Raw genomic sequence first — 280000 nt, 5'->3', positions numbered from 1 at the left:
GGACATCAATATGTTTACACAATCACATTGTGGGGACATCAATATGTTTACACAATCACATTGTGGGGACTCGCCCCAAAACGCAAATCCGGCACAGTTCAGGGTGAAGACTTGGTTGAGGGTTCGGTTCAGGGTTAATTGAGCAGCGGTTGTCGTTCAGGGTCAGTTCAGTCCTGAGGGAAACGGATGTAAGTCGATGTAATGTCCTCGAAAGTGATGGAGACACGACTTCTTGTGTTTGTGTGTGTCGGTGTTTGTTTGTAATTTGTGGCCGTGCTAACTGTGCCGCTCATGACACAGACGCACGCGGTTTTAACCCGAACAAGCAATACTTGCTCACAACCTATTATTATGAGGACGCTGAAGTAATCACACAAACAAAACGTTAACCTTGGTAGCGGCAGCAGGATGAAAAATGGCAGATTTGTGAAGTCACATTACACTGACCTACTTTTCCACACGCGTAAACATCAGCGTACACACACACACACACACAGGCTCCATAAACACACAATTGTAAGCATTTAGTGGGTTTTTTCCCCCGGATCAAATTGGAAGATTCGGGCCCCTCAGGGTTATTTTGGTTGTTTTACAGATGCGTCTCAGAGTGAGCTCATTCGCCCCGCAGGTAAAATGAAGAACCGGCGTCAGTATTGGGAAAAGGGAAAGAGAGGTCGGCCTCCGCAGTGTCGGAGGCGTGCATTTCTGAAAATGTCACGCATTAAAAACCCAATGCGAATGAGAGCGGCAGCGCCGACCCACGATCGGGGTCATTCAGCCCGAAACCATGTGAACGGGAGGGGAGACAGGTACCAGATATTACCTCACACTGAGATGCTGCATTTATCTTCCGCCTCTGGCTTAGACTCTGAATGATGTCATTTTGTTCAAACTGGGCGAGGCGGCCGGTTGGGTATCGTCACAGGCGGCGACTGCGGCGGTGCAGCAACCACACTGCGAATGGAAGTGCGTGTCGAGTGAGCGGGGACAATGCCTCCAGCCCATAATCCCCTGTGATGGAGAGAGAGAGAGAGAGAGAGAGAAGGAGAGAGAGGGAGGGAGAGAGAGAGAGAGAGAGACGCCAAATGATGACTTGGGCTCCCTTCACATTGATTAATAAAAACCCCGAAATAAACTCGAAGGCTGGATCACGCTAGAATCTCTCTGGTGACTTTTGTGAGGATTGATCCACACAAATAGTTAATGATAAAAACTGGAAATATTTCTCAACTCGTGGTTTGTGTCTTGGCATCAACAGTGATAAGAAACTTCCCACATTTCCTGGAGTCAGACAGACAGCCGGACGGAAATCGGCATCTGTCCTCCACTGGATGTCCTGACCACGTCTTAGGATTCAATATGTATTTGAAACATGACTTTTCATGGAAAAGTCTCCCGATGCGAAACAGCTTTCCGGCTAACACACGAGGCTTTGACGTCGCCGCGCCGCTTCTCGTCATGTTGGTGATTGCCGCTCGCTGTATATGCTCACGGAGTAGCACGTTGAACATTGTTTCATTTAACTTTTTATATTGCGTTACTTTCGTACCGGCTCTGCTCGACGTCCTTCAATCCCCTTCACACTGTCAGCAGCTCTAATCCCTGGCCTTGTTCCAGCGCCTTTCACCTGTTAGGGATGTTATATTTCAACTCCAGATAGTTTGTTTGATCTCTGGGGTTCAGCGGTGAGAAGCTGTCGGAGCATTCACGTGCAGGGCGGAGGAACATGTGGAGACACGAGGCATCTCCCTATCATTCACACACACACACACACACACACACACACACACACCAAACGCACACACTCAGGCGCTCCTTCGCGGTTCACCACACAAGCGATCCTGGCACCGCGTGGTACGGCGTTCAAGTCTCTGATTTATTGCCTCGCTATGTGTTTGTTCTGCTGTATTTACAGACCGTTCACTGAGCTGATCTATCAGCAGAGGAGTCAGCACAGCAAGCATGAATAACCGCTTCCTGTTCCTGGTCCTACCCGAGGATTCCCTTCCTGTCGGACGGACAACAGGACGTACCAACGCCGTCGACCATCGATCCACCTCCAGTGAGGATCCAAAAGGCTGCGTTGACACTGTTTCAATTCCTGGTGTGTTTTTGTGTTCTTCTGATTGATCCACATGCTGCATTGAGATAGTTTTGGTCATGCCGTTTTGGACCACATGGTTATGGCATAGTCTTGAGGATTTCTCGGTAAAGAAATAGTTTAATATTCTGAGAAACACTCTAAAATAATTCTTGATTGGCACCCCCATGGAAAAGATAGCCGCCATAAAGTCGTCCGCTTCACCGCCTCCGGCTCAAAGGTTTTGATATTCTCATCCGACTCTTGGCCATGAAGCAAATCAGGGTATGTCCAAAGATGTCAAAATTATTCTTTTTAAAGCTGGATGTGAAGTTAGAAACCCACCCAGCTCCAGAATCTACACCACCACCAACCTACCTATAAATATTCACCTCGAAAATAGCGACCCGGCCACCTTCACTCAGCTGCCGTGAGCCCACTTTCCAGGTGTCAGGTAGCGCATGCTCAACCCCGCCCCCCTGCACCCCACACACCTGAATGCAACGATGTCACAATTGATGTTACGCCCGTGTTGGAAGGGCCGACTGTCAAAAGTTCCCGCTCGTTGAATTATCGCCCGCTGTGCTGTTAACGTTCCTCGTGTGTTGTTCTGAGCGAATTCTTAAAAAAACACCGGGAAGCAGTTTGCGCATTTCCCAAAATGTTTTTGTCCACGAGACCGTCGCTGCCACACGCGTTCCCCATAGTTGTCATGAAAACCCACATGACAAGTATGTTTATGAAATACTGTGCTAGCTTCAAGTGTGTCCGTGAAGTGAAAGCATCAGGATCAAACGGTGCGACCGGCTTTTTTCTTCATTTCATGTTTTTTTTTTTTTTAAAGCAAAACAAACCAAATGAAAGAAAGTTGTCCGGGAACGAAGACTTCGGCTCCACGGTTGTGTTCAGAGAAACATGAACGCGTTTTTGTATTTTACACACAAACCAACACAAATGTGAGACACCTTTCTACACCGCCGTTGTTCCTGTAACTGTTGTACAAAGTGATGAATGAGGAGCTCCACCGGCTTCGTACTGTACCTATGCAAACCATTACGGACTGAGCCACACACACACACACACACACACACTGCCTGGTGATGGGTTATTTGTTATGCAATAAACTAGTGAAGTCTCTGTTTGTGTCTCACGACTTCTAATTAATGCACTTAAGGCAGCACTTTGGCAGATGTTCCTTCTCTCAGGTCAGGCGTAATTACTTTTCTTCTTTCTTTGAATGAGTCAGAGGTAACAGGACGGTGGCTTCGTGATGCAGCCCCCTGAGATAAAGGACACATCAGAGTGGTTTGTGATTGGAGCCGCGGTTGGTAATCTCCTTTGAAGAATGTGAAATTCTCGTTATATCCCGACCTCAATCCATCAAATGCTTTGTCAAAAACCATAAGAGACAGACAGATTTCTGGTATCTCTGGCTGTCCAACGAGTTCATTCGACCCAAGAGAACTGATCGGATGTGTGAACTTACCTGCCCGCCTGCCTAAAATGTCCGTTACGACAACTTTGGGAGGGAGTGGCTTTTGAGGGAGGACGACAGGAAGTGACGGGACTGTCGGTGTCGTCGTCTTACCCGACTTTCTCACGTTACCTTTCTCTCATTAAATCTAGCGTACGTTGCTGGTTTCTCAGGATAAACAACCACAGCGTCAAGCAGCTGCTTGCTGACTACTATTCTTTTCTATTCACGTAACAGCCTTTTTTCTTAAATTTCCACCTTTTAATTTCAGGTCTTTGGTATGTTCCCACTGTGCTTATATGTACAGTCCCACAGGGCTCCTCCGCATTCACAGATGTGTCACACATTGTTCTTTCTGTGCAATCTGCCGTCTCTGACAGGAAGTAGAACCAGCGATGCCACGTTGACCAAACAATCTCCACGTAAGGACCCATCATTCTCTGCTCGGGAGCTTCCCAGCACATGTTTTGTCCTTTTATGGAGCCGTGTGCCGTCGCCCTGGTCCACTGCAAATGGTTCACTCTCCTCAATATTTTTGCGTTGCTATTTCTTGGCTGTGTGTGTTGGAAGAGAGCTTTTGCGACTGCACTTTTAAGAGAAAAGAGCTCGATGAGTTGACGGGGGGAAAAGCAGAGTGGACCTCACTGCGGCTCCTCGACTGTCGTCACGAGAGACGCGGGCACGAGGAGATCACTGCTGAACGCCATCAGCTCAAAGGTCAGCCGAATAGTGCAGACTATCTGCGAAGAAATTTAAAGGAGATGGAAAAGCACCAACAGGTCGCCACTATCGTGCAATACAGTTTCCATCTGAGTGCTTACTCTACCTCACTTGCTGGGCGTTTTTAAAGAAACTGAATGTACACTTTGCCTCATGTTGGATGGCCTTTCGTCGGCTCTCCGTCTCTGATGTGCAGTGATTATGTAAAATTGAGCCTGAAGAGCATCAGTTCCAGCAAATGGTCTCTAACGCACCTCTTTCCTTCGGCCCCGCAGCGAGGAGTTATTTGCGTCACAGACAAAAGCGGCACAGAGAGACGGAAACACTCTTCTTATCAACCGACCAGTATATCGATATGCCGACGTCTCGGTGGTGGGAGCGGACGGAGAAAACTCAAAAGCTGCATGCAGATGCGTCGCCCAAGTGTATGAATGGGAATGCGTTTCAGCTGAGTTCAAGTACAAGGGCAGGTCGTTGTGGTTACATGGGAGAGGGTTTTGCCGCGTCGGCAAAAGTCAACAAAGACAGGTGCACAAACAGGACAACGGGGTCAGACTGGAGGAGCGGATGGACTCCTCGCCCTGTGGAATAAGCCGAGAGGAACAGTGCTGTACGTCCATGAATTGTAATACACGTAGACGGGGTATGGGATAACAATTTGTCAAATACGTGACTCTCATTTTTGGCTCGTACTTCCAAAGGTGCTCAAAATGATCAGGAAGATGAATAAATGTGTAGAAAGAATAGAGAACGCAAGTCCTTCTGTCCTCCCTCTGCAGTCAGAGGGGAGAGGGTTAAATAAAAAGGCAATCTTAAGGAGGTAAAGCCAAAACAAATACGATCGGCATTTCGGCACATATCTTGGACATTTCCTCTCGATACAAAACCTCGGCAGCGGATGGGAGCTCTTGGATCGACAGTACTTTACTGTCGTTGGAAGGCAAAGCGTCTCCATTCGTTGTGTTCTGGTTCTCACAGGTCAGACGTTTGGATTTTAGGTAAATGTGCCAGTCCGGGGGAAAAAGCCTGTCCAGTGAGCAAATACTTGCAAAAGGTTTTAATGCACAGAGGAGACGCTGCAGCGTGAAGACAATTACTCCCAAACAGAACAAAATGGCCGATAAAAGCGCCCCGCCAACGTCAGAGCCTCTCGGTACGACGGTCTTGATGCGAGGCGGATAAAAGCAGGTAAAAACTTGTTTTGCTTCAATGTTTCTCTGCTAGTTTTTCTGCTGACTTTACAAACGGCTTTGGCCACGTCCGAGCAACACCTGCTTTTTTTCCCCCTGTCCAATGAAATGGCGAGAAGGAGGAAGTAATGGTCGCGTGTGATGGTTTTCAGGTCCGAACATCAGGGATTTTTCCAATTTTCGCCTCTCCCAGCACATCTCCATTGCATGTATTTTTCTCTCTGACCTGTTCAGAGCACACAAAGGATGACCAGTGTTTGCTCTGAACTGTCCGGTCTTTCTCTGTTTCTCTACTGCGGGGGTTCACACCCTGGAAAGCTATTCTCCCACCTGAGAACACACCATTCCTCTTGCTCTGCAGGTGCCCCCGACACACACACACACACGCACACACACTGGAAAAGCGTGGTGACTCATTAATAGGCGATGTATCCACACCGGTGACCAGGTCATGGGACACAGTGGGTCAGTGTGGAGACCTTGTTTATCTCAGCGGGACGCCTCGGGGGAAACATTGGAGTTAAAAGAGGCTCTGAGAGGAGCGGTCGTCCACTGACTCGCTGACGCATCTGCTGTAAGTTTGTTAACCGGAACCGTCGCGCACACAACAATGCACTTATTGATTACCCCAGAGAGCAGAGGCTCAGGGGGCAGTCACATTTTCATGGAGAGTTTTCTTTGGTCGGGAACCGGAGGGGGAAAACGCTTTTATCTGTTTCTGGATCACAGGTTCCTCAAAGCTGGACTCACAGATAGTTCAGTGTGTGTACCTGCGTTGGCGGTTCTGTGGTCGTAATGTAAAAATGCAGTTTCGTTACGACCGGAAAATGATCGTCCAAATTGCCTAAAGCTTGTAATCTAAATATTTTTGCACATAATGAAATCACACAGAGACAAGTTCTACATTTTCCCATTTATTCCTGTTTTTTGGTTAATTTTTCAATGAACACCACTCTTATAGTTAGCGATTAAGGGCATATCAGAAAGAAGAACAACACTTTAACAGCTTGTATAGTGGGACAAATATTCAAAACAACTGTAATCTGGTCCTTAAGGTAAGGATTGATACGGATACCACGCGCTGCCCCTCAGGTGGAAGAAGTCACATGATGCGTCCTCTTTGAATGTCGTCGGGTTACACGTCTGTGAGCGCTTCTCATCAGCAGCATGTGAGCTGGTATTGGCCATAAGTGTCTCAGTAGGTTGTTATCATCTATTGATCAGCTGGATCACGGCAGGGAGGCTCCAAATGGTGAGCCAGCGAGCGAGTGGCCGCACGAATTATGAGAGCAAAGACACGGGACCTTGGTTCACGCCCCGTGATACTGGAACCAAAAGTCAACACGGTGACTTATGACTCATGATTGACATAAAAAGTGTCAGTTACTGTGAATGCTATTATTATTTTGGGGGAAGGAGGGGATGTAGAGTCTGGTACAATATGTGAGTTAAGTATTTGTTCCACAGAAATGAACTGGTCATGATAAGAGCACTTCTGTGGAAGCAGTTGTGTGATGACGTCCACCATCTTTCTCCCTCTGACTCTCTCTCTCTCGCCCCAATCTTCTTCTTCTTCTTCACACACACACACACACACACACACACACACACACACACACACACACGTAAACCCAGAATTTACATGGCATTTACGAAGAAACGGATACTGGCAACGCAGAAGAACAACTCGCTGGTGATAACCGCCTGTTACCTCGTACGGAGTGAAAAGGGACAGAATAGGAAGTAAAAAGGAATTTGTGGTAAAAACGGTTCGTTTGCTCCAGAGTGTTATTCAAATTTCCAAAAGCGAGCTACGTACGACAGGAAACAGGAAAGCCTGGGTTACAAGACTAAGACACAACTTAACACCAAAGCTCCCTTTCCCCCCCAAAAAAAAAATATATATAGCTGAAAATGTCGAAATTGTACAGAAATTACAAAATGTTTTTGCCATTTCCGCTATTTCATGCTAACAGCTCAAGCTGAACGTCTCCATGAAGCTCACAGTTCAGACACTTCTAACAGCATAATGTCCTCTCGACGAGAACATTTTTCAAGCGAATATACATAGAAATTGCTCACTTTATGAAGATAATCTCGTTATTTTTGCGCCATTTTTTACCTCAAATGAAAGAAAAACTTTAGTTTGAAAAGTCATAATGATGAGATAAAAAGTTATAACTTTATTATCTCATCATTTTGACTTTTTATCTCATCATTATGACTTCTTTTTTTGTGAGGCGGGAATGCACCGTACACTACCCACCTGAGACAAAAACACACCGTGTTTTCTTGCAGTGTACTGAAACACAACACGGCACCTCTGCTCCGCTCAGCTGTTCAGTTTCACTCTAACTGGATGAAAAGCACGACTCTCAACATCATGGACTGTCACTGTAAAGGACAGCTTTAAATGGGTCATTTTTAGGACACGCGGCACCACCATGCGCTGGTAAACAGCACATAGTACACACATCCTTACATAAAGTACATGTGTTGTTCCATGAAGCCTGGTCTGCAGCATGAAGTCATTCCTCAGTCCCATTTTATCTCAGTCCCTCTCTCATGTCGATGAAAGTACTGACAGACAACACTTCTACTCAGAAAACAATCATACAAAAGTTGGCATTCGACATTTATTTACACGTATGTACCATTTTATTCATATATTTCACCGCTTTTGTGAACCTAAGACCCTTGACAACCCAATGTCAACCGCCGAAACAGTTCGTCCACATGGGGGAGGGTATGTTTTCACGAGAGACGGGAAGAATTTCACAATTTGAGATTACATTTTCCAGCTTTAGGGCCATATTTTCTCTTTTTGCACTTAGAGCTGAGATTGATCTGCAATTATTGACGTCACACATGGGTGAATTTAAGAAATTAAGAAAAATCGAGACAACGACCTCAGTCCCCAGAGGGTTAAAATAACTTCAAACAACAACAACGATGTTGTGAACAGGAAGCAAATATAATGCCATGTATTCATGAGAAGGTCACAGTCCCCTCATCGCTCCACTGAGGTCTGTTTTTTTTGTTTTTTTTTGTCTGGCGCCATTTTTCATCTCTTCAGTGGAGCGAACACCTGAGTCATTCATTCACTCTCTTTTCGTTGCACTTTGTCACATTTTGCTTTTAACGCCTGCCTCTTCAACCAGACTTCCACTGCTCCTCCACAATGCTGCTGTCCGTCCAGGGGCAGGGCCCCATGTTGTGAACATCCGGGGTCGAGACACTTTATTGGGGCCAACCTCCCCCGGTGAGTTTTTTTTACAGCAGCCGTATGACCTACTTTTCAAGCCATTGATAAAAAATAAAAAAAAGTAATAGCCATGGAAAAGAAAAAATGACCCCGTCGAGTCTCCAAATGCCCACTAATTGTTTTCCAACTGTCTGACCTGTGGAAACCAGAACACAACACGAGTAGAGAATTACCTATTTGTCCTCCTTCCATCTATGAAAAGTAAAGTATCGTGGATCCAAAACCTCACATCCGCTGCCGAGGTTTTGTATTTCGAGGCTTCGTCCAAGGGGTCAACCAGATGCCTGAAAGAAGCGTTAATCATCCGCTTGGTCATGCTCTGTCCAACGTTGCCCCGCCCCATCGCCTCACTGTCCCACAATGCACTGTGTTTGTATGGTCTGCTCGTCCTTGTTCTGCCATTAGTCTGTTTAGAATTATTGTTCAAGCCTTTGATGATGAATTGACTACTAAAACTGTACATTATTTGGGAAAAACATCATAAGCATGACAAAAACTCATCCTGTCAAGCCTCCATCCCACTAACGGTTTTCCAGCTGTTTGACCTTTAAAAACCAGAACTTCTACCAACTACCAGTGCAGAGGATGACGTATTTGTACTCGTGGCATCTAAGGAAAGTAAAGTGTGGACTGAAGTTATTATTTTAAAGTTACATTAAATATGTCTTGACTTCTCTTTGGGATACTGTGCTGGAGTGAAGTTTCAGGAATTCATGTTTTCCGATCAAATCTGCTCCATTTGAATCCATCCCATAGTAATAATCCGGGCGGCTCTAACTGCAAATCTAGCATGCCCCCACAATGCCAAGTGAATGTGGTCTTGAATTCTCCAAAATGAATATTAGGCATCGGAAAAACATTTCTCTTTGTCTTTTTCTTCATATTTCTTTCGGGAATAGCCTCATGGGAACAACACGATATTCAGGGCTTTTGAGAAAACATGAAGGGCTGCAACCCATGAATGCAGTTTCCGTGAGCCACCTCGTACACGTGTCTGAGACCGCATCAGAGCTCCCCCATCTCCTTCTAATGCCAAGGTGGTGCGTAGTTCCACACATCACTACACACACTCGGGTTTGGAGCGACGGTTCTCCAGGTCACCGCCTCCACTTTACACACTCCTTTCAGTTTTATGAAGCGCGACACTGAACCACCTCCCTACACACACACGCGCACACACACACACACACACACACACACACGCAGACACATCTTTTTGATGTCCTTTCTTCTTTGTTGTCGCAATGCCTGTCAATCCATTCATCACAGATCCATGTTTGATTGTATTTCCCAGCTGTGATACAATAATGAAAAACAATCTCTTGAAAGCAGTTCACCAAACAAAGAGATGGAGACATCTTATATTCTGACCCACACATACACACAAAAGCTACTCTACTTTTTCCTCAGGTGAGTCGTGCCGTCCTCTCCTGCAGTTGCACCTTGACTGCCCCCTTTCGGTCACTGTGGAAACTGCATCTTTCTCGAGGCTCGGCCGCTGCTCTGAAGCTGCTGCAGCCTCCTTCCTCCTGCCTGCTGACACGAAGCTGCAGCAGAATGAGGCCGTGAATAAACCTCAATTAACTTGTGTATGCAATAGCGATGGATACACAACTGTGGCCTCGTCCTGGAGTGCCAATGTGTGCTGCAAGTTTTGACATGTGTGAGAGTAACCTGGAAACAGACTGCACTGCTGCTCGTGATAAGAACAATAACTAAATAGTACTTGCACACACTTTAAAAACTGACTGTCTGACAACGTGTTTGCTCCTTCTGGGGGAACTCACATCCGCTGCAGAGGTTTTGTATTTTGAAGAAAAGTCCAAGGGGGTCAACCAGCTTTTCACCAGTGTGCCAAAAAGCGGGTTAAACGCCGGAAGAAGCGTTAATAATTCACTTGGGCAAGCGCTGTGGAAGTTATAACTTTTCTTTTACCCACTTGCCCTCTCCCATCGCCTCAGTGTTACACAATGTGAGTTAATGGTCGGCTGGTTTTTGTTTTCCCATTGCTCCCGTCTTGTCTTCTTAAGAAACGGCAAACTGACGCAACAGCGGGAGATTGGTCCCCTCTTCCCAGCGCTCAATGAGGCCACGAGTGCCTCCTCGCTGGGCTGTGACGTCCGCAAGGAGGAGGAGCTGGCCACCGCGCGCATAAATACACGACTCCAGTCCGGACAGCAGACAGAAACGCCAGAGCAAAGCCACCCAGAGCCTCTCCGCTGCCCTCCAGAGTCTCCTCAGCCGCCTTTTTACGCACAGCTCTCCAGGGCCAGACGGAGTTCCTCGCTTATTAAGCAGCCAGATATAACCATGATTAAGAAGATGTCACCCTCCGAGAGTGATTTTGACATCCCGGCAAAGAACTGCTACAGGATGGTGATTTTGGGATCCACCAAAGTTGGGAAGACGGCCATCGTGTCCCGGTTCCTGAACGGGAGGTTCGACGAGCAGTACACGCCGACCATCGAGGACTTTCACCGGAAACTGTACAGCATCAAGGGAGACAACTACCAGCTGGACATACTGGATACATCGGGCAACCACCCGTTCCCCGCCATGAGGAGACTTTCCATACTGACAGGTACTTATCCACACTTATTTGCAAGGAGAATAGTCGCGTAGAGAATAAAAAAAGAAACGCAAACGTGCCCTTGAAGTGCTGCAAACTTGCGCGTTGAGCGCGTGGATGCAGCGCAAAAATGTTGTGTCTGTCTGGTTCAAAACGAACACTTTGCATGTGTCCAAAGCGGGTCAAAAGTTAACCAGAGCTTCCTTCTCCTCTCCTCAGGCGACGTGTTCATCCTGGTGTTCAGCCTGGACAACCGCGACTCCTTCCAGGAGGTGCAGCGGCTCAAGCGGCAGATCTTCGAGACCAAGTCGTGCCTGAAAAACAAGATCAAGGAGAACATCGACGTGCCGCTGGTCATCTGCGGCAACAAGGGCGACCGGGAGTTTTACCGGGAGGTGCAGCAGGAGGAGATCGACGTGCTGGTGGCCGGGGACGAGAAGTGCGCGTACTTCGAGATCTCCGCCAAGCGCAACGAGAACGTGGATAAGATGTTCCAGACTCTGTTCACGTTGGCCAAGCTGCCTCACGAGATGAGCCCCGACCTGCACCGCAAGGTGTCCGTGCAGTACTGCGACATGCTGCACAGGAAGTCTATGAAGAACAAGAAGGTGAAGGACATCGGGGAGGCGTTCGGCATGGTCACTCCGTGCGCGCGGAGACCCAGCGTGCACAGCGACCTCATGTACATCAAGGAGAAGGCCATAGGAGGCGGCCACGGCAAAGACAAAGAGAGGTGTGTGATCAGTTAAGAGGAGACCGGCGCGCGCGCACACACACACACACTCAACGCAAACCTTTGAAAGTAGAGGGAGCCCGGTGCGGCAGCCTGTGCGGCCGGATGCGCTCAAACTGACGCGGGAGGTGTTGGGGACGCCGCGGGGCCGCGCTCTGCCGCCGCCGCGCGCGCGCTCTGACGCGGCGCCGTCTCCAAGGACACTTGACTGGACACGCTTGTCCTCTTGAACTGTCAAATCCATAAATAAAGACATTTGAGAATGTTTGCTTGTCCTGTCCACCAGAGCCCAGCGCGTGCACGACGTGGCTTCAAAACCTCGTGAGACTCGCGCATCGACGTGTTCATGACGTCATGCCTTTTACAGACGCCAGCGGGGAGAGAAAAGAGACTATTTGCTCCGGAGGCGTAATGTTTAGAGGGAGAGAATGTTGTTTACAACCTTGTCATATCTTTTATAATGGCTTATACACTTGAATGTTTCCTTACAAGCTAAAGTGTTTGATTGTGAATGTATATTTATTGTTTTTTGCAAAGAAGTCAACCAAAATCTTGATATAATAAAAAATCAACGATAAATTTTGTTTTCTCGATCCTTCTCTCTTGATCTTTACTCACACACACCCCGTTTGCAGTGAACACACACAGAGACGCCGCGGTGAATAAACTCAATTAACATCACCTGGTATGCAATAGTGATGGAGACACAACTGTGGCCTCATCTTGAAGTGCAAATATGCGCTCACGAGAGGAGAAACTGGAGACAGTGTTCAACTAAATAGTACCCACACTTTCAAAACATACTAGTTTGCTCCTTCTGGAGGAACTCCCATCCGCTGCAGAGCTTTAAGGAAAGGTCCAAGGGGTCAACCCGAATTTCGTCAGTGTGCCAAAACCTGGTTAAATGCTCGAAGATGTGTTAATTATTTACTTGGTCAAGCTCTGTAGTTATAACTCTGCCACTTGCCCTGTCGCATCGCCTCAGTGTTACACAATGCACTGTGTTTAGATGGTCTGTCTCTGATTTCCAAGCGTTCCCATCTTGTCTGTTATGACAAACCGATGCCCTACAGCCAGATATTGGTCCGCTTCTCCCAGCGCTCCATGAGGCCCCGAGTGCCGATGCTCACTGAGCTGTGGTATGGGTAAGGAGGAGGAGCCCGACTTCATGTGAAATGAAGGAGTGCCCTTTTCTCAACGCAACCAACAAACCACAATGCAGTAAACACACACACACACACACATAGAGACACCGCATCAATGTTTGAAGCCCTAAAGGTACCCTGCATCGTGCACTTCTGCATCAGTGGGTCAAGTAATGGACATCTATCAGCATCCAGAAAGCTGCGTCTCGGTGCCATAAAACTGGGGCATCTCAAACGTGCCGCTCAATCGCGGAATATAACGAGATCGGAAAGGCCGAAAAAAGTCCCATCCTCTTGTTAAGACTGGTTCGGATCAGTATGTGCACCCAGAGGAGAACTTCAACAAATACAGAAAAATACAGCGCAGAGAAACAGACTGAATTGTTCAGAGAAAGCCGGCCTTTCATGGTTCTTTGAACAGTGTTTAAAAACCGTAATATGAAACCCTGATATTGTCATGATTTGAGCTGTTTCCTGTTTTATTTTGTAGTCTTGAGTCCTCTGTGTCTCGGCCCTTCCTGCCCTGGTGGTTGTGCGTCTACCTGGTTCCTGATTGTGTGTTCCCTGCACCTGTGCTGCCCTCATTGTGTCCACCTGTTGCTTGTTACCTCCTCTTGTATTTAAACCCTGTTTGTCTCCTTGTCAGGTTGTATTACTTTTACCTGTTGCATGAGGTTTTTGGTCCTCGCTCTCAGAGCTTCCCGTGACAGATATGGGTGCAGTGATCTGTTTTGGTACCATGTGATGCCGCGTTTAGTAGAACAACTCACATTTTGAGCCTCTATGAGTTCACATGAATGAAGTGGATCCGTCTATCAAAATTCCTGGAGAAGTGTCCTTGAGTACAAAAAGTATACTAATCAACATGTGTGAACATTCATATGCACACACGTGTAAAAGAATATGTAAAACCATGTGTTGAGGTGTTGCACGATTGGCAGATTATCCTTCTTTAAGCAGTTAGACCATGTTTCTTTAGGATGGGGCAGTGGATCTTTAGTGGGAGACTGTGGACGTGGTGTATGTCATCTGAAAGCTGGCAACACAGATGAATTTGAGCACGGTGGGTTAAGGTGTTCCTGTCAGAAATAAAATGCTATTCCTTGATTTAACATTTTTTAAATCCCTCCCAAAATACCACAAGACCTTGAGGAAAACCATATAGAAGTCTACATCTTTTAACTTTTGACAATTGGATGACAAGTGCTTACGTTCTTTAAAAAAATAACTCATCAATATACTAAGGGAAGCCACACTTCCCTGTATGTCCTCGGCCTCTGTGTTGTAAAGTTTCGTAGGGCTGTGATTATCCTCAAGGTCAAAACAGATGATTTCATACGGCGCTAATTCACACTGTGAAATGGGAACCGACGTCATCACAAATAAACACAACTGATCTCTCTCTTCAACAGCAGCTGTTCAGTCACAGCAATGCATGCAATTAGAAGGCTGTTGGGATCAAAAGCCCCCTTTTAACAATACATAGGAGAAAGAAAACCCACATAGGTTTATAATTGCCTGTCAAGAGGAGACTCGTGGTTACCCATACAACCAATGTTCACCGACATATCTTGCGGTTAAAGGTCAAGGAACGGCTATAAATGTGTGCGAGAGCAAACTGTTGCGACCAATAGATGCTTGGTCTCGTTTCACATGTGCCCGACAGACTCTTAAACACAGTAATGTCTCTGCTAAAATGTAAATTTCTATCCAATAGCAATTTTAAATCCTACATAAAAACAAGGACAGGTTGGAGCATTATTACACCCTGCAGCTCCAAACAAACCTCACAGTTTCTGCTCAACGCGGCTTCAATTCTCGGTCATTTGCACCTTTTTTCTGGACTAGAAACGCTGTATCCAGTTCTTTCTCTCTCTCTCTCTCTCTGACTGTCTGTCTGTCTCTCTCTCTCTCTCTCTCTCTCTCTCTCTCGTGCCCAGAGCCTCGCTATCAGCAATGATTCTGCATACTGTACCCGGTCGCTTCGCACACGCTCACAGGACATCCTGCAACACCCTGTGTTTGAGAGGGCGCGTGTCAGGAGTAACACCATGTGCTCGGCTCCTCGTCGCGTTAATTGACAGAAATACATAATAATGACATTCATTATCATGCGCCATTGACTCTGCTCGGAGAAGAGATCATTTGTTTTTTTCAACTGAAGAAACCTATTGCTCTCCGATAAAATACTAAAAAACAAAAAAAGTGTTTAACAGCCGCATACGGCACTACGTTTACACACAGCAGGCCACTGTGAACCAGTCAGAGCATGCGTTTATTTTGTATTGATTATCCTCCTGATACCAAAAGCGACAACATTTGTACGGGCGTCAGCAGCAGAAGGAGAGGACCAGTACGGGTCGCAGGAATTGCTTCTTCGAAAGGTCTCAGCAAATTTCGCGACCTGAAAAGTTTCCGTTGTAATGTTCAAAGAGCAGATGAAGGAAAGTCGTAACATATACAGGACAGGAAATGCAAAAGTAAGGGTTGTGTTGTGCTCTGACGTTGTTGTTGAACACAGAAGTCGCCGCACAAACCTGTGACATGAGCACAAGTTTAGTTTTCATCACATACACGTTAGGCAGTCAGATTTGGTCAAAAGTACTCTACTATGAGGCACCACTGTAGTTTGATTTAAAAACTGTTTTACACATTGCGGTACAGCCTCTACTGCGATGACATTAAGTTGTTCAAAAAAAAAGTGAGCTTGTGCAGTGTGTGCACTGGTCACAGTTGAAAAACATTAAAAATATAAATAACATGATGATAAAATTAAAGATTTTGGTATTAAAAATAAAACCATCTACGGTTGTGGCCTTGCGGCGTTTACCAGACCTATGAAGCCTACCTCTAATTAGAGCGAGCCCTGTTTGCACACGCAGGCCTGAGATCCTAATTAGGCAACAAGTGGAAACACCTGTGGACTGTGTACGCAGGTGTGTGACCGTCCCGTAGGTTCATCAAAACATTCAAATTCTCCAATCAAGCACAGCAATCGAAGAAACATCGCACCTGTTTTTACACCTAGTCGTGACTGTAGTATTTGCATTTAGTACACGGACATGTAATTGTCTCGGTACTCTTTGGGCTCGGTTTGCGGCCATCTTTATTCTTAACCTGTGAACTCTGCACCTGGATGACATCATCAAGAAGCGACACTTCCTTAACAGGAAGTCAAGATACCACAGTGACCGTCATAAAGTGTTCCAGACGGCAGCTGGATGAAATGCCGACGATCAGCCTCAGGTGCGTCATTAAAGACGAGCAAGGTGAGAGAATGGAGATGCAGCTGCTGAATTCGGGGACTAACGATACACCGAAGGGACGCCGGATCCCACTTATGCAACTCGAACGTCGTAACTGACGGTGAGGGCGCTATACAGCAAGGTTGTGGACACCAGGAAGTTAGCCAGGGCGGCCTAACGCACGCGGTGGTGTAGTCACAGTTATTCTGGGAGAGAGACGAGCAGAGAAGAGATGCCACGCATGCAGCCCGGCAGTCTCAGGAGAGCTATCAGCTCTCGGCTGCGTGCGTCCCGGGAGTGGTTTTGAGATTGCTTTACTTTTGAAGTGTTCTCGCTTTCTGGCAACCAATCTGGTGGACTTCCTGCATCTCTAGGTCAACACGTCCTGTAGCTTCTTCCCGACCACCGCCGGGTCTGTTTTCATCATTTCACCTGTAATTTTCATCTCTCCTGGTTATGAAGTGGTGTCCCCTGATGCACTAGACTGGTCATCGGCCCCCCGCACCGTCCGTCACGCTGACAGCTGACTCTCTTGTCGCTCTTCAACAGCGACCCCCTCACCGGGTCATGCTCCGCCATCACCGTTTGACTGCTCAATTTACCAGAATAAAGTCACTAATTCATTTGATTCAAACCTGCAAAAACTGTTTCTTTCTTCAATTTATGGCAGCGGAACAATCCTGTATGAACATGTCGGCCTTCTTACATGTAACAGTCGCCATTTTACACAAACCGCAGACTTGGAACAGTTTGCTGTTCAAAGCTACCTGGCGAACGTAAATACAATATTGAAGTTGTGCGTTGGTTTTAGAACACAAATTGCATAAGACAGGAGAAGAAATACTTTGCTTTATATTTCTTTCATAACCAAATAACCTTGCATTTAATTATTTTGAGTTTTGACAATATCTATCATTCATGTTTTTCTTGAATATAATAATAAAAAAGACACATATCAGCCATAAAACAAGATTAAGTTCTCATTTCTGCTGTGATTCAGTTGCATCGACATCACTCGTCAGCATTGAGAGAGGAACCATGCTCCGTTGTTTTCCTTGGCAGCCTCCTCAAATTAAATCCTCTCATAAACGGATGTGTCAACTGGAAAAATATACAACGCCAATATGTCACCGAGACGTTATTAAATAAAAACTAATTCAGAATGTTTGGTAACCTTTTGAGCCCTAAGCATTTCTAGTGATCTTACGTAATGCGCTTTGAATGTTCTTCCCTACAGACTGAGTTCACGTTGACATTTTTGTCAAAAAAATAAATAAGTGGATCATCTTGTCCTCCTGATATTTGCAGATGTTGTCACGGAGGAAGGAGATACCTTTTTCCCAACGTTCACACACTTATTGCATCACGCAGGGCCTGTACTTGTAACACCAAAGTGTCCCCTGTTACACAAAATGATTTACTGATACAGGGACGGCGAGGAGCCCAGTCTCTGGCAGCATCAGTCTTAATCCACGACGTATTCATGTTTCGGCAGAGCACCGTGGCAGACTCAGACATGGCTTAGACATGCTGAGATCAAACTGATAGGACACGCAGGCCGGGATAGTGACATAACAGCGTACGGCCCATACGGCTGCTAGTTTATCAGGTCCGCTCACTGCAGCTCATTCAGTTTAAAGGGAACACATCTTGTTCATTTTTCAGGTTTCTACTACAACATGCTTTTTAATATATGAAAAACACTTCATTTTTCTCGTACTGACAGGTTTCTCAGCAACTCACATGATTTTGATTACAGATGTCCACATCTGACAACACTTTTCTTCTTTTGAATGATTCAGCGTTAAACGAGTGAACAGTTTGGTGACTCGCTGCATTAATCTTTTGTCAGAGACAGATTAAACCTTGCACCTCCAAAGCGGCGAGTCTTGCCAGAGGTTCATAATCACTCACTGTTTAAATTACAAAGCAGAAGAGTGTCCTGCGGGGAGTCAAAGCCGGCCCGATGTGCCGTTTACCGTACAGAAACCGAAAGCATGGAATCTCACTTATAGTTCCCACCAAGATTCAACCTCCACCGTGATGCACGGGAGAGTTTATTGCCCGTCTATTCGTGCATGCCACCGGTCTACTGATTGGTCAGTTGCAGCCGTCACCCACATCCTCCTGCGAACACAGCAGCACGCGAGCGATCAAGTTGACTCTAGTTAGGATTTAACTGAGTCACAGGAAGTCATGAGTTAAACAGTAACACTGCTGTGTTTTTGTACATGAGTGACACAATTTTCAGAAGAATCTTTCTGTTTCTTGCTTATTTTTTCAGACTGAATCAACTCCACGGAGAAGGACACACTTTACGTTTCAGCGTCATGTCACATGTGCTGAAAGGAACGTTTTCATATTGCAACGCATTGGTCTCATTCACCTGACATAAACTAGCAGCTGTATGGGCAAAAAAACACCACAAGTAATATACATTACCGTCACACTCGGACGGCAAGAGCGGACGCTGTTGCAATTATTACCCATTATCTCCCATTATCACAAGTTTTTGCAAAACAGTTAAGCAATTTTCCCTGAGATAATCAGTTTGTCATTTTCTCGAGAAACTGACCTTTTGTTTTCTGAATATAATTAACTCGCGACGAAGCGAAAGATAATGAGACAATTAGATTGTGAAGTCCAGAATAAACCACGGGTGTTTTCAATGTTTTTTTGAGCTGAGACTGCAGGAGGTTTCAGGCCATGAGGAAAAGTACATTTTGCGCTTGAACTCTGAATCATTTCGTTTTTATTCTATTTTCACACAGAGACAGGCCTGAACACATGCAGTGAAGCAAAAAAAATAAAGTGCATGTACACACAAATACGGAAAACATGTGAATCTTTCACCAATCAATTGTAGGCCGTGCTATAAAGCCGTGCGTTCACACGGCTGCAGAGCGTTTTGTCCTTCTCAAACTTACATTTTGCCGCTTCTAAGCATGTTGGCGGCTTTCGTTTGAGCAGATTTCTAATCGCGTGAGGTGTTTGCCTTCCTGCTCTTTTAACATCCTGTCATGGTGTAAAGAACAGTAGTTTTACAGATCTAAAGAAAGAGATAGGCGTCCGTAAACACAGCGACCTCAGGCCGGAGCCCCCTTGTAGGTTGATAGTGCCACGTTAACAGATTGGTGAAAAATACAGTTTTTGGTATTCCTGCAACTGCTTCAAAGGAATTCACCGTGCTTGGGGAGGATGCTCATTAGTTACTTGTTGTTACTCCCGGAAGTCTATTGTGTTATGACCTCCTTTTGCATCCCAGGTGTAAAGTAGACCACGATTAGGTGTTCTGATTATGGCTATGTGTCCAGATGGGCAGGGTAAACAAATATTGTCAATTTTAGTCGGTCATCCAGGATGGTTTGACGTGTGTACACTTTATCTAAATAACATAATTAGTAAGGTGCTGCAGTGCAAAACGTATATATTTTGTGTTTTACACCCTGCTGATCCCAGGAATGAACCGAGCATCAAGCCTGTTCTCCTCATAATATATATTCATTTGTACTTCATTTTCTGAGTCTACGGGCTATATGCTGTAATGCAAACCAATATTATAATTTTATACTGACTTAAAGTCAAGGTGAACTGAGAAATGCCTGTCTAACACCTTTAAAATCACATCATTGGTTCTGTTGTGCATCTGTTTACCGACATATGCAAAAGAGTTAATTTTTCTTTCATATTTTATATTAAAAATGACCGGGGAACGCGTGACAGCACAGAAGCTAAAGAAGCTCTCACATCTGTTTCAGTGGGACTTTAAAGTGTCCGTTATTTTGGGATGCTGTTTTGCCAGAGTGCACTACACAGAGCATGCTGAACGGTAACCACCGAGCAAGAAAAGCAAACTATGTATTACAAATGTTCCAAGCTTTAATTGAAGGTCAATCGACCTTGAAAAACCCTGCTTTTTTTTTCATTCTTTTACAAAAAAAAGGCAGCACGGTGTGTTATATCACAGCACTCTCTGCTGATTAAACATATCAGAGCATGTCCGGGGGAAGAAGAAAAAAAAAAAAAGCAGATGGAAAAACGTGTAGTTGAAAAGTTCATTTCTCAATGTTTTTCAAAAAACTGAGACTAAAAACCAGTGCTGCGGCACTCAAACATGTTCCAGTCCATGCATGTGTCATCATTCGGATAAGCGAGGACTCATCGTGTAATCATCATCATCATCATCATCACCATTATCTTCAGTTGTGTCTCTGAGATGGAGGACAGTAATATCAACCTGAGTATCGACACAATAACAGAGCGGCGGAGTGACACGGCAACATGCGGGACAGTCGGCTCAAGGCAATTAAGTCCTTCAAACCTCTGAGTCTTCACCCACCCGCAGTGCATCTAATCCATCAGCACACCTGGCGGGCTTTCAGGGCCACAAGACGCCTATTGTATTGTCTCTGTCTCTGAGATGTTGTGCGTCAGTGGATCAGTCTCCAGACGACACACACTCCCGAACTCGCATCAGAAGGACCTCGGATGAAAGCACTTTATGTCATCTGTAATTTAATCTTCACTCCTGCGTCTTGTCTGCACCGTTCAAAAGGCTTTTGAAGGAGCAGATTATCCTCACACGCAAGGACACACATCTGTTTCTCATAATAAAAAAAAAGCTCCACGGTCGCACAAAGTCCCATTTGTCTCATCCCTGCTGAGCAACGATCAGCAAGTTCTGCAGGCCGAGCTATTAGCATGGCGCTCACAATAAAGCCAGCCATGCTCTCGGGTTAAGTAACCCTTTACTCTTACTTTTAACCCTTTTTGCATGATTTGAGTTAGGTAACGGCAGCAACTAAAGCTACATGTTAGCTACCTCGCTACCCTGAGCAGCGAGGGAGAGGAGCAGCTAAAGCTACATGTTAGCTACTTCAGTACCCTGAGCAGCGAGAGAGAGGAGCAACTAAAGCTACATGTTAGCTACCTCGCTACCCTAAGCAGCGAGGGAGGAGAGCAGCTAAAGCTACATGTTAGCTACCTCGCTACCCTGAGCAGCGAGGGAGGAGAGCAGCTAAAGCTACATGTTAGCTACCTCGCTACCCTAAGCAGCGAGGGAGGAGAGCAGCTAAAGCTACATGTTAGCTACCTCGCTACCCTGAGCAGCGAGAGAGAGGAGCAGCTAAAGCTACATGTTAGCTACCTCGCTACCCTGAGCAGCGAGGGAGGGGAGCAGCTAAAGCTACATGTTAGCTACTTCGCTACCCTGAACAGCGAGGGAGAGGAGCAGCTAAAGCTACATGTTAGCTACCTCGCTACCCTGAACAGCGAGGGAGAGGAGCAGCTAAAGCTACATGTTAGCTACCTCGCTACCCTGAACAGCGAGGGAGGGGAGCAGCTAAAGCTACATGTTAGCTACTACAGTACCCTGAGCAGCGAGGGAGAGGAGCAGCTAAAGCTACATGTTAGCTACTTCGGTATCCTGAACAGCGAGGCACCGCCTTGGTGTTTAATAGCAGGTTAACAGCTGATTAGATATGAGTGTTTTTTCATTCAAATATATTATTCGATCAACAGTGGAAGAATACTATGAAATACATGTGTTGGATTTGATGCGAGTGTTCATTCCTGACTATGGTATTAGTTTGACAAAACAATTTGACCTGAAAGTCCTCTTACTGTACTTTTTCCAGAGCTTTCACCCATGCGTCACGTAGCATTTTAAAACTCACCATAAACAGTGTAACATCAATCATATTAATGTTGTAGCAATGTAGGTTGAATGTGAATAGAGAGAAAAAAGAAACGTCATCGGTTGGATGACGTTGCAACAAAGTGCAAGATAAGGTTAAGTTAGTAATTAAAGCAGTATTTTCTCTTCAATAAATGACATCTTTTTGGGAATATGCAGAAGACCTGGATCATGAGCGCTAGCAATGTCAAGAGCCCCATATATAAAATAATTAACTACATATAAACTGCAATCACTCAAGTATCGTACTTCAGTATGATTTTTAGGTAATTTATTTCAATTTTAGGTTACTTTGTACAATACTTCTACCACAAAGTGTTTTTTTACTCCACTATATAGTTTGTGTTTATATTCCAAATTAAGATTTTACATTTGAAACAAATAATCATCTCTTAAAATATGATACCTTGTTTTAGATCAAAATACCAAATGCATATAAAGTAGTGCATCTGCAATGATGAACCAATAATATATTTATTATGACAATCAGGATATCAGGATATTGAATACTTTTACTCTTCAGTGTATCTTCTTAAAACATTTTTAAAGAAGAATTTAATTAAATGCATATTTTTTTGATATTGTTATATATGTAAGATAGAACATCATTGCAAAAACCTTTGAAATGACATGTGCCTTGTTACGTCCCCTCTGTTTGCTAAGGTCTGTGTGTCATGCACGTTCCAGTGTAGTTGTCGATTACTAAATGACCTTTTGTGATTAATCAGTAACTCTTGGTTTGGAATTCCTCCCTCAGTAAATATCTGCAGGTGGATGGTTTTACAGGCAGAGACAGGACATCCTTCAATCCACGTGTTAATGTTTACGTCTGTAAAGAAAGGCAGAACCCTTTCATAATTTATTTTGTTTCTTTAGTATGATACAACTTAATGAGCTCTTATCTAGGATTTAATATGTTGATATTAAATCCTCAGTAACAGGGAACGAGTGGAATAAAACTAACATTATTTTTATGCCTCTGTCACACTTTACCGCAGGTCAATTTGTGTTTTTCTTCCTCATCCCTCCCCGCCCCCTTCCGTCAAAACTTTGTCTTCCTCTGACCTCTTGGCTTTTCTCGTCGCCTTTCCGCTCTTTGGCCGGTGATGGAGAGCAACACACGGTTTCACACGGGACACAGAAGAGCCGTCTCCTGTGTTTGTTTGACCCTCAATTCACCCGGTCACACGGGGACTCTCTGGTTCTTTGTTCCACATCATCTGACTTCCCTGAGTCTGTGAGTTGCCACGGCGTGAAATTACCCACTAAAAATGAAGAATGCATGTCATACATGAAATTACTTGTGTTATCGAAATTCCCCTGACGCAATTTTTCATCATGTGACATTTGCAATCTACGATTTATTATTCTAATAACACATAAGCGCCTTGATTCTGTGTATAGCCAGATAATAAGATTCCCTCTTTTTTCATATAATTGAGAATATTTGTCAAAATCTAGATAAGACCTGACTTCTTATGTTCCACAAGGAATATTACTGATGAACACACAAATGCAAAAGCCACAACTAACGAGTGCACAAAGAGATCCAACAAACTATTCACTTCTCTCTAAACACTCTGGCCTCTGATTTGGCCTTTTCAGCCAGATCATAAGCTTGATCTGTGTGCAGCTACTGCCTCTCACATGATCCTGATGCGCGACACCAGAGTTGTGAGTTGTAAACCTGTTTGAGAACGCGTATTTTTTCAAAAGTAGATTTTGAGGGGGGTTCTTCTGAGTCCTCCTCGTGGTATTTGGAAGATCAAGATCCCCATAATACATTGCATATCTTTCCACTTGAACGTATTCAGAAACTTATTTTTTGGGGTTTCCGTTTCAGCTGTAGGAGAGAGTGTGTGACCCAGCTGCCGCATTGTCACACGTGAGCTCACTTAAATATTTTGTGCGGCAACATCCCGCAAATACACAGTGGAAAATGATTATTCTACAGATGATCTGTCTCATGTACTACTGACAGGATAGTGACAGAGTTTCATAAAAAATCATTGACATATGTGTTCAAAGTGACTGTGTAGCTTTCAAGCAATGCAGGGATTTGCACGTTCAAATATGTGAGAAAAGGAGCAGGTCGCCAAAATGTGCCAACGTCTCACGTATGAACTAATTTGATGGCATTCTGGTCGACACCATCATCTTTTCTTGAGGGCAAACAAATCCACGTCAATAGCGCGGGCCGGATCGCTCTGCGTGGAGCGGGAGGGTCTGCGTCACTCGAGGTGAAGAACTGAGACGGGTCACGGGGAAATCCTGACCCTCTGGACGTTGTGAAGGACAACTGTTGAAAAGATGGCGAACGTGCGGCGGCTCACCGTGACTCACTCTTTTGTTTTGCGGTCTCAGTTCGCCGGCTTGCTGGAACCGCTGTCAGTCGCTGGGACCGTGTTGGTTCACGGCTCAGAGAGCTGGACTGAACGGGAACATTCAGACGCGGTTTCATTTCGGCGAGTGGGACTACGCATGCAGAGCTCCTTCATGTCTCAGAGTAGGAAGTACAAATGTTATATTTGTACTTCCTACACGGGGGTGGACTTTCAGTTTGCAGACGGTATTTTTATCCGGCTACATTCTCCGTAGTTGGTTCAGGTCCGAACTGAACGTGCAGACGCAAGTGCAGTTGGAGCTCCGGTTCAGCGATTTAATGAACACATTTGTATGATTAAGTACACTGAAAATAACTGCTTTTGCTCAGTGCTCAATGCTAATGCAGGTGTATTATTCTTATTCTACTGAGAAAGCTCACGTATAATAAAAATAATACATTTTATTTGTATTAAAGGTTGTTTTAGGAAATTTTGGTGGGCAATGCTTGTAGTTCTCGACCGCTTCCACTCTTTTTGTCAAGATCGGCATGCACAGAGACGTCACTTCATGCGCGGTTTGAATCAGTAACAGCTGATGTCATTTCTTTCATATTGACCTTGCTCTGTTACAATGAGTGCTTACATATCTGAAGATGAGTCATAAACTGTAATATTTGTGTGGATTACAATCCAAGCTGGCCATCTGTGTAGTGCGCAAACACAGAGCAATAACATTCAGTAGTCGTAGTACTAGCCATAGTAGTATTAAACTGGTGTGTATTAGATTAGACTTTGTGACACTCAATATTCAAGGGTAAAGTTGATGATACCGGCATATTTAAATAATAAACTTCACTGGAAGTCACCAAGAACCAAAGTCAAAATATGTTGAAGTTGAGATTAAAAAATTGAAATTGTGAGAGACGTTGAAGCGGCTTCATACCGCACTTGTTCTTGTTTTGGCGTGAATCCGGAGCTTTAGTCCTGTTGCTTTATCTTTTAATGTTTGTACCTGCGTTATGTGATATCTGTTTGTATTGTGACAGTTGAAACTTTTCTCTGCTGCTGTGTGGGCTAGGCTTCCCTTGGAAAAGAGGTCATGCATCAACAATGAATCTTCTCCAATCTCCACTTCTGAAACCAAACTTCCTGCCTTGACATACAAATCCAGAAATGGCTCAATACAAAAATGTCTCAATCCTGTCACTGCATGCGATCAACCAGACCGCTGAAGTAAAAACAGAAGAGTAGACGAGAAGGAGGGGACCACCTGAGTCCAATATTGAATTTTCCTAAAACTGTTTCAATGCATAGGAATCCATATTGTGTATGCAAAGCAAAGCATGCGATTAGAATTGTGTCTTTCTCTGGCAGCCAGATGACTGACAGCAGACCCTCCAGTCACACCTGTCCTGTCCACCATGCCGGTTGGGTCTGTCAAATCCAGAGGCGTCTTGGAGCGACACGTTTCCCATCGGGGCGACAGCTTTGAGGCGTGAGCGGCTTCACGCCAGCTGGTGGCTTCGTCGAGCTCTTTCTGCAGGCGCCGCTTCCAGTCGCCCTTCACCGTGCGAGTAACCACATATGGTGATTTTCAATGAGTGCCCTACGAAGGGTTTTAACGAGCTGCTCCAGCCGAGTTCACACCGACAGCTTTACGACACATAAAGTTCTTGATCTTGACGCGCTCTCACTGTCCAGATATGAAAGCCCAGTGGAGAAAGCTGCGCATCTTACCTGGTAATTTTAGCTTTAACATGTGTGGGATCTGGAGTCTACGTCATGCATATGCAGGAGAAAACCACACTAGCTTCTCTAAAGTGCGGTGCTCGCGAACACGGTGTCCATCTCAACGTCTCGTGCTGTTGTCAGAAGCCGGCGTCATGCCTCATTTCTGCTGCTGCGGGCCCGTCAGAAAATAGAACAGTGTGAATTTCACTGTCGACGTTTTGTTCAAACTTTTTCTTGGTCCCGTTGCCTCAAAGTATGGTGGATGTGACGTGGGTCGTTTGTTGTGTGTGTGTAGCGTGTGCATTGTCGACAATGCAGTGGTGCACAGGTGTAAGAGCAAAGTAAGTGGACAGCATACTGTAAGTAATGGTAAACAGTTTGTACTTGTACAGTGCTTGTATAGTCTATCTTTCATCTCATACCGCAGGAACAGCCTGAAACTTAAATGTAAGTGTTCTGCTCGAAGACACAACGATGTGGACCAGGGGAGTTGGAGTCAAGCCATCAAATTATTATTATTATTATTATTATTACTATGAATTAATGACGCCCCCTGCTCTACCACTGAGCCACCGTCGCAGACGGTGTTGCTCATCGGTGACAAAGCAGGCCTGGCTGTGATTATATATGTTCACATGCATCACATTACTTGGGGCCGTGTCATCGTACGTCCCCGGCGATGGCAGCAGAGTGACGCGTCACACTGTGGGATCACTGCCCACCGGGATGAGATGTTCTGTATGCTTGATCCTTTGTTTCAGCGTATGTGCATCGTGAAGACTTGGCGGCACTTCATATGGTCTCTGGACTGCAGATTTGAATTTGGAGACCTGGTAAGGGTGCTGGACAGTACAGATTTCAATATTGTTATAGATTGAGATTTCCCTAAAAAAAAAAAGGGAAAGAAACAACAAGCGAGTTGCCAGCATGAACTGATGGCATTGTGGGTTCATGCAAACCGCGGATACGTTGCATCTGAACGTTTCTCAAACAGAAAACGTTGAGACGTCGATGTAGACACGCGTATCAACGTCACATTGTTTTGAACCCGTTATTATTCTTAATGATATTTTATGGTTCAAACATTAAAACCACTTGGTCAGCGTTATTAAAACATCCTGTTTTTCTCAAAATAAATACGTGGGTAAATATCCCCCACCACAATCATTTCCAAACAGTCAATAACTGAGCAAACCATGTGGTGCTGTGCTTGATTTTATGTGAACGCATGAGAGAAAAGTACACTGATGATGAAAGGTCACAGTCTTCATCTGTGTAACCCGGCTCATCCAGGAACAGCATGCTCCCTAGCACTATCTCTCTCTCTCTCTCGCTCTCCAATGTGACCTTCCCAGTGTTCAACTTCCACCAGCTGTACTACTCACTCTCTGACACACACACACACACACACAAAAGCTTTTTTTTTTTTACTTCGCTGTATGCCATACGGCAATAATGCATTATATCACCACTCACGTCGAACAGCTTGCATGCTTTCCCCGTGCTCTTTGCAGCAGGTGAGTGGGTGATGAGGCGGGCGACAAACGCCAGTGAGAAAGGTATTGGTACAAAGGCTGGGTTCATAATCCTGCCGGTGAGGAAACTGAGTGGATCAAACCGTTGGCTTGTGAGAGAAGAGAGAGGACAGGTGGAGCAGTCACTGCAACAGAGAGCAGCCGAGAAACTCTCTTCTGGCAGCATCGGACCGGATCGTGGACTCTCGCTAATGGAGAGGCCATCTGAAGACGAGAAGAAGGGCGGGGAAATACCCACACAAAGAAACAAGAGAGTTGAGCGATAAGATGTGACAACAAGCCGAGCAAAGTGATCAACAAAACATGTGACGAGCCTGCAGCAGGAACATGGAAGTACGGGGTGACAGGAAAGTTTGTATCAGGATGATTTACGTTGCCTATAAAAAAAGTTATCATCCCCTTTTTGGACTTTTTCCAGTTTTCTTTACGACGCGGACTCACGCGGCAGACGGACACTGATGCTGAACACAAGGGACTCTTTCATGGCAAAAAGACGACGCGTGTCTAAATTGGGCCCAACATAAGGACCTCTTGTGTAGGCGTCGCGCTCTGGAGGTCAACATATAGAGCGCTAGTCACTCAGGCAGCGGCTACAGCCCGCCGGCTGTTTGGAGAGGCTTCTTAGCATGAAAGAATCACAGACTGCGACCCCATGCGAACCTGACTTCTGGCACATCAGTTCAAAATCATCTGCAAATTTCTCCGTCAAGTATCAAGATGGAGTTTTTTTTAAGCGTGGTTAGTTCTCAACAGTGAGCCCCCTCAAAAGCACTTGCCACAGCCTCAATTACACACAGATGAGCTCCTTTTCGTCAATTTACAACACACACACTCATCATGTGGCAGCATCATGGAAAAGATGTGTGAGGCGTCTGATACCGGCGCTCAAGGCACACCCTGAGACTCTCCAGGCTTTCAAACAGCCACAGTGCAAAACCTCACAGAGTGGTTTTGTAGCCTGAACCCTCAGTTTGTCTGTTTGAAAGCGACGGGACCAGACTCGGCCCATTTGGGATGAGAGCTTGCTGCCAGACATAAGAGGCTCGTCAGTTTGGCCCTCAGTTAGTTTAATGTATTTGTGTTATGCTGGGTCAGTGTAGCATGCCCCTCTATGTCTAAACCATCGTATATCAGGATTACCCTGATGACAGGTTCAGCACCCGGGCCCACGTCAGCATTCATCCGGGAGACCAACTTCAATAAGTTTCACACGGGCTGATGTTTTCGTGGGAGCTCCCTCTTCACAAATCACCTCAGTAGAAGCTGCAATATTATCGAATCAGAAATGTAAGAATTGTTCATGTGGATTGATGCCGTTAATACCTCCAGCAGCTCAGCAAAGTTGTTGATGAATAATTCATATTTCAATTCGTCTAAAAACTGGACGGTCTGCAACCCGATCAAGGTATTATTTTTCCCGCAATTTTTCGCAAGATGTTTGATATTCAGCGTACTAAAACAGAACGATGAGCCCTTGCTCATCATTATCACGAAAAAAAAACTGTGATTTGCGTGTGACGTCACGACAATCTGTTGACGATGTCATGAGCAAGATTCTCTCACACAGGTATTATCTCGTGTGCAGACAAAGTGTTGTATCATGACCAGTACAGAAATGTTTACAGGAAAAAGCTTCACGTTCCACTAAAAAAGGTGCGTTCAAACTAAGACATTTGGTTCTAAATCAAAGACACTTCTGCACATTCCCGTACATGTGTCAGCCTGCCACGTTGATGAAATTACTCACTGAAAGCGTTCCCGAGCAGCCATCAGTGGCCTTTGCGGCTTCATGGTGCTGACACTATGATTATGGCCTCCAGGCTAACGTTTTCATATGCAAGTATCTCTCAGTAAGTAGTGGGTTAGCAGTACAGGGAAGGAAATGATGTAACACATATTAAACTGTCCCGCAGCAACTTAAAGAACAGGGCGTCACAACGTCCCAAAAGATCAGGAGTGGACATTTCACACGTCTGATCTGTACCCATCACTACTCCGCTCCTGCGCGCCCTTCACTGGTTTCCGGTGGCCGCCTGCTTTTAAGACATTGGTACTGGCGTACCGTGCTCCGAACAGATCGGATCCCATCTAGATCCAGGACATGGTGAAACCCTTACACCCCAGCTCGTTCACGCCGCTCAGCTTCTGCTTATCGGCTCGTAGCTTTGTCGCTGCGAGCTAAACACTCAACAAAGTCACGACTGTTTGCCGTCCTGGCTCCTCGATGGTGGCGTGAGCTCCCCATTGACATCAGGACAGCAGGGAGTGAATAAAGACAGCAGCAGCAGCACTTTGGCAGCACTTAGATGGCCCTTACTGATAGCACTTTGTAGTTTGACTTTATCCAAGAAATTGTACTCTCTTGATTCTTGTTGTTGAGTTTGTTCTCACGGTTGAATGCACTTATTGTAACTAATTGTCGCTTCGGATAAAAGCGTCAGTTAAATGAAACGTAATGTAATGTACTCATCACTCCACCTGCATTCATTTCATCGACGAGCTCTGTCCCGTTACATGCTGATTCATACCCCAGTGCTGCAGCAGACTGCTCAAGTACCTCTGCAGCCTCTCTGGCCGTTCTTGAGTGATTGCTGTTGAATGTATGTGCAAAGCTGAGGCTAAAAGAGATTAATATGAATCTATGGAGTAGGCAATCAACCTCACTTGAAATCCAAGCTGAGGTTTCACAGGAAGGTACATGCTTTTAACTATTTGATAACAGTTCCGTTTTTATGTAAAAGTGGCTTTACTAACTGAAGAAATATTACGTTAGCAGGAAAAGTTTCATTTAAAGTTACTGTGAAAAACCTTTAACTGGTTATGAAACAATATTCTGCCACTATACATGGCCTTCATAAGTAAACGAGACCGTCAGAGAGAAGTTTGGCCATTTCTATATTCTTAATGTTAGTCATCAGATTTCGTGCAAAAACCCGATGGAAAAAGCCACCGCGAGAACACAATAAGAAAGTTTGTTGTACTTGTATACATAGTTTAGTACAGAAATGTGCAGAAGTGGCATTGATTTCTCAGAATCTTTCGGTTTGCGAGCGTTTTTCAGTGGAAAGCGAAACCTTTCCGGTAACCATATTTGCACGGCATCTGTATGACATGAGATTCTGGGTTTTTTCTCAAAGACAATTGTGATATATATTTCAAAAGATGATCATTTTGTCTGCGCACGATATTAATACGTCTGTTGGTGCTTGTGAGAATCATGCTCATGACATCGGCAACAATCTTTGTGCAAATATTAAACAAAGACAGTGGGACAGCCGTTCAAGTCACGAGCCGCCTCCCTCAGCACGCCACGCATGACCAGACGGCAGCATGAAAAGGGAGGGCGAGGAATGTCACGTTGTAGTGACATCACACACAAATCACACACAGTCCTTGTGATTATTCATGTTCTTTTTTAATTTATCTCATTATGCTGAATATAAAAAATCTGGTGGTAAGCAGAAAGTACAAAATGTACTTAAATGCGCTTTACAGAACCATGTGCTGCTATTGTTTCTACCACGTGACCTTCAACGATATTGTTCATCGTCATCCCGTTGGCCTAAAAGTTAAGTCACTAAAACGGAGCCGCTGCAAACATTCCTCGACGTCTTCTGCTCACTTGCTCAGGCCGAGAGACGGGAGAACATCTGGAGGAACGACACTTGAGGAACATTGCGGAGCGGCGAGGCGAGGGTTTGATGTCAGACTCAACTCCATTGTCCACTTGACTTGAGCCCCTGTTGGCTCGGTTTTGCTTGAGGAGAGGGAGAGGGATCGCACAGCAGCACAGGACTCCACCGTCGCACGTCACACTGGCACCAGAGTGACTCTCATGCTGCATCCACTGGTTGTTTAATAGTCTGCTGGTTAAACGCTGGACAATGGAGACCCTGTACATGATGCTGTTAAGTCGTCACTAAAGGACCACAAAATGTTTGGTGCACGCTTATTGAGGGAAATGGAAAATCACATGCATCATATTATTGCACTTTGGATGGAATTTAAATCTCAGTCAAAGTACTTTTGATTGTAGTCGACTATTTGGGTGACGATCTTTCTCAACATGTTGGGTCACAGTTGATCTGAGGTAAAGACACTTATCTTTTAGCTGTGATTACATAAATTATAGAAAATGGTCACTTGCTTGTTTACTTTAGTTTTTTATAATGTTGTCTGTGGTCACCTGTTTATTAAACGTCTATTTGCACTCGGCTGAGAACAGTCACCTGGCAGCCGTTTAGCTATTTAGCAATCGGTAGCAACCTGAAAAGCTTCTGCTCTTTCTGCGCGGAAAGATTCACTTTTACCCAGAATTTGGGTGTTTAAAAATAAGGAAGATAACATCGGCGTTAATCAGATTGTTTAGCCACATCTTGGCAGTGTGACAACATGTACAGTACAGCAATAGTTGTGGAATGAAGTTAGCAATTTGCACAGAAGATGCAGAGCCATGGTATCGACTCCTGAAGAAGAGCCGGATACCTAGCCGCCGCACGCTCCACCAGCTGGTTGCTAACTTTGTCCGGCTGCTGTTTGGTGCCAAGCAGGTAGTGTACACTGTATTTATTCATCAGGGGTCTTCAGTAAAACCATCTTACTATATACAAGGTTAATGAGCGCTGAGGTAATGAAAGAAACATGAGAAAGTGGGCAGTCAAACAAAACAATGAGGCGAAAGATGCTACGGGGAAACTATGGGTGACTCAATGTAAAAAATAAATAGTAATATAACATTACAAAAAACTTTGATATGTCAAAACCTAAGCAAATGAAACCAACGCCTACACGGTTGTACACCACTTATGTATATTTGTAAGTCCAGCAAATTGGCAGCTGTAAGTGCATCCCTTGTGATCTCCAGCTGAATCCCAAATAAAAAGAGCCTGTTGGACTTTAACTTTACTGCGAGGCTCGTCTGTAATATCCAATATACAAGCCGATGAAGAACGCCAACGTGGGACAGCGTGTCTTGCAATATTAAAACACTCGTCGTGGGAGATGGCGGCGACATAAGCAACACCAGCAAAGGAAGTCAAACGTTTGAGCGCATGTGTCTGTGCACATGTCTCAACAGTCATTGCGTGGGAGTGAATGGACTGACGCGCCTAACCTCCGAATGCGAGCGTGGGTCGAGAGCGTATGATTGGACGAAGCCCACGCGCCTCCTGAATCACTTAATGGCCTCTCATCTAGACAACATAGTACACCCAGGAGGACTTAAAAGGTCTGTGGATGGCGTAAACATGAAGATTGACATAATTCAAACACATCCTCGTGCCTAATTGATTAACCTGCGCACCACGGCATGCATAGGAAAAAAACTGGGCTGTGAAAACGTGAAAAAGACTAAAATCAATATTGTGCTTACCGATGGCCATCACTGCCAGCTATTATGAATCCAAAAGTAATTTATTCAAGGTCATATTGACCAGCCTGTTCATATTAATATTTATCCTGGATCAGTGTGGACAACTTGGGGCCGCTGCACGCAGCGCAGACTGTATAGCTCTTATAAACCAAAGTTTAAAAGTGCAAGTTCTGCCTGAATTGTAGTGACTGCGCGCCGTCAGCAGCGTGTGCTGCGGTCGGCTCAACCAGCAAGGTGGCGTGTGGGCGGTCCATCGATGGCGAGCACAAATTAAGCGAACCGGAGCTCGACTGCTTTCAAAAGACACAAAAGACGGGGGTGAAATACGAAGGCCTTTACATCGGCATTGCCGTTGTGTTGTCAAAGCGTCCTTGAGCAAGACACTGAACCCTCAGTTGCTCCCCGGGCGTTTCACGACAGCCCACTGCTCCTTAAGGATGGGTTCAAATGCAGGGAATAACATTTCCCCTTGTGGGACTGATAAGGGATTTAAAATAAAAAAATAAAACATTAGCATACAGGCACGGTGGAGCTAACTTGTATTTTCTATTTCATGGCATCACATACGTTTTTCTTTTATTCTAGACTTTCGGGGAAAATGTTTGTACTGCTGCTTCAGGATTGTCTCGCCCTTTGACTCTTGTGACGTGAAGAGAAACGGCTTCTCACGCAACTCCCGTGCCTGCGCGCGGCGCAAATTGATAATTCTTTTCTTTTTTAAACCACTGCATCACACACGTGACGTATTTATCACTACGTCTTTTTCTAGATTAGTGCCGCTAAATGCGGCGGGCACACCTGAGGTCTCAGCAGCGAACAAATTGACTGTAAAAGTATTTCTCTGTGGAGTCACTCGCTGAAGGAGGGCTGTGACTGTGAAACACATCTTATTGTGTATTAATTGGATCAAAATAATATGACATAGTAACGTGCATTTCCAAATGTGTCAGTGTTTACTCTTTATCTCTTCCTAAATTCAGTATGTGAGCCATACGCTGTGTGTTGTGGCCTCAGGACTCCCTTGGGTCTTCCACCGCTCGATGATGACACACAACGTCAATCTGTGTCTAAAAACAACAAAACACAGGGGGGATGGAGGGAATGCCACGTGAGGATTAACATACTGACTCTGAAGAGACACACGCACACACACACACATCGCAGGCATGCGTTCGCGAGGGACAACTTGGCATCGGTGTGCGGGCGGCGCACCGTGAGCCCTCCTCTGTGTAGCAAGCATCAATCTGTCGGGCAAAGACGTCATTGTGTGAAGTTTCCTGGCAACGAAACTGCAACGGCAGAATTTTGCGGATGATCATCACTCTCTGCCACGCACGCACTCATAAACACAACGCGATACTCACACGACATGTCGACAAATTCAAGTGAGAGTGGGTTGAAACCATGTAAGAATACATCAGAAGTGGACGTAGCCGTCGTGACGTCGCCTCCTGCCTCTCAATCATCTTGTAGCCCCGCCCTAAAGCACACCCTGCTTCATCTGTTGTCTAGTTCACTCGAATTGGGAGCATAATTTACTAAATGAACATCAAGCTGTATTGAAGAAGACTGGGATGAACTCATGTTCACAATGTTTACTGACGTAAAGAAGAAGGGTCATTATTTCAAAGACTTCTATACAACCAGACTTTTTGCAATCGGAGGCGTCTCCAATAAAGAGCTGGCCAATAGAAAGAGAGTTCATGACACTTCACTTTTCAAACTCCGGTTTGCGGCCTGGTTGAAGCGGGTGACCGACACACACTCACTACACTACAGATAGTCACCACTTTCAGTGATTCCACAGTGTACGTTGGAGAAACTACCAGCAGCAGACAGCTCAAACCCTCGGAGGCAACAATCCCACCAAGCTGCTATTTTGGCTTCACACCACGTCTCCTGGGGGCTTAAACTCCAGAGGAGTGTGAAATCCACTCATGTTATCACACCAAATGTGATTCATCTTCTTACTAAAGGAGGCTGTGCTATTCGGGATAAAAACCAAAACTGCAGATAGGAGACATTTTTATTTTAGTTCGGTCATGAATTCGTTCCATTCTTAATTTTAGGACTTTTCCCCCTCACTTCCAGAGCGGCATGATTCAGGATTTATGGGGCCAGAATTGTTTGTCTCCCACTGGCTTACACACACACGCACACACACACACACACACACACATTGCTACGCGGGCACGGTGTGCCGCTTGCGTCATCCTCCTATTTCCACAGCTCCGGCTTCGCCTCGCAGCACGCTGCATTATTTATCCTCTTGTATTTGGTGGAAAACTTCAGAGCGCCTGTAAAATAAGTGCACGATGGAAACAGACTACGAAAAAAAAAAAGGGGAATCGGCCTGTTGAATCATACAGCGTGCCGCTTGTGAGAGGAATAAAGCCTCTGAACAGATGAACAATCCAGTCATACAGTGCATCCAGAAATGTGAAATATTTACAGCAGATGCACTGATTCCCTCTTGTAGTGGCCTCGCTCTCAAACAAATAGAAAACAACAAATAGAAACATGGCTTCTGATATGTTCTAACCTCGGCTGGCTCAACAATACTTCTCATCCGTCTCATTCTGTGACAAGAGTGTAATTGTTGTTTCCACATGAGATCAATAAAATACAAATACACAGGCTTGTCAGCTGCCACTTCTTACATTGTGTACTCGCTGGAAATTGGCGGCAACTCTGTTATTCCATGGTACAGAGCAAGTATCTACGGTTTAGGCAACACAACTACATGGCTCGCTTCAGGGAACGATTGTGTCCTGGGTTAAAAGAAGTATGTTTGCCACGTGGCCTTCGGTTCCACGCACAAGTTCCAGCTCATGGTTGTGTTTTACTTCTTTCCGCTCGTCGCCGTCTCTTTTTCACCGCTGTGCTTCACTGAATCAATCTTGGATGTGTAAGTAGACAACTGTCGGCTGACACGTTGACCACAACAACTTCAGAATCATACCGCTGTCATGTGGATATTCTCTCATCTCCTGCTCCTCATCACGATCAGCAGGCAGACCAGTGTTTTTTATTCTTTTCTTTCTCCAGGGTGCTATTTTTAAAAGCTCATATCTTGCATTTGATATTACGTTGTGCTGGATGCTCGTGAGAACCGTGTTTGTTGGTTATGTGTCAGGTTTAATAAGGTTAACAACATATTGCCACACAGAGGACCATCGCATACTAAAACCTAATTAACAATAGGATGGGATGTAATGTGTGTGTGTGTGTGTGTTTGTGTACGTGTAGGTGTAGGTGCGTGTGTGTGACGTGAGCAGCCGAATGTGAACATTTTCCAGCTCGGTCCTGTGCCTGTAAATGAAGCAGCTCCATATAAAGATGGTGCCTCAACGGCTCTGTCTCTTCCTGGGTGTTAAGTAGCAATGGGATGCGGCTGCCCACCACTCTGGAAATTTACCCACTTTTCCTTTCTATTTCAAACACACACACACACACACACACACACACACACACACACACACACACACACAGCGCATAAACAAACAGGTGTCAGCCGTGGTGTTTCAACCATGATCGAGCGTACGCAACACACAAGGCCCACTGATATGCAGACTGAAAGCTTTTTCTTTTTTTCCTTTCATTCCTTCGTTCTTGGAAGTAAATTACATTTCCCGGAAACAGACTTATTTAAAATGATATGTGAATATGTGATGTAAGTGCACGCCAGCGGTAGTTTTTCTCGAGAAAAGAGAGGGAGAGGACTGTGGATTCAATTCTGCACTTAACATTTGTTCTGCTCAGATATCCATGCCAATTTCGTTTTCTTACTCTGTATAGAAAATGAAGTCTAATCCTTTGTAAGACACGCATTTATAGTTTCTTAACGGGAGCTTTTCTCAGAAACACAGAGGACCCTTTGCCTCCCCTGTGAACCAGCGCACAGAAACAGAGACAAAGAAAAGACATCATGTACTTTTACCTTTTGTTTCAATAAAAGAAAATCCCCCCTTTCTGAAACTTCCCTTCAAGCTCGACGACCTTTCCATTGTATGTTGCCTCACATATATCTGCTTTACGAGGAGGTGGCCAACGTTGACCAGAATGCCTTGAGAGCACAGGGGCTGCTTTCCAACTGAGAAACAGCAAATCACGCACCCGAAACTGGGATCTCACTCTACGTCTGAACATCAACGCAAAATGGCAGCTCTGGAAAAAACAAACGACAAAAACAACCAGCCAGATTAAAGGAGGCTGTGCTATTTGGGATAAAAAACAAAAACTGCCAATACTCTCATATTAAGAATGGATGCAATGGCCTCGTGTGTGTGAAAGGCCTCGTTGGTAGAAACAAACCTATGGAGGACTCTGCAGTTCTTCCTAGCTCTCTTAAGCTTTTTCTTTTTTAGCTCCAAGCAAAGCCCTGGGAGGGACACGGGGCTGAGCAGCTTGGACAAGAGCCAACAGCCGTTGTAGTTATCGTACCTGTTTCCATGGGTCAACATGCTCAAGTGCGAGGTTTGACAGTTGCAAAACATCGGCAGGTCGCTGGGGATAGATATTTGGTGCATTTTTATTCTTCACCCTCTAGACTCCGAGCGGCCTGGTATATTTCCGCAGTCTACGCACACAAAACAGCATTCCTACACATACAACCACATGATGGAGGGAACCGATGCACCAGCTGTCCTCCTGGTGACATTTCCAACACTCAACCCCGAGATCTCACCCTCGCCCTCGCTTTTCATACGCGTGGATAACAAAATAAAACATGTACAAACACATGTTTGTACAGGGGAGACTGCACTGAATACATAATTGTTTAGAACAGAAATGATCAGAAAATCATTTTACTGCTAAAGCGGGGCTCAGGCCATTGAAGGAACATATTTTGTGGATAGAGTCTAAAAGACGAGGGCAACAACACAGATACCATAAAACAGGCTTATCAGTGTTGCCGTCGTCGAGTGCAGGTGTGTTTTTCTCAGTAATTACTTTTAGTGTTTGACTTCCACCCATAACACCAGCTCAGCAAAACACAGCGTCCTGCCCCCCCCCCCCCCACACACACACACACACACATACACACCCACCCACCCACACAGACAGAAAGACGGATGGATGGGTGACTGATGCAGACCAACACATGACAATAAACGAGCCTGTGGATGAATCACTCCCCCCTTTAGCACTGGCAACAACATGACAACTACTGACTCAGATATCACACACCAGCTTCTGAGATCCATCTCATGCACCAACACGAGAGGAGCCTCCATGCACAAACACGCTGGGTCATGTTCTCGTCACGTGAGCCTCGCGTTGTTTGGTCCGGGTTGTTTTGCCACACGCGGGCCGACAGCAACGGGCTGCAAAGGAGACAGTTTCACACTTTTTTTGGTACGCTTTTACGCACACAAAAAACAGTGGTCTGCTTTGGCAGGAAGCAACCGATATATTCTGCATCAGCGGCCTGCATTCGCGCAGATCAAACTATGGAACAAGATCCAGTCACTGAGGCGTTGCCTTTTTTCTTCTTTTCCTCGCCTCAAATATTTAATGAACTTTTTAGCCGTAAAATGAGAGCGTTCGCAACAACGCTGGCGCTGCAGCTCCTCTACGTTTGTCATTTTGGGAAACAAAAGTATGAATCATCATGAGGGACCTTGGCTACACACTTGACATCCCCTAAATTCTAAAAAGGCATTAAAAGACATTAAAACCAGCAGTTGTAGTACTGTTGCGTTGTGCAGATGTTCCCATCTGGAACAGTTATGCAACACACTCCCAAGTGTGTCGCTCTCCTTCGCCGTTGCAACGCAATTAGACGGACGGAGGAAGAGCCAATCCAAACAGACACAGGTGATAACAGAGTGAGAGGTGCAACTCAGCAAACAGGAGAAGCTCCACCTGACCCCGTCTCTCCGTTTCGTGTGCTTGATTGCTCTTCTTGTGTCCTTCCGTGTTTTTGATGTTATTTTTCCGGTCATCCGTTCGCACTGTGCTGTTCCCCGTGGGATGCACTCTTTATAGAAATAGATCATTGGCACATGCACAAACATTCACATTGGTACATGTTCCACTGAACACAACTACGGCCGCTTCAATGGGATACGCCAGTTCCTAATTATTAACCTTGGACATCAGCAGAACGCGGTTAACCGTAACTTTAAGTCTAATCTAAACATCGCGCTGACTCCATGCCCCCTGCGTCATAGCGAGGACGTCTTGTACAGTATTCTCCCGCTGGACAAACACTACAAACTGTCCTCTGGAGACTATTTTCATATGTTCAATACAAGTGAAATAGCACCACGACTTGATATTAGCGTGTAATTCTTGCTCACTCCCAGCGATGTTGCTCTGTTGGGATTTTTCTCCGGGACTCTGACGCATTTTCCCAATAAAGGCAAGAACCCTTTGCAGGATGCAGTGTGTTCCTCAGAAGGCTGTGCTCTTCAGTCCAAGGCTGCCTACACATTTTGGATGAGGGCAACTCCAAAGGGCAACTCTGAATAAATGCATGCACACACGCACACACACACACGCACACACACACACACACACACAACTGAATACATGAGATGAGATTTTAAAAAAGCCAGATAAAAAGTTGAATAATGGTGTTTTGGTTTTGCCAGAGATACAATTATTCTGCATGTTAATTACTCATACTCACACATTACTTATTTGATTCAATTGCATTTGCAGTTTCTATATTTAGTCTTTATTTTAAGTCTATAAGAATATCCTTCAGTATAAAAGAGCTGCTAAAGAATTCAATTGGTCTGGTTACAAGTTGTTGGAGTTGCATGGTGCTCTTATACATAGTCCGTGGCCTCTCGACGATATGAATGAAACCAAATTTAGGAAGTTGGATATCTGCGCAGAATATTTCCACTGGAAACATTTTAGAACTGAAGTCGGTCAAGTGTTGGCAAACACAACATCGGCCAGTGCTATCGTGCCGGTCCTTTGGTGTTTCTGATGGACCAGGGGTCCGCAGTGTTTTGCCTCCAGGTGAAATGACACATCGGCTGCAGAAGAAATATGTCTGTGGGCGTTCTCACTGTAGAGGCAGAGAGCGCCAGGGCAAACACAAATCATTGTTTTTTACTAAGCTGGTGTTATGGGTGGAAGTGAGTCAGTGTGGGTGTCCGGATGATGACTGACAACCTTTTAATTTTTATACAAACACAAAGAAACACGTGACCGTACACAGTAGATGTAACGTTTTACTGAAGCTCTTTTTCTGTGTGTGTGAGGTAATGTCATTACATGAGCATGCCTGTTATGAGAGTTCCAATCAGATGTACTGAACCACTTAGAAAGGGTTCAATACAAAAAGAAAAGCCTGGCCAATTCCCCTGTTGTTTGCCCTATTTCAGGGGTGTTTGGTTGCTTTTAAAGGCCAACTGTATCAGTAATGACCATCAAGTTACATATGAGGTATGATATGTTTCTGGCGTGGGGACGGCAGAGGAGTCACATACTCGTTTTGTTCTAACACACATGTATTACGCGCTCACGTGTCAGATTACGAATGCTTTTAAGAGCAATGTGATAAATATATATATATAAATCCTGTAAAACATGGGTTTACTTGCTGTTTGTGTGTTGTGCCGTGATACTGTTCCTTGTTGAGGTTAAGTAGGTCAGCAACACTCCCTAAAGACTCTCAGTCGATTCCACATCCTTTGTGCTGACTCGCTGCCGACACTTACAGTGAGCTGGTCTCTGACCTCAATATCAACGCCTGCAGAGGACAAATGGAAATCTGACCAGTGGATGTTGCACCAGAGGAACATAATCTAGTCTGTCACAACTCCCAGGTGTCAGGTGGTGAGGTAAGTACAGGAGAAAAGCACGAGGACGTGCAGCTTGGCTATTACTTGGTCAGGTTTACAATATAGTTATTTTAGATTCAGCTGAGTGAGGAGCCAGTTCTTCCATCTTCAGAGTAGCCTAAATCCATGAGACATAATTATTAGCTCGCTAGCTGTCCTGCTGAAGCTAGCAAGCTTTACGTGAAAAAGCTTTAGCTAGCTGAAGTTTGATGGTTCAGGACAAAGCTAGCAAACAGCTGTGACTTCAGTAAGCTAATAGTTAAGGTTAGACGTTGAATATGCAATTAATTTGTTATCTATATAACGTGTACAGTGAGTGCACTGTAGATTATTCTGTGTCAATTCAATTAAAAAAGACCAACACTGATAGCAGACAAGTACCATTCCCAAAATATCACCCCATCTTGAAAAGACAATATGTTAAATGCTTCCATTTATGGCCAATGCCAACACAAAGTTCTTGCTTCCTTCTTCTATGTCTGCACATGGAGTCTATTCTAATGTTGACTTCAGGGAAAGATCAGGGTTATGGAAAATAATAACCAAAAGTTTGGTTGTGGTGAGGCACTAAACATTTGGTTTGAGATATATCTTGATTGTGGCTTAGGAAAATGAAAGAGCTAACTGCTGGTCAGTGATGCCTTGCTTCATTCAGGGCACGCCATGTCTCCAAGACGAGCACTGGCTATTGGCATTAATTCAATTCAATTCAGTTTATTTTGTGTAGCCCAAAATCACAAATACAAGATTTGCATCGGAGGGCTTTACTATCTGTACACATGACATCGGATCAGGAAAAAGTCCCCAAATGAAGATAGTAAAACCTCTTTAACAGGGAAAAAGGGGAAGAAACCTGAGGGAGAGCAACAGAGAAGGATCCCTCTCCTCTGATGGACAGAAGCAACAGATGTCATGTGACCAGAATGAGCAACATAACAGAAGCACATTACACGAATATGACAGAAATTATTCATGTAATGAGTAGTTGGCATGGACCATGACCCAGATAGCCACAGTCCATGTCAGCGGAGGAGGTAGAGAAGACGGGCATCAGCGGGGCCATGACCATGGAGACGGGACCTGCTCCAGACACAGCCAGGATCCATGGCAGGGGGCCGGACCAGCTCCAGACAGCCACGGTCCAGCATTAGACTTAGAGCAAGAAGTTCCTGGTTTGAAGAGAGCTTGCATGTTGAGGGAAGACAGACCGACTAGCATCTTCTTCAGAGTGAGCAGTCATCAGAAGTCTGGTCATTCACAGTATCCGAGCCAAACAAACAAGCAGAGAGAACTTGGCCCAAAGAATGAATTCTGGTCGCCCGCCAAACAGATTTCGCTGCAATTTTGATCCAATTCTGTTTCGTAAACATTAATCTTGGCAAATGCAAGGCGTGGATAATTGACAGATATTCAAATGTTATGACAGGGATTGCTGTACAAAAAATAAAAAGTCGTTCACATTCGCTGCATCCATGAGATTTCTTTGTCTTAGTTTACAACAAAATAAAGTAGAGCCTGTGCTGGTCGTATAATGTTTATTGACTCTTTGCTGTACTACCAAGAACGCAGCCAGAATCACTAAAGACTTGAAGAACCCCCCGAGTTTAAGATGAGATTTGGAGCTTCTAGTTGCTCTCAGTGTGAAAATACCAAAAGCAGCTTTAATTCATCTTGCAGTGGACCGTCAACCTGTTCAGAAAACCATTCATTGCTAATGCATGCTGGGATTATCTCCGGGCTCCTCAGAACCAAAGACGAATGGAGGAACGACATCCTGGCGCGGTGTTGTTCCATTCAACAACACAACTCTAAACTCACACCCAACTGAGTACTCGGGTACCTGCTGACATAAAGGTCTGAGCGGATCAGAAGACCCCAAAGGACCCAGCGCTGTGGGATTATCTCACACACCATGTCTTGTTGACACAGTGGAGGCTGATTGCACACAATACCATCTACTGTACACCACTGACACGTCGAGTCAGAGGGGTCTGCTGTGGTTCATGTAAGGACCTTTTAAAAAGGTGCAAACTCTAAATTGAAGGAAGACAAAACAGAGACAGCATCGGAGAACTGAGAACTCCTCACACTCCTCGGTTGGGCCTTGGTAGCCTTCTGCAGTTTTGGGTAGATATCGGCACCAAGAGTCAGCATTAAAATGCACGAATTCATGGGCACAAGGAGGCCGACGTTGACGTTTTATAGCCAGCAGTTTCTTGCGGGTGTCTCCATCGTGATATAACAAAATGGAGTCGAGACTTTCGACTTGTCCTCATAGTCACCTGCTTTGTCCCTTCACTGAAATGATCAGCGGAGAGGAAATGACCAAAATAAATTTGAAAAAGACGCAGATCATCGTGTTGCGTTAAACTGTTTCATCCCGGCGGGGGTGTCGATTCAGGAGGAAGGAGCTTCCCAAACTTCCGCCAAAAGCTAAATTTGAGTTTTCATGTGACTATTTGCCGACGTGGGTCCTCGTTCAACGTTCACACCGCGAGCGACGACGCAGCGGGCTGCCAAGTCAACCACGTTTCTGGCCCCCTTTCACAATTCCCGTTCCATCTAAAAAAATAAAAATAAATGTAATCTAGTAGCCATTTCCAAGTGCTAAGTATTGATCAAAACCTGAACAGCAGCCCTGTCAGACAACTAAAAGGACATGGATCAGCCGGTTATTCTTTTTTTGAAGCGAGATGGAATGAAACGCACACCACCCATGAGGTTTTTAGACGAGGCACAATGACACTTCAACACTAAGTACATCAGACATAACACATGACCAGCGTCCACCACTCTCGTCCGAAAAAAGCACATTAGCGGCTAAAGGCAAACTCGTAACGAACCCGCCAGAAATAGACAAAGTGGATTTCAAGGGACTCGAAGTGTGTCTTAACTTGATGAACCATGAAGCAGGACAATGCAACTGGCAACGGAGTGAAAGTGCACTGTCCAAATCGTTCACACGCAATACGTTCTGGAGGACAATCCAATGTGGATCCAGTGTATATGTTCTTACCGGTCAAAATTAGTTTAAAAAAACAAAGCGGTGTGTGTACTGTGCCTCTGTTTTCTTTGTATAACTTGGTTTTAAATCTGATGCAGTGTGCTGTGTAAACAAGCTACAAAAAGGAAATATAATAATGATTAGGGCTTAAAACAGATGATAGTTTTGTGTATTAGCGCTGGATTATTTTGAGGTACTACTAAATGTTACCAAACACTCAACAAAATATATTTTCCTCCTTTTAATATTTTAAACATATTCAGCGCACAGCTCTACAGTATATGTATCCAAACTCACGTGATGGGTTTTGGCAACATGCATATGTATGTGTGCAGTTTTGTTTTTTCATCATCAGTTGAAATGCACAGGTCATGTGAAAAGAAAAAAAAAAGAAGCACCGTATTCGTTCTTCACCTTTGTCCATGTATGTATTCAAACATGACAGGGCGCCGCGTGTTTGTGTACTGCCCAAAACACAGATTTCAAAGAGAAATGTCCAGTCAAAAGACACAGAGTGCAGAGACCGGGCAGCTCTAATCTGCTGTTACCCTTCACACATTCAGTTGTGACTTTAATTGACTTTTACTTTAATTCTTGTCTCATTTTCTTCAGTGAAATCGGCGGCTCCGTGGCTCACTTCACACTCAGTCTCGTGGTGCCCCCTTGTGGTCAAACATGTGAATGCCGTGTCCCAAACTGAGTGCAACAAGTGTGTCAAAACATCCAACATGTGAATATTGTTCATTTGGCTGATCCTTCGCCCATCAACTCCTTTTTCCAGGAGTGAATTCCGGCGATGGCTCTGCGAGTCAGCGTTCCCGGCGATGATCTCCGCGGCTGAGTTCCTTCACTGCCTTTTGCTGTCCAGGACGGCCCTCCAGTCGTCCGCCCAAGACAGGAGCCGCCTCTGGGAGGGCCCGACGTAAAGGTGCTTGTTGTGGCAGGCGGTGAACAGGACGTGCTCCCACGTCGGTTTGGGATCCACGCCTGAGGAAAGAGGGACACGACCGGCACGGATGTTAGAAAACCGTTACGTGTTTCACTGCTTTCATGCAACCCCAGCAAATATGAGGGGGGGGGCTGCGGCAGCTGTCTTTAAAAGGTGTGAATGAGGCACTGAAGAAGACGCACGCAAATGGTTGTAACACCCACATGACATTACATGAACAGGGTTATGCAATCCTTTCTCTTTCAAGACTTGCTTCCTTCCTTCTCTCTCTCTCTCTCTCTTCCTTTTATAATGTTTAAAACACACTTCTGTGCAGGCTGACCTCTGTCTAATTGAATACATTTTTTCTATACCGACTTTTCAATGTGACTTTTCAGCTGCGTCCACATCTGTGTGTTCACGCTTTGACGCTCAAATGTGACCATCAGAAAGAAGAACGTCAATGGGGGAAAAAAAAGTTTCTTTTGGTGCTACATTTCATTTTCTTTCACAATCAAGTTCTTTCACAATCAATGTCCCCCCCCCCTTTGCATCCAATAAAGCTTCCGGATCGTGCGTACATCGTGTCCACGCCTCCCTGGGATACCACTCAAAGGCCGATCGGATCCCGCCGCGAGCGAGAATCCGATCTCGGAGCACGCAGACTCGACGGTTAAAGCGTCGCGTCGCGATCGGGGGACAGAAGACGAGCGTAAACCACGGCTCGTGTCACCTCGCCGGAAGGGCGGAGCTTAGCAAATGTTGCGTTGCCACCAATGTCGGGTGGGATACCAATTGTGCGATACAGAATGATAGTTTGAATGATAATTCAAACTATCAGGCTGCGGTCCTTTACCTAGAATGTCAGGCTTGTCGTCTATGAGGATGTCTCCGCTGATCACCGTCTTGTCTCTGGTCAGGATGACCTGCTCCAAAAAGTCATGACCGAAATGCTTTTCTACCCAGGCATACTGGACAAACACACACACGCACACATGCACACAACAAATGAGAGCTAATTAGATAGAGGAAACAGAAGTGTTCCCCAAAGGGAACAGACTACATGCTGATGTGCACAGGGCCTACCTTCTCATACGGGCAGTGTCTGTAGTTCTTTATGGGGCTCGTGCAAATAAAGACATCCGTGCTGCAGAGAGAAAAGGGAAAAACACATATTAACATTTTTACAGATGCTTATATCTGACGGACAGGTGGAAGCAATTGCTATTTTGGAGGCGGGCAATGGACCAAAGTGAGACGTATGGGATCACACCATATGGCAGATATTCCCTGATAAGAAAACAGACTCGTTTTCTGGCCCTGGTGGTTGCAGAAGGACATTCCTTTCCACCAATAGGGGAAACGTAAACATATGGTTTCATAACTACGGCGGCTATTTTTAGACATTGTTCCACTGGGTTGTGTGTTTTTGAGAATGCCACCGGAACCGGGCAAAACACTGCCTCCTCCTCCTCCGCATCGACTTGAATGAATCGACGAAGCCGTCACGGATCCAGACGCAGGGGAGGAGCCAATGTTTCTCAATATCACAGTTACGGATTAAGTAGCATGGGGCCGCATAAGCTTATTGGAACAACCACAAAAAACACAATATTTACTCCAGATCAGTTTGTTGAAGAAGTAAGATGGATTGTTTTATATAATTTATTGTGATATGTCCTGGCCTCCACATCCCATTCTCCGCACTTAGAAAAACATCACAGCAAAAATGATTTGGATGTTTTTCCAATGAAAAAGAGTGCTAATGTAAAAATGACCATTTCCTCTAATATGGCAAATCATATCCCAATTGCGATACACAATCGTGCTTATTAGACCGCTACTTACTGACTTTGTCAACAATTGGGTAAAATAATGTATTGATTTAAACAGGATTTTGTTTCTTCCACTAAAAGAAGATTGTTGTTGTGTATAGAGATCAGAACTGTATCTGAAGCAGCGACCTGTTGTTCATTGCAAAATTCCTCTCCAGTTTCTCTGCAGATACTCACCACATTGTTAAAACATTGTATTTAAATGCACGACTCTTCCTCGATTGCTTTTTTTCCTTCTTTCTTCTTCTTCTTTACACCCATTACTCCTCGCGTGGCTCACCCTAAAAAGATCTCAGTGTTTTCACCTTCCTCTCTCACCATGTCTACATCGCATGTTGCTAAACCAGTTGATAAGCCTTGTGAGTGAACCTGAATCTTTAAAAAAAAACCTACTTGTCCATCTTGGCCATCTCCTTGACCGCCTCAACTCCTCCTGGCAGCGGCTCGAGCTCCACGAAGAAGTCCTTGGACTCCCAGATACTGATGGCTTTCTCCTGGGGTACAAAAAGAGCATCGGTGCACATTGATAAGAAACATTGATAAGGTGTCTTGATAAGGCACCTTTCTGTGCGTGTCCACGTGAGAGTATGTTTCAATAAAGTAGCAACTGAGAAAAAAACAACATTTGTGGTCCGTTTCTTCGTGTGTGCTCAAGTTCAACATGGACCTTGTACATCGGCCGTGGTTGACGACTTCCTGACATTGTATTTGGACGATATATCATGAAACTATACACAGTCTAGGTATCTTTTTACGTAGCTTTTTTTACCGTATTTGTTACAGTTGAATATGTTTTATTTATAGTATGAGGCTATCCGTTGACTCAGATATAAAATGAAATTCATAACCTAAATATAAAATAGTGGTTAAACTGTGCAAATACATACACGGAGCATTTGTGTGTGTGTGTGTGTGTGTGTGTGTGTGTGTGTGTGTGTGTGTGGGCGGAAGGTGGGGTATTATTAATTGACACATCCGTCCATTCATTCTATCATAGTCTGTATACCTGATATATTAATTACATTCTGATAAAATGTGACTATTTTAAAGTGGACCCTGGGGACGCAGCTCGGGGCCTCTGGCTCTGTGTCGCGCTGCAAACTGTGGATTACATTAACCATAACGGTACAATAGTAGACACGTACAATATGCATATACACAGACACATACACACGCACAAACACAGTGTGTGTGTGTGTGTCACTTACACACAGGTCACTCCTCAGCTGCCCGTACTGCGATGACACCCAAAACCCTCTCCTGTCGTCCAGGGCGATGTGGGGGTCGTCCGGGTACCGGGCCCGGTACTTCTTCAGGAACCCCCCCTCGAAGTCCGCCAGCACCCCGTCCATGTCGACCAGAACCCGCAGCCGCTTACCCGATGCAGCGGAGGAGGACATGTTGGCGGAAATCCGCTTCAAGAGGTCACGAAGCAAAGTCTTCTCCCTTCCGAGTAGGCGCGCGGTGCCGAACAGTGACAGCATCGTGCGTTGACTCTCCACTCGACGTTACGTCGGCCCTTTCCTCCGGACGACGTTGACAGCGGAGCGAGGACCCGCATGGGAGTCGAACGTTTTCGAAATGCTGCGGCGGTTGAACCGCGTGGTTTGCGGCACGTGGCCGTATTGTTCGTTGTCTTTTCGTGATTGTCTTTCACTGTCCGCTCAACTTTATTTATGCAGTCAGCCGCGGTTGCGCGACCAGAGGGCCGCTAACCTAACTTTAGCTGGCAGGCTAGCCGCGCAGCAGCCGACAGGTCAGACGGGACATGCCGTCGGACGCGGTGTAATGGGAGCTGCTTGCATCGCGTGTCAGTGTGTTTTAACTGCCCCGGGCGACTAAACGCCTCTCAGTTTGTTTTGTTCAAACCCAGAGCATCTGTAACATCTGGCTGTTGGTGCTACCTGAGCAATAAACGAGCAGCGCACAACTAATGCTGCAGCACCACGGAAGGAAGAGCTCAGCAGCGAGAACAAACTGTACAACAAGCTTGCTTTGCAGCAAAGATATTTTACACAAAAGAGATGGCTCACTCCGTTGTTTTGTGTTGAAACCACGTATGGCACAACTTGCCTGAACGCAATATTGTAAATTTAGGGGGGAAGAAGAAGAAATAAAACGTTTATTATTATTATTATTATTATTATTATTATTATTATTATTATTATTATTATTATTATTGTGGTTAGTATTATTGTTTCTGCCTGTATTTGGCAAATAATAGACTATTCTATTAATTCTAGTGATACTGTTGCACATCCGTTCACTGACCATAAAATGCTTTTTGAATATGTACAAAAGTCAATGTTTGATTATATATTTTGGAACTGTGCTTTCTTCCTTTCTTTCTTTTGCTCTAACTCAGATATTGTAAATCGATTTAAAACATTTGCCACAAATCACAAATGGCACTTCACTACATTACAGTTACACTAGCCTCATAAAAAATATGGGGGTTCAGCAATGAAAAACAAAACATACCATTATATATTAAGCCTGCAGCAACAATCATCAAAGATAACATAATACATGTTAACTTTATGAAAGTGAAGAACCTAATGGGCGTCCAGATTGAAAGGCTCAATAAATCTGCAACCATCTGAAGTGTGCTGTTAATGGTTAGTATCTACTTAATTTAAATTAGCTGTCCGGACGCATCTCCTCAGTGTATTTAATTGTCTTGACAGTTACATATAAGATTAAGGAACTTCGAAACTGTCTTAGTATTCAGCATTGTTACCTAATACTTCAAAGAGCAAGGTCCTTGTTATGAACTTTGGACATAATAAGCAATTTAGAGAATGTATGCCCCAAACTAGAATTTAGAGTCACACACAATGTAGCTAACGTTCAATAGTTTTTTTTAAGTACAAAAAGCTTTTATGTCCAGTCCTCTCAGTGGGTCCTTTAAAGTCTGTTCGGCAGGAGCTCTTACAGTTTATAACATCTTTGTTAATAACACGGTAAATTGGACGTCAGTTCCTATATTTTTCTTTTACCTAAAGGGAGAACTGTACTCAGAAGTATACAACTGCAGTGCCCACATGAGACAAGAACAATACTTTGCAATATCCTTCAAATAAAAACAATAATAATAATATAAAAATGTGATTCAGTACTATAATACTTTTAGTAAATCGTGTGTCTGTCCCTTTAAGAATCCGACGGTCGGTTCTTAAATCTCGTTGCAGTCTGTTCGGTTTGTATGATCTCGCGATAGCTTTACTTCAGTGGCGGCTGTGTGGCCCCCTGTCTCAGTCCGGACGGAGTTGTTTCTGACGTTTGAATGAAAACCAGTGCAAATTACCTCCACTTTGGACCCAAGAAATAATGGCTTCAGCCTTGGAGCAGTTTGTGAACAATGTGCGGCAGCTCTCCGCTCAAGGTACGGTTGCTAAACTCATTCGAGTGGGAAGTGTTCGCTAGTTAGCTAGCATATGCTATCCAATGCCTTGCCGATAGCTAGCCTGCCAAACTGGTCAGAGCCCTCTTTTTGCTTTATCATGTAAACACACCGAAAAAAATTACTTCTTCTGGCGGCGATAGTTCTGTAAAGTGTCATCAGAAGATGCGTTAGTGCACATTGATGCCTAGCATAGCCACGAACTTGGTGCTTCATCAAAGAAAATGTCTAAATCATACTTTTTGTTTTTGATCTAGAAAATAATTTATCAGGACTGCCTACCGGTAGTCCCGCCCTCGCCCCGACGCGATTGGCTGGCAATCGGAAATCACGAATACTATTGGCTGAAAGTCATCTGTCAATCCCACTTTAATTACCTCTTGCAAGGCCTTGACAGGACACTTGACCGGCCTATTTATACTGAAATACTAAGCTTCAGCACGGTGATTGTAAAGCATTTATAGCGTCAGTTTATTTTTTACATTTATGAAGCATAGCACAATGACAGTCGTAGACTGGAAAATTGCGGTTTTATCAATAATTCGATGACTGAAACAATGAAGAAAATGTCTGAGCAAAAAGTCTTGCTTTTTTCTCCTTTTGTGGATTTTATTAAGTTCACCTCGTCATTCACGATGACTGGTCCGGAGAATGTTGTAATGCCGTTTCTAGTTTTCAGCGCAGTTCCATCTTTCTAAATACATTCAACTCTTGTCTGTCGCCACATGTGATACAACATTGAAAATGTGCATGTTAATGACATCAAATTGCAATATAACAACCTAATTTATTCAGGGGTATAGCAGTTATTGCCTAAACATTCACATTTATAAGGGATCTGGCATTGCAAAGTCTTCAATGTGAGATGCGTGTCCTAATAATCAAAAAGGGCATGCTTTAGGATCCATCGTGATTTAATTTATCTCTTTTCTCCTGACCCTTCACCCTCTCAAGGCCAGATGACTCAGCTATGCGAGTTGATCAACAAGAGTGGGGAGCTGCTGGCCAAAAATCTGTCCCACCTGGACACAGTCCTGGGGGCCCTGGACATCCAGGAGCACTCCCTCGGCGTGCTGGCTGTGCTGTAAGTATCCTGCTCTGTCCTAGTTCCTTCCACGGTCGTTATGGTTGACACCATTCAAGAACTTTTCCTTACTATTTGCCTTTTGAGTTCAGTCCAGTCATGTGTTTCTCTCCTCTGCTGCTCGTTTCGGCCCCATTTACTTCTGAATTGGGTCAAGAGATTCTGTTATTGTTATGTCTGTTCAAGGTCATATTGTTTTGTTTTTTTAACCGAAAGGAGGTAGACCCTTGGAGGAATACAGTTAACGAGCAGATAATGGTGAACAACACAACTTTGTCACCAGTTTTTATGTAAAAAAATGTGATCGACGAGTCGGTTAAAACAACACGTACATGATCCAGTATTTGCATTTTGATGAAAGGGTGCCATTTTGACTGTCTATGTCTAATAATGCTTTGATTAGCATTGCACATTTGATGTGTAGACCCGATGCAGCTAAAAGACCAACAACCAATAATGTAGGCCTGAACTGAAATTGTAACAAAGAACGTGAGTATTTGTTGTTATTTTGTGACTCAAGAAATGTCAGTGCCGCTTTGGATATTAGTTTGACTCATTCCTTAACAGTTTACTGGAACAAAAAACTAAATGTCACAAGTTCCCCTCTCTCTTCCCCTCACAAACATCAACCCTGTGTTGAGGCCTCTTTGTTTCTCTGAAAAGTTACTTACCGCCTTCTCTGTCCTTACAGATTTGTGAAGTTCTCCATGCCAAACATCCCTGACTTTGAGACGCTTTTCTCCCAAGTTCAGCTCTTCATCAGTACTTGCAATGGGGAGCACATTAGATATGCAACAGACACTTGTAAGTCCAGGCTCAACCAAACCTCTCACTTGTAGATGTTTAGGATGCATGTTTTTATGCCACTGCTGGTTGTTACATTTTACAAGTTATTTGAACAAAAAAATGATTTCTACACCAATGAGTGGAGAGCTTGTACTTTTCGAAAACGTGCACTTTTATGCACATACTTAACTAAGGTGTTAATCATATACTGGCTTTTTCAAGTGTCGGATGGGCACAACAATGTTCTTTGAGTATCAACCAAACCGATAAACATGCTGCATTGTTACAGTGGTCTGGCATTTGTCATGTAGATTGTAATGGTCTGTGCTGTCTTCATGTCAGAGAAGGTAATGACAAATTATTTAAAAGTTGACAAACCACTAAAGAGTAAATCCATAACTGGAGCCCCTTCCTTCCCTTCTGTCCCCTCACAGTTGCTGGTCTCTGCCACCAGTTGACAAACGCGCTTGTTGAGCGGAAACAGGTAAGACTGTTGATTCTGACTATGGTGGGAGCAAAATGAGTTACCATTACAGACTCTTAATTTAATATGAATTATTACATAATTTGGGCTGTGTTTATGCTTTGCATATCTGTGAAAGCACTTTGTAAACCCTGTTTTTCAAAGTGCTATTTAAAAAAAGTTATTATTATATATTTATTTTTTACTTAAGTCACCACATGCTCGCCAGAAAAAAATAATTTTCTTCAGTGGTTACTTAAGAGATTCTGTAATTTATAATGGCTTTATGGTTTGGTACTTTGTTTTCATTCTTGAATCGCTGCAGTGTTTATTCATGAGCCGTGTCTATTTGATTCCATCCAAGACCACACGCACGGTTGAACCCAACGTGTAGGATAGTGTGTATTCAGTGAAGAATGATATGACTGTTGTCTCTATTTTCTAAAAGCAACAGCATGAGGAAAAACAACACATCTACTTCTTTCCACCTGAATAAGAGTCTTAGTTTCAGCCTTTGGTGCATTTTGTAGGGTTTTCGATCTTTCCACCATGATTTCGTTACCGCGACTTGTCCTTGCCAACATGTCCGTTAATTGTGTATAATGTTTCTTGACGGTATAGCTTGTGAGTAAAACTATTTTTAATGTTGCATGCACATTGCGGCGAAAGCAATTTCCCCACGGGGATGGAGAAAAAAAGCGGAATTTAATCTCATTCGTCACCGCTTTCCAACAAGAGTACTCAAATGAGTCGCCGCTGAGTCTCTGTGTCCAAGAGTAGCATGTTTTCCCCTTTCAGTCTTGATCTAAATATTGTAATGCATTTTAAAGTGCAGCTCCAGGCCTGGACCAGTCTCAGGAAAGCCACAGAATGAATAATTTAACAGATTTCTTTTTTTTTTCCTTCTCTGACAGCCATTGCGAGGTGTTGTCGTCCTAAAACAGGCAATAGACAAAATGCAGATGAACACAAACCAACTTACCTCAGTTCATGCAGACCTGTGTCAGGTGAGTCACTGCTGCAGCAGCACCACGGCCTCCTGGTATAACATGCTCGTTTGAATTCAGTACACCATTTAGCTGTATTGTTTGTGATCGGCATCCAAGTCAGTGCTCCTAAATGTTTTTTGATCTCGTAACCACCTCCGTTGTCTTCACTTGCATCCCCTGTCTCCCTTGCAGCTGTGCTTGTTAGCGAAGTGCTTCAAGCCCGTCCTGCCCTTCTTGGAATTGGACATGATGGACATCTGTAAGGAGAACGGAGCTTACGACGCAAAGCACTTTTTATGTTACTACTACTATGGTGGCATGATCTACACGGGCCTCAAAAACTTTGAAAGAGCACTGTATTTTTATGAACAGGTACTCGCACTCACTGACCTACTCAAATACATGCAGAACGAGTTTAATGTGCACTGTTTGCACAGTCAAATTGTCACTTTTTCTGTGTTTCTATATATATTCAAATGATTATGTGTGTCTTGTGTTCTCTTGTAAGGCAATAACCACTCCAGCCATGGCAGTGAGCCACATCATGTTGGAAGCCTATAAGAAATACATCTTGGTGTCACTCATTCTCCACGGCAAAGTGCAGCCACTGCCCAAATACACCTCGCAGATAGTAGGAAGGTTCATCAAGGTAAGGACAAGACTCATGGGTGGACTGGTGAGGGTTAGGGTGTTGCTGCTTCTGGTACAGCGGTGACATGTACACATGCGGATATTTTTTTATTTTAACCTGAGTTTATTATGACGCAAGCAAGCTCGTCATAGCTTAGTTAGAATGCAGAGGTAGTCAAGAAGCATACACCTAGTTAAAACTAATGCAGTCAAACACAACAGTGCTGCAATAAGTCTTCCATTCATGACGTTTTTGTTTTAACAGAAGTTTTGATTGAACCACACAGTCATGGGAGGATGTAGATGTCGAATCTTTATTCAACTGTATGATGTGTGCTGACAACACAAAGTCCTAAATGATTGGCAGTCAACAATCGGTTACATTTATATCGACGCATTCAAAAACTAAAATATGATTTAACAATTTTGTCATCGGCTCTGTAGGAAGGAGGTTTTAAAAGAATTTGAAAACAGCATATTTTTGCTTTGCATCAAGGATATTTGATCATCCTATCGATTCAGATCGATGGATATCTCCGCCCCGTACTTGTCTCTCTGTAAAATGCAGTACGGTTCAACAGCACCTCAGAACGAGCCTACAGAGGAATCAATCACTTTTTGAAAAAATAAAACACACTCAGTGTTCACGCTTTCTTTGTTTTACACTTAATATAAAACAGATGTGATGCGTGTGGTTTTGAAAGTATAAATGAAAAGCCACATCTCAAAAGGTTGTGCCACCATGCACCGCCCTCTGTGGGTCATCTAGGTTTCATGAAACAAGTCCACAGGGCAGCAGTCGCTATTTTCATTATTGATGAACCTGTTGATTATGTTATTTATTATTAGAGAGCTTAGTCAACCAGCTGTGAACACTTATCACATTTAAGCAGTGGTATTGAAATTTGTAGTCAAGGTTAGGTACCGTAAACCAGTGCCACGATGGCACTACGATGTTTCCTTTCGAAGCTGAGCCGATTTGAATATTTTTGACACTACTCTGTAATGTTGGATGGTAGATTGAAACTAAAAAGGTAGCACAACCCATACGTTAAAAGCGACAGGATTTTGCATGTTTTTTAGTATCGAAAAAGTATGTATGTCAATACTTCATTAAAATAGTAATAATTGTAATAAATACCTACAGTAATTTGATGAGCTGTTGTGTTCACAGTCAATGGCAATAAGAGGTTTCGCTGTGGGCATTTCTTTTCTTTTTTATATATATAAATAATTACGCTTCCACACAGTTTTCCGATGTCTGCCAATTTCTACTCCGCTCTGAAGGCAATGAGGAGACTTTAGTGACTCAATAATTGAGTTGATTGCCAAGTAAACACAGTTTTTACCCATGCAGTTGATTGTTGTTATGTAATTGTTTGTTTTGTCTCTCTCTTTCTCTCTCTGTCCTTTCCCCCTCTGGTTTTTCTCTTTTCTTCTCGCTCGTAGCCCCTGAGCAACGCGTACCACGAGTTAGCCCAGATTTACACCACCAACAACCCGGCCGAGTTGCGCGGCGTGGTCAACAAACACAGCGAGACCTTCACGAGAGACAACAACACGGGCCTGGTCAAGCAGTGCCTCTCCTCGCTCTACAAGAAGAACATCCAGAGGCTAACAAAGGTGGGCGTGTGCCTCTGCGGGGTTTTGTTGTGTTTGTCGACACAAGTTTGAGCCAAATGCTTTCGCAAGAAACATTCCTCTTCTGCTCGCTTTTTCGTTTGATTTGACCTGTAATGTGTAACAGCTGTTTATTTGGTTCAAGGATTAGATTCACACTGTTTAGTCTGAAGGATATGGGATGTAGATAGGCCGAGGAAGGGCCTTTGCATTATGGAACTAAGCAAAAGAGTATCGTCGTGTATTTAAATTCACGCTATTAAGTCGGTTTACACAAACTCTGAAGCATGTAGTCGTTTAGTTTACCCGATCTGGCCGGGCTGAGAACGACACTTTTTTAAAGTCTGATCCGAGACATCTGGAAGCGTCTCGGTCCTCCTTCATTAGCAGCCATTACATGTCATTAGAAGTGACAATAATCCAAGTGCCGGGAAACGTCCCAAAAACATGGGCGTGAAGGCAGACATCTGATGGCCAGCTGTTAAGTCACAAAAGCTGAGCAAAACAATGTGAAGCGAGAGCTGGCCGTCTTCAGCCAGACCCGAGTAACATGTCATTTATCATGAAGAGACATATTTTAGGACTTTTGGTAACCTTTAAAATCAAAATGTAGCTTTGATTTGCATTTTTTTCTTCAGTAAAGAACTTTGTAACCTTGTTAAGAAGAGTGCTATATCATTAAAGTTTATTATATTACACATTAATATCGAGCTCTGTTTCCTGTGCCTCCTGCAGACCTTTCTGACACTGTCTTTGCAAGACATGGCGAGTCGAGTACAGCTGTCCGGCCCACTGGAAGCGGAGAAATACGTCTTACACATGGTGAGTTGGTGTAGAGTTTCTCTCTCTGCTCATTGAGCATATACATGGTGATTATGCTAATTATTATGCTCATGAAATAGGTATTTTTCAACAGGGTACATTGTACACAATAAGTTAGATCGTATTGTATCTGCTTTATAGAACTTTATTCATCGTCACGCTCCTCTTGTGCTTCTGTGCAGATTGAAGATGGTGAGATCTACGCTAGCATTAACCAAAAGGACGGCATGGTCTGCTTCCACGATAACCCCGAAAAATACAACAACCCAGCAATGCTCCACAAAATTGACCAAGAGGTGAGTACGTCCAACTCGGTGTTGTCTTGCTTTGCGTTAGGTCCGATCTTAATGCTATGAACGAACCCTGAAGATAAGTTTACTACTTAAACAGTGATGCTGTGTCCACTTTGCTCCTTCCAGATGTTGAAATGTATAGAGCTGGATGAGAAACTAAAGTCTATGGATCAAGAAATCACAGTAAACCCACAATTTGTGCAGAAGGTGAGGCAATCAAATATATAAAAAACAAAATGTTCTGTTATTTGATTTATTTTTACAAATGCATGCATATATTATGCTTTGTGGTATTTTGGCTAAACCTCTTGTGAGTGTCGTGGTACATAGCTTGCTTTCCATGTGGAATTAAATACAAAACAATTGTAAGACTAAATGATACAATCATGCAATGTCTAAAATCACGACTTTCAGGGTGTTGTTCCAAGCAGCAAGGTTGTTGTCTGGTCACGTTAAGCGTCCACTTTGTGTTTTTCAGAGTATGGGATCGCAGGAGGACGATGTTGGTAGCAAAACATCAAGTTATTCCTGAGGGGCCTTGGACGGGTAGAGAACGCTGCAGTCACCCAACACGTTCTGCCCAGGATGAGTTGGATTTTTTTTAAAGAGGAAAACAAACAAACATTCTATTGCATAAGGACTTTGGTCAAGGAAAATCTAATTGTGTGGAATGATGATAAATTTGGTTATTCTTTCTTCAGTGTCTGGAGGATAACAAATGGTCCTTGCAGAAAAAAGGTGAAAAGATAAAAATTGTCAGTGTTTTATTTATCAATGTTCAGGTTGGAGCGCCACTGCGACATTAACAGAAACCACAAAAATAAAAAACTGGACTTATTTGTTCCAAACGTATGTGTGAATAATCTCACTGTTTGTATTGGTTCTGCTGCATGAAGGCCGTAACAAGAGGGCATTACATGAGGTAAAAACATCTTTGGCTGACGAGGAATAAATCTGACGTATTCTGCAATTGTAAAGACTGACGTGATCGTGTCCCCTCACACCTTTTGGTTAGAATGTAGATATCATCAATAACAAATCTGTACACATGGACATGCCCTTGACCAAACTCGGCACAATGGAGGAGTGGTTCACAATCTGGTGCACTGTTTTTCTTTTTTTCTTTTTGTTTTTTTCAATTTTTTTTTTTAGGTTGGATCCACTAGAGGTCGCTAGAGCACTGTATAGAAAACCGTTTTGACAGCTTGTTATTACAAGAGGTGAAGTCAACAGATGAAACCAAACTGTCATGTCATTTGGGAGCTTGAGCTTTGCGATTGTGGATCTGTTAATAATAAATTGTTTAAGAATATAGTTCTGAGTTTCATGCCTCTTTGTGTAAATACCCTCATCCCTTTTGGTTCGACATGTAAGGATTGATATTGAATGTCCACTTCTTTTATTGTCTCATTATAAATAACGCACCTGATTGATACAACGAAGCTGATTCACGTTTCAGCCAATAAGCGTCCTCTTGCAGGCGGATGTGGGTTTTGCCGGAAAACTGCACCAATCGCGACGCAGAACCCGCTTCATAGAGGCGGGACTTAATTGCAAAAAGAAGAAAGTTGGCACCTGCCAATCATGCGCAGCGCCCGCTCCTCATTGGTCCGCCGTTATGAATGAGGTGGGTCTTGACGACACTCACCGTGTAAGCTACTGTTGAAATTCCAGAGCTAACCAACTTTAGCCAGCTTGCTAACATGTAATTCAGCGAATGTGGAGAGCTAGGTTACATAATATACAGCGCTGCTGTGGATGTTAATGAGGAAATTATATTTTATTTTCCAACAGAGAGACACTGGACGAATCGTGTTGATGTTTGCTACTGCGCGTGTCTCCGTCACTGCAACCATGTCCAGTTAGCCAGGACGCAGCAATCGGTGGATAACGAACCTGGCACGCTAGCCAGCCGACTGGGTCTGCGGTGAGGGATTTGAGCAGGTTTCATCGCCCAGAGAGGACGGTGTACGCCGGGTGCTGTGACCGCCATGAGCCCCGCGGGCTGCCCCCATGTCAGCGGCTTCAAAGTGGACAACTGGAAGCAGAACCTGAGGGTCATTTATCAGTGTTTCGTGTGGAGCGGTTCGGCCGAGACCAGAAAACGCAAGGTAACAAGAAAGTGGGACGGAACCCTCACCCAACGTACGCCAGACCAAAGTGCGTGTGTGTGGGGGTGCTTGCTTGTATGTATGTGTGTGTGTGTGTGAGGCGAGCTGGCGTCCCGTGCGCGCACAGTTCCCCGCCCTTCCATAACAACCACAAACGCCTCCGACGCCCTGCTCGGTCTCGGTCAGATACTAACCCCGCTCACAGTCCAGTGTTTCCTTTTTAGTATGTGGCCTAAAATGAACCCCTGGACGTGACATGCTCGCCACAGCTGTACGGCAGCCCGACGCCGAGGCAAACTTTCAGCATATCGCCCAGTTAACCCCGCACGACCGGGACGTGAGTTTAGTGAAAGCGAAGAGACCGCGTCACCGATCAGAGAGCCGATGTGCGTCTGTTTGCGTTGGCCGCGCGCCTGCAGAGGCTCCACTTCCTCCGTGCACCGGCAGACCGCAGGTCAGCGGCGCACAGGGGTATTTCCTCGCTTGGAGAGGGAGTGGTGGGGGTGGGAGGCGTGGGGGGTGCTTAATTGATTGAAATCAACTAAGCATGCTCTCACCAGGTTATACTGTACCTCCAAAGCGAAAACGAAAGATGCATCACTTCTATCTCTGCACTGTGTGTGTGCGCGTGCGTGCCACAACACACACACACACACACACACACACACACACACACACACACACACAGTATCGATGTGACACAGGCTGACTGTCTTCTCATATCGTTCCAGTTTGTGTTATCTTAAGAGTCATACATATTGCAAGGATCCACAAAACGCCTGTATACAGAGCAGCTGTGTCTGTACTGTGTGGGCTTTCCTGCCTGCATCCTGTACCCCAATGTGCTCTACGACAACACATCTGCCAAGGGATCAGTGGGAGCTCGTAGACCTGGAGGCATGTTTACTGAAATAAATGGTGGTAAATATTTGCAGGGTCTCCTCCTGGTGCGGTTGCCTGATTTTCTGCCACCCCGCACCCGTCCTGACGCTACATTTGTATTTATTCATGTGAGGAAGAAAGCACATTCTGAATTTCTCTGGGGATCTGGATCACAGATCGTTTCAGAGTTTTCTTCTAATGTCACTGCTCCCACTGTCGGATCCCCTCTGGTTAACTGGCCACAGAAGAGAAAGACACACTCTCCCTACACCAATAAAAAAAATAATAACTCCATCTCGACAGTTTTCTCCCATCATCTCTGAGGACTGCATCGGACTGACCTTCGGATACGGATACGCTTTGTTGTTAAGCATCCGGTCACCTTGAGAATTCAGAGGGTCCACTCTTTTGGTCGGCCGCAGTGTCGACGACATCGCCGCCGGGATCGCATTTGTGAACGGAGGCCGAATTGGATTTCTATCCGTCCACCATGACATTTCAGTTCTGCAACACCAAAATGGAATAAGTGGGAAAGCGGCCCGATGGGTTGTGCACTCTGGTGCCAGAGGGTCAGAAGGTGCATTAGTTTAAAACGTCCTATTTTTGTGAGTACTATACATCATTTAGTACATTTTTTTTCTTTTTGGGAGGGAATGGCCATTTTTTATGTATATATCTATCTATATATAGATAGATATATATCTATGTATAGATATCTATATCGATATAGATAGATAGATATAGGTATATATATATTTATTTATATATATATATTTATTTATATATATATTTATATGTATGTGTGTATATATAGATATAGATATAGATAGATGGATGGATAGATGGATAGATAGATAGATATTTTAGTGTTTCCTTCAATGGGTGAGATGGATGATGTTGCATTTGGCTGACAGTGGGATAATGTCCTTACTTACACTCCAAACCAGGATCTTTCTGGCCCATTACCTTCTATTACTCTTCTCCTACAACATCCTGCCGGCAGATGGGTCGTCACTGTCATCGCAGAATTATGACACGGACAGAGCTTTGGCTGTCTCGAGGCCTTACCAAGCGTTTTTCATTCTTTTTTCCTCCTGTTACTACATGGTGTGCTAAAGCAGAACCACTTGCTGTACGTCCATTACTATTTGGATGTTTGTACTCTCGCTGGCGTGACGGCAGAGGTTTACGGATGTGTTGACAGACACACATTTTTCTCCTCGAATACTAATGTTCTCTCAGGGACCAGAAAGACAACACTTGCAACACTGACAGTTGGAAGAACGAGCGAAGGACGATTGTTGCATATTGATGTCTTTTCATAATGCGTGTGCTATCTCAGCTCGTGACTGGAATAATATTCAAGAGTCGTTTTGTTTTTCTTTTAGCCAGCCTGTTTTTTTGCAGCTTCGATTCCTTGGTCTGGGTGTAGATTAAACAAGGAAGATGTAGTGTGTTGATCAGTGAGCTTTAGAGGTGCTGGTAGGTGGATTATGTTGCCCTCAGATGGAGCCACGCCATCTCTTCCTAGTCTTTATGCTAAGCTAGCCAACTGTCACCCCCTCCAGAGCAATTTAACTACCGGTCACTCTCCTGCACAGCCCTTCATAGATCATATTTAAATACGCGTCACTTTACTATTACACCTTAACACACACTCAGAACACTTGTTTAGAGTACTGTCATCTGTTCATCTGTGCACTTTATTTTATATTCTATTGTAAATTAAATGTTTCTACGGCACTGTGTTGATTGATGTTTGTCTCACCCGCCAAGACCAATTCCTCTGATGTGTAACATACCTAGCGAACACGTTGTTCTGTTGGTTGTAGCTTCATATATGAGAGCGGTATGACATCACTCAATTAAATCTCTGAAGTTTATTTCAAGCCTTTTTCCTGAATTCCAATCTTGCCCTCCACAGCTATTTCCGTCTCCTTTCTTCTCCCGTCTGTCTTTTCTTATCCCCCCCCCCGCATCCCACCCTCTTCTTCCACGCATTGCTCATTTCCTCTCACCTCTTCAAATCCCTGCTGCCGGCTTCTCATCTGCATGCTTTTGAACCGTTGCGATCAACCCTCCATCACACTCGTGTCTCTCCCCGTCCGCCTCCTCTCCTCCGTCGCTTTGCCAACATGAGCAGAATATATAGGAGGAACGCGTCAAATCCTTCACGATAATTATCGTATACCCCAGGTATGATATTTTAGGTTCACGCATTAAGTACTGGAAACTCATCCTATCGTGATTCAGCGCGAAAAAACGAGCTGTTTCACTTAATAAGTTTGTGTTTTAGACTGCAGTTGAGGCCAGTAATTATGGAGCCATCATGATGTGGTAGTTCAAGAGACAGTCAACATTTTGAATTGCGTCCACCACAACTTCCTGTGCATGTCAGACCTGCAGGCGTGTATCATACAGTCGTCCCCACCACCAGCACCCTGCTGTGGTTGCATGGCCACTTCCTCACATGGTGCCTTTTGGAGTATTGTGTGTTGGTGCAACACTGATAATAACCTCTCTGTCCCCCCCCCCCCCCCCTCCTCTCCTCTCTTCATAGGCCAAGTCGTGTATCTGCCACATGTGCGGCGCCCACCTCAACAGACTCCACTCCTGCCTCTACTGCGTCTTCTTCGCCTGCTTTGCCAAAAAGCACATCCACGAACACGCCAAGAGCAAAAGGCACAACCTAGGTATGGCAAAAGCACGCTCGCGCCCTGAAGGCGGTCACAGGTGCCACACCAGGCACCCAGACCTGCAACTGAGCCCCCCCCCTTTGCACTCTAAACATAATACGCACACGCCACGCCACGCCACGTGAAAAAAAAAGGCCGCTTAAAAAAGCTAATTATACAGCCGAGTGGCTAATGAAGTGGTTTGAAGCGCTGGCGGTTCACAAACAAACCGAGCCCGTGTGTCTGTATTTAAACTTCCAAGTTTATTAGATGTTGGACCCCTTTTTTCTCACGGCCCCGGCCGGGACACAGTTGTGGTTTTGTGATCGTTTAATCAAGCGACAAGTAATCGCGAGCAAGAGAGAGACAGACACAGACACACACACGTGGTTATGCAAGCGGGTGCAACTCGATTGCAACACAGTGTAAGCGGCTCGGCCTCACGGGGGATTTGAACCCGTGCATTCGGCCTCATGTGGCCGGTTAGTTAGTATGCATTAGTGAACGTACTAATAAATAAGGACCACAGCGCTTGTCAAAGTGGCTGATTATTATTTTCCCTTTCTTTTTACATGTAAGCAGTTACATGGGTTGAGAGTCTTCTTCATTGGTCACACCTTCCTGTTGGAGCTTCCTCCAAAACATTCAGTGTGGGGTTTTTATGGGTTAGAACACAAAAATTGGATTTGGTTTTGTTTTGATTGGATTATTATTCCGGTTCAGAGAAGCTAAACATAACACAGGATTTAGATTTGTTAAGATATTCTCCCCTTTTTTTTAAATAAAAAGTCACAGGGAGCGCCTTCAAATCGGGTCACATGACCACAAGGTCCTGGGTTCGATTCAATTCATTGTCGCACGTCATAACCTACATTTCTACACTGGCTCATTTTCTCCCTGGACCACATCACTGTGGTTGCCCTCAAAGGGCCGCTTGTCACTGTAAGACTGTATGAACTGTACTCTACATGGAGTGGAATCCAATTCTATACGAAGGGAAATTATACTCTAATGGCGTCAAATGGCAGTATAGTTAATGTTATGCTACATAGAGTAAATTATCATTATGTAGTTAAACATAAACGATTAACTCTGAGGCAAGAGTAGCTCTAGTGTACTCTATTTAGACTGGATGAGTATACACTTATTGTCAAATATGTGTCTCTGCATTTGATTATTTATTCAAGTGTACAAATAGTGTACATTTATATCAATAAATAATATATATCTATAAATAATATTATATATAAAGCACATTTCTCTGTCACTTGTTGGAAAACCGCTTTCCTTAAACGCCAATATGAAAACACTGCTTTCTAGCGGCAGGATGCCATTTATTTGCATGTCACACAATTGACATGCATTGTGGGAGATGTAGTCTATGGTGAATGTGGACTGTAAAGCACACAGACTTACATTTTTTGATAATCATATGGCTTTCAAGCTCTCGAGGGACACGTGCTATGATGTGTCAATCACTGTCAAGTACAGGTGAAACCAGCATTCGCCTGTAAACTGCTGTCTAGTTTACTTTGAGAAAAGAACGGGTGACATTACAGCTGACTGACAACACAAGTGTCGGCCTCGGGCATATGAGTGACATGGAGGCTTTAAAGGGTCCGCAGAACAATGCGTACGTAACCGCAAATGATCGCACGTATCGACGTTTGCTTGGGAAAGCCCCCGAACGAAAGTCAACATTTATGGCGGCAAGTCCATGTCCTGCAGGAACTGCAGGACTTTTAAAAGGAAATCGAGAAATTCGCAAATAATCCAAAGGGTGTGTGTGTGTAACGCTTCAGAACATGCTGCGTACAGCGCGCTGTGTAGAACAGGCATTGTTTTTGAGGTGTAAGCTGCATAGAACAACCTTTTTTTTTTATTTCAAATTGAGGGAAACAAAAGATGCAGCAAAGCGTGAGCGTTATCTTCAACACATCATCTGTTGGAATACATGCTGCGATACCAACTCCACGCCCAGCAGCGCTCTCGTTCCCTCGTTCTCTCCATCGTCCTCGTAATATAATTAGGCTGCTTTGAGCTGCGAGAGAAGCGCGTTACACTGCAGTGTTTTGGAGGCGGGCGCTGCAGCAGCAGCAGCAGCAAAGAGAGAGAGAGGGAGGGATGGATGGGTGGATGGATGGAGGGGTGGGCGGGTGTGGTGGCAGATGTTGAGTTTTTTTTCTCTTGCGATGAAGCGTTATCGCTCACCTCAGGAAGACACACACACACACAGTGTAATGAGTGTCACACATACAGTGAGTGTAATTGTGTGTTTAATTAGGTTAGCAGCTCAAATGCTGCAACAACAAAAAAAAACGAGTGAGAAACGGAGGGAGAGAGAGAGAGAGAGAGAGAGAGAGAGAGAGAGAGAGAGAGAGAGAGAGAGAGAGAGAGAGAGAGAGAGAGAGAGAGAGAGAGAGAGAGAGAGAGAGAGAGAGAGAGAGAGAGAGAGAGAGAGAGAGAGAGAGAGAGAGAGATCACCGCAGACAGGCGAGGAGGTAATTAAGTCGTCTTTAACAACCCCCTCTGTGGAATTAGCCTCCGTTAAACCCCGGCCGCTTCTTCTCCTCCTCCTCCTCTTCTCTTTCTTGCAGTTCCATCTCTCTCATCTCTCCGTTTAATGTGTTTCCACTCGCAGCTCTCTGGTGAAAGCTGTTTGCACCTCTCTATCGGGCTCCTCTCTGTCCTCATCCCCCCCCCCCGTTTGCTCTCCTGTTCCCTTGGTTACCTGACGACCCAGTCCATATCCTCAGGATCGTTAAAGTATTTCCTCTCATCACGCCTGTGCCATGAGCCGCGTCTCTTCGGGACGCAGACGAATCAACTCAACTCTCCTGACCTGATGAGGGGCCTCGGTTCAGGAGAGCTCTGTTCCTTCGTCTACTTCCCGTCCTCCCACTCGGCCTCCTTCTCCCCTTTCCTTCTCCCCTTTCCTTCTCCCCTTTCCTTCTCCCCTTTCTTTCTCCGTACCCGCAGGGGAGGACAGCCGCGGAAATGCCGACCGGGCTGGTTGTCGTGGCAACAGCAAACAGGTAGTCGCAGGGTGACGGAGCAGGTGAGGAGAGCACGGAGTGGAAGGAGTTTTGGTCTCTCATCCTCCTCCTCCTCCTCCTCCTCACCCGTTTGACTCCTCTCCCCGCCTCTTTCTGGCGGGTCCCCCGCCGCCCCGGGGCGGCGTGAACAGATCGCTGACGTGACGGCAGATAAACCGGCTCCTGAGCCCTACCTGGCATCGTAGCGCCATGGTAACGCGGCCCGAGTAGGAGAAAAAAAAAAAAAAAAAAAAAGAGGCCTCGTGCATCATTTGCTTTTCCTTCTCTTTGCCTCAACCTCCCGTTCCAGCGATAGACCTGCTGCATGGAGGGATTTACTGCTTCATGTGCCAAGACTACATCTATGACAAAGACATGGAGCAGATCGCCAAAGAGGAACAGAGGAAAGCCTGGAAAATGCAAGGTATGACACGCATACGGCCTTTTACCACACACGCACACGCACCGTTGTGTACACGCCATGTGAAAGCTGCATGCTGTCACAGCCCTTAGTGTGTGTGTGTGTGTGTGTGTGTGTGTGTGTTCCAGGCACAGGGGAGAAGTACTCAACGTGGGAGCCCAACAAGAGGGAGCTGGAGCTGCTCCGCCACAACCCCAAGAGGAGGAGGATCACCTCCAACTGTACTATTGGTTAGTCTTGTGCACGCTTTCTCACACACACACACACACACACACACACACACGCCCACGTGCAGACTAGTGTTGGAGAGGACGGTTGTGTAGCTGCAGAGAGCTCAGAGTCAATCCGGGGCCGCCCGAAAACCATCGGTGCCAGAAGTTTACCTTCCAGAGTCGGATGCCTCATTTCGATGGCGCGATTCGGCTCGGATTGACTCGACTCACTTTTGGCATCAGGTCCTTTCCTCTGAGGAGAGCACCCTCTCTGTGTGGGCGGGGTGCTCAGCTGATCGGCGCCGCCGCGTCATCCTCAACGCGACGCTAGCTGAATATTTTCATCAACAACCAAACGGAGGAACTTCTGTGATTTGTAGCAGAAGCTGCGGTGTACGGCGGGGTTTTTATGGTTTGGTTTTTTAAATAAACTGCAGGTTTTGTGCAAGATGTGTGTATCTGGGGACGGTTCTGAACAAACAGCGGTCTGCAGGGTTTAACACAACCTTTTTAGTATCGACGCCTCGACCGAGGCGGTAGCAGAAAACGATAGCAGCTTCTTCATCTGCAACGTTTGCTTCTTGAAAATCAAACCGGTGGAGTTGAGGAGTAGCCATGTCGTAGCGTGCCATTCAGTAGAATTGCGGCAACATATCCTCAAATGTATTTCTGTTAAACTGTTACAACAAAGCTGTCTGTACCTTGACCCAAATCGCTTTTGCCTTCAGATTCCGAAAAATGTATGATCAACTTGAATACAGATGATTGTGGAAAGAAATGTCACATTTGCAACAGGTTTCCAGGCGAAAGACTAATGTTTCATACCAGGTTTTGTTGTCAAAACGTCACCACAGACTGAGAAATTGCATCGTCTCCTGCAAAATTGGCTTATTTGTGAAAATGTGCATCTTCAAAACGGGTCATCTTGACAAAAAAATGTAGTTGACAGCAACTTTGAAGGAAAACAATTTCAAAGCTCTGAAAATATGCGACTTTTCAGCATCTTCTGTCTCAAAGAAAACAGCCGTGATAGTGGACTCTGATGTCAATGCACCGTTTACCGTTTTAAACATTTCACGCGGGTCCCAGTTTGATTCCCGTTGCAGTCGAATGTTTACGACATCAGACGTGACACGGACCAAAGCTGTGGCCGAGCAAAGCAACTGGATAGCTCGCCAATTAGGCAAATAACGTGTGTGTGTGTGTGTGTGTGTGTGTGTGTGCGCGTGTGTGTGCGGTCTTGGTGAGGGGGAAACTACGGGCTCGTCTGTGAGAACACAACACCTCCATCCTTCCTTCTTCACTCTGCTCCTGTCCTCTTTCCTTTTCCGTCCTCCTCTCCCCTCGTCTGGTCTGCACTGTCTGACGAGGGTTTTCTCTGCGTGCGGTCAAACGTCGCCTTGAGGACATCACAGTTTCGTGTGTGTGTGTGTGTGTGTGTGTGTGTGTGTGTGTGTGTGTGTGTGTTATAAGTCCATTAACAGCATTTCAGATTAGAGGCCCCTCTGCAGCAGCTCTCTTCAGCTCTTTCTCTCTCTCCTGCGTCTTCATTCCTCCGTCCCTCACCCATCCTTTTCTTCTTTACCTCCTTTGTTGCCTCGCATCTCACCTCCTTCCCCTCCTTCTCCTCAGGCCTGCGAGGGCTGATCAACCTGGGCAACACGTGCTTCATGAACTGCATCGTCCAGGCGCTGACGCACACTCCGCTGTTGCGTGACTTCTTCCTGTCCGACCGACACAAATGCGAGATGCAGAGCAACTCCTGTTTGGTGTGCGAGATGTCGCAGCTCTTCCAGGAGGTAACCCGTCTCCTTTTTTTGTTCCTCCTTTCGTGGTAAAGACTTTGTTGGATAGAAGGAGAGAAACAAGATGCGCGGAAGGGTGTGTTCACTTTCTCACGCACGCACCTCTTCCGCTTCTGCAAAGTTTTACTCGGGCCATCGGTCGCCGCACATCCCCTTCCGGCTTCTTCACCTGGTGTGGACCCACGCCCGCCACCTGGCCGGCTACGAGCAGCAGGACGCCCACGAGTTCCTCATCGCGGCGCTGGATGTCCTGCACAGACACTGCAAAGGTTGGTATGCGCACAACGCGTCACGTGTTTGGGAGCGGCGGCGGCGGGAGTTTGACATTTGAAGATAAGATAAGAATAAGATGACCAGAGAGCCTGGCTCACTGAGTGGTTTGACCCAAGAGAACAAGGGCCAAGTTTTTTTTTTCAATGTGGTTTTTAGGTTCCTAATCTAAATGTTACGTCAAATTCGACATGAAGCCGAGAATTTGCTTTTCCAAACATGAATCCGGTGTCAAATGTTTAGTTTTCAGGAAGCTGACGTGACACTACGACCGTTACGCCTGTTGTACGGTCCAACGCTTTACATTTCCAAAAAGAAAAGGAAAAGCAAACTCATTTCATTAATCGTCTGAATTATTACATCATTAATTTTGGGGGAAAAAAAGACACTCAGTATTACATTTTCGGTTAAAATTGAGATTTCAATGAGGGCATTTTTGTTATTAAAAAAAGCTATGACACTTATTTTTAATTTTAAAAGCGAGAGAGATGCGCTGACTGACGGAGAGATGCAGCTCTATCTCTCTGTCTCTCTCTCTCTCTGCAGCGTAGAAGCAGAGTGGCTGTGAAGCTTCGCAGCATTGCTTTTCGTGACTGTGTGTGTGCGCTTGTGTCCACACAGACGACAACGGGAAGAAAGCCAACAACCCCAACCACTGTAACTGCATCATCGACCAAATCTTCACAGGGGGCCTGCAGTCTGACGTCACCTGTCAAGTCTGCCAGTAAGTGTGTGTGTGTGTGTGTGTGTGTGTGTGTGTGTGTGTGTGTGAGAGAGGTTCGTCTTCTGGGGAAAAAAGAAAAATAGCAGGAAAAGACTCTTTCAGGCCAGAATCAAGAGATTAGAGCTTAAAGAACAAAGCCATGGCCGCGCACACTACGCCATTGTATGTCAGTACAGTTGCATTGTGTGACCAGTCGGCCCTCTCTTGTTCGGACTTGAACCAAGCAGCCGCTCAAAAGTAACACCCTTCACTTGTCTGTCACTATTTCGGTTCGGCGCTTTCTAATTCTCTGCACTGAGGTGACCCTCCTGCCCCTCGTCTCCTCCGTCAATCACCCCCACACACACACACACACACACACACGCACACAGACACACAGTCTGAACAGCTCCACTGCAGCAATGCTGAAATCCTTTCATGGTCCACAGAGTGAAGAGTTGATCTCTAGTCCCCCCTGGTGGTCAGAGAAAGCGCTCTGCGCTCTGTTGTGCAATTGTATTTGAATGTTTTCATCGAAGGTATTTACAGTAGCTGACTCACTGCAATGGAGATGCACAATGTGATCCACTTTGTAAAGGACAACAAAAGGACACAACAAGATCTGGATTACATTTTTTTATTAAGACAACATTATTAGAGATAAAGATATCGTCTTAGAGAGTCTTGCAGAAATATAAAGAAAGACATTTAATAATTTTAGATAGATATCTCATACTGTGAATTAATCTGTGTTCTTCTAGCCGAGGACCACGACAGGCTTTATGGCAGATCCACACGTTGGGATTGAGATGTTTTTTGTTGAAACCAGGAGGAAGTTCTTCCCCAGACGAGGTCTCTGAGGGAACTCCTGTGGCCACAAAGCTTCTGCTGATTCATGAATTATTCACTTTGCGTCCTCCATTTAACTTGCAGGCCTAACACGGTTGCCCACTCAGCCGTCGCTTTTGACCAAACAAAATGCGCTGCGGATACAAACGGCTTATACACCCGTCACTTTTTATTTATTTCCTGGACCACTCAATCTAGGTCATGTGTAGTCACATGCTCACTTCAAATAAAGTTCCCTTTTCATTCTTTTTCTCGCAACATTTCAAATTAAAAGTAAGTACGTTTTAGATTTCGATCCGGTTTTCACAGTAGATGTAAAACTAATAACCTGGACTTGAATTGTATTTAAAAAAAAACAACCTGGACAACAAAGTGTTTCGCAGTGAAATAATAAAACGCCAATAAAAAGCATTCTTATGCTAATTCAAATCAAATTGCAGCAACACATTACGAATGAACAAGAACAAATCGGAGCAATAAAATGCCTTTTTGAGGAAGAAAAGACGTGATGGTGGTGTCTTTACCTCCTGAAGCACGTAACACAACTAGAAAATGAACAAATCAACACACAGCGGCGACCTCCAATCAATCTGCCGGAGATGTTGCAGCCTTTTCCATCGTCTCCCTCAGCGTGCGTCTCGTCTGTCTTCCTCCCTAGTGGCGTCTCGACCACCATCGACCCGTTCTGGGACATCAGCCTGGACCTGCCGGGCTCCTCCACCCCCTTCTGGCCCCTGAGCCCCGGGGGAGACGGGTCAGCGCTGAACGGGGAGAGCCACGCCACTGGAGCCACGACGCTCACGGACTGCCTGCGCAGGTAAAACCGACCCTTCCTTTTTGCGTCCGACATCCCCCCCCCTTCTCTGCAGACGTCAACCAGAGAAACCCGGTGGACGAGCTGCCGCGTGCCCGCCGTTTACACGCTCGGGTCTTCCGCTTGCGCTCCTCCCTCTGGGTTTCTCTTTCCACGTGCATCGATTCGCTCGAGCCGAACGGAGCCGTTCTCCTCGCCGACGCACGGTGCAGGAAACGCTGCGAAGAAACTCGAGCACCAGACGCTCACCGACAGCCCGACTACGCTGCGTCATCGCTGACATACGAAAGATAATTCCTGTTCTTCCCAAATATGACTCCCTCCATTCCAGGTTCACCAGGCCGGAGCACCTCGGCAGCAGCGCCAAGATAAAGTGCAGCGGGTGCCACAGTTACCAGGAGTCCACCAAGCAGCTGACCATGAAGAAGCTGCCCATCGTGGCCTGCTTTCACGTCAAAGTAAGGCTTCGGTTTTCCACCGCTAATTCACGGGAGATACGGGTTATCAGAGCGGCGCCCTCCTTGTCCTTGTTCGTCCTCAGAGGTTCGAGCATTCGGCCAAACTGAGGCGGAAGATCACGACGTATGTCTCCTTCCCGTTGGAGCTGGACATGACGCCCTTCATGGCGTCCAGGTGAGCACGAACCCCCCTCCCTCCCACCCTCCCACCAAGCACAATGATGTGTTCAGTTGCAGGAGTTTAAAGAGGACGACGAGGAACTGTAAAGTCCCACTGCAGTGAATGCTCCCTTGTTGACCCAGTTTGTTCTGCGGTGTGTTCCAGTAGAGAAAGCAGGATGAACGGGCAGTACCAGCAGACCGTGGACCCCTTCAACAATGACAACAAGTAAGGCAAACGTCCGTCAGCATCCCGCATCCGCTTTCAACTCTTCTCGAGGCCCCACCCGACTCGCTGGGGCCGCGTGGGTGACTCTGTGACGGCTCACCTGACGAGAATGCATTGTGGGTGTTGAACTTGCTCCTCGCGTTGCCCTTCCTCCTTCCTCCCCCATCATTGATCACACTAATGCATTCTGCGCACTTCTCTCTGACCACCTTTCATGACATCACCCCCACCATCGTGGTTTTCTTTCACGGAGTTTATTCTCATCAAATACTGATTTTTAGGAATTTGTAAAACTGCTGGCAAAGCCGAACATTGAGCCAGTTTGACTGTTGACGGAGTTACATCTGTAATATCTGTAATATAACTTTCAACACATCAATGAAGCCCCTCAATGTCTCTCTTTCTGTCTCTCTCTCTCTCTCTTCCGGTCTGTTTTTCAGGTACAGTCTATTTGCAGTGGTGAACCACCAGGGGACACTGGAAAGCGGCCATTACACCACCTTCATCCGCCAACACAAGGACCAGTGGTTCAAATGCGACGACGCCATCATCACCAAGGCCAGCATCAAGGACGTCCTGGACAGTGAAGGGTGAGCGAGACACCGCGTTGTGTCTTTGTGTCTCTACAAAAAAAAAGCAGTTCAACAGTGACCGCTCTCTTGTTTGATTCCTTTTTGACTTAGTGATGCTGCAATGTGACTTCACTTTTTACCTCCCCAGGTACCTTTTGTTTTATCACAAACAGTTCCTGGAGTACGAGTAGCTCCCTCCATCGCCGCAGGAGACGGCGCACAGATTAGTTGCGTGGGAAAAGGTAAGGGAGAGAGGCGGCGACGCGAGCCCACCCGACTCGCCCCGGAGTCGCAGCTCTCACTCCGGACATGGACCCGCCCTTCCTACGCGCTAATCTAGTTCCACCGTACGACGTTCAACAAAAGGAACTTCGCGCCGGGCAAGATGCGTTCAAACGTGCAGGAACAAAACTAAATGCAAGACATGTACGAGGGGGTAGCGGGGACGTTGCATGAAGAGTGTTTCACTTGAATTCAGGGGGATGAAGGAGGAGGCAGACCGCAGAGTCCGTCTGCACAGCGGGCACAGCGGAGTTTTCTTCTATTTCAGATACACACAAAAGGTTATTTTCAACCTCAAGGTTTACTCGATCACAAATGCTGTTCTTCACCGCGTTTCACGCTCGCACTGCTGCGTTTAGTAACACCCGGACATGTGGAGTCGCAGCCTTCTGAACAAGGGTTTGAGGCTCCGCTTAAGCGGGAACTTTTTCTTTTTTTTGTTTTCTTGCGCTTTACCTAAAGCGGCAACTTCCTGGAACACAAGCACTTGTCTCACACTCCCACACTCCTGCAAATGACCAAATATTTCAAGGGCGGAAGTTGTTTGTCATTATGCATTCACGTTCAGATTGCAAAAGGTCTGGGGGGGGTTTATGAACATTGTATAGACAGTCAAATACTTCAATTCTTCAACAAGGAGAACGCAAAGGATCTGTTGTTGTCTCCTGCCTCTCATGCTGCTTCCTACCGTCACGGGGAAATAAACTACAGTGAATACTATATTTTTATACATGCTATAATTAAATCGTTTGTTTACGATTCCTCCATAGAAGTCTGGCGTTGTCTGACTGTGTTACACTGTGCCGTCTTGTTTTCTCTCATAGATCATGAAACTGCCGCGGCGGAGGCTTCATTTTATATAATTTACTTTTTTGAATCAAAGGAGTATGTGTAACCGGTTCGAAGCTCGATCCAGCGGTGTTAACCGTTGGCCGCATGTTGCTCTGAGATGGTGTGTGTGTGTGTGTGTGTGTGTGTGTGTGTGTGTGTGTGTGTGTGTGTGTGTGTGTGTGTGTGTGTTTGTGTGCGTACATGTGTATGTGCCCTCTAAAAAGAGGCAAGAAAGACAAAAAAAGCTCTGTGTTGGTGTGTTTTTATACAATGTGTTACTGCGCGTAACGAGAGAAAACTAAACGTATGTGTACCCGTTTGTATGCGCACGTGCGCCGTGCGCATGTACCGTATGTGTCGTGTACTGAATCAGTACTTGCATTAAGCATGCCGTTTGAGCTGGGTGTCGACGTTTTTCTTTTTTTCACCCACATGTTGATGACTTATGTATAAGTATATTTGTACAGTTTGTATGTATAAAAGACGAAATGGTGAAACCTCAGTCGTTTTTTTTTTGTTGTTGTTTTTTTCCGATATCGCTGGATCCGACCGCAGAGGTCGTAATCGGAAGAAACTTAGTCTTGACCCGGTCAGTCATTCCTCACACTCACTCTCACACACACACACACACAGACGTAACTGCTGCAAGAACTCGACACAGCGATGGAAACGCACTCAAATAAAGAAAATATATATCTGTAAACACTTTTGTGTCTCCTATTTATTGTGTTTTTTGTGTCAGCTCCGAAGGGGAGGTCATGTTTTGGGTTTGGTTAGTTTGTTTGTATTGCAGATCCTCGCTAATACACGGCAGCCCTGGTAAAATCTAACTGGGCTCATCCAGGATTAAACTGACTATTAGGGCTGCCCCCTCTTAGTCCACTAATCAGTCCTGTTTACAGGCTTTTAGAGACGCGTGCAAACACAAGATTTAAAGTGGGGCTGTGTTTGAAAATCTTCCGTTTTTCATACGATTTAATCTACAAATCTGGAAAGTGTTAGTTGACTGAAGACTTTCTTGGTTTTCTGTTGTTGAAGACAGCACTCACTTTAAGAATGGATGATGAATCAAACAGCTTCTTCACAGACACCAAGGTTTTATTTGTTCCTCATGAGCAAAACAAGTACAAAGAGACTTCTCCATCCATCACTCCACAAATACATAAGACTGTACATTCATTTGACATGCATACATACACTACGTCTGTATTTGTGCACATTTCTGAACTTGATAGAGGAATCCTTCGTCGCTGACGCCCGCACGAGACCACCCACCACCACTAATTGTGTGTTTTTACTTGTTTTGTTGGAAAAGCAATGCACATGTTGAGAGAGCAGAGACACACGAGTAGCGTCTTCCTGTGACTGGGTTTCTGAAAGTACTTCTTATGGAAATGTGATATGAAGATGACAGTTTGCAGTTCTTTGCTGTTGGTGTGTCAAGGCCTCAAAAACCTTTTGAGAGGCCCCTCGACCCACATGAATCCTCTTCGTTAAGGATAGCGCATGAGCTTAGCAAGTTAAGCCGAAGCCCCGTTTTCCGTGGAAATCATTCTGTGGGCTTTTCACTGGCCTGGGTTAATATCTGCTGATATGCCGATGACCTTCTCCCGAGAGCTGACGACACATTCGGCCATTCCAGTTGTCCCGTGAGATGGCAAATGAGCCTCATCCCACTACCGCCTCCTGTTGTACCTTCGGTCCAGAGGTGTACAGGTTCTCCTCGGACCAGAGAGGCCCTCTCTTTTCAAACGGGGATGTGTGCAGCACGGCCTGCTGGTAGCATGAGAAAGGAGCTTCCGGCGGCTTGTCGTTGGCCCGGCCGAGTGCTTTCAGATCGGGGAAACAGTGGTGACACGCGCAGGTCTCAGTGGGGCTGGGGTCATATGGCGGCTCGAGGCCTGTGGTGTTCATTAAATCTGTAGAAAGACAGAGGGCAGTGGGCACGGATCAGAGCAAAACGTATGAGTCACGTAGGAGATTTTTCAACAGCAATTCTGAGACACACAAGTTTGGAAATACAAGATAATGATAAGAATGTATCTGTGTGAAGGGGAACTACTGGACATTAGTATGCAGGCGACGGGAAATGACTTTGGTGTTGGACGTCAGCAGGCTTTGGTTGAACGCAGTCTTGGAACCGGCTATCGTCTGATGAGGATTTAGCCGTTTATTGGTTTAAAATTGGCTTGTAAAACGGCTACTTGTGAAACAATCAGGCCGTTCACGTCTTCTCCAATGACAGTTTGCCTCTCAAGTTGCTAATTAAACTGTAAACAACGAGCAGCTCGTGGCAAAGGAAATCTATAGCTCCTTGAGAGATGGATCCAGCAGCTTATCCGTTGTCAGACCGATAGCCGACGGGTTCAGAGATTGCGACACGACTAGCGGACAAACTACTCACCGAGTGCACTCATTGGGGTCTTTTATTTGTATCCGTACCACACTGACCTTCAGAGTCCTTCCCCGGTTGGCCAACCTCTGGGCCTGGATGGTGGTGGTTTGCACCCTTGGGTCTTGCCTTGGAGGTTTTGACCCTCGCTCCCCTCAAGACTGCAAAGGCTAGGGACAAGCTGGAGAACAGCAGCATCATGCTCAGGGCCAGCAGGGAGTAGAGCAGGATAGTGGAGTCTTCCAAGGCCGTCGGCGTCGAGAGCCCTGTGGAGCTCGGCACGTGTGAGGTAACGCGAACCAGGAGCTTCTTCATGGTCACAGGGGGTATTGGAACTAAGAAAGGGATGGAAAGATCATCTCTGAAAGACCTTCATGGCAAAACAGCAGGTTTCTATTAGGTATTCTATTATTTTTTTTGGGAAGCTTCAGGTAGAGAGATAACCGGTAACGCAGGGAGAACGATAAGGAGTGCCACGCAACAATGGTTCCCGGAAAATTGGCAACCTTTTGCTTCATGGTTTGTGCTCCGAAGGGCATCGAACTACGTCCATTCTACACAGATGTACAGCCAACAGGTGTCTATCTAAGCATCCTCTATGTATGCAAACCAAATCAGCCCCATTATACAGTGGGATCCTGTCTGGAAACTCCCGCGAGATCATCGAGGCTGAGCATTGACCTCGAATAGTAAGGTCAGCATTGGTCGCCGAACCCTTGATTTGAAAAATAATCTCTCTGATTAAGGTCAGGCATTACCCCGGAACGGTTGTAGTCGGAAAAGATCGTCGGGCAGTGGGTCTTACGATCGTTTTTGCAAAGCTCGGATAACCAGTAAGACGCGACTCGTGGTGTCCTTCCAGCTTTACAGTTTCAGGCAATTGGCATTCATTTGAGTGAGACGAGAGTTCCTCCTTCACCTCAACTCATGCTCTGAAAACTTTGTCCACCGAAGCCCAGCTCAACAGAATATGTATGCCTCCAGGAAACAGAGAGAGTCCCTAAGTAAGTAAAGGCCAGCGGGGTCAGTACTCACTCTGGCAGTGCCGGGAGCACTGTGCTGGATGTCCGCCACAAACCTCAGCACACCTCACACATTTCTTCAGCAGCATGTCATAGTAGTGCCCGGGCCGTGCTTTACAAAATGCAGACTCTTAACGGAGGAAAAGAACATATCATGAAGTAACGTCACTTCTGCCCACTCAAATTTCTTCTCTTAAGGATAATTCAGATGTCACCCATGCCAACCAACTGTTTATCTGTTATCAGCTCTTTAAAGAAATGTAGGTATACTGCTGGAAGGAATCCATCCAGAATTAAGTGGAAAAATAAAGCAATATAAAAAAATGTAAATGCATTTATCTATTCATTTTGCCTCGCACTGGTATTTAAAATGTCACTCCTGTGACTAGTGTCCCTGCCTTTAGGACAATCAGGTTTAATAAAAGCCATCTAGAGCATTGTCTAGTGCGGCATTCACCCTGGGTTTGTGTATTCCTGTACCCTCTGACCTATTGTGTGTGTGTCCGTGTGTGTACTCACCGCAGTAACCAGAGCATCTGGCGATGACTTGCGGTTGCCTGCATGCCGTCTGACAGCCCGTACATGTCCCGATCAAAGCGTCCCAGTACTGACCCGCACGGCAGCGTCCACCCATCAGCCCTGATGACCCTCACCCTGACGACAACACACAGGTACGTAGAAAGATGAGCGTTGACATGACAATACATAATCATAGCCGCTGTAGATGTGTGAACGTTAATCCATTTTTTCCGGACATGTAGAAGTACAGTGTAGCCTCCTGTACACTTCATGTACTGTATAGATCTCTCTGCTTGGAGATGATCAGATGTTGCCGAGAGGATGTAGAAAGCAAGCTTGAGAAACTCAGGCAGCTGTGGCTCAGCGGTAGAGCTGGGTCTTCATTCATCTGTCCTGCGGAAAAGACACTTAACCCCACGTTGCTCCCGCAAGATGACTGGGTGTGAAGGATTGGATGTTGGTGGTCCTGATGGGCAGGTGGCACCGTGCATGGCATCCACTGCCATCAGCGAATCAGCGGGTGAATGATGACGTGTGGTGTTGAAGAGCTTTGAGTGTCTGGACTGTTCAAGTACAGGTACGAGTACCTGTTGAGGAGAGGTATGTTCTGCCTCTGCGTTCCTTTTTTTAGTTTTTTTCTGGCCCACCGTGTCGAACCATGTGTCAAGTCCAGCGACTGACATACAGGGCGATCAGCGGCGTCGCGTCCGTCCTGTCAGATGTCGCGTCTTCTCGTTCTCCTCGCTCCGCGGAGCGCTGAGTCAGCGGTCTGTGAAAGAGGCACGGATTTGAACCTCCTCCGCCCTCCACTGCACACCACCCGTCACACCCTGACGATCAGTGCAACGTGTACTCACCATGAACACATGCTGCATGTTTGCGGTTAATAAAACAACAACAAAAATCTTATTTCCAGATGAACCGTAACGATAACTGTCCTTTCTTGTGTATTTATGGATTTTTATTTTGATATCAACCTTTTTCTTTTCACTATTCATCCTTTTTTTTCTTCTTTTTATTGGCTTGGTCTCACCCGTTGTGTATACATACAGCGTGTGGGTAAACATAAGTGGAGACAGTTCACAGGAAAGGCGTCCCTGGTGATCTAAGAGGCCCCACGCGGAGCCGCATCAAGCTTCCACTCCTTTGTTCACCGCGTGAGATGGAAACTTTGACAAAGCTGAAGTTCAGGGTTCGAGTCTCACCATCGCAAATACCGATAAGGCGACTGCCGGTTGTCCTTTGTGAGCCGCTGTACGGGTTTGAAAACAAAGCCAGAGGGTCACTCACCTGGAGGAGATGAAGATGCGCTGAGAGAATCTTTGGTCTAAAGATGAGAGAGCGAGAGAGAGCGAGAGAGAGCGAGAGAGAGAGAGAGAGAGAAAGAGAAAGAGAGAGGCCTGTATTTCAGCATGGAGGCTCATTTGTGTACCAACGCACTTCCTGATGTGGGACTTCCCCCTGTGTGTGAGGAGTATCCCCCCACCACACACACACACACACACACACACACACACGCACACACACGGTTGGTTTAATATGGAGAACTCTATGAAAAGTGTCCACACTCCCCGTGAACTGTTGTGTTTTTGTTGTCGTGTTTTAACACTGAATCACTGCAGGATTTTCAATATTTAGGACATTTTGTTCATAATCAACAGAAAATGTACTAAACTCATTTAAATTTCAAAAGAATTTCTCCAAATGAACCTAAATAACTACAAGATTGCTCTATCACGTGTCATGGGCCTGTGAGTTGAGACGCTCGCTTGACGTTTGCGACCTAATCTTCTCCCAATATCATGTATATATCAATGAAAAACTAGTTTCCTGCCACCTTGAGAGGAAGGTAACACACAGGCTACACACACACTGGTGTTTGTTGTTGTTGAGATGTATCATATTGTACTTTTTAGATATAACTATCGTTTGACTTTGACATTGTGTACATGCAGACTTTAGCAGACGTTTCTTTCGGTTTGCCAGTTCCAACTTCCTGTTGTCGTGCATGCCGGCTCACAAGAGGGGCCCTTATTGGCCCTTAATGAAGCGCAGATGTGTCTATCAAAATATCTATCTTGGCTGAAGAGGTGTAATCCCCGTCACCGCTTGATTTCACACAGTTGGCGTCCATTCGTCGTACCATTTCACCCCAAAAGCACCATCTAGTCATTCACACCATTCAGCAATTCGGGGGTTAAGGACACATCGACGTAGGGGAGTCAGGGATCGAACCGCCGATTCTCAAATTAAAAGGACTCCTCCACTGATCCACAGTCGTCCGTCGTGTCTCAGTCTTCAGAAAGCCATGCAGGTCGAGCCTTAACGTGTAGTTCACATGAGCGGAGAGTTCAGCTGCGTTTTAGACGCTGAGCGAATCCACTGAATTGTGTTTTAACACAGCATGAACTCCTGGAGTTTGGTTCACAAATTAGATTTGTTGTTGGTCCAAATATACGTTTCCCCATATGTTTTAGCCTTGAACAGCTTTATTTTGAATTCCCTTAATCAGTCCAAATTGTTCTGTAACATCCAATCACAGGCGTGGCCACACATAAACTATTAAAGTGTCACAACGTAAACCGACTGTCACCATGCACTGTATTTTTTATAAAGTAAAGAAGGATGAAAAACAGAGAAGACACTCAGCTTCAGGTTTTTAACGATGCTTGTCCCACTGAGAGTTTTACAGACAATTAGCTGTGCAGCTGTTTGAAGGCACCGGAAACTCCGACAGGACATTAGAGGTGTGAGTTCAGTTTCACAGCGTACGGTTTGGTTCTGCTTTGTCTTTACATTTAAAACAACTGGCAGCAGGTGCAGCAGGGCTGTAAGTATTAAAGAAGAGATACATGGTCACAGAGTCATGGACCATCTCCTGTGGCGGCCGATATGATGCACGGCCACAATATGTCGTGACACTTGTGCATCAAGTGCATATAGGTGCACGCAACATTTTAAAAAGTAGTCAACCTTCTTCGACTTTGTATGATCAATGAGCAGAAGTTACAAATGCCTCGAGGAGGATGTGATCCCTCACCGGCTTCCCACCCACAAACAAGTTAGAGATAAATCTCTCCAGAACTGACCCAGAGTCAGAGTTACGGACACGTGAAATGTGTCGCAGCGTTAAACACGCGGTTAGCTTTCGTAAGCAAAACAAACACGGAACGGAACGACTCCTGAGGTTTAGGGAAAAGGGTTTAGCTAAAAGTAAATCCACCCATTCCCCTGGAGACGTGACTGACAAACGCAGTAAACATGAAGGTCAAACTAAACATGGGACTTTTGTCCAGGAGACGCTCGCTTGTCTGCCCGTGCTGAATTACAGGTAAACGTTGAGATTTTGTGAGTTAGTCCCGCTGTGGGATGAACAGGCGGCAGACGGTGGATTCAAAATGAGAGTGGACATGCAAAGGTTTGCAGCAAATCTAGAACGATTGTAATTTGCGATTTGGCCTGAAAAAAAATAGAAATCCTTTCTTGACAAATGAAAAACTAAATAATTAAAAAAATATAGCTTTAGACAATTCATTCTACAACTAAAGCATAAGAGATGCAACAAACAATTGCAATACAATGGAGAGTTGGCTTTGTTGCAGACGCAGGTCCTTTTTATTTGTCGCAGAAAGTCAAACCAGCTCATAATGTTCGAACACTTCACCCCTGAGATGAAAGGACACGAACAGATCATCATTCTGAGCCGATAAAAACAAGCGAGACTTCCCTCATCTGAGTCTGAATGGTCTGAGTGCAACTTTGAGTCAAGAAGAAAAGCAAAAGGTTCAATTTGAGGAAGTGCTGAAACAATTATGACTTGGCTTGATTCCCAGCGATACCACGAGCTTCTTTACAGGATGTATTCACTGTGTGGAAATACTGCAGGTGACTATGAAAACTTGATTGATGACATCTATAGTGGCCTGTTGGAGGAACAAGTACAAAAAGGCAAATACATACAAATATATGTAGGCATAAAGAAGTAACTGTGAATCTAATATTTTGTTGGTAAGAGACATACAAGTAAAAATAAGGTTGGGTATACACACAAACACAAATTATTGGTTAGTATTAGTATTAGGTATTTGATAGTATTACAGCACATTTAAGAAGGAATGAGTGGACAACAAGCAAAGCCACTTCAACTGATTAAAAAAGACCAAATCATGCTAAATCAGTCATTTGGAAACCTATGCAAAACCATTAGATGAGTCAAAAAAGACTTGCATTTCTCAAAAAGTCTTGATTGACGTCAGCAAGGATCACTATTTGTAGTTTTTTATTCACACCTAAAGGTAAATCATAAATTATAGGGAACAATTATTTATATATTGTTGTTGTTTTTAACTCACGCTGGAGTACAAGGGGTCTGAGAGAGCGAGCCTCACACCACCACTTTGTGTTACGTTGTGGTTTTCTGATGTTTTTTTTTTTTTACACCAGGAGATGGAGACAGCCCACAGTATTAGAAAAGATAAAACCGTTCAGTGCAGGATCAACGATCACGTCCAGCCTAATCTCTGTGTACTTGCCATGGACTGAACTAAGCCCTCGTGCACCACACACACACACACACAGACACACACACACACTTGTGAGTACCTTTATCTCGCATGAATCACTCCTAATCCTTCCACTTCACTCTGAGGATGGAGTGTGAGAGGGTAAGGCGTATCGGACTGCAACTAGTTGAAGAAAGGGTTTAGTGGATGAATTAAAGAGATGATTGACAAGTGTATAGACATGTCAGGTCAGAGGATGAGAGCCCACATGGTGACATCATCTCCTCCACAACGAAGTCTTCTGCGTTGGATGAGACAGACCGTGATGTCTGCCACGATGCTATCCTGTGGACCAGCTGCTCAAGACGCATCTGTTGCTTCCTTTGTGATGAATTTGTCCGTCATTCTTCCTGCGCTGACGAGATTCAGCTCCCATTAGCATTTGAAAAAAAGTCATGATGAAACATATTTTATTAACAGCGGGTCACTTGATTACTTCTTTGTCAAAGCGTTCACTCACAGTTAAGAACCAAATAAAGAATTATCCCCCAATTCTGCATTTCCACTCACCTCTACAGAGTGTTTCAGCGTCCTTTGTGCTATTCATTTTTTTTTTCATCTGGTTATCAAAAGAAGGCAGATATAGAGAAGTAGGAGAAAAGGACTCTACTTCTCACTGGATTTAGCACCTCAGTAAACAATGTCATCGTGAGTCTCAAGCTCCTTCAAGCATGCTTCAATACAGCATGATGTTCATTTCGTAGACGATGCTCCCATTCAGAGTAAAATCGACCACAAGTGCTTCGGGGCGGGGCTACCTTGTTATTGAAAATGTCATAGTTGTCTGTGTTTTTGTCTCACAAGTTACAAGGTAATCGTGACATTGTTGTCACCTTTAAATAACTTCTTCATCGTTGGGTTGTACTTCGCTCCACTTTCTCGTGACACCTCTGGTTGTCAAAAACAACCAAGATGGCGACTGCCCAAAAATGCATAAATACTCCAAATTAAAATCTTGACTTCTTCTATGGTAGTGTGGTATGTGCAGCTGTTTACTCACGTGTTAGATATATCAAGTTGCTAATGTGCCAGAGTTCACATCATTTGCACCAATGCACGTTCAATAAAGTGAACTAACAGCCATTATGTTAAAAGAAACATGGACGCCCACACCGTTAAAATGATCATTAGTGGGAGTAAATTGTGAGCGTGAACAAAGTGTGAGCTCTAACAGAATTATTTCTCTGGAAGGTTCAAGCGCTGCGTCAGGAGAACTAGGCCGTGTGACGCCAGACGTGTTGTGTTCATTTTTCTAAATCGGCTTTGGGTGTATGAAGACCTTTCAGAACAACAAGGAACAAAGTTGCCGGCCGAGCTGTAAACACGACTTTGTCTTTGCTCGGAGGGCTTTCACTTGAACCTTTGCCCTATCCGCATCCTGTGAAGTACAATGACCTCATACACTGATGCTAGTCCGGCCCACATGCCGTCACTTTCTTCTACTTTAAGTCCGTGTTATGCAACAGAAGTGTTTTAAAGGTTTTTCAGGAGTAGTTTGATGAGTCATTCCCTCTGTCTGGTGATTGAAAAGATCATAATAAAACAGATGCTTGATCAGATACCAAGGCTTTGGCAAAGTGCTTCCCTGTTGACTCGGGGGGGTGGCGACTGCAGATCAGCGGTAGAGCAGGGTCATCCTTCACTCGGTGGTTCGATCCCCGGCTCCCCTACTCCATTTAGTCGTCTCTTTGGGCAAAATGCATGGTAGCCCCCGCCATCAGTGTGTGAATGATGACACGTGGTGTTGAGCACATCGAGGATACAGGTCCATTAACCATTTCTAATGAATCTATTGGGTGACCTTACATTTGTGAGCGAGGGCTGCGTCTGCTGACATTTTTTACATTGGCATTCAAACTTGACTCTCGCAGAGCTCCTTTCTAGCTGGCTAGAGGTAGACACATTTTCTACTTTGTGCATTTAATCCTCATTACCGTGCTCTCACCTGCCGGAGCCGCCGCCGCCACAATAAAACACCCCCGAGCACGACATTCATTACCGAATGCAGTTCTTGTTTCCACGGTTGGAGCTGAATCTTCAGCGGTGCAGATTGGCACAGCGCTAATAGCCGTGAGTCATGTGGAGGCGACTCAGGAGGGAGAGAAAATGAGAAGTGATAAGAGGCATTGTTGCTAGTTGGCTCGCTCGTGTGTGGAAGCTACCGGATTGCGCCGGACTTCTCCAATGTCAGGGGATGGTCCACAATGAAACTAAGAAAACACTGATTTGGATTTGTGATTGTGTCACTCAGGTTTTGTGAGATTACTGATGAAAGGGTTTGAAGACATCTATGAGGGACAAGTTCTCCTAGTCGTGTCCCTTCTAGTTCTGGGTTATAATAACTTTGTGCTTTCGTTGTACGGACAAAAGTCTTCCAAAGAAATGTGATCGTGTTGAGATCATTGCAAACGTTTATCTCTGAGTGACTAAAGAAAAGCTGTTAAAGCTGGCGGCTGTTCACATGTGAAGCTGTGGGTTGAAGTGTAAAGTTATTATAAGACATGGCCAGAATGTGCACAGTGATGAGAATAGGACCTGGGTTTCTCTTTAATCACACAGGGAACGTGACCGTAAGGCACATTCGTGGTTTAAATGAAAACGCTGTTGTCTGCATCACATTTTTGTCATATTAATATTTGCTTATTCAACACATGCTGACTTTAGACTCATCAGATACACTGACACGTGGACAGTGGCTCCATGACGCTGCACATACCCCCTGAGCATCAGTTTTGGATGCGTCACTATTATCCACGTGTGTCTTTTTTCAAATTAAACTTCTGTGTTTACTGTACACGTACAGTTTTTTGTAGGTTTCGCGCCATGAAACTGCTTTGAGTTGGGCAACAAAAGACCTCGTTTGGGAAAAGATGGTGGTTTGGGTTGAAATAAGTGAGTGAAATAATGTAAAATTTGTTCATTTGTTACATAACTGACGTTGAGTAGGCTATGCATGGCACGTAAGGAAAGGAAGTCATCATTGACGTTGTTTCCTGCGTGAAAAGTCTCATGTTGTTGGTCAACATCTCCTTCTAGCTGGCCTTTTGCTACGGTAGTTTCTTTGAGCGTTTAATAATGACCGAGATTATTTTACATTGGAGTTAGTGGAAAGCCTGGTGCGTCTCGGGGGAACTGACCGAGCTTTGGTATTTCACGGTCAGAGAAAAGATCTGCATATTATTAAAGTTCAGCTCAGCCTGATGATGGCTTGAAAAATATGTGGAATATTACAATTTATGCCGTTGTATCCATGAATGTCTGTATAAAATGACCTTTGACATTTTATACATACATTCATGGATATCTATGTATTAGATACATAGATATATCTATCTATGTATTAGATACATAGATATATTTAATGTAATAGAACAATATATCTATTAGATACATAGTATAGGTAGTTAGGTAGGTAGATAGATGGATGGATGGATGGATGGATGGATACACAAACAGACAGAGATGTGGTGCTAGAATATCTGATTACAGGATTACATTTGGTTGAAACAGTTGACGTTTTTTAGGAGCAGGTTATGTAACTATTGTTTAAACAGCATTAATGTTACTGTTTCAGTAAATGTCAAAATGCAGTTATTGAAATACTGATACATTACTTAAATGTGGTTTGCGTTTAACCCAGACTAGACAACCTTGTGTTGACACAATGCTTACAATGTGAGTTAATATTTAATTGCTGTGTAAGTATATATGAGAACAGTCTGAGGCTTTATCTTATAATAACTTTAATGCTATGAATGGTATATTTAAACAGGACGACTTGCAGGTGCAACCTCGGGGTCTAAAAAGTGAAGCCGATGTTTGGTTGTGGTCTTTGCTCTATTTGGTTTGACTTGTATAATTTTCTCACTAAACTCATGTGTTCTGGTGTCTTTGTCGACCTTGAGCTATGTTGTAATAGAATAATTAATGATCTTTAACTGTTCTGTGTTTGGGAGTGCACAGCCCCTTGAGAAATGCTGGAATTCACAGCGTCCCCTCGGGTGCTTTACATGTACACAACATGGTGTATTCTGCCTGATGTGTTCAGAGATCAAGGACACATTTGGAGATCCTCCAAGGATTGCATTCCTGGGAGGAAATACACAGTCGAAAGGATGTTTAAGTTGCATATCATAGACATCACTCACACGCGCTACACATCCATTGACACACAAAATACACAGATTAGACCATGGGGGCAGAAACTTGCCTGCATTTTAATTGCAGAGACGAGAACATTGGACTGTCCATTACAATCAATGATCACATTATATTCTATGCAATAGTCACAAATAAACATCTGCTTCTGACATTAAATCACACAAAGAAGCTATTTAAGCTGGGGAAATATAGAACTAAAAGTGATATACTCTCCGGTATGTTCGAGTGACCATGTCTGCACAGTACAGGCTTCGGGTTGTTTGGTCACAATGTTGTTTTGCTGTACATTGATTTCATCGCATGATTTTACATGAAGTTCCAAGGCACATAGATAAAAGTCACTGCACAGAAAAGTACATATCCATGGCTGTACACGTCAGAAACAAGCTTGTAAATTACGACCACCTTGGTTAAAGTTTGGCTGAGTAAAAATTATGGGATTATTGAAAACCCATAAATAATTGGATTTCTTTGACCAAAAAGAATGACTCAATAATGTTGATCACAGCTAAAAAAAACAAACAAACTCAAGCACATCTTTTTTTGTGAGAGTATACGTATTGCAAAGAAAAATGTGGCCACCCAGAAAGTGTGTACGCCGGGTTTGGTTAGTGAGAGGACACAGACGGCGGGATACGCAGCCCTCCCCATGCACAAACAAGCAGAGGATGTACCACAAATACATAGTTAACGATTGAACGGTGCATCCTCAGGAGTGCACGTTCTAGCCCTTCCCAAATGAACTTGTGTTTTCCAGAAAATAAGAAACAGAGTGCAAGAAGGCGGAGGTTTCCCCGTTCCTCCGCTTCTCCCTCTCTTCTGTACACTATACAGCGGCAGGAACCAGAAATACAGACTAAATGTCACATTTGGTGCTGAATCGTGCCCAGCGGGACAAAGAGCCATGAACCTAAATTCCTTTTTTTTGTTTCTTTTACAAATTCTGATGTAATTTTCAAGAGATAATTAAGTCTTGATTTCACAAAACGACAAAGGAAGCAGCGACTGCGGGTTCCCCGCCTCATTGCTATGATGCTCATTCAGCTGTCCTTTCAGCGCTACATTAAACTGCTTTGGCACGAACCGCCTTATCAACATCTACTAAACATCAGAATGGTCCATTAAGTACATTAATTCCATTAAGTATGCAGAAATGGCCGGCGGCAATGGCGGGCATGGTGTGTTTCCCCTTCAGTAATGGTTCAGTTCATTTCAGCTCGTCGAGTTTGGGTGGGTGTGAAATGTGTGTCAGCTCGTATTATCCCTCACCAGCAGAGCACATGAGAGAGATAGAAGGATAGCGATATAGAGATATAGAGGATTGGACAGCGCTAAAGTAATTAACTGTGGGTGACAAGAAAATAGTTCTTGCACTTCACGCTTGAAGGCTCTGGTGTTTGCAGACAGATAAAGAGATACAGAAGGATATAGCATGTTTCAGGGTCACTGGTTCTAGCACGTGATAATCAAATGACAATCCAAACGTGTTGTGGGTTTCACCATGAAGCCTCTGGTATCGTGATGCGTCACATTATTACACACAGTCCACTGGGTCAGTGTGACTCTCCTGACCTTCTGTGCTACTCAGAAATGGGTGCGAGGAGCTTATTGTGAGCGGCATGACGAGAAAGTGTTTTTTTTTGTGTGTGTGTCTTTCCATACACTACTTCGTAATGGAATTGTACCTGCACGCGAGACCACAAATGTCTGTGAGTGTGTGTTCCTCTTGTGACCTTTGTGGGAAGATGGAACCGACCCTATTAGCAGTGACAGCATGGAGAGAACGCCATGACGGATTATTTTCTGCAGTAACCACCCGCGACAAAACCTTGTGCTCCTCATGTATTTTGATTGCACTGATTCATGGCTTCTAACTTGACCGACATCCCGGGACGAAGTGAATCGGACCCCGCAGCATATGGCGGATGACCTTATTACGATATAGGCTTTGCATGGTGTCTGACAAATCTCCTGGCAACAAGATGCGGCACCATCATGGAGGTCCGTCGGAAAAGTCGCTGCACGCAAACAGACAGATTGCTAAAACCAATACGGATAAATCAGTTCAGTCAACTTTAACGGAGGGATTTTTGAATTCAGGTTACTGTGACATGGTAGTTTGATGTTGCTCATGTGGCTGTAGCTCAATGGAGTCAGCCCAGTTAACTAAGCTAGCTAGCTAGCAAATTACCTGCAAGCTAATTTATAAAAGTTGATGATTACGTCAAATTGTGAAAGTTAAATTTGAAAATCTTATTTATATCTTTGCTTACATGCTCACAATAGAGGATGATGAGCATTTTTAGCAGACATAATGTTCGCTATGTCCGCTGTCTTTGTTCATGCTAACATTTCCTTATTAGCACTGAACCCAAAGTGCAGCTGAGGCTGATGGGAATGTCAGGAGTTTTGCATACATTTGGTCTTAAAGTGCTAAACAAATGTGAGCTGATTATAGTACGACACGTTCGGTCAAGGGATCCCTGAAGTTCTGACAGTCCATCCTCCGGCGATCATGAATGTTTGTACCAGTTTAAATGAGTCCATGCAATAGTTGTTTCAATATAGACCAAAGTGGTGAACTGACTGATGCTAGTATTGCCAAAAAACAACAACTAAACATGGTAAACCTCAGGATGTAACACCGATTGATTGATGACTCCATTAATCGTTGTGGCATCCTGGCAGTCTCGTGTCTTCTCAAGAAGATAATCATTATAAAGAGCACAAGGATATAGGCTCCTGGATTTGAAGGCACAATGAAATATGGCCGCTGCCTGCTTATTCTTTTCACTATGAATCCAGACGTTTGATGCATTGAGTCAAGGTCACCTGACCGGTTAATAATAAGTCTTTTTGTGGAATATGGAACACAATTACATGAGCATGCAACTCATATTTTAACAATACGTGCCTTTGGTATTTTCTGTGTGATTAGTCCGACTGTAAAGACGAGGTGAACACTAAATCCTCGCTTGAGTTAGTCTCGTATAGTAAAAAGTACCAAGGGTGTGGTATTAAAAGACGCCTGCATTTAACAAACTATGAGGATCTGATTAAAGATGCTATCCAGGTGCACCTTGGGAAAGATGGGATCCATTGTTTTTAGAACTTGATTCTGCCAGCTGCTTCGATTTTGGCCGCTTTAAAAAAAAATCTTTGACAATGAAGTGTCTATTTGTGCTCTCAGTAGATGTAGTATATACACAAGTTAAATCTAAGAATAAATAAACTAAATCTCCTTTTCTGTATCTCCTCATCTCCCGTCTCTCTCTCCCTCTCTGACTACATGACACATTTTTTTCTTCCTTCTGGGACATTTAGGCAATTATTTTTGCAAGCACGGGCAGACCGCACCAAGTGTGAAGCCGAGTGCAGTGACCACACATCAACATGTACTCCAAACACAGCACAAGCAGAAATGGGCCCTTTACTATGGCACCACAGGGAGAAGTTACTGTTCAGGCCTGGACACAGTGAAGTATGACGTACATTTGATGGGTTGCAAAAACATAGTTTCAGAACTGTCTTCAAAGCATTACAATAATACAGATTTTTTTTTTTTTACAACTTAAATTGGAGTCGTCCGCGTCAGGCCATTTCCCCCGGGAGTCGACGGAGAACCATTTTGAAGTCTATATACAAAGTCAAGCTGTTTGAAAGAGAGAAAGGTCAGAGCGGCCGCCGAGATGTTTTCGCGTCCTTCCACCTCGATCAATAATCCAGGATGTTCAATTCAAGAGTTTGTGGGATCAGTGCGGCTCCTCCCGCAGAGATGCCAGCGAGAGGGAGAGCAGAGATCATCCTCTGAGTGTCGTGTTGGGAGGGCCATTTTGTTGCCTGGTTGATCATGTAAGACCAGGCTAATCAGCTGGTATGAATAAAACATGACAATGAAGATTTTCACCTTTGGCTTGTTGGCTTCTGATTTTCATCTTTCAAAGTCTCCAGAGAATCACAGTGCTGGATGTTTTGGGTTTTTTTCCCGCTGCATTGTTTGGCCGACTTCTCAAGCAGTATTTCCACATTCAGAGAAATCAATGCCGACCCCATCAGAGCTCTCAAAAGCTCCATCAAGGGGAGAGCGGATGGTGTTTGATTCCCTCAGATCTCTCTCTCTCGACCACGGGCGAACGAGCCCGCCGTGTTTCTGCGGTGGATTCGTAGCAGTCCATTCTCCGCTCCTGCGTCTTGTTTCGATTTTTGGTTTCCGTCTATGCGACAACTGGATAGAAACCCTGGAGCTGGAGTTTGATGTAACATCGCATATATTTCAGCCAAGATAATAAAAAAAAAATTGCACCGCCTCGGGGCGAACCGGCTCAAGTTGCCTCATTAACCCATATATCAAGAGGTTGGAGCATGTACTTTTGCTGACCTCTTAAACCCCTTAGGAAATAGTTTAGTCTTCTCTTAGACTTTGATCATGTGTCAATGTCCAGGAGCAGCAGCTAAATTATCTTCCTGCCCCCTGCATCTTTGAACAGGGGTCACTAGCTTTGTACAGCCAGCTCATCAGTCTCGAAGCCACGAGCGCACAAGTGCTCTGTCTCCCCGGCCTCCCTGCATGTGACTGCCTCGCCTCAGATGCTGGTCTGCAGCTCGCCGTTGAGCAGGGCAGCGTTGTGAGTCTCCAAGTTGGCGTTGATGATCATCGCGTCGTTCACCATCCGGCTCCGGTCTGCCCTGCTGTCGCTGCGCTCGATCTCGTCCAGGCCCGCCACCTTTTTCAGGCACAAGACGTTCTGAAAGCTCTTCTTGAAGTTGTCCGACAGGAAGGCGTACAGGATGGGGTTGGCGCAGCTGTTGGCGTAGCCGAGCACCACCACAAAGTCAAAGGTGCTCTTCATAGCGGATGTGGGGTTGATGGAGCTGGCCACGGAGGTGACGTTGAATATGTAGAAAGGCAGCCAGCAGAGGACGAAGACCGCCACCACGATGGACACCATCCGTGTCACCTTTCGCTCAGAGCGCTTGCGCTTGGTGGAACCCACCCGCATCCCCGAGGACTTCACCTGGAGAGAGAAGGGAACGTCAGTGGCTTAAAATCTCACAAATATGAGAGCAAATTGTTCTCATAGATATAACTTAAAGTCAACGTTAGAAGTCTGCTTGTTTACTTTTCTCCATGAGAAGATAAATACCACTTTAATATCTGTCATCATAAGCAACTTGGAGATTGCTATCTTAGCTTAGCATTTAGACAGGAAGTAGCTATAACTGGCTATGAAAATCTGTTCCTAAACTGAAGTGCAAAAACACAAAGTGTGGTTTTACGTCAGGTTAAATGTTGGATTATTTCTTGGCCGAGGGCTAAAACTTTAACTAATAAGACTTTAGACACGCTAATCTTTTTGCTAAGCTAAGCTAACCGCCCGCTGGCTGTAGCAGACAGGTGGAGAAGGGGTTTTCTTATCTAACTCTCCAGCAAGAAAGTCAATAAGTGTGTTGAAACCAAAATGTCAAATTATTACAGCTTTGGAATCAGACTTTAAAAATCCTAACATTGGGATTTTGCTCATCAGATCCATGCTTTTAATGACTAATAAGGTGGCAAAACTAACAGGCAGCCTGATTAAAATGTTACTTATTAATATTGCTTCTGGCTATCAGGGTAAATATTTGTGTTCCTTTGAACGCTCCTCTCAAAGTCCTCACAATGTAAAATTAAATGTCCTTCCAGCCACTGTATTTTCTACATTACCCCAATAACGGTTTAAACTAATGCATGTGAAATGTTAAGTTTCCAGAGCTGGCCTGAACAGCCTTCCAGAGGCTGTGTTCAAACGCACAGCTACCCTGGTGCGCGACTGTAAAAGTCAATATTATTCAAAAATGTAAAATGAGTAATTCCTCTGAATACATTAACATGACTCGCGGGGATCAAAATCCTTCCACAATCTTGGTACCGATTGGATGTTTGATCAACATTCCACACTTGCATCCAGTCATAAAAAAAACTTGTTACCATATTATAATGCACCACGTGGCGGCCGGCTCTCACCTTGACTATAATGAATAGGTAGCACAGACATATGACTGCCAGCGGCAAGAAGAACCCGATGAAGAAGGTGTAGATTATGAATGCCGTGTAGTAGACATCCTGGGGCTCCGGCCACACGATCCCACACACGGGCACCTTGTTAAGGCCACTAAAGATCAAAGTGGGTAGGATAACTAACAGGGACACACCCCACACTGTCAGGTTAATTAGCTTGGCAACGCGGGGCTTCCGCCATCTTGTGGACTTAATTGGGTGGACCACGGCCAAGTATCGATCGATGCTCATCACCGTCAGACAGAAGATGCTGGTGAACTGATTGAGAGAGTCTGGAAAGAGGAGAGAGAGGAGGGAGAAAAGTAAAATGAGGGTGTGTATCAAGTGAGACTAGCAGTCATGGCTAATGCTGGTTCTTTTCATTGAAACAGGAGGTGTATTCAGGACGATGACGGCTGTTAGAAAGACAGCGAGGATGGCCAACACTGGTTGAAACTAAAGTCTAACTATATTTGTTGTTCGTCAATTTGGTTTCTGAAGGTGTTTTTATTGGAACGTCCATCTTTCAAATCGAATCAATTACGTTCCACATTTTATCAGACTGGTCTCGACGAGTCTCCCCCTGCCTTGCTCTCGCTCTCTACCCCTTTATGTCTCGGTCTTGTCTCGGTCTCGATACACTCAGGTCTTGGTCTCGGTTTAGGTGGTCTTGAATACAACACTGAAACAGTTGTGGGAGGACCAGCAGATTTAAAGATGAAGCCGCAGCCTGGAGACGGTTGGCTTATAGCTGAAGGTATTTTTCCCTTAAGACTCCTAAGTATCTAAGATATTGAACACACATCTGAAGCTTTAAACAATTTTGTAAAAGATTAAAAAAGTGTATCTGTGTTTTCTTTAAATTGCAACCAAAGCGGTTAATGAATCCATCATAATTCCTCTTGAGGAAGCCAAACGTCTTTCTTTGCGGCCGTAAAACACCCGTTGCACCTTCAGCTCCTCTGCTTCACACCTACCAACAGTCATGATCACCCTGCACAGCACCTCTCCGAAGGGCCAGTGCACCAGGGCCAGCTGCAGGGCGATGAACGGCAGGCTCATCATGCACAGAACGTCCGCCACCGCCAGGTTCAGGATGTAGATGTTGGTCACCGTCTTCATCTTGGCGTAGCGCAGGATGACATAGATGACCAGGGCGTTGCCGCACAGCCCCACGCCGCACACCACGAAGTAGATGAAGGTGATGACCACGGAGCTGGTCTTGTCCTGGTGAGACTCCCTGGTCTTGGAGATGTTCAGGTCCAGATCGGACTCGTTGCCCTGGATGTAGCTGTCGTACAGGAGGGGCTCGGGCATGGAGATGTTTGGGGGGGTCGGGAGAAAGGGCCACTGATCCAAGGCCATGACGGCGGAGAGGGTTCAGGCTATCACCGGGTTCCAAGTGTCTAAAGATGGCAACGGGTAAAGGTGTAACTCATAAAGGAGGCGGGAGACGGTAGATATTATTGGGTTTGAGATCACATATTCGAAAGCTTTCATGTTACCATGCAAGACTGTTGAGAAGAGGGCAGAGGGGCCGCAAGTTGTGAGCTAAACGAAGGGATTCGACACTTTGTGGTCTACGGGTTGGGGCTCTGGGGAACGAGGTGAATGGGGATTTTCATTAAAGTGGAACCAGAAGTATCACATCCCAGCTGGAGAGAGACAGAAAAAGAGCAAGATAGATCTATGGAGAGAGAGAGAGAGACACACAAAGAACAGTAAGTAGAACGGACTAATGGTCCTTTAAGATCCACGGCAGCAGTCGCAAGGTAACACATTACATAACTGCTTTCACGTCTTCAATTAGAGGAGCAAAATATTCTCCCTCTCTCTCTCTATACTCCAGACATGTCCTCTTTACACGTGCATGGGCGAGACGCAACACACGCCTGCGCTGCACTCAACCCGAACACGCACAACTTCAATGTCATGACAATCGTTTGGACATTCTGTACGATATCTAAATTAAAATTTCACAAAAATGTGAGGTGGGGGGAGGGGAGGCGACAAAACTCGGCATGACAGCCGATACTGCATCTGGGTTCATCTGCATACTATTAGCTGGATCTTATCTGGTCTTTTTTTGTGTTGTTTCTAACACAATCCCATTCTGTCAATCATACCAACACTACACACGGAGCCAAGTAGTCCAGGTCGGGCGTGTGCAAACGTGTGTGTGTGTGTGTGTGTGTGTGTGTGTGTGTGTGTGTGTGCGCACTTGTCACCCCATGTATGCATACATGCAACAACAAAAAAAAGGTACGGCTGAGCGAGAGCACGGCGAGGGCCCCGCGCTGCAGAAGACAAATGTTTATTCAATTGATCTCGGGGACAAACAGCTCCGGCCCCGTGGCAGGATCACTCACTCTTTCCCCGCAGTGACAGATTGACCTGAATTACACGTGATTATGGACGGTCTGCTTTGTGCTACTAAGAGATATCGGATAGTTTTAGTCATTGAGGATGAGGATTTTTTATTCACAATCCCTAACATTTGGGCAAAGTCAGCTAAGAAGATGGTAGATTTGACTGCTACTTAAAAATGGAAGGGCAAACTCCGCCACTAATAGTGAGAACAACTTCATAGACTCGATGTAATTACACTGAATTGCTAAAAAAAAAAAAAAATGCTGACCATAATCCCAAAAATATATTGAAATACAAATTTCTAGAGATTCTCCTTTACACAGATTTCAGTGGAGCTCCACCATAGACTTATAGACATCATAGACATATAGACATCATAGACATATGAATGTGAGAGAGAGAGAGAGAGAGAGAGAGAGAGAGAGAGAGAGAGAGAGAGAGAGAGAGAGAGAGAGAGAGAGAGAGAGAGAGAGAGAGAGAGAGAGAGAGAGAGAGAGAGAGAGAGAGAGAGAGAGAGAGAGAGAGAGAGAGAGAGAGAGAGACATCTACAGACAGACAAATCAATCTGCACAAATGAATGTGAATAAAGGTTTGTAGTGTTATTCCCGAGCAGGGCCATTACTGGGTTGAGCAAAGTAATAGCATTATTAATGACTAAATTGGATTTGCTTGTCTATTAAAACTCTTGGAAAGGTCTGAATGGGCTCACAGGGGCTCGCTTAGAAAGCAGGATGGGTGTCGGGAGCTCAGTAACTGCAGCAGCAGCAGACTCACACTGACCTGCAGGCTTTGTGTGATACACGTCCAGCTCAACAGGAGAGCTGCAAAGTGGAAACTCTGACAGGAAATGGCGTCAAACCTCTGACCTCTTGATTGAATGACAACCCCCTCGCTCCCTATTTCATATAAACTCCATGTGTTTCTCCTCTGTGGTTTAATCCCCCTCCTCTTTTACTGACAGGCAGGACCAGATCTCACAGGGCGCATGGAGCCATGAATTAACGCGCGCGGGTCCTTCTCTCTCTCTACACACACACACACACACACACACACACACACACACACACACACACACACACACACACACACACACACACACACACTCATGTAACTTTTATCACATGAAATAGACCTGACAATATGGTGGCATTGCATCAAAGTGTGCAACAGCAAAGGTTCCACACAGAAGTCCCATAAGACGAGGACACATTTAATGAGCGCCATTCAAAAAAGTGCACAAAGGGACAAGAGCATCACTTACTTTTTGAATTGAAAGCAGAAAACTTCCTCTTCACACCAAGTCCTTCGTGACAAAGAGTCATTCAGCAGAGAATAATGGAGCCCAGTCGCTCCGGAGCGGCGCTGACCTGCTGGAAAGCTGCATCCCGCGCCAGCCTCTCCATCCACCTGCTCCACTGGTATTACGCACGGCGCCGGCGTTCCGCCGCCCACTTCGCCACCTTCGTCAGAGCTCGTGGTTGTACTACGTCTCTCAGATCTTTTTTCCCACCCACTTCTATGAAATAATCCGCGTTTGTAAACCGAAACTTTGACAGACTGTGTCTGAAAAAAAAGGAGAAAAAAGGAGAAGAAGAGGAAGAAGAAGAGGAAGAAGAAGAAGAAAAAAGCAGCGGCGCGCTCTCAGTGCATTGCATCCACGGAGAAAGTGTTGGCAGCGAATCCCCTGTGACGAGTCATCAGATCAGTCAGAGCGGCAGAGAGAGAGAGAGAGAGAGAGAGAGAGAGAGAGAGAGAGAGAGAGAGAGAGAGAGAGAGAGAGAGAGAGAGAGAGAGAGAGAGAGAGAGAGTCTGAGCGACAGATCAGTCGAAACGTTGCGCGCGTCACCTTGCGCGCGTCGGTGTCCGGAGGATTTGGAGTCATGCAGAGTTGGTCCTTTATTCTGGTGCCATGTGTCACGAACACAGCCCTTTTTGTGTTATTTCGCTGCAAACTGTGCACAGTCAGGCCACGCAGACTGTTTTGAAATGTGAGGATGAGGATGAATCACACAGCCTACCTGAACTTTTCACAGCGGCTCTGGATCAACGACAGATCTTGTGTTCAGGGCAGTTTGAGATTGATGTCGTCTCGTAGGGTAAATGCAGAGAGGTTTACCAAAAAGAAAGCAGGCCAGAACGATATCCAGGCCTTCCACAATCAGTGGTGGCACATTCTCGTCAACTGAAAGCGATTACACTGAGACCTGAAAGATGAAGCCAACCCAAGGGCTCCTTTCCCCCCCTGTCTTTATAGAGAAGGAGTAATGAAGCGAGTGCAGATGGCGGGTATCTTCCACGACCTCTCCATGAGAAAATGTCGCGCTGCCACTTGTCTCAATATAGCAGCACAAAAGTGCTGCTATTATTACGGCCAGCTGTTGCCCTATCAAAGATTAATGGTGCTATTTGTTTGCTAAATGAGGGCCGGAGCTGCTCGGAGGCGTAAACACGGCTCCGTGGCATCGTCAGTCGCTCTTTGCAGAAATCCCCATCTCTGTAAACCGGTGGGAAGTCAGGAGGGTTCAGGTGTGTGTTTGCCGAGGTCTGAGTGTGGGTTTGCGGTCAACAAGTTCTCTGGGCGAGTTTGTTGCGTCGTGTGTCATCGAGGACCGCATCTGACCTGCGAACGGGTTGGAGTCGTTTTGAAATGATCAGCGAGGCCGAAGCGGTCAATGGAGCATTTTCGCATGATCAAAGGGTTGCTTTGACACTTCCATGTTCCCGGTCTCTCGCTCTCGGCGGCGACACCATCACGTTCAGCGTTCATTTTGTACGTTTGTAAAGTTTATTCAACTCATTTGGCTACGGCTGAAACTGCTTCACGTCACACAGGTGAAGCTAGTTAGTCCGTGTGCTGTGCGCGGTATCAGCAAAGCAGAACTCAAGTCAACAACATGTCATAATGACTGCATCGCTTTGGACGTCATCGGTCAACAGTTCTCCATTTGCCCCTCACCTCTGACACCAGTCTAAGTCAACAAAAAAACCTCGTTCGAAGGGTAAAGGTCCAGTAAAGTCAATCAGAAAGCTGCAGCTGATACCGAACAGAGTCCTCACTAAGAGGACCAGGAGAGTGGATCACATCGCTCCGGTTCTGAGGGCTTCTGTCCAACAAAGATTTGGTTTTTAAATCCTTCTGCTGGTTGACAAAGCACTGAATGGTTTAGGGCCTAAGTATGTTTGTAATCTGCTGCTACCTGATGAACCACTCGTCTACTTTCTGTCCCAAGAGTCAGAACTACACACGGAGAGGCAGCGTTCAGCTTTTCTGCTCCACATACGCCGCCTGAGCCACAGCCATTTTATTCAAAGATTCTCAATGGTTTGCGTCCCCATACTAAATACAGAATATCTCCTCAACCACAACCTCTGAATCATTTCGAAAGGTTTAGTAAACAGATAACACTTGTGCGACGAGTAAAGAGGTTCCTATAGCAGTAGAAGTGTTACTGGTTTGTTGTAGAGAACAAAGGAAAGAAAAACTAATTATAATGGAGAATTATTATATCATTGTTTTTTTCTCCTATAAAATATCATTATGTCTGACGGCATTTCTGCAAAGCTTGACGTTGATTAAGTAAAGTTAAATATTTGTAGTAATTTATTTTGTGCACATTTCGTGTACCGTAGGTTTAAATCCGCTGAGAGCTAAAATGCCCTAACTTTCTCCTTTGACCTTGGACGCCTCTGGTTCCTCAAACAGATGCACTAATACATACCAAGCAAGGTCGTGTGGAACATTGTTTCATCCATGAGTAAGTCATATTTCAGTGTTTTGGCTGGAATGTGGTTGATATCTTGCTCAGGGTTTGTCTGACAGTGATTTTGGCTCAATTGGTGGATTCTGGAGGTCCGAAGGTTTCCAGAAAAGTGCACTAATCATGTGTGGCATCAAGCTACAATACATGAAACTGTACATTCCCATGACTTGGGAGGCTCTCTCGAGTCACTTTCGAGTCCTCTCGAGTCATATTTATGGTTTGTGTTAATATTTATGATTGAATTGTGTTATAAACATTTATAATTGACTCATACGCTCTTGTAAGGCTGTGCAGGTTGTTTTTTTTTGCTATGTCACGTCAGTGGCTTTGGTGTCAATTCATGGGACTACGAGCACTTTGAGAGTGAGGAAGAGCTTCTGATGAAAAACTGTGTTTTATAAGGTTAAATCCAGATTGAAGACTTTTCTGTTGCCTTTGATTAAACTACTTTTAAGGATTTGTATTAATTTCTGCATCTCACTTCTCCATTTTATTTCTTAAACTGCACTGCAACTTGTTTTCTACGTTTTGCTTCTTGACTGTTCTTAATTCTTTTTAAATCTTGCTTTCTTCCGCGTTACGTTTGAATGCATTTAATGGTTTTATGTGAAGCACCTTGAATCACCTCGAGTACCAGACACTGATGGCACAGCGCTGTGTATTACATCTTTTTTTTTTTAACCAAGAATGCTTTGCGCTGGTTAGGAGATACTTATTTTACACTGAAAAACTCTTGAGAACCACTGTGCTCTGCGAATAAAACGATACATAACACAGACACGCCTCCATTTGAACCAGCTACAGACAACATGGGATGGACTTTTATTTTCTCGACCAGGTGATCAAGTTCTTGGTGTGAACTTTGGGCCGCGAGGTCCGGCAAATGCGTCTGAACAGGTCGAGGACAGCCGCTGACGGGAGGACTGCGGCTGCCGCTGACATATTGCTTTTGCCGTGTGGACAGGGTGTTACTGGAAGGAGTGAAACCGTTAGAGAAAAGTGTCAAGCCACATTTGCCTCCCCCTATTTCCCCCCTCCGCAGCCCAACGCCTATAATGCTGTCATGTGTTATTCTTTAGCCGCCTTCGCCGCCGGCTTTACATACATTTCATGGCCGCCGGCGCACTGAGCACACAAACAACCATCTCCATAGTGTGACTGATGCGATGCTGCTGCAAAGCGCGGAACCGTGGCGCCACGCTTGTTGTGAAAGTCTTCCAGGGAGAATTTAAGTATCCATTGTGACATGATTTATCTGCTGTTTATCATCTTGGCTACTTGGTGACGGCACAAGCCAGCGTGCGAGAGGGGCTGCACGGGAACTGGATCACACGCCATGGACAAATGGCTGGTCCTCAAGGTCATGGCGCTTTTGAATATTTCTTTGAATGTGTTTCCTCCCCTCCGTGTGACAGACACAAAACCACAAAGGAAGAACTTTCTAGACATTTATTTCTGCCTCATGTCAAAGTTCACACGGTTTCATTTTAGTGCACACTGGAGAAGAGGTCAGGCCTGCGGGTAGATTACGACACAATGAGCCCCCCGAGGCAGCGACATGTACACGGCACATCTGTGGCATCTGTAGGGGCGATGTAATCTCCATACAGAGATATCTGCAGGTGATCGCAGGATCTGTAGGCAATGAGACGAGAGTTGGGAAGTATCCAGTTTTCGTTGGCAGTCAAAGTATTGAGCAATCATGTTCGAGCAGGCTTCGGGTGGATGCAGGTAAACCCTGCGGAGAACTAAAGAAGGTGGAAGAATTTGTTTATTTCTTTTATTCATCCGCATTAAAGTCAACAATCTGGTCGTAGACAACTTAATTATTGGGTCTCAAGTTGCTATGCTGACTGTTGACAATGGCCGTTGCGTGGAAGAGGTCGTCTCGGCCTAGATATCCATCGTCAGGATATTTGCTGGCTGATTAGAGTTTTGATTCAGTTGTAACTTACCGACCAGCGATGAGTTTGTCAATGAAAACTTTCTCTCTTAGTCTCTGTTAGTATTTGGAGACCATATTCATTATGTTGGTTCTGTATACCACCACAATGATGTGAAATCAAACGTTTTGCGTGTGCTTTCAGTCCAGACTTCATGCTTTAAGTTAAAGGCATTGAACAGCTGACACCCACCTTTTACAACAACTATTCTACATTTTCATCAATACACTAAAACTAATCCAAAACAGGTGCCAAAATGAATGCATGTTCATGTTCATATTTATATTTGTCAATTCATATAATTGTATTTATTATTTATTTATTATTCATTTTGGATAATAGAGCTCATGCAGATCATATTTGTGAGAGAAGGTATGCGCACAGAGGAGCAGTAGACACATTTGAAATGCTTCAAGTTTATTTGTACAACGCCTGTGTGTGTGTGTGTGTGTGTGTGTGTGTGTGTGTGTGTGTGTGTGTGTGTGTGTGTGTGCGCGTGCGTTACTTTGGTACTTCTCACCAAATTCACCAAATTTAAAAGCCAACTATTCATTCAAGTGCATCTTCAGCTATTTTTCTAAGTCCCTCTTCAACAAAAAGAAGCGGCATTGAAAACAGCAAAGCGCTTGAGAGACTCGAGATGTTCAGACACTCAAATTACTGGCAGAAAAATACTTGAATTCTTCAATTTTTAATTTGCTGTAAAGCAGCTCAGACAGTATTTTGTGATTCATTGCTTTTCTCTAGCCCGGTGCATTGGTGTGTCTGAAATGTTGTAGTCTGGAAATGTGTTTTTCCAGCCTGTGGCGGCTGATTGAAAGTTACTCTCTACTGTCTTGTTTTCAGTGGAGAGTTCATTCACCCGAAACGCAGCAGAGCCTTGATCAAGCTCAGCGACCACGGGGACTTCAGAGCGGAGGGGCGGTCGATCAACGGCGGACAGACGAGGGTCCGGTTTGACCTGGAAGCCGGAGCAGCTGTCTTTACTGTTGGATAATAATAGAACAATAAAATAAACAGTCAAACCCCATTGGGAATATTCATGACATCATCTCCATAAAAAACAATCTGTGTGTTATAGTGGCAGCACGCAGTGAGACACCAGTGTGATGATACATGATGAGCTCGAATTATAAAACAAAATCAAAGAAAAAAATGTTTATAGCAAAAACACTATTGTGAGGACATCAATTGGCCGCGGGCCCGCTGCATGAATCCAACCAATCTACACTCCATATGCAACATTGAGAGCTTATATAAGAAATCTCCACTCACCCAGACAACATACTATGATGCCATGACCACTGACAAATTGTTTTGGGCACAAACCTCCGAGGCTGAGGATGTGAATCATCCTGAGATGACAGCCTACTGTCTTAGCCCTGTGGTCCAAATTGCGGCCTGAACATGTCAGCTGACGCATGTTTGCGATGGCCTGTGTGGTTAAATGCTCAGTGCATTGATGTGAGGCATCACTTAGCTGAATAATAGGCTCTGATGGAGCATTTTTATGACCCAAAACCAGAATCCATAGAAGGTTGTCATGAAGCACGATAGTACTCTGCGTTATTGGCTGGGACTGGAAGATCAATAGAGGGATTGCTGGAGCTTTTAAATCCAGTTCAGCTTCATGTTAATAACAGTGACAATCTGTGAAAATGTTAGTCATATTCTGCCAGTGGGTGTTATAGTAATGTGCTTTTATTTTGTTCTTTATTTCAATTTATTCTCAGCAGAGTAGTGCATCAATGTGGCATCGTAGACTCGGGGCACAGCGGCAAGATAAATAATGTCCTCCTCCTCTGTCATTAATATGACTTGAACTGTTGCGGGGCCGCGGCTCATACTCCTTTCAGCTTGCGCCCTGTTGCTGTATTTTCATTTTGCAGATGCGACAACAGTCAAATTGATACATCGACTTCACACATGAGATATTTCTTTTATTATGGGCTCTCGTCAACTTCAACTGGCCCCAAATGAACAGCATTACGAAGGGAGCGCCATGTGACGCTCACCTGTTCTCGTCCTCGGTTGCCTTTCGCTGTCGGCTGCCGGTCTAAGTAACGTTACATTGACTTTGCAATAATGTGTACCAAAGAGAACCTGAACCGAGACAGAAGAGGACACAACAGAGCCCCAAGATCCAAAATCCTGTACGTAATGCAGGGCGGGAGAGGCAAGCTAATGCTAGCGCCGCTCCTGGCAGCCTGTTGAACGTTAGCATCAGCTAAACAACCCGCGGCTATACTACACCACCTGATACCGCGGCCAATGACGACGTTAGCAACAAACAAGATTGATCAGAATAATGGAAATATTCTCAAAAAACTGGAGCCCACCGCTCCAAAAGGTCAATTAAACTGGAGCCCACCGCTCCAAAAGGTCAATTGTTCTGAAAACACCCCCTCGAGAGATGGATTTCAGTGACGTCTGGCCTCCTTCTTTCCCTGGCTCGGTTAACATATTGCTTTGTTTAACAGATAACAAATAAATCAAAACATAAGTCATTACGTATGGCTTTGTATGATTCATGACTCTTAATTTGCATAATATCTAACTTCAACCACTCATCTGTGAACTTTGATAGCTGAACAAAAGCGGGCTTCTGTTTTCAGGGCCGAGGGTCGTTCGACTATGCGCTTTCGGGCCACTTGGTAATTTTTTAAAATCTCTTTTAGAATAATGAGCTATCGACCAAAGGCGTTGGTCCCAAAGGATCAACTGCTGTATTTTCGCTGCCAGAACAACTGGCTCATTATCAGAGACAAATACGCATGCAAACGTATGGATGAGGGGAGAACTGGCACTTTTTGTCCACTTCAATCACGGCTTGTAATCATGCAGCATCACTTTGGTTGGCTGATTTTGTTAGTTGAACATTTTGCGTTTGATTAAATAATGAGACGAGAGTAGGCCGTACAAATATGAACAAATTCACACAGAAGAAAAAAAGATGATTATGCTCTTTAGTTCACACCACAGAGGATACATTGATTGCTATGTCGACCCAGTGGTCTTCAGCTATGTCCCTTATGTTCTCTTGGTCTGAAGTGTGTTGTTCACTAAAGAAGAAGAACAAATAAAATGAGATTCTTTACGGAGACCTTGCTTCAATCCAGTTCTGTCCACGGTCAGCGTGGTCCGAAACCAGTTACTATTTCCGCCATATCACCATTGAAATAACCACTCGTTCTGCGTTATACTTCATGTGAAAGTCCCACAAACGTCGAAACATCAAACGCCATCGTGTCTCGGTTCATAATATTATTGGTCGGCACACTCAGCGCCGACTCGTCCAGGAACAGCTTCTGAATGACGGCTGCTTCCAGCGCTGCTTCAGGCGGTTTGCTTCAGCAACAGCTGGATGGATGGATGGATGGATGGATGGATGGATGGATGGATGGATGGATGGATGGATGGATGGATGGATGGATGGATGGATGGATGGATGGATGGATGGATGGATGGATGGATGGATGGATGGATGGATGGATGGATGGATGGATGGATGGATGGATGGATGGATGGATGGATGGATGGATGGATGGATGGATGGATGGATGGATGGATGGATGGATGGATGGATGGATGGATGGATGGATGGATGGATGGATGGATGGATGGATGGATGGATGGATGGATGGATGGATGGATGGATGGATGGATGGATGGATGGATGGATGGATGGATGGATGGATGGATGGATGGATGGATGGATGGATGGATGGATGGATGGATGGATGGATGGATGGATGGATGGATGGATGGATGGATGGATGGATGGATGGATGGATGGATGGATGGATGGATGGATGGATGGATGGATGGATGGATGGATGGATGGATGGATGGATGGATGGATGGATGGATGGATGGATGGATGGATGGATGGATGGATGGATGGATGGATGGATGGATGGATGGATGGATGGATGGATGGATGGATGGATGGATGGATGGATGGATGGATGGATGGATGGATGGATGGATGGATGGATGGATGGATGGATGGATGGATGGATGGATGGATGGATGGATGGATGGATGGATGGATGGATGGATGGATGGATGGATGGATGGATGGATGGATGGATGGATGGATGGATGGATGGATGGATGGATGGATGGATGGATGGATGGATGGATGGATGGATGGATGGATGGATGGATGGATGGATGGATGGATGCTTTATTGATCCCCAAAGGGAAATTCAAGAATAAAGGATGGCAGTGATGACAGGCGGAGCATCTCGTCGCTGATTGGCTTTCGCAACTCGGCGTCGCGTAAATTTTCCGGCCCAGTGAAAACATTAAAACTCGTGCAAATGAGGCAAATTTTTTTGCAATGCGCCATTGTTTTTTTTTTTCATTGTTCGCGTCACGATATTCGAGCCATTTGCATCGCCCGGCGGAATTTCCCGTGTTTCGCAACCCTCCGCGTCTGTGCATTGACTTTGCATGTAATCTACTCGCACGAATAATTCGCAAACACTTTCTTTGTTACTCATAAAGACATGTAGAACAACAGCTAGTAAACTGGAATTCATGTTTTTCATTTGCACTGTAAACTTCAGCTCTTTTAGATGCACCTCACAGTCTACAAACCAAAGGCGCTCGCTTCCCAGGGCGTTTAACCCCAGAGTGTGTTTAGTAGTCAGGAGATGTGAGCGTTTAAGACTTTGACTTAACTTGAGACTTATTGGACTTTACTTGAGTTACATTTTTGGTTTGGAACTTGTTAGACTTGACTTCTTCAGAAAGATCCACAGGATAACCCGTGTAATACCTCAGCAGGGTTCGAGAGACATGACGTGTGTTTGGTTCAGCCAGAGACAAAGAGGATAAAAGATGAAGCAAAGAGTAACGAATAGAGAAAATAGTCGTGAAATAGGATGGTTTGTAAGAAAACTAAATGAATGAGAGTTAATTTAACCATTTATACAAAAAAAGTCACCTTTCCAAACATTATCAAATAAATAGGAAGTGCAGTAATCCCAAGACATGTCGATTGATTATCACCTCCAGAAATCATTGTGTGAAGGCCGTGCTGAGCTGGTGTGACGACGTGACCAGAAGACGTCAGCCATGCATTCTTGTAATGATATTGCACAACATAGTTAACCAGAGAGAACCAGAACGAATGAAATGAAATGAATGAAAAGTACTTTATTAATCTCCAAAGAGAATTTAAAAAAATTTAACCGTGTGTTTAGTGCTGCTAAATTATGCTGAGAGAAAGCAGCCAGATATTGATACAACGTATTTGTATTTCCACAAGTTGGAAATAAACTCGAACTAAAAAAAAATACTTCTGTTGTCGTCCACCAGACAGAGTTGCTTTAAAAAAAGAAAAGTAAACAAGAAATCATTGACAGTGTATTGACCCAGCAGAGAGGACCTGGCAGAACTGGGAGGTCGACATGTGTTCATTGTGTCACACACACAAAGAACTACAAAGTAGTACTTTGACGTCATCATTTTCCCCGTCTCATAAAAAAAAAAGTAAGCCGCCGTGTTTGAGTTCTGTAACGCAGCGAATGACAAACACTCCAAATAAATATCTGTCCCAGTTTGAGTGTTTTTTGTCCTGTGTGGAATATAAATGCCGGCCGCTGTCACTCTGCTGTGGTGACGTAGGTGTGACTTTGAGGTTCGTCCACTTGGACCGAGATGACAGAGAGAGAAGACAGGTGGGCGTTTTGCTCGACGTCAAATCCAACCCAAACATGGCAGTGTCTCTGCGGTCATTTTTCAACAGTTCAATCAATAGTTGTGATCTTTCCCATGCCCTCTAAAAGCACCCAGCAAATATTTAGATGTTGAAATGATGTGGAAATGTTGGGCCCAACCAAAGTGCACTTCACATGCAGATATTGTGCCACAATCAAGAGCTCAGACTATCGATGCCTTTGAGCCTGAAAAGAGGCGATAAGAGAAGATTTAGACCGGCTCGGAAAGGATTCTGGTGCTTTTGAATAATCTAGATTTTATTGATCTTGTATGTCGTGTTTTGCTGGTCAGAACATGACACTTTGATGCTTACGCTGAGGGGGAGAAGGATCAATAATTTTCGCCGCGGGGGCTCACATGTAATTATATCACCTTTCAGATCGACTCAGTCACGTTGAAAGGAAATGCTCCAATTGAAAATTGGTTTTGCTTCTCAGCATGCCCAGTCTGGCTGTAACGCCATGGAGTCACGACAAAGGGTCGTCAGTTAATAACAAGCTGGTCGTCCTCTCGTAACAGAGATGAAAATCCCTGCCGCCAGTCCAGTGTCCCTTCACAGGAAGTAATGAGATGTGTTTCCAGCGAATTTTGACAAAAAAAAGCCACCCGAAGATCAAATATCATGAACAGAAAGACCTCTGGGAAGTATAAACAGCACTGAATGAAACAACAGAGAGAAAAGAACACAATGGAGGCTCTCACCACTATATTTATCACATTTTCTGGACCGTGTCTATACCTTCTGACAAGAGGCAACTTGTTCAGGGTGCAGCAGCAGGTCATCTGCAGCTAAATAAATGAGGTTTCTGCAGCTGTTTCTGTATTTAGCAAGAACTGAAGAGCCTATGGAGTCCTATGGGGCCGAGTTAGACAACCCTCAGTACCTTATCAGTGTGAGAGTCAGCCCATCGTCGAATCCCCACAGCGCCTAAAAACAGCTCATTGATGAACCTCATTTCGTCCCGTGCACTGCCCTTTGAGTGATCATGGGACAATTTCCAGTGGGAATCTAGATTGTGTAGTTTCTTTCCTGAGGAGCACGTTAATTGAGATGGATGGTCTAAGATGCAGAGTGAAGTGGAAATATATGTTTTTAGATTATGGAAACCGAATACAAAAAACATTCACATAGAGTCCTTGAGCAAGGCACTAAGCCTGTCTCATCTGTATCAAGTGCTGTCACAGAAACGCAACGCGATTCAATTAACAACCAAATCTCCTCAACCTGAATGACCTTGTTTTTTCATCATCATCTCTATGCTGCAATAACAGCCTGGGTGCTGTTACACCCAGGCCTTCTGGGTAGTTCTGTGTTCACCGTGATGCTTTCCCCGCGTGTGACCCTGTTTGTTCTCTCGTGAGTTTGCCCGCCAATTTTGGTACCTTTGCCTCCCCGGATGGATTACCTGTGTGCTGAACCTTTTTGTTTTTTACACCTGACTCCTGTGCCTCATGCCACATTTACACGGAGCCGGGTATTTACGGAAACGAATATTTCTGGCCCTCCGTTTTCAAAAATAACGTTGTGCACACGTGATCGTTTTCCGAAAAGTTTCTGTTTACATGAAACCGCATGGATATGACACCGAGCGCCGTGATCAGTAAGCAAACTGTAAACAGAGGACGTCATGTATGACGAGATGCATTTTTAGTTGCGTACGGTGATGTTTGAGGACCTAAAACTCTTTTTTCTTTTTTTTCGTTTTCATAGATCTCCACTTTGGCCGGAGTTTTTAGAAATGATCGTTTTCCGTGATAAAATCTCCATTTTCGTGTAAATGAAAGGCAAAACCACATGAATATATATGCATTTTCCTCTTGTGTAAACGTATTGTGAGAGTGTGCTTGTGAGTCCTGCGCACCTTGGTACCAGTTCCTTAACACGTCCCATTTTCAATTTGCCATTAAAGAATATTTCTGCAGCTGGGAGGAGAGCAGAAAATACTCTCATTGCCACCCAGTGTGAAGCTATTGGAAGCAACATTCAGGTCAAGGTTCATTAAGTCTTTGTAAAACTACAAAGATGTTGCTTGCTACTATGTGTCGAATTATCAAAATTTTGAAGGCACGTATTCACAAAATAATTGTTTTTGGCTCTGCGTAATCAGACGTGTTTATGTGGGAAATGTATTAATGTGCAAGCAAATCTATTTAAAATGTAAACTGCAACTATGGGTTTGCTTTTAGAATGTAATCAGTTCCTTAAGATGAGGGCGGCATTCATCTTATTCATAAGATATGCCTTTGAAAAGGAAATGAAATGTGCCATTCAGTGCAAACCTCAAACATAACTCCTGTACTTCAGCATTAAGGTTGATCAAGAGCAATTTAAATTTCTTTGATCATTTCTCTCATGATCTCCCATCATCTTTGTTCTCTTTGATGCTTGTCTTATGTTCATATTAAAGACAAGGTTAGTTACATGACCCCTTGTTGCGTGAACAACCTTATCCACAAATTAATAATGTGAAGTATATATGCATGGCCATGACATGCTCAGCATACTGTATCTATATCTGCACATGCTTGAGTGAGACCATGAGTGAAGATAAAAAAAAGGCAGCAGAAAAAAAGCTGAGAACACAACATACATCATATTTTAAGCATAGCTAATGTTAACTTTGAGCTCAACGTTTAAAACAATAAAAAGAAAGGCATACCGGACTGCAAATGGGCATATAACCTTAGTTTTTTTTTTCAAACAATCCATATGTGTAACAGTACTCGGGGCAGAGCAGAGACTCAAGAGCAGAGATAGAAATTTGAGATGAGGTAGAAGGCTTTATTAAGCACAAAGGTCATACAGAGGGCGTCAGTCCGTAAAGGAAAACGAGTCCAACAGAAAGCAGGCAAAAACCTAAAACCCAGACTGAAGCAGAGTCATAAAGCTAAGAAAAGATAACACTGCTGGAAGGCGACGCAAACATGAGAGAGAACAAAGACAATCTGGCACCGGAGCAGGGAAAGCAGGGAAGTGCATGTGTGGCGTTGGCGCAGGGAAAAACCAGGGGCAGGTGATTGAACGCAGGTGTAGGGAATGACCAATGAAGAGACACTCAGGAGACACACGTGGGACTAACGGGACGTTACGATATTAAAGCGCCCGTTTAAATGTTTTCAGCCCACTTAATGGCCGTCATCACTGCCATTACAAGGGTTCAGGCAGAGCACAGCGTTGCTGTTTTTAAACACGTGGGTAACGTTAATGAATTTAAACAAAACTATTTGGTTCAGTTGAGAAAAAGATCATGATTTGAGTAAGTAAGTAAGTTTGTAATATCATTTGTTACATATGTAAATTAAGTGTGTTATGCACATTCAAAAAAATCAACGTGTTGCCACATATTGTGTTACCTTACCAATAGATGACAACGTCGTACTGAGTCGTACCACCTTACATTCTGGTGATAGCAGACATTTAATGGGCTGATAACATTCAAAGCGAAGCATTAACGGAAACATTACAAATGATGTGAAAAACACAACTTATATGAATCACATGTCCGGTAATTAGAAAGGCATAAGTAGTTTTTCTTTTGTATGATCTTCCCTTTACCAAATCTGGGCCTGGGCCAGAAGCAGCCTCTGCAGATGACCATCGTTATTAACTATTCACTGAGTCGCCTTCTATTGCATTTGTCCTGCAGATAATACTATTAGTACAAAATCATTACATTTAATCAACGTGTTGTCACATCTTATGTCAGCTGAATAATTTTGAACCTTTCTGGGGTGATGCAGTTTACCAATGGATGACGACGGCCTCCTGAACCACCTTACACGCTCTTCCATTCACCGAATCGCGGCGTGAGCCTCAGAAGCAGCCTCTCCAGATGACCATCATTATTCACAGAGTGGCCTTTTATTGCATTAGCACTGCAGATAATAATATTAGTACTAAATAAATTATCTACATCATTAACTATGAAAATGGATTATAAGAAAAGATTTTGATGTTTCTCAGTAGACTACTTACCAGATTCACAAAGCTTGATTTATCATACAGTTTATTGAAAAAAGTTTAGGTTGTTTCGCAAGTATAAAATTTACTGAAAGTCCTCGCTAACAAATTGCTTGTATTGGTCATCTGTACAAGAAGGTTATTACAAACTAGATGTTGTTGGGCAGGTACTTATAGTGGTCGTAATAATTATGAGGAAGTCAGGTGGTGTAGTTTAAAGAGCAACAAAGTTGTGTTGGGAGACGGTCAGGTGGAGCGATAGGGCAAACAAACACAGGACTTTTTCAACCTTTTTGTGCCGTGTGTGAAGGCAAAGGTCGAACGTAGACTTATGTAACATACTTAACTTACATCAGGTACATAGTATATTTAACTTGCGTGCATAACCCTAACCTTGCGAGCATATGTATGCATATTTAAACCTAAACCGGCTGCTGCTAGCTCTCTGCTAGCAACGCTGCTAGCCCCCGCTAGCTCCCTGACAACCACCGAAAGTAGCAGGACCGGCTTGACGCTCGACTCAGGCAGCGGGGACGCGGACAGCAGTAGCAGCAGTAGCAGTAGCAGCAGCAGCATCGGAGAGCTAGCAGCAGCGCTAGCTTGCGAGAGCAGGGACACCCACCGAAGTAGCGGCTTGTAACCCGACTTTAACGGTATGTTCCCAAAACCTAATTAATGTTGCCTAAACATAGCCAAGCTGTTTTTTGCGTAACCTAACTTAACCAAGTAGTTTTGTTTCCCAACCATAACTATATAGTTGTAGTGCTTTAACCTAGTCAAGTATTGCTTAAACTTAGCACAGTTTGCCTCAACCTAACTAAGTATTGCCTAAACCTAATTAAGCAGCTTTGTTGCCTACACGTTACCAGTTTGTTTTGTTAAATTCACAATGTTAATCATGTGTTGGAAACTGTAACTGTACTTTGTCGGTGGTCCCCTCCAAAAGGTCATATATGTGGTTTTCAAAGTCATAGGTAAACAACTTATTCTGTTTTTTAGGTATGAGGATGTGTTGCATGAAACCAATCTGTTTTTGTAGGCTTCATGTGCTGAGCGAAACTTTGACAATAGATTAAACCCTTTCTTTTGGGCAAATGTCAAAGTCATTAAAACATTTGGAAAACAATTTGAACTCAGTTTGTTTTTAATTTGTGTGCCTTCCAAGAACCCAGCAAAGTGAGAGTGATTCATGGCTGGTTCTGTTTGCGGTCTGTCCCCTCCAACCCTGGCTCAGCACTGTCTTGTTTTTTTTTCATAAATATGTCAATTTTTGCTAATATTCAACCATGTTGCAAAATCGGCACGATATGGGCAGTAGAGATTTAACGAGGTAAATCCATTGTTGAACCATAAAGTGAGGGAATGACAGGAATGGAGGAGGAGGAAGAGAAACAAACAAAAAGACACAAAAATGAATTGAAGAAAGGCTTGACAGCGAGTGAACTATTTACATTTCTGAATTTACCTTTATTGATCTGTTTATTTGAATCATGTCATGGACAAACACGTGCACACGCACACTCTCTCAGGGGTCCTATCAATATTCCTTGCTGAGACACCTTTCAAGCAGTTTGCATCTGGTCTTAATCACGTAGAGGATGAAGGTAGGATCAGTCAGCGGTAAAAAGACTATTGGAAATAACTGCTGTCTGCCAGTGCATTAATTAAGACCAACACACACAGGAAGGAAACACACACAAACACACACACTTCGGATCTTTTAATTAGTGTGACCTTTTGGACTGTGGTGTAACACTACATTGTAAATCTTGTATCGTTCAGGACAATCGATTGGACGTAGTAATTGAAGAATCCACCACATGTTGTGGTTCTGGCTGGTATTTCCTGCTTTAGTCACAACAGCTGGTTGTTTTTAATATAATGAAAAACTTTTGTGTCGTCTTATGTCAGCTACGTGAACTATTTACGATTGCCACATCGTCACAACGGATGCCCAAATGTATTACCCTGCTCCATTAATACAATTTTTAATGAATCCTATTATACATTTTATGAGCTACATCCAATTTATTCAAACTGAGTCCCCTCAAATCTCATTTTATGTTTTTTTTTTAATATAAAAGGATATCTCTGTTGGCTGAATACTTCATGTTTTTTATTTACTGAGCAGCCATAGTGCGATGCAGTATGCCCAGCTAATCAGCATTACATTGAATATTAAATCAATAGTCACCGTCAATCAATTGCTTTCCATCTTGCGTTAGTCAGAGTTGGAACTGATCCTTGACCGAGAGACCAGATACTCATTGCCTTGTTTAAAAAAATAATTGTATAGCTGAGAGGAGTGCCATCAAACCCATATATTGTCTGGACGTCTTTCCACAGATGTTGCAAACCTGCAGTTAAAACGCACACTTTCTCTCTTTGTGAAAGAAGAAAGTTAATCCAATGTAAATAAGTCAGCGTTAACTCTTGGTTTCACATTGGAAACAAACAGCTGTCTCCTGGGTGAAAGTCGTGTTTGTGTGCCTCGTCCATTCACTTTCCTTCACGCTATGTGGACTTTGTCGCTCTTCATACGTCCCCTGACTTCCGAAGCACATGATCCAGGCTTACAGGAGAGTTGCTTGAAAGCCAGCTGCGCCTCATGCAGGCGCTAAAGCGTGCTTTGTGCATCGCTACCAGACACTGAAGGTTGTGAAAAGAATTGCTACACTAAATGAGCCATCGTTAACCCCTCTTTTTGCTTTTTTTGGTCTCAATTCAGTCCTCATTGCTTTATTAACCTTTTATTCTAAAGCAATGTAGTTAGATGAAAAGATTAATTACACTCTTGTCTGTCCTTGTAATATAACTGAACAGCGAGCCTGGAGACTGGAAACAGGAGGAAACAACTAGCCAGCTAGCACCGCTGAACCTCATTGAATGGTTTTCTCATTTGATTCTCAATGTTTAGCAGTCACCGTTTTTTCTATTTGACCCTTATTTATTTCATTTATTAATCTGAAAAACTTCTACTCCCGCGATTTAGAAATGTGTCATGAGGTTGATACTTTAAAAACTGCCGAGTTCAAAAAATGAATCAGTGTTCTTTGCTACTAGACGAGACAAAACGTGAGGACCAAGAGGCCTTCACAAGAACTTCAGTTTCTGTTTCGGGGCCGCCAATGGGATCATAAGCGTGGACAGTCTACATGGCCCCAAACTCCCTTTCCTGAACTCTCCCACCTCACCCCGCCACCCCCTACCTGAATGTTCCCAGACAGATAACATGACCAGGAACTCAATGACACCCTCTGTTAAACCTGAACACCACTCAGTCAAGCATAGCCTTTTGAGGCTGCAGGTTGGGAAAAAAGCTCACAAACCAATTGGAATTCATTTTAGGGACGTTTTTTCACTTTATTTCATGTTTAACAAATAAGTCAGATTTGAATCCAGAATCAACTGCTAGTTTCTCAAGCAGATTAGAATATGTACATGGTTATAGTGATTTCATGTGCATGTTCTTTATAAAAGAAGAGTAACATCAGTTGTGAAATAATCACTTAAACCCCGACAAGAGTGTTGGTCCTTTGTTGGCCAATATCAACAAATTCTAAAAAGATGTTGTGAAGTGATGTAAGAATATTACAATGTGAGATGGGACTACAACTAACTAATCAGTCCTTATGGTGTCATGTCAAAACTATTTTAGAAAACACGCTTGTTTTTGCGCTTTTAGGCTGACCCTGAGCTTGATTTTCTCTTCCTGTCCGTCAAATTCTTGCATGAGCGTCTTTAAACCTGCAGGAGATGTGGCAAGAGTTTATTAGCTCTTTTAAAAAAAAACAAAAAAACAGGCCGGAAGACACCAGTAGGTCTCAGTGAGCGTGCTTGACATTTACAGCCTTTCCAGTTCACAGAATGCCCACCGGAGAGAACAAGCAGACATGCGCTTGTTCGTCCCATACAGAAGTAAGAATGTCCCTTATTTAACAACATGCTAATTTTCTTTTAAATTGCGCTTCCATAAAGTGGTGGGAGACGTACTTTACTTGAGTAAAAGTACAAAAATGTGAAAATACTTTGTGTAAAGTCCTGTATTTCCCTCTGCAATGTAGGGGAATGGAACACAATAGATCACAAAATCGAAATGCTGAAGTGAACACAAACAAATTATGTTTATTTACAGTCAACAGGGCAATAGCATCAGAGAAAGGCTCATATATATGTAGAGGGTCTATATAATCAATATAAGTGAAGTCCCAGTCCTGCTCACCAGCCTCATTAAAACAAAGCACGTGTTTTTGCGTGTTCAGACGTGGTGTGAATGGATTACATTGAGCCGTTAAAATGAGGCACTCACACATTTATGTTTCTGTCAACAAAATACAGATTGTCACACACACTGACACATCATACATTTTCTCATTTATGCATATTTACTCGGCAGAAAATGAACAGCCAACGTGCGTTTTCCACTTTTAGCATTTAACGTGTGTGTTTGTGCGCTATCTGTTTACTGTTCCTTTGCAACTATGCGCAACAACAAAAAATGCGTATTCATGTAACTCCTGCTGTTGATCGGCTGAAAAAGCTGCGATTGGAAACATTTTGGATCTGTTTATTCCTGATTTGTATGTGTTTTTGATCGCTGTCAGTTAAATCACCCATAATGCATGCTGACTTAGAAAAGCGAGTGTTAAAGCCAAAGCCACATCACTGAGAAGCGTGGCACTGCTATTGCAAAAAGCTTGATGGATGACATGCCTCTGCACAACTTTATAAAAGCCTTTGGCTTTGTCACCAGTCATTTTTATCAAGCTAAACCCAAGATTACTTTATACATTTCTCAACTGGTGACATTTTTTGCTGTTTTTTTTAAGCTAACAGGTTCCCAACATGCACACATGCAGGTGCATGTAGGCGGCCACCCAGGCACACACACGCACACATCTGATAGTCTCCCACAAAAGGACATTATCCAGCTGTGGGAGTCGAGAAGCTGTCTGAGTGTGCGTCTTCGTGCCGGTTTTTGGCCACAGGCCCGTGTTATTCTGTTTACACTCCACCTGCCCACACTTCATCCCTCTTGTGCCTCATTTCATTAGTCCTGTGGAGATGCAGTGGAGCAGAGTTATTAGAGGGCAAATTGTAGGTGGGCTCCTACTCTGTCGAGACAGAGGATTTGTGTTCTGGGAAGTCAAACTGAATTATGCTCTTTGCTGTTTTTCTCTTTCTCTTCTTGTACTTTGACTAATCTGTGGTAGAAACTTGGAGAATTTAGAAAGTTCGAAGGCAACGTTTTTCAATTCTCCACGGGACGAGAGGGTGAACATCAACATCCACAGTCCACACAAAATCTCTCCATCTCGTCAGACACCCGACCGTTCACCTACAGTTGAGACAGCAGTGGACAGAAAAACCTCAAATCCAGTGACTCTAATCGCCCAGAGCAAGAAATGTATGTACAATTTATACATTCTAAGTAAAGTGTAGATATTACAAAGGAGCAAACGATCACATATCTACAAACCATCAAATAAGTCATAAGGTTTTAAACAAGGTTTAAAGATGAAAAGCACAGCACCATGACAGGAAATGGAGCAAAATGCTAAGTCCGTTTTTCATCGTCTCTTATGCCAGAATGGTCACATCCCGCACACCTGTGTCATTCAAGTCGTACCGTTCAGTGTTGCACTGCATGCTGGGAGAGGACTTGGCGGCAGGGCACAGGAGTGTGCGGAAGTGCCTCCAGAAGGTGTCGGAGAGGCAGGCGTAGAGGATGGGGTTCGCGCAGCTCCACGAGTACGACAGCAGCACCACGAACTCAAAAGCTCGGGCGAAGGACAGCACCACGCCGGTTTGATACAGGGAGCAGAAGTTGAAGGTGTAAAACGGCAGCCAGCACACCCCGAACACCACCACCACCGCGACCACCATCTTGGTGACCTGGCGCTCCAGCCGGTGGCTCTCCGGGTTGGCCGGCGGCGCTCGGATCCGCTGGGCCCTCAGGGTGAGCAGCAGCGCCGCGTAGGAGGCCGTCATGACCATGAACGGCAGAGCGAACCCCATGACGAAGGTGTAAGACAGGATGCCGAGCCACCAGGCGTCGGAAACCAGGTCCGGTATGCACAGGCCTCGATCGGCCGAGAAGTGGAGCGCCATGGGGAGGATGGTCAGGAGCGAGAACAGCCACAGCAACGCCGAGACGATCTTGGCGCAGCGCGGCGTTCTCCAGCGGGCGAACCGCAGCGGGTCGGCCAGCGCCATGTAGCGGTCGACGCTCATCGCCGTCAGACAGAAGACGCTGGTGAACTGGTTGATGCCGTCTAGCACCATGACCACTTTGCACACGGTGTCGCCGAACATCCAGTTGTTCTGGAAGTTCTGGCTCGCTATGAAGGGGAGACCGACCATGAAGAGTCCGTCGGCCAGAGCCAGGTTGAAAATGTACACGGTCGTGGAGGATGACATTTTGTCCAGTTTCAAAATGGCGATGATGACGAGGGAGTTCCCGGCTAGTCCCAGGATGCAAACCACCAGGTAGAGTATGGCCATGGTGATGCCGTAGCCGTCGATATGGTCCTGGAGGAAATAGTGCTCATCCACATATGTCTGGTTGTAGTCTATATCTGATAGAGATGAGGCGCCCATTCTGCCTCAGCGTATCCAATAATTTATTTTAAGAAAAGAAATAAAAAAGTCCAAATTACAGTCACAGGAGTGGCACCTCAGATGGTCAAAATCTCCACTTCTGTTTGAATTCTGCCTGTCAACTCCCAACGGTGGGAGAGAGGAGTAAACGACTCAAAAGAAAATGTGAAAATCAAACACCGGGCTCAGGTTCAAGGGCAGTCGGGCTTCAGCAACGCTTCAACTTCCCCCTATTCGGTCAATTGTTCACCCTTTTTAAAAAAAAGAAATAAAGTTTATTCCTTTGTGGTGGGGTAGTCGGCACGCTTCTCTCTGATCCACACACAGGTGCGCACGCCCCCAGACACAGACGCACACACAAACACACACACTCTCTCTGGCGTAAACACACTCTGTGATGCACAGCAGTGTGGAAATGAGCAGGACGGCCACTCGCTTGCCTGACCACTCTTTCTCCCTGGGAGCCCTTTTATATGTCTTCCCCCCACAGTGTGCGAGGAGTGTGTCGCCCCCCACCCACCCACACACACACACACACACACACACACACACGCAGACACTCACTCACTCTCAAACCCAACTGCCTCCCCCCTCGCCCCTTGTTCATCAGTCTCCAGAGATAAACTCCAGCTTGGCTCACGCCCCTCCGCAGTACTCCCCCAGTTCCTCTGCCGTAATGCTGTTTCCAAGGTAAACCCTGGCCCCATCTGCTGCAATACTTTTGTTTTCATTACTTTTTTCCCCCCCTCCACTCTTTCTTCTCTCCCCTCTGCTTCTGTTTACTTCACCCCACCTCCCCACCATCCATTTTGTCTCACGACAGTTCACTGGGGGGTCATACAACTAAACCTAAACAGACACACGCAGATAATAACACTATCTCGTTGCTCGGGCCACCCACCTTTACAATCCAGACAGGAAAGAGAAATCTGCCTCGTGTTTTTCTTTTGGAGCTTTAGTTTTGTGACATTTGACTTTTTTTTTTGCCTCCTCGACTCCTTTCATCCTCCTCCAGCCCTTCCACCCTAGTTTTTTTTTCTCCACTCTATCAAAGGAAGAGGTGAAAGAGGAAACGCAAAAGGTGAAAAGGAGACAAGGAAGCGGAAAGCCCGTCAGGTGAAACGCTGGAAAAGGAGGAGAGGGAAAGAGACGGGTAGATTGAAAAGAGTGGGCGGCGGAGGGGTGGGGTTGGCAAGATTAAAGACTCTGGATGAGTAATGACCCCTGTCCTGTTGCCGCTCTGACACGCATAGCTGGAATAACCCGGGCACGCCCCCCCCCTCCTACCCCGAAAACCTCCAGTGTGTTCCCCTCCGCTGTTCATCACTTTAACCCCTATGCAGTGATTGTATCTCATTTCAAAGACCATAACAGAGCGCTTGTTCTTCAGGTGCCACAGTTTCCCTCAAGACATACCTGCACTCTGGCTTTTGACTGGTTCCAATTAACTGGAAAAAATGCCTTTGTAGTCTAAAGTCCTGATTAGGTTGCAGCTTAACTCTCCCCCGGAGACTAACACTTCACACACCGCGGCCCCCCGTAAAAACATCACTGGAATCGTGGTTTCATGGCGCTAAATTCGGAGACGTTTGACAGCTTTGTATTTCACGGGCACTATTTCACTGTGGGGACATGTTGTCATTAATAACCGAGTGCTGCAGCTCTGTCTACAGCAAAAGCACGAGCCGCGTTGATCTTTCACATTGCCAGAATCAAGGCTGAGACACACTTCACGGTTTATTGTAAAAATAAGCTTTTAAGGAATTCTCTGTTCAAAGACTCCCCTTTTCCTTCGTCCCATCACAAGGTTTTTACTTCCACTGTCAGCTTCCAACGCGTGAACACCAGAAACCACATTTTATACTCTTGTCTTGCAGAGACCAGCTACACCCATGCTAGCAGCTCAGTGAGGCTGTGTACAGTAGGTACACTGGTGCATTGAGCTATACGTTAGCATCAGCTTGCTGACGTGACGGCGTTCAGCAGGAATAATGCTTACCATGTTCATGTTCTTCGTAATGCGAGTTAGCACGCACATAAGGTAATGCTGAAGCTAGCAAGGTGGCATAGCAATAGCAATATTGACAACTTGCAAATTTCTCAGTAATCCATTCCTGTCAAGACATTTCACACACAAAAAAATGCCAGCCACGTGAAAAGTCGTGGGATCAACCAAGTTTTAAAGATTCACCCTCTGGAAACCATGAACGTCTGTAAAAATGATGCTTCAGTGTAATAGGCGTCAAGCTTTTATACTGAATAAAAACATTTATCGGCTGGTGTTTCTCGAGTCCATCAGGTCCAAGTCATTTGGATTTATCCTGAAGGGCCTTAAATATTTGTCAAAATGTTTAAATCTGAATGTCAAACATCATCAGGGCTTGTGCTTTGGGGAACATATGTTCAAAATTCATCCAATAGCTTTTGAGATATTTCAGTCTTGACTAAAGTGCCTGAGCTAACAGGGTGACATTTCCAGCAGCCGTAAATGAAACACAGAGACCATCTACAGCTTGCATTCAATTATTTAATTCCAGTAAAATATGAATCAGACATAAAAATAGCTTTCAACATACTTGGAAGTGAGAGGAAGCCACGGAAGGAATCTGGAAACTCCACATGTATGATTGTTTTGTTTATTGTTTCCAGATATCAGCTTATTTTCATCTTTTTGTTTCCCGGCAGCGGTGCCTATAAACGCGGAGTACTCACGATTACGACAAATCGGGATTCTTGCAATTGCGACAGAGAAATGTCAAATATTTCAGGGAATGTTGGCCGAGGAGCGATCCCAACTGCACTGTAACATCTGTGTTTCATCAATAAAGTGGAAAAGGCGGCTATGGCTTAATATAAATGCCCTTAGTGGATGGATTTATTGTATCCAAGGTGGCATATTAACACATTCCCTAACGGTTGGTGATTTCAGCAAGTATTTTAAGACATCTAATTGAAAGCATACTTTAAACGTACGTAAAAAAAATAAGGTTGATGCTTAAATGTTGTCTTTAGTGGTGTATTCCCGCTATTATGATGCAAAAAAAAGGCAGTGTCATGTCATGTTTGTATATTTCCAATGCAAGAGCTTTGATATTGTATTAACATAAAAACAGCGGGGGGGTCTAACACATCAGACAGTAAACTTCAGTCAGTTTCTCTGAATCAAAGAGTGACTCTTCTTGAGCCATCGTTATGCACAGCTGTTCAATAATCCTGCAAGCACAGGAACCCACTGAAGAAAAGGCAGAAAGGACAGCTTATCCCCAGAGAGATCATAATGCAATAGAAACACATGGTATGTCAGTCAGTGACAGGAATTTACAATTATGAAAGAATTCACCAAAACAGTAGTGGTCAACTTGCTTCCGGACAAAATATATAAAGAGATACAGTATCTTTTAACCTGCCTCAATTCACTGCTGTATACTAGAAATACTTACGATGAAATATGGCGCATATTTGATGTGTTTGGATGGTCGTTATGATGAAAATACTCTTTTAATTCATGAAGCCATCAGTGTGACAGCATTAATGCTGCAGTGCTGTGCAGGAAACGTTTAATATCTGATTATCAAACAACTTCCGAAATATCAGAACAGGAAATTCAGTGCTTCAGTTACTGATGATCGGTCCACGAGTCAAAGGTCAACATTCCTAGGAATTACCAGGTGATTGAGAGCAGCAATCCTGGAAACTTCCAGTGGGAAGAGGAAATTCCGCAGCAACGTCTGCAGAAAATACACACATGCACCACAGACACACACACACACACACACACACACACACACACACGCACACACACACACACACTCACACACACACACACACACACACTTACACACACACACACACACACACACACACACACACACACAAACACACACGTGTACCACAGACACACATGCCCCCCCCACTCCTACACACACATCATGCACCACACACACACATGTACCACACACACCCATGAACCGCACACACACACACACACACACACACACGCTTTTGTTTACCGCACGCACACACATGCTGCCAAAAAGTGAGTAAAAGTGAGTTGTACTGCCACCTTGTAAATATATCTACAAATGCCATTCGAGCATTGAAATGTTACAGAAGGGAAATGGTAATTGTTAAGAAAATGTAGTTATTAAAGTACTATTATTACGGTGTTATACACTTCTATATTATATTAAGAAGTGTGTAATGTGTATAGGCGCCTTTCAATATTGTATGTGGTCACACAATTATATCTTTTATATCCAGTACTGTGGGTAAGTTTTATCTACAAGAATGTAACATATCTGATACTGATAATGTGTTTTTTTAATGTTGAATCTTAATTTGTAAAGCTTTCAGATGCATTAAATAGATTAAATAGAACAATGTTTCACTCTCAATTGCGGCAGCAAATGAAGACTCTAAAGTAAAGTTTAAGTTTCTCTACTGTTTAAACCAGACATACACTATACACTGGACTCCCCACAAACCTATTCATAATAATATAACACTGCTTGTTGCATTATGATGTGTTAGTTTGTCATCTTTTGTCCAGTTTCAGCCAATTTTTGTATTTTCAACAACTGGGATATGTTTGATTTAATCTCTGATAAAACCGGGAAATGTTCTTACATCATGCTTCCTAAATGTAAAAACTAAAAAAAAAAAAAAAAAAAGAACTGAACTTACTCAGCTTACCAAACTCCTCTGTCGCGTTTTCCCATAATATTTAAATGAATTAATAAAGTCCCTCTCACTCCCTCTGCTTCTGCTTCTTCTGTCAAAGTGATTGACCAATAGGCTGCGAGGAGAGGCGGGGCTGTGACGTCATAGACACGTGTACCGGGAAGTAGGAAGTAAATACACAGGAGGCGAGGTGCCACTGGAAAGAAGTAAGTAGACCTGAAATAAATGCCAGAAAGGACCGCTATTATAAAACATAGGTCAAAAATAAACTTTGCCGAATTAATACGTGTAGGTTAATAAAACCGGAAATTGAGTTTGAGTAACATGTAACGTTACTTTATAGTATAAAGCGAACAAGTATTTAAAGTTAGCCGGTTGCCTCTCGTCCACCTGCATACATCATGTACTATGTGTCCATGTGTGTAGCGTTAACTCCGTTACACGAAGACCAGTTATGCAATATGCATAAATGACGCTACAGTTTATGCAGCACTATACTTTGACAGCAATAAAACAAAAGAAAAAACACGTGCACGTACACTACGCGTCCACCAAAAAACACTCGCGTGTAACTTCTCATTCAAACGTTCATTCGGCATTTCAGGGACGTGTATCAATATTTAAGTCATATTTGCCATATGGAGTTTCAATCATGAATACATTCAATGTAACAGCAGCTCTCATTGCTGCCGCGTGGTTAAATATTAATGCTTGTAAAAATGATGATGAAATGAAAGCTTGTAAACTTAACGACTCTTCTCTTCTTGCGCCACAGTTTCACTAAGTCTTAACATTTTAATATTACCCAATAGCAGTGCTCTGAACTGATAGTTCATAGTTGAATTTGGACTACTACGTTGTATTTAATGTCTTTAAAAAAAATATTCATCTTGTTTTATTGTATATGATTTGTTTCCTACAAGAGCAATGTGTAACCAGAGTAAAATTCCTCAAGCTATTCTGATTTTAATTCTGAACAATAGAAATATGTAGGGCGTTTTGCTGTATAACTCACACAGTGGCATTCCTAGTGTTCGCAGCACCCACCGTGCGAGAATGAATCATCAGCATATTTTAGGCTGCACAGGATCTTCTTGAATTGTACGATGGAGGATACCCAACAGGTTTGGCTGCGCAAATGCCAAATGAGCTTCCAGGATATTAAGAGTCCTAAACAAACAGGATTTGCCTCTCTCATCTGTTGGGTTTGTGCGCTGAAGCAAAACGCAACGGGTGTGTACGTCGGCCCGAGTAATCCAAGGGCTTAGTAGGCACACAATTAAAGATGAGTCAGCCGATGCACGTTCAGCCTTTCTGTGGTAATTGTTTGTTTTCTTTGTCATTCTTGTCCGCACTTTGGCTTCAAAGGTATAAACTTTCTCAAAGTTGTGTTGCTTTGTGACTGGCGTCTTCGAGACGGGGGACAATATTGACTCAACTCATGTAGGAGGAGGCTCAAAGAGTCGTATAGTCATTCATGGAGTTTTTCAATCCAGATATTTTTTCCAACCTCCAGTCCTCAAAAGTCTTTCTGGAAAATAAGGACGAGGTATCGTCTTCCCGCAGGATTAGTTTGACTTCACGTGTGTTGTCTGTCCAGGTTCTGGCACTATGCTGGAAGGCTACAGCCCCGTGACACAGGCCCTGCTGGGGACTCTGTTCACCTGGGGCCTGACCGCCGCCGGAGCAGCCCTGGTGTTTGTCTTCTCCAGCCGACAGGTATCGTATGACCCCAGGACACACACAGACACACCAAGCTTAAGTAAACACTTCACACGTTGCTCCAAAGTAACCGTTGTCTTGGGAAGAGTTTTATGAGAAGATGCTGCTCCCACATCCTTGTGCAAAGTTTGTAGCAGGAGCTAGTGGCTTGTTAGCCGAGCTCAGCATATAAAGGCTGAAGACGGTATGTGTTTTTTAAAGCAAAGACAAAAATGTTTCCAAATGTCATTCAGCTGCTGTTGCCACGAGCCGAGGTTTTCCAATGTAACTGCTATAATCCCACGAAAGCCATGTATTGACAGACTGGTTTTTCCTCGTATATTGGGTGCGTGTTATTTTTATCTCTTGATCTCTGACTTTCGGGAGATGTTGCATTTTTGTTGGTTAAGTCAACAGTAAGAGGCCCCCTGAAGGGTTTGAGGATATTGGTTTGACTGACTCGCACAATCTCTCTTCTTGTCTGCCCTTTTGCAGAAGCGCATCTTGGATGGAAGTCTAGGCTTTGCAGCTGGGGTGAGTTAGATTGGTTTTGAACTGAATCTCACACACACACACACACACACACACACACAAACACACACACACACACATACAGAGCGCAAGTGGGAAGATGCTGCGATGTGATGGTTTTTTGGACGTGGCAAGCTGAGTTTTTCCCAGAGACGCACGGACGCCGACACTTTCAGATGCTCGGTTAATTCATAAAAGTTTGACAAAATTATTTCCCCTGAAGGAATTCTTGGCCTTATCATGTCTAAAGAAGTATTATGCTGCAATCGAAAATACCCCCTCCAAAGCTCAGTATCTGACTCGCGCAATTACAATTCTTGATTTCCTGAGGGGGGAAGCAGTTCACGGACGATATTCATTATGCGTCTCAGTGTAGATTAATCGGGAGCATATCTGTACTGGCACTGAGTGGCAAAGTCTCAGAGTGATGCCTTTTACAATAATAAAATTATTTTATAAGCTTTTCAAGCCAATGAAAGCTATCTTGTACTATATCTCTGCTGGGATTTAGGAACGCTGCGCAGCTGTTTTTAATGTATTAGAAGTTCATAAAAGAGGGAAATGATAGGAAAAACATCCATTGTGTGAGGGGAGAAGGTCAGAATGTTAAGCATTGATTTAATTTTTGTATTAGTTTTGAAATAATGAGGCTCTTTAAAACCTCTGCACTGACCGAACACAGCAATTGTTCATTTCCAGTGACTGTTCACGAAGGTAAAAAAACATTTATGGATATTATTCCCCAGTTCTGCTCATAGCGTCCCGGGAATACTACACACTGACCCTTTAATTCACTGTCCAAGTAAAAGCGGTACAGTGCTGGATCAAATTGGTATAAAGATCCCGAAGAAGTGTGATATCTACTTAGTTTGCAATATGCCCGCCATCTTTTTCCTACACCACATATCAAGAAAAAGCTTTCTTCAACATTGGCACATTCATTTCCATGTAGACGGCTGTCAAATACCCGTCTGAGTGACATGCTTTTTTTTAATCCTGTTGAAGCTTTAATTGCGATTCCTTATAAAGACCGAGAGATTGTTGGTAATTACATGCCCAGCCACATCATTGAGGTGAACAGACCAAATCAAAGGAGGAGAGAATCCCTGAGAAAGAGAAAAAGGCGGAAAACTATTGATCTAATCTCAATCAGCCTTCATTTCAGTTATCTATGAGTCAATCCAAACAGCTTTTCAATTACACCCCAGACTGCTGATGCTCTTATACGGTTTAGTGAAATAAGACAAGGCACAGAAGAGCTGGGGGGCTTCTTTCGAACATTTGCTTAACGTCTTTCCAACTCTGTGAGCAGCATATCTCTCTGAAATCTATTTTTTATGAATTAAGCCACTCAACAGGAACAGTGTGAATTATTGATACAGATTGCTAGACTCTCTCCAATTTTACAGCCTCTTGTTGACATAATAGACGTTGGAAAGTAATTCATTTTAATAACAAACTAAATCTTTCATCCTAATCCTTGCATATTGTATGTACGTCTATTGGCTGTGATAGTCTAATTTCATTAATAGCCTGTGGCAAAGCAGAATAATATGCAAATGCAGACTGGCACTTTCTTTCCCCGTTTAGTTTTTTGGTTGGAGTATTGCGCTACCTGTGCTCCAGTTGTGTTTCTATTACTATAAGTGTTTGCTTCTGCCTACATATGTGATATCCATTTGATTTGACTGTGTACCAGGGAGAAATAAAAAGCTGCTAATACAGGACATATGAATGGAGAGAGACTTAAGTGCTGTTGCCGCTGAAGGGAGCCAATTTTTGTAATCTTTTACTTTTCAATGTGGACGGTAAACGGCGGTCCTCCTCACTCACTGATGTCGTGCTCCTGAGATTGCTGCTCCATTTTGACTTTTATATTTGATAAATTCAACTATTCAGCTCTACGGGCTCTGAAGGGGGAAATTCCCGGAGGGAGTCGAGTAGAGATAGAAGGAAGGAAATAGATCGGTTCTCCCTTCATGCCATGTTCAAAGTAGAATGTCCTGAGAGGCCGTGGGATTGCTTTTTGGCTGCGGCCGCAGAATGAAAGAAGGTCAGACAGATAGTAAAGAGCCAGTTTAAAAAAAGGAGGGCAGATAGTGATGGAGGGAAAGTTGAACATCATTAAGTGTTGTGTGGCGTTGTTGTATTTGTGGGTTTTGTTTTTCGCAAAAGCATAAATACCTTCTTTTTTTTAAATACTGTGCTAAGAATCGCTATTACTCACATGCAATGCTAACGATCTGACAAGCGTTTTATTTTTTTTGTCCTCCCCCAGCTTTAAGTCCCGAGAGAAGCACCTTGCACGGCCGTCCCTTGCCATCAGTTGTTTGAATGTGTGAAGGGCATGTAGTGTTAGAGAGCCTTGAGGAGGCGGAAAGGTGCTTTACGAGTTTGAGTTTTTTTGTACCATTTACCAAACTTCAGAGGGACGATGAGCAAGAAACAAACATTCATTTAAGGGAATTGAACGCTCCTCAATGTGACGCTGTCCTTCAGGAGCTGTCCTTGAGTTTTGAAGTTTTGGGGCGCAGCTGGTTTAATTCCTTATCATTGCGAAACAATATATTCATGTTTCCAAGGTTTCTTTTTTTTTTTGGTGAAGTCAATAGTTCGCATAATAAGACCACAGCCTTCCGGATCATTTAACAACCAGACTTATGATCCAGCCATGAATTTTCTTTTATCTTAACCAAAACAACTCTTGCGCAAACGCTTTACCCTCCCCGTCTCCTGAGTTGGCGTGGTCAAGACATCCATCGAGTCTCTGTCACGGTTTTGACTCCCAGATGAAGGCTTGACTCCGAAGCACGTCAGAGTTTGTTTTGAGGGCTGACACAACTATGCCATTACAAAACAAGTCTTTTTATTTGCCATAAAAAAAAGTTGTGAACAATGTCAACCCAAAACCGGAAAGGGGTGAACATGCTGAATGTATCGCGAGGTTTATGAGTTGTGGAGCTCTTTGAGTGGATGTGTCTTGGGGAGATGGAGTTAATCTTTTCATCTGAGAAACCAGATGTTTTCTAATGTAAGCGTCAAGTTTATTGAAAATTGAATGAATGACAGAGTCTGAGGATTGAACCAATATATAACACATCTAACACGCCTCTTTTAGTTGTCGAGAATGCACAGAGGAAACCACACATGGTCTCCACGACTGCAGGCAGAAAGGAAGAGTGAATGGTGTGTGAGTGTTGAAAAGGCTTATTGTAGAGGATAGAAAAATGTCAAGGTGATTTATGACAATTGTTGCCTTCCCAGAAAGACTGCTCAGAATAATTGTTTGTGAGCTGAACAATAGACCCGGTTAAAAAGTGAGAGAAAAAGCAGCAGATTCTGGTCTGCCGTGCACGATTTGATTAAGCCCACAGAGAATTAGACTTCATCACAGCTCACCTCAGAAACAGGGCTGGTGTGACGCACTGGCGTCGTGTTATATCATTTACAACATGACGCTATGTTTCACACGTTGTGTTCACACACTGGCATATGTGCGCTCAAGTTAAACCTCCACAGAATACACAGCCGTGCTCGGGCGCTCAACAGTATTTTGAAGTCCAAGGCTACGTTGCTCCAACAAGGATTCATTTTTAAACCTGATTAAATCATGGTTCCACTTTAAATCATGTCAGCTCAAAATAATAAGACAAACGATGACATTCAGACGGCTTTAAACATCAGTTTAGTTTCCACACTAAACCCAGATTTGATTTTAAACTTTTAATGCGATATAGTGTTAACTTAAACTTAAGGAGGTTTTTTTTTTCAGGCCTCTTTACACACCTGTTTTTCAAGAAATTAATCTAAATGTCAAAATATTTCTTCAAGCTATTTCTTCTTTTTGCTCATTTCAAATTAAATCTGTCCTTACTGGTGCAACCCAGCTTAACATGGAAAATATGAATAGCGTGGGTGTCTCATGACCTGCATGTGTCATTCTTTTTGCATGTAATTCGGATGCCATCCTGTTCCCCATACTTTGCATCTGCCGCCACACAAAATCACATACACACACACACACACGCACACACACACACACACACACACACACACACACACACACACACACACACACACACAAAGGCATGCCATACAGTCTTTGTCGAGGCAGAAAATCAGGTCATTCTGTCCCAGCATCTCTCAGCTGCAAGGAATGGCGACGATTTCATATAAGAATTTCTTCATCTCGATACACCTCTACGTATCTTTTCTTCCTTCAAAGTCCTGCGGCTCTTTCTCTTATTCTGGGAAAGAACTGTCAGAGGGAGGCAATTACTGATAATGTGCGACATTTAAGCCCAGTCTTCTGATTCTTTGAGTTATTTTAAATAACAGCTTTAGCTCTTAAGTTATTTTCCGGGAACATTTTAAATAAATGTCGTTTTTTTTTCCAAGGCTCAATTGGTATAATGCAATAGTAATTACCGTAGCATGGACAGTTTATGAGTGCAACTCCAGCTGACGGTCACGAATTACAATCATTTACAGACAATGGTCATTGGCTGATATGTTTTCACTGCTGTGCAGTAACGGCTGGTCTCATGCTGCATTGGAACAAACTGTCTGTTTCCTTCAAAATCAGCCAATACAAAATGTCTTGTGTTCTGTGGATGTTTTCGGGGAAAATTGGGGAAAATAACAATGCAGCTTATTTTATATATTTAGAGATTTCTGAACGGACCAGAAACACTCCACCAGGAACGTTTAATGTAAGAAATGATCTTGGATTAATAAGTGAGTCTCAACTCGCCTAAAGTTCTCAGAATATTTTGTACATTTGTTCCATTCAGACATATTTCTACCCGAGTTGTGTCTGTCTCCAGGATTACGCACACCATAACTTCACCCAGAACACCTCTGGACAGGATGAGTTCTTGTAATTCGTGTTTAAAATGCATCAAGACAATATAATGGTGAAGAGATGCCACCGCGGTGTGTTTATTTCCCCTCAAAGCTCTTATACCACACGTATTCAATCATCTCCGTGCGAAGCGGTAAAACAAATGAGTCGTTTATTCGTCATTGTCATGAACATCAAATTAATGAAAGCATTGTTCCCTGCAAACAGTAGATGAAGACTATCTTAGTTAGCACCGCAGTTGCAACACATGTGAGTGGCAGTCAGTTAGCAGAGCATCAAAATGTACTTTGAGGAAAGTACGCATAGAAATAGTCTATAAATTGATTTAACAATACCACCGTCAATGTACCACTCCGCGGCTTACATTGTTATAAGTGTCTTACAACATTATGCCTGAAAGGAAATATTTTTTTTTATTACGTCATCCTTGATCCGGTCAGTTATTTGTTGTCATTTGTAACTTTTTGCCAGAAAACAATGATGGAAAAGGAAGTGATAGTTAAAGAGCGGCGTGCCGGTGGTGGCGGAGTTTGTTGTGTTGGCAGCAAGCATGAATAGTGTCACGGGCTTATAATGGCAATACAACCATGTCTGTGGCAAAAACAAGCACTTTTAAGGTAAACACATTGGCGTTGGGGAATTGCCCCAAAGATTACACTGTTCAGCGAGATTACTGTCAGCATCATACCTCAAGACTGTAAGCAGACCCGCCAGATGGTTTGTTACACAGAACCATCACAGGAGCTGTCTGGAAAAGGTTTGGAATCGATCTGTTTGGAAAAAGGACGGGTACTTTCTCTTGCTGAAGCCAGTTGGGAGAAGAGCAAAAACGCCTTCAGTGATTCTGTCTGCTCGTCTCTTAATAAAGAAATACTCTCCAGTTCTGATATAACTGATGATATTGCAGCTTCGACTTTCAAATTGTCCATCACCTCCTCATAGCACAAACTCGCCTATTGGCCGTGTGTGCAGCGGCCAGTAGCTCCTCACAGTACGTTGATCGGGCTGGTTACTGGTTCGATTCCCGGGATATGTGATCCTAGGACTCGGGCGTGATCTCGTAAAAATAGGTGAAATCCAGCTTCCATACGAAGTAGTCAATGCCGGACAGTTCTCAAAGGTTTTTCTCACCGAGAAAATAGGGTACATGTTGAAAAATACCAAAGATACCGATTTAGTTTAACCAGGAACATTGATGTGTCGAAAAATGGATGAGGAATCTGAATATGGAAGCAAATCCAAAGAAAGTTAGTCATTCCTTAAAAAAAACCACACACATATCATGTTATTGTCTGACTCCATCTGGCGCATGGATGATGTTGAGATTCGGACAAATGCAATTCCTGTGCTGAAACAAAACAATTGGCAAGGGCAATACACAAACGCCCACAAGCCAGTGTGAAGGAGAGGCAAAACAGCATTTTAAGCAATTACACCATTCGAGGGTTTTTCTTAAGGTTCTATGGATTTCTCAGAATTCCGCATTCCGTGAATCTTCGGCATTCCGTGCACGAAGGTTGACGACGAGCGTGGAGAATCTGTAACAGAGGTCCAGGCACTCGTCCATATGGGCATTAGTTCGACTGCCATGAACCTGCCAGACGCGTGTTGTGTGTCATGAGCATCCTTAGGGGTAAACAGTACCTGTCAGGAATACTTTGTAGGAGTGGCGTGTGTTTCCCCCCCCCCCCCCCGTCTGTTTATAAAGACATGGACGCACACCGAATATAAATATTTGAGTGCATTGGGAATGTAAGGACGGATATGGATGCTCTTTTAATGCGAGGTCATTTGAGTTATTTTTGATTTGAAAAGCAGTCTGAAGCCTCGGTGTGATTAGCCTCAAAGGTTCCTCAATAAGGACTAGAATGAATTGAGTCTAACAAGAGCTTATTTATTCATCAAGGTGTGCTGCTCGTCCTCAGCAGGTACAGGTCGAGACATTTTCTTTTTTCCCCCAAGGCGAAGCGATAAGTCAGACATGAGTGGCCAAGAAGACTTAGATGTGTAGCTGAGTCGTGAGGGTGAAGAAAGAAGGAATGCAGAAAACAGGTCACTTAATGACAGTCCCAAAGACCACGTGATGTTGGTTGTTGAGAGCAAATCAGTTTTCATACAGGTGGAGTGCCCTTTGCATGAAGGGTTGGCTGAAGTGTATTATAAATAGTGGGGCTGTTATTATCCTCTCAGCCGTCACAGTCCTCCCCCCCTCGCCCCTTTATTTCTTCATTTTGTTGAGTGCAAATCACGAGGAAAAAGAAAAGTGCCTGAGAAGTGTGTTTGTGGATAAGAATGATTTCATGAGAACATCTTGATAAGAAAAAGAGTGATTTGTAATTTAAAAAGGCAAACACTGGGTCCCAAAAGAGGGGAACCTTAAACACAACAGGATGGGACTAAAACGGGATTTTAGCTCCGCCATCCCTTTTTTATGACTCATTTGGAAATGCAATTTGCAGAGGCATTTAATCCCGAGTTGCGTCTCCCTTGAGGAGATGTTTGGCTGCTCGTAGAAGTGTACTTTGGCGAGTGTGATTGCGTGAAACTGTAGGAACGTGACTGTGCAATGCTTGGAGCACGAAGCAAAACTCCTGTGGGGAATCCCAGCCGTCCAGCGGCTCCAGGAGGGGCAGCGTCACCCCGTCGGTCGGGCTGGTCTCAAACACTATTGGATGGATGACCTTCAAATTGTGTACCGACTCTCACGATTCCCTCAAGATGAGTAAGACCAACATTTCTATTTTTCCAAATGTTTGGTTTATGATCAAATACCTGCATAGAGCGACATTCCCATCAGCCTCAGCTGAATTTTGTGTTTAGCGCTAATTAGCAGATGTTAGCATGCTAACACGTTCAATTTAAATTACCATAAGGAACTTTTAAATGGTTATGAAATGTTCTTAATTAAATACAGAGGCCTCTACGTGACCTACATAGGCAAACAAGACTATCAGTGTGAATATTCTGTGGTAATACGTAGTAGCTTCCATACATGTGTTGCATCTTCTTAGTTTGTATTTACTTGGTAATGGTTTTCCCAGCACTCTCATTTCCTTCAGTTTTATTTGTTAACACTTCTTTAATTAGACTGCGTGCCTCGAGGGCCTTTGGATTAGTTTGTAACATCTCTTGCTTGCACATTGTGACTTTTTAATCCTCAATTGAATTAAAAGCTTTTCCAACATCTCCAACAAAATTGCGTTCGACTAAATTCTCAATTGTCGTTCAGTGAAGCTTCTCAGCCGGAAGCTTCGAATACAAACGCGACTGACCCACAAGTACTTTTTTGGGACTTCTCCATGGATATACATTGTTTGTGGTTGGCATAACTCCGACCATTATGTGTATTTAACCTGCAACAATATTCCATTGACACCAGACAAATAGCAGTTTTCTTCGGTGATTGTATTGTGGGCTTTTATAAATGTGCTTCATGGGGCTATAGAAGTACAAGGCCACCAGGAGGATTAATGGGACATGCAGAGTGAACAGCCCCCCTCCCCGACTCACCATATGAACATGCACCTTTTGATCTGTACCTCAAAAGCCTCGGGGGATTGCCTGCTCCTCTCGTTTCTGGTGTCAGAGAACATGCTATGTGTCTGTCTCGCCATGCTACTGTGCTTGGTAGAAGCCACTGTCTGTGAGAATAGAGGATGTCTTATTGGCTGCTCATTGGTTAGTACCATACTGTACCTAGTCAACGTGAGGTCACTCAGTGTTTCATGAAAGGCCTTTTTAAAGCCTTTTAAGTTCTGCATTGTATCCGTCGCCATCTTGGCCCCGCCCTAAACCATATAGAGCACACATATGATCCATTTCACACTACAGGGGACTATAATTCACGCAAATGAACATCGTGCTGATTTGAAGAAGACTTTAACTAACAATTGAGACCATAAACTCATGTTTACAATGTTTACTGAGGTAATGCATCACGTGAGAAGTAAGGTAATACAATCTGGCTTCTTTGTGCAACCTGAGGAGTTGCCTTTTTTTTTTTGCAAAGAGTGCAAGTTCAAGACCCTTTCATGTTGGTTTCGCTCTTCAAATTGCCGTCTTCTAAGTACATTATGTTTCTGCTTCTCTGCATTGTTTGCAATGTAACCGCAGTCTGTTGAAAAAGTTTTAAATGTACTGGAGGCCGAGTTTTGATGTGTGTTTCCAGCATTATCTGCACAGATGAACTACGAGTACATATGTTAACGAGCTGCAGTGCATCCAATGTGCATAATATGCTGATAAATACAATCTCCAGGTTATGTTGGAATTTTCTTTTTCTGCTGCTAAACTTGTGATATTGTTCAAAGAGAAGAGACATGTTTTCATGAGGGGAAATTACAAATAACCCAAAAAATCTGTTTCATGAGTTATGAAAAATAACGTGGCAGACATTTGGTAAAACTTCAAACCTCCTTTTGACTAGATCATCATATGAACAAGTCTACTTGGCTCCTCCACAGATTTAAATTGCTGTGCATGATTAAAACTGAGGGACACAGAAAGGTAAAAACAACAGGCTGTTGCGTTGCTGCTCTTATGTGTTGGTAATGAACAGAGAGCCGCTGTGAAGTCACTTTGCATGTTTTAATTTGCTGCAAAAAAATAGACTCCCAAGTATGCTAGCCGGCAGAGGTGCAGAGAATATTAAAAATGAAGAGCAGCATCGATCCAAGCAGGTTTACAGAGATCTGTGTTATTTATTCAAGACATCACAGCAACAGCCTTTCAACCGGCTGACAGTACATGCATCAATTCGGGGATTAGGAGCTTTCATTTAGGAGCTTTCGAAGTCAAAAGCCCAACCTGTCTCTGACTCCCTAAATATACAGGTATGATACATCATTAAAAGAAGGTTCGGCTATTCTTCCAGTATTTATTTTTTTTCTCCCTACACGTCCAAATAAATAAAAACCCCTGAAAGACGACAGCATAGATTACCGGTTGCTCGCCCTGTGGCGGCGCTTTTTTCCGAGACACTAAACAGACAGCGTGTTCCCAAATGACTGCTGAAATGTATCACTGTATATTTATTTATTGGACCCTACGGCTATGACATAATCTAAAAAGGATCTGCAGTCACCTAAAAACTAACATTAAAAACATATTTAGATTGAAAAGGGAATCGGATCGTGACCTTACAATCGAAAGTCAAAAAGGATCGCGGATTTGAAGAATCGTGAGCATCAACACAGGACGGAGTAAATGAGACAGTCAATGATTCAAAATAGGAATATTACAGGTGGAAACTTGATATGGGAATTAACAGGAAATAACAGGTAATATTTAGCTCAGGCTGAATTTCCATATCCTGTGCACAAAGAAACAGATGAAGCAGCTATACATAGGGTTCAAAGTGAACAACTAATTCATGAAATGCATGTTTTACAACAGATATTGAACAAAAAAATATGACTTTTTATTCTCCAGCCAGCTCAATCAAGCTGCAGCCCACATGGCAGCAGCGAGTTCCTTGGCTTTAGGGTCCTGGCTGCCGGTTCACTAAAATATACTCTTCACTCCAGCAATGTATTAAAAACTTGCTTTTACTGTGAAACATAAATGTACGCCTGTCTCAAGTAAATAACGAGAGATAAACGCGCCTTGTTTAACTCGAAATTGTATCCCTCGCTGGCAAAAGCCGCTGCTGGGAGAAAGGCAGCGCAGCCGATGGAGACCTTTATCTCTGATCATCCATTACGTCTGTGGAATAACCCCTTACTCTCACGTTATCACCTCCACACCCAGGTGCAGGTACGGAGGGATGAATTTCTATCTAATGGGATGCTGACATAATTATTTGTACGTGTGAAGGAAGAATGTGCTGCTGAATGCATTTTATGGTTTCCATTCAATGAAATGGGCATACTTGGAACCAAACGTGACTTCAGACGTTGCATTGCTGTATTAGTTGTGTATATTTCCAAAGGTATGATTTGTATCGTGAATTTGTGACGCATTCCCCAAACTTCCGATATTCCCCAAGCTCACCTTTCCAGGAATGCCCGACGGCATTTTACGCTAATCACAACCAGAGCCGGGGAATTTGTCCACGGCGACTGAGGGAGACGCGACAGAGAAGCAAGAAAGTGAGGACCGCAGAGGACGGCACTTAAATTAAACGACGGCCACGTTGCTGGAGGAGACGGATCGAGTGAAAGACGGTGACAGTTGAACGCAGGAACCAGGGAATGAGATCTATTAAGCTTGGAAGAGTGAGATGAAGAGGGAGAGGGCGGACAGCTTCAAACCTTATTATTTCTCGAGATAGACAGCTGCAAGATGGATGGAAGGGAAGAGATGTCGGGAATGAAGATGAATCGATCCGGGAGGGAAAGTTAATGGAGGCATCTTCTTCTGACTCTTTTTTTTTTTTTTTTTGCATCGAATGTGGGGCCATAAAAAAAAAGTATAGGAATTGAGTCTCGACAGGAAAATTCAGGCAGAACTGGCTCGAGGGTCAATTTAGTCTAATCTCTATCTGGAAAGCTAGTGAGGTATGGACAGAGAAACGATATAGTTAGTGAGGTGAAAACATGCACGGCATCGTCTCGTCTTGCTCGCCGTAATGAAGCCTCGGCAGACGAGTACTCCGTGGAACCGGTTAATGCTCAGCTTTCATGCAGCGCCCGGATCCAGTTGTTTTTAATGCCCGTTTTTATCTTCGCAGTCCATCAAAAACGATCTTCATCCATCTCATTTCTCAATTTGCCACGAGGCTGCGATTAGACGAAACCACAGCTGGTAAAAAAAAAGAAGTACTGGAGCGTTCCAAAGGCAATGAATCTCCCCGAGGAACCAACACGGCTATTAGTTTTTTGTTTGACACGGTGGCGGCGACAGAACTCATCAGCACCAAGCTCATTCCTGTACGTAAGGGATTATATTTACTTTGTATGAGACTGTTGGTCCAAGATAGGAATTCAACACGTGTTAAACAAATGGACCAGAGCTAAATCGACCAAATGAGAAACTTGCAGCATGTGCTGGGATTGATGGAGCTTTTTTGTTGGTTTATATAATCTACACATTTGGTTTGGCACATTTTTTGTAAAATAATTTATTTGTCCATTTCCAATAACACTAGCGCACTTGCAGGCTCTACTGGAGGTTATCTTTTATGACAAAGACACAGTTTTACAACACTAAAGGCCCTTACACACCAGAGGCTTTTTTTTCTTCTTGTGCAACAATTTGCAGGTCAATATATTATTCCCCCCACTGTTTTTTTCTTCTCTCTTTTTCACGGAGAACTTGAATATTATGCAGCGAATACACCTCGTTTTCTTTGTTACATCATTTTTTACACCGGTTTCCATCAGTTAAATAGTCTGCAGTATCCTTAGGACAAGGACAGTGTCGTTCACATACTATACTCATGAACCTATTAAAAAAAATGATTCACTGCTGGCTCTTCATATTGACCGTCATTGATCTCACCTCACCTCCAAACTCAGCTCGGCAGTCATTGACTGCAGGATTAATGACACTGTGACACGCATCGAGTCGGCTGCCCTCCAGCGTTTGTAAGATCAGAGCACCCATGACGAGAGTCCTTAATGATGAAAGCTTATTGAGAATCTGTCAAGAGCAGTTTGATGAAGCTTTGTCTGGACGAGGATCATAAAAAAAAGGAACGCTAGTTAATTCTGTTTGATGAAAAGAGGAATATGTTGGTAAGATTCCTGCTGATACTTCTATCATCCCACTTTTAAAAAAAAAAAAAAAAACTTTCCCGAGTTAAAAAAACTAACTGTTAATTTATTCATGAACAATAGTTATGGCCACGCTTTAAATATTTCAGTTTCAGCTCAAAATCGAGGACCGGTCGCACCATCGACAGTCAGTGTGGCAACATTTTAAAATAATTAGAGATTTTTCCAGCATAACTTTTGTCTTATTCCCATCATCAGTTGTGTTGGACACAACTCGGGCCTCAGGTGGATCCTGTGTTTTTTCTGCGTGCGCTGGGTATCATTTCTAGCTTTAGCTACACCTGCAAGTGCCAACGCAAACAGGAGCTTAACAGACGCAGTTCTTGTCTTAGACAACAAGGTCAGATGCTGAAATGAAGTAGCAACAAGGAAGAAAACGGCGCTCGTTTTCGCACGAGCCTTTCCCACCGAAGCATGCTGATGTCTGCACCGTGCATTGGAACTTCAGCTCTGTTCACATCACCTACGAGCCTCAAAAGACTTTGTGAGATAGCAAAGCAGTAATCGCACGCTGGCACTGAGGATCATTAATTGAGTTTTGCTCGTTGCAGATGCAAATGAGAGAGAACAGAAGTAATTGACTCATGGTGCAAGGTGCAAAGAGGAAGAAAGGATATTGGTAATAAATCCACAGGAAGAGTACTGCGATTGAAACAAATGTGCTTTTGCACTATTCAGGTGTATTAAATCTGATTTATTCATTAACCTTGGCATCCGCATATTGATAGATCTGCTATCCGCATCAATACCCATCCCTCCAAAACTGTCTTTTTGGAACAATATCCGAGGGCGTTCACTGGAAGCCGGCTTCAGACTAATGAGATTCTCCGTCTCTCTCTGTCTTCTTTGAACACACATCAGCATAATTGATATGAATGCTGCTGTGTGGGGTTAAGTGAAGTCATGTTTTTAAAGTATTTCTGGGTATTAAAGTTAAATATTTCAAACTGTCCTCCAGTCATCCGTTTAGAGCTGCCGCCTCGAACCCCACAGTGTGTATCACAGTCACACGTATTTGTGTGATGCAACACTGAACTCAAAATGATCCTGTTTTTAAAGGAAAAATTGTTGCTGGCGAGTCATAACCACACAAACAAATGTGTAAACACGTATTCATAAGTTTTTTTTTGACACCCTTACAATCGACCCACATCGTTTGTGTTTCTTTTCTCTCAAAAGCAAGCTGGCGTAGCGTCATGCGTGGAACGGGGTCTGAGTCTCACTGTGACACTATTGGAAAAATGTTATTATAGAACGGCACGACAGAAAGCCTTCTCACATTCTGCATGAAAACAGTACGAGACCACGAGGAAAGCTCTTTAACTCGATAATAAGCAACGATGCTCGGGATTCAAGTTTGCACGAGAAGAGATGCGTGAACACAGACCGAGGGATCCGGCTGGAGATTAATTAAAAATAGGTCACACTATACTTTTTGTATGGGTCAAAAAATGCTAAAGTTACCCGTACAGTAGGGCAACATTACATCTTGCAACCTGGGTTTGACTTGCTGCGCTTTAGACTCGAGAAGAAATAGTTTTTCTTTTCTTTTTGCTCTCTTTCTTGCTGGGAGTTAGATTTAAACATCTCTTCCTCTTTCATGCCTCTCCAGTAAATATGATGCCCAGTTATCTTGGGACTATTTCTTGTCCAGGAGCCTTTACACACAAATCTCTCATAAAACCACACATTGCCATTTTTACAGTGATTTTATTTCCACAGCTTAAACTAGCTAAAGAAAACAGTTGAATTAATGAGCTTTAAAAATGCAGAGATTATTTCTTTTACCTTCAGGAAGAGCCAGCTTGTTTTCCATCATTAAGCTAAGTACAGACATTGAAGTGGCATCAATCTTCTAACTCAAAAATGTGTATTATTACTTCAAAGTGAACTCAATATGTTTTTCTTTTCTTTCGATACATACATACATTGCAATAGCCGTTGACCATGATACCGTCTCCAAAGATTGGGTGTAAAAGTAATGGATATGAACATGTAGATTTAAAAAAAAAAAAATACTACAATCAGGAGATGTCTTCATGACAGATCATTTTCCATCAGCAGTCACATTTATTAATAATATTTTTGGTATTTAATTGGTTCATCGATCCGTTAGAGAGACCAAACGCATGTAACCGAGCACACGTACAAAGTTATGTTCAAGCGTTTCCATTGTGTGCACCCTTGAGGCCTGGCAGCTGTCACAGCAGTGCGTCAAGCTGCTCACCTTATGTTCTGAAATGTTTGCTAATTAGCTTGTAGACAGCTCCTCACCTTGAGTCAATTGGCACTGAAGTGGCCCGTGTTCTCCAGATCGCAGCGTCGCACCCCGTGATTGGTGGGCCGAGGACATGGAACATGTTCTTTTCCGTGTTTATGGGGCCATGTTGCTCGGCGTGAGCAAAGTCTCTCACAAGTCTGCAAGTTAGTACAAAGGCACGTGCGCACAGCTCCAGAGTGCCAGCCTTTTGCTCGTATACGTGACGACATGTGACGTATAACACGGCAGAGCGCGTTGTCGTCCGTCCGTGCGGCTCATTCTCGTGAATGCAATATTCAGGAACGCCCGGAGGGAATTTCTCCAGATTTGGCACAAACGTCGCACCTGGACGCGAAGATGAACTGGTTAGGTTTTGGTGGTTAAAGCTGAAGGTCACTGCGACCCCCGCCTCCATCTCCCGACCGACCCCCTGACCCGTTCTCGTGGCCGCGACATCTCGGCACCGCCTCAATGGGATCTTCTCAAACTTGGCCCAACACGTCTGCTTGAACCCAAAGGATGAACTGATTATAAATTGGTTATCAAAAGTCACTGTGAACTCACGCAACGTGTTTTTTGACAAATAACTCAAGCATTCCGATGCTAATTACGACAATTTCAAATACATTTCTAATATGATGAAAGGATGAAGTGATGACATTTTGAACCGATGTCGATGTAAACTGCAACGAGTCGCAATGAGGTAATTTCAGATCATTAACATGACGAATAAACAAGAAACTCGGTTTGAGAGACAAGACATACTAAAGATAGAAAACAGGATGCGATCATTCTGTCCTCTGCAATCATGGCATCCACAAGACCAGAAAGTAACTTTTTTGCTCGCGGAGCCAAACCAAAATGGGTGCAAAATCCAACTCTGGCATTGTTATACTCCCTCTGACTGACAAAGCGGACTAGAATTGAGCCTATATTAGTACATTTTCTTTGAACGCTGGAGCTGACTGCTGCCGAATAATATGCCTCCATTACATTTTGATTGGCAGGGCTGAACGCTCACTCGTGTTTTGAATTTCCACTGCTGATACCGGTCAGGAGGCAGCTATGAGAGGAGCTGTAAGACTGGCATGTATTTGGGATGAACAGCAGAAGCTGCACATACTTTGTGTTTATACACAAAGCTTGAAAAGAGAATCCAGTGTGTTCAGACATACAGGACCCGGCCCTCTCTATTTTTGACTTTGACAGCTGATGCACAATAAAAGCTCTTAGGATGAAGCAGCATGTTATTATTTCCTGAAGAAAATGATTGCTGCATCTGCTCGGTGCCGCTCGCCGGCCCAGGTTCTGAATGAGTTTCCAGCGAGAAGTGTCGGTGCTCGTCTACAGACACCACCCACAAGCGGGAGTGATGAAATGGTTGAGAAGAAAAAAGAAATGAGTTGTTTACAATGACCATTTTTGTATTGACAGTCTGTTCCTTCTCCTCACATCTCTCAGGTAATGCTGGCTGCCTCCTATTGGTCATTGCTGGCACCGGCGATCGACATGGCGGAGGACTCTGGGAAGTACGGCTCCTTCGCCTTCGTGCCTGTGGCTGTGGGATTCGCACTCGGCGCGGCCTTTGTTTACTTCGCTGACCTGGCCATGCCCCTGCTGGTAGGAGCTCGCACACGCAAAGTCTATTTTGTGCGGAAGACGGTGTTTGCAGTGGTATGAATGTACTTGCTACTGTAATGATGTCATCATACAGAAAACTAGAAGTACTTATAGAAACAGACAACTGTGCAGACGGGTGCTTGATCTTCAGGGACGTTCTATTAAACAGGAAAAGCAAGCACCAGATGTATAGATAAACTGTAAAAACAATTCTGCTAGAACTCCCTAAAGACATACAACATCTTCAACACTGCAAAGAGGGTAAAGAAATGTTAAGGCTGGGTGTGTGCTTTGATTTAGTGTGTGGTACAGTATAGCTTCACTTCATAGTACAGCAGGAAATGAACCCAGGGTCAGATTATCTGAGGAGTTTGTGGAAAGGATATTGCCTTTGAGGTGATTTTGAACAAGATGGTGCGTTGTTAAAGTTTGCCTTTGCTGATCTTTGTGTGGCTTAGATCGTGGCATAATTGGTTCCTTCATTAAGCCTCGCCCCCCCTTGGTGCTTCTCAATAAGCTGTCAGAGCCCACTGTCACTAACTACACACACCGCATGAATCCTACCTACTTCCTGGAAAAACAAAAGATGTGGTTTTAAGATGGACGCAGACAGCAGGACCTAAATTGCATTTTAAAAGGAAACATTCGTGTTGTCGAGCTGATTCAGCAGCAATAGGTTAGAAGAAAAATACAAAGATAAAAGCTGCGGCCTTCAGATCACGGGGTGAAAGTTAACCTGGTGATCGAGACAGCAGTCAACGAAATTAGAGTGTAGGGTTGATAATCTTGCGTAATTAGCAAGAGTAGATTTAAATAATTATCCAAGAGGAAAAATAAACCAGCCCGGTGTTGCCAAGAGTTATCAGCAAAAGCGGCTAAATCTAGCAAGACGGTTGCCATCCTGTCCCTTCTGGCCTTCCTTACGAAGCCACTCCCCAAAAGTGTCGTTATGAATGTAAGCATATCAGAATGAAAGTAAACCATAAAGATGGCTATTTTTAGTTCACACAGCTGTCAGGCTGGCATCTCGTTGAAGGCTCTGGTGACGAGCGAGGAGCGCACGGGCAGGAAAAGCACCGGCAGGGCGGGCTCATTACGGTCCTGCAAAGCTGCTGATAGATTATCTTTTTGAATTTGTCAAAACATTTGATTCTCTGATTGCTGTGAGGATGTAATGAGAAGCCTGCAGGCCTTTCAAAAACGTAGTATGATGAAACTCGGTGCAAAACAATAATTTAATTCATCATTTTGAGGACGAACAAGAACATGAGTTCAGAAGTGTATGACGATGTAGATGTAAATTGTATTTGAAACAACTTGAATTCATACGTATTTATATTAATCTAACTAAATCTGAAATGAACGAAGACAGCTTTTTTTTTCAGTACCTTTTTATTGTTTATTCTTATCTTTTTGAAGGTGAGGTCAATTAATAAATTACTTTAGAGGAATCAGAAAAACTGATAATTTGCATTTATTTATGACATCCAGATTCACACCTGATAGTTGCTCTGTGTAAAACCAAGTCTATACAAAGTGTACATTTAATAAGTTAGGCAAATATACAGTGATGTTTGGGCCTCGCCAGGACTTCCTGTACTCGTCAGTTGTGGTGAAATAACCCAAATTGGACTTGCCACTGCTTGTTGCAGTTCTGCCTCTTCCCTAATGTAAAGTTTTTAACCGGTGAGCGCATGTTTGCCACAAAAAAGATTACAATGAAAACCGGAGAACAACAAAAGAGGCACAGCTCCACTGCAAGATCCGATTGGTCTTACAGGTCGTCATCACAATATAATCCAGTCATCTCCAGCCTCTCCACTCAACTCAATACGGGCTAATTGGACGGCTGACCTCCGTGGCCTAAAACCACCCAAGCAGTTGTTCAGTGACAGCATCCCATTGGTCGCCCTGAGAAGAGATCTGTATCCGTACTGATGGCCGTTCTCAAAGCACTCAGGCTTTCCGGCCAATTGTGTCAAATGGGTTTCATTACTCAAGGCTCAAAGCCTTCAGTAGGACCACATGCTGGTCAAAAGGACTTGCAGCAGTCAAGCCATTTGTGTGCAGTAGCAGGGTCAATTATGTCTTATTAAATGAACTGAATTAGTACTTAGAAGCCAGTCTTCCAAGAAAAAAATGGCTGAATTGACAAAAAGAGAATATTAACTCACTGCAGCCTCACAGCCCAACGGTCCTGAAATGAAGATGTTAAAGCCAGTGTCTGATAAACTGTCGCAATATGTACATACTGAGGTGTTCATATTCACTGTCAGACAGGGCTATAACCTGTTCTTTTGTTGTTCAAAGTTAGATTTATCAAACTTTCTTTCACTGCACAAACGTATCGTAAATCGCTTGTTTCAGCCTAATAAACATCGCCTGCTCGCCGGTAGGTAACGGCAGCCTGTTAAGACAGCTAAACTGCCTTTTCCTCTCCATTTTAGGCAGTCAGTTGAACAATTACCTAATGAAATGAATACAGCTGCCATTATGGTTTATATGACAATATAGATACACAAAAGCTAAAAACACGCCTTGCGAAAGCAAAGCAATCCAGGACTGTATGGATGTCTGAACCTCTCAGGAAACTGGCAAGCCAGGTTATCCGAGTTTGTGAACAGAACATTCATTTTGCATTAACTGTACCTTATATTCTGGTTACATAATATAACTTTATTAAAAAAAAGAGATTCTGACTTCAACCATGTGCTTTTCCTTTTTGTGAAGAAAGCCAGACTGTACGGGGTCAGGACCTTTACCCAAGCAGAAAGTGGTGACCGCCACAAGTTGTTCAAGCGTCATTGACGACATATCCAACAGCCAATGAGGCGTTGCGTTACCTCATATGTTAATCTAACCTCACGAGAAAATCGCGATGTGTATTTGAATGTATCCCATGTTCTTGGCGCATGTGTCAAAGCGTCCGTATCATGCGTAACAGTACGTGGCATCAGCCTACATCCGTTCACGACTGGCCGAAGCTGAAGTGAGACAGCGTTGCCAGGATCCATCTCTCCCTCCAATCTCTGCCGTCTGATCCCAAATATCATGATGTACTTTACTACTGCTTCCCATCGGATTTTGTGAGGATGTGATGGGTCGACCTCTGACCCCCAGGGGCGGATCCAGGGGGCACGCTCCTCTGCAAGTAAATATTGCAATGTCTCAAATGCGTCAATCTGGTGCACTTTGACAGAGAAATTAGGCGGCTGGATCGAAACAGAATCTCATGCCGAGTCGTATCCGCAGGCGAGAATGCAGGTCAAATATAGATCGGCCGCCACGGTCCAGGTAATTCATTGGAAACACCGTTAAACTTCACTGTGCCGTGACTGGATGCTGTGTTTGGCACTTTTTAGCTCCCTCGACTCCCAGCAGTGTTGTACAAGTACACACAAGAAGTACAGGGCCTCTGCAGTTCTGCCACATCGTATTATTCTTGTCATTCCTCTTTTGTGCCCATCTTCTTTTCATTGTCATTTTGACATCACTTTTTACAAGACTTTCATCTCTGCTACGTTCCCTTATCTTCTAGTTAATCTTTTCATTTCCCCACGTGTTCTACCTCCGTCTTCCTCCTCCTTCCTCTTCTGCCCTTTCATTCCTTGGTGCCATGGTGACAGTAGTGAACAACGTCGAGCTGTGAGCCTGTGATAAAAGCGAGCACAAAATCTACTGGGAACATTGGGGGTGGAGGGTTCTCTTCCACACACAGCGGGGGGCCATCAGTGTTTGGACAGCTGCTAGTGCCACTTTTACTGGGTCCTCAACAAACACTGGGACTGAATGAGAAGAACGACTGAGGAAGGGCAAGATGGACAGAGTGGGAGAGCTGGGGTTGACAGGGAGAGAAGGATGGGAGCGATAAGGTAACGGAAACGGGAGAGGACAAGAGAGGGAGAGAGGTCGACAGGGAGCGCGGAGGAGCTGAGAAAGCTTTCCCGCCTTGGTGATGAAAACCAGGTAACCATGACACTGTAATGGTTTCAATAAGACATTTTATCACCACTTCTAGTTTCTTCCCACACATCTCATGACTTTCTATCCCTCACGCTTAGGAAATCTGCAGGACATTGAATTCACATCTCTCCTAACAATGACACAATGTGAGATAGGGTATTAAAAGTCATGCATCATCACACCTGGCCCGGTAATTGTTGAGCAACTGGTTTTAGTATCAGATAGATGAGATGGAGTACAATTGCACCAAACAATTTGCCTCCGGCATACCTGCTCTTATGGATTCACAGAAAGCATAACATTTCCCCCGGCTCTAAATGTACCATTTGTAGTGTGCAATGACAGTAATTCAACATGACAATCACAGCGACCAGCACAGGGCAGCAGGTTAAGTGTGCCTCGGCAACGCGGGCAAACCAAAGCGCGCCACTTCTACTCGGTTGATATCGTAGGGGCGTGTTTTGATTTATCCTTCCACTCTCGACCAGCCTCATTACATCCTAACAGTCAACCTGCCAATCGCAGGTGCACACTTTAGTGGCTCAGCTCGTGGAAGGGGAAAGCTCAGACAGGCTTCTATAAGTAGAAAGTGTATCCCCTTTTGAAACACAATTTTCATCACAATAACAATTGAAGACCGTGCAAGATGCAGACAGGGTTGGACAAAAAGGGGAAAAGGGGCCATTGCAAGATGCTCGCTACTTCATATTTAATGTGTTCGGTATTATATAACAACCAAAGCCTCTCCTATAGTCACGAACTCTGGGTCGTGACCGAAATAACGAGATCGCGAATACAATCGGCCAAAATGAGTTTCCTCCGTAGGGTGGCCGGGCTCAGCCTCAGAGATAGGGTGAAGAGCTCGGACATCAGGTGGGAGCTTGGAGTCGAGCCGCTACTCCTTCGTGTCGAAAGGAGTCAGCTGAGGCGGTTCAGGCATCTAATCTGGATGCCTCCCGGAGGCCTCCCATTAGAGGTTTTGCAAGCACGTCCAATTGGTAGGAGACCCCGGGCAAGACTCAGGACACGCTGGGGGACCCCGGGGAACGCCTCAAGGTCCCCCAGAATGAGCTGGAAAGTGTTACAGGTGAGAAAGAAGCCCGGGTCGGCCTGCTGCCACTGCAACCCCACCTTGGATAAGCGGATGAAAATGGATGGATGGAGAATATTATAATTACTGCTACTTCTCTCTACTTTGTAAATACAGCATAGCACCGATTACATGTCCGCATCTCCAGGAAGAGTGGTCTCTCCTTTGGGATTTTCCATTTCTCTCCCCTTGTTAGAGGTTTTATTTGTGGAGTTGGTCCTATCCAAATCAAACAAAGCCTTGACTCTACGGGAGGCACTTAATATACCAGTGACAATGTTTCTGTTAAGTAGACTGGTGGGAGAAGTCCTCCAAGTTTTGTAACACTACTCTCTTGTCCCAACGGACTTGGGTAAAAAGAGTAGCAGCAAATACCAGGTCGAGGACACCCCGTTTAGAAGATAAGGAGCCAAGCTGTTGCAGGTTTAAGTGGTTTTAGGAAGCAATAATTGTATATAGATAAAGATGGATCGATGGGGATGTCAGATGAAAGACAGGAGGAGAAGCTGAGTGTCTCCTTTATCTTTTCACGTCCCGCCAATCGGATAATACGTGTGAAGATACAATGTTTGCTGGTTTTTGCACAGACGCTCACTTTCTCAACTGATTATCTCCTGTGTCCCACCCTACTTGCCATCACCATAACAACAAATAGTGATGCAAAGGCAGTGTTGGCAGCCCGATGTGGGAGCATTGCATCTTTCATACAGTACATCACCAGTTCTGGGTTTCCTGTCCACAGCATACAGGAGGCACTTGGCCAAAGTGGACAGCAGTAACAATGACCAGAGTACAGCAAACACATGACATCTTTACTGTTTACCGTGTCTGGGAACGACTGTCTTACAGGAGGGATCGGCTGGGGGTGGCTAGCAATGGTTACCCAGGGGGAATGGCTCAACAGTCGGGACTGTAACTGGGACAGGGCAACAGTAAAATAGAGCCACGCTTGTTTTGAGAAGCCTCTTTAAACTCTGCGACCTTTACTCCCATCAGTTTGCTTTCACTGCGAAGGTGAAGAAAATGACATACCAAGAAAGCTCTAGTTGTACGCGACAATAATTATATTTAAGGGTCAGAAAACGGGCCAAGGAAGAAACTACGGGGTGTATGTTGTTAGGTGTAAGTCAAAAAGAAATGCTTCAAATGCAACCTGTATTATTCCCTTGTGCTCATTCTGAGTTTCCTCTTCATGTTTTTTTTACCGGCACAATCAACAAGAAAGGGAACCAAGAGGGAGTTTGTGAAAGCAATCATCAGGTGTATATCGTACTTGGTGAGCTATGACTGGCCGTGGACCAACGTGTAGTCGAGCACGTCTCTCTGTGTGAAAAAAAAAAAAGATCCCCTCGTAGTGTGTGATGGACCATTATTATCATGATGGATCTTAGGACGCCTGTTCTTTAAACGTCAAATGTCAAGGTCGAACTGGTTTGATTTTAGTGGTCAAGGTCACTGTAAACTCGCAAAACACATTTCTGGCCACAATTTAAGAATTGATGTGCTATTTATCCCAATGTCACACAAATGTCTAAAAGGATAGAATGATGAAGGAATGACACCTTGGACACACATGGTTGTAAACTTGCATCTTGACTGGTTGGCGTTCGCATACAAGTTGGTAATTTAGTCTCATCTTGAACCTCGAGCATGTCTGTGATTCCTTTTTCGGACAATCCGCACCCATTTCTCTTTTGCGTGGTGAGCTTTTTTTCCGTTGTTGTGAAGTTCTTCATCGGGGCCCGCTTGAGTCATGCACACAAGGCTGGGCTCTCTTGAAGCGCCGCCGTCTGGGAAACCATCTTTTGATGAACTTACACACAAGCGCTGTCTCTGTTTGTCACTCTGTCACACACACACACACACACTGTGGAGAAGAGAAGAGTGCTGAACAGACATGGCCTCGTTACCTTTCCTTCCACCTCCCACGTCTGCAGGTTGCCTTTATCTCAGAGGATCCGGGTCCGACTCGTGTTCTGACGCCGCGCAGCTCCTTATCACACCTCCACACAGAACTGCTTACTTGACTTCATACCATTACTTTGCAACTATAATGACATATAATGGAATTCACCCTTTCTGCCTCTTCTCTGTGCTCTGTTGTGTCGCTGCATAATGAAGGAACAATGGTTTATAATTCATATCCCGTTGTGTGTTTTAAAATACATTTTTTTTAGCCCTTCTAGCTGTGATTGACACACTCCTTCAACCATGTAATGATTCACTGAGCTTTGATTCAAAGTGTTTAACTGTGACATGGGAATTTCATTTCATCATGTCTGGATTTTCTCCTTGAAGTTTCTTTCTTCTGTTTGTCTGCATTTATTGCTCATTCTGTCTGTACCTTTTTGTTTATCTTCTTTCTTCTGAGGAGACGTCTCACCGTCTTTGGTATTAAAATGACACATAATTTAAATACAGATCCAGACAATAGTTTCAATGTAAGAAAAAAAACAAGTTATGAATTTGCATTGTAAATGTGTGAGATGTATTTCCAGGGAGCCTTGGGGAGTCGGATAATAAAAGATTTGCAAAGAAAAGTCAAAGAAACTTTGGATGTATTATGTTTTTTACAATCATAACTAGAGCGGCAACTAACGATTATTTAAAAAATTGATTAATCGGATAAAAAAATAATAATTTTAAAGCATTAATTTGCAACCTTTTATTACAAAAACAAAACTGACAGTGCAAATTCACAATGCAACAAATCTTAACAATAATGAATTTATAAAAAATGAAGAAATACAAATAAAAAACTTAACAGGATTTGTTTGAAGCTCCTGGACTTTCTGGACCTCCTGTCTGCGGCGCTCTGCTCCTCTCAACTGTTTTGTTCAATACTCAAACATCTCCGCGACTTATTGAGCGGCGTAATAATCGTGTGACACAACGAATCGATAATGAAATTCGTTAGCCAACTTTTTTAATAATCGATTTTTATCGATTTTATTGATTCGTTGTTGCAGCCCTAATCATAACACCTTGTACTCTAACTCCATATGTTCTTTAGGCTGTTTTTCTGTCTGTATGTCTGCCAATGTACGATTTCCTCACAACCATTCATCTGATTGACTTCATATGGGCGGATGCATTGATGAGGACCAGGTTAAACCGCAATAAACTGCATATGTGATACACCTCCATCTTGTGTTTGCTTTAAAAATGTTTAGTGGCGCACCGACGAACAGCATGCTGGGTACAGTCCGCTCTCACTTTTGGTACCTAGTATGCATCAGCACGGTGATGGAGATGCCAACTGCGTCATTGTTGTTCTTGAGTTTGTGGTGTTAAAACTATCAACCAAACAACATTGCGGACCATGCAGACTCTGGTACGGCTCCCTTGTTTTTTCTTTATAAAAGTGACGTTAGGATGTTTGTTTACGAGTCGATCAATCAAATAGTCCAAAGCAGTTGAGAGTGCAGTGTATTTTGATGCTAAATAGTCTATTTCTTCATGCGCCCTCTGTAACAGCATAAGTATATTTCTATATCTATATTATATTCACCACAGAATGATTTTGGCACATCGAGCCACAGAACGGTAGCACTCGCCTTAACTATGAGCCAACGCCTCTTGAAAAACAACTGTTTGGAAAGCAGTTGAACGATCAATGACTGAACCAATTTAAGAAACTCTCGAGTAGATTCTGTGGTTCTTTAATGATTTTTGAATGATTTATTTTTTGTTGGCATTTCTGCTTTTGTTCAATACATTGTTTACCAGAGGCAGACGTGAAGTGAGAGGAATGACAAGTGCATCAAAGCTCCAATTGACTTTGCAGTCGCTGAACCGTCTCTAAAATTCGCCTCACATTCTTGTCTGAACACACCTGGCTGGTAGAATATGTCATCATGATGCCCACTGACGAAATAACACTGCTCTGTGTGTCTTTCCTTCTTTTCAATTTTGAAATATAGCCAGTATAAATAAAATAAAACAAAACTAAAAAGTTAGCGTCAAGAAATATCGTATAAAGGCAATATTTTAACTTGAGAAGATAATCCAATAGGGTCTAACAGCCCTGTGACCTGCAGGGAGTGATCTGCGATCACACCCGGGATTTGTCGCATACTTTTTCTCTCCCTTTTTTAAAAAGCTGCATGGAGACCTCCCGTCTCCCATTAGACTGACGAAGTCGCTGACACCGGGAGTCTCGCGCTGCAGATAAAGTGTTCTCGGAGACGTCAGCAGCTGGCTGAGCGGATGATTGTGTCTGACTTATTATTATCTGACCTATTTCAACCAAACTGTGCTGTGACAATGCGGCATACGCGCCGGATTATGAGCCAGCTCTGTTCCATCGCGAGTGCCTGCTCATTAAACATGAGGGCGCCACTGGGAGGGAGACCCTGCAGAGTGTGTGTGTGTGTGTGTGTGTGTGTTTTAGACAGCTAAAGTTACACAGCTGAAGATATCTTAATGCAAATAGGGAGATGTTTAATATGTCGGCATGAAATAAAAAGAATTGGACACAGCTACATTTTGTAGATTTTGGTGTCCTGGTTTGGCTGTACACTTTTCTACAGCAAATACAGTTTTAGTTTTAGGGGTGATAAAGCACTATGAGCTCTCTAGTGGGGTGCTATGGGACAATAAGCTTAAGATATGATGGTGCATCCCCTATTTAAGGCTTTGTAGGTGACGAGAAATGATATTATTGTTTTTACAGGGAGGCGGTGCAGAACAGCTATTACAGGAGCAATAGGATCTATTTAAGTACACCACCTGCAGCACTCTGGATCAACTGGAGAGATTGAAGAGACATATTAGAGCAGCCTGATAAGACATTGCATAAGTTTAGAGGTATAGAAGAACACATTTTTCCGCGTTGCTTTGAGACAAGATGTGCTATGTTAGGTGAAAAAAAGGCAGAGTTTTGCTTTAAGTGGGAGTAAACTATCACTCTGGATGGAAGAATATCTTGTTTCTGTTTTTCTCACTTTTTTGAAAATGAATATGGTCAATGCTATTTATCAAAAATGTGTCCCTATCTGTGTTTCTCACTTATCCTTATGCACACCTGACACACACTCATGCACACACGCACAAACACATTTACATAATGCCATTAGTCAAATAAATCCATGCAGACAGTTTCTAACCAAGAAGAATGGCACCAGCAGAAAACCTCTTAGCGCACCTGTCACAAACCTGTTAGCACTAAAATTCAAATTAATCACTCTGTGTTCGAGGCTTTCACAAAGGCAGCATGCATACGCACCAGTACGGAGCCCCTTTAAAGGCCTCTCTGTGCTCATTTGTGACGCACTGTTCAGTTAATGAATGCATACAAAAAAACGATTGACATTCTTTTGTCGGCCACATATTTATTCACCGTTCTGATTGGCCGCGGAGGCGTTCATCTTTCCTCTGTTCCTCCATGTCGTTCCATTCAGAAAAACACCTCCCCCTAAATTGCTCTCCCACCTGGATCCACTTTCAAAGTGAAGGCCACTATAATTGCCTCTCGAGCCACCGTCACTTTCCTCTGCCCCCTTTCGTACGTCACCGGTGTCCCGGCTTCCGTCGCGCGCACCGGAGCGGAGCGGCCGTTTAATGCGTACACGTCGCCTCGCGCCGCTCCGGCGAGTGCGTTTGTTATCTCCCCGGCGTTATGGAGATTTATGTTGGCCCGTGAACGATGTCTTCCTTATCTGAGAGGCGTCGGGCCGTGCCGCGGAGCGCCTCTCTGTGTTTGTGTGTTTAATGAATGATGCTGGTGAAACACTGATACGCTATCTCCAACGGCGAGTGCTGAGTGTTCCTCGTTCACATTTTTGTAACATCAGGGAACAGAAGGAGGTTTGAAGGAGTACCATTTTGGCTACATGTCCATTTGAGGGGGGGGGGTGCTTTTTCGCTGACTGTTGTTTTCATTCCTCTATAGAAGGAATGTGTTTCCGTGCGTCATCGAAGTCTTGTTGCCAGAATGTGTTTGCTCCTCAGGACAAAATGTAAGAAAGTGTATACATAAATATATTTTATCTGAGCAGGGACTTGACAGGACTTTTTCTGGAGTGTACATGAAGTACCGTCAAAAGTGCGACCAAGAGCAGCAAGGGAGATCCTGGTGTGCGTTTAAAACCTGATTCTGACCTTTTTCAGACCATTTATATCAAGTGTGAAACTTTACCTTTTAGATTTCAGAAGCACGTACGGATTTAACCTTTGGTTCTGCTCCTTAAAGGGGAAACACGAGTGACGAGGGAAAGCGTTTGGACTCCTAGATACAAGCATTTAACGTCCATTGTTGATTACTTACATTAGGAGAAGTGTTTTTTTTAATTACAAGTTTTCTAAAAATGTTTAAATATGCAAATGAGGCATTCACTTCTTAATTGTACTAATATTCTCGCATTTACAGAACGGAAATCTGAACATTGATTGAAGAAACCAGCTTCAAATATCTTGCTAATTTTCGTTGACGTATTCGAGTCAGAGGCTCTTGATGGAGGGAACTTTGGATATTTCTTTGGATCACTCCATGAATAAGAAAATACTGTCAACAGTCATATAATAAATCAAACAAACAACGTTTTTTAAATAGAAGGTTCTTTAATAAATCGGACGATGAAAAAGTTGTCTTTGAGAAAAGAGCCGTTCAAATTATGTATTTCGTAGAAACTACAGTTTAATAAGGTCATTATTCAACTATTCAACAAATAGATGTCACCATGAAACTTCCCCATTTGATTAATTACATTAACATGTGTATTGCAAGTTGAATTCAATTTAAAAAATATCCAAATGAGCTCCTATCTAATACAAACTTTTGATGAATTTAGGAGAAAATCTCGAGACAAAGGACCTTAGTATTTTGAATGCTGAAGAAGGAATAGCCCCAAATCTCAAAATGGACCAGTGCATGAGCAATGATGTCTGACATTTAATGCTCCACCACAGACGGTGCCAGACAGAGATTCTTCCATTGCTATAAAAAGTGCTATGAATGACTCGTCCCGGTCTATTTTGTGGTGTTTACTTTAATAAGACAGTTCAGACGCAGTCGTGTGACATTGGAAAGGGCTGCAAACATTTCTACAGGTTATAATGTACTTCACACTTAAAATAGCAATAACAGGTTTTCTTGTATAATTATTTTAGAAATCTGCATATAAACTATGTATTACATCACAAACAAATTACATTACAAAACCTGGCGACCGTTTTCACTGCCCTTCTGTTCAAGAGCAACAGCTTTGACTTCCTCTCAGCTTCTGCAGGAACAAACTGCAACAGCAAATTTAGACCGTTCACGCCGTCGAGGCCTCGAAAAGGTCTGTAACTCTTTCTCTTTTTTGTACTCTAAGCTTCACTCAAACAAAGCTTTAAAGGTTCCACCTGTATTGAACAAGAGGACAGTGTCCAATTAGTTGTAATGTCTTGCTTCCAGAGTCTGCTTCCAACCAGGAAGTGACGAGAGGCGGCGTGATTAAGAAAGCCGCTCGAGTGTTGTACAGTCACGCATCGACTAGCTGCCTAGTCATGTTGAGCTAAGCCATTTATTATGCGCGCGGCTCTGACTGAGTGTCTGTGCGCCCCGCCGTTATTCCCCCGTTGCCGTGTCTCCATCGATCACGCAGGCCACCGCTCGCGTTTCTATTTTGGTCTGGTCTTTCCACACTTCCACACCACCTCGCCTCATGTCTTTTCCCCCCGACACTGTCGGCACAACGAGGTGTGGTGAGTGCCGTTTTCACTCAAGCACGCATTATATATACTTAAAGCAGTAAAGTCGGGGAGAATACCCTGACAAATTACATCATATAACGGACATGTAAAGGACATAATTTGCCATTTTGCAATTATTACATATTAGATTAGATTATGTAATAATTATTAATTTAGATAATCCTTTATTTGTTTCGCATTGGTAGGGTTTGCAGGATTACAGCATAGTAAAATCAAAAGAAGTAATATAAATAAACAGTAAATATAGTAAAGAATGCATAATAACAATTGTGGCCAAACTGATTAAAGTGTTTATATTTCTGTGAGCTCAGCTGGTTGTGCAGCCTGACAGCAGCAGGAAGGAAGGACTTACGGTTTTATCGTTATAGTTTTGAATTGTAGCGACAACAAAAAATGAAAATAAGTTGTGTTTCCATCAACTGGTGTGGTCATGTGTTGGCGCCGTAGGCTGCACACGGCTGCAATCCGCCAGTAGACCGAGTAGAAGAAGAAGTCGAGGTCGGAAAGGCTTCATGTGCACACACACAACCACCAGTTGGACAACACATTTCAAAAAGGCAACTGTGTTAAAGATGATCTCATTTAATGCACCAGATGTTGATAACTGTCCCATAACATGACGATCATGTCAATTTGGTTGAACAAATGTAAAGTGGCATTGGTTCGAATGTGCTTGATTGACAACGATGTGGCATCAAGTCACATTACCTGGATATAATGTACCAGACTTCAGTTCACCTCTGTAGCCGCAGCGAACTGTGTCACGTGTGCAGTAGTTACTCCCCGGGACATGTCAACAAGCTTTGATGTGTAAAATTGGCACAATCTCGAAGTCTGTTTATTTGACACGTTCAGAAATTGAAAATTAGCTTTTGTGGAAACTTGTATATTTTTGCATCATTTCTTCTTACGTGTGTGTGTGTGTGTGTGTGCGCTTGTGCGTGTTTGTGCTTGCAGGTGTGTGTTCGAGTACACAGCCGTCTGTGACTGGGCAGCCCACCTTGAGGCACAAAAACACCTCAGGGGTGCTTTCATTGAGTATGCATTCATCCGCAGTGTAATCAACGCCTGATTACATATAGCGGCAGCTAATCATGCTATCAGCAGGTGGAGCTGCCTGTCTGATTGCTGAGCCCCAAAGACCACGTCCAGTCCCAGTTCTCAGCCCGTTAGGGTAAACTTTGACGGCCCATCGGTCCAGGCTGAGACATCGTCACACTGACTGTCGCTGTGTTGATTGTTTGAAACCAGCAAATGTTTGAAAAAATGACAGAATAGAATAACAGGATGTTCTGTTTTTTCTGCCATACTAGATCATAAACTGAATATTTGGGGGGTTTGGGCTGTTGGTGAGACAGTTCACCTTCGGACGAATTTGAAGATATAAATGAACATCTTTTTTCACAATTGTGTCAAATTTGCGAAAGAAGATGAATCAAGCTCGCGAATCAGCTTATACCAGATTGATTAGCATTTTTATGCAGATTCTGGCCCCATAAATTGCGTAAACCTCCAATTATATTCCCTGCAATTTGTGTCAGCCTTCCCCTGAGTGCACGCTGAGGTAATTGCAGAAGACGGGTTGAATGTGCACGTCCAGGTGCCTTTGCATGAGAAAAGCACTCGTCGGCGTGCAGCATGCGTCCGAAACGAGCACGGAGCTCTTCGTGGAGTTCGTCCTGCCGGTGAAAAGGTGCTTCAGCAGAGGACGATGATGCTTGTCAATGAATTAGTAATAGCCCTTTGCCTCACATCGAGAGCGCCTCTCAGGGCGCTCACGTCATTAGACAGCGGCTCGTTTACCCCCGCTGTGTCTGTGTGTGAGGAAAAAAAGATAGAGAGGCCAAAAAATAAGGATCAGAAGAGATGGATGTCATCTTATCAATCAGTTTTCAATTTCTGCTGACACCAGACCATCTTAAGGTTGGCATTTATTATATTTGGTTGGAATGTAATAAAGTACCTCCGAAGGATCTCACGTATGTAAATAAATACATGTATTTGCGATCATTGCTTCTCAGTGTGATGATGGATCGTTAGGAGAAGGGAAGCCATTGGAGCTGCATTGAAGGAAGAAGGCATGCTGCGACATTTGCATAAAAGAAACCACAGGAAGCTGCCGCACGCATTGTGAAGTAATTATGTGAAAATTAATCTAATTTAAAAAGATTATGTGTGAGATAAGCATATCTAAGGTGATTTTCTCCTGTGTCAAAGAGATGTCTTTTGAATGCACTAAATTGATTAGCCATTCATCCAGGAGCGGCGGCTGGACCTGTGATTGGACTGGATTAAATGGCCAGCTATGGATTAGGGCTGGCCACATTGTTTGTTTGATTGTGGGCAATTTACAGAATAATATAAGGAGTCGCAGATGTTTTCAAGCACATGTAGCACATGTTTTCAAGCAGTTCCACTGCAAGAAAATCTGTTTCTCGACCAGAAAACTCAATGTGACAAAGTGTGCGGCTGATGGTCTAACATTAGAATTTTTCAAAGGTCAAATAGTTGTTTCAGAAGGCGGCAACATCTGGAGTTTAAACGTATAAAATAACTCAATTCATTGCACATACGGGGCAATTTGTTAGTAAAGTGCTCAAGGTAAACTCTAGTCTCGACTATTATAAATGTTTTAAATGGCCGCAGCCCAACGAGCAGCAGGCCGAGAGTCTGGCTTGACACACATGGGAGAATTTTGCCTTCAGGGCTTGTTGCCATTGTGCTCTTTCTCTGCCAGAATTTCTCTTAAATTGAGTCAATTACTTGGTTTGAGTTAAAATCATTCCTTTCTGGCAGAAAGCCCTTAATGCCAACTCCTCCCATGCTCGGGATGACAAATCTAACCGGCAATCTGGTGCTTCACCTCAATGTGTATGCACTGAACATACACATCTGAATCCATTTGAAAGAAGGACAAATTGGATTTGAGGTACAAGCCCGTGGCTCCGGTACGGCATTAAGTTGACAGATGACCTGGGTGATTTATCATGTTTGTCATCTTAAAAGCTATACATATTTAAAGCCTCCTTCACGAGAGAGCCACCGTCCCATGACTAAATCCTTTCGGTTGACATGATAGAAAGTGATCCAGTCAAACCGTGTTTCAGGACACACCGCAACTTGAATTGCAGGTTATGTCGTGCACTCGTGCTCACCATGAAATGGCCTGTGTTCATTCCAGTGTCTGCGTGTTGAATGGTTTCAGATTGTATCTGATAAAATGCCTGTTCTTTAACATGGAAAGCTCGTTTTTAAACTTGGAAAGACCTACAGCTTTTGAATAGAGGAGAGGCAACATAGCTTCCCGTGATTTTAAACTGTGATGCGGACCAGTTCTGTTGTGTAAAGTCCTTTTTCATGATCGTTTGGTAATTGATGCAAAAGGACAACCCATCATGAGTGTTTTATGCATTTACTTGACTGTAATGACTTTTTTGAAAAGCACAAGTGCGTGAAAGCGAAACAGCTGTTGCAGCACGTTCAAGACATTCTGACAGTTTTGTCGTTTTCTCTGTTGCGCTCGTGACCAGCTGTCGGCTCAAGACTACCGCGTCACAAAATATACAACAATGTGTTACGAATTGCTCGTGAGTACAAGTACTATATTTACTCGTGACCGCTCCACGGTGTGAGTCTGCGAAAAAAGAGTCGTGAACGTGTTCATGGATACACACGTTGAGTCTCAGGTTCAGTACTTATTACTTCAGTGTCACTGCGTGCAGATGAGCCGACGTGTCAGCTATCAATAGCACTTCTTCAGCCTTGCAGCATAAGCAACCTTCACTGGGTTTTACAGGATGTGGATGATTTGCTCCCAATGGGTGATGGTACAGTGTGTGTGTGTGTGTGTGTGTGTGTGTGTGTGTGTGTGTGTGTACTGAAGTAGTAGTGTTTTCCTCGCGGTTAGAGGCTGACAGGCTTTGTTGCTAACAAAGGTCCAGCGGAGCCCTATGATTCATGCAGCCAACAGCGGTTCTCCACCTCATTTATTCACCACATGGACACAGAGCTCATTCCCCATGCTGAATATCTCATGACAAGAGGCACGCCAGCCTGTGTGTGTGTGTGTGTGTGCGTGTGTGTGTGTGTGTGTGTGTTTTTCCTACTGCGCTGGCTGCTGTCCGGCTTACCTTTTTGAATAATCATTTCCCTTTGAAATGTCACCTTCCAAACTCAGTGGCCCGTGGGTGTGTGTGTGTGTGTGTGTGTGTGTGTGTGTGTGTGTGTGTGTGTGTGTGTGTGTGTGTGTTTTAGTGAGAGAGAGAGACCGAATGAAAGAAAGAGAGCAAGACCGTAACTGGAATAAGGAGAGGGATGCCTCAGGGCCGGCACTGAAAACGCTTCAGACGGAGATCCAAAAATGAAACGAGCTCCTTAAGGGTGTGTGTGTGTGTGTGTGTGTGTGTGTGTGTGTGTGTGTGTGTGGAAGCAAGGCATCTCCATAACCCGTCTTACAAACTCTCCGTCGTCTCGCTCACGTCTCTGAGGGGACCACGTCGCCATGGAAACGTCTTTTTAAAATCCACAGTCTCCTCCGCGGTGCTGCGTTATTGGTGCAGAAAGTTGTCATTCTAAATTAAGCAGCAATAAAAAGTATACGGTCAGTGCTATTAGGCTGCAAACTGCTCCGATGCTGCAGTGGGAGGTGCAGCGCTGGTGTCATGTCATAACTGCTTCTGTCCAGAACACAAATAGACAAACGCTGAGGTGTCGTCAGGCTCAGTCGACAAACAAAACAAGTCCCAATGTATTTTCTGCAGTAAAAGTGGACCTCGCAGTCCATTTCTCGGGTTTTTCTCCAGCTCAGACCGTTCTCGTTACTGTTCCACCAAGTTCAATGAAACCCTGAGCGCGACCGAGCTATTCACAAGGTTGTGAATGACCAAAAAAACAGCTTTTTTAGGTTCAGGCCAAGTGAAACGTTTGTTAGGTTTAACAAAAAAACATCATAGTTTGTCTTTCAATGACTACAGAATGAAAACAAACAGCAGTCTCCTGTGTGTTTTTGACTCGACCTTCTCCGAACACGGACTTCCACCGACTCAAATGTTTGTTTTTGTTGCGCTGAATCCAAATCAATCCACGACAAAATACATTTCCCTTTTTGAAAAATCACAGTGCAGTTGTGGGAACCAAAGATTGAGGAGACGGGGCGAACTCAAATCGAGACGCAGTCTCTCAGCGTTCTTCGTGGTTATAAAAACCAACGAGCGTTAAACGCTTCATTAGTTTCGAGGTGTTGGCAATCTCGACAGCCGATTCAGGACACTCTTTATGTAAAGCTGTTTTGCCTCCCAGACAAGCGGGAGATTAAAGCGCGGTGACGTCCGGACAGGATTGTGTCTCTCGCCCCGGAGCGAGCAGCCACCGAGCTTCAGATGTGCCGTTCACGTATCAAAAAAATAAGTACCCGCCGCATGTTGTTTTGTAGTTTTTGCATCGCAAAGTAGCGATGGATTCGTCTCAACAGATCTCGACGCTTTGTGAGACTAATCCACGGGCCGCCGCAGGCCAGAGGGCCCCCGGAGGGTCCAGGGGTATTGGTCGCTGGCCAGGAAAAGGGCGCCCTTCGGCCCACACGCGGGCGATCTGACCGGATGCGCTCGGCGGTGCTTTGATGGTTCGCGGTATTGTCAGATCAAAGCAGTCCTCAAGGTCTCTCTTCCGCTCAGGGATTATACTTTCACCGCACTCTCCTCTGGAACTTGTTATCTTTGATCAGGCAAAGTGGACAGCGGGTCGCTGAGTGGCTCGGTCCGGCCGCCAAAGACCCTCGCTGAGTGCTTAGTGCGCGCTCGCGCTCTTTTTCTCTGGGCGTGCGGCGTTTCTGTCAATGTTTGCGATCCAGGAAAACAACACGAGGCAACGACTGCATCCACTGGTGGCAAAAGCTGCTTTCTCAATCCACCCACCCGTCCTGCACTTAAAACCAATCCGCTTGTTTTTGGAGACGGCTTTTTAATGAATGACGGAGAAGAAAAAAGTAGGCACGTGAAACGCTTCTCAGATCCACCGTTTCGATCCTAATTCACTAGACTACATCCGGTGCATCATTAAAATCACGATGAACATAATTCAAGCAAAATTTGCTTTGAAAAAAATGTTTACGTCTCTGATATTTGTTTGTGTTTCGATGGTGGTGCTTCAGTAAAGGGACCGCAGAAGACGAGCCAAACCTGTTTCATCACTTGATAACGTTCTCTCTGTGTTTTACCCATTTAATCTCAAAGTAGTCCCACACATATCGAAATTATGTGTCAGTGGTGACCCTAAAAAAAAGTAGAAATGTGTACGAACACAAATGGACTGAGCGCCAAAAGGAGGCGCTTCTTTTGCTCTCTCTCGTCTTCATAACGCGTCATCCACGACCGTGGTCCCTGAGAAGACGTGACAAGAGTTTCACATCGTCTTCATCGACCTGCGTATCGATCCTCGCGATCACCCATGTCTCATATAAAAAGATGCAAGAAGAGAAGAGAGAAAATGCAGCAGAGGGTTCGACTCTGTGGACAAAGAAGACAACAAGCGGCAAACATGGACGTGCGCTGATGACACGAGTAGACCTTAGCGCTTCGTTTGGTGTCTGGAAGAAGCACACGGTCGTCACCTGACAGGACCGGCGTCTGAAGTTACTGCTCCAGTCGCGCCTCCTCGTTCCCTCGTGGGATAAAATCTTGTTTTGTTGTTCTCCTTGTCTCCCGCCGTGCAGTCTCGTGTAATTAATCCTACTTTTCAGACTGAAGCGAGCCCTTCAAGATCAAACGAAGAAAAAATGATGCAACGAGGCACAAAGAAAACCAGACAAAGGACTTTTATTTTTCAGAAGGAGTGGTCGATTTTGCCTAATGGGATATCTGCTGCTTTAAAGGCTTCTCTCAAAGTGTGAACGTTTCTTAGCAGTAGCATCTGTTACTGTGTCATCATTGTCAGGATTGTTAGCTAAATTTAGCTCGCTCGCACTTTGTTGTGGTGAAATTCTTTTGTTCGACTTTTCCTTGTAATTGGTGGGGGCGGGAGGGGCAGATGTGATGTTGATGACGAATGAACTCAGGGGCTCTGACAGAATGGGATCAACTTAGAAAACAAAAAGTCGAGATCTGTCACGTCTTCGCCTCTTCCCAGAGCAAAATAAGCATCCATCTTTACCCAGCGTGTGGTTGATGAGGAGTGCCAGTTACACACAAATATCCAGGTAATTTAATTGGGATACCAAGTGTATTAACATATGGAAACCGGCGAGCTTTCGGGGCACTAATGAGTCATATTAAACTAGAAAGAAGACGCTCTCCAGTGTATTTTTGCTCTTGTTTATTCCTCTTGAATGCCGAGAAGGAAAATCCGACGTGTTTACGAGAATCTCAAATGACCTGGCGCTCGTCTCAGGCTCGTAACGCCTCTCTGTGATACGTGCCGGCTGCATCTTTGTGAAAGCAATGACAGCCATTGGCTCGCACAATTTATTTTTTAATGCGTGACATAATGGATTCCATTTCTTTTTTTTTTTTTAAATGGACTCACATGAGAAGGCTTATCATTTGTGTGTGTGTGTGTGTGTGTGTGTGTGTGTGTGTGATCTGAAAACTTGTCTCTGTGGTTGGAGGGATAGTTTTTGTTATTGAATATCTTCATCACCCCTTGAAATATCCCCTTGAACGCTCCTATTTTCCCGTTCCATCCTCTAATCTCTGTCGTCATGATGTGAAATAACCTATTTCTTAAAGAAGTGGGTAAAGTTATGACTACGGCCGTGCTACACGCAGCTTCAACCGGATTTTGGTCGAACAGTCTTCATTAATTTTACAAAACAATGTTGCTGAAAACCTGTCAAGTTGCTCGCCGCGTGGTTCGTTGCCGCTCGTCAGAGTGGTGGTTGTGGTCGTCGTCGTATCCGCAACGGATGTTTTTCTGTCTATTCGAATATCCGTTGCCTGCCGCGTGCTTTCCATCACAACACAGGGGGGCAATTACGGTGACAAATTGACTCGGAGCTGGAGGTTCATATGCGGGGCAGAGGAAGAGCTCGGTGGGCCGCTGAGGGAGATCCGTCAGAATTAAAACAAGGATCGCATTTTTTTTTTTTTTATCCCCTCATTAATTCACAAGCAGTGATTAGGAGATGATTTTGATCTTGTAATTTGCATGAAGCTCAACGAGCTAGCTGCTTATTATACTCATCAGTTGTGTGTCTCCCCTACCCCGCCTGCCCCTCCCTCCCACTAAGAGACTGTCCTGACGAAAAAAAGACAAGAGTAGAGTCCTTGTAGTCACCAGGATTCAGCTGAAGCTCGTGACCCGTCTGATCCGAATTTCTTTCCTTTTTTTGTGTCTTTCTCTTTGGCTCTGGGGCCCTTTCGAGGATTGCATCACTGTGTGAGAGGGATCACTCCCCCTGGGGAGACATTGCAGGCGCATTCCTGCCCCTTCCCGTCCAATCTGACCTACAATAATGTGGGTTAAGGCCTGGTGGTGAAGACTGATTTCAGAGGGAGATTATCCTGACGATTTAGCAAATTACCAACTTACATTTCACTCAAACAGGGAGACGACCCCTCGTCTCCCAAGGACAAGATGAGACACACCTGCATGTTTCCCCCTCGACCACAGAAGCACACCTCCTAAAGATAACAGGAAGCGACAGACCTCTTGGACTCATTATCCCGGCCTGGTCTCCCTCGTCCCTGGAGCGCGTTCGGTTCATTCAATTCCGTGCGTGTTTGTTAAAAGGCCGTACTTCCTTTTATTACATTTAATCGTTTCATGCTCTCTCAAGCATTTTCTTCCTTCAAATTACTCCCCCCCCCCGGCTCTCTCTCTCGTCGTCAGAGCCCAGAGGTAGAAGGGCTTTAAGTGGCAGATCAAAGAGATGGGGTCGCTCGGCGATGAGAGCTCTGTGTACTAATGACGAATCATTACAAAGTGCTCCATGAATCATGGGGAAGAAAATGATTTGTTTCCGTGTTCGATCCCTTGCCGGGTCCGACTGGTACGTAGCAGCTCCAGGACACATGCCATGTGCCCTGAAGTCGAACAAATGATCTTTTATATGAAACTGACGCCCCTTAACCCCCTGTTGACAATCGATAGTCTGGAGCATGAAACTGGCATGAGATGTAAGCTGGAACATATCAATCCATAAAGTAACAGGAACGATTTGTTTTTATTTACTGTATACAGCATATGGACTAATGTTGTTTTCCTTCATTTGCGAAAATATATTTTAGAAAATGTAATCTACACGACAATATTGTTTGAATGTAAATCAGATTATGTTTCAACCTCACTGGAGACGTCAGAATAACAGGAATATAAATAATGATTCACTTTGTCTATCAAAACACAGCAAAACCTCATGTCTCTATTCTAAAAATATGAAGCTTCATCAAGCAGCCAGTTTGCTTAGCAAGTGCTGAACTATTCCATATATATATATATATATATATATATATATATATATATATATATATATATATATATATATATATATATATATATATATATAAGGCTCAGGTTACTTCTGTGTTTTCAATGCGACTTTTGTGGTCCAATAGTCGCCAACACAAATTCTGCTAAATTACTGATGAACACATTACATTTTCTTTAAAATACCTTCTTTTTTTTTTTTACACTTATGCTCTTCCTCCTTGCAGTGTTGGACTTATTTGTATTTAAGAGTAGCTGCTAACAAAGCTACGCTAATCTGGTGATGAACACATTTTTATGTAAATTCTTCACAATTAAAGTTCTCTAAAAAAGAACCTCTCACACAGTGTTGAAGGAATACTCTGCTTAAAGTCTGTCTTTGGAGTAACACACACACACACACACACACACACACACACACACACACACACACACACACACACACACACAACACGTGTGTGTCTTTCATCAAGTCTTTGCTTTGCAGGATGTCAGTTTGACATCATCATCATCATTAGCACCTTCCCTCAGATGTCAACAGGATCCACACCTTATTACACACTGTGTGTGTGTGTGTGTGTGTGTGTGTGTGTGTGTGTGTGTGTGTGTGTGTGTGTTGGGTGGGGGCCTCTGTGTGCTGGGTGTTAATGTCAAACGATACTTTACCAGCAGTCTAATAACTCATTAATTAAGAGCTGAATGCCAGACCAGGATGTCAGCTCACACACACACACACACACACACACACACACACACACACACACACAGTATACACACTCACGTCATCATCGGTTAGTGGGGGACATATGTGTTGATCAATAACGACACGTCTACTTTTTCAGAAAATGTGTGTGTGTGTGTGTGGTTGTGTGTGTGTGATCCTGTTCGCTCACATTAATCGTAGAAAACAGGAAGAGTTGACAGTCTGGCGTCGTCCTAATGCGACTTTATTCATTAAGAACACTTCATCATTCCCTGTGTCCCTGTGTGTTGAGGACAACAACACGGCACTTTGTGTGTTTTGGTGCATGCGCTTCGTTGTTTAACCTTTCACGTGGCACGAGTCATCGCAACGGTGATGAATACAGATTTGCTACGAGTTGCAGTTTTGACGTCAAATGTGTGTATCTTTCAGCGTTGGGAGATATTGCGCTTGTCCAAAAGTGAACGCGGTAACACTTTGTGGTTTGTGCGACGTTGATACGGACTGAGAAAACGTTTTCTTCTTCACATGCCTTGTGTAACCTGAACCCCGTCCGTAGCACCGAGCCAACATGACGAGCCATTGTCATGATGTCGCTGGGTTTCTGAACTTTAACATTATTACTTATATTAACTATTTTGAATTACTTTTATAAGACAGTAGATTTAGATGGAAATGGCTCAAAAGAAGAAGAAAAATGTTTCACTCTTTACTTACTCCATGCGGACCGCCGCTGTCTAGAGGACGATGCATGGAAATGTCACCCGGACACAGCAACATTATAAAATACAGGCAGGGGGCGGGTGCTCTGCCGATACTGACACACTTCCACTGGGCTGCAAGTGGGGTCCATGCATTGATTTTTTGGGTGAAAAAAGCCTTTAAAATGATACTAAACTACGGATAATGCAGTAATTGCAATCGACTTCTACATTCGCAAATAGAGATTAAGAAGTACTGTTTGTGTGTGTGTGCGTGCACGCCATGGCATTTAGATGTTAGCTCTGATTTAAGTAGCCATTGGGGATAACATCTCCAGCATGAAGACAAATGAGTTTTTATCAGCTATTGGGCAGCAGTGTCTAATTAGAGAATCATTACTGTAACACCGAGCGGATGTGTGCACCCTGTAAGCACAGCTGATAGCACGGTGCTAATTAACCAAAAGCTGTTTCAAGGATAAACAGCCAAATATTGCATATTCATTTTTAGGATGACTTTGTTTGGGCAAAAGGGAGAAAGGAAAAAAAAAACACATATGCCTGTGTTCCTTATTGGAACATGTAATATTTCCCTGCAAAAGTTTCAAAGTGACGCATTGCACCTTTTAAAGCATCCATACCAAAAAGATATTTGAAGGACCGACACATACAGACCGAGACACCTTCCTATTTATTTTTTTTCATATATTTTTTATCTTGGAAACTTGCAGGTGGGGATTGAACACCACGTAATAGATGCAGATGGAATCGATATTGATCAGCGGAGGATCTGATGTCTGGTGTGTGTCGGTCCTGGCCACTTTCTCAGCATCCCTCTGCTCTATCAGGAGAGTCATTCGGGCATTCAGTCATTCATCCTCCTCGCCTCTGGCCCCTAACGGCTCTGTCCACGTCCTAATGACAGTGTAAGGCCTCACTTATCCATTTTAAACTTGACCGAATCCGTTTTGGCCATCGGGTTTGATCCCGTACGGAGTCAAGCTCAATGCGGTGCTCCATAACTGACCCCAGAGATGTTTATGAGTTGAATCTGTTGCAGTTTCCTGAAGTCTGTTGCATGTATTTGCATTTTAATGTGCAAACCGCTCCCCAAGGTAAAATGGAACGTTACGGGGGGAAAAAAAAAAAGGCCTGCCGTGTCACTGTACCCTTGATTACTTCTAAATGTCAGATGTTCAGTCGGAGAAGAAAAGGCCATTGAACCGGCGTGCGTCCATGCCCGACATCATTGGCTAGAATGTCCATCAGCGGAGGAGGATGACGGCATGACGAGCAATCTGCTGGGTGAAACAAAGCTGTGTTCACCATGTATTCAGATGCAAATGTATTCATTAAAACAGCAAATGACGGGGGGAAGTGCATTACAGGCTCTACTCTTAGTATATCTGTGATGCATTTGTTTTACAGGCTTTTGTGGAGAGGTAGATTTCTGTGGTGATTACAGTGGCGGGTGCCTGCTCTAATAACAGTCCTGGTGACCTCTCTGAGCTGAAAGATAGAAATTGGATAAGAGATGCTCACTTCAAACAACAGCTTTTAGAGTCGATACAAAAGTCGGCTTTGAAAAGGCTATGACGCTCTGATGAAATCACTCCAACTTGATTGAAAGGCAAACAACTGGGGTGCAATTTTCAAAGGAATGAATTAATCAAATACAATTCACAGGTTAGCAAATTGCCACATCCAGGTTTCCAAATGTTAATCCTTTTTTATGACACACAGAGCTTGCTAGGTCTGGCAATGTGAGGTAGCAGATCCTCAATGGAAAACAGGTGATTGCACTGCTTAACATACGACCTGGCAAACTACACATCCATGGCCGTAGTTAGTTTTTCTTTTACAGCCGTCATGTTTGTTAGTCTGCACCTGCGAGGAACCGAAGAAAGTGGATGTTCCTTTTCAGAAAACAGCATCCCATCATCTGTGTTTGTTAAGCCATTGGGATGAACTCAACACGGAAGACATGCAACAGCAGGGCTCATTGATGTGTTTGTAGTCGGGGCTTTGGCTTTTGAAGTTGCAGTAATTTGCTCCCCTGCGGAGACATACATGACGGCTTTGTGATCGAATGCAGAGAAGGACGTGTTGGGTAACCGCAGGTCACATGGAGCGGACGCACACAACTCTCCAATCTATGCTGATGTTAATGGATAATGTGGTTTGTCGGTGTTTGCCAAACGCGACACTGCTGGCTCGTGGGTCTCCGCCTTATTCCTTTTGAATAAATTATCCTGCGTCAACTCATTGTTGGTTTTGCTCAAGCTCAGGTTTTGCCAGTCCGGTCAGGTGTTTTGCGAGCTTAAACCGGTTTGACTTGCAGACCTGGTGAAGGCGGCATTTAGCATTATGACACGTTGCTCAGCGTGCTCATCTAACTTGTGCGATGTCAACGTCATGAATGTAAGATTCCTTTTGTTTGACAGACGGATTAACAGAGGCGATGGTGTCCGACAGGCGGTGTGCAATTTACTGCCGAGCCGAGCCAGGCCACATGAAGGGGTTCTGATTTAGTAGAGGTGGGAGGAGTTCGAGGCGCATGGCACATTTTGTGTTTGTTTACCGCAACGTTCATGTTTTTTTCCGGGGGCTGGCAATACGAGACATTCGCACAGTTATTCCCAAAGGAAACCAGTGTGGCGACAATCTGGATTTGAGCCCGACGAAAGAGGTGACCCGAAAAAACGTGTCGTGTCCAGCAAAAGAGGCGTAACAGGGTTTGTGTTACCCCGTGAGTCTCCCACCGCCAGCACAAAGATAAGTTGTAGTCAACGTTAGCGTTTCTCAACACGTCTCTTTATCCGTTGCGACAGTTTAAGGGTTTCTCTGGCAGACGGATGTCTGTTTGTCTGCCGCTCCAGGCAGACTGTGTCACGCTCTCTCTGACCATCTCGCCGACGGTGACTCCGGTCTCCTATCGCGCCGCTTTTCACGGAGACACAATTATTTCCGGCTGAGGCCAGTTCGGCCTCTTCGCGGGCACCGGTCCCCGAGCCGCTTCCCACACAAGTATTCAACAATAACGTTAGAATATTATGAAAATAGAAGATGTTACCGTGTCAGACACAGTCAAACCTATGCAGCTCATTGAAGGAACGGGACTCTTCTTCTGATGCTTCTCTGAGACGAAAGTAATCTGTAATGTTCAAAGAAGTTTTTTGCTTGATATGTATCTGCACAAAGTTGGTCTCCATGATCCAATAGATTGGATCATGGATAACTCGGTCCAAAAAAATGAAGTGGAGATTGCAGCAGTGTATAAATCAGAGCATAGAAGTCATTTAGAGATTGTCAGCGTGTGTGTGTGTGTGTACACTGTGCGCTTGAGTGTGTTTTTGATTGATAGGGGGCAGATACCACATTGACTTTTCTTTTCGCCTCTTTCTCGACTCCTGCCTTCCTCGTCAAACTGTGACAAGTCCTCCGAGACGTCTCTTCTGCTGCAGCGTTCACACAGAATGAATCACACCAACATCAGATAGCTGGAGCGCTTTCATATAGAGTCCGGCTGAAGCACGTGAAGTTCTGCGCTCGAGCCGTCGCTTCTTCGGGGCTCAAGAACGAGGGGGTGGAGGCATCGACCAGTTGGCCGATGGAATAGTAAACCGCGCCGTGTTCCTCGAATGCATTTCAATCAGTTCTCCGTGTGCTGTGTCATATATCTCAAAGTCAGCACACTGTGTCCAGTGAAAGCGAAGAGAGTGAAGAGAGCTGCCAATAAAAAAAAAAAGAAAGAATGTGAGGTGACTTTTTTCGTGATCAGCAGAGCCCGACCGCGGCTGGAAGTGTTTTTAATGGTGAGCTTGGACCTGCCGATGAGAGCCAAAAGGTCACCGCGGGTTAATAATGTTCTCTCTCGATGGTACGCGAGCGGTCCCGTAATGCCACACAAAGACACACACACACACACACACATTCAACACACATAGAGATGCTCTATATTCTTCTCTCAATAACAGACACAGGCAATGGTCATGATAATATTAAAGGTGGTGGCTCTTGCAACATGCACACTGTCGGCCACATTCATTCTTGGGAAATGTTGAACAGGTCTATTTGTGCAGAATTCAGTGTTTTCAGCACAACAATGTCACCACATCATCCCCAAATGTCACGCACCACCTAACTCATTATGGCTGAGCAAACCTTCTCCTCTTCATTTTATGTTTCTCTCCCTGTGCGGCGTTCTCGGCTGCATCTTTCTCATCCGCCTCGTTGCTGCTGGCGTGAGTAATAACTGGGGAGCAAGAATGCTAAATATTATTTGAAACAACTTCATATGGAATACCGTTTCATTTAAATATCCATGCTTATGTATTACATACATATGGCTTTCCTTTGACAAACATCTTTTTTTAAATAAAGAAAAACAATGTATTTGTACATAGAAAATGTTTGACTAATGTATATCTTAATATTTACATGTACTTATAGATGGGCTGCCTCACTTATTTATGTATTTCATAGGCATATTTTTTATATAAGTTTCATACATGTGTTGCTCAGAGAAAATATATCATAATTATTTTACTTTGGTTTTTCTGCCTCATTCCTCACGCATATTTAAAAAAAAAAAAAAGTGTTTGTTTTATATTTCCTCACCAGTGCAACAATATGCTCTGGAAGGAGGCTCAGACCAGAGGAGAATAGCCAAGAGAGGAAGCCTTATATTAGCCTCAGTCTCCAGGAGCCGCGGGGCGGACTCCTGGAGGGCGCTTCTTTAGTCCGCTGACACCAAAACCATCCTAAACATACTCTCCCCACGGGGAGGTATGGAACCGATTTCAGGCTTATGAGTGAAACGGAGAACTCCTGGGGGGAAACCTGATGCAGTCTGCAGGAAACCTGCGACTGTGGAAGACATTTACGTTCCAGACAGACATTGAGCCCCAGCACAGCCAGAAACCGGCTCAAAGCAATGTGCTAGTGTCCTGGAGGGACGTAGTCGGGGTCCAGATGTAGCCAGATGTCACTCACATGGAGGGTTTGCAGCTGCGTCTTCTCCTCTGCAGAACCTGATCAAGCCCTTCAGGCTGCGTCTGAAGGGCTTGATCAGGTTTGTGGAGAGAAGACTGGGGGGAAATGACAGCGTCCAGATGTACAAAGCTCAGAGAGAGCCATCCAAAGGCCATGCACAAAGGTGCATCAAGTAAATACTGTCAGGCGGTTGACATACTTTCTAAAGAAGCACTTTTTCTTTTTTTTATTATTATATTAATCAAGATCACTTTGTAGTTTTCACTTTGACATTTAAAAGTCATATTTACATCAAGTGTTGATCTTAATGCATCCATATCCTGATATTAGAGGATGTAGCAGAACCTGCATCTGAATTTTCAAATAACATCACCTCTAATATTACGATTGCAATCGTGAAATAAATAAAATAATATATATAAGGAAAGGTAAATGGCTATTGTCGATGTTATCCTTGAATCCTCTGCACATGCTTGGCTAATGCGACGAATGAGTAACGTGTGCATGGTATTCACCAAACTTGAATGTGTTTCCAAGAATACATGGGAGAGCAGTCTATGTCCTCTGACGCACATCATCTCTCCCAGCGCTTAACCTGTGACCCGACAGGAATGCAGATGTTGCAGCCGCGAAGAGAGGAAATTCAGATGCTTTTTAGCCTTTACTTTTAGACATCATTCAGCTAATGGTTCGCATTTTGAGTACGTGGGCTCTCTTTTTTCTAATCAAATTGGCCATTTTCCGTGCCGCTAATGCATTGCTCAGCCTGCTGTGTATTTGCTGACCTCTGATGCTGTCAGACATTAATTCAAGATGATAAGATTTTTTTTTCTGTGGGAGTTTTTCGTTCGATCTTTGTTCTGGATTAAGGGTAATTTGAAGGTGTTGAGCAGTGTGCTTTAACTGATTATCAACCACTTTATTTTGTTTCTCCCCCACCAGGAAATTATACAAACCTTGAAAGCAGCTCATTGTACAAAAAAAAGCAAATCTGGTGCTGATGTACCTCAGTGACCCGCGTCTGCATTATCTAGCAATATTAAATGAACTTGAACTTATTTCTTATTGCTAGATTAAATGAACTATTAAATGAACTTGAACTTATTTCACATTGTCTTTTAAAGTATTTTTACATCGTGGTATTGCGACTTTTACCTCAGTAAAAGAGCTCAATACTTCTTCCTAGAATGCAAATGGAAGTCATTTTGAGGTATTTCTAAGAATGAACTATAACATACCAGCTCGTTTTTAGATTAGGAAAGTTGTCGTACTATAAGCAAGAAACTCAGGGACCCATAAAATGAAGTTTTTCCTGGGATGCTCTGTTCATAAAAGTGGATCCTAACCCCTTCTGTCTCCATCCACAGGGTGTAGGTGCTGACCCCCACATATCGCTGGCTCTTCCCCCCGAATCCAAGCTGGCCAAAGAGAAAGCGGACGAGCCGTCGTTCCAACTGTTGGAGTCTGATGAGATGACCATCAGGATAGGTAGAGCTGGACCTCTCTCAGGCAAGCCTCCCTTCATATACCCGCATCGGCTCTTGCAAAAAATGTGCAGGATTTCAGGAAAACTAAAAAGCAAAAAAAACCCTGTGAGTTACACATCAAAACCGCTGTAGCCACTGTCGTCCCACTCGAGGCCAGTTTCAGGCACCAGATCACACTGACGCAGATTAAAAATGCATGAAGAGGGACCGCATTGGCTACCACGGAAATCTCACCTGGAGCTTCTCTGATGGCTTCTTTCCACTGTCCTGATTTTTCTGTTCTTCCTTTTCTTCCTCCGTCTGTCCATCTGTGACACTCACTCAGTCGCATACATTCACGTCGGCGTACACGTTTGTGGAGTCAAGCTACGTACCGTTTTCGAAAACCGGCGGGCTTCTGCTGACCTAGATTAAGTTTTCGGGCCGTAAGATTTGCCGGTGCTTCTGACACGTCTGTGGAGCCGAGGAGCTGATGAACACATCTCATCTTCCAGCGACTCGACGGAAGACGACAGCCCGATGAGCAATTACAGGCGGGCGATTTAATGTAAGGGGAAGAATCGAGAACGCTGGCGTTTTGCGTCTCTCGCTGAGCACAACGGCGGCCCCACGCGAACGCGCTGGAGTTCGGTTTCTTTGCTCCGGACCAAGCATTGAACGAGTTATTGTTCTACTTTTACCAACTATTTATGGGGAGCTGCAGAAGTACACTAAGCGGGAAACACCTTATGTCTGCAGATTATTTAATATTGGATCCCTTCCTGAACAGGTTACAATGAGCAGAGGCATGTAGATGTATCATGTCTACTGTCACAAAATGATGTGGTTGTTCAATATTTGGTAACGCTTCCTATGACACCGAGTTCTGTAATGCATTATAAGCATACGTATAACGTGTTATGTTGTGCTTATAACACTTTGTAATTATCTTACGGATTCATAATGCCTTCTAACAATTCTGACTTTTTATGAAGCATTTTTTAATGAGGTCATTTATCACTCTTCACAATTTTAAAAGCATTATTGTGTATTAGATTTTAAACATATTTTACAATGCATTATCAATACTATTATAATGCATTATAATAGAATTATAGATTACTGTGGGTGGTCATTGTTTACTAATGAAAAAAAATTATCTTTGAGAACACACAAAATGTGAAATCACTTTTTTATTGTTGTAGCAAACAAAGATAGAAACAGTTTTTTAAATCACATTATGAGTCATTATAACAATAATTATATTGACCCTTGCAAAAATATAGCCAGTCAGTGACCAGCAACGATGAAGTATTCAGATTCTACGTCATAAAATGCTTCATAACTATCATCGTTGTACATAACTCTGAATATGTGCGAGTGTTTATAACTATAATTATACAGTGCTGTAAGCAGTTTTTAATGCATTATATGTATGTTCATAAAGCAGTAGAGACATAGAACGTGTTTCCCAAATTGTTTTACTGAAAAAAAATATTTGTGTTACTAGGTCCAAAGATAAAAACTAAATAATTTACCCTTTTGGGATATTCTCACCTTAATAGACGTGCAGGGGGCAACACCCCCAGACTCTGACAGGTGAGTCCCATCAGCGCCTCTCCTGGCTGTCGCTGCAGGAACCTGCATGCTAGATTTTCTTTTGCTTGTTGTCTGCCACAGCAAGACAACAGGAACACAAACCCACCAGTGGAATCAACAGCAATAACGATGACCCCGTTCCAACAAAGTGTTCCCAAAAGCCACGTTAGTTAGCCAGCCTACACGATCGCGCGGCTACGAAAACCTGCACACCTACCTGAAATGCCACCATCATTAACGGTATGAACACAGCCGTGCTTTTCCTGCTGTGAAAGGGTCAAGTCATGCGTGACATTTTGATGGCAACCTGAGCATTGCTAATTAATCAGAATAGCTGGAATAGCTTGGTTAATTTTCCTGCGACTGTGTTGAGTACACACGTCTGAGTCATTTTAAATGACTCAGACCTCCTCCTCGTTTCCATTATTGTCGCAGCGACCTGACATTCATCCTGGGATTTAGCAATGAGGATAAGGGCATGTTTTTTTTCCGTTTTTAAATCTCAGGGGAGTTTGGCAGACCGCTGATGTGACGGCCGCTGTCAGGTAGAGCCGCTGAGTGTTGGATAGATCGTGAGTTGCCTTCATGTTATTTTAAGGGTAAGCAGCTGGAGGTGCTCAAGTGAAAAACAAGACAGGAAGGGAGACGGGAACCGCTTAAAAACACGTTAAAATTGGGAGAGTCTGAAGACTCGGACAGAAAAGGAAGGTGTAGCAATAATCATGATTATTGCATGGTTGCGATAAGCTGCAACGCAAACATTGACAAAAACACTTTCCTTTTGGAGAATGCTGCCAATTTGGTTCAGTCGGAAATGCCCAGGCCTTAAATCCCGGCTGCCCTCTGTGTTTACGGTGGAGTTAGACGTTTCCTGCAGCGCTCAAGTCCACCGTATGAATATATATTTCACACCAGCTTCTACGGATTAGTTACAAAATCACTGGCCTGCCTGAGGGCATACCAAGCGAGCCGGCCCACACAGTAAACAGAAAAGAACGCACACACAAATATGTATATATACAGTATACAATGAGGATCAGATTGCCTTGTAAGTCAATGCATTTTTTTAAATTGCAAACAGCATTTTGCAAGCAAGGAGTTGTATTTCCTGGGGCCTGTGTAGCTCAGTGTGAGTATGCCGTTTTATTCGTCAATGTACACAATGAAGGCTGAAATGCCAAGTTGTGCGGGAGTCCTGCAATTCGTATCTCCTGTAGAACAATTGGTGCTTATTCAGCTTTTCACTTGGCCTATATACAGTTGAAAGTGGGAGGTTTGACCCTCAAAATTGTCAGTCATTTTCAAAAACACTGGGTCCTTGATCTTTGAAAGGGTCCCTGCGTGTGCACTTGACTCGGCTGCACTCGTTATCTCACACACTTGGACAAGCCGGAGTTTTTATTAAAGCCACAGGTATTATTTTTTTCTTCGAAAAAGCATGTTTCACTCTTCAAAGAGATGGCCGATGTGTCAGGGGAAATGGGAAGCTACCATGGGAGCCTTTATCCAAAATCAGGTCAGACCAGAGCCGCTGACATTAGCTTATGGATCCTAGTAGCATCCAGGGCCGGCTTACGCACAGTGCGGAAATACAAACTGCACAGTGAACGTGCTAACAGGGCTTTTTATTACCGTCACCTATAAGCCCTAGAATAAACATACTCTAGAAAGAAATGCCACCGGCCCTTGGACGTGACGCCGGGTTAATGCTCCTGCAAGTAGCAAGCCTGTTAGCCAGATACGCTAATGTCTGCAGCCTACATTCAAGCATTGTTTAATGTGGTGGTATTTTCTGGAAGCAGAGAAACCACCATCCAGACTCTCTGAGATTCTCCAACTGCACACCAGCTCACCAATTCAACATCAAATCCAAAGCTCAACATTCCTGCTAAGCCTAATTGCGGTTGCTGAGCTATGATGGACGAGGAGAAAGAGAAATGTGCGAAGATGGTATCGCATTAGGTGCTGCACTGTGAACTAGCGCTGAAATGATTCAGAATTGCCTTCAAACAGTTTGCGATCGTCTCGATGTAGGTGTTTAAGGTTTGTATCAGGACTTTTTCACATGGCTTCTTTTTTTATAAAGCAAGCTGAGGTAGACATGATGCGTGGAGGGGATGTGCAGTGTGTACCGTAAAAGTCGGGTTACAAGGAGCCGCTACTACCTTCAGTAGGTCTCTCTGCAAGCTCCCCGCTGTAGCCAGCTAGCGCTGCTGCTAGCTCCCCGTTAGCGCTGCTGCTAGCTCCCCGACAACCACTGAAGGTAGGTAGCAGGACCAGCCCCGGCGGCCAGCAGCAGCAGCAGGGAGTTAGCAGCAGCGCTAGCTTGCTATAGCGGGGACACCCACTAGAAGTAGCAGTGGCTTGTAACCCTACTTTTACGGTAGTCCACTGCTCTGTCATTTAACTATGTCATGACACGATAGGAGAGAGAGAACGAGTGACTGCCGTGCTTGCGAGTTGCGCTCATCGACGTCCACATACATGAGCCTGATTGGCTGGAACGAAGTCATGTGAGAAAAGATGCGTAAACACAGACACAGGATCCATATTAAGCTGCACAGAAGTTAAATTAAATAAGACTAATACCAGGTACTAATTGTAAGCGTCACAAAATAATCATTATACTTTTGGTGTGATACAGTTCCCTTGGGCTCTAACCTCTGCCGGTGGCCAAAGTGATCGCACAAACAACAGCTTCAACGCTGTTGACGTCAGCACCATCCTTTGCATCCCTCAGATGTTGTTTTTTCCAGTGAGCCTTAACAGGATTAAACTATATTTTGAGACGGACAATATTTTTAAGTGCGTTGTACAATACATGACGACCAAAGACTGCTCTCCAAAACTTGAGATGGACTTACACACTTCAATTTCATCAAATGTCTTTTCTGCAATAGAACTCATCTGGAAAGCAATCAAACTGATGTCCATATGAACCAATTATATGGGCTCACACTATTTCCTCTCAATCTTTCAATGTCTTCTCGAGATTTGATCATCTTTCATATTTCTGTCTTCAAATTGTTCTTGATGATTGGGGGTTGGTTTCTCTTTTTTTTTTCACTTGAGCATACTTCCTTTGAGGGTTATTTCCTCCTGTCCTCCTTTTCAAGTGCCCTCTTGGTTTCCAAGGCTTCTCCGTTGAGCAGCATGCACTGCTTTTTCAGCCATCACAGAAGACAAACATACTAAAAGTCACGTCCATTCAGACCTTTAGATGTGCGGTATATGAATGTGGATGGTAACTACTGCCTTTTTTCTTAAATTGACTCACTAAGCAGGATGTTTTTCTGTTCGTACAAAAGAGTTCTTAGAAGTCCTCTTCAGCAGAGTCAATAAAACAAGGGGACTAAAAAAAAAAAATCAATATTTTCCAACTTCCATTCAAAAAGCAATTATGTTGCTGCTAAAAAATGCAAAAACTAAAATATGCCCATTATGTGATGATCACGTGTAATTCCAGCTGCTCTGCGACTGTTGGAGATCTATCCGATGTGACGCAGTAGGTGGGCTTTCATTGGCAGGTGTAATGAGTGCTGGAGCAAGCAGAAGTGTAGAGATGGTCAAAGGGGCTCGACACAAAATTGGGATAATTTCTATCGCCCGCCAGCTGCACCGGCCGCTAACAGCTAATGATGCTAACAACCCTGGCAAACAATGGCAACAGTGCTGACAGAAATAACAGTGTTTACCTAGGGGTGTGTGTGTGTGTGCGTGTGTGGAGAGAGTGGAGGGGGGTGGGCGACACTTCTGTGATGAATATATTTTTACATAGCCAATTTTTGTTTGCAGCTATATTGTGCCTTTTGAATGTTGAATAGAAAAGCTTTTATTCGGGGCTTTAGAAATAAGGACTCTGGTCCTGGTTCGGTTTGAGTGCAGAGCGAAACTCAGGTAAGATCTTTGCCACCAGCGAGCAGTGAGGGATTTGAAAAAAGCAAACATTTCAGTAGTTGTCTTGAAATAAATTCTTCTATGTGTGCATATTTTCAAATAAATAAAAACACACAATCATTATCTGATAAAAAAAACAAAAAAACAATGGAAAATTCAAACTAACACTCACACAGGATCTGTTTGTGATATCACTATTTTATGGCGGCAAACAATAACAAAGCATGTTTAATACATCAGTGCGTTGTCTCCTGCTGCTCTCCAGCTATTTGAAGTGGCAAGAAGCGGCTTGCTGGCATGTACCCGCTCAAAGAAGCACGGGTTCACACGTGCACACTAAAACCATTTCAGTTCCATCTCATACCTAATGCATGGCGTCCTAAATAATTCAGTCAGCATGAGGAGGAATCAAAGTGTTCCTTCAGGCGTTCTGTTTATTTAGGTCTTCAGACTGAATTTTGCAATGTACTATAAAATGACAAATAGGATTGGATTTTAAATTTCTCAGTGCATGCTAATCAGCAAAAACGTATGCATCTCCATACTTTTATTACTCAGGGTGCCACCTCGCGTAGTTCAATAATTCATCTTTTTTTCAGACCTTGGGGCAAAAAATTGCAGCCAACTACATGACCTATCTTTTATAATGAGGAGGAGGAGATGGCTTAGTTGTGATCAGAGGGAAGTCTTAATGATTTTTACCAAGCATGTCTTATATCTACACGTGAGGTTTTCTGGAACTATACTGACAAAATGAAGCGGAAAGTGCTCCCATACACTTACATTTGTGAATCTGTGTGCATGCGTTACAACACATTAACTACTCCAGCTCACAGAAATACAATGGGGTTTTCTCTCTAAAGTTTTGAAAGTAGCAACACAAAAAGAAAAAGAGCTAATGTAGCTTTGTTTTAACTGACCTGCGGGACCATAGAAAATGAGAATTTTGGATTCCTTTAAATTGAAAGTGCTGTTTCGGTAGATGGGGTACTTGTGAAAAAGTCCAAAGAACATTGTTATGTAGCTGGTTTAGTTCTCTTCTGGAGAGGATTTACTCCTCTGCACACTGATTCAGCTGAGAAACCAAAAGTTAGACTAAGATATTAGCTTGTCAGAGGTTTGATTGATGCTAATGGCTGGTATCATAAGAGATTCACCAATCTACCACTTTAACTTACCAAAGCACACTGTGTGTGTCCCTTTTGGGCTCATGTGTTGGATGCATTTCTTTCCATAGAAAAGATTTGCATCTCAAATTTGTTGACATCCTTTGTTTAGGGACCACCAGTCTTTTCCTTTTTATTGGCAAATTATACGAACTGTCCATCGGTAGATCTACTGTGTATTACTCCATGAAAAACGGGCCCACTTGTTAATATTTCGCTCCATAGCACCTCTAGTGTTCAAGAACTCAGCAGGATACCTTTAAATAGTTTTCGGCATGCTCGCTCCTTTCATTTGCTGCTGTAAGCTAATATAAATGTTTAAAGCTTCTGTTTATACTTAACCATCACTTCCCGCATGTGCGTCACAATAAAAGCATTTTATTGTATAGGCAGTGTGAGGTCTTTACTCTGTATGGCACATATACATCTTAATCAAATGACAGGGCAGAAAATACTGTGTAGCATCTCATGAAGTAGGGATCGTACGCCAAGGCTTTCTGAGGACTGAACTCCCCCGCAGGGTCCTTTCACATAATGCATTAGATGGCGTTTTGCGTTTCTCCACAGCGATGCTAATTATTTCAACTGACTCCTTAAGGGCTTTTCTGAGACGAGAAACAATGTAAAGACCAAAACAAATGTAAAAAAAAACAACAGTGTTTCATTGTGTACTGCTCCACTCAATCGATGGAAAGTGTCAAAAGTCGATATCACATCACATCCAGAGCGGAGACCTTGTTGTACTACAATCAACAATCATACAGTCGACGAATAAGCCGCTCAATTCTCTCTCACCACACACTCGCCTACCGTTACGCAAGTACTTCTCTTACCCAAGAGCCCATTTTTGACAGCGTTACGACGACGGCACATAATCATAGTGATGATAGTAATGACCTCGTCAGGCCAGAAGCTTGACTTCTCCACCTTGAGATTATTTCTGAAAGTTAAAGGTACAAATCCGTTTCCGCATTTATTTAGTAGTCACAGTGCTTGCCAGTGAAGATCTAATATTTAATTTATTATCACGACGTGAACCGCATCCAAATTTAGCCATTTTAAAGGAGAAATATCTCATTTTAAAATAGATTTTTCTCATTCTTCAGAAAGGAAATCTCTGATCATATCAAGTGTAGCAGACTATAGCAATACTGCAGCTATTGTGCATATTCTATTATAAAATTGTTTATATTGTGTATATTTTCACAAAAAAAGCGTGAAGCATCTGGTTGGGAAGTGGAAGACCGCCCTCTTGACAGTTGGATCATCACGCTGCTGTATTGTGCACTGTACTTGTGAAACATTTAACCTTCAGAAGTTTGCTTTGTCCTGTTATGCGAGAGCAGTTTCCACTTTCTCAAAATTACACTTAAGTGTAAATCTGACCTTATCACGGTACATTCTTGGTGGTTTAATTGAGGAACAAACTTGTGCTTTTGAAGGTAAAAAGAAAATGTTCCCACATGTCGTCTGTACAGACTGTACCGCTCCAACGGCGAGCGACAATTCTCCTCTCGAGTGTTGTCGACGAGAGTTTTTTAGCTGATCTGAGATTCAAACAAACAACTCTCTTTGTCAGAAGCAGGCGCTTCCTCTAATCTCTGAGCTGCTGTTAAATTTCTACTCCAGCTCATTGCTTTTTGATGAGGGACATTATCGCTGCATCATCCTCTCTTCTTAGAGGAGGGGAATGATGAAGGAGATAAAGGACTGGATGTTCTCTGTCGGCTGAAGACTTATCACTCTAAACTCTGTGACGGGGCTTCGCGCTCCACCAAATATGCATCTGTCTGCCTGTATTATTAATGTCGCTTGTTCTGTCACTCTTCCGTTTTCTTACTTTGTTTTATTTATTTATTTGAGTAGTCTCTTGGCTTTAGAGCGCCACACAGATTTAAAGAGAAACTGAATACTTTGCTCATGTTTTTGTACTTTTCCTCAAACTTGAAAACTTGGGAGTGAGAGGGGGAAACAGTGGCAGTTAATTAGTCGTGGAAATCTTCGTGAAATCTCCTCATGTCTTTACAGTTTCCCGGCTCAGCAGGTTTCCACTGCATCAGCAAGCTGTCCAAGATATAATGTAGTTTTTCAGAGGCTAATTTAAGTTTTCACTCTCCTCACTCGTTTCCTGTCACAGCTGCACAAATCAAACAGCCGTCCCCCAACGGTGAGACTTTTGTCAATTTCACATTATAATTAGGATTGGTATTTTTTAACACAGGATGGTTTGGGCAGCCTCGCTGATGGAACGCAATCAACGAACACGATATCGCAAATCTATGTTGTGTGTTTAATTAAATGGTATAAGGTACACAGTATTGGGTATCCATAGCATGTACACAGTGATAGCTATCTGTTATCAACAGATGTTTTCATATTTTAAATTATCTCTGTATTCTCATCAGCGGAGGTTTGATAAACATCACCTCGATGTTGCTTGCAGGATCTTTTCCTCATACGTGACATGCAGTTAATACTATTTCCTGTTCGCTAAGCAGGAAAACACACGGCGAGTGGTTGACATTTAAGGAGCATAATATTGGTTATGTGGTGTGTGCAGTAACAAGCTACTGTTACAATTTGCAGGAAGTATTGATCAAAAAACCTTTTTTTTTCTTGTTTATTTTTTTAAGTGACTGGCTCGATTTGGTTTTGAAATCTGTGTGATTTATCGCAAAGCGTTCTCGAGCTTCATTTTGTTTCCTGCAAATCTCCCAACTCCCAGCATAATACAATAAAGCAGTAAATGTTCATGAAAAATCCTCCCACAGACATTTTAAACAAAACCAGTCGTAAGTTAATTGGACAAAGTTCCCACAAAGTCTTTCTTGAGGCTCAAGGGCTTCTTTTAGACTTTCCAACATAGACTAAGAAAATATACCGAAAACATGACGCATTTGGTACAGCTCACATCTTGTTATGCAACAAACTCAAACCTTTTATTAAGTGGTGGGCTATGTGAAAGTTTTCTGTCAACTCAAGACGCAGGCTTAGGGATCAACAGCATGATGTTACTGCTGCTTGGATTCTACTTTGAATCCATGTAGAAGGCCCATGTTTAAACTTGATACATGCGTAAATGGCAGCTAGGAAAGCAAGGTCAGCATCTTCCCCTAGGACGAATGATGTGCCCCACGGGCTGCATTTAAATGATCCGTGTTGAGCTTTGTGTGGATTTTATGAAGCAGCTTATTCCTATTTCTTGGCAAGTAGCAGCATGGATCTTTATTCCTCGGGATTTTGTTGATATAGGACAGTTTAAGGCTTAATCTGCCTTCCCACTGCAGAGGATGAGATTCATACGCGCCCTTGTGGGATGAAAAATAATAGATGCATAGAGTTGGTGGCAGAGGAGCGTGGCTGGAAACCAAAGGGCCGCCAAGTAGGAGTCTTTCGGGGCTTTGTTGGCAAATCAGTTTTGTCTCAGGAAGTCAAGTCCAAAGCAGGCAGTGAAGAACAAGCAGACGCTGCAGCCGGCTCCGAGTGGCCGGCTGCAGCGTTAGAAGGAAGGTGAGTGACGGGGCCGAGGGAGGAAAGGGCCGGACTTGCTTTCCTACTCTCCACGTGTCTCAGTGTCCTTAAAAGACATTGATCCCCAAGTTGCTCCCCGGGCGCTTAAACTGCCCACTCCTACAATGCTTAGGAAACTTTTTTTAAAAATTATGTTAAGGTCAATGGCGACATCCACTGTTGTCTCACCGGAGCAGATTCAATGTAGATATAAGGCCAGGTCTTGGTGCCAAGTATCAAGTATCTGTATTCACTCTTAATCAGTTACTGTTTCACTGTTATATTCAGACTTCTCATCTTACTGTCTCTGGTTAATCTCACACACAAACTTAGCATGTCTCCTGATAGCCGTGAGACTGGGCAATCTGTGTGTCTCTGTCTCAAAGAACGTCCAATTCCCTTGTTATCATGCCACGCCGAGGCCAATCTAAAGACGTCATGGTGGGATGAAGCCATGAAGACGTCATGGTGGCCTCAGTGTATTGATAACCATAAGATATTTAAGAAGGTGGTGTTTCGTTCATTCTTTGAGCGGTCTTGAATATGCAATTTGTCTATCACGTTGTACTTCTGACTCTGCTCCTTCCTCGCAACGAATTAAATGTTCTCCTGGGTGAGAGGCCCCACTCAGCCGAGCCCCACCTCCTCGCTGCGCAGCTGTATACGACGTCGCCTAATGTAAGTTATGTACAAATTACCTGCCTGCATGGAGCCCCATTAGATTCATGACGGCACAGCCTGATACCCACTGCAGGGCCTGATGACTGAACATCATTGAGCAGGAACACTGGGCTTTCCATAGGAACACAACTTTTGGCACATTTGACTGTGTATTGATTGTGATGTTGACCCTGATTAACTACTCGGCCGTTGTCGCAGATCATATCTTAACAAGCTCCAGTAGGAAGAGCAAAAATGTAAACAATTAAAGGAATGATGGCTGAATTGCATTTTCACTGCTTCAGTTTCACACTGTCAGGGTTTACGAGTACACTTAAGATTAAGGGATTCATTATTAATGGTGATATTAACACTCTGGGTTATCTACTATGATAAGTTAAACTGTCTGTTTGTCCCCGATGAGAGTGCAGTGCTTCATGTCCAACCTTTTTTTTTAAATTGTCTTCAAAGAACATGAAATTAAATCAACCTTTACAGACATCGAAAAGACAAGTTGCCAAATAGTAATTCTGACTGCCAGTCTTCTCCTTTCTTGTCTGTGTGTTTCTGTGCTCATTGATTAGCATTTTCTTCTTTTTTTTAACTGGATGAAAACACAGCTAGAGTAAGTGTTATGGAGGAAAACAGAGTTTGCGGCAGATGGACAGCTCGGCCGGCAGGACTATGCAGCAGATGGACATTTCAGATGCACCAGAGGAAAATAATTCTCCTGTAAAGATATAATAAAAGCTGGTGACTGTTTTTACTATCACGTCCAGGATGCGTGGGCTACAAACCCGGATGACGTCAGGGATTTTTTTGTGACTGATCAGTTCTTCTCTGCTGTTCTTAGTTTGTCTTTTCATGCCTTCAGACACAGATTACTTCCTCATGTGCAATACGGATAGATTACATGCCAAGACTCTAGTAAAAACGACATGACAAAACAGGAAGTGCATTCAAATAGATTAAAGTATTTAAAATGTCAGCCACACATGGCCATGAATACCTGATTGCCACATACTTTGCTGTGCTGAGGGATCAGCAGAGGGATAGATTTCCATTTTAAATGGGTTCATACAAGGTTAGTAGTGTTTTTTTTATTTGTTTTTCATTGTGCAATAGAGGAATCACTAATATTCTAATGCGTGTCCTTTTTAAACCTTGCTAACAGTCTAAAGTGCTTGTTGTGGCCCCCAGGAACTGGGGCCAAATCGTGAAATTTCTTATAGTTATATTGGAAAAGAGACCTCTGTAACAGTGGATACTTTTTGGAAATAAACTTCCGAATACAAACACTTGAGTATACCTTAAATCATGAGGGCTCACAGTTGTAAAATGCTCTAAATGCCGACGTTGCTGAATGCATCTCCGCCTCCAACTCTGTTTCCATCCCTTTACACATCTATGGAAACACATCGTCTCCGTCTGTCTCTCTCGGTTGGATTCAGATTTTTTTTGTTGCTGTTGTTGTTTCCTCGTTGGAGGCGCGTGTAGCCTGATCAATGGGGCGTACTTAATATTGTGTATATATATATATATATATATATATATATATATATATATATATATATATATATATATATATATATATATATATATATATATATATATATGAGGGTGTGCTATCCACCCATCTCGTGTGTATACATATGTTCACACACCACATTGAGGGTACTTGCCATGCCTATGGGGACAAATGCATCTTCATCAGGTAAATCATTCCATAATGTCCACAAAAGGTGTGTGTGTGTGTGTGTGTGTGTGTGTGTGTGTGTGTGTGTGTGTGTGTGAGAGTGTGAGTGAGAGATCAGGGTCAGACAGTTGCCTGGCAACAATAGCCAGTGAAGGCATGAAAGTTTTGCTGTTGACTTGTTATTTTTTTGTCTCTCTCTCTCTCTCTCTCTCTCTCTCTCTGTCTCTCTGTCTCTCCCCCTCCCCCCCATCTTGCTCTCTTGCTGTCTCTTATCGTTTCCTTTCACACTGCTGGTCTGCGTCCTCTCCGCTCCACTTTGGCTGGAAATCACCGGGTGTTACTGGCATCAAACTAGAACATACAGCAACTGATATGTTTCGTCTTCAACCAAATTCAGATAGACATATCAAACATGTTGTAATTAAGCTTCATTACAATGAATAATCTGACATGGTAGGGGATGCATGTAGTGACTAGACCATATAGTGTGCAATGTATGGAGCTATTTAGCCTCTATGAGCGTCCTGATTCTTCAGCATGCAGCAGCTTTTGGTGAAGATAGACTCGTGAATCTCACTTAGGGATGGATATCCGGCCTGTTAGCGAGGCGCTGGGGAAGGAAATGCAACGTGTCGCAGGGCGGTAGACCAAAACCGAGCTAAATGAGAAGAGAACAATCGTCTTGTCCAGAAACTGAGCTCCACGGGGATGATGATGTCAGCCGGGCTTGTTTGCTCCTAAAGTGTCGCCTCGCTGTGGCCGGCCGCTGTGCGCGACTCCAAACAAGATAGAAAGCATAAAACGGCAGGTGTTGGAATTTAACTTTTTTTTTTAAATCATACCCTTTAAACTAAAAAGGCAATCTGGTTTGAATTGACATAAAACTCCACAACTAACAGAAGCAGGAGGACAAGTTGACACATGCAAAAAAAAAAAAGAAGTCATGTTCTCTGTCCTCAATCGTGCTTTAGAGCGGTTCATCCAAATGTCATCCTGTTTCCTCCAGAGAGGAATCTCCACATATTTTAGAAGGTGATGCTGCCTTGTTGTTTTGGCGGCGTTCAGATAATTTGTGAAAGAAGATCAAGTGCGTGTGCCTGCCTTTATTGTCCCTCATGGCATTTGTAAGAAGAGCTGAGGTGTCTTGAACACAGCTGTCAATCACTGCTTGCAAAGTAAACGTCGATCAATATTCTGTTACCTCGTTTTTCTTCCCTTAAATGTTTTCAGAAACCATTTCCGGGTAGTGTTTAGCAAATTTTCTCAGAAAATATGTTTCTGAAAATGCATCAACAGAATTGTGATGAATTATGAATGAAGAAAGTTTATATTTTGATCAAAGGTCACAAGCTTTGGCTCTGATTGGTTGTTTTCCTTCGAGTGCGGTGGAATCTTACGAATGCCTTTAGGAGCAATAAGAGGAGGCAGAGGAACCAGATTGTTTCACTGATTCATTTCTGCTAACAGGATATAGTGACAGTTTGAGCAAAGATAAGGATATAATTATTGTCAGTGTTGTGTTTAGAGTGCTGGCCTTCAGCTGCCCCTTTGAGCTCATGCAAGAGAAATGAAACATGCAATGAGCTGAAACAAGTGTGAAGCCAAAGACACTGCAGTAGACATTGCAATGCTGTTGAAATCTATTGCTGTTGAAATGATGTGCTGTTTAAATGTTCTGAGCCGGCACGAGTAGATCTGACAATGTGGAAAGAAACCCCGAGCAGGTTTATGGCCTTCAATTGGATCAGAAAATAAAATACCCTGATATGTTTTCCAATGAAAGTAAGTCAAACCAAATGTTCAGCTCCCGGAGCTTCAGCTCACAGTCCTCACATTATTCAGCATTCAATCTTACAAAATTGAACAGTCAAGTCCCAAAAGTTAACATTGTTCCCAAAATGAAATGTTTCAACAATAGCATATCCCAATTAATGACACCTTGTATCTCAGGATGGTCGCGTTCGGGCTTCTGAGGCTTTTTAATGCATTTGTATTTGTGAAAGTCTGTATCCCTCATCCTTCATCGCAGTGGCAGCACAGGGTGTCCTGTCAGCTCCGTCTACATCTGATCTTCTCTCTCACTCCTTCGCTGTCACAGTCGGTCACCATCTGCTTGTCTTTTTGGACATTTTCTCTTATGCTCTCCCCGTCTTTGATTTTTGATCTCTACAATTTATCGTTATTATGTTGTTTTTGTCTCCTTTTTTATGCTGTTGTGCTTCTAATACTGCACTCCATATATGTTGTATTATTTATATATATATATATATATATATATATATATATATATATATATATATATATATATATATATATATATATATATATATGTATATATATGTATGTATCTGTATGGTTATTGATATATCTCTCTATCTGTCCTATCCATGCATACAAACACAACTCTATTCTTAATTCCTCTAACCAACTAAATAAAACTGTTAAAAAAAATCCTGCAAGTCGACAAAAAAAATGTAACCCTAATCCCGTCAAACAAACAACCAACTAAAACTGAAATACTTATCTCAACAAACAATCAACTGAATAAATCTATAATTTTTTCCCGCCAATCAGCCAAATTAAACTGTAAACCCACCAAATAATAGAAACATTAATTTTAATCTCAACCCAAACCTGTAGCTCCAATCCTACCAATGGACCAACAACAAGAAACAAGACTTCCAACAATCCCATCTACTCACTCTCACAAACCAACCATAGACCTACCACACACAGGACCACATGAACTCTGCTCCATCAAGGTGTGCCAGTAATCATGTAAATGGGACTGCATACAGTATGATATAGCGCTGGCGCACATCAATGTAATGCTTTGCTAAATGAACATGAATGCCATCTAATAGCCTTTTGGTGAAGAGCAGAATAGCAGAATGTCCTCGCTGTGGAGGATTTACCTCATTTGTTCGTCGAGGTTCTTTCATTCCCATGTGGGATTGAATGAGATTAGTGCTGGCAGGTAGTTGTATTGCATATATCTGACATGTTCATGGCCGCATCGTGCCTTTACAAAACGAGTTCATGAAATGAATTGCAAATTTCGATTGAGAAGGTGCGTCTTGCTATGTATTGGCATGATTGTTATTGAGTTTAATATTTTCAGAGTTGGGGATTAGCAACAAAATCAACTAGTGGGAATCCGCATGCTTCCGCTAAATCTGTGTTTTTACTTTGGACACCAAGATGGAGTAAAATGGAAAACAAAATGCAAGAAAACGTGAAGAAAAACAACGTTTCATTTGGGGACAAATACATGACCCCAAAGCAAACAAGTGGCCAAAACTTTGTCCAGTTGCTTTCCCATTCGGTGCATCGAAAAAGCAGTGCTTTGTGTTAACAATAATTAAAAATATGTTTTGTCAGGCTGAAATAATTAATTGGCACTGGTTTATTGGCTCTGTCTTTGGGCAGTCAGGGGGTTTTCTTCCCTGGTATTTTTCTGCACACGACTCTGGCGATCAGTCTGGTTTCAGTCGAGTAGTCACATCGCTGATCCCTTCCTCCTCCAGTATCTTTTCTCCCTGATCTCTTCCCTCTCAAACTGACCCACTCATCTTTCCCTTTCTCGCTGTAATTGCCCTCAGAAACCTCCTGATTCTACTTCCCCTTTTCCTCCCGCCACCTTCGCCCAGCTATCCCTGTAATCAAAAGTTTCCTAAAGTGTGTGTTTCAATCTCTGGATGTGGTTGTTTTTGACCGGCCATGTAGAGGACCATTAGCTTCTCTCCCACTGATAGTGTCGGCAATCAGTGGCTTCAACTGGCAGACTAACCACATAAATAAGGGTTTGTCAAAAAATAAAGTCCCAGCGGGATGTATGTTCTAGTCTTCCCGCTCTGCTGGTCTGAACGACGGAGGGCAGAGGACCCGGCGAGGACTGACCTTAAACGAGTCTCGAGCCCTACAGCTGCAACACTCTGATTACACCTGGCAGCTGCCGGGGCGCCGACAACGGGCGGTTGGGTTCACCGGCTGACAGCGAAAAGCACATCTGAAAGAGAGCAAGGGGGCTTTGTTTTGCCCAGGTCTCCACCGACTTTTGAGGGGAAACGTCCGGCTCTTGAGCTGTCTGTCTGCCGCTTGGCGTTGGGGCAGGCAGTGCGGTTTATCAGTGCTTTTTTGTTGTCGCTGGAAACGACTTCCTGCTACACGTGGAAATGAGGCTGATAAGGGCATTGAAGTCTTAAACCAAAACAATGAGCGTAAATGTAGAGCTTGGTGGAGAAGAGGTTGGTGATAACGCTGTGCCCCTTCTGACCCCAGCTCACGAAACACAAAGTCCTTTGTTTGATACTGAATATGAAAAGCTAGAACGAGTGAGACCGCTGTGTGCGCGGTGTGAGCGGATCCACCACCTTTTGTCTCACCGCTGTCTGTTGTCAGGCAAGGTCACCTGAGCCAATCTCATTTCACTGACTCAATGTGTTGTCAAGGTAACTGCAGCCGACATGAGCGGCTGGCACATTAGTCCGGGACTCATCCAACTGTACATTGTTACTAATAAATCTAACTGTTGACACTGTTTGTTGTTTATTAGCAGAATTATGTTGCAACGGCTGCCGCGGCGGCCGATGCTAATGAGGACCCGAGGTGATGACGGATAACAGGTGGGAATTGAGGCCGTGTTAGAGATGAGCGTTAACTCGGCATGTTTGTTAGTGTGGGAGAGCACATGCACTGTGTGTGATGCTATGCAGGGTGGCAGATCAGCACACGGCAACCGTCATTTTATTTGTCCGATACAGCCAAACGTACTAAAATGTCCAAATGGATGACACGTTCACAAAGCATGCTATTGTCTAAAATATCATTGTATGTTGCAGCATTTAGATTTCCCTTTTATTGGGAATAAGAAGCCAAGCCTAAAAACACATTTATGGACCAACAGTCTGCATTCATTCATTGTTAACAGTCTGCTTAATTATATCTGTCAGTAGTTTTTACCATATTACAGCAAGTTAGTAGGTAAAGTAGGAAAGTAGAAAGTCTTCTTCAAAATAATTTTTAATCAGTTAATAAATTAATAAATAAGATGCTCTGACAAATGCCGTCTGCCTTTGCACGCGTTGCACATTACTGGAGTCTTCTACAAGCTGTGAGTACTAATGCTGCGATAACTCGGAGATCAGGACTGTCCTACGGGGACATTTCTATATTCCGACCAAATATTACAGGTGCACTGAAGGCCAAACAAAAAACTATTAAATAAAAACACTCTCAGAAGAACTCTCACAAGCAAAGCCTTCACATTTTTCTGTCATTTTCTATATTTTAACAAATAACTTTTGTGCAAGAACGAGTTTCTCTGAGTTAGTTAAACGTGACCAGCTACATAATTATGACATTTAGAACATGTGTTAACAAGTAAGGCAAATACATGTCACGGTACCTTTTCGTTAATGGTTGACCATTTACAATGTGCGCTTCCACAGACAGCTACATGCAGTATGTCTTTGTGAAGTTGTGGTAGATGAAACGTCCCTAAGTAGGAACACAACTTTGCGTACCATTGTGACCTTTTCTTGTAGGAGGTTGGTCATTTTTGAGGTCCGAGTAGTCTTGACCTCATCCAACTTTTCGTTTTTTCGTTGTTTACGTTCATAACTCTAATGTTGGGGCAGTGGCTTTGGGAGCCGGCCTGATGGGACGGGCTGTCCGTGTTGCGTGTATACTTGAAGACTTTCTCGCTAGATTTAGCGACTTTCAGTGACGCTGTTCGGTACTTGCATTGGAAAAGAGTTGAACTGGGTTTTTGTGGTTGAAAAATTTGCAAAAAATGTTGTGTAATTAACAGTAAGCCAAAATAAGGGCATCTGAATGAATTTAACGTGATGTAATCTGTTAATAAATGCTTTAAAACACAATTTATTAAGCCAATTTATCAGTTATTCATGAAATTGTTAAAAATAAAGTAGTCTTTAAGGGAGCAGTTAAACAAGGCAGGTGTGGGTTTATCAGGGGAGTTTAGTTGTATCTTCATGCTAAACTAAGCTAACCACCTCCTGCCTTTGATTACAATCCAATCCAATACAATAAACTTTATTGTCCCACTCAGGGAAATTTGTCTTGGACTCTCTGCGGTGCGTCACGAATGCTTTGAGTTACATGACAACCAACAATACATCCCCAGCCAAAGCAACAATTACAGTATTGCACACATCCCATACCATAACACATACACACACTTCATAAAAATACATGCTAAAAAGATCACCGTAATAAAAACACTATTAAAAACGGACAGACATGAGAGTAGTTTCTTATCACTCGTTAAGGCAATATATAATAAAGTAAAATATGGGTAGATTGTAGTCGGAAAGTATGTCTTGCGATGCGTTCTTGACACAGCATGCGTTTTACATGATCGAATGGAATATAATCATATAGCATTTACAGCAAATGAGAAAATGTAACTTAATATATTTAAATTGTGACTCTAATGGAGTTTCCGAGAAGCCGTAATACATTTCATTACGCGATAAAACTGTTGAATAAAATGATGCAGAGAGCGAGGACGGAGATGTGTAGGTGAAGCGTGACACCGAATAACACGAGGGGGAGGACGAGGGGGGGGGATTACTGAGGAGCAGTGGTGTGAAAGAAATGATGGATTCAGGGTTAACAGGCCAGTGCCGTGGAGAGGCGTGAAAGAGTTTTACTTTGGGGGGTTCTGGAGGTAGATATCACAATCAGCACGGCGGGAACAGAGGACAAGGGAGGACGCTGGTCTGAGTGTGATTGCCGGGCTGTTGGGTAGAGATGAGAGAGAGCGCGTGAGTGGAGGTGAAAAGAGAAGTGGATGAAGACGGAACTAGATGTTTGATTATAAAAATGCTTTCTCCAAAATGTAAAATAACGAGCAGGTTATAAAATATTCTGTGTTGATAGTCACCGTCAAGGAATGTGTATATGCGCTATATGCACTTCACAAGGTCATCGAGAGCGGTAGGATACTTCCACTCCAGAATGGTAATCATCTCAAAGAAGTGTTTCCACCCACCTGTCAATCAAAGTAACAGGCTCCTCACTGTTTGGAGGAGACTGAAAAATATGCTCTAATGAGGTGTGTGTGTGTTTGAGCGTGTGCGTGCGTGTGCGCCTCCCTTCGCCATTTTCATTAAAGTGTGTCAGAAAGCCAGAAAGCTTCTGTAAAGCTGGCTTCGAGGGCCAATCAAATCCACTGCAAATCTTAGCTACCAACTGGGAAGCGCCGTTCATCCCAACCTCCTTGTGCTAATTAACTTCCTGAAAATGCAGATCACATCATTGTGTGTCAGAAGAACAACGCAACTGTCTGTGTGGCACTGCTGTGGGCAGGTGTAGCTCAGTACAAAGAAAGTCCGTGGGTTATCTTGAGTCACCTTGTCATGATTTGTGGGAAGAGACATCGCTGTTGAGGTTTTCAAATTATCATTTTTGCTGTCTGAGCACGGAAAGCTCAATGCCTTATAGTTCAATTATGTTTGAGAGAAGGGCAACCATCTGTACAGATGATATTTCTCACACTCAACTTTTTAGGGGAACTTTCCCCGTAAAGCCAGACAGACGCTGGAATGGTAAATGCCTGGTTTTAGCTACGTATGACTGTCTCTGACAAAGTTTGGAATGGGTTTCAAATTGATAAGAAGAAATGCATAGATGCAAACCAAAAACCTGCTCCTGGCTGGTTGTCAACGAGCACACACTGCCAGGAAACACGTTTCAAAGCACCGGTCTTGTCATGAAATTAGCATACTGGCGAGAGGAACCAAACCACAAGGAAGTGGCCGGTAAAGGACCTGCAGCCAGCTGAGGAGGAGCCAAACAAACAATATTAAATGTTTACTTCTGCCCTTCTGGAAAGATTTTAAAAAACTGCCTTAATCCTCAGTATCGTGAGCAGTGACCATCTTCAAAACTGCATCTGCTTTGAACCAAAATAGCAATATATTTTCGCCAAATACAGTTCAATGAACCTTCAAGGTTCCCCAAGCAAACTGCCCTTTCCCTTCATCTGCTTAAGTCTACCCAAATCAAATGACAAATCAGAGCAGTCACTGAAATACAACAGCTGGGCTTGAAAGCAGCACTTCTGATCAGATAATCTCAATCCCCCTCCTCTGCCCCCCCAAAAAACAACCTCAAAAGATATCCCCACACTGCAGGGCCATCAAAGTCCTTAATAACCTGGACAAACCATTTCAAAGAATCCTGCCACATGCTGTTCAAAGCTAAAGAGACTACTGAAGCTGGGGGGTACTTACTAGTGCTCCAAATGTTTATATATCCCCACGGAAAATAATCCCCCCAAAAACACACTTTCGGACACTTGAAACCGGCTTCAGTAGCTGTGGTAACATTGACATCAGAACACTGATATATTGATATTCAAGTCCCGCGAAAATCACTTCACCACAACTAATGTGCTGGGCTCAGGTTGTGTGGTCGGGGCTGCTGTGTGTGGCTCCTGTGATGTCTCATTATCATGATTCACTGCATCTCCAGTCTACCTTTTAAATTTTTGTTATGCCTCCGCGCCTGCACCAGTCGTGACCAGAGGTGCTGTGTGTTTAGTTGGCCCTTCTGTCTAAATGTCTGGACCATTCTTGCGAACGCAGAACATCGGGAATGCCTGTAGGGAATTTATTTGGCACAAACGTCGGCTTTGACTTTGAAGAACTGATTAGAGTTATTAGAATTACAATCATAGTTTATTCGCAGGTTGTTAAAGTAAATTTTGACACACACACACACCAGCATTGTCGGGCTATTCAAATAATTTGTGCTCACACACCTTCTCTTGCTCTTAGTCCGTGCTGCTCAATTTATTTTTATTCCTGCATCTACTTAATTGTTACACGTAATTGTGTTAGCATCAGTTAACAAAAAAACAGATAAACACACTCACAAACTCTAAAATGAAACATAAAAGCCATCGTGGAAGGCAAGAAAAAGTGGTGGATGAAAATAGAAACACACGGCTTTTACCCAGGAAAACATTGACTTCACGCTTGTTACATACTGTTACATGATAAAGTTATTGGTAGTTATTTTACATTATTACATTATTATTTTACATTATTTTACCTTGTTAGACTGCCTTGTTACGCTACCTTGTTACGCTACCTTGTTACGCTACCTTGTTACGCTACCTTGTTACGCTACCTTGTTACGCTACCTTGTTAGACTGCCTTGTTATGCTACCTGTTACGTTACTTTGTTACGTTACTTTGTTACGTTACTTTGTTACGTTACTTTGTTACGTTACTTTGTTACGCTACCTTGTTACGCTACCTTGTTAAGCTACCTTGTTAAGCTACCTTGTTACGCTGCCCTGTTACGTTACTTTGTTACGTTACTTTGTTACGTTACTTTGTTACGTTACTTTGTTACGTTACTTTGTTACGCTACCTTGTTACGCTACCTTGTTACGCTACCTTGTTACGCTACCTTGTTACGCTACCTTGTTACGCTACCTTGTTACGCTACCTTGTTACGCTACCTTGTTACGCTACCTTGTTACGCTACCTTGTTAGACTGCCTTGTTATGCTACCTGTTACGTTACTTTGTTACGTTACTTTGTTACGTTACTTTGTTACGTTACTTTGTTACGTTACTTTGTTACGTTACTTTGTTACGTTACTTTGTTACGTTACTTTGTTACGTTACTTTGTTACGTTACTTTGTTACGTTACTTTGTTACGCTACTTTGTTACGCTACCTTGTTACGCTACCTTGTTACGCTACCTTGTTACGCTACCTTGTTACGCTACCTTGTTACGCTACCTTGTTACGCTACCTTGTTACGTTACTTTGTTACGTTACTTTGTTACGTTACTTTGTTACGTTACTTTGTTACGTTACTTTGTTGGGCTACCTTGTTACGCTACCTTGTTACGCTACCTTGTTACGCTACCTTGTTACGCATAACAAGGTAACGCAACTAGGTAATGTAACAAGGTAAAATAACAAGGTAACGTAACCAGGTAATGTAACAGGGCAGCGTAACAAGGTAGCTTAACAAGGTAGCTTAACAAGGTAGCGTAACAAGGTAGCAATCCAACGTAAGGACACTGCAAAGTAAAACATGTAAATTGCCACCAATTTGAATCAAAACGTCTGTGCCAGCCACACTCGGCATTGCATTGGATTGTAAAAGTGTTATATCGTGAAAATGTACAACATGGTTCTTTCAGTATGGAGCACAGGCCCTTTGTAGTGTGCGCACACGCAGCCCTTTGTGATGGTTAAATACTTTGGGAAGTTCAATTGGATACAAATGGATTTAGGTCTTTTGGCCTTTGAAAACATCCCCTGACTGAGGAAGCACCGCGAGCAATAGTCTGGATCATTTGACCTTTGCACGCCAGATAATTCCAATTTACGCCCGCCTACATGGCAAAACGAGACACTTGCAATGCATTAATAGAGGTCGATTGCTTGTGTTTGAGATTGCATGTGAGACAGATAGAAATAGAAGGAAGGATTTGGAGAGAAGAGAGGAAGAGACATAAGCAGATGGTGATTGGAATGGATGTTTCAGGGGGGAGAGGTAAAGATTATGGAGCCTGCAGTAGCACCACCGAGATGATTAAATGTTTAAATTCATTTAAGAAATGGATACCTTTTTAAAAAGCAATTATAACTTTAATTTAATTTTAAGAATAAAAAGGAAAAAAAAAGTTTAAAAGGTCAGGCTGCCAATGAATGCGATTTTTGCGGCTTGATCACCAGCTGCAGTCTGTTGAACACAGCTGCCACCTTCTGCAGTGCACAGGAATGGGAACTGCTGGCCAAGCTGTTGCTTTGTGGGTAGACCTCATTGCATATTTAAAAAGCTCACTGGCTAAATTAAAACAGAGAAAGAAAAAAATAGTATCTGTACATGTTTTCAAATGAAATGATAAGAAGGGAGATTAATACATTTGCAATTGATAATTGACAAATATCTCTAAAAAAAAAAAGACCAATATAGATGAGTTTTGGTAACCTTTCATGTTGCATCATACGTTTTTCAAATTTGTTGTAAGTGGTTTGCATTTGGTACGATTGCTTATTTTATTCCCTTTCTCCAAAAAAGCCAATTATGCTTGAAAGCGGTTGTGCTTTCTGGTGTATTGGGTTGGTGTTTTGGTTTGCAAATGGCATGAGAGGACGATACGAGGACCCCCCTCCCCCCGCTTGTCCATTTATTTAATGAGCATTTTTTTTTATGTCAAGCAAATGTAATATTGATTGTACAACCTCCTGCGGGGAAGTGTGCTAATTAGATTGTCTTGGTCCATTAACTCTGTTTTCATGACGTTAACTGAGATTACAATCCTGATAATTGGATTAATATAAAGACAAACCCAGGACGTTTTTTTTTTTTTTTAATTTAATTTCAGATGAGAATTGTAGCTGTTTTCCTTAGGCTGCATTTATTGACTTTATATCTTAATCACACCTGAGGCAGACGGCACTGGCATCTGATTCCATCTATAACAAACCTTTTTGTAATATGATTTCCTCTTTGATCAAATGTCTTGTAGATGACTGTTTGCGGATTGCAAAGCTTCACGGGACGTTGTATTTGTGAAAGATGTTGGGCAAAGTGATCAGGGCAATCAACCTCTGTGTGACAGCTGTGAACGTTGCCGCTCAGCCTTCCCCCGTCGCCACCAAACTGGCTCGCCTAAAAAGGCCGAGCCAAAAAACCTGCTGCCCGTCTCGGCTTGAAAATATTCTTGTTGTTGCACCCAATTGTGCACGGAATGAAAAACAAAATACGAAAGAATGGAAAAGGAGAATCTGAAACCTTGCCCGCATTTCCCATCGCTCTGCAAAGTGGCTGTGATTGGGCGCATTGTCTGTTTGGAAGAGTTCCAGGGAACTGTTGGGGGTTTAATTGCATGTCGTGGGACGTAGGATACAAACGCCGGTCTGTGTACAAATGTTGAACAATGTCTACGTCTTTTTCTCTTCAACATCGCTCCCCTTTTGTCGCGCAGATAAAATGGATAACGGAGAGGTGTACCAGAGGAGGAGAGTTCCCCATTCGGCCGGCTCAGATGGACAGGAAACGGAACGAAAACAACACGAAGGGGTTGGGCAGGCGGCAAGCAGCTGGCGACGAATTGTTCTCCTCATCCTCGCCATCACCATTCACAACATCCCAGGTGAGAGCGAGTCACAGGGCTGTATAAAGCAGCTGCTGAGGGAAAGTTGTCAATCTTACAGATTTGGTTGTTTGCTAGAACTTTAAATTTAAAGGGCCAGTGTGCAGAAATGAGCATCTTTTGTTGAGGATTCGGATTGCAACCAGTTGTAATCTGTAGGCCAAGCGTGTTGGATAAGATGGGCGACTTATCTAGAGCCAGGGTTTGCTCCTTCTGTAGGTAAGTGGTAGGTTAGGAAAACACAATGTTTTTCACTTTCAGGGGATTATGCATCAAAGAAAACATAATTATATATATTGTATTTCCTTTCTGCCAATAGATCCCCTAAATGCTGCGCACTGGCCCTTTCATTTGCATTTGCAATGCAACAGCATATAAATCAGTTTTCTTTACCAGAAGAAGCATTTGTCTTATCAGTGAACACCATGAACAGTCCGTTCAGTAGTAAGGGTCCCTCTTATGGACAAGCCAGTCCTGCTTTTGTCCATGTAAAAACAATAATGTTCAAAAGAATTCAGAAACAGCCGACGTGTGTGAAGCAGCTCACAATTCATCAATATAATTAACTATGTGTTAGTCAATCAATTTTGTTGTTTCTGTTGCGTGTTTTTTGTCTGCCGTAAGCCAAATGTATCTGGTTTCCTGTTTTAGGAGAAAGTGCTTTTATTTTCAAGGCGAGAAACAGTTGAAACGGCAGTCGCCGAGTGCGTCGTTTAACAGCTAAAGCTACGGTCTTTAAAGAGCATTTGTCGGAGGGGTTACGGTACAAACTCTAACTCCGAGATAACGGTGGTTACGGCGATGTCCAGTGGTCTCAGTGAGAGCCACCATTGGTTGTTCTCCTGACCACGGTGCGTCTGGAGGCTCATACACGCCGTCATTGGTTGGATTCTGCAAAATAATTGTCGGCGTTAATGGATCGCTGCAATAACACATGTATAAAGCGTAAATGTGTCCAGCCCTAAAAATTATATATATATATATATATATATATATATATATATATATATATATATATATATATATATAGAACTCTAATGGACCATTTGAGCGGAGCCGCTCGATACACCTGAGGAGTGAGGCCAGCTTGTGCGTCACAAACGCAAAATCAATTCAAACAACAACTCAATGAAGGCCAAACAGTTTCCAATTTTCACGGAAAGACTCGGCCGGTGCTGGGCTGCGCACAGGGCCAGCCCAATGCTGCACTAAATCTCATCGGCCGGGCTGAAATGCTCACTAAATGTCAATACCCCTTTTTTCTTCCTCGCTCCGAATTAGTTGTTTGAAAAACTTCTCCGGCAAGTGGGCGGGGCTTCCTTGGAACACGCATTGCATTATTGAACGCCGCACAGACGTCAGTCAGCAAGTTGCCACTCTTGTCGAGTCTAATGAGCTTATTAGACTAACGACGCGCCATCAGACATCAAAGGCCACGCCCAGGGAAGAGCGGCGTCCATTATTTAGAGTCTGCCATGAAAACAACAGCTGCGAACCAAACATTTGCGTCTGGTAGTAAAGATAATTTGATTCTTGTAAGACATTTTTCATTTAGTTCTTTAAACGGCAGCGGGGAAGCAATTAACAGCGTCAACATTTCTCGCAGCTGACAAACCAACGCAACACTTACTTCACACGGTGGTCAGATCGCTGCACTGCGCACACCGCACGACGCGCTGCCTTGTAATTGGGAGTTTTGAAGTGGGGGCCAGCAGGCGTGGTGTAGTTGTGTTCACATAAGAGGCGGTTTCCACGTTTGTTCGCCGCGTGTGAGTTTGCCTCTGATCCAGTCGCGCAGTGTGAACTAGTCATTAGTCAGTGAGTCACACGTTTGACTTTCATAGTGTCTAAAAGGTTAATGAGGACTTTTTGTTCTCGTCTTGTTCAAAGGCTGAGCTGTCGTCTATAGATCCCGCTCAGACAGTGCATGTCAAATTGGTAATAATCTTTTTAGACTAGATGTAAAGCCCGTTTCCCCTGTGTTTTTCACAATGAAGCCAAAAATCTCATCTTAACTTGGTTGACCATCATCGATTTCACTCATCAAAGTGTCGCCTTTGTGATTAAAGACAAAATGCGGTGAACTAGTTTGAATGATTTACACAAGACTGATATCCGTTTGTTAGGAACATCACGTCATGTTCACAGTGTGGGGGAATTGTTTGCTACAGGAAGTGTGAATGAAATACAAAATATGGACACGCGCGTGTAGGAGGAGAATAAATGGCGGCGCTGTATATTGTATAATTATAATTTGAAAGTGAAAGGACAATTAATTACTAAGTAGAACTGTTTACTGCTCACCGCATACACATAAGTTGCACCTATACAAACACACTCATATAGACATCCATGTTTATGAAGGTATGATCAGACAAACATTCACATGCATGCATAATACACATAACGTCCCTGTCCTGGGAAACGGATGTTATGAATGCAGATTGTAAAGCCCTCCGAGGCAAATCTTGCATTTGTGATTTTGGGATATACAAAATAAATTGAATTGAATGTGCACACACACACTCACTTTAAACACATGCAGCGACACATTGGGGTTGTGACTGACCAAATATTTTGTGTCCAAAAAGGTCTGACGATCCTAAAAAACTCAGTTGGCAGTTTGATTTATTAAAGGGCCGATGCGTCGGGTTTGACGGCCCTCCAGCGGTGAGGTTCAGATTCAAACCAACTGAAACTGGTAGCGATTTCACAAAGAGGGCGCTCTCTGCAGATATGTTGACATAAACACCTCCGCCTAAGGCAACGGACACACAACAGTTCCTATTCTCAGGTGATTATACAACAAAAAAAACATACTTATTAATTTGTATATTCCATTCCTGCCGATAGATCCTCCTAAATGCTTCACATTGTACCTTTTAAGGGAATATGTTTTTCATGCTCATTTTTAAATTTGTATCATTGATTATAATATTAGAAGAAAGTCATATTTACCATACTTTGAAGTCCGCTTGTATTCCTCACTGCCTGTGTCATTTGGACGCTGTTGGCTGGTTTGAAGTGTTTCCTCACTCAGTTTAACATCAGCTAGAAACACGGACGACGTTGCATCCTTCCTCTTAGTGGCTCCACCCTGTGATGAGCCCATTTTGTGATTCGGGCTGATAATTGAGGTTTAATTGACATGAAAATTGTGCTTCAGGCTTTAATACTAATCCAAAAGCAGTTTGTTATCGGTGCTGAAAAAAAAATAAAAAAAATAATGTCCTTCTAAGTGAGTACTTTTTTTCCTAGGACGTGTTTAAGTGCGCTTCTTTCTTTTTTTTGACAGCTCGCTGTCCCGGCGTGAACATAAGCCCCTCCGCCTGGCAGCGTCACTGCATTGTTCTCCTTTCTCTGGAACAACACAAACTGCCGTTGCGTAGCAATGTACTGATCTTAAAAAGAGGCTCTGAACTCTGCAAAGACGTCGCCGCCTCACAGGTTTGGTGACGGTCCATCCGACTGAGCAGGAGATTGATTGCCGTCCTCTCTCCACACCATTAGGGCTGATCCCTGTGAGTGTGATGGACGGAGCGAGGTCGCTGACAGCTACCGCCTGAAGTTGCTCTGAGCCGAATAGGAGAGAAGCATTACTGTCATCATATTACGAGAAATAGGGTTGGAGATTATTCAGAAACGCAAGAAGGGAGACTCTTCTTCTTCTTTTATATTCTTGTTTTTCAGCAAGGTCATTTTCATGGATTTAAGTTATTAAACAGGGAGAAAAAAAATTCACTCTGTATATGATGCAATCACATTCTTAAAGTACAATTATCAACGATGCCAAAAGAAAACATGAATATAAGTGAGAGAGTTTGTTCAGGACTTATCAGTACCTTTCTAAATATGCCAATCGTTTCACATCCATTGGATCGGGTTGTACAGGATGTAAATCCATAGAAGTAAGCGGAAGTCTTGGTGGAATAAAACTAGCAATTTCAAGACATCACAAAAAGGATTGATTGAGGAAATAATGAAACTCTTAGCTGCAGCCGTAAACCATTACGAGCCACTTCCACAAACACGACCGGAAGAAAAAGATCATATTTGAAGGTCCGCAATGAAGAAATAAAGACTCTGCTGATAAATAAAAAATACACTTTGTGGCCCTCTACGGTTAAAGCTCACATGATAAATTCAGCATAATGTGCATTTCCTTGACACTCCCTCAGCGCAGCTACAGTCGTGTCATACATTCATGTTAATTAAAAAATGTGTGGGGATTTAGATTTAGAAAACAGGGAAGTATACACTAAAATGAAGCAGGAAATATGGAAGGTACGCCTGTGTCTAATACAAGCCTGTTGTAGATGGAACAATGTAGGAACACTAGACTACATCTCGTGTCAATATGTGCTCGCTGCTTTGCACGGTTCCTTTCAAAACAAGAAGATACGCGCTAAAACCGCGATGTTGAGGGGGGAGGAGTTTGACATTAACTTGGCTGACTCATACAAAGGAGCACTGACCAAGTGGCTGTAATTCAGTATTAAAATATAAGTGAATATGACATGTGATTTTTCATCAGAATTGAAGCATAGGTGTAGGATATTTATATTTTGGGTCATGTATACATCTTATCCTGGTTCTTCTCCAGATGTTAGATGCATTTCTATTATCCAGGCTACTGTGCATTTCGGAAGAGAGAAAAAAAAAGACACTTTACTGCCCCGGACGGCGGGAGGATGAAAAAGCAGCGGCACAAAGAGCCATGAAAGGAAACTTTGATGTGCTCGAAAGTAACATCATCTCACTGGCAAACGTGTGAAACAGCATGAAAAGAGTAAAATTAACTTAACGCCGAAGTTCTGCGGTAGAGCTCGACAGCTGAGAGAGAGGAGGCGCAGTGATGGCAGACTCAGTGAAGAAAGAGCGAGGAGGAGAGATTAAAGGACAGTGAGATGGAAATGAGTTGCTGCTGAGACTAAAGGGCTGCATCGCCAGACCTGCATACATCATAGAGCAAGACTTAGATCGGATCCACCGCCTTGCAGGCGCAAACATGCACACAAACAAACGCGCAACACACGCTCATACACAAACACAAACACACGCACAAACACATGCAAAAACAGGTGCTGTAACAAACACAAACACACGCACAAACACATGCAAAAACAGGTGCTGTAACAAACACAAACACACGCACAAACACTTGCACAAACACACGCACAAACACATGCGCAAACACACACACAAACACATGCGCAAACACACACACAAACATGTGCAGCAACACACACGCACAAACATACGCACAAACATGTGAAGCAACACAAGCACACACACGAACATGTGCAGCAACACAAACATATGCACAAACATGTGTTGCAACACACAAACACGCACAAACGCAGCAACACGCGCTTAAGTTTCCTCTAAAGAAACTTAAAAACACACAAAAGACCCACAAGTTCTTTAGATCACACCGATGTTTGTATGTAATGCATTTGCTTTAAAAAAAACCAAATGAAAACAACCTGTCTTCACGTTTCATGACCTAAATGGTGATTGTTTTGAATAACCTGTCTGTCGTACGGCGTCGGTGAGTGTCTCGGAGTTCAACGGTCCTCGACATAGATCCTCTGAGCCCGTGAAACCCGAATGGAGGGACACACAAACACCCCCCTTCTGAAATGTAATTCCCCTCGTGGACTCTTCGTCGTTGATAGAGAGCGCTGCCTCACGTGATCTGGTGAATGTGAAGGTCAGAGCGAGTGTGATTCACACCATTTCCACGCTCATCAAATCATTCCAGGGCCCTTTGTCCGACGCGTACGGGGGGTGAAAGGCTTTGTTAAAGAATAATGAAGGTCACTCGGAGCTGCTGTGTATTTCTATCTCTACCACCACGCCAGCAGGAATGACTCTCCTAACGCTGCCGTCGGCGTGCTAACATGCTCACCGGGATTTTCTTTCAGCAGGTGATGCGTAGCACGTTAGCATTTGTTAATCAGCACTGAACGGGGTCGGCGTCGCGAGAAGACGGGATCACCGGCGTGAATACATTTCCTCCTGAAGAGAACCGAAGCGTCTGCTCCCAAATGCAACGGCAATCCATCCAATGCTGTCGTTGCTGAGGAGGCTCACGCAAAAAAAACACAAAAAACGCAAATGTCAACCTCATGGAAGATCAGGAGATCACCAAACAATTCAATCTCGAAGTGCCATGGAGTTCTTGCGTTGCAATCCCTTCAGAGGGCAGTTGAGATGTTTCATTAAAAAGCAAAACAAATGTTGACCTCGAGGTGGCGCCGGAGGGGCAGAAATCATTAGGATTCACCCTCTGGGGACCGCGAATGGACGGAAAGCTAATGACAATCCATGCAAGCGGTTTTCTCCAGGGGCCAAGCGGTGGACCGTCCAACCAGTAATGGTGAAACCGAAATATTAGATATATATGAAAAGAGATATTCCCTTTGACTGCCGTGAGATGCAAAGCAAAACACTGAAACACGAGTGAAAGTTGGCTCCTCGACACAGCCCTGGACTCTGCTTTGGAACAAAAACTTTCAGCTCAGTGGAAATCGCAAAAAAAAACCCCACTCACGAACCCCCAGCTCACATTTCCAGCTGTGGATCAGTAGCACAGGTGAGCAGCTGTTGTTTAGACGACTCCTTACTGTTGACCCCGGTGACCTTTTACTGTCTCTTGGACCAAGAAGAAAAATAATTGTTGTGGTCTCTCAATCAGTTAAGTTATTTTCAAAACTTCTGGTCCGTACCAGCTGTGCCAAAATGCCAACCGCTGACGCTCTGGGCTCGTGTTTTATTCACAGCCAGTTGAAGGTTTCTCGGTGCAGATAGAGTTTCCACCGGCCCTGTGGCACTACAGACGGTTCCAGAGGATTTAGATGAATATTGTAAAAGGGGACACGTTGTGTGACTGAAGGGTATTTTTTGGCTCCACTGTGTGTCCGCCTATTACGGGGCCGTTGGAAAGGGGATTATAACCGGTGTGCATTGTTCTCAGAGGTAATGGCAGTCGTTAGATTATGATGAAGTGGCCTCTAGCCAAGTCCATGGCTGCCGGGCCATCTGGATGGACTCTTGATTTGTCCCTCTACGCTTCTGCCTAATTCTCAAATGTTCTCTTAACCCCTATCTTTATCTTGGTCTTGTTTTAAAGGAGGCGGAGCTCGATGTAGGTTATTAATATTGCATGAAAGGAGGGAGACAGAGAGAATACAGCAAGGAAACACAGGAATGGAAAGTAGGTGCTGAAAGAGATAGCTAATTACGACCATGTAATATGCATACTTTGGAGACTTAAAAGTTATCCTTGCAGGAAACTGACTCTATTCCCAAAAGAAAAGAGGAATAGTTTAAGCAAAACTAAAAGTCTGCAGTTATGCAATAAGTTCTGTGAGGTCGTAACCGCTCATCCCCCTCTCCCAAGGCTCAATCGGGCTTACCCAATTAAACACTCCTTCTCGCGCCACACCAAACTCCACTTTCAAATCCATCAGTGACTTGACCACATGAGCCCCTCTTCACATCAGCATGAGCTAGATCTTCTCCCTCGCACTTCTTTAACGAGGAAATATGTCACTTTTAAAGTTTGCGCGTTTATTCCCTTCGTCTGAAAACAGTGGCGAAGAACACGCAAGTGGAGTTTTTGTTCACACTAAGTCACAAGTGGTGTAATGCATGGACGCCAAAGTGATCAAATTACACAGAACAGCCAAATCGGCTCCTAATTTACCTCGTGGCCTGTTGCTGACAAGCAGTGTGGCTATTAAAAGGCCTTTTTTATGAAGCCCGGCGCAGCTCTCAAACAAAAATATAACAAACATTGCATCACTTCCAGGTGAACTTCTCAGAGAACAACGAGAGAGGGAGAGAGAGAGGGAGAAGGAAAGGGAGAGGGAGAGGATTAGGGGTTGTGTGACTTTTGTGTCGGTCAGCCTCAGTCGAGTGATGCAGCAATGATTCTAATATTGTTACACTTTTGTTTCTCTTGTTTTAAAGCCTGTGTTTTTTTTAAAAAAAAGAAGTTTTTTGGGTTCTGTGTACTACGATATTAAATACCTCACTGCTTTGTAACAAGGAGCTAAATGAAAGTACAAGGTGTCTTAAGGCTGCTCTGGAAGGGGCCATGTTCTCAAGGAAGTCAGCGTAGCATGCCGTGTCTGCATTTTAATGGGCCGAACGACAACACCGGAAAATGAGCTCTTACTTCATAACGACGTCGGCGTAATGGGCCGCTCTCGGCGTGGGTTGCATGTGATTGTAAGTGGGGCGGTGATTAAACCTGACGTCCAAACGCTCCCTCTTATGTGAGAGGAATCAGCATGTTTTAGCATAGAAGCCTACTGTAGACGTACACATGTACCAGACGTCGCTCAGCCTCTCAGCGCCGCTACTGCTGGTCATCCAGTGGCATGTGCACACATTATGTACTTCTAAAACACAATATTACACTCATGGCTGCCGTTTATCCTCCCCCCCCCCTCCCTCTTCTATTTGAACGGTGTGTACTTTCAGCATCCATGACGGGCGACGGGCCTTTCAAATGAGTCAAATGGGACACCAGGCGAGACGGGGCGCCGGTCACGACCAACACGAGCGTGCGGAGAGGGAACAGTTGACGTCCCTCGTACGGCAGCTCTTCGGTTTTCGTGCTCTGTGCAGTAAAAAAGTACAACTTCAGATATGGAGCCGTAGTCCGCCAAATATGTTTCTTTCTACGGTCCACAAGGGCCCTCAGGTTCCTCCTGACGAAACCTCGGCAGCAGGTTTCGTCAGAAGGAACCCGAACACGGCACAGAAGCAGAAATAAAAGAACCCAGCGCGTTCCTCGGAGAGATCCACACTGTTGGTGTAAGAAGATCACAGTGTTATGTCTGAGGGAGCACACCGAAGCCTTCATGTCCTATGTGAAGTCAATCTGGTGTCTTGCAGGTCCATGGTGTGTTTTTTTATCCTCTTTTCCACCCGTATTCACCAACATTCTTCCTGCCGCTTTCCTACACTGTGTTTTTGCTTGCGAGAAGTCAAAGGATCAATAGTCTGTGTGTTTTTGTTCTTTTTCGGTCTGCAGAGGGCTTGGCTGTGGGAGTTGGATTCGGAGCCATTGGGAAGACTACCTCGGCTACTTTTGAAAGCGCCAGGTAAGATTGACATCACGGGAAAGAAACACAATCGTACTGTTTATTATGGAGGGAAAAAACAGAAGGCATCCTGTCAAGCGTAGCCGCTTGACCCCACCAGGATGAGTTCAGCCGACCTGTGGTTGGTTTTCCAAACCTACATCATTTGCTGGTCGTTTGATTATTAATTGTGTTGTTTTTTTTAGGGGCGGGGTTTGAATATCAGCCTTGAGATAGTTAAGTGTAGGTACAAAGGTAATATGGTTGGGATTAGATTATTCTTTGGTGATTTTGAGGTTATGGTAATAATGTGCTCATCTTTTAAGTCTTTACCCATATCTGTGCATGTTGCTGCTGACATCTAGTGGCTACATTAAAGTACTGCAGGAAGCAGTGCATGTGGCGTTCTGGCCCACTGCAGGCTGATGTGGTGTGTGAAGGGCTGCTCCCTCTATGGAGCCATTAGAGAGGATTGAAGTGAACACGGATATCACTTGAAGGAAGAGAAACATTACAAAAATCAAGCAGGCACCAATAACATTCTCACCAGTGATTTAATGTCGGCCCAATGGAATTATACAAAAGCGTATTTTATTGTGAAGCAGCACTAAACACTGTTTGCTTATGTAGTTTATCCATCGGCGTACAAATACAAGTGTGTGGTTAAAGTGTTTTTTATGTAATGTGATGTGAAGGTACTGAATGTCTATTGATGCATCACCGTCTGGGATTAACCCCGTCAGAGACAACTAAAGTCAGACTGCGCTACAGCACAGCTGTTCTGAGCTAAACCTTATTGTCAGCACGCTAACACGCCGTGCACTAAACACAAAGTACAGTCATTAGCTTTGCAGGTATTTGGTCAACAACAAAAAAAGCAGCTGATTTGTGGTCATTTTAAGGTTTGCCAGCTGGAGAGAATATGGCAGCTGCCTGTGTGCTGCTGCCATCTAGTGGTTACAGGATGGAAGTGACGGAGAAAGACGGCAGGTGTTTGGCTCACTTTAGATTTTCTTATTTTCCAACCAGATATAAGTCTCCCTTAAACCGTTGTTGTTTTAAACTTACAACACATTCAATCTTTCATGTGTTATCTGAACTTCAAATATAGTGTGAGCCCTTTCATGTAGATCAACATGAGGCCTCTTGTCTGCCGGCCTCACGGCTTCACAAACATCGATGGTCTGATGTCAGATTTGGACGTGAAAGGTCCCGTTTTGGCTCACAAGAGTTGGAACATTTGCTGCTAAGTCTGAGAAGTACCTCTTTGCCCAAGCGATCTGAGGATTAGAAAACATATTTTCAATCAGTTCGCTTACAGGGACACAGGCGGTCCAAGACTGCGGCCAAGTGAAACAGTCAACTTGCGAAGAGAAAGTCGGGTTCTCTAAGAAGTGCAGGCAGCAACGCAAACACCCCGCACAATGATTGCTGTAACCGCCATCCAACACGACTATGACGGTTTTCAGGAAGCTCTTGTATTTCTCTAGGAGAAGGTTGAGCTGCTGCTGGTAAACCATGGCGGCCTGTATGGCTCTGGACCCGACTGACTCCTCCAGACGAGCCTGATGGATCAACATCTGGGTGTGGAAGGCCGCTCCGTTCACCCACTGCTTGAGAAACCGAGTGTGCATATGTTCGTCTATCAGCATGGAATTCTTAGAAAGAGAAAGGAGATTTACAGCATAATACAATCAATTGATATTGATATATATATATATATATATATATATATATATATATATATTTATATATATATATATATATTAGGTTTATGGATATATTATAGAGTTACATATATTTTTTTTTTTTTCAAAAGTTGTCGGCTTAGTTTAAAAGCTTTAATTGTTTTATTTTTGGCTATGAGAATGTAGAATATAACACCTTAAGTCTTGTCAGCTGGGCACTGAGATCCGTCTCTATTTGCAGCGTCTCCGCTAGTTGAAGCTTTGGTCTCCCCAAGTTGATCTGCAGACGCTTCAGATACTCCTCCATCAGGTCTCGGACCTCCAGCGTTGACGATTGGTCGGGTGAAATTCATAAAAGCTAATCTTAGTTTTTGATCAAAGAAACTTGATATCACGAATTGTTAGATCATGAAAGTGAAGACATTCGTTTTGAAATACTAAAACATGAATTAAACACATAGATATGACAACATTAGACGAGCTCAGTAGCCCCCCCCCTCCCCAACCTCCCAAACCCAGGAAAGATCTGGGTCTCACCTCATTGGCCTTCTCGTGGCCAAACACCCGCTGTAACATTTCAGAGGTGCCCATGGTGCGTTTGCCCGAAGCGTTCAGAACTGTCTCTAAGATCATGGAAATGACCAGAGCGCCCAGTCCCACAGCGTGGGGCACCGAGGTGAGCCCACCCAGCGCGAAGCTCAGCTGCTTTGCAGTGCTGGCAACATCGCCTAACCCTCCGCTGTACAAGACTTGGTCTCTGTAAACATCCAGCACTTCAGCTGACTTGAGTCCAGAGTAGCTTTGCAGGGCGCTGAGGGCAAAGTTATAAATGCATGAGACCAAGACGCAGTGTTTTTCAGCTCGAGTCTTCTCCAAATAAAAGCTTTTACTGGTGGAATAAAAATAGAAAGTCGAACATTGCACAAAGTTACTTCAAAGCTACCATATAGAACATACAAATACAAACATATTTTAGTATTATGTACCTTTTCTTTTTTTATTGACATGATTCTGAAAAGGCTAAAGTCTCTCGCCATGCTAGCAGCAGGGCTAGCATGGCTAGCAGCTATGAGAGGCTGTACTTTTGCTCGACAGTGCGCTGAGCTAAACGCTAACATCAGTACGCTAACATCTTCACAATGGCCACACTAACGTGATGATTCCTGGCAGGTGTAATGTTCACCAAGTTCACTGTCTTAGTTTGGCGTGTTGGCGTGTTGGCATGTTGACGTCATGTAAATTAGTGCTAAACCCAAAGTGCAGCAGAGGCTCATGGGAATGTTGCAGGTGTTTTGCTCATCAACCAAAGGGTTGAACCGTTAAATGGTTTATACATGTCACAAAATCTTCAAGCCACTTTAAGTTAAAAGACAGACGTGCGTTTGCCTTTGGGCGGTGAATGTTTCTACCTGTCGATTCCAAAACCGTGCCAGTGTGTTGAAGTGAACAGCGCCGCCGAGTACTTGTTAACTTCCCCTAGTCGCTCCTCTGGAGACATCGATTGGCCCATGTTCTGCTTCGCTGTCTTTCTGAGAGCAAGATGAGCAAAGGACAGTTTCATGAAGCTGGTTTACTTGTTTGCTCACTAATTGTATGGACCAGTGCAGACCGGTGTTCTGTGCATACTGTGTAGCTTAATGTAATTAAAGGGAAGGGCTGTTTCCTGCCGTTTGCTAGCCTCTGTGCTAAGATAAGCTAACCAGCTGCTGGTCTCAGCTTCATATTGAAAGACATGTATGAAGAGTGGTATGTAGCAGTACGTACACTTCACAATGCAAACCAGTCTTACAAAATGTCATGATCGTAAGAGGCACTACGCACTAAATAAGCAAGTGTGTGTGACGTACTGTTCCTCGTCTACTTAACGTGTTACTTCAATAACCCATTTCATGTCACATCTGGATTCAGATCGGCATCAAAACACATTTTAAAAGATAATGATGGGATGCGTGTGCCAGATTACATTAAGTGCAGTGGTTCATGACATTAATGAAAATTGTGTTAAAACAAACAAAAACATTTCAGATCCAGATTTCTAAATTCCTACATAACCATAATAACTTTTTCCTGAGTCACACATGGAAATAAAAATACAAAACATTAATAGGTATTAACTCACCTCTTGAAAATAGAAACTCAGTCACTCCTCAACGGGTTATCGGTTCCTCTCTCTGAGGGAGGTCAGGTGTATTTGGTTCGAGGTTGATTTGGTCAGTTTTAAAGTGGGCGGTTAAAAGTTCACGTTGCACCATTGAGCAGGATTGTTGACATCGGGAAGAGATAAGAGGGGCAACGAAATCTGTTGTGCAACGGTCTGCTGCTAATCCTCCTCATATATTTCTGACTGTACACTATTTCATTTCTGATACAGTACCGATCCGGATCTGGCTGCAGAAATGCACAAAAGCTCAAACATTTTTAGTTGACCGAGGCCTCATCGTTGGCCACTTCACGTTTCATGCCAGAATATCCATCACGCTTAAAACGCGTCATGGTTCATGGTTCTTGTTTTGTGCACAAATCCAGGATTAAAGTTCTCTGAGGACAAACATTACCTCATCAAAATCAACTTGATCCTATCAAGTGAACATTTCCACGACACAGTCCTGCATCGCTGCTCAAGAGGTCCTAATAAAATCAGCAACACGAGCAGGAGACTGAAGTCTTTGGAGCAACGTTGCTGGTCCCCAGAGGATGAAGCCTCCTGCATTTGGCGCCCCTTTGGCATTTCCTCTCGCACTATCATAAAGTTGACATTTGTGTTTTTTAGCCGCATGTCTCGACAACTATCAGATTGATTGCCCTGATAGCTGGTACAGACGTTCATGGTGCCCAGAGGATGAACCCTAATGACGTGGGTGATCCTTTCTTTTGGTAGCAGGTCAACATTTTCACTTGTTCTGTAAAATATCTCGACATCTACTTGAATGATTGGTACCAGGTGTTGCATCCACATTCGTAGTTCCCAGATGATGAACTCTAATGACTTTAGTGATCCCTGGACTTTATCTAGCGCCACCTGCAGGTCACGGTTTTCTCTTGTCTTGTATGCCAGATGACAGACATTTGTGGTGCCCTGAGGATGTCTCTTTGTGGATTACCTGATGTTTCCTCTTGTGCCTCCGTGGGAGTTTGACAGTTTTATTTGTTTATGAAATATCTCAACAGCTATTGAATGGATTGCCATGGAAATATTTATTCTTTATTAACCTCCAAAACATTGCCTCATGACCAAATACCTGCTGAACTAATGTCGTTCCCATCAGCCGTACATGCTAAACTATGATGATGGACACATCGCGATAGCTGCTAGCATCAGCATGTTAGCATTGTCTGTGTGGGCGTGTCAACATTGTGATACACTTAGCTTAGCCTCTCGGTCGCTAGCCTGCCTCAAGATTCTTAGTTTTTTTCCCTCCCTTTATCAGGTGAGATGTGTTTTTTGTGGGTTTCTGGCTTCAGGAACATGTATGTATATGTTTTTACTGTTGACGTTCATAAATATGCAGAAGCTAGACTTAAATATTTGAATGCCTGGTCGAGAGTAACGTGTCAGGCGAAATGCTCTGTTGGTTAGTCATTAAACTACGTCACCAAATCAAGGAACTCAAGAGGTAGGTTGTTGTTTGTCAAAAATAGATGTTTTTGTTTTTTTTGTCCCCTCAGAAATTTGGCCATCGGTATTGGCATTCAAAATTTCCCAGAAGGCCTGGCAGTGAGCCTGCCGCTGCGGGGTTCAGGCATGTCAACATGGAGAGCCTTCTGGTAGGGAACAACAACTGTGTGTGTGTGTGTGTGTGTGTGTGTGTGTGTGTGTGTGTGTAAACACTGTCAGAGAGTACTATTATCAAAGACTCGGGCTGAGTACCGATGTGTTCACACAACCACGTCCTCGTCCTCCTTCAGGTACGGCCAGCTGAGCGGCATGGTCGAGCCCATCGCTGGGTTGCTCGGCGCCGTCGCCGTCGTCTTGGCGGAACCTCTCTTGCCGTACGCGCTGGCGTTCGCTGCCGGGGCGATGGTTTACGTGGTGGTCGATGACATCATACCAGAGGCTCAACTCAGGTGAGGCGGGGAGAAAAGGGCTCGATGTAGATTGAGGTGGGGCCGGCGGTGACTCGTTCATAGCATAAGTATATACTTTCAGCATCGGTCTCAAACTAATCTCCGATTTGTCGCCCCATCTTGGTGTCACCAGTGGCAACGGGAAGCTGGCATCCTGGACCTCCATCCTGGGCTTCGTGGTGATGATGTCACTGGACGTGGGTCTGGGCTGAGCTCTCCGCCGCAACACAACCCTCGATAGCCGCGATGTCGTCGCTGTGCTGCTGGCATCACTTTTTTTATTTTTTAAAAGGGGACCAAATGAAGTGTTTTATCCTGAAACACTCTTCATCCATTCTGTTTGAATTGTTGCTGCTTGAAAATCAGCAGCGACGACAGAAACAAAGCTATTTTGTAAAACCAGCTGTGAAGGTGACTGGAAAAGTTATCTTTAATGTGTTTTATTTTCATTGCGCAGCTTTTCTTCTTTCTCTTCTAATTTAAGAATGAATTTGTGACTAACGAATGAGCTTGTCAATGTCTTGACGACAGCATATGGCATTTTGAGTTCATTTAATTTCAAATCAAACATTCCCAGTCACACAAGTTGAATGATTTTAGTTTACTTCGTTTTGTTTTTCATAATAATTGCAATAACTCTGGTTGATTTGGTAATTTATGGGACTGCCAAGGAATGATTAGATTTTCCTTCCTTAAGTTTTCTAAATGGGATTGTTCTTCTTATGTGTGTGTTTTGGGTTTTACAAGGATAACAGTTATTTATTGACTTGTTCATCGTCAAACACTACACCATCCTCTTTGACAGCATAACAAACCATCGGTCTCCATTTCGACCAAACGCAGTGCCTTCTTCTTCTTCTTCTTATAGTCTCCTGCCATCTACAGGCCAGTCTGGAGAACCGCACGCTGTGGGCTATGTCTAATTATCTAAATGCTGAAGTTAACGCCGAGTAACATGTGAAGTATCTACATAATTAAACAACCAAGTGATTCTCAGTTGTTTTTTCTGCAGGCATTCAGAGACAAATCAAACAAGCTGCTGTGGTTTTTATCTCTGGTGATGCAGCTCTAGACCAGTATTCATTTAACTTCTAAAACCAGTGGTTCACTTAAAAAAATGGATAAGATGTGTTTTTGTATGCATTTAGAATCAGAGGACTGTTGAATATATATGTTATGAGTTATTGAGAGAGTTATTCATGCTGATCCTGATCCATCAGTCTCCACAGGACAAACGGCTCTTCTAGAAGAACTAACTCGTGGTGAACATGTGACGAAGAACGGCAGCTCCAGGAAACAAGTCTTCCATGTAGCTACGGGGTAAATGCTAATAATAAAACAGAGGCGCACACCACTTTACCCCCCCGTACATTTAATGTCTTCGTCTGAAACTGAACAGCACACGAACAGACGGAGATCTAAAAACAAAAAGGTCGTTCAATCACAGAGTTAAATAGCGATTCATTTACATCCCCGGGCTCACTGGGCTACAGAACAGTGGACCGGGACCGGCGTGTGTTTCAAGAAGTTAGCGAGACTGGTTGGCATGCCCAGCTGGTCGATGCAGTGGATCCTGTCGATCGTTTTGAGGTATCTTCGGACGGCGAGTCGGCACTGTGAAGTCAAGGCCATTGGATTTCCTGGAGAGACCACAGAAGGAAAAAGGAGTTGGAAGGGAAACATGAAGAAAACACGACAAAAGTCATTGCCCCTTTGGTTTAAACAAAAGGAAAATAGTTCTACTACGAGGGAATGTCCCTATTGGATCATTACATTTCATTTAGCAGACGCTTTCATCCAAAGCGGCTTACATTTTTGCTCAATACACCGTAGACACGGGGAGCAATTAAGGGTTAAGTGTCTTGCTCAAGAACACAACGATATGAACTAGCATGCTAACCACTGAGCCACAGTCGCCCCATCAGATCTGAAGGGAAAGACGACATTACGTGTCTTGCGGCTCTAAACTGATCATCAAGTGCTCTCCAAGGTGTCTGATTTTACGGCCGACTTCCCCAATAATGTTAAAGGAAAGTGTCCCAGAAATAACCGCGTAAGCTAAAACAGGAGTCTCCCCTAAGATGAAAGCTTAATTTAACACAGTAAATATTCAACCATTATTCCTTTCGCATTGAAAACTTAATTCTCCATTCATGCAGATGTTTCACACCTGCGCTGCACTGACTGCAACAGCGTTGAGGTTTGCTTTTTAAATCCCAAGTCTACCACTGGACAACTCCCCCTCAATAAGTACCACATTATATTGCCCTTTCCAGGAAATTCTATTCTGAGCCTGGAGATTATGTGCAACTGCTCGAGTCGGTCTGCGATGACCTTCCATCTGTTCAAGATGAGCCGCTGCGCCACACCTCTTTCCTGCAGAAGCAGCTCCACGGCCTCGTTCTGCTTCGTGGACTTCTCGATGATCAGCGTGGGGAGGTAGACGTTTGCCCCGAAGTCGATCAGGAGCTGGATGTACTCCACGCCGCAGCCGTGCCTGAGGCACATCTCCAGCACCGTCTTGGGCTGCTTGATAGAACTCAGCAGCCTCGCGTCCGTGCAGTTGTAATCCGGGTCGGCCCCGTAGAGGAGCAGCAGTCTGAAACACTCCATGTGTCCGTACACGGCTGCCAGGTACAGCGGCCCGCTGGACACCCTGGCGCGGGACGTCCAGAGCAGGACCTTGGAGCGGGAGTTGACCTCCGCGCCGCGCCTCAGCAGTTCCCGCAGTATCTCCACGTCGCCCTCCCGAGCCGCAGTGAGGACGGGGGAGCAGTTGTTGGACGCGTTGCCGTCGGGGTTGGCGCCGGCTCCGAGGAGCGCGAGGACACAGTCCAGGTATTTCCCCCGGACGGCAGCGAAGAGAGGGGTCTGAGCCTTGACGTCCACGCAGTCCACCAGGGCGCCATGGCCTAGCAGAACCTGCAGGCAGCTGAGGTGGCCCTTGGACACGGCCGCGTGCAGAGGCGTGCCGGCGATGCCCCAGCCACCGCGGCAGTTGATGACTTTCTTGTAGACTTCTTGGCAGAGCATCTCATCGAGGAGTCTGTCATTGTTTTGTAACACCGCTTGTCTGAGCTGGGAAATTTCACAGCAGCTGTACTCTTCTGCAGAGGTCCTTAGTTGGAGCATAGAACCTGCTGGATGAGAGACAAAATGACAAATGTTTACTGCAAAATGTGCAGCAACGTCGTCTTGGAGCTGCAGCCTGAATTGCTGCACAGAACTCACTCGGATCTTGAACGAGGCTGACAAATTGCTCAAACCTTGATGTTAAATAATTTAAAATGTAACATGTGACCATTTAAAAACCCCTTTTAGCAGTTTAACATCCATCCTTCAACAACTTGGAGGCATTGCTCCTGTGAGCATCAGTGACAAAGACTCTTGCAATGCATCAGCTCAATAGAAGCCCACCGCACCAAACTCCATTCAGCATGCGTCGCAAATTAATGTTTATGGCTCGTAGAGTGAAATATACAACCAATAAGTCACAAAATAAGCTTGTATATGAATGATTACGGTTTACTAGAAAATTCGGCATATAAATAATATAGAATTTTTTTTACAAAAAACGATAAGTATAACACACATTTCTGAAATGTAGCTTATGTCTCTTAGCACGGTGACGTGATGGGGGAGATAAAACGTGTAAAACTGCGAGTTTTGACGTTATTGAATGAATGCCGGACTACCGACGGGCGGAAAAGGCTCCCTGCACACGGGGCCACAGTGTTTACTCTCCGTTCACGGTAACGTTACCGTCACGTATATGCTAATAGTCGCTCCACAACAGGAAGGACTCCAGCGAAAACCACCACCGATATATACGGTTACATATCAAACTGCACATCTCGCGTTTCCTGGTTTCTAAATTAGTTTTGGCGACAAATGAGCCGTTTCTGCTGCGTTTCCTCAGTTTAATAATAGCCTACCTAGGATGTGTCACCATCAGCTGCTCTCTCCATCTTCCTGTTTCTTCTTCTTCTTCTTCCTCGTCGTGTTGTTTGTGCATCACGTTCAGTTGTTTTGTCGCATTGCTGCTCTCTAGTGTTTCACTGCTGTAATAACATGCCAGAGATCTGGAACCATTGGAGCGTGTTTAATTATATTTGTTATATTGTAATGTACTAATTTTAACATTTAAATATTTCATCCATATTTTATTACACTAATTCAAATGTATGTGTTTCTATGCATTATGGCAAATTGTATTACAAAAAAAATGACACTTTAAATTCATGCAAAGATTTTTTTTTTTAAAGGCCAACTATTAAAAAAAAATCCATTACAAAGTTTGACTGACATTTGAAAAGAAGCATTTCAAAATAATATTTAATGCAAGTAGAGAATTAATAAACAATTCAAATTAAACCAAAGTTGCAAATAATGAAGTAGTTGCAAAATGTGTTGACATTCCCATTAGCTGTTACCGATGTTCAGAGCTTCGGGGTTCGATGGTTCGATCCCCAACTCCTCCTTTACGCATGTCCAAGTGAGCGAGATGCTGAACCACAAGTTGAATGTTAACTTTTATAGTTTTCTAGTCCAACTATATGATAATTTCTCAGAATCAGAAAAATGAAGACTTAAGTATTTCTGAATAACTGCAGGTAGTCGCAGCTTTATTCATGTGTAAAGATCACAGACGTGTGAGATGAAATGAACATTCATACGTCCAGTCTGAATGGGCTCAAGTAGGAATTTAAGTTTAGGACTTAAGACCATTTCTTTCGTATTTTTATACACAATTAAAAAGATAATAAAAGTAAAATAAAATGTAAGTGAATTGTGTAGAGCAGCTTATGTCCAACATAAATAACCTGAAAGTCAACACTATTAAGAAGCATTCAGAGAAATACTTGTATCAGTCATCTCTACGGCTCGCTAATTAAAAAGCTGCAGACATGAAACCTGGTGAGAGACGTTAGTGAGACTCTAAAGGTCAAACATCAAACTCTGGTTTGAACTTGCAGCATTGGATTCTCAGGTAGAAATATAGTTTCATGAATTTCAGCTCCATTCAAGGTTTTGAGATTATTCATCATATTCAATTCTCATTCATGGAAATGAATAATGTAGTAATTACCAGCCGTCCATTGACTCAACTATTGAAGGCCAAACAGCACAGAAGTAGTCGACGCAGCCTTCTGAAAGACGTCCAATAGTGTCAACGTCAGCGGCCTGTCTGCTCTCCCGCTCCAGCACCATGATCACATGACCCCAGTCCTACAACCTCACTGGCTCCTCATACAGCACAGAATCCAGTACAAGATTTTCCCCCTTTTCACACTTACATCAATTAAACTAAAATAACATTTAAATACAGGATTGTCTTGCAGATATTCTATTGTACTTTTTACTGAATATTATTTACTCCAGTATTCGAATTGGGCTCCGGACAGAATTTGAGGTATTATTACAATTCATCCCGAGCATTATTCCGCCACGAGAGGTTGATTGACGGGCTCGTATAATCTGCTAAGTAGATAAAATCTGAAATACATAAGAGAACAGGTACATAGAATATATTAAAACTCCAAAATTAGAGTTAGAAACATTGTAAAGCTGTTTAGCAATAAGAGACACTAATAGTTTAGAGAAAGAGGGAAACAGCTCATAATCCTGCCTAAAAAGGGAAGAGAGTGTAATACACTGAGATCTATCTATCTATCTATCTATCTATCTATCTATCTATCTATCTATCTATCTATCTATCTATCTATCTATCTATATACACACATACAGACTGTATTGGAGTCACTGTCAAGAACTTTCTTTTACAGTCCAAAACATGAACTTTATTGTCACTTCATAAACCAACGAGACAAAACAAGATTTCTAAGAGAATAAAACAGACATCGAGTCAAACTAAAACCACAAACATCTAAATCAGAATGTAACGGCATAACACATAAAAATTAGGTGCAAATAGAACCAACACAATAAACTTCTGACCTCATTGTACTGACTAATATTGACTATATGTCATTTTGTATGTTTTCTATTGAAGCAGACGCACGGTGCCAACTGGTATTTCACTTGAATAGCTGCCCTCATTATCGACTAGGAGTTACGCTGGAGAATCACTCGCGAAAGGAAGAAGACGGTTAGAGTCAGGATGGTTTTACAAACCAAAATTAGGACCAGTAGCACCATTTAAAATCTGTACTTTAGCAGGAGAAATGTATTGCAGCGGACGGCACAGGATGTGGTTAAGACTAAAGTGATTGCCATATCGTACTGCAGGATATTTTATTTTTAGGATTGTAGAGTCAGTCATCTCACTGGTTGAGTGATGAGGACGCACGACACCATGAGGGCAGGTTGCTGTGACACGTTTGAGCGTTTCTCTCCATCCAATTTTTTTGTTTTGGTGTCCGTGCTCTCATCATGAAATGGTTCACGATGAACCGCGTCGACACACCGAGGACACAGCAGAGGAGCAGATCCAGAGGGGAGGAGGAAGGAGGAAGAGGGCGGGGGGCTTTTTCACTAGCGGGACGAGTTGGAACTAGAGCGCGAGCGGTGACGCCGGCGGCCAGGCGAACGAGACCTGCGCCGGACCGGAGAGCGTCGCCGTGGAGACCGAGACCTAGGAGAAAGAGAGAGAGCGAGAGAGAGAGAAAGGGGTAAAATATATTTGACATATATTATAGTCTAAATGTCACGGAGGCTGGAGTACAATATCCACAGCAGCAGGCGAGTGATAATCTGCATCATTTTATTGCAGCGGTGCGCTCGTGGGACATGCCGCTTACCTCCTCCTCATGCGGGGCGGAGTGCGTCGCCACATCGGCGGCGGCGGGGGCATCCTGCGGGGAGGAGACAGCCGGCGGGGGGGAGGACGCACCGTGGGAGTCAGAACAGCTGTGACAGTGATCTCCTGGCCGTCAATCTGACCTAATGGAAGGAAGAAAAGAAAGAAAATCGGCGGGTTTAGCATTTTGAAAATACAATTATCCGATCATGCATCCGACTGAAGTGCTCTGACAGAATGCTTTGCTCCTCCACCTCCTACCTCCATCCATGTGTTTCAGGGCCTTCTCCGCCTCGTCAGAAGTCTCGAACTCCACGTAGGCGTATCCTTTGGACAGGTGCGGGAGCACGCGGTTCATGGGCATGTCGACGATCTTGATTTTGCCGTAAGTGGAGAAGATCTCCATGATGTGTTCCTTCATTAAAACAACAAAAAAGAGCGCGTTGAGACGCGTCACACGGACACAAACAGGATCCTTATTCTGACACAGCGCAGCTCCTCGTGTGAAGGGACGGCGGGTAAAGGCGAGCTTCAAGACGATTCAAATACAATATAAAAAACAAAAAGATTTATCCGCGAAGGTTGATGAGAATACTTCAGAGCAGGCTCAATAATATTAGAGCCGGATGAAGGCATTTACATGATTACTCATGAAACAGCCTGCAGACCTCACACAATGGATTCTCTCTATTTACCTTCTCTTCCACTGTGTAACCAGCTGTTTCCTGTTGGCTCCCTTCAATAACAATAACTTAATTCTCAGCTCTTGCCAACTTAAAAGTTAACCATGAAGTGACGTTACTGCAAGCAACAAAAGCAAAGTATTCTAAATATTAGAATCAGTTTGTTTTACTATTTGTGAGGAAAAGTACAGTTTCCAAACACTAGAGATTAGTTTAGGGCTTGTTGTTGCCTTTTGCACTGATGCAAAAATTCAAATAAAATTCTGTAGGGATCATGCAACGACTTGAAAAAGATATAAAAAAATTTCACCTTGATAACATTCCTGGTCAGCCGGCCCAGGTAGACCTTGGTGGGTTTGGGTGTGGGGCTCCTACGCCGGCGATCCCTGTCATCCTTCTTAGCTGATTTTGACCTAGAGAGACATTTATATTTCAGTTGCTATAGTAGTCATTAATAAAAATGCTCTATGTGCTCCCTGACTGCAGTGCGAGAGATTCATGCTGACATCAGTTGCACAGAAATCTATTTCACAAGACTCACTACTTGCTTCGTAAAAAAAAAAAAAGAGAACGCAAAGTGACTCATTCATTACTTTGAGCGGGAGCGCCTTCTGTTGTTGTGGCGCTGGCGGCTTGGGCTCGGTGAGGAGGACGATGAGGAGGAAGAGGAGCGGGATGAGCCAGAGTGGCTGGAGGCAGAGGAGCTGGAGCCGCTGGAGGAGCCGGAGCTGGAGCCTGAGCTGCTGCTGGAGCTACACAAGAGCAAAATTTGGGATCAAAAGACTGAAACCATTTGTAACTTAGAAGAACTTGAGCGTCATTTCACGGCCTCTGACCTGCTGCTGCCACTGGAAGCACCGCGTCGCGTGCGGTTCTTGTCTCGGCCCCGGTCTTTGTCGGCTCCTTCTTTTGTAGCTCCCGACTTCTCCTTCACTCGCTGCTTGCTCTTGTCGTCCTCCTTCCTCTTGGTCGGTGATGGCGCCCTGCAGGCGGAGAAGAGCGTAGATGTGACTTCTGACAACATGCACAACTGATGCGTTTCACATTGGAACTTTCAAACTGGCATTACATTTCACAATGTTTACATCTGAGCTTACTCATAAAAAGTGGGTTAAAACAATTATATATATATATATATATATATATATATATATATATATATATATATATATATATATATATATATATATACATACACACACACACATACATATATCAGAAGACATTTAAGTACTGGTTGCTAATGTTAATTGTCCATTGCTGCTCAAAACGACTAATGGATATATATGAATGAATGAATCCATAAGGGAGATTAAACGTAAATGCGTCACTTTGACCAACAAATACAGCGACGGAGGATCTGAATTTGACGATGCATCTGTGAATTGTCTTCCTTGTTGTTTCTCGCAAGACAAACGCGACCTGACTACAATCAATCTGAGAGGAAACAAAAGCCTCCGTTGTATCAGCGATCCTTGCGTGAGCTCACCAAACACTTGCCACCGTGTTAGCGTTAGCTCGTGAGCTAACATCGGCTTCATTATGTAGCGGCGATAATAAAACACAAGTGTAAAAAAAACAACTAGATATTTTACTGAGCGCGACTCTGATGTTATTGCGTTTCTATCTATTGTCTGTGCACACACATTTTACAAGGAAGCAGCGTGAAGTGGTAGCGTTTACTCACATAATTTAGCCTGCCCGCCACTCGCGATAGTTACAGTCGCACAGAGATGACGTAGAACGCTAGGGCCGACGTAAACCAATCAAAAGACTGTAGACGTGCGCCACCGTGATTCCTGTTTTCCCTCAACGCAGGCTGACAGGGTAATATTGACTATTTCGGGGAATTGTGTGACCCTCGTCATCCCCACTTTAAGCTTAATGGCAGTAGTGGACGTGGTCACAATCCTATAAAATGACCGGTCAACCTGTTTCATTGGTTCAGTGTTGCAGTGTGAATGGCTGTTGCTGGAGGTAGTTGGCAGGTTATTGCCTGTCGAGGGCATACGAGGTGTTATGTAAATTCAGAAACCGGCTTTTTACCCGCAAGGCAGCAACATCGTTTGCTCGGTAAGTTTACGGCCAATACGCCTTCCACCTGCCGCGTGTAATGATTAAACCAGAAAATGATCCATTGCCGTAAGACGTCGGTCGCGTTTGACAACGGTCGCGCTTGAATGCAGGAGGACACGGAGGAAAGGGCACACGCGCTTCCGTCTCCTCCGAGACCGCGATGCCTCAGATGGACTCCTCGTGCGAGCCGGAGGAGACCAGCAAACCCGCCGGGGCCAGCTGGACCCTCGCGTTGACGGTGTGCTCTGCGGCCATCGGGGGCACCTTCCAGTACGGCTACAACATCTCCATCATCAACGCTCCCACCAGCTACATCCAGAGGTTCATCAACGAGACCTACGTGGAGCGCTGGGGCGTGGGCCTGGAGGCCCCCCAGGTGACACTCGTGTGGACTCTCATCGTCTCGGCCTTCTCGCTGGGCGGTCTGATCGGGGCCCTGCTTGCGGGGCCCCTGTCGGTGCGCTTCGGCCGGAAGAACTCGCTGCTCCTGAACAACTCCTTCCTGTTTGTGGGCGCCGTGTTCACGCTCACGTGCCAGGTGGCGAGATCCTTCGAGATGATCCTCCTGGCCCGTTTCCTGGTGGGGGTGAACTCTGGCGTCAGCATGAACGTCCAGCCGATGTACTTCGGGGAGAGCGCCCCCAAGCACCTGCGGGGCGCCGTGGCTTTCTCCTCCGCCGTCTTCACTGCATTCGGGATCTTCCTGGGTCAGGTCGTGGGACTCACTGAGATCCTGGGCGCCGAGCCCCTCTGGCCCTACCTGCTGGCCAGCAACGCCTTGCCGGGCCTGATCCAGCTGCTCACCTTGCCCTGGTTCCCCGAGAGCCCCAGATACCTCCTCATCGACCGGGGAGACAGGGAGGCGTGTGTCCGGGCGCTCGGGAGGCTCCGGGGCGGAGAGGCTCCGGTCTCGGAGATGGAGGAGATGCTGCAGGAGCAGGAGCAGCAAACGGCGGCGGCCTCAAAGCCCGGAGCGTCCGCCAAGACGCCCTGGGATCTGTTTAAGGACCCCGGCCTGCGGCCCCAGCTCAGAACAGTCATGACGGCCAGCAGCGCCATGATGCTCTGCGGCAATGACTCCATCTACTTCTACGCTTACTACATCTTTCTCGCCGCGGGGATCCCTCCAGAGAAAATCCAATACATCACAATAGGCACGGGGGCGTCCGAGCTGACGGCGTCGATACTGAGTAATCTGCTGATCGAGCGCGTGGGCCGCAGGTACCTCCTCGTGGGCGGGTACGGCCTCATGTCCTGCTGGTCCGTGGTCTTCACCGTGGCCCTGATCCTCCAGAGCCGCGGGGTGGCCTCCATGGCCTACCTCAGCATGGCGTGCGTGTTCGCCTACATACTCAGCTTCGGCCTGGGCCCCGCGGGGGTGACGGGCATCCTGCCGGCGGAGATCTTCGACCAGACGGCCCGGCCGGCGGCGTACATGATGGCCGGCTCGTGCATGTGGATCAGCCTGTTCCTGGTGGGGATGCTGTTCCCCTTCATCGTCAAGGGCCTGGGGAACTTCTGCTTCCTGCCGTTCTTGGCCGTGTGCCTGGTGTCCGCCGCGTTCCTGGGGCTCACCTTGCCGGAGACGAAGGGCAAGACGCTGGCCGAGATCACCGCAGACTTCGATCGGAAGAACGGCGCCAAGAGGACGAAGGAGAGGCGGGGCGCCCGGGCGGGCGAGCCCGGCGGGGAGAACTACCATCAGGGTCGAGTCTGCTCCCTTGCCAGCCTGGCGCAAGATCCCGACCAGGAGCATAAGAATGGGGACATGAATTAGAAATGAAAAGAAAAAAAACAAAAAGAGCATTGCCTTTGTCGCCTCGTTGTGCACTTATCAATAGATCGATCACCTATGTAGTATTCTAAGTGTCTTAATTACCAAAAATGATCTGTGTAATTTGATCCTGGTTGCGTCAGTCTAAGTCAATAAGAAGCAGACCCTGTTATTGTTCTACTTGCTGTGTGTGGCCATGCAGAAAAGGCTTCCCTGCAGTTCACCAATGCCCTCTAATAGGATGATGTAATCTTTTCGTACGGATCCTAAATGTCCCCTCAGTCTCCTGGGAGCCCGAGCCTCTGCATCTCATAGAAAGCAGTGTTTTGCACAATGAGAGAGGTGCAATCATTTGGAAGTGCATATGTTTAGGGATTACCCGCTCTTAATTTGGCACATTTGCACCGGGTAGATAACAGTTCTTGTTCATTGTGTCTTCTAAATTATCTGTACTCTGTTTTGTTGACATGACAATCCTGTCAAGCGAGCTATGCAATGGGGGAATGTCGCCTCTCTGAAGTCGAAGTTGAGCGCCTCGTTGTTCTCAGTTAACTGTCACCAGTGGTCCTCCTGGTTTATCCACGCATCACCTGAACCGTATGTGGACTCGTCGGACTCCCACTCGAGGTGTTCTTCCTATTACTGCCAGGAATGGCGTTGGTTCTAATTGAACTACCTCTTGAAGTGTTTGCTGGGTCTTTCCTCGCGCTCCTATCGTACATGAATGCAGCTCTGCCAAACGGCCAGTAGATGTCGCTGTCGCTTCTCTCGTTCTCCTCTCATAGATCAAATATGAAGCTGTATAATATATAAATATATATATATATATATTTAAAACTCACAGATGTAACACCCAGGCCAAGATGACGCTGTTAAATTCAACAGCTGTCAGCTCCTTCTGTTGACCATCTGTCACGGCCTCGATATGTTCCTCTTATTTCAATTATTATTCTGTCTTAGACTGAATCAAGATGCTGCACGTTTATTTATTGAAAAATGTTTTTGTCCAAATCTCTCTCTCTCTCTCTCTTTCTCTCTATTTCCTGAAAACGCCTCCTTTTCTCCTTCAGGGAATAAATAACACTTCACTGTCGCACGTTGGTATCTATGCACTTCTAACCGAATGAAATGTAGTGGTTGTATGACGCTGTTGTTCCAAAGCATGTGATGACGATCCTCGATGATAATAAGGATTCTGTCCAAAAAAAAAACCTCTTCCTGTGATACACTCAGGCTATATTTTGGTGGAAGATATATTTTGCACTCTGCAATAATTTATTCAATAGTATTTATTCAATGAAAATTACTGCTGTATGTATACAACGAATAAAAAAATGTAAGTGCTGACCGACACCATTGTCTTCTTTTGTGATTCACTTAGGTCGACTGCTTCCTTAACCACATGTAGACGCATACATGTACTCCTCTGCGCTTTCATCCGTCAGCTCCGCCTCACTCCTATGGGAACTGTTCACGCAATGATGTTTTATTTACGGAGCGTCTCACTCCCATGTGCGCCCATGTCCCGGACTCCTCTCGCATCGTTTCAGCCTTGCATTCTTTTTCCTTTTTTCAAAATTAGGCAGCAGAAAAAAGTGTGTGTGTGTGTGTGTGTGTGTGTGTGTGTGTGTGTGTCAGAATCCCTGTAAAAACACTCTGAATGTGAGCTATAAGTGTTTCTGTTCCAATCACAGCCGGTTTGCTCTCTCGCTGGCCTTTCATTGCAGTCGTCTCTCACCAAGAGTAGTAGTTCCTCTTGAAAAACAAGATGAGCAGATAAAAAGGCCATAAACGAGATTCTCCAGAAGTGAAACCGGTTTCTACGTTCCACTCCTCAAAGATAACGTTCACCGTCGCTGGCTGACCTCTGAACGCACAATACGGAGTCCACTGCTGTGTTCACCGCCACAGTTGTTGGCTGTAGTGTACGACGTAACATTTATTGCAGATGCACTCTCTTGCAGAGCTTGGGAACGCTCTGAGCCCAGCGGCCGCTCTCGCAGTTGGACATTGAAACTGCTGTTATTGGTGTTACACGAGCAGGCCCGCCCCGCTCTCGTAGCCGGTCTCCATAAATACAGTTATGTTCATAATAATAGCAGTGTGTTTGAAAAGGTGAGTAAACCTCAGAAGTCTTCGAATAAATTGTACTTTAATGAACACAAATGCATTGGGGACACTGCTCATTCTATTTAAAAGCAAAACAAATTGAAAAAGTAATTGAATTTCATAATATTTTGCAGAAAGTCAAATATAATGTTCAACAAAATAGCGGTGTTGACATGATTTTGCTTGCTTGCTGGTGTGTTTGGGGTCATTGTCTTGTTGAAACACCCATTTCAATGACTCCTTCCAGTATTTTGATGTACTCAAACTGATCCATGAACCCTGGTGTGTGATAAATAGGATCAACACCAGAGTATGAGAAACATCCCCATATCATGACGCTGCACGCCCATGCTTCACCGTTTTCACTGTGTACTGTGACTTGAATTCATTGTTTGCAGGACGTCCGACAAACTGTTTGTGGCCCTCAGACCCCAAAAGAACAATCTTACGCTCATTAGTCCACAAAATATTACGCCATTTCTTCTTCGGCCAGTCACTGTGTTCTCTGGCATATTGTATCCGCTTCAGCACATGTCTTTATTCTGACAATGGGACTTTGCGGGGGCTTCTTGCTGGTAGCTTGGCTTCACATAGACGTCGTCTGATTGTTACAGTACTCACAGGCCATCTCAGATCTTCTTTGATCCTCCTGGAGCTGATCATTGGCTGAGCCTTTGCCATTTTGGTTATTTTGCCATCCATTCCAAAAGTCGTTTTTCTTTTTCTTCCTCGCCTTTCTGGTTTTGTCTGCAATTTTAAAGCGTTTGATATCATTTTAGCTGAACAGCCTATCATTTTCTGCACTTCTTTATAGATTTTCCCCTCTTATATTAATTTCCTAATCAAAGAACGTTCTTCTTCTGAACAGTGTCTTGAACGACCCATTTCACGCTGTTTTTCAAGGGCAAACGCACAGCCAGCGTTTGCAGCGTCAGTTGCCTTGACCCTTGAATAACGGCCACCTGTTCAACACCTATTTTGTTCACAGAATCAATAACCTCACTAATTGAACTCGGCACTGCTATTTTTTTTTTAACTCGCCCCTTTCAGTAAATGATTCAGTTTCATAGAATCAGCAGCTTGCACGTCGTGCCTGTCGGGTCTGTTGGTTTTCCATACCTTTACTGAACCTTCGAGAAACTTACTTGCAGTGTAGACGTTGATATTGATATTGACAGTGATTTATCTCGCTTATGATGTGGGACTGCTATTATTTTGAACACAACCCTCTGAAGCTAGCCAGGAGGTGGTGAGCTCAGCCACGAACACAAGAGGATGAGCAAAGACGACGGCTGCAGTCTGGCTCCATCCAAAGGAAGAAGACAACGTAGTTGACCCTCCAGCATGTCCAAAGCTACACAGTAACATCATAGGTGTGCAGATTTGACACTGAATTGCTCACCTATTTGTTCTGTGAGCTGCTGCAAGAACAAACCCATTGTGTAACTTTCCACTGCTCATTTGTTAAGAACCCTGCGTCACAGGAGGAGATGAGGAGTGCGGGTTTCCTTTGGCAACCAGAAGTGAAGTGCAGAAATACTGGATGAGTTAAGAGCCTTACCTTAATTTTTCACTTTATGTTAGTTTCTATGAAAACAAGCGAGGATGTTGCCGGGGATATTGAGCTGTAACATGATTACATGGGCCTTAAAAAAAGAAAAAGCACTGCAGAACGACAGCAACCAATATGAGATGCCATTGTCTCTCCGCCTCTATGCGCCCACACAATAGTCTGAATAATACAAGCTGTCTAGGTGTTTTCTCTGAGTGCTTTCCCTCCCAAGAAAACAAGCAGTGGAAAATCCACCATTTTTATTTATTTTTTTATCAAATGTACTTTTTTATCATCATTTGCATTTTGTCCAAGAGTAAAATGATGAGATCAAAATTGGCCTTTTGTTCTCAATCTCAAGCAGCATCAGTCTTTGTCGAAAAAGTATACAAATGTGACTGTTCAAAAGCAAAAACAGTAAATATTGGATGTGCGTTTGTTGGGTGGACAGAAACCCCAAAAACAAAAAACCCCAAATCTGCTCCGTGTCTGCTGGGGACGCGTAGCTGTCAAGTTTTGCTCCGACGTGTCGCGGTTTGGTTTTCGGCTTGTTAGCGAGGCAGACAGGAAGGTATGGCTGTTTCCATCAACCGCCTGTCTTTATGCTAAGCTAGGCTAGCAACGTGTTGACTCCACTGTACTTAGCGCACGGGCCGGAGTTTGACATGGATCTGCTCATCTCACTGATGAGAAAGCCTATTTTGCAAAATGCTAAACTATTCGACCGCCGTCCACCAAAGTTAGCTAATCCCAATCCCAAATGTACATTGTGCAATGCAAAGAAATGTAGTTTGCTTCCAAAATCACAGCCTCAGCGTGACCGTGTTGCCTTTTGTTGGCATTGAATGGGAATTGGACTCAATGTTGTCGGGGTGAGAACTGTGTGGTGTTGCTGCTGCTCTTCTACAGATCCGATGACTGTCAGTCGCATCGTGACAGGAAGCCTGAGACGTGACCCGTAAGCCGGCCGAGGGCAACTCCTGTTTTTAGCCCCGCGTGCCTCTGTGTGTGAGGTGAGTGACGGATACTGACCGTTTAAAATAATCAATGACATTGATCTGCACTGCAGAAAGCCTGCAGGATCCCTTCTGTTGTTTTGTTCCTTGTTGTTTCTGTGATGTATATTAAACCCGACTTACAGGAGAAAAAAAAACTGCTAATAAAGCCAAACCACGTTAAATCTACATCGAGTATGTTTGCCAAGAATGCAAATCATGTTTTGTTTTTTTTATATTGCATTGGGCTGTGCCTCGTAAATGATCAGCATAGATTGTTAATCTCAAGCCCTGACAATAATGGCCTTTGCATATTGGCAGGTGGTGACAAAGGGTCGTCCTTAGAGGTCATCCTGCAAAGGCACCCCTCCCCCGCCATGAGAGAGGTTATATTACAGTACACATACAATATCTGTGAATCCATCGGTCACCGGTGTGACCACGATTGAGCCTCTGCGGACAAATGACGGACAAATGTTTTAGTGGTGTTTAACTGTTTTACGCTGCACAATATAGAGAGAGCAGCCAGCACGTCACGACCCGACACTGAGCACAAACAATTCACCCTGCCTGCTTATGGGACACTGTTTATTCATGGTACACACACACACACACACACACACACACACACACACACACACACAGGGAAGAGGCAGAGTATTGACATTCAGCTGTTGAACTAAACAGCTTACATAGTGACCATAACCACAGCCCGCTACTGCGGGATTGTGATCCAACAATCACGATCGAGGCCCAACCTCACTCCGTCTTTGTTTGCTTGTTTTGTTCTTTCTTTCTTTGGTCAATAATACTACGACAACAACGGAAACCAGAACGCTTCCGATATCAAAACGTTGCCCCGCCCACAGATGACATATACAAATCAATTCAAGTGTCATGGTGTTGGGTGGCTTCCTGTTTTATTGTGTAGTTTTGTCTCTTGTTTCCTCTGTGTCTCTGCACTTCCTGCCCCCTGATTGTGCGCGTGTGTCTCCTGATTGTTTCATTCCCTTCACCTGCCCTCAGCCACGCCCACGTGTCCCTGATTGTTAACGGCCTACACCTGTGTTCCCCCTCGCACTGACGTACTCCCCTGCTCTCGTCGTTGTGTACCCGTGTGTGTGAGCCGAGCGCTCCAGTTTTGAAATCAGTCACAGAACAGCACTGTCCGACAATCTGGGATTACCTGTCAAATATGTAAATCCAAACTGTATCTTTCACAATGATGTGGATGAGGTTTCTTGGAAGATGATGGACTGCTTATCCCCCTGGCAGAGTGACTATCTTTGCTTTAAATGTCAGTTATTTTAATCATGTAAAGAGGCGGCACTGCCATGGGATTAAGAGTGTTCATAAAACGCCCCAAAGCTATGTTTGAGGTGTCTAGACGGATGATTTTAGTGGACACCTGCCAGCCAATGAAAAGGAAAGTATTTGCCGTGGCCACAATCCAGACATGCAGAGGAGATCTGTCTTACAGGTGAATTGAAAGCCACTCGGCTGCTTTTGTAGTGGCAGGCAACACGTCTTTTAAAAGTAAATCTAAAGCTAAAAATCAGTGCTGCTTCATTAAATAAGTACGCATCCAGTTTGAAACTGGATCAAGCGCACCACTAATCCTCTAAGGAACTGTGTGTAAGAGAGAGAGAGAGAGACACTGTCATCAACAGCTCTCTCTCTCCTCATGGCTCTAATCTGTGTATCTGACGGTGGCAATGTAAGAAGGTATCAATCAAGGACTTTGGGGAAAACAAAATTGAATCTAAAAACCTTCATATCCTCATGGCGTTATTGATCTCTGATAAGATGGCGAGAGGAAGAGGAAATGAAGACGAATGAGGGGGGAAAAGTTTCTGAAATGTCACCTGTCGATGAATACTTTGCCGGGCAGGTCATTTGACACTCGCCCACGCTCACAACATGACCGCCTCCAGCGTGAGGGAGGGGACGTGATTGATTCCTTACAGCCATGGAGAGAGCAGGTACAGCATGGATCCCCGTGGATTTCTCTACGTATCGTGAAAGGTTGATGGAGAAAAATCCCCTCATCTCTCTCTCTCTCTCTCTCTCTCTCTCTCTCTCTCTCTCTCTCTCTCTCTCTCTCTCTCTCTCTCTCTCTCTCTCCCATCAACGCTCGATGTGAGAGAATGCATTTAGCAGTGATTGAGAGCCGTCGGCAGCATAATGACGCACCTGGCAAGCGCTCTGACAGCAGATTTTCCATTTAATTTGTCCGTAGATGCGATCAGCTCGACATAATGGAGAGTCTGAATGGAGAGAGAGGTTTTGTGTGGCGGACCCAGGTGTGTTCGTCTCTACTTTTTTTGGAATTGTAACCGCGGTGAGGTGATATCACGGCCCCGTACCACGGCAGCTCGCAGGGTAGTCACAAAATGTAATGGAGTGGTTTTGTGATCCGGGACATTGTCTGTTTTTTCTTTTTGTGTCACTCTGGATGAAAAACATTCGCGGTGGACACACAAATTAAATGCATCAGTCAGATCAAGTGACGTAGTATCACATATCGGTAAAGATCACATACGGCAAGCAGAGAGGTGGTTGAGTCCGCAAACAGGACTTTCAAACAAACCAAAGTTGTTTTTTTTGACACAAAGCAACAGGAACAGCTGTATAATTTGTCATTAGATGACGTCATCACCACAGCACCTCTCTGCCTTTCAGCTTAATGAGCTCCTTTCCAAAATCAAATAAAATCTAAAGTGTATCGACTCAATAATGTTGGACCAGGTTTCCTGAAAGATAATGGCTTTGATATCCCCCTGGCAGTGTGACTGTCTCCGCTTTAAATGTCAGTTAGTTTAATAATGTAATAAGCTCAACGAAGGAAATTCCAATGCAAGACAATTGGGATCTTTTCTTGTGGTGGATTTACAAATGAAATGCATCCATGTGACGATGCAACGGTCAGATCAAGTTGCGTAATATTGATACACAACACGTACAGCACACGGGTGGAGCGGCGGACGGGTCCAACAAACAGGACTTTCAACCACAAGACTTTGTTGCAACGTAACGTCGTCCCAAAAGTCATGCAGAGACACACAAAAAAACACTTCCTGTACACAAAACCAATATTTTGCATTTCGTGGCTATTTTACAAACTGCCTTGAGACAGTTTTGGATATTCCACATTTACACTTTTTTGTGATTTAGTTCCTGCTAGGAACTAAAGCCGAGGAGCATTTTATTCTACATTGTTTGTGAGGTTAATTGTATGTTAAACAAATAAAAAGTCTTCCAGATAAGTTGCACTCAGGAACACCAGCCAACCAAACTGAGATATGGATAGTCTTCACACTTGGCTAGTAAAACTGATTCAAGTTGGACTCGTATGTCTTTGGGGTTTCAATGTGAAAAGGAATGGAATAATTTGATCTGGATGTACTTTGTGCCTTTTTCAAGGTTAAAAAAGAGTAACACGGTAAGACATGTTACAACTATAGTATCCATTTTTAATATGCACACTATGCACAACATGACTGGTTAAAGCCTTCTGTATATTTGCGTGTCCAAAGGTCAGGAAAATTTGCTCGGCGCAAAAAAGTGTCTTTTTTGCCGTGTAATATTTGCGTTCTACGTGAACCTCTTGTTAGGGTGCAGACACGGAGAAAGTAGGTCGGTGAAAGAGTAGATTTCAGAGTTCACCCTAGAGGTGAACACGGGTAGAAAGGTGTGGCGGCGTGAGCGGCGGTGGCTGGGCTCGAGAGCAGGCACGGGAATCCTGGGCCGTAATTTAAAAAAGCCTGTTTTGTCTCAATCTAGGTTTGGTGTCAGAATGATTTTCTGTAATTTGTTTTTGCTGGAAAAAAAACAATCACACCAGAAATTGAGCCATTACCATCGAAGACACAATCGTTCTTCACAGTCATCATTTCCATAACAGAAAATGATGCACAATGAGGACTCAACGGGATGAATGGGCTCATTTTGTAATTCCACGCAGAACCTCGGCAGTACCGAGCTTCAAAACCAATGACAGTCCTTTACCAGCCGATGCAGCAGGAATAATATCTATTTCAGAATGAGAGCATACCAGTATATGACCTGTGAAGAGTAAAATAGGTGCTATTGTCGACTCGTATGACCTTTTCATACATTATATAATATTTTGACTCAAACTCTACGCTGGCAGCACGGTGGTGTCACGGCTAGCACTGTCGCCTCACAGCGAAAAGGGCCCACGTTTGGATCCTGGTCTTCTGTGTGACGTTTGCATGTCTCTCCCTCCGGGTTCTCCAGCTTCCTGTCTGTATACGTGCCCTGCGATGGACCTGTTCCTGCCTTCGTTCAATGTCAAAGACTGGGATCAGCTCCAGTGCCCCACGACCCTCAATAGGATGAGTGGTTCGGATAATGGATGGGAACTCTACACAGCAATACAGACTTATATCATGATGCTAACGTTTTGCCTGGGTTTAGGGTTAGCTTTGGTCTGTTAACATAACACACTGAGAAGAAGGGTGACTCCATTCTCTGCTTACATATTACTTTGCCATTTCTTTACAGAGCAAATAGTTGTTTGCTGATATATTAATGCTCTGAATGGAGTTTATTTGTACTTTTTAAAAAGTCAGCTGAAAACCGCATTTTAAACTAATGAAGCTAACCTTAGCATAACTAGCTCCAGCGGACCACACACGCCAGTTGATGCTGGAAATGAGAAGCCTGCTTCTGTTTTCCTTCATCTGGAAATCAAGTAACGTGACTAAGGTTAGCCCATCTCTCTGAGTGCAGAGAAAAAGAGATATCATCGGATATGGTCAACACTCGACCAGGCAAATAGTAATGCTGTGTACAACATACCTGACATATGTTGTGGTGTTTGAGACTCTCTTCCCAGAATTCAACTAAAACCTTTTCACCATGATGCGCGTAGCCCAGTTATCAAATTACTGTAATGTAACATGAAGCTGTAACTGTCCTCGTGAAATAATCCAATCAATGGAAAACATCTAATCAGAATGAAATGCGCAGGAGCAAGAAACAAAGCTAATCAGGGCTCATTCAGCTCGGACTTGGTTTCTGTTGAGTACTGAGTGTCTTGGAGAGCGAGAAAGAAATACTTATGATTAGTTTATTAGCTGCACTCTCACTGCTTTTGGAAAATCCTCAGAGAGGAGGGCTTTGTTAGAAGTTACGGCAACACTTTTATTGCTCGCTTCGAACCACCGAGGCACAAAAGCTGTCAACACTAAACGTTTTAAGGCGTGTTTCGGAGCGGCATAGTGTTGCACTTTTTTCACTTGCCTGTCTGGCTGTCTAGGATGTGAACACGCAGGCTTGCCGAGCATACTTAATAAAGGATGGGAGCGCAGGAGCTCGGAAACTGCAGATATTCCTTTTATCACCAGCTTCGACAGCCTGCGGCTGGTATATTGTTTTCATCTTGAGTGCGTGTGTGAGTAATGACGGCAAAATGTTGTCCTGGAGACACCTACTTTAGTGGGAATTGCCACAGAGACGTGCATACTTTCACTGTGGACAGATTGTGTCAATGCGACAGCGGCACAGCCGTGCGAGATGCAGTCACAAAACCTTACAGGTGTGTAGTTGAGCTCAAAATGAAAGCTGAAGATGGATGTGGTCTGAGCGCAGGCGTTGGATGTAGGCTAAAAGGTGAAAGGAAGAGGAAAAACCCATTGTCCACTTCACGCTGATTTGTGTATGGGATTTGTTATATCCACATTTGTAATGAAATTTGGTTTCAAATAAGAAAACTAGACATGGCTTGATCGTGTGCAGTACGATACATGCGTCTCTGTTATGCGTTTATGTTCAAGGAGGGGTAAGTAACAATCAGTAGAGATCAGTGATCCCACTGGAACAAACTAGTAAAAATGTTAGTTGGAAACCTGGTTTTACGGTCTAAATCTAATTAATACAATCGGTTATACTGTATAAATACCTCACCTCATAGCAGTTTAAACTTTGTTTCTCTGTTGCTGATCCATCGCCCCTCACTGACTGTGGTTACATGCATTCGAGTTACTGGCTTAATCGGACTGAAATAGAATTATCCCGTTCGTGTAAACACCTTTTGTTCAAATAATTGCGGTCCGATTAAAACCCCTGGATAACTCGATCCGGCTCGGTTGACAATTCGGACATCGCGGCATGTAAATGGTGAATTGGATTAGGAACTAGACTATGCTTCTTTGTGACTTAAGACCGAAATGAGTGACAGTCGCGCTCAATGAGTGACACTTGAGAGCCCTGATACCTTAGTCGCTCTGCGCCGCCTGAGTTTCTCGCGCGACTGTCTCTTTGGGGTAAATAGGATGTCTGTGCAGCGCATAGGTTTACAGATGCGCTCCTTAGCGACATCGATCACCGGGGAGTTTAAAAAGGAACCAACGCGCCTCAGATTTTTTTTTTGACGTGAGATATTGCTTGTGTGGCGTGTGAACACATGAAAAACCGTGTGTCACACGGCGAAACCGTGAGAGTTGGTAGCGCTGTGCTTGAAATCCCTCCTCCCTCTCTCCCTTCCTTCCAGGTCGCGACCCGGAAGTCGAAAGAGACAATAAGTTGTCACTGCCGGGAGCCGGCCGGCAGAAACAAATTGCTTACCGTAAAAGTCGGGTTACAAGCCGATACTACCTTCGGTGGGTGTCTCCGCTAGCTCCCTGTTTGCTCTTCGCTAGCTCTCCGACAACCACCGATGGTAGCGGGGTTCTCTCCATTATCAAATCAGCCATTAGCGGCATTTGCATTCGCTGTACTTTCAACATCATACACGAATAGTTGACGGATGTAGCTTCACCTTGCTCTCCGTTTGCCATCTTTCTCGAAATGTTGTTGTTGGTAGTGGTGAAGAGGTCAAGCGGAGATGGCCGTATCACCACCAGTTGTAATGAAAACAGCGCCACCTGACGTATTGGATATGACATGCTTTCGGCCAATGATTCGATTCATCTCTGCCATGTATATTAGGATAACAGCAGCTGCCCCAAAAGATAGCATAGTCCGACTAAAGCAAGATTTGAATTGATACCATCATGGAAAAGCACTGAATATCTGCAGAAAAAGCAGTGAAAAAGGCGTCTCCTGGTTTGGTTGCCCTTGTGTTATCCTCAATGTCCGGTCACCAGCCATCTGGCCCCACTACTATTGGTATGCATTAACAGTGACCTCAAGTGATGAGTCACTCTGCACCCATTTGAAAGTGTTTATCCTGCGGAGACAGACCACCACCAGGCTTAAGGAGGGGGATGAGAAAAGGAGTGAGGGAGGACTCGATGGAGCAGGCGACACAAGGAGTGGGATGCTGGGGGGAGAAGAGAGAGAGGGAGAAAAGAGTGATCGGGGAAGACTGGGCATGAGAAATAAGCTTTTCTGTTCGGCATCGATGTAGAAACCAGGGACAGGAGGAGAGAGCCGAGGAAGAGGTGGTACAGGAGTCCTGGGATGAGTCACCGGAAAGCCCTTCATTATCTTTAATCTGCAATGTCATCCTTTATCTTCTCCGCAGAGGCGGTTAGATATGTGATGGAAAAGGGAATTCTTCTTAATGTGCGGCTGGCAGTGCGGCTGGCAGGGTATGGTCTATCTGACAACACAGACAAACAACGTGTCTGGTTTCAGTGCCGCAAGGCAAATAATACAGCAGGAAAACAAAATAAATCTAATCACCGTGTGGGAGGGGATTTTTAATTCCGAATAACTTAATTACAGTGGCAAACACTGTTACGAAGGTGTGGCAATTAGAGGGTTGAAATAACAATTAGCAGCAATTAGCAGCTGAGTCGGGGACACCTGGGTCAAGGAATTGACCAATGGAAGCAGATGTACTCGACACCTGGTGGTAAAATCATTGATCAGGACATTTATTCATTGCAAGGAAGGAGCCGACTCAGAAATTCCACGCAAGGCTTAACTAAACTCATGTCCTGAGACTGCTGTCCAAACAAGCAGAGAGCAGCATGACGTCTTGCACTTATCGTTAACCTTCCTCCATCATCCCAGAGATATGTTTTAAACCACAAGAACAACTATGGTGTGTTTTTATCTTCAGTCCAGAACATACAGATATAGCAGATCGCTTGACTCCCAAACTGAATGATCGTGTAAAGCAAAGAGTCATAATTCGGGTAAAGTTCACTTATGTCACCCATGAAACATCACATATGATCAATGAACAAAACATATTATTAATGTAACAGTAAATCAGTATATGATTAAGAGAAAATTTGTGTTTCTTCCAACATCTATGCAGTTAGATTAGTCAGAAAAGGATCTGCTCTTTGAAGGAGTTCTCAAAGAGTCAAAATCAGAGACAGAGAGGTTTGCTCAGAGAACTAATTGCCTGTTGCGAGACAAATAATCAAAAAAGCATGTGAGGTTAGTTAGAAAGATACTTCTATGTACCTGCCAGTTGAGTCATAGACTATATTTAAGAAGTGGACATAGACAACTTTGATAACATCAGTTGGTTTTGAAGTTTAGCTGTCGCCATCTTGTTTTACTGGAGCCAGAAGTGACCATATTTGGACAAGAGGGTGGAGCTAGCGAAGAGCATGGCCGTGTGTCGCCTGGTACTATTAGAACAGCAGATGATGGGTTAGCAGACAGACCATGCCGACGCTAGCTAGCTAACTTGGTTTGCAAGGTGCATTCGATTGGTAGGCCCATTTCCCATTAACTGTAATGACAACTGGGATGTTCATTTTAGTCAGCGTTAAAAAAACATGCTTCAAACAACATGCACTTGCTGGAAAAATGAACAGCCGACCCCGTAGCGCTCCTGTCAGTAGCCGACAGCCAAACTTGTGAATCACAAGGCTCCATCTACTCTTATGCTGTACGTTATGTAACACTATGCTGTATATTTAAAGACTTGATACTAGCCATTTGGACCATAAAACGTGTTTACTGAGATTTTAAATTATATATAAAAGCAGACTTATTTTTGCAACAAGAGTCTCTAATGGAAACAGCGTGACAGCATTGCCATTGGTGCGACCTGACCAGCTAACAAATAACTGTGTGTGCGTGTGTGTGTGTGTGTGTGTGTGTGTGTGTGTGTGTGTGTGTGTGTGTGTGTGTGTGTGTGTGTGTGTGTGTGTGTGTTAAAAATAACATTGTGACAAAATGGACAAACTGATATCTGGTTGGTGAAATAACTGAGTTTCCTTTCCATCATGGAACAGGAGAGCACGAGAAGACAGGACAAAGACAGACCGTTGATGTATTTTTCTAAATCAATAACACACTTAGAGGGTTTCATTCACAGTGAGACTGACTCAAACGCTGTGTATTACAAAAGGGCAAGTCTTTCAGCGTTTCAGGTCAGATTTGTTGGCCTTTCATCCGACAATACCCCACAATGCATTGCGTATAGGTGCCTTGAGACCAGCTGACAGTGTTTTTGTGTCAGGCTAAAAGCTGTTAATATCACTTCATATTAAGTTTAAGAAAAGAAAAAAAGATTGACACTGAATTATTCAAATTTATAAATATATACATACGATGAATTGATCGTATTCTTTATCTATACTGGGGTAGTGTTAGTGTTTCTGCACATGGAAAGCCTTTTCCATTCATACTATATTGAAGTAAATATCGCTCTTTCTACAATAGATAGTAAAAAAATAAATGCACATGGCAATGATGCATATTCCTGTGGGTCGAATGGGAGCTTTCATATGACCCAAATTACATTTTGGGGACTTTTGGTTGGTCAAACATCCTTTGTTTACAAAGGTTGCTCATGTTTCATTTATTTTTCAGCGAGTGCATCTGTCAGTTCTGCTTTTTCCTCATCAAAGAAGCTTCTTTGTGTCTGCGATGTATGAAAAGGCATTGTGTACTGGTATCAAAGTCTATCTTTCCCAGACTGTCCATTTTGTTGCCTATTTGTTCACATCAAATTGCCTGGACAAGAAAGCAACAATTGGCACCAATATTGCTTGTGAAATAGCGCTAGGTACAGGAAAAAAAATGGACAAACAACATTTATTTTGCTTAGAAATGTTGAATTTGTGCCGAGAAATATTGGGTTTTTTTTGGCGGACTGATGGACAAAATCCCAAAGAGGCAGTGAGATGTGTCGGCGCTCACCTGCAGCGACTCCAGGCGTTTAACAGAGAGGGAAACACAAACCGGAGGGATGACGCTCATCACATCCTGAGCACATATTCATGCAAACACACAAACGGGTAAATACAGCAGCTGTGTACCTTCTCAATCCTCTTCCTCACTATCCCTGTCTTTCTTTCACACGTACCGATATGATGAATCATTCACGACATCTGGGAAGTGACACGGAGCAAAATAGTTTTGTGTAGGTTTTCTGGTCGCATGTATGAGTCATCAATAGTGGGAACTTTCTATGCGTGTTTCTTTCCGTAACACTCATTCAACCAGGTTGTGTGTTTTCCCTTTTTGCTTTGTGTCTCGGAGAAATCCTTTCTCTAAACTAATGCTTGACAAAGGCATACAGACAAAATGAGGAAGTTAATAGCAGAGGGAAGCTGTGGCTGCCATGTACAGCAAATAAAAAAGAAACGCCTGCAAATTGTTCTGGATCTTTCTTTGAGTGTGTATGGAGCTTTTCCAAACAAGGATAGAAACATGAACATAGTGTAAATAATCAAAACCAGGGTTTAGGGGTCAGACTAGTTCTGACTCAGGGTGAGGGCTACATAAGTCATTTGAACAGCTATTATCTCAGCTCCTCGTGAGATAAATGGTAAAGATGTGATTCTACGTATCGACTGTTCCTTCTAAAGCTTGTGATGTGTCATGTCAATGGGATTTTTTTCTTGTTGCAGAAAGTAAGATCTGTTGTTCAAGTTCTGTTTGGCAACATGATCTTCAATAATTAAAACCACTTTGAGGATATTTGAGGCCTAAATGTAGTGATTATAAATGCAATAAAATGAACTACACCTAAGGCACACAACTTAACGTCTCAGCCACTAAGCTAAAGGTCGATGACCGTTTGCAGTGATGACATCTCGTCGTCTCATTTGGCCACTTGTTGGATTGGGTATTTTTTACCATCTAAAAAGTGTCAAAATTCCCTGATTGGGGTGTTTACTGACATCTCTTATGTCGTAGACCAAGACGCTAACATCTTATAATAACCACAGACCTTTTTTTTTCGGGCATCTTTCCAAAAATGCATTCCAAAAACTCATTTGACTTCAAGAAGAGGGAACCGGATGTGCAAAGATGCAGATTCATTCCCGAGTTTTGTGTCTTATTGGTGCAGTCCCGCAGCACGACAGAAGCCCTCACAGGTCCAGTAACACAAACCTGTGTGTATGTCCTCCCATACGTGACAGCCTGGGTCGATGACTGCCTTGTGTGCTCAGCCAGAGAGCGTCGCAATGCTAATGGATGAAGCATGAGGGCAGGTAGAGATGGAGCGTGGCAGGGTGGAGAGAGATGATGCTTCAGACAGCAGCGAGGCGGATGTGTTGGAGAGAGGAGGAGGAGGAGAAGAAGCCTAATGTGTTGCTGAGCCTGGCTGCATATACATCCATCTTGCTGATAACGAGGGGTGACTAACACCACCACCTGCTTTCTCCCTCCCCCCCCCTTGCTCTGTTTAAGCCTCAGCTGGAATGCTGTGGGTCCATTGTACTTTAATAAAGTTATTAAAAACTCAACATAATCAAGGAGAACATTTGATGGCACACTCATATATCAAGTTAATATAACAAAATTGCTCTTAGTTAAATCTTACCAAAATAAAAAGGGTATGACACTACTCGGGTAGAGTACTCGCTGTTCTGCATCAGCCGTTTCCTCATATTCATCTTGGTGTGCAGTCTAAAACTCTGTCAACTGAATACACTCTTTCGAAAGCCGCTCCCCCGTCCTAGTGAGTTGAAGCTTGTGGTGTTCTTGATCTAATATTCATGTCTTTTTCAAGACAGATCCTGGCAGAGTCCTTTTTTGAGTGCTCCCGCAGAGGCTTTTCACGACAATGTATTATCATTTGCCATTATCGGCAAACGATGAGATTGCTGTAAATGTATCTTAGTGAAAGGTCCAATTGTCTGCAGCTGATCTAACACATTTTTAACTATGTTTCAGATGTCTACTGGCTTGAATCAAGCCGCAATTAGTGGGACAACACGGCTATCTAACCAATTTAAACTGTCAAGGAAGTCTACAGATACAAGGTGCTACCACTTCCCATAATGCCTCTGCTAGTTTTGTTTTTGATCCGCTATGCTTCTGGGTAAGATTGCTTGAGTTCTCTCTGTTATACCAAACCACAACTAAAGTGTGTATTAGTGTAGCCAGAATATCAATGTTGTATGGGGCAAAGGTCAATTCCCACTCAAAGCACTCTTGTCTGCATTTCATACACATCCTACAATGAGTCACGCTGGATGAAAGCATCCATTAAATGGTACACAGGTACCTTTGCTTCCTCGCGGGCTGAATGAAATAAGTGCAGAGCAAGAGATATGATTCAGAAATGAGTGTAATGAAACCAGACAAAGAAGGTTCAAACGCACTCCTGTGGGTAACTTTCCACTCCTCTCACTATTTACAAGGTTGATCCTCCCTTGCACCGTTGATGAGAGCTACTGAAGGTACCGCAAAGAGCGGAGGGAGGAGGTGTGCAGGAGGCAAGTGCGTGAGGGGGAGATGGGAGCTGGCAGCCACTTGTCAGTAGAAAGTGAGCAGCATTAGTGCCTCGTACACAGAACACCGGGCCTGAAATAGATTCGGCATTGGAAGAAGAGCTGTGTGAACCGAGACGTATAAAAGCAACTTTGTGTCATGATACAGAAAGTGTTGGGCAAGTTACTTAGAAACAACAACCTGCATAACTCAATTTAAATAATTAATTGCATTTATATTTACCTTACCTAATTATAAATAAAAATAACCAGTTGCATTCCTCTCCTCAGCAGAGCTCTCATCAAAGGCCTTGAAAGAACACACGTGTCGCAGCGTCTGTACGATGCATTGGGGTTTGACCGGGGGTTCAAATTAGGAACGACAGGGAGCCTTAATATTAAGAAAAATGAACTCATTTACTTTGCATTACTGGGATCAGTAACTGTATTTTGTCTGTTAATACACAGGGTTGGCCTACAAAAGTGTGTCCTCTCTGAAGCACTCGGTTCCGGCGGTGCAGTTAGTGACGGTACAGACTTCATGGTGGCTCTGGCAGCTTGAGGAGCAGTGGGGGGGCTTAGCAATTACTGGAAATAGCGATCACATTGCAATACGAGCTTTTACTGCCGAACACTGCACAAGTGTGCGTGTCATAAGCTGAGTGCAAGATCCTCACAATTAGACATGCTGTAAATGGTGAATATCAAAATCATTAAAGAGTTTGGTGTCTCATATAAAATCTTAAATTGGGATTAATCTTTAAATTAAATTCAACCGATTTACTATTTCCTTTTGGGTTTTTCCCACATCCATCACAAGCACCATATTTTCGCAACTTTTCCAGGGACTTTGCTCACTCTCCTGCATATGGAGGCGCCATCTGACACATATGCCGGGCCAGGCAGACGAGGACCAGAGTGGTAATGACTGTAGATGTTAATTCACACCTTTCTCTCAGCGGCTGTGGGCGGACCAGAGGAAGAAGAAGAAGAAGAAGAAGCTGAGGGGGCTCAGTGGGACCACGAGGGGAGCCAACCCACCTGCTGCATGACACGATGCGGAGAGGGAGCGTAGGTGCAAACGGAGAAGGGTACTTCACGACAGACAAAGGAAGGAGGAGATTGGCTCTACTTGAGTTCTTTCATTGATTTTTTTTTGTATTTGTATTTGTGTGATCTCATTACACAACTCACAGCGCTTGTCTCCACAACCTGTGTCGTGGTTATTAACCAAGCTAGTTTACTTCGCTTGGGAGCCAATGGCCTCCACAGTTTCCTGTTTCTTTTTCCATGATTTCTCTTTCCAGATCAGAGGTTCCCATGAGATTGTGCATGCGTAAAGAGATGCCCATGAGGGTTAAAGTTGACACTTAAGGTTATAAAAAAAAAAGCAGCTTATCATGCACAGAAAAACAAACGAGCCCACAGGGACCCGTAGAAGTGTGCGCACCCACACTGGCGCGCATGCCGGTGCTTATGGGTGAGTCACGTTGTATGCGTTCAGTCTAAGAAAGATCAATTTCAATCCCAGCACTGTTTTCCTCCTCTCCATTTCGCTGTGTGTCTCCAGTGACATTTTACTAGTCGAGCTCGGAGAGGAATGCACATTCAACACACCCACACACGAGCTTGAGTGCGTAAAGGGATCTAAGGCTATTCAAAAGTGCAATTAAAGTAATAAAATGTGACATTTTCATAAAGAAATGTATTGTCTGTTTTCTGTTACGAGGCATAATCAGACATGGAGCACTTTTAAAAAAACTTCCAGGAAGAGAATGAAGAGCGGGGTAAGAGATCCCCCATCACCTGAGGTACGACCGTTCTCAATGTACACAGGCTGAGCGAGAGGTTTGGGTACTTAAGGTGTTTTTTTTTTCTTTTTCCACTCTTTTTCCATCTCTTCATGCATTCCTATATAGAGACAGTGACATGTCCGCCCCCCCCCCCCCACAAGCGGCGCCGGCGAGCCTGCCGGGGCTGACGAGCAACAAAACGTCAAAGAAACGTCAAAGAAAGTTTTAGAAATTCCACCAATGTCGCAGCGACATTTCATTGTAAAAGTCCAGACAACTTTTTCCTTTAGGTAGTGTGAGAAGAAATATGTAAAATGTCCCTCTTTTTTTTCTTAATTACAAGATTGACCAAAAAACTACACAAGTCAAACTGATGTGTAGTGTTTACGGGTTTCTTGGTAAACAATTTACATCTGCATTTGCGGTATTTCCCGTTTTAATTCCACATCTACACGAACTCGGAGTTATGAATGCGTCTGGTGTGGTGATCGCACGAGCCGAGTGTACGATCCACTCCAAAGCACTCGCTGCCCATATGCAAAGACCGGCATGTGGGCCACGCAGCGCAGATGCCAGCGCCTGGTAAGCTGTCATTTTGCCGGAGCAAAAGTTGGAACCGAATGTCAGACAAAGGACACAGCAGGGAGGAGGATAGTGCGGGAAGAAGAAGGAAAAAAAGGAAGCAGAAGTGACCAAATAAGGACGGCTAGTCAAGGAGATATGTTTTTGTGATTCAGAGGATAATAAATAAAAAATGTAAAAGCGAAAAAAGTGGGGGAGAGAAGTGTGTGTGTGTATACAGAAGCTATCTTCAGCCACTGACGACAACCTTCCCACTTCAGCCTTTTGAACACAGAAAGGCGACAGATGGTCCATATAGGAAGGCTGTTTGACGCAAGCAGACGTCACAACCCCCTCCATCAACGGGCCTGTGGGGGCGTGGCTCTGTGGGTGCTCACCAGCCCGGGAGGATTCACGAATAACACCAAGTTGGACAAATGTTTCATTTTATACAATTGATCCACAAACTGTTAGCATACTAATTGACTTTTTTTTTTTTACATGAAACAGAAATCCACATCAAACTTGCAACTGCAGATATGTAATTTTTGGGGGTCACAAAGCGAAAGACACAATATGAAAAGACTTTTCCTTTTGCACTTCAGTGCCACAAGAGTTAGAAATAACCAATTCATAACCCACAACTTGCTAACTCGGTTTTAGTCATCATATATATCCCCAATCCTTTCAACAGCAACGACATATGATATATAACACCCTAACTAATGACGTCACATATCTATTGAAAATAAAGACTTGGATGCGAGCTAGCAGTGTGAGAGCATCACCGTCTCCTGTGTCGGCTTGTCATCACTGACAAAGTTAGAAGCTGAAGGCGGAAGTTCATTTCAGGCCCCGACACAACGGGGAAGTTAAACCAGTGAACTTTATGCCCAGTCTGTCCCATTGTTGGGAATATATGAGTTAATAAGCACAGCAGCATTCACAAAAACTAATACCGAGGAAATGTCAATCAGCGCGACGCACGACGATAGCTTCATTAGCGCGCGGCACTCTCCGTGTTTGCCAGAGCAAACAGCTAATCCATTTCTAATTTGGTATCTTCTGCAAGGCTATTTAATGGAATGACGTTAAATGATATTGATATTGATTCTGCGATTGGAGGTTCTGACATTTAATTCAAGGAAACACTTACAGCCATTTGCCCTCGAGGAAAGTCAACATCAGGGTAAATCCAGTCATACGTGCATTGCAATTTTACATTGCAGACATTTAGACAGTGTTTTTAATGCAGAACAGGAGTTGTACTACCGAGGTAGTTTCTAAAATAGTCAATTCAAGCGGCAACTGGGTGGTTCATAAATTCTGAGCAATGTTAGAAAATGCTGTTTTCCCGAGCGTGCACTCTCAGAGCAGCGGCGTGTACTCGGGGCTCTCTGTCTGAGGAGACGCTGCAGCAGAGTGCCATCCGCAATGAACGTGTGATGAGCAGCTAAAATCACACATTCACTCAGACACCAGGAGCATCATTTCAAAAAACATCAAGCGGGCTGAACCCGCACATCGATCGCGAATAATTATCCTCACTCTTCCAGATACAAGAGAAATCAATGACAGCAACCAAACTATGGCAACGCTCTCCTTCCTCCACTTGGAAGTCTCCGGCTCATCGCCCCCTCAAACATCGACGCAGTGAAGACGGCTTTCTGTGAGAATTTGTCGGCCTACGTTTACAGAGGTTGAACACAATATGAGCCGTTATGATAAATTACAGTTGTAATGTGTTGCTTTCCTCTGGTAATGTTAGACATAGCTAACGTCTCTGGAGCAAAACCCCACTCCATGTTTCAGCTCGTTGTACTGGAACGCATACGTATTCCTACAGAGGTTAGTGAAAACATTACAGAACGATTACTTGACAAACCTTTTCAAACTTGCATTTAATTACTTTTTTGAGCAAAGGAAAATGTGAACATACTGTATGCTTTTAGTGGTATTCTTTAGAAGTGCAGAAGAAGAAGAGTGCGAGAGCGTGATCTGAGGGAACGTGAATCTCACTACGAAGAGAATTTGTTGTGGTAAAATCAAAAGCATACAAGCTGTCTGCTCAGGCCTCTCTGCCGAAAAAGACGACCGATCTGTGCTTACAGCAGATGGTGCTGGATGTTTCGTTCTCCCCATCAACCGCCCGTCATTTCTTTTGCAATATTGCAGTGTTTTTTTTCTTCTTCTTCCCCACACTGGAACACTAAATATAATGTGTGCCCGCGACAAAAAGAAGTGTGTTCTCTGCTGCGTAGAATTGAGTCATGAAAAGCATGAGCCATCCTCGTTCCAGACAGCTGTCGAAGAATGTCTCAATTATCGAGCCGCGATTACAGTGGTTAAGAGATGGCTGCCGGTGACTCTGTGTGACATGCGTCGCAGTGAATTACATGGAACATGTAAAACAGAGATTTGGACAACTTATCATTTATTAACGTGCAAAGCCCACAATTAATATGCTCTCCTCAAAACACACTTACACAAATAAAACTCATTAAAGCCGTCTTGGTTTTGTCTGTTCCATCAAGCAGCAACTCTGGTTCGAGAGTTTGAAAGAGTGGTTCTCAAACATTTTCTGTCTCGTCCCCTTTGGAGGGAGAAAAAGGTTCGGGCCCCACCGCCCCAACAACATTGGAACAAAATGGTTGAACTTTTTGTGACTCTTCCATTTGTGGTTTTTCAAATAGTTGAATAAATAAAAATGAAATCCCTTTCAAGTAAACCAGATTCCCCATCAGACAAAAACTAACATGTGCAATCCAGACAGCACAATGCAACAATGCAAATAAAGTTCAATCTCTACAAAAACTAATATTTGGCAAAAGAATTACCGATTGAGGCTGCAAATAACCTGTTTTGCATAGAATATATTTTCAAGATAATAACAATAACGTTCAACCTGTGCAAAACAAAATGAGTGCATTGTGTGAGCATCACATTGTATCAGTGTTAGTGGCTGCAAGGAGCTGCTTTCCTCTTTGTTACGAGTGGCAAGATCAATAAAAGAGGCAACCTGGAGACCAAGCCGTTGAGTTGCAACATTATTTTTATTTCACACGCCACCCCGCAAACAAATTAAGCTCCTTTTAAACACTGTATGGGACTAATTGACCCAGACCAGCCCTCGATAGGTCCGTCTCTCCACCCAAAAATATGTGCCTTAAACATTTGTATTATTGTGCCAACCCCAAAAATAACTCTCCTAACTATCTCTCTCTCCTATATATATATATATCTCCTATATATATATATATATATATATATATATATATATATATATATATATATATATATATATATATATATACCCAGTATACACCCCCGTCACTTCCCCCTCCCCGCTTCCTCCACTTGGTCCCACCTGGAACTATGAGTGGGTGCTCTGACACCCGGGGAAATCTTTTGCCCGAACACTCTGGGAAAGAGGAAACAGGTAAGTTTCTTCATGCATCAATGATATTTCCACTTGATCATATTAACAGTCCTTGTAGTCGTCACACTCTACAAATATTTTATAAACGAGGTTGTAGATTTGATACGGCCGCTAACAATTCATGCTCATTGTTGAGCTGAGATCAGTTTTCTGTTTTGAGAGACATAAAAGCATAAAAGCGATCTTTCGAGCATAACATAAACCTCTATCACAAACATTGTATGTCTGTGTACTTTGTGCTTTTGTACTGTGTAACGTTATCATGTTCATGTGGAGAGTGGTCGTCCTGAAACTACAAGGTAGCGGTTCATCCCCGTTTTCTCCCCATAGTTTCATGTTGACGTGTCCTTGAGCAAGACGCTGAAGCCCCAGTGCTTCACAGCAGCACACTGCTTCTTCATTACTATCAATGGTAAAATGCTGAGAATAATTTCCCTACTTTGGGATTAATAAAGGATTATTATTTGTTTGAAAGTACAATATATATATATATATATATATATAAAATTTTTAGAATCTGCATCCCTCCCTCACGCCCCACCTGTAATACTTCCGCGCCCCACTAGAGGGTCGCTTCTCACAGTTTGAGAACCACTAGTTTACAGTGACATCGAACGTGACCCACCAGAAACAAAATAACAAACAGAAAGACAAATTTGTCAGATGGGAAAAGAGTCAATTATTTACTTGTAGTTGGTTTTCCTTTGTTTAAAAAAAAAGCAACCGTTTGGTGGACACAGGGTTTGAAAGGCCCATTCACACAGTGAGAGTCAGCCAGTATATTGTTGACTCTCCGTCTGGCTCCTCGCATATTTATTGACCCATTGGGACAAAATATTAGGTACGCTTCACGACACTCTGCGATCCAGTTCACGGGCAGCAACCGCAGCCTCAGAAATGACAACAGGGCGCTTCCCAACTAAACCGAACAAGAAGCCTCGTGGTTGAGCGGCCGTTGCACAGCATCAAATAACCGCATGCACTCGTTTGCATCCGTGTGGCCTTCAGGGCTCATCGGTGTGCTCACAGCTGTGGAAGAAATAGCCTCAATTGTCGGCAGTGATGAGTTGAAGCCACCTTGTAATTGAACTGTCCGGGGTGTGACTGATCGTGTGTGCGTGTGCATAGCAGGATGTTTATTGATTAGTGAGTCAGACATAGCCTCTCTCACATGGCATGGTCCGCCCTTTATTAACACTTTTACTATGCAACAGGAACACACACACCCACACACACACAAACACAAACAAACACACAGAGTGACAGAGAGACAGTTTGAGATAAAGAGAGACAGATTGAGATGAAGAACGACAGATTGAGACGTAGAACCAGATAGGGAATCCCATTTGAGCTCCTGTCAGTCATCTGAAAAGGAAACAAATGTTCGCCGCACACACACACAAAAAAAAAAAAGATTAAAGGGAACAAACCTGCATAGAAACAGCACGAGAGCTGGAGAGACATCCTGAAGATGATGAAGATAACACACGGGGGTATAAATAGAGAAGGGAGATATTCAGAGCTATCTGTCACTATGTTTCTCTATGCAAATAAATAATTAAAAAAAAGAATAAATAGAAAGGCAGCAGTGTGCCGTCGCTGAATGTGCTTCTTCACGTTTTTTATTACGCAGAAGAAGAAAAAAGGGCGGCTGACAGATGACAGAGGCACAAAGCTAAAGATAGTCAATATTTGCCACCAGCTTACCACGTTCATTGCTTCGGGCGGAGGTGTAACTAATAGAAATGGCTGAATAGCATCTAATTGCTTCAGTTTCAGGGGTGTGATATTCATTTGTGATGACAAGTAAAAAATATCCGCTGGGGGGAAAAATATCGCGAGGAAGATGTCATCCTGTACATGTAAATTAGATGATAGAAACTGGGAGCAAGATGGCGGTGTGGGAATATTTGATCGTCTTTTTAACACCGGCCTTGGCATATAGTAACCTATAATACTATTCTGCTACATTTCTATAATGAGCCATATTTGCCTGACACATGGTTAGGTTGACTCCATCCGTCAAGGTTAACTGGTATTGTGTTACTATTTGGGTGCTGCCTTGCCCGGTGATGTGTCCTGTAATGGACGGCTGTTCGGATACACAATGGCTATTCTTTAGCAGGAAAAATACGGTCCACAGTCTCTTTTTTCGAGCTTAAAGAATCGATTGAAGAAGCAGCTATCAACAGGAGGGTAAAAAAAAAGAAGGCATTTATGGTGTTGTCTGCCTTCCCCTGGGAGTTGCACACAGCTACAATTTTGCTCTTTTTAGCTGTGTGCTTGAATTCTAATCATCTGAACTTTCACCCTGTTTTCCTGCTAAACTCTCACCTCTCAGCTCACGCAGAGATACTTGAAAGCACCTTTCACCAGATGGAGGTTCTCTCTGTCCTCCAGCGGGGACCTGGAGTTCAATCAGTCCGCCAGCATCGAAGATGTTCAAAAACCTTAAGGAGGTCAAGGAAGTGACATGAAGAAAAGACAGAGGAATAATAGCTACACATATGTATGTATAAGATCAAAATGAGTATTCTTGATGATTATTATTGTTGTATAGTATTATTACGATGTCGTAAAGGCTTTTCACCCCTCTGTATTTTCTGTTAAATTTCACCTTTTGCTCATTCGGGGGGAAAAAATGAGTATTCAAATGTAATATTCAGATTTTCTCCAATAGAAAACCTACCGGCCCGAGCCTAAAAAAGGACCGATGGCGAAGCCAACTAGCATTTCCGGCATTGCGCAGAGTTTAACTTTGGCGAAGTCGCAGCCACAACTAACAGCGCGTGTGGTTGGCCTCGCGCAGCAATGCCCACATTCAGCACGAATATATACCGCACTCAGGCAACGCAAAAATGAAATATGAATCGAGATGCCGTTACCGATTTACGCTTGCCTGCACACGTGTGACCCGGCCATAAAGGGGGTAAAGTGTGTGCAGCGATTGTCATCTACAGATCATGAGAAAAAAACCACCGAGGGCATCACATGAAATGAGCTCTCTCTGTGTGACGGGATCTGAGGAATGACTTTTGCATTAACACTCCATTAAAATAGAGTCATGCGGAGGAGCTGACCTTACAACTTTTGACACCCGCAGCTGCAGTGAAATGTGGTGAGTTTCCAACCGCACAATAACGAGCCAAAACCTTTGACACCTGACCTGTTGCGAAATGAGTGTCAGTCCATGGCTGGCAAAGTAAAAAAAAAAAAAGAAAAAAAAAAAAAGGTGCTAATGAGATGATTTGTCCGTGAAGCTGAGCTGTCGCCGCGGAGGAGGAAAGAGGAGAGCATAAGGTTGAGGGAGGAGGAGAAGGGAGAAGCAATCAGCCGAGGAAGCACAGAGTGACATCTAAAGGTGATTTGAGATAATTTACTGAAGCTTCAGCCCGATGTTTTCTCTGCAGGAGGAAATCCAGTGCGAGATCAATCAGGAGAGACTTCCTTTTTGAGCGAACAATGCTTCATGACATGATGAGCATGACGATAAATGGTGAAGATTCCTGGGCAATTAGACCCCTTTGTGATGGGGTAGTGACTCCGCGGTTAGTATCGTGTGGATTTGATATCATGATCGACTTCGGTGAAAAAAAATCTCGTTGGTTTAAGTCGGTGGGAACTTAATTAGGCGACACCAGTCATGATTACAATCTTCCACTTAATTATATCCCATTTTATTTAATCTAGTAATTAAGAACATATTTTTTGGGGGGCTTCTTTTCAGCATCCAGCAGACAAAGAACAACATTAGCGCTTAAATGCACGACTCACTTTACCAGCTAACGGTATTTGCAGATTTTTTTCCGGTGAAAATGGCTGCCTGCTGAAAAGGCTGAAAATGATGCTGATGAGAACGAGTAAAACAGTAAAAAGCAGAGTTGTGGCTCGTCCAAATGAGCAAAGCCCTCAATTCAAACTGAATTTGTTGTCATTTTTTCGTTGCCAAGTTGTGTAATTTACAAACCACAAGAAATCAATATAAATGGACATGCAAATCGAGCAGTTTGATGTGGGTCTGAAACAATAACCAAATGCATATTCACCCTCCATCCTGTGTCGACCTGCTAATTATAGTGAAAATGTTTAGTGCAATGGGACTAATTCTCCACTATCCCTCAAACCCATTTTTCTCTCAACCGGCGGTCCCGCCCCTCTCGCTGTCTGTTTCCCTCGCTTTCGACATCCCAGTGTATTTTTAGCTCCGTCCGGGGGGAGCGGGAGAGAGAAAGAGAGAGGGAGAGAGAATGACACAATCCCTAATAAATGGGTGGGTGAGTGTAGGAGGAGGATGAGGAGGAAGAAGAAGCGTGGGTGCATTCATGATGGCTGCTCATTTGAATATTCATAGAAACATCTGCGATCACAAAGGTGCTGAGACGTCGATAAACGCGGATGCATCAGTGGACATCAATGGAGCCCACCGACACAGAGTTTTGGATGACGGGCTTGACTAATAAGTGGTGCACTAATTAGAAGTTATGTGGGACATGCAAATGTGATGGTGCCAATAGAAGCTGAGATGATGTGTTCATGCATGAGTAACAGCAGAAAGGAAATTGGTGGTGGTAGCACTGAACAACGGGATTGGAGGTCGCCAGTAATCTTGATCTCGCCCCGCTCAGTTGCAATCGAGTTATGTATTACCTGTAGAGGCTGGATAAAGATTTATACTTTTTTTTTTTTTAGACTTTAAGTTTTGTCATTAAATCCTGTGGAGCTAGCATTAGCAGAGCATGTTAGCAGATCATTGATTAGTGTTAGCATGTCTTTGCTACATTAGCTTCTGAAGGTGTACTGAATGTTGAAAAATGCTGCTTTTTCTTCTTAATGATCATAAATTACAGATGAAACATGGGTCACAATATACAAGCATGTACCCATTGTAAATGTGACCATGATAGCTTGCTGTTGTTAGCACTTAACATTAAGCTGTTCCTACAGCTGCACACAGCCGCTAGCGTAGCAATGCCCTCGACATATGAGTTAATATCACGATCAAGTGTCTTTGGTGGGATCATCAGAATCAGGAACATGTAGCAGAATATTGAAACTCTGAGGTGTTATTATACATGGATAAGCATTAGCACATACAATAAGTCTCTTGAAATGTGTTTCCTTCATTTTATACTGTTTTGTTTCCTTGGCTGGAGGTGATTTTGTTACGTCCCACGCACTGCTCAACAAATAGTTAAATGATACTACATAAAAAAAAAATTAAAAAGTAAACTGATTTATTTTCAACAAGTTATTTGATCAAATTTGTCATTTTGATCATGTATATTGTATTTTTATAATCCTATTGAAAATGTCTCCCTGAAATCCATCCCCCTGTCATTCTGGGGTAACTGCCCCTTTAAGAAACCCTCTGACGTTTTCTGTGACATGAATATCATCAATGTGCCTCTCTTCACTGAAGTATTTACACTTTTTTTTTCATAATTTTCATTATATTATTACATTACATTTCATTTAGCTGAGGCTTTTATCCAAAGTGACTTACAATAAGTGCATTCAACCTTGAGTACAAACTCAGAACGGCAAGAATCAGAAAAGTACATTTTTTTTCAATAAAGTCAATCTACAGCTGTCAGTAAGAGGCATTTAAGTGCTACTAGAGTGCTACTACTGCTCTACTTTCCTTATTCAAGGTGTAGTCATCACATATGATATGTATAGTGTCATATTGTCCAACTTATCATGTCTACTCTGTCATAGTAGAATAGGAATTTATTTAAAAACCAGAAATTCAACACATTTTTGTTGAACAGTGCAGTTCCCTTGGAAACTAAATCATGTTGCTAACTGAAGGTCCACTATGTGCTTGTTAAATGCTAACATTAGCCAGCAATATAGAGATATTGTGCCTTTAAGAGTGCCTGATTAAATGAGCTCAGTCCAACAATTATTTTTCCTGTTAACAGTCATTTCAAATGTCATGTATGCAACATTACACATATGAAAGAAAGAGGCCGCTGCATTTCACATACTGATGAAAATTGACCTTCAAAAGGGCAGAAGCCGGTCTGAAAGATATTTAAATGGTATTTTTATGATATGGAAGAAGTCATCTGAAATACCATATGACATAACTGATTGAACCCTGTGTTTTATATCTATACTATAGCTACAAAGCTAAAATGATCATACATTCCAACATCAATTTGTAATACTATACAAGTGTTTGTTCTTAAACTGAATTGGATATATTCTATATTAAATCAGACACTAATAGCTGTAGCACATCTTTTTTTCCAACCAAAAATGATTTTGCGCTGGTTCGGGGTACTTGGCTAGAAAACCTATTTCACAGAGGGAACATCACTGAAAAGAGGTTGAGAACCTTGTGTGGCAGACATCAGTAGTGATGCTGTAGGAGAATATATGAACACATACTTCCCACGTGCACCACAGAAGCAGTAAAAGGGTCAGTTTGGGCGATATGTCACATCACTTTACAACACTCTGGCTTTACTAATGACCCTAAATGGCAGCTCAGCAGCAATTTCCCTGCAAGGTGAAAATAAATGTGGAGCTTGTTTCCAAAACAGATTTTTTTTTTTTTATTTAATCCAGTGCTTCAGCATTTTACAGTAAACAGAAAATGTACACACATTCATGAGAGACAAAAGAAGAAAAGTCTTGATGAACATATTTGGTATTTCTGGTTAGGGATCCGTATCAAAGTGTGACTGAAGGTATTTTCGTGGACACCATAACACTCACGCGGACTGAAATAGTACTGAAATATTTTTGCCTCTCTTGGGCTATTACTGGCACCGGTGGACAGCTTACAATAGCTGCACCTTACAGGGAAAAATTAATGTTGCAAGTAAAAAGGCACTCAGAGAAAAGCAGGGCCAATGAACTCAAAGCAAATTGACCAGTTTAGCATCGGATTTGTTGAATTTCAATACCATGGACGTATATTTAAAGTTTGGCTAAAAAAATACAATCTTGTGAAAGATAAAAAAACAAAATTACTATAATTAAAACCCATTATGTTCTTCACTGTAATGGAAAAAGTTGGTTTCTTCATAAAAGTTGGTTTCCTCATTTTGGAATGAAACACTTACAATTAACACTCACAGCAACACGGTTTAAACAATACAACCTGAAGGCTATTTAAAGAGAAAGGAAACCGCATCGGATAGATACATACTGTACGGTACTGTACGCCTGAAGTTGCTCTGTCTACTGGAAATAGACGATAAATAAATAGTCTGTACAAGGATGTTTATAAGACACTCACTGTTAGAGGTACATTCAGAAATGTGGCTACACTCTCAGATAGACACAGTACCGACAGTATTCATGATATGTCATCAACAGGAATGCACAGTATTTCAGAACAAAGGCATGGGCACGCGAGTGAACACATCGACGCTGTAAGAGGGATCATCTTTGATCTTCTTGGTTTGGGTCTGTGAAAAGACACGGAGGAAAACCAAGGGGAATAGATTAAGTGTAGCTTTGGTTCCCACAAACACACACACACACACACACACGCACGCACGCACAGTCGCAACTCCATGCAAAACAAAACATGTGAAGCCAATTGAACATTTTATCAAAGAGATAGAAATCTATATCACCGATCAGATACAATAACGTCGCTACAGCTGATGGGAATGCTGCTGGGTCTTCCTCCACACCGAGTCACCTGCTGCGAAAGCCCAGACACTATCAGGAGTTACTGTGGGTGACACGCTGCTACATTGTGAGTCCATGAAGATTTACGCTTCCTTCAAGGAACCGTTTCCAAAAGAATCGCGAGTTCAACTTCAGAGTCGTACGATTCTATTGCGTGGTGTTCAAGAAAGGACAATATCAAGGACGTAAAGGCAATAAGACAGGTTTTCACAATAGCTACAGTACCACTCCACCACACAGCTAACCCTAATCCAGTCGCCCCTCCAAATAATAGTGGTAATCCATTCCTTGGAGAGCGGGAGAGTGGAGGCTGAAAAGAAGAAGAAAAGAAAGGAAAAGAATTTCCCTCAGTGTCCAGTGCTGTTGCTCTGTTTGGCTCTGCGGGAGGCGAGGGTCCGAGTAATCAGGCCGTCGCGCGCTTTGTCTTGGTCGGTGTGTGTTTGCTGAAGCGCGTCAGTAATGGGATTTCCTCTCTCGATGTAGAATCGTCTGTGAAAAGGTCCCAGTGTGCTGGACGGGCGGGAGGAGGAGGAGGGGGAGGGGGGGGGGGGTTATTACCACCGAAGCTTAATGCTTTTTCGGAGTGGTGGTTTCTATTGATCCGGCACAGCCGGATCGTGGCCACACAACGGCGGCGGCAGGGGAAAAAGTGGTGTCGACCTTTTTGTGCATGATCACACAAAATTGGACCGCGAGCAGAAACATGCAAGAGAGTGCACGTGTGGAGTGATTCACTGTGGGGGATGTGTGAGGATAAGAGCCGGACGCACTCCTGACAGCTAGTCCAGCTTTCTGTGAACTGTACAGCTAAACTGGCACGCTGGTTTGAGGAGTGACGCACACCTTAACCCTGTGTGTTTGCTCAGCGTGGGGATGACGACGCTAAACCGGCCTTTTTCCTGGATACACATATGTTTTCTTGTCTGAGTCGACACGGTCTCAAAGTTTCCCCGGCACAATTGTTTAAAGTCAGACCCTCTTTGTTGCTCTGTCCCTGTGCATAGAAGAGAAGCATGGATGTCCCGACATCAAATCCTTCTTATTCTGTTCACCTTTCTCGTTCAAAAAAAGTCCAACCTGAAGCGCTCTGTCCCGACGAACAAGAAGCTGCCTTGGGGGTGTGGCCGCCATCACAACGTGGCCTGGTCGGCGGCGAAGAATCCGGCTTCCTTCTTTTTCCTCTTCCTCAGCCGGTGGGCCCTCCAGCAAACGGCCGCCACCAGCAGCATCACGACGCCGGCACACAGCAGTGCCACCGACACCACTTTGGTCTGGAGCAGAGTGTTGAAAGTGAACGTCACCCCGGTGCCCGCCATGCCGATCACCAGTGATATCACGCCGAACGGGAACACGCAGCGGTACCAGGACTTTTCTGTCCCGCCTGTAGCCTGGGCAAGTCTCTCCAGCGTGAGGAGGGACTCCGGAGGTTTGGCCAGGTCTCTTCCGTCACTTCCATGCCCCCCTCCTCCTCCTCCTCTTCCTCCTCCTCCTCCTTCGCAGCCATTCAAACCCTGGTTCTGATTCTCGGAGTCCTGGGGCAAGGTGTTGGCCTCGCTGCTGTCGCCGCAGTCAAGGTCCGGGTGAAGGACCGGGGGCTGGCGGCCTGAGGAGCAGCCCATCCCGGAGCTGCTGTCCTCGGGTAACGATGTGAGACAAGCTGCCCGTTGGCGGCAGTCCTCCCGGCGTGCGTCCCGCGGTCGCTGCTGACGCTTATGCTGCTACACGGGGGGTTCTCGAGGGCTGGGCCATCAACGCCAGGGTTGCCGCTGTTGTTGTTGCTCTCAGTACTTGCCAGCATGCGCCCGCAGCAGGAGAGGTATCGATAGAAGATCTAAAAGAAAACAGAGTAGTGGGTGAGATGAATGAAATGGCAGAATAGCAGAAGATTAAAACATTTTTCAAAAATGATTGAAAGCATGAAGAGGTGAAATATAATGAGGATGCACTCACCTATATTTTAAGAGTCTATTCATGGGTGAATGGTTTTAGTGCAGCCTCCCGTCTCCCAGAGCTGCTCGTGGCAGGAGCAGCAGCGGCGATGTGTGTGTGTCTGGTGATGTCCACAGACTATATAATCACAGAGGGGAAGAGGAGGGGCCTATGGGAAGTGGCAGACGCTGTGCGAGGCTCTGATTGGTTCCCTCGGCGAAGCGGTTTTCTTTTTTTAAGGGGAGGAGAGGAAGGGGGGGGAGCTTAACCGTTCAGCGGTCTCATTCAGGGATATTAATTCATTATTTAGTGTGAAGAGGAATTTGAGTTGTCCCTTTGGCGGCGCCTTGTCTCGGGGTCTGCTGAAGGCTGCCGAATTAAAATGATGCTGGCAGGAAGCAGAAAAACATGGAGTGTGACATTGCCACAACCATTGCAGTTTTGATCGCAAACGTGCTGTCAGCATTGACTTCCTGTTGTCCCCTGCTCATGCATGTTGCACTTCTTTTTTTGCAGGCTGTGCGAGATTTTCACTTCAGGGAGGTGACGCGATATAAGTACTGCCAGGTGGAAACTTCGCATCTCCAAAATGTGAACACCGGGCTCATCTCTAGCCTGAGGGGGGTTAGCGCATGCTCCATTCCCATAGAGAAGCATGACATTAGCTGAGATTAAAGAAAAGCAGCCAATTTCTTTTTGGCAGCAGCGCCATGTGATTCGGGATTGGAGAGAAAAAAAACACCCACGCCGCGTTAATTGAAAACACGGCTCTCCCCGTTGCCCCTCGACATGTGCGTCATCCGTGTTCCCCTGGACAAAGACGCGACAATCGGCATTGTCACGGTCGCCGTCCTCGTCACATTTCCCCCATGTATGTCCCCTCTTTTTGGTCACGCTCCCCTTTATCCTCTCAGACAATGACAGTGAGACACATGAGCCCTCGCTACGCCTCCCCGAGGACAGCTCGTATCACCAACAGAGCCATCAGAGCATCGTGTGCGTGTACATCTATATTCTCCACGATTGGCTAGAGGCAAGGAAATCTCCAAATCCACAACGTCTGCAGCAAAGATCCCACGTCTGATTATGGCTGATATCTCGCAGGCACAGCTGCTCCGAGGGAACAGTAATCACATTGGTTGAATTAAACCTTAAATGCTGGAGCCCCAGAGCCCGAGTTTTCTATTACTGAAGCCCAGGGAAAATAGCAAAAGGGTAAGATTAATGATATTCAGGCAGAACCGGAGTCTGGGCACAGGTATTTATTATGCAGCCCCATCGATGATGACATTTCTTATTGAGTTAAATAATGTAGGTAGTATTGTTTGTACCTGGAAGCCATTGTGTTACTGTTTGTAATTAACAGCGTTAATTGTCACTGACTTGTCCCAGTGTGTCATGCCAGTCTGCAACTGTGATTAATTCAAGGGCACGGAAACTTGAACGCTAGAATGAAACGCTGTCGTTCGTATTAGGTAATGAATTACAGCTGCGCTTCTGCCGATACGTCATGTCATATTGTTTGTAGTGAAAATGGCCCACTGGGGGCCAATCAAGCTTGAATTATTTGGTAGGCTGCAGCGGATTGTTTGAAGAGGCGATGGACCTTTGCAGGTTGAAACAGGTTTTGCACAAATGTTCCTTTTTATTTGAGGAGTCAGCTGCTAATCCTTTTATCTTACGACATCGTTGTAGAACTTGTACATTGTCACTTACTAAAAATAACCTCAGACTTTGGTATGGCACAGAAAAATGTACTTTAAAGGGTTATTAGTTTTTGCAGTCAACATTCATATGTTTGGAGGCTACATGTGCTACATCCTGTCCAAGCAAAAAGGTGCTACATTTGGCACCTTTTGGCGATGTCTGAGCCGGCGGCTACAGGCTAACAGCATTCACGGTTGCTTTATAGCATTATGTACTCAATACGTTATACACACTGACATTTCAATTCCTGTACACGTTTCGGGAACTTCTTTGCTGCATGACATGTTTATTTTCTGGATGTTTTCTTTGACAGATTGCTGGTGTACAATTTCTAATGTTCACTATAGATGGTAATTCAGTAAATGTATATTTATCACTGTAGTTGTGACATTCAGTTTTTCAATCACCTGGTTCGGAAACGTCTCATTGGAGACCTCCCGACTCCATTCATTTCCGGTGTGCCGTCTCAAAGACCTGCCTATTGCCGGCTCACTGACGAGGCCTGCCTGCACACCTGCTGGTGATTGGAGCCACCGTTAAAATCGTTAGCTGCACCTGTGCTTTTCCAATACATGTGAAAAAAAAAGAAAAAAAGAAAAAAGAAGTCCACAACGAGAGAGGTCCGTGATGGATATGATTATCATTGTATTAACGCTACACTTGCTATTAAATTACCAGAGTCTCAGGTTGTGCCGGGTGGTGAGTTCAGGGGTCGGTGTGCCAGCCAGCGAAGCTGAACACACTAGCTTATCTCATATTAATGTGGAACCAACACAGTGAATAACTGGGCCCTTGGCAGTGGGCCTTGCCGTTGGATTAAAAGCCTCCAAGTTCATCTGAAGGTTAGCTTTACTCGTCGCGTGTGTCACAACCTGCAGGTGCTCTAAAGCCCTGCCTTTCATCCTTTTCCCCCTCCATTCTCTTCAGTATTCTGTGTTTGGTTGTGCTAATTAAAGCATTAGCGGCCTCCAATGTCATTACTGTACTCTGGGCTGTTGATCTGTTGATATTGTGTTTGCACTTCAGCTTGAGATCTTGCTGGACTTTGAGCCTTTTTCAGTATAATGTGGTCGTCATCTGATTGTTGACGTTGGTTTTGAACATTTTGAATAAGTTTAGTTAATAAAGATGTCTTTCAAAGACGAAACTGGTGTAATCGTTGCCATCCGTACGTCAGCAACACATTATTTATTTTATTACTGCCTATTGGGAGTAAGTTTGCCGCCTTTTTGTTGTCACTCGTGAGTTGATGACGTCCCATCTGGCCTGACGCTGAGGTAAGCAGCCTCCATAAAGCATCTGCAGAGAAACTGCAAAAATGCCAACCATGTTTTAATGGACCTTGTCTGGCGCATGTTTCTGTCCGTAAATGTCCTGAAATGCCCGATTGTCTTTTCCCAGACAACATTTGTTTACATTCTGTCCTACAGAGGAGCCTTTCCGGAGGAAAACGAAAGGCTGAGATAACCTGATCACTTGCGTCGGAACTGGCAGGCATTATTGTGCCAATACCTTAACGTAGCTTAAATGGCTAACTTGGTGCTACGGGTGGTTTTGTGGGTGTCTTTATTTGTGGGAGAAGGTCGTTCTCAGAGCAGTTAGCGGCCTTCAATAAGGGATGTGAGTCCTTCAACACACGTGGAGGGGGGACAAAACGGAGGAGGAGGAGGAGGAGGAGGAGGAGGAGGAGGAGCGGAGGAGGGCTATAGAAATATCTTACACGCTACTGGCCGCCGTGCTGCCGTCACACATTCAAGCATTGCAACAATGAGGAGCTTTGTGACGAAGATAGGCATGCCCAAAAACACATGCCCGCCCACCCACCCACACACACACACACACACACACTAACACGCATGAAACCACGCAGCGTACACACATCGACACAAACGCAGATTCCTTGTGGGTCAGTGGAGCTGTTTATTGTTCATCAGGAGATGGACTGAACAGGAAGTCGAAGCAGTAATTTGGTGTTTGGGCATGAGTGTGTATGTGTCAGCTAATGAATGCATGGTTGACGGTACCAATGCACGGTATTTCTGTTAATTAAAAAAGTATTTGTGCAGATGAAGAGATGCAGAAACTGAATCACAGGCGTTACATTTCACTGTCACAAATGTCCACGTCGAATTACAGAAAACAGCTTCAAACTCAACTGTGATTCTACAGCATACCGACTGTAATATACAACAATTGCTTAATACTGTAAAGTGTTATAGTACAGTGCTGTATAGAAAAGGCAATATACTGTTAAGTGTTCCTATGAACAATTAATTACCGGTCAATTTATTACTGACTTGCTAAAGTTATCTGAAAGTGTTAGCATGGGTGCTAGTCACATGCGGTTAACAACAATTCACGTTATCAGTAAAAAAAATAAATACAATACAATGTTAATTCAACACAAAATGACTGAACACGATAATGCTGACTTTGATATTCCATGACACATTGTTCAGGAAAACCACTTTTCGGTCCGCTTCAGTCAGAGTCCGTTGAAAATCGTCTTCTCAAATTTCTTCTTCTTCTTCTTCTTCTTCTTCTTCTTCTTCTTCTTCTTCCATCCTGAATAAAACTGATCTAACTATCCTTCCACAGTCTTTATGTTAGGAGTTTGGGACTTGATGCAATGTGATTTTGAAGAGTAATGGGCTGACTTAGTCAACTGAAAAAGGAAAAAATACTGCAGTAGTAGATTTGACAGTAGCGTACAGTTAATTTATTTTTCTTCCAAGGCGTCAACTTTTACTGTATTCAACTGTATTTTTGAAAAACAATACATTACTGTTGAGAAATTGTAATTGGTAACAATTTGTAACCCGTTCGATCCTCAGTCTGCATGTTGAAGTGTCCTTGAGCAAGACACTGAACCCCCAGTTGCTCCCCGGGCGCCTCTTGGCAGCACGCTGCTCGTTAGATACTAAGGATGCGATGAATGCAGAGAAAGACCATTTCTTCCAACCTGAGCAGAATAATGCATGTGATAGTGGTGACATTACCGCCTAATCGGCATGTTTACCTGCACAGAGTTTAATCCATTACTCACTCTGACTACACAGATATCGGGAATATATTCAAGTATGATGTTAGTTCTGTATAGTATGGTGTTTCCATGAGGCCCAGGAGGGATTTGCATGATTTCCTATCTCCTTCTGAAAGTATTTCGCGAAGGGAAGAAAGTTTTCATAGGAAATTAGAAGGACTTTTACTTTATTTTAGCTGTATAGGCATTAATAACCGTTCTTTAACCATGATTTAACCTGAAATCAGCCTTCACGAGGGATGAATAATTGGAAAAATGGAAGGGCAGTATTTAACATATTTTTGTATGGCGTGCCAGAGGCATATGTGAACACAGTGAGTTTGTATATGATTTTGATTTGGTCACGCCCAGACCAGCAGCTTTCTCTCTGTCTGTTCCGTTGGGAACAAGCCAGCATGCGGCCGGTGCAAACAACCGAACCAGCCATCGCTACAGGAAAAAGACTTGTATACTTGTGGTGGGGCTTCTGCATGGCACGGGGCCTTCCTGGAAGGATAGCATGCGCCAAAACTGATCTTCACTATAATTATGATTTGCTGAATTAATGACTTTCGGATTATAAAGGAAGACAAGAGGCAGGATAGTGCATCATCCTGCAGGTGACTGCCGTGCAACCAACGTTTCTGAATCAAATCTTTCATGATTACAAGGCACGCTTGCAGAAACAAACATAAAACATTTCCCCTCCCCTCCAGGTGTCCCAGTCGTCCTCAAGATGTTATACTGATGGAAGGAGCTATTCACCCTGATTTATTTGTAAAATGAAAGGATGCTGTAGCTCAAAGAGGTAATGCAAGGATGTGCAACTTATACTAAACAGGTTCAGAAGTAGCGAGTCATTTCGTCTCAGCAATTGTTTTTTTTAAATTATTTTCTGTTTTTCGAATGGAGTCATGTAAATTACACATTAGGCAGACCCCAGGAGGAGTAGCTGCCGTTCTTTCAGTAGCTAATGGCCAACAAAACTATCCAACAAACAGACATTAAGTTGGTGCATTGGCAGGTTGACTATCGCCTTGGGGTTCATGCTGTCAGGCCCATCTGGCAGCGACCGGTGCCAAATCATGGCCTGTTTCGCTTGTGTTGCCGCCCACCCACACCTTGAAATACTATGAGGTCACCACTTCACCCTTCTTGTTTCTCTCCCTTCATGCAGTCGTCTCCTGCTCCTTCTCAATCATGGTACCCCGATGGTGCAGCTGGGGTCATTTATTAAGGAATTACTTTCTTAACATTGTTGACTTCAAAGTAACCAGATTACAAATTAAGTTCATTTTTGTCTCAAACGTTCAGCGCACACAAATTATACGACTTGCGGTCGTATCTTTGGGCTTTGAGGACACTGACGCTCATGTTCTTGGCGTTTTCCTGCAAATTTGAATTTTATAAAAACGTACATGTTTGGTATTTAAATGGAAATATGTTTGGAGGCAACACATTTATAGCCGCATTGGTTAATAATCAAACTTCATTTGGGATCATTTGGAAGCAGCAGAGCAAACTCTCAACACATGCTATCATCGCATGAAAGGGATGTAGTGGACATGTTAGCAATCAGTTACACATTCACTCACGAGCATTTATTTGAAGACGTGTTTCCATCGGGCTCTTTGGCTGTTAAATGCGCCACTTTGTTCTCTCGCTGGGCGCTGGCTTGGTTTGTCTGTTGTTTGAGGCTGAAAACAGCTGCCTGCTGTGGCCGAACAGTGTTGATGGGAGCGGTGAGACGGAGCCAAAGCGGTAAAGCTGCGGGCCAAACCAACACCGCGAGCTGAACATGCTCCGTCGAGCTGAGAGGGAGAGTGGGAGTCGTTCCCTTTAGCTTCACCACGAGCGACAAGAAAAGGATCGACGTGGCGATCCTTGTAAACATATTGATAAGTGCTGCTTTCATTTTGACTACCTCGAGGACAACAAATAAATAATAATGGGAATGTTGTGCACTGTGATTTCATTTCCACTAATGAGGTGAACGCTTTGAAACAAGTTTACAGAAAATAAAACTAATCAGATATTTAAATATAACTCTAAATCGAAGCCTTTGCCACAGGCCTGTATCAAGTTGCACGGATGGTTTCAGCACCAGAAATAACAAAACACTTCACCTTCATTTAATTGGGGTCAAGACAAAAAAAAAAAGTATCCTGTGAAACATTCAGCAGAGAATTTATTCAACAATTTGGATGAACTCGCCCTTCAAGTCTCAAGCAGAAATAGAAAACCCTGGTAAAAGTACACGTTACTTCAACACAATGTTCTGCAATGTGTTAAAGGCCACCTGCAGAAACTTCAGCTCACATTGTTTGACAAGAATAGAAGCATAACGGAGGTCATTTAATGTCTGTGAATTACCGTTTGAACGTCGTCTGAACCCACCTCCTTTGGTTTCGTGCACGCAGAGGAACAACACTTATTTTATCTTACCTCCCTTCCACCTGCGCGATCCACATCGATAACTCTAACGCCTCGCTTGTAAGACACAAATTACAGTGAATTGGCAAAGAATCCCCAAAATGCTCCTTTAAAGACTTACAATAACAGATAATAAGACAATGAGGGAAGCACGGACAGAGAATCGCACCACTCCACACAAAGAAGACCGCACCAGCACCAAGATAAGGGAACAAATTCAAATAGATAACATGAAATATATCCCTGACGCAGAGAAGATGAGTGTAAAGAGAGGCGGTTGGTGGGGAGAGTGTGTTTGGTTGTTAACGCGTTTCGACCACAAGAGAAAAAGATAAGAATGACAACCGTGTGTGGGTGATTGTGGGTGTTGTGTTACAAAGGCAACACAAAGTTTCAATTATTTAAAACGAAATCAACAAAAAGTTGAAGCTGTTGAGAGCAGCAACTTCCTCCGCAGTGTCAGTCGAACATGTCTCAACAGAATCAGGTGGTCAAGTCAACCGCCGTAACTGAAGGTGCTATTTACGTAAGTGCCAACAACACCTACACACGACACCTGTGATGAACATGCTCGCTGCTTTGCGGACCCCATTCTGTCAGAACAAGTCACTCAGTGGGAGCTGGACGGCTCACATCTTTTGGCCTTTTCACGGCATTTGTTGACGATCAGGAATGTAAAGAATATCACGAGACGTATCCATTAAAGGAATATCTGTGTGCAACTTCTCCACTTTAACTCTAGATAAACTGAAGTGGCACCTAACCTCAGGACAATGGAATAGTAGTAATATAGTGGTACATTATTTAGAAAAGTGTCCTAAGTGAGAGACCCTGTACAGGTATCTGTTGGGGGGGGGGGGGGTGATGTTCGGACAGGGATCTCTCTCTCTCTCTCCGGCCAATCACAGGAAAGCAGCGTCCGTTTGGTGGGGTTGTGGCCTGTGATTGGTGGAGCAGGGGGAGAGGCGGGTTTTTCGGGGCTAGTACGTGTGTTGTGGGTTGCTTTTAGGAGTAGTGTGTGGAAAACGCTGAGTGAGCTAGCGTTAGCGAATAGCACCATTACCATATCAGTTGTGTGTGAACCTTGGTCTAATAAACCAACAAGTGAATGAGACTGACGTCTGTGAGTCTTCCTGCCGTGGACGTTACAATATGAAATGATCTGTGTGTTCTGCCTCGCGGTCGCAGTTCCCATTCACGACGGGTCACAGTGACCTTTGACCTCAAAAAAAAAAGCAACATGGATGTTTGTGGCATATTTGAAGAAATTCCCTCAAGGCTCAGAGGGATCTTTTTCATGGGGATGGGACCTACTGGATGTCACAATGCCCTCGAACTTTGACCTCTGACCACCCAAAAAAAAATCAAATCGGTTCATCTTTGAGTCCTCGTGGACACATCTGTCCAATTTGAAGACATTTGCACAAGGTCATCAACCAATCAAGTCTTGCGTAACGCATACAAAACATACACAATAGCGGGGAACAACACCGAGGCGCTGTCGTCCGAACAATTCGGCAAACTTTATTACTCCTTTCAATCGTGACAATGGCAGCGCATCCATCCGTCTGTTCTCGCCTTCCACAATGAAAGCCTTGATCACTGCGACCCCCTTCAACAGAGAGAATCCATCTTGCTAAAAGGAAAATAGTGAAATAATTTACTGCAGATGGCATTTATATGTAAATCTACAAGCTCTTCAGAGACCCCTGTCCAGTTACCTCTTTGATTTAATGGCCAGTCCTCTTCTGGACGGTGCAGAGCGGACCACACATCTTTACCATTTCATCATCAGTTTTCCATATCAGACGGCCACAAGGCAATTATGGTTTGGTTCTGCTGCCTTCATTTGATTAAAGTCTTACTCATTGTTCCAGTGGGCGTTATCTTGCGGACGTGGAAACGAGAATCAGTGGACTCAGATGAGGCTCACGCAATGTAAACAAAGCACACACATATTGCAGACACTCACAAAGACGTGGTCCACATGAAATCAGTCCGTCTCTGTTCCTCTCTCGTCACTCACACACTCTGATACACACACACACATCCAGACACACACACTATGACTCATGTAATACTCTAAGTTTTAATATGGATGGTCACGACTACGCTAAGCAGAAGCTGTTGGTGTCTTAGGTCTGCAGCAGGGACAAACACACACACAGCGTGTCCCTCACCACGCACACACAGTGAGCAAATGACAGTGAGGCTGCCATCGCCCGGCTGCCGAGGCTTGTGCTTTGGTTTAATTGGCTGGGTTTTCTGTCTTGTTTTCTCCCCAATTTTCGCTTTTTAGCTGGCACTTGCACACAGTGCAGTGGCTGAATGAACCTAATTAGCAAAATCACAAACATCCCAGCTCATAGCAGGGAGTGTCAGAACCACGGCGGCCTGGTGGATCACGTCAGCCACCTTATTAGACCCAAAGAAAATGATTCATTTCTGTTTCAAAACAAAGCATTCGATCCCTTTTGTGTTATAAAGTGCTCGACATTTAGCTACGGCGTCCTGTTCCACAAACACGTGTCGCTTTCTCTCATTGGCTGGAGCTCGATGAACAGCGAGGGCAGAGCCAACGCTTGGGAAAACTCAAACACTTTCTGCGAGTAGAAAATCAGTGCGAAATTAACCTCAGAGGGGGCTATTTGTCATAGCTGTGTGTGTGTGTGTGTGTGTGGGGCTCGATTAAGAATGATGGCTCAGGTACTGGTACCTATGCCCTTTTCAATGAGTTATCCTGTAAATCCATGCCTCCAGCAGCTACGCCCTATAGGTCTCCGCACAGCGCGAAACGGGACTCATAATATGTGTTTTTAGGGCTGATCCTCGCCGTCAGTGAAACATTGATGCCGGATGCCGAGTAGAGGAGCAGCAAGCCTGTGAATAGTACCAAAACATAGCTGCATGGCATTTCAGGGGGTTCGTTCAGCTTTGGTGCTGTAAAAATGTTTTTAATGTTAATGAAAACTCTTGATTCTTATGAATTGCATTCACGCTTTGGCAAATTTCCCGACATTAAAACCATACCAGCTATTCTCTTTTTGTCATCATGCTCTAGGATTCGACAAAGTTTTCCGGCATGACATTGAAAATATAACAGATAACACTCTACTCTTTACCAACCGACTCTTCACCAGCTCTGCTCTCCAACACACACTTACGTTCTCACCGTTGTCTTACAGCGACACGTCACCTCTGACCGAATTCAAAAACAAGACTTCTTCCTGGGTGAGACTTGGTTTGCCGTGAAAACAAACAGATTAAATCCAGCGAAATGTTAAAGAGAGATGTTTTATCTCCACGGGAGGGTCCTTTTCCACAATGTTGTCAGACACTTAACAATCTGAGCCTGCCAGTGGAAAAACGAAGCACTTTCAGTAGATGTACGATGGTGACGCGCAGTGGCCGGGAAGTATTACAGAGCAGCCTTTGGCCAAATATAATCTGATGTCAGGAACTCAAACAGTGCAGCGAGGAGGAGGAGGAGGAGGAGGGCACCATCCCTGAACTTACTCCAGGCTCGCAGGAACAGAAAGAGAACAGCACCTCCTGCTGGTGGCTGAAGGAAATCCTCAGCTTGACGGTGTCTCATGTGGGGGTGAGTGTGGGCACGCGGATGCAGGTAGTGGGCGATTGGTCCAAAGGTCACGAGCCAGGAACCGTGTGGGAAAGCAACATCTCGAGCTGAGCTGCCCTCCAGCAACGTGCTGGTTACCAACAAGAGACTTGGGCTCACTTCCAGGAAGCTGCGTGGAGCTTCTTCTGGGATCAGAAACATTTTCCTACATGCCCGAATGTTTAATATCCAAACAATATTTTCAGATGAGCGGGCGGAGGAACATGCAACTCATTCTAGTTTCAAAAGATTAGTTGACACAGCGGGACTTGAAATATCAAACTCAGGGTTTTAAAGGTCTTCTGTTGATGCGATTTAATTCAACATGAGCTCGCGCAGACAAGCCGTTGATGATATTAAAGAGGAAAGCTGATGCCCTTCGTCATGTCATGTTTAAGGGTCTTCTGTGACGCATATTTTTTGGCAAACAGCAAAGAGACAGAAGATCAATAAAAATCCAAAACGTCTGCTTGCCAGCTGAGGACAATGTCAAAGACCAGACCAAAAATACTTCAGCCCTTTTCTGTCTGCTTGTCAGAGCTGTTAAGAAATGAAAAAAAACCTCAATAGGATGCAATATCCTTGAAAGAAAATGCATATATACCTGCACATTCGTCTCTCAATCAATGGATTACGTCTACTCTCAAGCTCTTCCACTTGAACCACGACGTCGATTTGACTGGTGCAAATAGAAAGCCCCTTCAAAACACGGCGGCTCGAATGGAGCGACGGCGGGTTATCATTACTGCTGATAATAGGATGGAGCGGCGAGAGGGAGCGAGGGGCTGCGGGTCGGGCGATGAGTCACAGTTCTGTTGCACAACGGCTCCATTTGTGGCCGTGCTCTTTTCATCCACGCTGTTTCCCAAATAATGCAACAAGCGCCGTACGGATAGGAGCCGCCATGAAGGAGGAGGCGGTTTCCAAACAAGTCGCATGGCAAAATGTAGAGAAAAAACTTGTCGTTTAGAGCCATAAATACAGTTTTGAACACATGTCTATGTGAAGGAAAGCTATAGACGTTAAGTAGCCTGCTTGGCTAAATGGTCCATTACGCCTTTAATGCCACTTCTTCCATGAAAGGATCATGTCCCACGGTGTGGTTTGAACGCTTTCCCTTCAATCTGGGCTTTCAGACTCACCTGGTTATAATTTAGCTCTGGAAATAGAAATGCACTTTCATATCCTTCTATCCATTCCCCCGCTTTGTCCTTCATTCGGGATCTCTCGAGGGCTGCCGCCAATCCCAGCATGCACTGGGGGTAAGGCAAAGAAGCAGCCCGGACCGGTCGACAAGCCACATCACTGTCCCCCAAAATATATGTTTGAAGTGGGAGGGGCCGCTGGCTTCAGAAGGGTTTGTTCGTCGTTCTGTATTTCGGTTTCAAACGGTTCTTTGAAGGCGCTCAATATGAAACGTTACGTCCAACGTCCAAGCAGAGAGAAGTTTGGATTTCAACACACTTGGAGAGAGCGACGTCATTATCTTTTGAGGTAGACGTCACTCAACTCTATCCTTATATTACAAATAGTTGTTTGTTCCGATATTAATATTCTTAATCATATAGAGAGCCATATGCTTAATGTTACTGACATCTTTTCTGGATAATATAAAAGTCATAGAGGTGTATTATGTTACGAGAAATCAGTTTTACACTACAATCCGCATGAATAAGGAAATAAAAGGACAGGAAGTCAGAGGTGCATACTAGCGATAGCCAAATTCAGAACACTTTGTCAACAAAATCTAGCGGCATATTTGCTGAATTATTTCAAAACTAAGCCAGAAATTAACATTGAAACGATTCAGGCTGCGGATTGAAATATCCGTTGTTTTGCCAAAATGCATCTTGGGAGTTGTAGATAACATTTACCTCACAAACACCAGCTTATACGTGTTTTCAATCAAAGAACCAGATATTATCCCTGATGAGCACTGATCAGATATGAATCAACATTCTGGAGCTGCATTGTCTGTTTTTCACCCCCAAAATGTAACATATGGTAAAGTACTGTTTAGCTGTGACACAAACACCTTCTCTGGCCGCTCGACGCCACTCGGCTTTGTCTGGGAAAGGAAGCACAAACGATGGACAATCATGCACTTCAAAATCAACACGTCCACTGGTAAACATTTTCTCGTCCACCTGGTCGCAGGACCGACTGCAGGGCTCATGCAGGAAGGGCACCCTGGAATTGACCCAAATTTGGTGGTCCAAATCCAAGCTGAAATCATGACACACCACCTGTGTGTGTGTGTGTGTGTGTGTGTGCAGCTGGCTTTTATCTACTGCCACAACACAGCTCCCACAGCACCACCCCATAATTGGCGCAAACGATGGATCTGTACATACGGTGGCATTTTGAATCAGAAATGATGCAGCGACGGCGTACAGCGTGAGGCGAGGCCCATTACGCCTATAAATACACAAGTTAAGTATAGATCTACAACCTCCATTATTCCCCTCTTTCCCTCCCTCCTCAGCACTTCAAGTCCCTTCTCATCTCGACGCGCTTTAACTTCACCTCAGAAGTGTGTCTGTGTGGTGTTTACTGGGCTCAGTAACAGCAGCGCTCACAACTGCTTTATTCAGTCCTCCTCATCCTCCTCGCTGTTCAGCACGCTGTGCACTGCGGAGGGATAATTAGCGGTGTAATTAGCAGTGAGCCGCCATGTGGAGCTTTTTTGGGTCATCTGCAATTACAAGGCGCAAAGTGTGTGTGAAATCCGTCCGGCGCTGATGATGATTGTAGGACGGCGCCACCTGGGTGAAAGGCCTGACTTACCTTTTGCACAGGGTAGATGCTTTTTCCTTTAAAATAGTCGCCACGCTCACTTTTGGAGAACAAAGACGAGCTTTCCACGCTGAAGGCGACGTTGCACAGTATGAAAAAAAAAAAACAGCTTTCACCTCAATCTACAGGAGGGTGTTGACGGATATTTATAATGTTTCACACATCACACCCAGTTGGATAAGTTTGGTGCAGCGTGTGGAACAATTAGGGCAAATGAGAAGACAAATAAAGAGGGTTTGAACCTCTAACCTTTACAAATCAGTGACAATCTAAGAAACATTTGTCACATAAAAGCTTTCGTCAATCTTCAGGACGTTTGATTTGCGTTCGTTTGTGTCTTAAACCTCATGGAGTGCTCACAAAGAGTTGCTTTCTTGTACATTCAGCGGAGGCTGAGCAACAATAACATTCATATGAAATAGTGTTTCTGGCTATTTCCATCCATCCATCCATTATCTTAACCGCTTATCCTTTAGGGTCGCGGGGCGCTGGAGCCGATCCCGGCTGTCAAGGGGCGAAGGCAGGGTACACCCCGGACGAGTCGTTTCTGGCTATTTCCAGACACAAAACATCAATTCTCCTCTCAGTTTCTAGTTTGGGCTCCACTGAATCCTGCAGGGAAATATGTATCCGTCTGGCAGATCAATCCTCCATCGTCTTCACTCGACACAGTCTCACGGCAGCTCTTGGAAATAGTCACAAAATGCAATCTAGCGGTCTCGTTTGTGCGTACGCAAACTCTCAAACGGCTTCTTTTTGGAGAAGACGTTCATCCCGAGATGAAACTGAGGGTTCAGGCAGCAAAAACACTCGGGTTGGGCTGAAAATAACCTGGAGCGAGGAGGGATCTCTGAGGAGACGAGAGCGAGGACGCATGAGAGCAGCGTTCACTGAAGACGCATCACAGATTCACTCACTGAGATCACTCATTCACGTTTGTCTTTTCATGATCGGTTATTGCCCCCAATAACTTTTATTATGGATACAGTGTAAGTCTCAAAGAGCTGTAGCGTCTGTCAGCCAGAAAACCCTTTTACATCACTCGTTGACAGCATATTCATATTCTGGGTTGTCTAATAATAATTGCACAATCTGAATTTTACTACAGAGGCGGATGAAAAAACTCACTCGGCGATGCTGCGCGTACAAACAACAATCTATAAAGCAATTACTCCATCTGATTACCCTGCGTTTGACATCTCACTGCATATTGTGTCAGTATTTCATTGTTTCAATGCAGCATTGGAAGCCACCGGTACTTAGTACATGTTAATATAAGTTCACATTGTCACTTGAGAAAGACTGAAGGGATGACGATCAGGGTTGAACTCCTCTCCCTCTCTTTCATCGGCCCGCTGTCTCTCACTGTGCTCTGCCTTCTCAGCTTCCTCCGCGTACGCCTTGAAACGTGGCTGCATCCCGGTGCGCATTCTTCCTCAATACTCCAGCGCGTCGCCACCAATTGAGTCTGGCTTCAGTGGGAGATGTAAGTGGATTCCCCACTAGAAATGACGGACGGCGGCAGCGAGGGGATGGGGATGGAGTGGGTTGTCTTTCAGAGAGGCTCTCTCAACAGGGTGCTCATGTGGGTCCAGCGTGTGATTTACGGAGAGAACACCAGCTAAAGACGAGTAGTCATGGTTTCATACAGTTTCCATGAGAACGGTGTAAAAGCAGCCGCTAGAAGTAAATGTTTTCCATCGCACGTCTATCGTAACGTCTATCAAAGATGGAAACCCGTTCGACATTTCAATTTGAACCCAATTTCTATTGATGCAATGCAGACGTTAGTCAGTAGATGGCACCGACACCCAATTTGTTTTCAACTTCTTGGTCGATTCTTACGAAACAGAAGCGTTTCATAATCCTAACTTCAGGTGCCGCGTAGTTTTTGTTTTGGCGCTCTCATTCTTCTCACGCGGGATCCGAGAAAATGATTCAATCGATTGATCCAATCCGTGTGTCGCCCAGCTCGACTGACACTTTGACATTGGCGTTCCCTCCATCCATTTTCCGCCGCTTATCCGGGGTCGGGTCGCGGTGGCAGCACACCCAGCAGACCAACCCAGGCTTCCCTCTCACCCGCAACATTTTCCAGCTCGTTCTGGGGGACCCCGAGACGTTCCCAGGCCAGCCGGGAGATGTAATCCCTCCAGCGTGTCCTGGGTCTTCCCCGGGGCCTCTTCCCAGTTGGACGTGCCTGGAAAACCTCTAATGGCGTTCCAATTTCCCCAAAATCCTACAATTGACACACGTCCATGTGTACAATCCAACAACAAATGTATTAACAAATGTATTAGTGTCACTAGAAATGACCACTTATAGTTTAGTGGGGTTGAGGAACGAGGTCACTGACAGGAAACCGTATCTTTCTTCATTTTTTAGGGTAACTTGGAACGATCGATGCAGTGGATGCAGCTCCATCATATGATCCCTTCTGTAAACCGCCTTCTGTCTTTCCTCTGGGTGGTCTGGCCTCAGCTTCCTCACGCTGAAGATTCAGGCTCCCAGCACACGATGGCAGCAGCGCTCCACAAAGAGTTCATTCGTCCTGTTCGCTGTTGAGAACCACGAGCTCGCGGAGCTTTCAGCGACACACAAAGCAAGCAGGAGACGGAGACGACGGCTCTTTTTCCTCCACGAAAACCCCTTTACATGGAAAGCCGTGACTTCTCATCTGCACCCTGCATTACATCGGACATTCTTCAAAACACACTTTTTCACTGAGTCATGAGCAAAGGTCTCAGGTACGACCTCTACATGGTTGATCACGAGAGTTCAGATATTTTCGGCTCGGTGACCACGGTTCAGCTTAAATCTGCATTTAGTGAATCCCCGTGACCTGTGTTTATGTACCCACAATCCTTTGAGTCAGAACATGCCTTGCCGCTGGGAGAATAAATGGTCGTCGCCGAGAGACGGCAGGCTCTGCTCGTGTGTGTGTCTGTCCGCACGGAGCCGGAGACGTCTTCATTCAGTCACTGTCCGACATGGACGCGTCTGTCTCAGCGTCCTGATGGTTGAGGCGGTTTGGACGCTAACTGCTGTCGCACGAGGGCTAAACGGCAGCCGCCCCAGAGCACCGCGTCGGCCAATCAGAAACCTGCATATTCTCTGCCGCAGTGCGACATCGCCCGTCCAGGGCCCCGTGTTGGCTCATCAACAAAGCCTCACTCCGGTTGGATCACGTCGCAACGTGAACATATATTCTGCAGTTTATCTGGCGAGTGATGCAGCAAAAGATCAAATGCTCGCCGCCGTAATCACTTTCCAATCCTCTCCGTTCCCCGACTGTTCTGAGCTACTCCTGCAGCGTCGGATGAGGCTCTGAACGAGCCAAGGCGTCACGCCAACTCTACTTCCTGTGTCCGAATCAGTCGCCTCCCCAACACAGCGCCTCGTGTTTCCTTTCTGTGTTGGGTGTGAACGCCAGCGCTTCAGTTTGACCCAACCAGACTCTCTATCTCTGCACTTTTGATGTCTGGCTTTGGCTCATTTTAAAAAGTTTAAGCGCCACCATAATCGTATTGTTTTTTTTTAAATGGCCGATAGTGTTCTAACTCCTTTTCCTCCTCCTGCTAATGGCTATTTATCTCTCGACATTTCAAAATGTAATTAAAGGATATCTCTTCACACACACCCCCGCCTCGCTCCTCTTCGCAATGTTTCTCCTTTTTTTTTATCTTTATGTGATCAGCAATTATTTCTCCCCTCCTCTCCTCTCTTCTCTCCTCTCCTGGAGGTATCTCGTCCCCTCTTCATCCATCCAGAACGTTCCCTGGCTTATGCCCAGTACCCTGCAGCTGGTCCCCATTGAGCCTCTCTGGGACTTTAACCCCCTCATCTCCTCTTCATCCCCTCTTTTTCCTTCCTCCTCCCCACCGTTACACTCTAAAAACACAAATAAGTTGTGGAACCATTTTGCTCTTATTCAAAGGACTTCTTCCACGATGGGTTCATTAACCCACAAGATGAGCCTCATACACACCAGGCTTCTCTTTTGGCTTCACTTCAAAAGGAAACATCTCATTACTGACCTCCATACATCGGGAGGTTTTGTACTTTGTACGCATCCATTGGTCAGAAGGGAACCCCCTCTCTGCAAAACAGGTCATTTGTTTCCTAGGAACCTATTTCTGATGCTGCATCGCAGCTGGAGCCCATGCTTTTAGAGTGGAGAGTGAAAAGGAAGCTGAAGAGTCGGAGAGGGGGAAGGCGGAAAGATGTTTCCGATTGAAGAATGTAAGTAATTAACCCCTGTTCCTCTCAAAACAAAAACACTCCTGCAGCATGTGTGAGGAAGATTGGGAAAGGGATGGAGGAGGAGGGGGGGTGGGGGGGGAGGCATCTTCCACATGTGTCTTCTGTATATAAGGCGTGCTTTGCTAATTTTAATCCATTTTGTGACACTTTATTGGAATTGTTTGTCATTTTTAAAGCCCCAGTTCAAAAGTCTAACATGCCCTCCCCCCCTCCTCCCGGCCCCCTTACCCCTCCACACACACACTTACCCTCTAAGCTCCCATACCACAACAGACTGCGACACCTCCTAATGGGGATGGATGGATTTCATTATTCAGCATCAAGACAGAAAGCAGTGATGGAGAGAAGGGAGGGAGAAAAAAACACAGCGTTACGACAACAAACATTTCTACAGTCCTTAGCTCACTTAAAACACACACACACACACACACACACACACACACACACACATTACTCAAGTCCTACAATGACGTACATATGTTAACAACATGGCTCGACTCTGCTGCAGCCGTCTCACGTTTTATCTCACTTTCAGATGCTACGGGCCCCCGGGGGCCGACCCACGACTAACAGCCACTCTTTGAATCCCTCCCCTCCCTCCCCTCTCCCCACTTACACTTGTCCCCTCCCATGTCACCTCGCTAACGGCGCCTCCTCCCCTCGCCACAAATCCTCGCCGCTGGTGTTGCCGTCGCGCTGACTCCGAGCGCTAATGACTCCGACAAAAGCAGCGAGACCGCCATCAAAGGCGCCAAAGACGGGCCCCGCTGATATGTTGCCATTTGGTGACCATTAAAAGTGTTTATGCAGAATATTTTCTCTGTAAAACAATATCTGCCACAGGCGTCACATCAAGCCATTTGCTTCAGTGGAATATATGTGAAGGGATGAACAATGCCAAACCGCATGAACAGAAAGGAAAATTACACACAAACACAATGACAATGTCATATTTTGTGCTCGGCGCAAATTACACATTTATGGACTTCTGAATGTTGTTAGTTTTTGCTTGGGGATAGGAGAGGTCGGTAGTATCCTTGTGGTGAATCAAACGATGCAGAAATGCGAGCTGTCGGCAGGACTGTGAACATCGTGAGGTCGGGACAAACTCACAGGGTCTTGAAGTGTTCTGCTAAAGGGCCAGTGTGTAGTCTCTAGAATGAGCGCTTCATATCTACATATGCTGCTCTTATAGACTATAAGGAGTGACGTCACCTTGAAGCCTCAAGTTTGCCAATTTTGTCGTCGCCATCTTTGATTATTGCCGTCGCCGTCTCGACGTTTTGCAACTGGTGAACAGACGTTTCCCTGTTTGAAATGCGCTGGAGAGACTTGACGCCGTATGCAGCCCTAGCAGCGACAGTGACCTGTCAATCACAGTAAGCCCGCCCTAAAGCGTACTGCTTTATGGTCTATTTTTACTGTGTGAGTTATATTACGGCCGATTGTCAATAAAATGCCTTTTCCTGTATTTTGTACAGGTGGAGTTTGATCATCAGTAGCAGGAAAGGAAATAGATTCTGTTGATAATAGTTGTAAATAACGGTAAACACAACCATGCCGCTCATCGCACTGCTGAGAAGAGTTTTGTGTTGTGTGTTGCTCAACACAGTGCTCATCTGTTCTGAAGCCACCTCAAACACACACAGTTTATTTGTGTTTTATGGCATGTGTTGTACATACAGTGTGTAGGAAACAGACACTGTGTTTCATCCGATGTGTGTGGCGACTAAACACCACAAGAAGAGCAAAGATTTAGGTCTCTAAAACCTCTCAAATCCCCTCCAACACACACACACACATTTATAACGTACACACACACACACACACACACACACACACAGTGTGGGATTAGAGTCCTCGGCAGTTGGATCCGGCTCGGGCTCGTTTCCTGCATTGTTAGACGCTGGAGTGCGATAAGACAGTTTGGACCGCTCAGAGTGGGACGGTCCTCCGCTGGTTGATACTCTCCGTCCATTAACTCTCTCCTGCCACCTGAGCACGACATGCAACACCACTGCTCCAAACCCTGAGGGCATACCGTTTCACTCTTTGCAGCCTGCGCACAGTGAAATACACATATGCGGTCCCTACGTAAGAGTTCAGCGGAGGGAACTTCAATCCCCTGAGAGTGTAGGAAGAGTCAGAGAGTAAAAAGTGAACAGAAGTTGAGGCTACACAACACTTCCCCCCCCCCCCCCCTGGCAGATGCTGCTCTTGGTTGTTGAGATGAAGTGTTGCTGCTATGAATAGTTTAGATGTTTTGTTGCATTCTTTGTTTTGGTTTCACACGGGACATGAGCGGCGGTCCCATGAGGAAAGGTCCTGTGTTTGTTTGATCCATCAACCAGCCCGACTTTTGCACTCTTTTGAGAACTAAAACACAAAAATGTGGACTTTGGCCCATGACCACGTTAAAGTTTGCTATTCTTATTCCAGAGCAATATGATGAATACACAAAAAGTAGATCGGAAGTTTGTCTCGTCTTTTGTTCCGTAGTTTAGCCGTACGGAGAGGTGTGTCACGCTCAGGTTGAGGAACATAAATCGATGCCAGTGTTTACACGATAAACTGCATGAAACCAGAGATGGGATGAATTCTTGAGGAGAGATTCTTCCCTTGCGGTTTGGCGAACCAGAGGAAGTAGCGACAATGACAAGGCCTCTCTACTAGTGTTACACAACAATAAGGCATCAGGTGTGGTCTAAAGATGTGTCTCTAATCTATCTTACTGTCTCCTACAAAATGTCTCACGGATTACGGCTTCAGACGTGAACAGCAGCCTCCTGCGTGAGTTCAGTGATGGTCTGAGCCACCCATCCCCCTCAACCTCACATACAGTATATGAGGTTTGATGAGAAGTGTATTTGGGCTTCGTTCAGGAAAAGGTTTCCCTCTACAACGCAGTTTCGTCCGTAGTTTTATCGACACTTGGCGGAGAAATCTACCTACTCCATATGGCTGAACGAGTGTGATGAGGAGTTGTCAAACATGCTAATACTCTCACACTCGTGTAGTTTTGGTCATTACGCTGAACGACGACAAATGCATTTTAATCACAAGAAGTCTTGTGTTGTTCAAGCAGAGCTGCGGAGTCAGACTGTAACCCGAAACAAGGGAACAACCCAGAAATGCAACGTTTTCGAGGCGGGACAGACGGTCGGCAGCAGTTCCTCATGCTCGGAGAGCCGAGCGTAACACAATGAGCCGCAGTCTGGACCGAGGCGCATTTTCAAATTCAGCTATTTGCTAATGTGCCCTCAGCTCGGTTTGCCTCCGCGACACACGCTGAACTTTTTTTGTTCTGTGAAGCAGAAGTCGCGAAGCAGTTGTCCTCGATTTACAAGAAATTGAACTTCCTTTCCCTATGTTTGACTTAATACTTAGCTTGTGCGTAATTTCTGCTTGTGTCCAGGTAACTCACCAAGCACAGTGTGTGTGTGTGTGTGTGTGTGTGTGTGTGTTCAGCCTGGTGTCTGCTGGGCCTCAGGTGTAATAAGCTGGTAGCACAGGGAGAGCTTCTATAAACACGAGGTGACTAGAGGGGATGATCTGAGCTTGTCTGTGCAAACCGCAACCTTATCCAAACTTCCACACTACACACACATACAAATGCACACACACACACATGCATGTACAGACACACAGACAATGGATTTCCCCTCTCTGCTCAAATATCGTAGTCCTAGTTTCGATCTCTCAGTGTGCGTATGTGTTGTCTGTGTATGTGTTGTCTGCGTATGTGTTGTCTGCGTATGACGGACAGCGAGAGACAGACAGTCTTGTCAGACGATAAAGCGATAAAGGAGCAAACGAGACAATCCGGTAAAGTAACTTGTAAATGTGTTTGGGGATGGCCAGCGTGAGGCTGCAGCATCACATGCACACAATTAATACAAACCCACAACTGTGAACTATGTTCACCGCGCACTGCAATACATTTATTCACTCTTTTACCAACTCACAATGAGTAATCCCCCCCCCCCCGAAAAAGTGTAAGAATTACACAACTACGTATCAAACACACTGATACGGGAACAGCGTGAACAGGTGGGGTTCCTGCTGTCACGATGTCAATGGAGACCTGAAGTGGAGCGTTGAGTTGGGAAAGCGATCAGTCGGGACTTTGCAGAGCGGTCGTCGGTCCGTAGCGAGGGAGCAGCAGGCCGATTGGCAGTAGCGGAGCAGCGGATGTGAGATGGACATGAAGTATTCCCAGTACGGACAGGCAAGTACCAGAGTGGGAGTTGCAGGAGTTTAGGTGTGAGATGACAAGCGCCTGGACCAGAACCTGGCCGAGGGATGTCATCCTGACGTTTTGGAGAATACACCTTTAAGAGCGGGTTGCCACGCAGCCGGTCATCAAGTGTCCTCGCAGAGTTGGGGATTGTAAAAAGACCCACATATCCAATACTCTTTGAGTTTGAAAATGGAAGAACTTATTGTTATCTTTTTGTCAGTTATTGTTTTAGCTCAGTGCTGTATTGTTCTACAACTTCAGAACCACCTCCTCCTAGATTGTATTGATGAAGATTATCAACACAGTTTTACTTTGTCTTTTCTCAGTTCCCCATCTACTGCCACAAATAGAGTCTCCTTTCTTTTCTTCATGTTGTCAGAATAAGCAACACAAGGACGCACAAACACACACTGCCCCCCCCTCACCGCGTCCCCAGGAAAACCCACTTTCTCTCAAATGCAAAGAAACAACCGGTTCATGCTCCCTCTGTTTGATTGTGGCGCTGTTAAGGAGGTCAGAATCCCCTGGTAGGTTTCCTGTGGTTTCTCTGACTGCCAGCTGTGTCTCTGGAGAAGCATTCCTCGGCTAGTTTTTTTGGAGCAGAATAAAAAATGACCCATCGTGTGTGTGCGTGTGTGTGTGTGTGTGTGTGTGTGTGTGTGTTTGATCATCAGGGCTGGCCTCGTGTTACGGTGAATCCTCGTGAACATGGAGAGATGTCTCTTGACTGTAGAAATATTTTTTAAAGTATTGTTAGTTTGGAGCAATTTGTTTAGTTGGCATGCAGTATATATATATATATATATATATATATATATATATATATATATATATATATATATATATATATATATATATATATATTCTGTATGATCTCATACATATTTTGAAGAGGATCTTTAGGGTATCAACATCTAATGCGTCTGACGCATAGACATCCGAGGACCTCTGCATTGTACAGACGGGTCATTTCTTAAATTTATCATGGATTATAGTGTTGGAGGAGAGGAGAACTGAACTGTCTTCCTCTGTATATGTTTTCAAAGAAACCATCTGCTAAAGTGGCATTTTTGTTGCGCAAGCTCTAACCTGAGTCAGTGCGGAGGTTCAGGTCATATCCCACCATGGAGGTTCCTTTCCCTTTCTTCTGACCAGAGACTCATCTCTCTCTGATCTCCGTATGTCTTGGCAAATCCTCAAAGCGTCACCCTGGCACATAGCCGCTATCTCTTCTATTCCTGGGATGAAAAGGAAAATGAAACATTCAAAATGTACCCAGCGAGCATCCTGGAAAGCTCTGGAAACGCTCCTGCTCTCATTTCTTGTCTTTGAAGTGCTCGCTTCCTGTCTGCGGCCTACAGCACAGACGTGGTATAAGACAATGTGAACATTCTGGTCAATGGGATCTTTCATTCAGCGTATTAGGACATAAACACACAGCAAGCTTGTTTAAAGCCTTGTTATCTATTCTCTATTATTGATATTGTTTATCACGATCTACCTCTAAAAACGCCCTTCTTTGCAAAGACCCACCAAACATATGACAGACAACGAAGACAAGAGTTTATTTACGGGTCAATCGCTAACAAGGGTTGGCTTTGTCAGGACATTCATACGTTGGTAGGCTCAAAAGAGGTTGAATAGCTTGCTAGATGCTAGCCAGCTTTGTCAAACTAGCAAGCCAGCTAGCTAGTTTGTACAAATGACTTAATACAACACTCAGCGGTTACTGAGCTTAGTTCAGCCCACATGTTTCATCACAACAATGGGAACATGATTTAAGAAGTTAACAAAAAGTTAGTTCAGTCTTCGAGGCTAATGCATAGCCACAGATTTGATTGACATGAAGGGGACAATAAAGTTACTGAGCAAAGGTGTTTCATTCAAAGTAAGTTAAAGGGAAAATGCTGCAGCTTTTATTAGGGATGCACCAATACCAACATTTGTTATATGGCCTGTAATTACTCAAGTGACCATGACCTTTGCATCGCTGAGGCATTACAGTCTGATTTTGGACTTATCTACGTCAGTTTGTCTCCAGCCCTTGTGGCCTGAGTGTGAACTCTTTATTTTCTATGTACCGATACCATTGGGATATTAAATATTAGTTGCCTTCTAAAGCTTGAACTCATTTACATCTTAAACCCAGGTGTGAGGAGTCAACATGACTCAGCTTATCTGCTCTTTAAAAGAGTGTATCAGTCTTAAAAAAAACATTTGATAAACCGCCACTTGCAATATGTTCAACTCAAACATTTCTCAATACAAAAATTGGCCTCAACTGTATTATAACTGTACATTACAGGGGTAAAAACGGGGGTAACATGCATCTTTGTCCAGGAAATGGCGCTTGCAAGTATGTTGCGGTAATACGAGCAAAATGAAAATAAGGGCGTCTTTTATTGTGTAATAGAGTTGCTGTGGCCAACAGCGGGACAAAAATAGAATCAAAATGTGATCCACCGGTGTTACACAACTGCGTGTGGGTAGAGGACTCTTGACATGTGTTATTAAGTTTTGTGCGGCCGCCATATCCAGGCAGCATATTTTGCTGCTGTTGAGTTTGACGTCAGAAGGAGAAGGAAGGAGGAGGAGGAGGAGGGGAGAGCGAGGGTGGAGGAGAGAGAAAAAAAAGAGACCTCATATTTCACTGAGATCCAGATCCATTAGAGAAAACTAATAACTGCATGGAACAAGATACCGATCTCAAGTTCTCCCTTTCAATCTTCTTTTCTGTCACTCACTCTGTCTTTGTCCTGTGTTTGTGAAAGCTGACGTTGAAACTTTATTGTCTATGTGAGTGCATGTGTGTGAGTGTGTCATCGTTTATATGTCAAACGCCTCCAGAATATCAATTCTAGCTTTCTATTGTATGTATGAAGGCTATTATCAGTCCAAAGTGGATTGACACACACACACACACACACACACACACACGCACACACGCGCACACACACGCACACACACACTCTATTCTAGGTATCAGACTCTTACAGAAAGTTGTCAAGGACAGTGGCCAAGGCTGGACAGCAATTCTTCCTCCGGACGCGATGCACAGCAGTCTCTTTCCTGACACAATGGCTGTATTGTTACAAGACACCCAGCCAGACGCAAGCGCCGCATGTCTGCATTTAATAATAATAATGAACTTCATTCAGACGGCACCTCTCTAGTAAGTCTGTGCTTTTCACACACAGCAAAACCCCTCAAAGTAAAGGGTAAATAAAGCAACAATGAGAAGAAAACTACAATTAATATGATAAAAGCAAAGAAAAAAATGAATTGGACGTACTCTAAAAGGGTTGCATACGGAGCGACAGGTGTAACGGTACAGAACAATCCTCTTCTACAACCCACTGTCACAGCAAACGCACACTAAACGCACAGCAAACGCACACTAAACGCACAGCAAACGCACAGCAAACGCACACTAAACGCACAGCAAACGCGGGTGCCTGGAGCCCATAAGCACGGCGTTTCCTTCCATTGTTTGCATAGACTCTGTGGCGAGCTGCAGGACCGGCGAGTTCCTAGCCTGTGAAGTCATACGGACATTGAGATTACGGGCCTCCGTCTGCTCCCCCGTAGCTAATATCACTCACAGTGTGAGTTGGGGATTTGACCTCCTCACTCTTTACGGCTGCTGTGTGTTTGATAAAGAAAAGAACAGAGGGAGTGCTGCTTCACGGGGGACACGTCGGGAGGCAGCATTAAAAAAACAGAAGAAAGCGTCATCAGTGCCTTCCCCATCGTGGCCAAAGTGGAGTCCGATGCTCTTGGATAAACATGTAATAATAATCACTTTAGCTTTAAGACCAAAGAGTTCTCATTTCACTCACGCGGCCCTTCGCCTTCCCTCTTCCCTCGCTCAGCACAAATCCACTGTGGTCTGATGAATGTGTGCTTATTACACAACCCGCCCCGCCACCGCCACCCTGCAACAACACATATTTGTCCATCGCAAAGTGCCGCATTATTAACTCATCACGCGCAGCTTTCCCCAATGCTGTGTATTTGTCTGAGCCTTCGCCTCGTGCGCAAGCAAAACAAACACGCCGCTGCGGTCGTGGTGCATTCGGGGACGTTCGATACGCTACGAGCGGCGTGTTTGGAGCTGCAAGATCGGAGCGGTTAAGTGACGCACTGGAGTGAAAGTTTGCCTTAAGTGACTTGACGGATTCCCTAGCGGGACAGTTAGCCAGCTTTTTTTTTTAGGGGCCCAAGTGGATTTGTTCCCCAGATATTATCCATGAAGAGAAAGTTAACTTTTCCATTTTTTTATTTGGTCTGCAGGAATTATGCAAGCCGAGGGAATTTTAACTGTGACGTAGCTCAACGTTAGCGCTGCTGAGCTCCAGGTGGCTGATGGGAGGAGCTTCAGACAGAGAGGCGTGGCCGGGTGAGGTTGAGACCTGAGCGTTTTGATTCTCAAGGCGTGGTTGACCGCCGTCATGTGGCCTTCAAATTCAAGTCACTTTCAATTACTTTCATGAATTGGTTAATTTCAGAACCAATGCCCATGTTTTGTTGTAACATTTTTTTGTGGGTGGAAATAATTTTTGGGTCTTTGTGGAAGACCAGTATGATGACAAATGCAATTTTCTGTTTCGATTGAATCATTGACGTTTGCTCAATATACATTACGACCGAATAATGTCAGGTTGTACACAAAGTTTGATCAGATACTCTGTACACATCATGTATATTGCATCCAGTTATTTTACAGATTACTTTGAGTAGACACAAATTGACTTTTGGTGTGTGTGATCAATTATTTTCTAACTTTTCCTGCCACATACAATAGTTTTACTCAACTTTTCTATAATTAATGCACCATCATTTTGTAAATAAGCGTCATTACAACTCGTATGAAGCAGCCAGAATGAGCAGCAGTCCCGTCACACTAGGATTCAAACTGGCAACCTCCGGGTCACAAGCGTCTCC

General features: G+C 44.1%; 13 protein-coding genes across 19 annotated transcripts in view; 6 read left to right on the top strand and 7 right to left on the bottom strand.

The window, feature by feature from the left end:
• pemt (phosphatidylethanolamine N-methyltransferase) overlaps positions 1-3217 on the top strand; it is a 43773-nt gene extending 40556 nt beyond the window's left edge. The window contains exon 7 of the mRNA XM_068583277.1: positions 1916-3217. Coding sequence (XP_068439378.1) covers positions 1916-1970 — 55 coding nt within the window. The 3' untranslated portion in view covers positions 1971-3217. The remainder of the gene's footprint in view (positions 1-1915) is intronic.
• Positions 3218-10926: 7709 nt separating this feature from the next.
• LOC137789696 (dexamethasone-induced Ras-related protein 1-like) lies at positions 10927-12610 on the top strand. 2 transcript variants are annotated; one of them, XM_068583453.1, is made up of 2 exons: positions 10927-11310; positions 11592-11918. In XM_068583453.1, the coding sequence occupies exons 1-2, from the start codon at positions 11040-11042 to the stop codon at positions 11783-11785; spliced, it is 465 nt and encodes a 154-aa protein (XP_068439554.1). In that variant the 5' UTR covers positions 10927-11039; the 3' UTR covers positions 11786-11918. The 2 variants fall into 2 exon arrangements, with proteins under 2 accessions (XP_068439554.1, XP_068439553.1); XM_068583452.1 differs by having other exon boundaries at positions 11028-11310; positions 11518-12610.
• Positions 12611-44112: 31502 nt separating this feature from the next.
• On the bottom strand, positions 44113-48627 carry LOC137789192 (5'(3')-deoxyribonucleotidase, mitochondrial-like). 2 transcript variants are annotated; one of them, XM_068582486.1, is made up of 5 exons: positions 47858-48620; positions 47043-47143; positions 45901-45961; positions 45671-45785; positions 44113-44873 (listed from the first exon to the last, which is right to left on the bottom strand). In XM_068582486.1, exons 1-5 carry the CDS (start codon positions 48131-48133, stop codon positions 44734-44736), a joined length of 693 nt encoding a protein of 230 aa, XP_068438587.1. In that variant the 5' UTR covers positions 48134-48620; the 3' UTR covers positions 44113-44733. The 2 variants fall into 2 exon arrangements, with proteins under 2 accessions (XP_068438587.1, XP_068438588.1); XM_068582487.1 differs by lacking the exon at positions 45671-45785 and having other exon boundaries at positions 47858-48627.
• Positions 48628-49875: 1248 nt separating this feature from the next.
• cops3 (COP9 signalosome subunit 3) lies at positions 49876-58053 on the top strand. The gene is made up of 12 exons (XM_068583016.1): positions 49876-50034; positions 51007-51136; positions 51828-51940; positions 52357-52406; positions 53300-53392; positions 53567-53746; positions 53883-54023; positions 55454-55627; positions 56360-56446; positions 56629-56742; positions 56866-56946; positions 57218-58053. Exons 1-12 carry the CDS (start codon positions 49980-49982, stop codon positions 57269-57271), a joined length of 1272 nt encoding a protein of 423 aa, XP_068439117.1. The 5' UTR covers positions 49876-49979; the 3' UTR covers positions 57272-58053.
• Positions 58054-58390: 337 nt separating this feature from the next.
• On the top strand, positions 58391-73750 carry usp22 (ubiquitin specific peptidase 22). 3 transcript variants are annotated; one of them, XM_068583014.1, is made up of 13 exons: positions 58391-58850; positions 62293-62425; positions 65753-65866; positions 65992-66093; positions 67708-67874; positions 68002-68149; positions 68772-68874; positions 70361-70519; positions 70848-70974; positions 71058-71149; positions 71303-71362; positions 71803-71952; positions 72083-73750. In XM_068583014.1, exons 1-13 carry the CDS (start codon positions 58731-58733, stop codon positions 72123-72125), a joined length of 1518 nt encoding a protein of 505 aa, XP_068439115.1. In that variant the 5' UTR covers positions 58391-58730; the 3' UTR covers positions 72126-73750. The 3 variants fall into 3 exon arrangements, with proteins under 3 accessions (XP_068439115.1, XP_068439114.1, XP_068439116.1); XM_068583013.1 differs by having other exon boundaries at positions 71300-71362; XM_068583015.1 differs by lacking the exon at positions 62293-62425 and having other exon boundaries at positions 58798-58850; positions 71300-71362.
• A 965-nt stretch (positions 73751-74715) lies between these two features.
• Positions 74716-77095, bottom strand: LOC137789995 (tumor necrosis factor receptor superfamily member 13B). The gene is made up of 4 exons (XM_068583909.1): positions 76981-77095; positions 76475-76591; positions 75499-75774; positions 74716-74966 (listed from the first exon to the last, which is right to left on the bottom strand). The coding sequence occupies exons 1-4, from the start codon at positions 77093-77095 to the stop codon at positions 74716-74718; spliced, it is 759 nt and encodes a 252-aa protein (XP_068440010.1).
• Positions 77096-85746: 8651 nt separating this feature from the next.
• Positions 85747-95676, bottom strand: sstr2a (somatostatin receptor 2a). The gene is made up of 4 exons (XM_068583206.1): positions 95372-95676; positions 92718-93427; positions 91708-92033; positions 85747-90718 (listed from the first exon to the last, which is right to left on the bottom strand). The coding sequence occupies exons 2-4, from the start codon at positions 93103-93105 to the stop codon at positions 90287-90289; spliced, it is 1146 nt and encodes a 381-aa protein (XP_068439307.1). The 5' UTR covers positions 93106-93427; positions 95372-95676; the 3' UTR covers positions 85747-90286.
• Positions 95677-115085: 19409 nt separating this feature from the next.
• On the bottom strand, positions 115086-116114 carry LOC137789786 (somatostatin receptor type 5). The gene has a single exon (XM_068583572.1). The coding sequence runs from the start codon at positions 116103-116105 to the stop codon at positions 115086-115088; it is 1020 nt and encodes a 339-aa protein (XP_068439673.1). The 5' UTR covers positions 116106-116114.
• Positions 116115-120948: 4834 nt separating this feature from the next.
• Positions 120949-210131, top strand: LOC137789973 (zinc transporter ZIP11-like). Of its 2 annotated transcripts, none has more exons than XM_068583869.1 (10): positions 120949-120991; positions 122386-122504; positions 122982-123020; positions 139318-139476; positions 169414-169534; positions 194029-194196; positions 203246-203315; positions 208649-208747; positions 208889-209047; positions 209181-210131. In XM_068583869.1, exons 2-10 carry the CDS (start codon positions 122397-122399, stop codon positions 209257-209259), a joined length of 1002 nt encoding a protein of 333 aa, XP_068439970.1. In that variant the 5' UTR covers positions 120949-120991; positions 122386-122396; the 3' UTR covers positions 209260-210131. The 2 variants fall into 2 exon arrangements, with proteins under 2 accessions (XP_068439970.1, XP_068439969.1); XM_068583868.1 differs by having other exon boundaries at positions 169414-169555.
• Positions 210132-210399: 268 nt separating this feature from the next.
• Positions 210400-213045, bottom strand: LOC137789974 (ankyrin repeat and SOCS box protein 12-like). Of its 2 annotated transcripts, none has more exons than XM_068583870.1 (3): positions 212983-213045; positions 211417-212187; positions 210400-210687 (listed from the first exon to the last, which is right to left on the bottom strand). In XM_068583870.1, exons 2-3 carry the CDS (start codon positions 212177-212179, stop codon positions 210527-210529), a joined length of 924 nt encoding a protein of 307 aa, XP_068439971.1. In that variant the 5' UTR covers positions 212180-212187; positions 212983-213045; the 3' UTR covers positions 210400-210526. The 2 variants fall into 2 exon arrangements, with proteins under 2 accessions (XP_068439971.1, XP_068439973.1); XM_068583872.1 differs by having other exon boundaries at positions 211417-212184; positions 212983-213044.
• A 1775-nt stretch (positions 213046-214820) lies between these two features.
• Positions 214821-218228, bottom strand: LOC137789770 (RNA-binding protein with serine-rich domain 1-like). Its single transcript, XM_068583551.1, has 7 exons — positions 218178-218228; positions 217327-217473; positions 217084-217242; positions 216801-216903; positions 216069-216222; positions 215809-215950; positions 214821-215642 (listed from the first exon to the last, which is right to left on the bottom strand). Coding segments are annotated over exons 1-7 (807 nt in total). The 5' UTR covers positions 218180-218228; the 3' UTR covers positions 214821-215542.
• Positions 218229-218328: 100 nt separating this feature from the next.
• Positions 218329-221638, top strand: LOC137789769 (solute carrier family 2, facilitated glucose transporter member 11). The gene has a single exon (XM_068583550.1). It carries the CDS (start codon positions 218727-218729, stop codon positions 220341-220343), a length of 1617 nt encoding a protein of 538 aa, XP_068439651.1. The 5' UTR covers positions 218329-218726; the 3' UTR covers positions 220344-221638.
• A 28308-nt stretch (positions 221639-249946) lies between these two features.
• LOC137790003 (transmembrane protein 100-like) lies at positions 249947-256360 on the bottom strand. Its single transcript, XM_068583920.1, has 2 exons — positions 252998-256360; positions 249947-252878 (listed from the first exon to the last, which is right to left on the bottom strand). The coding sequence occupies exon 2, from the start codon at positions 252664-252666 to the stop codon at positions 252178-252180; it is 489 nt and encodes a 162-aa protein (XP_068440021.1). The 5' UTR covers positions 252667-252878; positions 252998-256360; the 3' UTR covers positions 249947-252177.
• Between the last annotated feature and the right edge of the window lie 23640 nt (positions 256361-280000).

The sequence above is a fragment of the Clinocottus analis genome, unplaced genomic scaffold (assembly GCF_023055335.1).
Source record: "Clinocottus analis isolate CAN_PGR_092001 unplaced genomic scaffold, fCliAna1.0.p SCAF_19, whole genome shotgun sequence".
Taxonomy (NCBI): Eukaryota; Metazoa; Chordata; class Actinopteri; order Perciformes; family Cottidae; genus Clinocottus; species Clinocottus analis.
This window is presented reverse-complemented; position numbering and strand designations above follow the sequence as displayed.

What these genes read in the sequence shown, in the direction of transcription:
- LOC137789696 (XM_068583452.1), top strand. Translation starts at nt 11,040, where the DNA reads ATGATTAAGAAGATGTCACCCTCCGAGAGTGATTTTGACATCCCGGCA. An exon ending in GAGACTTTCCATACTGACAG is followed by an intron (nt 11,311 to 11,517) that starts GTACTTATCCAC and finishes TCCTCTCCTCAG; the next exon opens with GCGACGTGTTCATCCTGGTG.
- LOC137789192 (XM_068582486.1), bottom strand. Translation starts at nt 48,133, where the DNA reads ATGCTGTCACTGTTCGGCACCGCGCGCCTACTCGGAAGGGAGAAGACT. An exon ending in GACACTGCCCGTATGAGAAG is followed by an intron (nt 45,786 to 45,900) that starts GTAGGCCCTGTG and finishes GTGTTTGTCCAG; the next exon opens with TATGCCTGGGTAGAAAAGCA. An exon ending in CGACAAGCCTGACATTCTAG is followed by an intron (nt 44,874 to 45,670) that starts GTAAAGGACCGC and finishes CTCTTTCCTCAG; the next exon opens with GCGTGGATCCCAAACCGACG.
- cops3 (XM_068583016.1), top strand. Translation starts at nt 49,980, where the DNA reads ATGGCTTCAGCCTTGGAGCAGTTTGTGAACAATGTGCGGCAGCTCTCC. An exon ending in CTCGGCGTGCTGGCTGTGCT is followed by an intron (nt 51,137 to 51,827) that starts GTAAGTATCCTG and finishes CTGTCCTTACAG; the next exon opens with ATTTGTGAAGTTCTCCATGC. An exon ending in CGCTTGTTGAGCGGAAACAG is followed by an intron (nt 52,407 to 53,299) that starts GTAAGACTGTTG and finishes CTTCTCTGACAG; the next exon opens with CCATTGCGAGGTGTTGTCGT.
- usp22 (XM_068583013.1), top strand. Translation starts at nt 58,731, where the DNA reads ATGAGCCCCGCGGGCTGCCCCCATGTCAGCGGCTTCAAAGTGGACAAC. An exon ending in CCTGCACAGACACTGCAAAG is followed by an intron (nt 68,150 to 68,771) that starts GTTGGTATGCGC and finishes GTGTCCACACAG; the next exon opens with ACGACAACGGGAAGAAAGCC. An exon ending in TGGCCTGCTTTCACGTCAAA is followed by an intron (nt 70,975 to 71,057) that starts GTAAGGCTTCGG and finishes GTTCGTCCTCAG; the next exon opens with AGGTTCGAGCATTCGGCCAA.
- LOC137789995 (XM_068583909.1), bottom strand. Translation starts at nt 77,095, where the DNA reads ATGGGTGGACGCTGCCGTGCGGGTCAGTACTGGGACGCTTTGATCGGG. An exon ending in GTGCTCCCGGCACTGCCAGA is followed by an intron (nt 75,775 to 76,474) that starts GTGAGTACTGAC and finishes TCCCTTTCTTAG; the next exon opens with TTCCAATACCCCCTGTGACC. An exon ending in ACCGGGGAAGGACTCTGAAG is followed by an intron (nt 74,967 to 75,498) that starts GTCAGTGTGGTA and finishes GTCTTTCTACAG; the next exon opens with ATTTAATGAACACCACAGGC.
- sstr2a (XM_068583206.1), bottom strand. Translation starts at nt 93,105, where the DNA reads ATGGCCTTGGATCAGTGGCCCTTTCTCCCGACCCCCCCAAACATCTCC. An exon ending in CAGGGTGATCATGACTGTTG is followed by an intron (nt 92,034 to 92,717) that starts GTAGGTGTGAAG and finishes TCCTCTTTCCAG; the next exon opens with ACTCTCTCAATCAGTTCACC. An exon ending in ACCTATTCATTATAGTCAAG is followed by an intron (nt 90,719 to 91,707) that starts GTGAGAGCCGGC and finishes TTCTCTCTCCAG; the next exon opens with GTGAAGTCCTCGGGGATGCG.
- LOC137789786 (XM_068583572.1), bottom strand. Translation starts at nt 116,105, where the DNA reads ATGGGCGCCTCATCTCTATCAGATATAGACTACAACCAGACATATGTG.
- LOC137789973 (XM_068583868.1), top strand. Translation starts at nt 122,397, where the DNA reads ATGCTGGAAGGCTACAGCCCCGTGACACAGGCCCTGCTGGGGACTCTG. An exon ending in GTCTAGGCTTTGCAGCTGGG is followed by an intron (nt 123,021 to 139,317) that starts GTGAGTTAGATT and finishes CACATCTCTCAG; the next exon opens with GTAATGCTGGCTGCCTCCTA. An exon ending in CACCATTCACAACATCCCAG is followed by an intron (nt 194,197 to 203,245) that starts GTGAGAGCGAGT and finishes TTCGGTCTGCAG; the next exon opens with AGGGCTTGGCTGTGGGAGTT.
- LOC137789974 (XM_068583870.1), bottom strand. Translation starts at nt 212,179, where the DNA reads ATGCTCCAACTAAGGACCTCTGCAGAAGAGTACAGCTGCTGTGAAATT. An exon ending in GCTGCTTCTGCAGGAAAGAG is followed by an intron (nt 210,688 to 211,416) that starts GTGTGGCGCAGC and finishes TGGTCTCTCCAG; the next exon opens with GAAATCCAATGGCCTTGACT.
- LOC137789770 (XM_068583551.1), bottom strand. An exon ending in GCTTCCAGTGGCAGCAGCAG is followed by an intron (nt 217,243 to 217,326) that starts GTCAGAGGCCGT and finishes GCTCTTGTGTAG; the next exon opens with CTCCAGCAGCAGCTCAGGCT. An exon ending in CCTGAAACACATGGATGGAG is followed by an intron (nt 215,951 to 216,068) that starts GTAGGAGGTGGA and finishes TCCTTCCATTAG; the next exon opens with GTCAGATTGACGGCCAGGAG.
- LOC137789769 (XM_068583550.1), top strand. Translation starts at nt 218,727, where the DNA reads ATGCCTCAGATGGACTCCTCGTGCGAGCCGGAGGAGACCAGCAAACCC.
- LOC137790003 (XM_068583920.1), bottom strand. Translation starts at nt 252,666, where the DNA reads ATGGGCTGCTCCTCAGGCCGCCAGCCCCCGGTCCTTCACCCGGACCTT.